Raw genomic sequence first — 277,554 nt, forward strand, 5'->3', positions numbered from 1 at the left:
CCGCACTCACTCGGCCTCCCCGGGTCCCCCTCCTTCCTCCAACCCCCCCTCGCCTACCCCCACCCCCTATTGGCCCCTCTCATTTCCGTGTTGGTTTTGATTTCTCTTCCCGACGCTTTCAACTCCCCGCCGCCTCCTCCGGACACGTTATAACGAGGAGCCGTGGGATCGGCGCTCCGGGCCCTGCTCCCACGCTCCCCCCACCCCGCCGTCTCTCACACGCGTCTCTGCCGTCTCAGGGTCTCTGCAGTCACGCTGCCCATCTCTGTGCCTGGCCTCTGTCCCGTGTCAGGCCCCACGGGGCCCCGGGTGCCTGGCCCTGGGGCTGGGGCCCCTCGCCCGCCCCGCCCCCTGCCTGTGCTGCCCGGGAAGGCGGCGGCAGCAGCGGCGGCGACGGTGTCTGTGGGTCTCTGGGTCTCTGGGCTCAGTTTCTCTCTCTGTCTCCCTGTCTCCGCCTCCCCCCCTCCGTCTCTAAGTCTCTGTCCCGGTCTCCACACCCGTCTCTGCCTCCACGTCTCTGTTTCCGTCCCACTGTCCGCCTCTTGGGGCCCCTTTGATCTCGTCCTGCCCCTGGCACCCCCCTGGCCCCATTGATCGCCGATCGACCGATGGAGGGAGTGGGCCTGAGGGCCTGGGGCTGCAGGGCCAGGCAGGGGCCTGGTGGGGCGGCCGGACAGATGGACGGACGGCCAGCCCAGCCGGTGGCTGTGGAGGGGGAGCTGCTGCAACCCCAGCCCCGCCCCGCCGGCCGGCGCGGTGCGGATGGGGACTCCGGGCAAGCTTTAATTTTTAATTTTATTTTGCTTCCTCCACCCCCCCTCGCCCCCCATCTCTACCGCCCGCAGCCATGGCACTGAATGTGTGCGTGTGAGCAAAGCAGTGTGGAGAGAGGCTGGGCAGACACGGGCTGCCTTCCTCCCTCATCGCCAAGCACAGCCGCACACACCCGCACACCAGCCCTGGCACACACCCCGCCACGTCCCACAACACACCACACAGACACCCCAACAAAATCACACCCCACCACAGCCCACGACACACCACACAGACACCCCAACAAAATCACACCCCACCACAGCCCACAACACACCACACAGACACCCCAACAAAATCACACCCCACCACGTCCCACGACACACCACACAGACACCCCAACAAAATCACTCCCCACCACGTCCCACAACACACCACACAGACACCCCAACAAAATCACTCCCCACCACAGCCCACGACACACCACACAGACACCCCAACAAAATCACACCCCACCACAGCCCACGACACACCACACAGACACCCCAACAAAATCACACCCCACCACAGCCCACGACACACCACAGACACCCCAACAAAATCACACCCCACCACAGCCCACGACACACCACAGACACCCCAACAAAATCACACCCCACCACAGCCCACGACACACCACACAGACACCCCAACAAAATCACACCCCACCACAGCCCACGACACACCACACAGACACCCCAACAAAATCACACCACCACGTCCCACAATACATCACACACCACACCTCATGATACATCACACACACCCCAACAAAATCACACCCCACTAAATCCCACAATACATCACACACACACCAACAAAATCACACCACCACGTCCCATGATACATACACACACTCACAAGCCTCAGAATTACACCCCACCATGTTCCACAACACATCACACAGATACCCCAACAAAATCACACCCCACCATGGCCCACCTCACACTGACACCCCAACAAAATCACACCCCACACACACCAACAAAATCATCCCACCATGTCCTACCATACATCCACACACACACCTCAGAATCACACCCCACCACGTCCCACAACACATCACACAGACCTGCACATGCCACAAAACCACACACCAATACTGACACACAACCCACACAGCATAAACCCACAGGTCAACAGTCACACGCACCAGTACCACACTCAGCTGTCACAGGCACTCACACACATCGATACACAATTCTGCTCAGATACACACACAAGACACATACCATTAAGTCCAGTACAGAGACAAGGACACACAATCTCACACTAGTAGAGAAACAGAGACCTACAACCCCACGGGCACCGGATCACACAGAGGCAGTGTCACTCAGGAACAGAGACACACCCAGTCACAGTGCCCCACGGCCACGCTAGTAACACAACAGCACACACGCAACTGCCCCAGACCCTGGAGTCAGCAGTGTGTACAAGGTCACAGGGGGAGCAAACAGGTGCACACCAGAGCGGGGAAAGCTGCAGCCAGATGGCCAGTGCCTGAGCCCTGCCCTCCTTCTCACACTCACACTCACACTCACACACACACACACGAATCAAAATTCCAGACATGACTGGCACAGCCGGGACCTGCGCCACAGCCCCGCAGAGACAGACCAAGGCCACAGCTGGGGCCCCACTGCCCCTTCTGCCCTGTCCATCTGTCTGTCCACCAACCCATCCATGGACTTCTCAGACGTGTGTGTGTGTGTGTGTGTACAGTCAGACCTGCTTCTGTTGCTGTCTCCCAGTGCCCCTCTGGGTGCCGGCATCTGTCTGTCTGTCTGTCTGTCTCTGAGGGTCTGCTGGTCCTCTCTCCCTCTGCCTCTGTCTCTCTGTCTCCCTGTCCCCTCTCTGCCTGTCTCCTCACCCCCCTGGGCTGGGGGTTTAACCAGTTGTTTTGATTTCTCTAAGCTGTGCTGGCCGCCTCCGGAGCCGCCTCAGGCCTCACCCCACCCCCAAGCCCCTTCATCCCTCACCCAGGCCCCCCCATCCCCACCTCCCCTTAACACAATCTGCACAAGTGGAATGAAAATTGATTTTTTTTTTAAATTTCATATCTTCTCCGGGGCTCTGTCTAAAGAGGAGAGAGACGCGGCCCGAGACCCCTCTCCCAGAGCTGCCCCCACAAGCACAGGCATCCCTCCCAGACACCCGCCCCAGCCACGTACTCACACACACCCTGCCCGCCGCCTGTGAGGGGCGCACCTGGCTACACACGCACCACACCCAACAGGCGCTCTGCACACACACGACCGCGCCCCGCTCCCTGCTGTCACACTGCACATGTGTGTGTCCACACAAGCCCGCCCGCCCAGGTGATGGGCACACAGCGGGCTCACAGCCGTCCCGGCACAGGCACCCACCAGACCCTGTGGCTGTCCCAGCAGGCCTGCGGACTCTCCTGCCTGTACCTGCAGCAGACCCCTCAGTCCCCACCGTGCCCACACCACCCTACCCCCAGAGGGGCCTTCCAGGGACATCGCTGTGCCTGGGGTACACATACATCACCCCACACACATCACGTTACACACACACCACATATCACAGCACATACCATGCATCCCACACACACACCACACACACACGACATATCACATCCCACACACACACACACCATATATCACATCCCACACTATGTATCCCACACAAACACCACACACACACACCACATATCACAGCACATTCCACGCATCCTACACACACAACATATCACATCCCACACACACACCACACACACACCATGCATCCCATACACACACACACACCATGCATCCCACATACACACACACACACCATGTATCACATCCCACACACACACACACCATGTATCACATCCCACACTATACATCCCCCACACACACCACACACACACCATGCATTCCATACACACATACCACATATCACATACCACATATACACCACATATTCACACGCACCATACATCCCACACACACCACATCCCACACATAAACCACACACCCCACACCCACCATACATCCCACACACACCACATCACACATCACACACCACACACCCACCATACATCCCACACCCACCACACACACACCACATCACACATCACACACCATGCATCCCACACATACACCACACACACAGCACATCCCACACACATAGCACGCATTCACAAACACACCGCCACCACAAACCACACACATGAATATCACAGATATATCACACACATTACACACAACAAAGTCACACACATATACATCACTCCACACACACATCACATTACACACAGCACAGATCACACAGCACAGATCACACACAATCACTCACATACAAACCACACACACACACCACATACCATGTATCACATCACACACAACTTATCACTCATACACCACACATCACAAACACACATAACATGCACATCACGTACTACACACATCACACACACATGTATATCACACGACATAGCCACACGTTGCAAACATAGCCCCACCACAAACCACACACACACATCACACAACAGCATACACTCACCACACATCATACATACTGGCACACACACACGATACACACAAATACCACAGACACACTATGTCCCACATAGACACACCACGCATACCACACACCACAGGCACACACTCTCAGCGCCACACGCAGGTGGACACACACACATCAGCACTGAACACCCAGAGTTGGCCCCCCGGGTGTACACACTCACGGCACTCACACTCATGAGTGCTGCTCACACACAGCAGCCACGGGGCCTGTAAGAGTCAGCGCCCACACACACCCCACCGCCGTGTCCGAGCCCATCTCAGGCACACACCCGGATGGCGAGGACCTTGGGGGCCTGGCCCGGGCTCGTCACAGCCACGCCCCTCGGGGTCACTCTCCTGGCTCTCAGCCGTGGGGGCTGTCCCACCCTCGTCACTCAGGAGCCCCCCGCACAGCCACACGACACGGGCACACGGGACACGGCACAGCTGCGCTGGACAAACACGGCTGAGAGCTCCACGCAGGTCCCACAGACACGCTCATGAACCCCACACATGGTTCTGGACAGCCCGAGGGTCCCCCTTGGCCTCCACGTAATCCCCTGTGCCCACACACACACACGGGGACCGCTGCACTGTGCAGGCCACACAGAGGGACGGACTGGCAGACGCACGGGCGTGTCTGTGGCACCAGGCCGGCGGGGGGAGCAGACCCACACCCTGCTCCAGTCTCTCCCTCGCTGGGCGTCTGTCTGGGGCCACGTGTCTCTCTGCACGGATGTCCCTGGGGCTGCGGCCAGCGCGCGGAACCGTGTCAGTGGGGGGGATGGCGAGGGAGCGTCCCCGGGGAGGTGGGAGCCGCAGTGCCACGCACCCCGCCTACCAAACAGCTGGGGGGAGGGGAGGGCAGGGGAGGCGAGGGCGGAGGCGCAACCGCCATGCGGCCCAGGGCTGCCCGCACCCCCAGAGCAGGAGACACAGAGAGAGAGAGATGGGGCAGAGAGGCAGAGACAGGGAGATGGAGAGAGACGAGACGGAGACAGCCAGAGACAAAGGGGGTCGCGGTGAGTGCGGAGGGGCTGAGAGAGCCGGAGGTCAGGGGAGCCTGGGCGAGCTGCACGCCCTGGTCAGGGAGGCAGGGGTGGGGGGCAGAGAGGCGGAAAATTGAGGGATTAGGGCTGAGGGAGACGGGAGCGGGAGATGGCGGCAGAGGAGTGGATTCACCCAGCCCTGCGAGCAGCCCGCCTTGCTCTGCCCTTCTCCGGCCTGTGGGGGCCACGTCCCTGGGGGCCTGACTCACCCCCAACTCCTAAACCAGCCTCTGCTCCTCACCCCTGCGGGCCCAGCCCAACCCCACCCCTACCCCCAACTCCTGCCTCTTCCTGACCCCAATCTCTCCTTCCTCCACTCCAGCTCTGGCTACACCTGTTGGCCCGGAGCCCTCCATCAGGGGCACAGTGACGGGCAGCCGGGAGAGGGCTCTCACTGGGTGCTGCCGGAGGACGCAGAGCGGCCCCGGGCCAGCGGCCCTGCGGTCCTGCGCACGGGCCTGGCCCCAGGTGTATGCTGGGGAATCCCTGTTGGGAGCAGGTCAGAGAAGGGAGAGGCAGGACAGAGGGGCGGGGAGGCGGGGGACGCAGCAGGGAGCTGGGGAGAGGGTGGGGACCTCGGGACGGAGCGGCAGGCACGTGGAGGCACAGGGCGTTCGACGGACGAGGAAATGGGCCCAGAAGAGGAGGAGCGGAGAGATGAGGTCAGGAGGGGCAGCGCAGGGCACCGGTGGGGTCAGGGAGACAGCAGGGCAGGGCCAGCAGAGGGCCTGGGCCGGCCGGAGCTAGGTGCTGGGCTGCTGGATCCCACAAGGGCCAGGGGCCGGCCGGCCGGCCTGGGGGAGGCTTGGGGCTCCCGGGGCATCAGGCGCGGTGCTAATTCAGCGCCATCGATCAGACGGGATGAGAGCAATAAATTATTGTGACAAGATGCAATCCTGGCCGCGCACTGCCGCCGAGGCGGATCGATCCCTGTCCCCAGCTCCACACCGGGTCCCATGCCCAGGCCTCGCCGGCTGGGACGCCTCTGCCCACATCTTCCTCCATTCCCCCACTCACCCACTCATACTCATTGGCGGCCAGGCCTGGTCGCAGCCCCAGGGGCAAGACGGGAAAGCTCAGCCGCGGCCTGACCCTGGCCCTCTCGCTCCCCTCAGCGTCCCCAGTCTCACCAGGACCGTCAGCATGCCCATTTCACAGATGTGGAAACTGAGGCCCAAACAGGGCAAGGAACTTGGTCAAAGTTCCACAGGGTGCATGGTAAAGCCTGGATGTTAAGCCCCCACGATATTTGTATTTTCAGAGGAGAAAGGAAGGGACAGAGAATGACACGGAGGGAAGAGAGGAGAGAAGGAGTGAGACAGAGAGTGGAGGATGCAGGCAAGGAGAGAGAGTCGGAGAGACGTGGAGACAGAGGCAGGAAGACAGGCGGGGGGGAGACAGAGACAGACACGGCGACAGCAACTCAGATCCGGAGATGGGAGGGGTGGGCAGGGAGCGGAGGCAGGCAGAGTGGACAGAGGGGAAGCAGGGCAGTGGGCACGCAGCCAGGGGTCACCGCAGAGGCCAGGGGCGTCTGGGGAGGCAGCTGTGCTGACGCCATGCCACCGCCTGGGGATGACGACTTCGGCCCCAGGGTCAGTGTCAGCGGGAGCCAGGTGAGATGGATGGTGGGAGGGAGATGGAGAAGCAGGCGCCGCCAAAGTGACCAGGTGGACAGAGGGCGGCGGTGCCCTGGTGGGCAGGCGCGGGAGGGCAGCCTCTGCCCCAGCGGCCTGGGGGCGTCTCCAACACCTCTCAGCACAGCGATGTCCCCAGCCTGGGCTCTGTAAAGTGGTGGCAGGCGTCAGCTCCCCACCTCGGGAGGGCCCCGGGAGGATGATGGCGCCTGTCACGGAGACGGACCGGTGCCCTGTGGCTGTCACCGCTACCACCATCGCCAGCAGTGTCTACGCGGGAGGGCGGGGCCACGTGGTGCCACAGGTGGGGGACAGATGCCACTTGGAGGGGTCCCGGGTCATGCGGAGTCTCAGGCTCTACTCCAGATCCAGGGTGAGGCCCTGGATGTGTGCTGACTCCAGGGATCCTGTCCTGTGCAGGGGCAGGGACGGGAGGGACAGGTCGTGGAGGGGCTCCCTGAGGAGATGGCTGCTTGGAGACCCGGCCATGAGAAGCGTTGCTGGACACAGCAGGCTGGAGGCAGGTGCCAGGGCTCGGCAGGTGTGGCCTTAAGATGTGGAGGCCACAGGTCGCAATGGGTGGTGAGGAGTGGAAGCCGGGTCGCGTAGGCAGTTCATGGAGGGCCCAGGGTGACAGGATGTCTAAGAGCAGGGCCGGGAGGGAAAGGGGCCAGTGTTGGGAGCAGGTGCGTGTCAGTGGGGCAGGGGTGTGTCTAGCAGTAGCTGTCCCCTTTGGGGACAGGTTTGCGAAGCCAAAAGTGTGGCAGAGACCTGACCAAGCAGAGTGATTAAGGGCGCTGTGCGGGGGTCTCAGTCGCAGTTTGCTGAAGAAGTGGGCCGACAGGTGACGCCCCAGGTAGAGATGAGGCAGGTGTGTGGTGTGACCTGGTACAGGGCAAGAAGTGAGAACGATGGGAACTGGGGATGTGGAACAGAAGAGAAGCGGGTGGGCAGCACCCGAGGGGCAGGTGACGCCCCAGGTAGAGATGAGGCAGGTGTGTGGAGGTGTGACCTGGTACAGGGCAAGAAGTGAGAACGATGGGAACTGGGGATGCGGAACAGAAGAGAAGCGGGTGGGCAGCACCCGAGGGGCAGGTGAGGCGGGACAGATTCCCTGGCCAAGCATGTGCTAAGCATGACGGAGAGACAGAGACCGAGGCCCGGGGGAGCAGCAGGCACGCTGGCCGGAAGGGCATGGGCCACGAGGAGACCCCGGGGCCACCGAGGCGCGTCGAGTGAGTGTGCAGGGGCTGTCTGGGGCCAGGCAGGCCCCTGTGGCCTGGGAAAAGTCACAAGAAGGGGCAGGTAGACAGACAGACCCGGGGAAGTCGGAAGTATGTGGAGTGGTGGGCGATTGGGTGGGAGAGGCCCCAGAGAGTGGCGGCTGAGAGGCAGGGGTGGCGCTCCTGGGGAGCCACGCTGGCTGGGGAGCTCTTCTAAGACGAGGCCGTGCAGCATTGTATGGGGGACAGCGGGGGGGGGGGGACCGGCTGTGTATGTGTGTGTGTGTGTGTGATGGACAGGCAGGGCAGGCAGAGGTACAGAAATAGAAGATTTGAGAAAGAGGTATGTTGTGAGCGTCAGGGGACGAGGGGGATGGCACAACTTCAGGTAGGAAGGGGACGACGGCTCATGGCATGAGGTCCCCGAGGGACCGAGTGGATTTTGGAGAACAGGTGTGTTACCTGAGAGACACCTCTGGGACAGGTTTGAGGGGGACAAGAGTTACCTGGAGAGACAGGTGAGAGAAAACAGGTGTTTGTTACCTACAGGTAGCGATGAGAACAGATGTGGGGCACAGGTGTTCCCTTCAGGACACAGGGGGAAGGAGACACACAGGTCGCCTGGAGGCCCAGGTGTGAAGGGGGGACACGGATGTGACACACAGGTGTGAGTGAGGTGTTACCTGAGACCACAGGTGTGTGCAGTGTGACTGCTGCCTCAGTTTCTCCTGCCCTCCCTGGGGCCAGTTCCAGCTCTCAGGTCCCTCCCAAGGCTCCTGCCCTCGGTGGGGCCCGCGCTCGGCCGGGCCGCCGGGCAGCCGGGCTCCTGAGGCTGCTTGGCGATGCGGAGCGCGTCGGGGCCTCTGCGGCCGGCGGGGCGGGGGGAGCGGGCGGGGGGGGCCGTTTAGCCGTGATAGATCCGCGCGCCGCTTGTCTCTTAATCTCCGGAGCGACCGATCGATTCGCTATTTCCCTTTGTTGCCAGAAAATTCGATCCTGGGCCTGGAATTAGGTCCCCGGCTTAATCTGAGCGGAAACCAGCGAGGGGGAGACAGAGACAGAGACGCCGCGAAGAGAGAGACAGCGAGACAGCGAGAGACAGAGGGGCTCAGACAGAGACAGAGGGGGAGAGACAGAGACAGAGACACGCGGAGGGAGAGACACAGGGAGAGACGGCCACAGCCACGCAGAGTTGGACCCAAAGCAGGAGAGACAAAGAGACAGCGAGAAGAGACCCAGCCAGGGGACAGACGGCCGGGGGGGGGGGGGGGGTCCCCAGGGGGCCCTGTGCCTGTGGTGGGAAGGAAAAGGGAAGTGTGTGCCAGGGGGGCACTGCCTGGCAAAGGGGGCTGCCCCCGAGGGTGCAGACCCCGACCTGGCCCAAGTGTCCTCTCACAGACCCTGTGACCCTGATACCCAGATTCAGATTTGCGGACCCTCAGCTTGAACTCCTAACCCCCCAAATTCAAACCCCTAGGCGGACCCCCGTCCCGGCCGGCCCCCAGCCTCAAACAGCTCCCAACTTCGGAGGTCCAGCTTCCCAGCCCGCAGGTCCCAGATACGCAGGTCCTCAGCCCGGATCCCCGAACACCGCTCGGACTCCTCCGTCCCTAGTCCCCAGCCGCGCCCTAGCGGCGGCCCGCAGCCCCCACCCCCAAATAGCCAAGGCCCGTCTCACCGGCCCCATGTCCGTCTCTGTCCTGCACTTCCCCATCTCAGCCCCACCCCCGCGCCCCGGTCCCCGAGGCCGCACCTCCGGCACTGCCCCGCCCCGCCCCCACCGCCCGCGCGGGCGACCCCGTCCGCCTCCCCAGCCTCGGGCTGCGACAGCCCGGCCCGGGGGGGGGGTCCCCCGGGACCACCGTCCGCGCCCCGGCCCCCGCCGCGGGCAGGAATCCCCGCCCCCATCCCCGCCCCTGCGCCGGCCCGCGGCGCTCACTCACTTTGCGGGCTTTGCGCATCCGCTCCGGTCCGGGGAGAAGTGTTCAAAGTTCGGATCCCGCAGCCATGGCCGCGCGGCGTCCTGGGGAGGGGGCGCCGGGGCGGGCGCGGGGTGGGGAGAGATGCCTGGGGTCCCTGGGGGTGAGGGCGGGGCGGGGGGGACAGAGACCCAGAGGACGGGCACGGGGGAGTCCCCGAGACTCGAGGGACACAGGGCCGGGGCCGGGGGGATGCGCAGAGGCAGGGGCGCGCGGGGAGGGCCCCGGGGCGGACACGCACAGGGACTCGGAGCCGCGAGCTGCGGGCGGGCGGGCGCGGGGCGCGGGGCGCGGGGCGGCCCTGCCTCCTCCGCCTCCTCCGCCTCCCGCTCCTCCTCCCGCCGCCCCCTCCCCAGCGCGCCGCGCTCCCGCCCTCGCGCCGCGGCCCGCTCGGCGCGCAGATATATGGAGGCGGCGGCGGGCGGCGCGGGGGAGGGGGCGGGAGCGCGATCGATGGAATATAATTTTCCTCAAACTCGGAAAATAAAGTTCAGAGCTGATCAAATTTGAAAACAGATGTCGAATCGCGACTCTAAATAAGGTTCGATCCCGGGACTGAGGGAGTGGGGGGCGGGGCGGGGGCGGACGCCCCCTCCTCCTGGTGCCCCGCTGGCCGCCGTCCGGGACGCGCGCACCCGCGCGAGGCGCGGCCAGGACACCCCAGCTGGCCTGGGACTGGAACGGGGCGCAGGGACAGAGACCCGCAGCCCGGGCAGCCCCGCGGACACAGGACGCAGTGCACAGACGGTGGACACATCCCGGCGCGGCGGAGCGGAGGCAACGCATGGCCCGTTCCCTGCGCCGCGCGGGTGCACGCATACCCGCGCCCACCCACGGCCGCTGCCTGGTCCCTGACCCCACGGGCCGGCGGACACTGCAGCCGCACTTCAGGCAGCACGAGGGCCCTCTGACGCGCAGTCAGCCCTGCCCAGCCCAGCCCGGCCCCTTGTCGTCAGGAGCATCCTCAGAGCCCCAGAGTTCCTCCCCCCTGGCAGACCTCACCCTCACCCTACTCCTTTCCCCTCCCCTCCCCACCTGTACCTTCCATTCCCTCATCTGGCTTCCCCCCCAAGGCCGGGGGTGGGACAGCCCCTGGAGTCACCTGCCGCAGGGGGAGACAGCAGTCCCCAGCGGGTGGGCCGTGGCCAGGACCCCCAGGCACTGAGGCTGGGGGCTGTGAGGGCCTGCAAGGGAGCCTCAGCCCGCCTCAGTCCAGCCCACTGCACTCAGGCCGCGGGCTGAACAGCCCCCAGCCCAGTTTCCCGCAAAATGGGGCAGCGCCCCAGGGTTAGGCAGGGCTAAACCACTGGACATGCGCGGGGCAGGTGGCACCACGACTCCTCTGCCAAGAGCATTGCCACTCCTAAGCCAGCGTTCAAAACACGAGAACATCAGCTGGAAAACCACAGTCCCCCCGATGGCCTCCCTGGCCTTGCTGGACGGCACCCAGCAGGAAGCCCGACCCTGGGCACCTTGCCACTTCCCAAGGCTACTTCTCAGACCAACCACCCCCGCCCCGGCCCCGGGCACGCAGCCTCCTGGAAGATGCGCACCAGCTACAACAGGTCTCTGAGCCTCGTACCCCTGGCCTGTGACACTGGGCAGGCTTTGGAGGACATCCCCCTAGTGCCTACCCAGGACGTGGTTCGGAACACCACGGAGAAAATTCTGGAATCTTCCCAGAGGGAGGACTCTGTCTGCACAGGGCGCCCTCTGGGAGAGGGAGGAGACCCTCTGCTTGAATGTGGCTGCCTGTCCCGAAAGCTACACCCTTCAAGGGGCACTGCCGAATGCCTTTGTGTGCCGCCGCGGGCAATGACACCGGCAGAGAGACAGAGGACCCCTGAGCGCACAACCCGGTCGGCGGCGGTTCTCGCTCCACGGACCCCACTCCGGGGAGCTGCCCCTCAGTGCACTGTACACAGCACACATCTAGAAAACAGGGCTCCTACAGACTGTCGGGGACACCCCACGTTGGCAACGGACAGCAGTGGGGAGGGCTCTGGACTCGCTGTAGCCTCCGGGGGCTGCAGGACTCCCACAGAGAGCCCTGGGCTGCAGGGCTGACTCTCAAACACCCTCAGCATGCTGCCCCGCCCCCTCCTGATTGCCGTAGCGCCTTCAGTGCTGTGCATCTTGTGCGGCTTGCACTCCCTCTCTGAGCCCCCAGAGGCGGGGCGCACTCCCGGGAAGGTGGCGCCGGGGGAGGACCCGTAGGTGCCCCATAGAAATGAGGGTCTTGCAGAATCGAGGAGCAAGGGTGTGGCCTGGCGGGAGGCTGCCCAGCCACGCCTCAGCGGACCAGACCGGGGAGCCCGTCACAGGCGAGGCATCGTTAAGCTGTAGTTAACATCCCCAGAGAGGCTGAGGGGCAGAAAGCTGAGAGGACGTCCCCAGGGTGAGTAATGTCCCCTAGGAGGGAGGGAGGACGTTCACCAGCCTGTGACACCCAGAGGACTGGATTTATTACCCATGAAGGAGACTGAACACCTCAGGGGTCTGGAGTGTCCCCAAGATTCACACCCCGCCCCGAGAGAGAGGACCCTGGGCACCCTGGACCCCGCCCCCAGGTGCAGCCCACAGCACTCCAGGTGACAGAGGCTGAGACCCCTCCCCCCTCCAAGGATCCAAATCCCTGACCCCCTCCCCACCTGCCCAGCCCTCGGGGAACCTCCCTGGAATGGGGCGGGTCCGGCACGGTCCTGGCTGCAGCCGCCAATTAACACTTCAAAGGGCTTGCTCCAGCCTGAACTCTCTCCCTTGTTCCTCTCTCAGGGAAGCCCCGCCAGGGGGGTGCTGCCATCACTGTCACTCCGGTTTTAGAAGAAACTGAGGCACCGAGGTGTTCACACTGCCCGGCCTCACACTCAGTGTTGGGAGTGGGCCTGGCGTGGCGGGGGAGGCGCCTGTGTTCCTAACCACTGGGCTATGCTATCTGCTGGTGTGCACCCCACCCCCATGGGCCCCACATCCTAGACCTGCAGCTCACTGGGGACCAGCACTGCACCACACAGCTCTGGGTGGTCCCCTGCTCTGAGGGTCGCCGCCCCCCCACCCCGCAGCAGGGAGTCCACCCTCCCCCACCTTGGACCGTGATCACTGGAGGCTCAGGGCCTCCGTCTGATTTGGCTCTGTGTCCCCACTGAGGGCCAGGTCTGGCGGGTGGGGGGGTCGGAGGAAGCTCGGAGGGGTGGGGGGAGGAAGGATGATTTTGAAGAGGGGTGGGGTGCAGGCAGGACTGGGGCCTGGAGCTGAGCCAGGCGGGGGCCTTGGGGGTTGGGGAGAGCTCAGGGAATGGGAACTCCATCCGCTGGGGGGCGGCACACCCCCACCCCCTCCCCGACCCAGCCAGGAGAGAGGAGGGACCCAGGGTGCCCCTGGATGGTAAAAGCGGATAGCGACGGGGTGTGTGGGGAGGGGCGGGACGGACAGTAGAGGGTGGGGAAGGAGGCAGATCCCAAGGAAAAGATGGGTGAGTCTGCCGGGAAGATGGGTGGACTGGTGGAGGTGGGGTCCCAGGAACCGGACGGAGAGACGGACACTGGGCTTGGGCTTGGAGAAGGCGAGGAAGACAGGCGTGGGGCGGGCAGGGGCCTCCCGGGAGGGAAGACGGACAGAGGCGGACAGACGGACAGAGGGACGGCCGTGCAGGCGCAGCCCGCGGGGCCGGGGCCAGGCCGAGGGCGCGTGGTGGCGGCCGGCGCGGGGAGGCGGAGGCAGAGCGAGCGGTGGTGTTTGTGGAGCTGTCGGCTGCGGTGGAATTATGAAAAATAGCAGGCATCGGAGCCGGCCTTCAGCTTCGATTAGGGGAGATGGGACATGACAGGTGCGATCAATACGCAGCCGTTCTATAAAGTGTCAAGTAATGAATCAATTTCGACTAAATTTTCCATTTTTCAGAGGCCGTTCTCCGAGAGAAGAATATCCTCTTTTGTAAAGATATTATTATCGATTTCGGCGGCAATTTGACATCAGGGGTAGTTAATTCCACTCAGAATAAAATTGAAAACACTTGAGAGAGAAAAGAGAGAGGCGAAGAGTGAGACAGAGAGGGAGAGGGGGGGAGGGAGGGAGGGGAATGGAGGGAGGGCGAGATGGATGGACAGAGAGACAGAGACGGGGAGACAGAGAGAGGGAGAGACCGAGAGGGGGCCCAGAGACGTAGAGACGCAGAGAGAGAGAAAGTTAGAGGCTAAGACCAGAGTTACACACACGCGCGCACACACACACACACTGCAGGAGACTCAGAGACAGGGAGAGGAGAGACAGGGAGAGACCAGCTACCGAGAGCGCACGACAGACAGACTGTCCCAGAGGGAAAGGACAGAAGCCAGCGACTCGGCACCCAGGGCAGGATGAGGGACAAAGAAGAGAGCGAGAGGCAGGGGAAACTGACCCGAGCTGGGGACCGGGAGCAGAGGGGTGTGAGCCGGGGAGGGGAGGGGCAGGCAGAGAGGAGGGGGCCGGGCTGGAGGTGGGGCCGAGGAGAGGCAGGGCTGGGGGCTGGGGCGTCCCCCTGCCCTGCCCGTGCTCTGCCCCATGCGTGTGCGTGCGTGTGCACACACGTCTGCGGCATGTCTGAGCTTCTCTGTGGGGCTGGGGTCCGATCCCCGGATGCTGTGCACGTGTGTCCCGCCTGTGCTGAGGGTCTGGGGAGCAGGCAGCGGTGAGAATTTATCAGTTAGTGCCTGTCAGTCCCCAGCTGAAGTCTCCATTTATCCCTGAGCAGGTCACAGGCTGCCTGGGACAGAGACGGGGCGAGAAGAGGGGACTGCTGGGTGTGGGGGGAGAGGGGCTGGTGATCTGGACCCCAGGGGGCCTGAGGGAGGAGGCCTGGAGCCCCCGAATCCCAAGGAGGAGGGGCCAGGGTCTGGACTCCCAGGCCTGAGCCAGGAGAAGCCAGGGTGGGGTGCCTTGGACCCTTGGGTCTGGGGGGGGGGCGGGGACAGGACTGCAGGAACAGGATGGTCTTTGCCCACAGGCAGTGGGGCCAGCCGGGAAAATCCTCACTAGGCGGCAGCCTCCTCACAGGAAAGCCTGCACCTGCTGCCCCCTAGTGGACGTGGGGACCAGGCCAGCAGGGGACGGAGAGCCGACGGGTCAAGGAACCTGGGAGCGCAGCCGGACACTGGGACCCCAGTGGGAGCAGAGGGGGGGGGGGAGGGATGGGCAGAGCGGCTGGGTCAGAGAGCCGTGGGCAGACAGGGGCAGGGCCAGGAAGACAGAACATGGAGAGCCTAGTGGGGTAAAAAGAGAGGCAGAGGGCATGGAGGTGGGGAGCGCTCTGGTGAGGGGCAGGGAAAGAAGGGGACAGAGGAGGGAGAGAGAGCACGGAACAGGCAGAGACACAGGGGGACAGAGAGGGAGGCGGGCGCTCCTGGAATGACAAGAAAGGTGGACAGAGTGAGAAGACAGGCAGACACCCGTGGAGAGACAGGCGGCCGGCCGGGCAGACGAACAGAGGGATGCAGGGCCCCCAAAGCCAAGGGGGCACCCCAACGTGGACCACAGTGGTGCGTGGGGGCAAAGCCCGGGTCGAGGCTGGGGGAGACTAGGACCTGGCAGGGTTCCAGCCTGAGGGGCAACGCTTAGGAGAGGAGCTGGGGACGGGGCTCCCCTGGCTGAGGTCTCTGCCTGCCACCCCCTCCCAGTACCCCCCCACCCGGCGGGCTGCCCGGCGGAGGCGACAGATTGAGCGATGAGACGCATTACGCACTTAATCCGCCTGATTGAATGTTTTGCTTTCGCCCAAATTGAAACATTAAACAACACGGGACGAGAAGAGGCGGCCGCAAATCACTCATGAAAGATTCATCTCTCCCCGGCAGCCGCCACCGCCCGCCTCTGCTGCCGCCCGCCCCGAGCGGGGGAGCCTCCGTGGGGATGGGGGTGGGGCTGGGGCCGCACCCTGCCCACTCCTGGGGGCCCCTTCCCCAGCCCTCCCGGCCCAGGGAAGTTCTTCCCAGTGTCTGGCCTCGATCCCACAGGTGGTCTCAGAGATGGGCTCCCCAACCCCTGGGCCAGCCTGGGGCGGCATGACCTTATCCCTGTTCCCTAACGCCACCCGGGGTGCGGTTCCCATCCTGGACCAGCCCTTCACTTTGGGGCATGAAAGGTGTTGGGGGGGGGAGTCTGGGAGTCTCCTCCTTGTGCAGGGGTCCTTTTGGGGTTCTGGGTGTGAGAGTGGCGGTGGCATCTGGGGGTGACAGGAAGCTTGTGTTCTGCCCGCCCACATGGATGTCTGTACCGTGTTGGTGGAACTTGTCACCGTCCCCGTGCCTCCAGAACCCTGTGTGTGACTGTCGCTCTGAGGGCCTGCTGACTGCCTGCCTGCTCGTGTGCAGCTTTTTTGTGTCCTGTGCCGCCAGCGTGACTTCCTGTGTGTGCCTCTGAGGTTGTCTATGTGCTGTGCGTCTGTACGTCCACCTGTGTCCGCATGCCCAGTCTATCAGTCCTGCCTCTGTCTTCAGCTGGTGGGTGGGCTGGGGGCACCTGCTGGGGCCAGGGACCAGTGTCTCCAGAAGAGGACCAGGGTGGGGAGAAGCTTGGAGAGAGGTGAGAGAGAGAGAGAGGGAGAGAGAGAGAGAGACAGGACAGCAGTGACGCCCGCGAGCTGGGGAGCAGGGAGCAAGCGCGAGGCGGCTGGGGGGGCACCGTGGGCGCCACGGCCAGAGCGGGTGATCAATATTCGATTTAGGTTTTAATTCCGGGGCTTTCGGAGCCTGTCAGCCCTGATGTATGAGCTCACACTGGGGCCGCCCAGCCAGCCACCCCGCTGATGCCCATGGCCTGGTGGCCTGTCCTGGCCCCAGCCTCTTGCCCCGCCGGCTGTGAGCTGTGAAAGAGGGGGCAGGGGAGACGGGCCCGGTGAACTTGAGCCTGGCCACTCACTCACCCTGTGCGCCTCCAGCCCTGGTTCCAGCCTTCTCTGGCCTGTCCTGCCCGGCTATGCTGGGCTCCCGAGGGCCTCAAACTCTACCAGCGACACCCTGGTGGCGTCCCACAGCCTGCCTGTAGGCATTTGTCCCAGCGAGTGTGCCCTCCCCACGGCTCACAAACTCTGACACATACAACCCCAACATCCACAGCCACATTGCTACACTCATGCATCCACACATCCCTGGACGCTTAACACACACACACACACAATATACATGGGTCCATGCACTCACACCCCTGGATTCAGACCCATGTGCACACACATGAACCCGACATGCGTTCACACACACACACAATATACATGGGTCCATGCACTCACACCCCTGGATCCAGACACATGTGCCCGACATGCGTTCACACACACACACATGCCACTGGACTCAAACACACCCAGGCACACACTCGTCCTCTAACACAGATGTCCACGCACAACCCCAGACACACCCAGACACACCCAGCAGCAGACAACTCCCAGACAGAACTTGAGAGGGACGGACTGCGAAGTGACGATGAAGGGACACTGCAGAGAGCCCAAGACTCACAGAGGAGGGACGGCTCCCAGGCTCTCAGCGGGGCAGGCAGAGCAGGGCCCAGCCCGGGGGAGGGGGAGGGGCAGGAGCCCACCCTCCCCCAGCTGCCCCCCCCAACCCTGTCTCTCTTTCAGGAAGATGGATCCACCGCCCTCCCTGATGACAATGCTGTCTGCGCAAACTTTAATTAACACTTTGAGTTAATTAGTTCGAGATCATTTAGGAGTAAAATGTTTTTATTAGGGAGGCTGCGAGCCTGTTGATGGATGGGGCGCGATTCGCTCTTCCGCCTGCGGGGACAGCCGGTAAACAGAAATCAATCAGGGGCCTCCCAACCCAGCCCCCCAGTGCAAGCTCCCAGCCCAGGGCCCAGCCCCTCCTCCCTGGGACCCAGGGTCCAAGCCCCCAGCCCCTCAGACCCAGGGTCCAGGCCCCGCCCCTCCTCCCTCACACCCAGGGGTCCAGGCCCCGCCCCTCCTCCCTCAGACCCAGGGCTCCAGGCCCCCAGCCCTCCTCCCTCAGACCCAGGGTCCAGGCCCCCAGCCCTCCTCCCTCAGACCCAGGAGTCCAGGCCCCCAGCCCCTCCTCCCTCAGACCCAGGGTCTAGGCCCCCAACCCCTCCTCCCTCACACCCAGGGGTACAGGCCCTCAGCCCTCCTCCCTCAGACCCAGGGTCCAGGCCCCGCCCCTGCTCCCTCAGACCCAGGGTCCAGGCCCCCAGCCCCTCAGACCCAGGGTCCAGGCCCCGCCCCTCCTCCCTCACACCCAGGGGTCCAGGCCCCCAGCCCTCCTCCCTCAGACCCAGGGTCCAGGCCCTGCCCCTCCTCCCTCAGACCCAAGGCTCCAGGCCCCCAGCCCCTCCTCCCTCAGACCCAGGGCTCCAGGCCCCCAGCCCTCCTCCCTCAGACCCAGGGCTCCAGGCCCCCAGCCCTCCTCCCTCAGACCCAGGAGTCCAGGCCCCCAACCCCTCCTCCCTCAGACCCAGGGGTACAGGCCCTCAGCCCTCCTCCCTCAGACCTGGGGTCCAGGCCCCCAGCCCTCCTCCCTCAGACCCAGGGGTGCAGGCCCCGCCCCTCCTCCCTCAGACCCAGGGTCCAGGGCCCCAGCCCTCCTCCCTCAGACCCAGGGTTCCAGGCCCCCAGCCCTCCTCCCTCAGACCCGGAGTCCAGGCCCCCAGCCCCTCCTCCCTCAGACCCAGGGTCCAGGCCCCCAACCCCTCCTCCCTCAGACCCAGGGGTACAGGCCCTCAGCCCTCCTCCCTCAGACCTGGGGTCCAGGCCCCCAGCCCTCCTCCCTCAGACCCAGGGGTGCAGGCCCCGCCCCTCCTCCCTCAGACCCAGGGTCCAGGGCCCCAGCCCTCCTCCCTCAGACCCAGGGTTCCAGGCCCCCAGCCCTCCTCCCTCAGACCCGGAGTCCAGGCCCCCAGCCCCTCCTCCCTCAGACCCAGGGTCCAGGCCCCCAACCCCTCCTCCCTCAGACCCAGGGGTACAGGCCCTCAGCCCTCCTCCCTCAGACCTGGGGTCCAGGCCCCCAGCCCCTCCTCCCTCACACCCAGGGGTCCAGGCCCCCAGCCCTCCTCCCTCAGACCCAGGGGTGCAGGCCCAGCCCCTCCTCCCTCAGACCCAGGGTCCAGGGCCCCAGCCCCTCCTCCCTCAGACCCAGGGCCCAGGCCCAGCCCTCCCCCCTCAGACCCAGGAGTCCAGGCCCCCAGCCCCTCCTCCCTCAGACCCAGGGTCCAGGCCCCCAGCCCCTCCTCCCTCAGACCCAGGAGTCCAGGCCCCCAGCCCCTCCTCCCTCAGACCCAGGAGTCCAGGCCCCCAGCCCCTCCCCCCTCAGACCCAGGAGTCCAGGCCCCCAGCCCCTCCTCCCTCAGACCCAGGGTCCAGGCCCCCAGCCCTCCTCCCTCAGACCCAGGGTCCAGGCCCCCAACCCCTCCTCCCTCAGACCCAGGGTCCAGGCCCTCAGCCCTCCTCCCTCAGACCCAGGGTCCAGGCCCCCAGCCCCTCCTCCCTCAGACCCAGGGCTCCAGGCCCCTGCCCTCCTCCCTCAGACCCAGGATCCAGGCCCCCAGCCCCTCCTCCCTCAGACCCAGGGTCCAGGCCCCCAGCCCTCCTCCCTCAGACCCAGGGCTCCAGGCCCCCAGCCCTCCTCCCTCAGACCCAGGATCCAGGCCCCCAGCCCCTCCTCCCTCAGACCCAGGGCTCCAGGCCCCTGCCCTCCTCCCTCAGACGCCTCGCTGACTTCTTCCCTCTCGGCGGGAGCCCCCGTGCCAGGATCGCACGGGTCTCGGGCACCGGCGGAGTCCACTGCCGGGGCCCCAGGCCGGCGGTCGGCCCCCCTCCCTACGCTCGCTGCCGGGGGGCTCTGACGCCGCCCCGGGAACGTGCCGGGGGCTCCGCGCGGGTCCTCGCGGGCCTGGGCCAGGTCGGGCCCGCGCCCCTCCGGCCGCTGACGGCTTCATCAGGTGTCCGCGCGGGCGAGGCCGGGCCGGGGGCGCGGGCGGGCGGAGGGGCGGGGGTTCCGGGGCCGATAAATCTTCATCAGGCGGCGGCGGGGGGGCCATTAGGCGCTAATGGGAAGATGGAGGGGCCTGTCGGCCGCGCGGGCCGGGCCTCATTTGTCCTGCTTCCCGCTCCATTGGCCGCCGCCCCGCCCCTCCCCCGCCGCCGCCGCGCGCCCCGTTTCCGCCGCAGCCCTCGGAGGGGCGCGGGGGAGGAGCCCCGGGGAGAGCGGGGGTCGGGGCGCAGGGCTCGGCGCCCGGCCCGCCTGCGGGGCGCGGACCGCGCGCCGCGTCCCCCGAGACCCCGGCGCGGCCCCCGCCGCCGCCGCCGCTGCCCGCGCCCGGACTCGCGCCCCCCCGCGCGTCCACTCTGATTTCTCGGCCCATTTTTCTTCCTCTGCTGTCACTCGGCGCGCGCCCTCCCGCCGCCCGCTGCCCCGCCGCGCTCCGCTTCCCGCGGGAGCCCCGCGCCGCCCGCCGCGGCGCCCCCACCCGGACCACGTGTGACAGGCCGTGACCCCCCGAGCCAGCCACCCCCAGATGTCGGAAGACCCTCGGGAGAGATCCGGCCCTGGCGGGGAGCGCTGACGCCGGGGCCCCCGGGTCCTGGTCCCCTGCAAGGAGCCGTCTAGACACCCCCAACCAGGCCTGTGGACCCCCTTCTTCCCTCAGAAGCCCCCAACCCCCTAGGATCTGACGTAGCCGTCCAGCTGGGCCGCCCCGGGCCACAGGAACACCTGTGCAAGCTCAGAGGTGCCAAGCATGGTACCCCCCAGCCCAGCTCGACACCCCTAAATCAGGGTGCTGGGCCCAGGAGCTGTGCACCCCCACACAAGGCCCCAGTTTGTGAAGCTGGCACCTGCCGTAGGCTTCCCTCACTGCACCCCAGGATGGACCCCCACCTCCTGGACACCCCACACACCATGTGTGCCCTTCAAACACACGTCAGAGTACCTTCCGTCACTGCCCCTCGCACGGGTTAGGAGCCCCTCTGTAAGCCCCCCACAGACTCGAGTGTGGCCTCCCAACGTCACCCCCAAGGCAGGACCTCAAACCTCACTTCTGGTCCCCAAACATCGGACACCGCACGTTAACCTTAACCGTGGCGCAGTGGGTTACGCTGCCGCCAGGGATGCCCGCATCCCATGTGCGCTGGGGTCTGGCTGCTCCACTTCCCCACGCAGCTGCCTGCGAACGTGCCCAGGAGGCGTTCACAAGTACCCCGGGGTCCCTGCCACCACACAGGAGACCTGGATGTGGCTACAAGTTACCTGGAGAGTGAACCAGTGGAGAGAGGGTCTCTCTCTCTCTCTCTCTCTCTCTGCCTTTCAAATAAACAAATCTTTTAAAAAGAACCCAATAGGGAGCCCGGCCCCATGGCTCACTTGGTTAGTCCTCCACCTGCGGCCCAGCATCCCATATGGGCGCTGGGTTCTAGTCCCGATTGCTCCTCTTCCAGTCCAGCTCTCTGCTGTGGCCCGGGAGGGCAGTGGAGGATGGCCCAAGTGCTTGGGCCCTGCACCCGCATGGGAGACTGGGAGAAAGCACCTGGCTCCTGGCTTCGGATCAGCACAGTGCGCTGATGTGACCGCCATTTGGGGGTGAATCAACGGAAGGAAGACCTTTCTGTCTCTCTCTCTCAGTGTCTATAACTCTACCTGTCAAAAAAAACAAAAAACAAAAAAAAAAAACCCATAGCTTGTTAGCCCTAGAAGTGGGCAAGTCAGGGACCCTGGAGCTCACCCTGAAGAACAGTGGTCTAGAGCAGCTGCCTCGACACCCCGACAGCGGTTGAATGGTGGCTCCCAAAAGATAAGCCTGCCCCCCTACCCCACAGCCTGCTCACGTGGCCTTTTTGGGAAAGGGGTCTTTGCGACGCAGTGAAATGAGATCCTGGATTCCCTAGGTGGGCCCGAAACCCCTGCTGAGTATCCTGGTAACAGGGGGCCAGGCGGGGCTGGAAGAGGCCAGGGAGCCCCCCACCCCTGAATCTCCCCTGCCCACATGGGGGTCTTGGACTTCAGGGTCCAGAACCACGTGGGCAAATTTTTGCCATGGAGGTCCTTTCAGGGGGCTAACGCCACCTCCCCAGCCAAACCTCTGTGCACCCCAAAACTAGGGATGCGGACCCCCCAGCCAGGTGCCCCTAAGTAGCCCTTGGTCCCCAGGGTGGGGTTCCGAGTCTGCCACATCACCCACTGCGTGGCATTAGGGTCCGCCACCCCAGGGTAGTCAGTGGGTCCCCAGGCTTCTTTGGCACCAGGCATAGACCTGGGTTCCCGGTCCCTGTCCCAAGTGAGTGAGCATCGAGACCCCACCTGACCCAGTCCGCAGTCAGCTGCATCCTCTTGGCTGCCACAGCCTCTAAGGACTGGAAATGAGGCAGTGGACGCCGCTCCCCCCGCCCCCCGCAAGGCAAAGCAATAGGAACAGAGCTCTTCCATCTGCTGGTTCACTCCCCAAATGCCTGCAACAGCCAGGGCTGGGCCAGGCCGAAGCCAGGAGCCGGGAGCTCCGTCCTGGTCTCCCACTCAGGTGGCAGGGGCCCGAGTCCTCGAGCCATCACCCGCTGCCTCCCGGGGCGCACAGTAGCAGGGAGCTTGAATCAGGAGCGGAGCCGGGACTCGAACCCAGGCACTGGGTCTAGGATGCTGGTGTCCCAAGTGGCAACGTAACTGTGAGATGCCTCAAAAGGGGGCAGCCGGGCCCCCAGCCTCAGCACCCCTAAAGTAAAGCAAGCATTGGGGCCCCCTCATTGCTAAGCTCTACATTCTTATCTGGGCCCTGAGCTCAGTGCAGCCCTGAACTAGGTGTCAGACCCCCATGTGGCACTGGCGCTGTGGCGGGTGGCGGCATCCCATATGGGCGCCGGTTCAAGTCCCGGCTGCTCCAGAGAAGCCCAGCCTTCTGTACCTCTAAAACAGTTTGAGGCTCAGTGAGCACCAATTATATATATATATATATATATATATATATATATATATATATGTCAGAGTCTCCCCCAAACTGGACATCTGGTCACCCCCTGGCAAACTCAGGTTCTTATACACAACCATGACAGCTCCCGGCAGCACAGTGGACCCAGCTGAGCCTGGGACCCACACAGGTGGTCACCATGAACCTCGATGTCTGGGCCCCAGCTGTCACCCCAAGCTGGCGTGTGCACCCCGAGTCGGTCTTCCCAGCCTCAGCTACTCCAGATCAAGCCTCTGGAAATCTGAACCCCAAAGCCAACCAAACTAGGACCCTGGGCAGCCCCCGCATGACAGGGCCCCCCCACTCCACCTCCAAGGCAGAACATAGGCCCACAGCTTCCTTTTTCCCTAAATTAATTCTCAGAGTGCCACAGGCAGTAAAGCCACAGTGGGTCGGCACCCTCAAAATGGGCACTTGAACTTGTCCCTCACACACTGGGCAGGTTAGCCCTGGTCTCGTGTACCCCCAAACCAGGACTGGGGCGCCCAAGGGCCCTGAAATCAATACAAGGGCTACCAAACGTGGCCAGCCCTGAACCCCAAAGCCAGGCACCCTGACCTTGACATCTGAGCCTCCAAGGTCACTGGGCCCAAGCTCGGCAGGTGCAGCCTTGGGGTCTGGCCGTCCTCGCTAACCCAGCATGGGCAGTGCTGCAGACATCGTGAGTGGCCTCCTGCAGCCCGTGCTCCCCAACACCCGGAAGCCACCCCACATTGGGTGCCTTAAGCCCAGCAGCCAACCTCTCCAGGTGAGCCCCAGGTCCCCAGTTGTAATCACCACCAACAGTGCACGTCCCCCACCCCAACCACTCACCCCTAAATGAGGCTGTGGCCCTGCCGGACCCTGTTAAGTCCCTTGAGAGCAGCAGGGTGCCCCAGCCTCGGAGACCCTAAGCCAGGCCTTGGGCCACATCCTCAGTCGTCCCCAAATGGAGTGTCAGTGTCACCGCCACACTTGGGCGTGGAGATGCCCCAGCTCAGACATGTTGATCCTTTCCCATCCCAGACCTGTGCCCCCGCCCGCACCTGCAAGTGCATCTTGGGCCTGGGGTCCTGCCCTCCTGCTCCCCAGTCCCGAAGTCCCAGATACCCAGCTTCAGCAGCCCCCAAACGAGGCTCCACAGCCCTGGCCGTCCTCCTCCAGAGCTCGGGGACCCCACGTCTGGGGCAGGCGGCACTCAGAGGTCAGCACCCTCAGACTCAGCCAAATTAGCAAGCCCCGCACCCCGGGCCCTGCACCCCAAACGGGAGCACTGGCACGGCCGCTCCCACCACCCGACAAAAAAGGGGACTTGGCTCATCACTCCAGCCACACCCCTGCCCCGCCAGTCTCCGTCCCTCAACCTGGACACCTGGCTCCCTCCCACGGCCACACACGGCACAGGCAGACTCCTGGACTCACTCCGCAGGCCGGACCCTGGGACCCGGATCCCTGTCGTGTGAGACCAGTCCCCAGAGCCCCTGCCACGTCACTGCAGGTCAGAGCACCAGGCCGCCAGCGTGAGTCCTGTCTCCCCAGTGCCGTATGTGCCACTTCACTGGCTCCCCAGTTGTGATTCCCCAAACCAGACAGCTGAGCCCCTGGTCCGTCACCCCAAGTCTACCCCAGACCCCAGTCTCCGACCCACCCCCTGTCACCCACAGGCTGTAAGCACACCCCACATCAATGCCTTCAGACCCTGACCTGTGAGAGCCACACCCCAAACAGGCCACAGGGACCCCAGGCCAACCCCACAGCATTTTTTTTTAAAGATTTATTTTTTATTTGAAAGGTAGAGTTACAGAGAGAGGAAAGAGACAGAGGGAGATCGTCCATCCGCTGGTTCACACCCCAAGTGGCTGCAACGGCTGGGGCTGGGTCAAGCTGAAGCCAGGAGCCAGGAGCTTCCTCCAGGTCTCCCATGTGGGTGTAGGGCCCAAGCACTTGGACCATCTGCTTTCCCAGGCCATAGCAGAGAGCTGGATCAGAAGTGGATCAGCTGGACTCGAACCGGCGTCCATATGGGATGCCGACACTGCAGGCAGTTGTTTCACCTGCTATGCACCCACCCCCAGACTTTGCACCCTGAGCCACTGTTCACACAAACTGGCCCCAGACCCGGGGTCACACAGTCTCTGTGCCCTGGAATTGGGGCACTGTGTCCCCGTCTGTGGCCCCAAAGCAGAGTCTCTGCCCCTGGTAGTCCAGCTAGACAACGGGACCCCAACCACTGTCACACACGCTGACACCCCCACCAGAACACAGGGCCCAAAGTGTCTGTCACCCCCAGACAGGTGACCAGACCCCAAACTGTGGCCAGCAATCGGCCAGCCGAGCACTGTCCCCGCCCCAGACCGTGCACTGGCCGTCAGTCGTTTCTCTCTGGTAACTGCAACGTACTTCCTAGAATTTCTTGTCATGGGAGTAGAGGGTCACAGCTCACAGCACACGCAGCCAGGTAGCTGTGGGAGTAGCTGCGGGAGTAGCTGTGGGAGAGGAGTAGCTGCAGGAGTAGCTGTGGGAGTAGCCGTGGGAGTAGCTGCAGGAATAGAGTAGCTGTGGGAATAGCTGTGGGAATAGAGTAGGAGTAGCTGCGGGAGTAGCTGTGGGAGTAGCTGCAAGAATAGGGCAGGAGTAGCTGCAGGAGTAGCCGTGGGAGTAGCTGCAGGAATAGAGCAGGAGTAGCTGCGAGAGTAGCTGTGGGAGTAGCTGCAGGAATAGAGCAGGAGTAGCTGCAGCTGCTTTCTTGTTGATTACAGAACAAGGGGTGAGCCCTGCCCTTTGCCAAACCGCAGACGGGCAAAGCTGCTCAGGACGCTCGCCGAGGAGGGAGCCACAGGGACCAGGACGGGTCGGGGGTGCCAGGGTTTGCCGCGCAATGTCGGGGTGCGGGCCGTCCAGGGCTCTCCCTCTCCCGGAGCGAGGAGGGAGCCCATCAGCCTTGCCAGGCGGCTGGATCCCTCTTGGGTTTCTGACTCCTCGTGCTGCCGGGTGTAGACAGGACACAGGCGGCGACACCATGCAGAGTGAATGCGGACACAGCGCGCCGTGCCAAGGGCAACACGCGGCAGCCGGTCATGGGCGCCACCCGAGTCCCCTCCACGATCAGGGGGCCAGCAGCCTCCGGACGCCGTCTCTACCAGCTGTCGCATGGCCTGGGGTGCCAGTGCCTGTCCAATAACCCACACAACCACACCCCATCCCTGTTACCCAGTATATATGCAGGGACCCTGTCTCTGTCCCCCAGTCTCTGTCCCACACTATACCTTGGAACCCCATCTCTGTCCCCCAGTCCCATCTCCCCTGACACCCTGGGACCCCGTCTACACCCAGGAACCCCATCTCTGTCCCCCACTACACCCAGGAGCCCCATCTCTGTCCCCCAGTCCCATCCCCCCTGACACCCTGGGACCCCGTCTCTGTCCCCCACTACACCCAGGAGCCCCATCTCTGTCCCCCACTACACCCTGGGACCCCGTCTCTGTCCCCCACTACACCCAGGAACCCCATCTCTGTCCCCCAGTCCCATCCCCCCTGACACCCTGGGACCCCGTCTCTGTCCCCCACTACACCCAGGAACCCCATCTCTGTCCCCCAGTCCCATCCCCCCTGACACCCAGGAACCCTGTCTCTGTCCCCCACTACACCCAGGAGCCCCATCTCTGTCCCCCACTACACCCAGGAGCCCCATCTCTGTCCCCCAGTCCCATCCCCCCTGACACCCTGGGACCCCGTCTCTGTCCCCCACTACACCCAGGAGCCCCATCTCTGTCCCCCAGACCAGACGGAGACTCCCAGACTCAGCCACCCCACACAAGAGGACTGTGCCTCTAGGATCTGTCACTCCAAGGGAACAGCTGACACAGACTGTCACTTTTAACTGGAGGCCGGCCCCCAGCCCCTGGAACAGCCCCCTCGTTAACCAGGGTCCCTGCTACTCCCAGAAAACGACATCACCTCCCACTGCCCAAATGGACTGGGACCCCGGAGCTCTGTCACTGCGGACCACACAGCCTCCCAGTGTCAGCCACCCAGACCCACCCCCTGGTCCTGTCACCCCAGGCTCCAGCCCACACTAGAAACCAGAGGGGCTGGCATTTGGCGCCACGGCACCATGGCGGGGACACCAGCATCCCATCCCTGAGGATGTGGGTTCAAGTCCCCAGTCTGCTTCCTATTCCAGTCCCCACTAATGCTCCCTGGGAGGCAGCAGCCACGGCCCAAATGTGTGGGTCCCTGCAGGCTATGGGCGAGACCCGGATGGAGTCTATGGCTCCTGGCTTCAGCCTGGCCCTGCCCTGGCCATCGTGGGCATCTGGGGAGTGAACCAGCGGATGGGAGAGCCGTCTCAGCCTCTGCCTCTCTGCTTTTCAAATACAAACACAGAGCCACTTGTCTCGGGGCCACCTGGTCTGGACACGAAGCCCACACTGGACAGGGGGACCTGAGCCCCTTTCCACACCAAGAAGGAAGACACGGTCCCTGAAACGTCAGCCATGACCGCCTCCTGCACCCCCGATCAGTAGCACCCCAAAGTGCACTCCCGGCCCCCGGCCCCCTGTCACCCCACGAGGCAGCAAGACTTGAGATGGCTGATGTCTCGGACGGGCCAGCTGGTCACCCAGGGCCTCTCTCACCCCAGACCAAAGCCCAGGTCCCGTGTCATATCCCAAACGAGGCTGCTGCCCTGGGATCTGTCCTGCGGTCCTGGGCACCCCGGGTGAGACGCCCAGGCCTCGGTTTCTGCCGTTCATCGAACCCTCTGTCTGGCACCCCAAATCTTAAAGTGTCTCAACCCAGCTGTCACCCAAGGCAGGCAGGACCCCGTTTCTACCACCCCAGGAGGCTCCAGGACTCAGACTTGGTCACCCCAAAATAGACCATTCACCTCCAGAACTGACCTCAGAATTGGGGCCCCAGCACCCCAACCTATACAAGACTTGAGCCTGACACCACAAACTCTAGTCCTGCCGCTTCCAACAAGGGCCCTCAGCTGCCCGTTTATTTTTTTAAGGTTTGTTTGTTTGTTTGTTTGTTTATTTTGACAGGCAGAGTGGACAGTGAGAGAGAGACAGAGAGAAAGGTCTTCCTTTACCGTTGGTTCACCCTCCAATGGCCACTGTGGCTGGTGTGCTGCGGCCGGCGCACCGCACTGATCTGAAGGCAGGAGCCAGGTGCTTCTCCTGGTCTCCCATGCAGGTGTAGGGCCCAAGCACTTGGGCCATCCTCCACTGCACTCCTGGGCCATAGCAGAGAGCTGGCCTGGAAGAGGGGCAACCGGGACAGAATGCGACCTATTTATTTATTTGTTAACAATTTATTTGAAAAGTTGAGTCACAGAGAAGCAGAGGCAGAGAGAGAGAGAGAGAGAGAGAGAGAGAGAGAGAGAGAGAGGTCTTCCATCTGCTGGTTCACTCCCCAAATGGCCGCAGCAGCTGGAGCTGTGCTGATTCGAAGCCAGGAGCCAGGAGCTTCCTCCAGTCTCCCACGTGGGTGCAGGGACCCAAGGACTTGGGCCATCTTCCACTGCTTTCCCAGGCCACAGCAGAGAGCTGGATTGGAAGTGGAGCAGCCAGGACTTGAACCAGCACCCATATGGGATGCCGGCACTGCAGACGGCGGCTTTACCAGCTGCACGTATTCATTCTAAAGGCAAAGTGTCAGCGAGAGGGAGAGAGAGAGACAGAAGGAGCCAGAGACATCTTCCTCCTGCTGGTTCACTCCCCAAATGCCCACAACAGCCAGGTCCGGGCCAGGCGGACGCCAGGAGCCAGGAGCCAGGAGCCAGGAGCTCCATCCCAAGCACTAGGCCACCATCTTCCGCCTTCCCAGGTGCGTTAGCAGGAGCTGGATCAGAACCGAAGCTTCCGGGACTTGACCTGGAGCCCCAGGCTCTGTCACCCCCCCTGCCAGCCTCTGCCCCCCCAACCAGTGTGCCAGTCTCTGCTGCTGACCCCACCCAAGGGGGCCCCCTCCCTTCTTATCCCAAACTGCAGCCTGGGGCTCCCAAATTTCCAGCTGGCTACCCAGGCCACAGGAGTTCCTGAGCCAGCGAACTTGACCACAGATGCCCAGGTCCTCTTACCCCAGCCAGGAACTAGACCCAAGGCTGCCCCCCAACACAACACCCCGCCCCCACTCCGCTGCTCCCTGTTGGCCAGCTGGACCCTGGCTGTCTCCGACGGCCAGGCCTTTGGTCTCTGACCCTGATGAGACACCCACGCCCCAGGTTTCCGTTACTCCAAGCCAATCCTCCTCACTCTTAGGGCTATTTAGGGGGAGCCAGACGGGGAAAGGGACCCCAGCCTTGACCACTTCCAGTGCAGGTTCTGTCTCCTCTCAAAAGGCCTGGGGACCCGCAGCCAGCCGGTCCCTCCAGATGTCTCTGCCCTGGGTCAGCCTCCCCTGCCTGCTGCAGCCGCAGCCTGCTGACCGCTGCCTCGGCGACCTCAGAGCAGGGACCAGCTGGACCCCTGGGTGGGGTGCCCGCTCCCCGCCCAGAGGGTACTGACGCTCCGTGTGCCCTGGGAACACCGGCTTTGGGACCGACAGACAGGACGGCTCTGCTACCCCAGCATCAGGCTGGGGGCCCTGGCCTTAGTGCGACCCGGGTGACCTGCTCAGCCTCGGCCCCGGGCGCCCCAGGTCCCCACTCCCTGGTCTCCCAGCGGGAGCCCCGCTCGCTCCCTCTCGGGAGAGTCTGGAGGAAGCACTCGTCTGCCCTCTGGTGGCAGCCGCTAGAATCGCGCCCCCGCTGAGTGCCGACCCAGGCCCCCTGGTCTTCCCTGGCGGGGGCCGACTCCCTCCCTCTCAGCCGCTCCGTCCTTCCGCCTGGATCTGCCTTCCCCGTGGCTCATCATCCTCACTGATCTCGCGGCCCATCCCCCACATGACCCCGGGGGATCGAATGCTCACCACTGATCCTGTCCCTTTCCCTGGTTGCATGTTATCTTCAGCCCAGCTCTGGGCCTCCCCAGCTTGACCTCGGGGCCCTGTCCCCTCACTCCCTTCACCCCAGATCTGACCCGAGGGCCTCCGCACCTGCAGTTCCCATCCTTCTCTGTGGAGAATTCCAGAAGGCCGGGCACTCCAGGCCCCGACCGCACACGTGTGGAGGGAACGGGGACCAGCCAAGCTTTGGTGGTGACAGGAGTTGGAGCCGCTGGGGGCCAAGCCCCGGTGGCCCTTGTGGTCCCTGTGCTTAGGCAGTCCCACCCCAGCTCTTCCAGGGTTGGCTCTGCCCCTCTCAGGGCTCAGAGCGAGGTCACTTCCCCCAGGAGCCCCCCGGGGTCCTTCCCCAGAGGCGGCAGTGGCCGGGGGTCCACCTGGACAGTGGTCTCCCACACTCATCACTGCTCCCGCCCAGCGGCCTTCACGGTGCAGCCAGAGGGGAATCGTGTGTCCATGGTCACGCACTCGCCCCTGCTCGGGCTCCTCTGCCCAGAGCCCGCCTCCCCCAGCACCCGCAGCTCCCTCGCGGCTCAGGTCTGCCTGCCGTGTCCCGCGGGGAGGCCTCCTCTGGCCACCTGCTTCCCTTTTTTATAAGCTAGATCGAGCGAGCTTCCATCACACCCCAGATGGCACATGGACAGCTGAGCCAGGCCATAGCCAGGAGCTGGGAATTCCATCCGGGTCTCCCACGCGGGTGCAGGCGCCCCAGCACTCGGGCCGCCCTCCGCTGCTCTCCCAGGCCATCAGCAGGCAGTGGGTTCGGAAACAGAGCAGCCAGGGCTCAGATGGCGCTCACAGGACGCTGGCGTCTCCAGCAGCGGCCTCATCACTGTGCCACAACGCCCCGGCCACCCTCCATAACCAGCCGCTCACTCCAGAGCTCTCTGGGCAGCAGAGCGGACACAGCGGGTGTGGCCTGTGGGCCTGACACGCGCCTGCTCGCACAGCCGGCCCCTGGCTGGCCCTGGGGGCTCGGGTGAGGGCGCGTGGGGCTTCTGCTGCCCAGGCCGCGCGCGTCGGACGGGGGGCTGGGCAGGCCTGCGTGACCCCCGGTCCAGGTTGAGCTGCTTGTCTCGTATCCTCTCGTGTCCAGAATCCTCGCTGGGGACAGCCGTGTGCGGCCATGTGCGGCGTCCCCACTCCTCCTGGAGAGACCCTCAGCGTCCCCTCCCTTCCTGAGCGCTGCCCGACTCCCTGCAGTGCCCACGTGTGCGCTCCTGTCACCATCGCCCCCTCCCGCCCCCATCTTGGTCTCCATCATAGCCCAGAGGGGGGCCACGTGCTGAGTGATGTCACAGGAGACTGGGGGGGGGGCGCGTGCCGAGTGACGTCACAGGAGACGGGGGGGCGCGTGCCGAGTGACGTCACAGGAGACGGGGGGGCGTGCCGAGTGACGTCACAGGAGACTGGGGGGCGCGCGTGCCGAGTGACGTCACAGGAGACGGGGGGGGCACGTGCCGAGTGACGTCACAGGAGACTGGGGGGGGCGTGTGCCGAGTGCTGTCACAGGAGACCGGGGGGGGCATGTCAGTGATGTCACAGGAGACGGGGGGCGTGCCGAGTGACGTCACAGGAGACGGGGGGGGGCGCGTGCCGAGTGACATCACAGGAGACTGGGGGGGCGCGTGCCGAGTGCTGTCACAGGAGACCGGGGGGGCGTGTCAGTGATGTCACAGGAGACGGGGGGGGGGCGTGCCGAGTGACGTCATAGGAGACCCGGCGGGCCGTGTGCCATGTGACAGTGTCACAGGAGACCTGGGGGTGTGTGCCCAGTGACGTCACAGGAGACCTGGGGGCCACGTGCCGTGTAACAGCGTCACAGCTTTATTTCGGGAAGCCACCCCCTGACATGGGGCACGTGCTGGCGGTGGGCGGTGGGCAAGGGCGGGCGGTGGGCAAGGGCGGGCGCCGGCCGGGGCCTCGCTGACGCCTCACACGGGCTCCAGGGGCTCCATGTGCAGCTCCTCCGCGTCCACGGCCTCCACCTTGTGGAAGGCGGCGTGGGAGCCGATGACCACCAGGGTGGCCCCTGCAGGGAAACGGGCGGCTCAGGGCAGGTCCCCTGGCCCGGCCCTGCCGCCACCCCCGGCCACCCCGGCCACCCCGGCCCTGCACTCACCCAGCACCCAGAAGACAGCGGAGCCGGCCCCAGCCAGCCAGAAGAAGGGGAAGGAGACGCCTCCGGCCAGAGCGTACTGATGGGCTGGGCTCACCTCACGGCCTGTGGGCAGACGGCATGGGCAGCTGCCCCCACCCAGCCCCCAGAGCAGCCCCCTGCCCCCCGCCCGGCCCCCAGCGTCCCCACCGCCTCCCTCAGCTCCCAGCTCAGGTTCCAACCAGAGTCTCAGCCGGTGGAGGACACGCGTGGCTGGTGGCTGACAAACGGATAGAACCTCACACGGCCAGAGACGCCGCCTGCAGCCTGGCGCGGCCAGGGTGTGGCTGGGCTTCCTCAGGGACCCCTCCCGGCTCTGCCAACCCCAGCCCCCCTGCCCCTGGCGCCCTGATCCCGACCATCCCCTGGCTGCCCCCCAACCTGCCAGTTCTGCTCGGTAGCAGGAGGCACGGCCTGGGCTCCCCGGTCCCGCCCCGGGGCGCAGACGGGTGGGGAGGGCCAGGCCCGTGCAAGGGCGCCACCTGGTGTCCCGTGTGGGGACCTGCAGTGATGCTCCCCGCAGAGGCGGGCGGCGGGGCGGCTGGGGCAGGGTTAGGGCTCAGCCAGGGGGTGAGCGAGGGCGATGCGGGGGGGGGGGGGGGGCTGAGGCTGGGCAGGGCCACCAGCTTGTCAGGCCTGCAGGAGTCCCGAGAGCCAGGCTCGGGGGAGGCCCCAGGGACGTGGACCTGGGGGCCGCGGTCTGCGAGCCGAGGGGCCAGGATCTGATTTCTCACCGAAGAGCACGAGCTTGGACTGCAAGGTGCGCAGGTACAGAATGTAGCAGGCGCCGAAGAAGACGGCCAGGGCCACCAGCAGCATGGGCGACGTCACCCTGGAGGCGGAGGGCAGGCAGGCGGAGGTCAGGCCCGGGCCCTGCAGCAGCGGGCGAGGCCGGGCGCGGGGCGTGGGGCGGGCCGGCTCACACGCAGTACAGGATGAGGCCGAGGAACACGAACACGTAGTTGCTCTGGTAGTACTCCACGTTGCGGACCAGGCGCTGGCACAGCTCGCCCAGGTTGCGGGGCCGCGAGAAACGCCGCTGGTCCACGAAGGCGCCCCACGGCCGGATGGTCGCCCGGCGCCGCTCCAGCCACTCGCGGCCGGCGCCGGACGGAATCAGCTTCGGCAGCAGGGTCCTGGGGGGCGGGGCGGGGGCCAGCGGTGAGCCGGGACCCCGACCCTCCCGGAAGCCAGCGGAGGGGGGGAGGCCGGCGCCTGGGCCCTGGGGCGGGGCGGGGCGGGGCGGGGCGGGGCTCCCCCCTGGACCCCGGGGCAGGAACGGGCCGGAGGACCGGACTCCGGCGTCCCAGAAAGACACCAGGAGTTCCGGTGTCCGGGGCCAGGACCCCCGCGACTCGAGGGGAGAGGAGGCCGGGGCCGGCACCCCCGGGCTACAGCGGGCTCGCTCACGTGGCGCTCAGCCCTTCGGCCTCGGCCTCCTTCTGCTGGTCCTTCGGGGCCGCCATGTCTGCGTTGTGAAGGGCAGAACCGCTGTAACCGGCCCCGGGCCCTGCAGACCCCACGGGCCCCGTCGGAGCCAGGCCTCACCCAGCGGCGCCGACGTGGCTCCGCGTCGGGGCCGCTGGGGGCGGAGCTCTGCTCACGAGCATTGTGGGAGTTGTAGTCCCGACGGGCGACTGGGCGCCATAACGGCGGGCTGGCTCGCAGGGCATTGTGGGAGTTGTGGTCTCTATGGGCATTGTGGGAGTTGTAGTTTCAGGAGTGGGAGGTGGGGAGTTGGGTGTTGTGTAGTCTCCCTCGGAGGGTACAGGGGGGACCGTGCGGGCTGTCGTCCTGACTCTAGAAGGCATAAAAAGATACCCTGGCGGGCTTGATTAAACACTGAACCCTAGGCCTCGGGCCCAAACGTTCCGACTCAGCCAGTCTGGACTGCAGGCCGTGAAATCCCCTTTGTGTCAAGTCCCTGCGGGCCGCATAGCGAGCAGCAGGGTGGCGGGGAATCTGTGGGCGTCCATCGTCCTCAAGAGGTGGGGAGCGGGCCCCTCCCAGGGATCTCGGGCTGAGTAGGGTAACACGACAGCCACGAGGGGTTGAGGGGAGGGTTGAGAATTTTACTTTATGTTTTACATTTATTTCAGAGGGAGACACACACACAACTCCCATCCACTCAACCCAGGTCTCCCACTCGGGAGCCAGGAGCCCGATCACCTCCCAGGGCGCCCGTTAGCTGGAGCCGGGCGCCAGAACCCCAAACCAGACCCAGTCACTCCGAGGTGGGACACAGGTGCCTTAACCACTAGGCTAGTGGCCCTCTCCCCTAAGAGAAGTTGTTGTTGTTGTTTAATATTTTATTTACTTACAGAGGTAGAGAGAGAGAGAGAGATCATCCATCCACTGGTTCACTCCCCAAATGGCCACAGTGGCCGGAGCTGGGCTGATCCAAAGCCAGGAGCCAGGAGCTTCCTCTGGGTCTCCCACGCGGGTGCAGGGGCCCAAGCACTTGGGCCATCTTCCACTGCTTTCCCAGGCCACTGCAGAGAGCTGGATCAGAAGAGGGGCAGCCAGGACTTGAACCAGCACACATATGGGATGCCGGCATCACAGGTAGAGGCTTAGCCCACCATGCCACAGCGCTGGCCCCTAAACAGAAGTGTGTGTGTGTGTGTGTGTTTAAAGGAGCTGTCAGGTCCAGCATTGTGGCACAGCCGGTTAAGCCACCGCCTGTGACACTATCATCCCATATGGGCAATGGTTTGAGTCCCAACCGCTCCACTTTCCATCCAGCTCCCTGTCAATACGCTTAGGAAAGCAGTGGAAGATGCCCCAAGGAGCCGGCGCTGTGGCGTAGCGGGTAAAGTCTCCACTTACAGTGCCGGCATCCCACATGGGCACCAGTTTGTGTCCCGGCTGCTTCACTCCTGATCCAGCTCTCTGCTGTGGCCTGGGAAAGCAGTGGAGGATGGCCCAAGTGCTTGGGCCCCTGCACCCGCGTGGGAGACCGGAGGAAGCTCCTGGCTCCTGGCTTTGGATCAGTGCAGCTCCGGTCATTGTGGCCAACTGGGGAGTGAGCTAGCGGATGGAAGACCTCTCTCTCTCTGCCTCTCCTCTCTCTGTGTAACTCTGACTTTAAAATAAAAAAAAAAAATAATACAAGCAGAGGGAGTTTTTACACCTAATGAGCTGGAATTCTGCGTCAGACTTAGAAGATCCAGGCTGTTGCAGTTGAATTCTCTACAATGTAGCAGTGGGTTCCTTTCTGAGAGGAGCAGCCTGGTGGGGGCAAGAGGCGCGGAGTCAACACACAGACCCCGGGAGTCCGGTGAGAGCAGGCTTGAGGCGAGCAGCCCGCAGACTCGTTTATTACAGTTGGTACAACAGCTTATATAGCCAAGACCAGCCAATCTGGTCAAGGGGCGGTCTATACCCCAACCAATCACAGCCTGTTGCCAGGCAGTTTCCAGAGCCATCCAATCACAGCCTGTCGCCAGGCAGTTTCAAATCCATCCAATCACAGCCTGTCGCCAGGCAGTTTCCAAAGCCAGGTGGGTTTCAAAGCCATTCCTGACTAACTGACGCTCGCTTGCCAGTGGCCACCTTGGCATGGCCTTCTCATTCCACTACACCAGGCTATGTGGGTTTTTTGCTTTATTTTTTTTAACAAGATTTATTTATTTGAAAGGCAGAGTTACAGAGAGATTTAGAGAGCTCTTCCATCCACAGAAGCCTGGAACTCCATCCGGGTCCCCCACATGGGTGGCAGGGAGCTAAGCCTTGGGCCACCTTCTGCTGCCTTCCAGGGATCTGGATAGGAAGCGGAGCAGCCGGGACTCGAACCAGCGCCCCTGTATGGGACGCTGGCGTCGCAGGCTGAGCCACAGTGGGGGTCCTGGCTGACCGGTTGGGGTCTGGTCAGCTTGCTGAACCTCCACGCTGTCTCCAGCAGTGGGATCCACTCAGCCCATGGTGCAGAGCGAGCGCTGAGGGCCCTGACGTTGGAGCCGCTCCGTGACCGCTGGGGTTACAACCTCTGGAAATCAGAGGCTGTGGCCACCTCGGCCGCCTGGGGCGGGGCTGGTGTCTGAGGCACGGGTCTCCCTTTTCCTCCGTTCCCACGATGCGGGGGAGGAACTTCCTCCCTGCTCTTGCCCCTCCCTGGCGCGGGCACTAAAGGGGGGTGCGCTGGGGCGGGACCTCAGACAGGTGTGGGGTCGGGAGGCCGGGCTCCCTTCCGGGGGCTGAGATGCCGGTGGGGCTGTGGGAAGGGGAGGGACTTTCTTTTTTTCCGTTTTTATTTATTTGTTTTTATTTGACATTCAGAGAGAGAGAGAGAGAGGAGATTTCTCATTTGCCATTTCACTCCTCAAATGCTTGCAACAGTTGGGGCTGGGCCAGGCCAAAGCCAGGAGCAGGAACTCCATCCAGGTCTCCCACGTGGGCGGCCGGGACCCAACTTCTTGAGCCCTGGCTGCTGCCTCCTGGGGCGTGCACAGCAGGAAGCCAGGACTCAGCCCCTCTGGTGTGGGCGGCTGGCGTCCCACGTGGTGGCTCCACTGCAGAACCAGAGGCCGCCCCTGGTGGGGGCGGGCTCCACATGGGGTATCCGGGGACTCTTTTAGTCCCAACTCTCCTCTCCCAGGATCCACACCCCTTATACGTTGTGCTTTGGGGCTGGCTGGGAGGCATTGGGGTGGGGAGGTGGGGGAGGGGCATGAGGGGCAAGGAGGCCCCCTGTGGGTGGTCCTGAGCTGAAGATCAAAGAGCCACATCTGGGGCAGCCATTGTGATGCTCCCGCATCCCACACTGGGGTAAAGTCACGGCCACTCTGCTTCCAATCCAGTTTCCTGCGAGGCCCTCCCCTGGGAGGCAGCAGCGAGGGACCCAGTGCTTGGGCCCCTGCTACCCACGTGGGAGGACCCGGATGGAACTCCAGGCTCCTGACTTCAGCCTGGCCCAGCCCTGGCCGTTGTGGCCATTTGGGGAGCACACCAGCAGATGGACAATCTGTCTTTCAAATAAATTGTTTTAAACAATTTAGAAACAGAGGAAGAGCCCCACGTTGCAGGTCAGATCTGCGGGCTCCTGTCTTTTCCCCTCGGTGACCCCTGGGCGTCTCGCGGCGTCTTGTGTGGGCAGCTTGGGTGCTGTTCCGCCTCAGGCTGCCGGGTAGGTGCTGGTGGACAGCGGCGCCTGAGCGCGGAGTGGTGCGGCCGGCAGAGGGAGCCAGAGAGCAGCCTCCCCTGGTGCGGCCGGCAGAGGGAGCCAGAGAGCAGCCTCCCCGGACAGGAGGAATCTTGGGGACCAGAACGGGAGGCACAGGCCCAGCTGCCCCCTCCCAACCCGGATTTCATTTCTGTTGTGAGAGCGGCAGCCGCCCCTCTGAGAGCCCAGCCAAAGCAGTTTCACTCCATAGCCAGCCACACGCAGGCACGAAAGGCAGGAAGGAGGCCCCGGAGGCTGGAAGCGGGGAACAGTGTGGCCAGGACAGGGGGAAGGGCCACGGTGGGGGCCCAGAGGACGTGGGGGGGACGGGAAGAGCCCACTGCAGGGTGCCAGCGGCAGGGGCGCTCTCGGCTGTGTGACATCCCTGTGCCCCAGTGTGTAGGGGGCGTTTCTCCCACTGCACCAGACATGTGAAGCCACATCTGGGGTCCCTGGCCGAGCTCCGGGCTCTCACAGCCCCTGCCAGACCCAGGCTCTGTCTTGGGGTCTCCCGCGGAACTGGTGATCTTGACCCCTGACCTCTGCCTGCCTTCCCCAGTCAGAGGGCTTCTCCTTCAGCCATCACCTTATGCAGTGGGCACGGGACACCCTGGGCACCTCCAATCCCTGTGCCCCGGCTGCCCGGACACCAGTGCTGGGAGGCAGGAGGCCTGGGTCTGGCCTGGCCACAGCTCCCTGTGGCAGAATGGCTCATGTCCGAGGGACTGGGTGTTGGTGAGAGCGTGGGACAGCTGGGACCCAAGGACAGGAGAGCCTGAGACAGGCTCTGGCGGCTTCCGTCACACTGGCCTCACCACCCGGCCGTCCCATGCCCACGTGTGTTTGTGTCGCCAGAAGCCAAGGCTGGGATGTTCCCGGTGCCGCACTGGGAGCGGCCCCTAGACCATCCACGAGAGGGGCGAGTGGGGGCTGCTCCATGGCGTGAGCAGAGGGCAGTGCACCGCCACGTTTCGCCCGTGGGACGTCCGGCGTATGTGTGGTGACCGATCGGTGACCGGGCTGGCCGGGGGCAGGAGGGAGCGTCCCAGCGACAAACGTGCTCTGTGCACCTGGGTGTCACGGAGCTGTGCCCTCGACTCCGTGTGTGTGAGTTGAGCTCCACGGAGGATTGGCACCTGACTCACGGCCCTGGCGGCCCGGGGCCACATCCCAGACCCGCCCCCTCCTGGCTGTGTGACCCGAGCGGGCGAGTTCCTCCTCTGTGCCTCACCCCCGGTGGGGACTCAGCGAGTTGGGCTCCCCAGGTGCTCAGGAAGGGGCCGAGCGCAGGGTGGGACGGATCCTCACTTCTCCATCATCATCCTCTCCTCACAGCCTTCCAGGGTCCCACACAGAGAGGACCCCGGGCTGCAACCCCAGATCCCAGTGCCTGCCCCTCCCCATTGCCTGGCCAGCCCCAGCCACTCTCCCTCTCACTTGAATGCCATCGGGGACTCCAGGAGCCGTCCCAAGCCCAGGCCAGGCTAGGTGCCTGCCAGCCCTGAGCACACACACACACACACACACGGCCTCTCTTCCCACTGATATATTTGTAATTGTCCAGAACCAGAGGTGGCATCAGCCGGGGGGGAGGAGGAGTAAAAAAGAGCCTGGGAGAGGGGGAGGGTGGGGCTGGGGGGGGGGGGAGAAACACACAGGGAAGAGGAGAGAGGCGGGGCGGGGCAGGGAGAGAAGCCAGCCAGAGGGAGGAGGCGGGAGATAACTGAGGGGGTGGGGGCCGAGGGAGAGAGGGCCCCTCCCCAAGAATACAAAATGGGGGGACTGGCGGGGGCTGCCCTGGGCTTCGGGGCAGGGGGGGAGTCGGGCGACAACGTGGTGGGGTTGAGGTCAGTAGTAGGTTTCTTTCTCCACCCAACCTGGAGGGAGAGAGAGAGAGAGAGAGAGAGATGGTGAGAGATGCCGGGAGAGGAGGCAGCTGCACCCCACCCCAGGGAGCCCGCCCCTCTGGCCCGGCCGCCCGCCCCCGCCCCCGCCCCCCCCCTCACCCCCGGGGTTCCTGCGCAGGATGAGCTTGCGAATTTCATCGTAGACGAAGATCAGGAAACTGTACGGGAAGGCACAGAACCACCAGCTGGGCCTGCAGAGGGAGAGAGGGTGAGCGCGGGGCCCGGGGGACCCGGCACCTGGATGGTGCGGGGAGCCTGCCCTGGGGGTCCCGGGGGGCCAGGGCACTCACTTGAGCGGGTACATGCGGAGGGCCACGTCCATGCCGGGGCAGTAGGACAGGAAGGCTGCGAGCGCCGTCTCCTCAAACAGCCCGAAGATGAGGATCTTGTTCCTGGAGACACAGGCGGGGCCGGGCTGGGCCTGGAGGAGCCCCCAGCAGCCCAGCGCCCTGCACCCCCGAGCCACGGAGCGAGCCGGCGGGCAACAGTCACAGCCGCGTGGGCGTGTGTGTGTGTGCGTGTGTGTGTGCGCAGACAGGAGAGCTGGGCCCGCCCCCACCTAACCCCGCCCGGACAGCTGCAGCTGCACAGGCGCGTGTGTGTGTGCGTGTGTGTGTGTGCGCACAGACAGGAGAGCTGGGCCCGCCCCCCACCTAACCCCGCCCAGACAGCCACAGCCGCACAGGCGTGTGTGTGTGTGTGTGCGCGCGTGTGTGTGTGTGCAGACAGGAGAGCTGGGCCCGCCCCCACCTAACCCCGCCCGGACAGCCACAGCCGCACAGGCGTGTGTGTGTGCGTGTGTGTGCGCTCAGACAGGAGAGCTGGGCCCGCCCCACCTAACCCCGCCCCGGGCCTCACTTCATGCCCTGCTGGAAGACCGAGTTCCTGCGCGTCTTGCAGATGATCAGGTCGGCCCACTGCACCACCACGATGCTCACGAAGAAGGCCGTGTGGCAGGTGAACTCCACCACCTTCCTCTGCTCGTAAGTCTGCGGGGGCCGCGGCGGCATCAGCCCCGGGCTCCGCGCCCCCTCCCGGCCCGCTCTAGGCCCGGACGCGCACAGGGCAGGGGACAGGGCCGGGCCCGGCGAGGGTCTGGCGGCTGGAGGCGCCCGCCCGCTCACCCACTGCTGTCCGTAGCTGTCCTCCAGGTCGTTGACCGTGCGGTCGTCCCAGTTCAGCCGGATGCCCACCAGGTTGCCGGGCAGGAAGCCGTTTTCAGCCAGGATCACAAAGTAGGAGAAGAAGCCGCCGAGAGCCTGGATCATTCCTGGGGAGGAGAGGAGGCTCAGGCGGGGCCTGTGCACCCCAGAGGCCCCGGAGACCTCCCGGGGCGGACGCAAGGCCCGCCAGGCCCGTGGGGGCCCTCTCTGAGGTCAGGGTCTGAGGCCACTGGAGCATTGTGAAGCCCTGGAGGACTTGGGTCCCCTGTGGGAGGGACCTCCCTCGGCCTCGGCCTGCCAGGCCCTGCCCCCACGACACGCACGGGGAGGGCGGGCTCTGCCCCCAGGGAGCCTGGTGTGGGGCCAGCCTCACCAATCTGGCCGTAGGCCATGCTGATCAGCCTCTCGTTGACCAGCTTGTCGGTGCGCGGGTTCCTGGGCTGCCTCTTCATGATGTCGCTCTCAGCTGCCTCGTAGGCCAAGGAGATGGCGGGGACCTGGGCGGGAGGGCGCGGGTGAGCAGAGGGGGCCAGCAGGAGGCGGGGAGCCCCTCCCGGTGGGCAGGCTCACCATGTCGGTGCCCAGGTCGATGCAGAGGATGGTGATGGTGCCCAGGGGCAGCGGGATGTTGGCCATGATGAACAGCAGGAAGGGGGTGATCTCGGGGATGTTGCTGGTCAGGGTGTAGGCGATGGATTTCTTCAGGTTGTCGAAGATCAGGCGGCCTGCAGGGGGTGCTGGTGAGGCTCCCCGCCCCCCCGGTAGCCCCTCTACCCTCCCTTCAAATCCACCCCCCACCTTTCTAACCCAAACCTCTTGGAATCCAGCTGCTTCAATATCCCCCCACCCCAGTGACTCAGCTGTCCCATTCCTGGGTCAGACCCTAGAGAAATCTGAGCTCAGTCTACCCAAAGGCAAGTTCAAGGGCGTTCATTAGGAGCCGGCCTTGTGGGGCAGCAGGGAAGCCGCTGCCTGCAACGCCAGCATCCCACAGGGGCGCCAGTTCCGGACCTGGCTGCTCCACTTCTGATCCAGCTCCCTGCTATGGCCTGGGAAAGCAGCGGAAGATGGCCCAAGTGCTTGGGGCCCTGCCATCCACATGGGAGACCCGGATGGAGCTCCTGGCTCCTGCTTTTGGCCTGGCCCCTCCCTGGCCGTTGTGGTCACTGGGGGGCGGGGCAGTGTGGACGTGATGCGTGAGAAGGGCCCCAAGAGTGTTTAGACCGCATGATCTGGCTCGGAGTCAGGACCGTGGCTGCCTGTGGGAGCGGCAGCCCCAAGGGGGGTCTGGGGGCTGCGAGGCCGCGTCCCTGTGTGGGAATTCACGGGGCTGCCTGACCGGCTGGCCGTCAGATCTCAGCGAACTCCCATCCGTGCTGTGGGCCCCAAGGAGGAGATGAAAGCCTAACCCGGCCGGCCCCACCCTCCGCCTTCCCTCCCGGGCTGAACAGCTGCTGACAATGTCACTGACAAAGAAAACCGAACCCAGGCAGCGCTGGCGCTCCCACCGCCTGCGCGTAAGCTGGAGCCCGGGGGCCTGAGCCCCTGCCTGCGCCCGCAGCTCTGCGTGGAAGCACGCATGCTGCCCTCCCGGGGGCAGGCGATGGCCGAGGCGTGCGCCAGCCGGGGGATCCGCGTGACACACGAGGGCGCTTCAGAAACTCCGTGGAAGACAGAATCGACCCTCTCGCCACGAGCTTCCCATAGAGCGTCACGGCGTCCCCAGCGGGCGCTGGACTCCCCAACCCCAACCTCACCGACAGCCTCCTTTCGCCACCTGTCCCCCATCACTTCACCCCGGGACGCCACGCGACTCTAGCTTGTGTTTGGTAACTTGAGCAAAGCTGCCTCTCCCAGCCCCCACGGCAGGGGCCGCAGCCCCGCGGCACGGCGGCCTGGAAAAGTCTGGAAGGAGCAGGTGCCTGCGTCCCTAGCACAGAGCACAAGGTGCTGACTGGGGTCTCCTCGGGCATGGGCGTTCACCTGTCACCCTGGGCTCAGCTTTACCGCAGGAACCCAGACCAGTGCTGTTTCAGACGGGCACTGTCCCGGGGAGTGAGGTTTTGCGTGTCCGGTCACCCCCCTGCCTGCTCTCTGCATTGTTCTCGGGGGCTACGGATCGCTGTGATGATGAGCATAAAATGAAACCTGAACCAGACCGTCTGTGCCCACATCTTCAGCCCGGCGGAAGGCGGAGCTGTCGACCCCGTGGCCGGACTCCAGCTTGGCCTCAGACTCCAGGGTGGAAATCTGAGCATGCACCCCGCCCCCCCCCCCCCAAGACTCCACTGGCCTTGTCACCCTGGAACACCTCCTTGATCTTCCAGCCCAGCCCAGGGAAGGGGCCTGCACTTCCGAGTCGGTCTCACTGGCCGGACCTGGGCCCACCAGGGACCCATCAGCTTGGTCCTGCCTCCCCAGGGCCCAGTGTGTCCTGTGGTCTCCACTGGGCACCTGCTGCAGCCCCAGGCTGTTCCCCTCACCCTTCTGGGGCCCTCTGGGGGGGACCCCGGTCTCCAGGGCCACCCCCTGGCCACTCACCCTCTTCCACGCCGGTGACAATGGAGGCGAAGTTGTCGTCCAGGAGGATCATGTCCGCCGCCTGCTTGGAGACGTCGGAGCCGGCGATGCCCATGGCCACCCCGATGTCTGCCTTCTTCAGGGCCGGGGAGTCGTTCACCCCATCGCCCGTGACGGCCACGATGGCGCCCTGGGGGGAGGCAGGGGACGGTGACACCCGGAGGCCACACCCCAGCCCCTCCTCCTGCAGACCCAGCAGTCCGGGCCCCTACCCAGCCCCTTCCTCAGTGAGAACCCAGGAGTTGAGACCTGGCCCCTGTTTCTGCAGGGCCCAGCCCACCTGTCTCTGGGGGCCCGCCTGTCTCTGGGAGCCCGCCTGTCTCTGGGGGCCCGCCTGTCTCTGGGAGCCCGCCTGTCTCTGGGGGCCCACCTGTCTCTGGGGCCCACCTGTCTCTGGGGGCCCACCTGTCTCTGGGGCCCACCTGTCTCTGGGGGCCCACCTGTCTCTGGCTGCCCACCTCTCTGGGAGCCCACCTGTCTCTGGGGGCCCACCTCTCTGGGAGCCCACCTGTCTCTGGGGGCCCACCTCTCTGAGCGCCCGCCCGCCTGTCTCTGAGACCCCACCTGTCTCTGGGGGCCCACCTCTCTGAGCGCCCGCCCGCCTGTCTCTGGGGGCCCACCTGTCTCTGGGGCCCACCTGTCTCTGGCTGCCCGCCTGTCTCTGGGGCCCGCCTGTCTCTGGGGCCCGCCTGTCTCTGGGGCCCGCCTGTCTCTGGGGGCCCACCTGTCTCTGGGGCCCACCTGTCTCTGGCAGCCCACCTGTCTCTGGGGGCCCACCTGTCTCTGGGGGCCCGCCTGTCTCTGGGGGCCCACCTGTCTCTGGCTGCCCACCTGTCTCTGGCGGCCCGCCTGTCTCTGGGGGCCCGCCTGTCTCTGGGGGCCCACCTCTCTGAGCGCCCGCCTGTCTCTGGGGGCCCGCCTGTCTCTGGGGGCCCGCCTGTCTCTGGGGGCCCACCTGTCTCTGGCTGCCCACCTGTCTCTGGCAGCCCGCCTGTCTCTGGGGGCCCGCCTGTCTCTGGGGGCCCACCTCTCTGAGCGCCCACCTGTCTCTGGGGGCCCGCCTGTCTCTGGGGGCCCGCCTGTCTCTGGGGGCCCGCCTGTCTCTGGGGGCCCACCTCTCTGAGCGCCCACCTGTCTCTGGGGGCCCGCCTGTCTCTGGGGGCCCGCCTGTCTCTGGGGGCCTACCTGTCTCTGGGGGCCCGCCTGTCTCTGAGCGCCCACCTCTCTGGCGGCCCACCTCTCTGGCGGCCCACCTCTCTGAGACCCCACCTCTCTGGCGGCCCACCTCTCTGAGACCCCACCTCTCTGGCGGCCCACCTCTCTGAGACCCCACCTGTCTCTGGCGGCCCACCTGTCTCTGGGGGCCCGCCTGTCTCTGGGGGCCCACCTCTCTGAGTGCCCGCCCACCTGTCTCTGGCAGCCCTCCACGATGATGAGCTTCTGCTGGGGGGACGTGCGGGCGAACACGATCTCCGTGTGGTTCTGCAGGATCTCGTCTATCTGCTCCGAGGTGAAGTCCTTGAGGTCGGTGCCGTGGATCACGCAGGCCTTGGCGTCCCTGGGAGAGGACCGAGGTCAGGGCGAGTGAGGAAAAGACAGGCAGGGGGCGGGGCCGGCCCCAGGCAGGGGCGGGAAAGCTGAGGGAATCAGGAGACCCAAACAGAGATGAGAGAGTGACAGGTGCAGACACACAGGGGACTTGACTGAGTCCGGAGATGGGGATCACCCGCACTCGCCTCAGCGGGGAGGAGGCGGTGGGGGCACAGGGGCGTGGGGCTGGGGGTGCAGGCCCACGGCCCGCCCACCCCGCGGCACAGCACAAGGACCGTGGTGGAGAAACAGCTGGGGGTGCTAAGAGGCCCCAGCAAGGGCGGGGCAGGGGCTCACCGGGGGTTGACCTGGCTGACGGGAATGTTGAGCCGGGCAGCGATGTCCTCCACGGTCTCGTTGCCCTCGGAGATGATGCCCACGCCCTTGGCGATGGCCTTGGCCGTGATGGGGTGATCGCCGGTGACCATGATGACCTGTGGGTGTTGACTTTTAGGGCTGGGCCGGCCTCCTCGCAGGACCCTGAGGCCCCACCTCCACCCCCCCAGCTACCCCCCACCCCGGCTGCACCTTGATGCCGGCACTGCGGCATTTGCCCACGGCGTCCGGGACGGCTGCCCGGGGCGGGTCGATCATGGACATGAGGCCCACGAAGCACAGGGTGTCCGTGGTGAAGTTCACGTCGTCACAGTCGAAGGCGAAGCCCTTGGGGAACTGCTCCTCGGGCAGGTAGTAGTGGCAGAAGCCTGGTGGCCAGGACGGGCGAGGCGTGAGGGCCACAGCCTCCCTGGACCTCCAGGCCTTGGCCCCAAAGCTCCCCGCCTTCGGGGATCCCGGAAGTCGACCTCCTCCACCAGGCGACATTCGCGTCCGAAGGCTCCTTCCCCTCTCATTCATTCATTCATTCAGGGTGCGCTGGCGGCACCGGCCCCTCCTCGCGCTCCGGGGCCCCCAGAGCCCCCCAGAGCCCCGGCCCGCGGCGCTCACCCAGCACGCGCTCGCCCAGGCCGCCCAGCTCCAGGTAGGCGTTCTGGAAGGCCTCCTTCATCTCCTCGTCCAGCGGCTGCTCCTTGCCCTGCAGCAGGATGGTGGAGCAGCGGTCGAGGATGCGCTCGGGGGCGCCCTTCATCACCAGCAGGTACCGGTTGTCGTTGGGGTCCTCGGTCTCATGGATGGAGAGCTGCAGGCAGAGCGGAGGGGGCGGGTCTGAGCCACCTGGTGGGGGGGGCCCTGCAGGCCACCTGGGGACGGGCCTCTGCAGCCCCACTTCCACCAGTGACCAGCAGGGGGCGCTGTCTGCATCGCTGTACCAGAGAAATGTGCCTGCGTCTGACAGATGCCCCCGTCCCTGTCCCCCACAGGGCAGCTCCGGCCACTGCCTTTCCCTGCCTTGCCCACAGCTTCTCTCAGCCCACAGGGCCCTGTCTCCCAATCGGTCAGTCGCCTCCGAGATACCAGGGCACTTCAAACAGTTCGTGGAAAAATGGAATTAAAGAGACGTTTACTTCCGGGCAAAAAAAAAAAAAAAGTTGAAATCCTTAAATAATTTTTTCATAAATTATTTTGAAGATCCCTTCTATGCAAAGATTTCAATTTTTTCCCACCAAAAAAATACTGTAATTCCAATTTCCATGAGCATTTTTTTTTTAAAGGAGAGAGAGCAAGACAGAGAGGGAGAGGCAGACAGAGAGGGGTCTGCCACTGCTGGTTCACTCCCCAGATGCTCATGGCAGACGCCCATTGGCAGAGGCCCAGACAAGCAGGCCAGGGAGTGGCCGGGCCAGGGAGTATTAGTCAGCCCCCAAGGGGAGGAGGCGCCGACCTCCAGGACATCAGCGATGTGCAGGAGGCCAGGCTGGAGCCGACCAGAGCGGCACACCCACGGCCACAGGACGTCAGCGCTTGGTCGGGGTGGGGGGCAGCTGAGGGGCGAGGGGCTTCTTCCTCAGGTGAGAAGAATGCAGGTGGGTACACGGGCCTGTGACCGCACCAGAACGAATTGGGTACACACTCCAAACAATGGTGTGCGGTGTGTGAGTTCTGTCTCGTAAAGCTGGTTAAAAAGGTGAGTGGCGGGGCCAGCGCTCTGGTGCCGCGGGTTAAGCTGCTGCCTGAGCTCTGGTTCGAGTCCCGGTTGCTCCACGTCTGGTCCGGCTCCCTGCTGATGCACGTGGGAAAGCAGCGGAGGACGGCCCAAGACGTGGGGCCCCTGCCACCCACGTGAATTTAAAATGAATTTAAATTAAATTAAATTGAATTTAAATTTAAATTAAAATGAATTTAAATTAAAATGAATTTAAAGAATAAAAATGGAGGGGAGTTAAGCTCTGTGTCCTCTCGGCTCTGAGCCCGCTGAGGCTCAAGCCCCTCAGAGCCACAGTCAAGCCCCTTTACAGCAGACGAAGCCCAGGGGGCTCTGGTCCAGCACCCACTGCCCTCACCACCCACCGGATCAGCTGTCTTGTTGCTGTTCAGCCAAAGCAACACGCTCCTGCCCCAGGGCCTTTGCACATGCGGTGCCTGCTGCCTGGCGCTTCCCCGGACATCTGCAGGGCTCCCTCCCTCCGTGTCCTGGCCAGTGGACACCACGTGTCTTCCCTTGGGCCTTTGTCTCACTCTGGCCCTGGGCTAAGCTGCAAGGCGGAGACTCACTGCTGTGGAACCCCAGCGTCTGGCAGGTGCTGACCCGGCTGTGGGGGTGCTGCCGAGACGCCCACAGCCCACACCACAGCGCCTGGGCTCAGCCTTCCTCTCGGACACAGACCCCGGGAGGCAGCAGGCGTGGGCTCCAGTCCTGGGGCTCCCGACACCCAGGTGGGAGACCTGGACGGAGCTCCTGACTCCCGACTGTAGTCCCAGCCAGGGTCTGCTGTGTGCACTTCGGGACTGAGCCAGTAGCTGAGAGCGTGCGTGCTCGCTGCCCAGTCGCGCCCGGTGAGGAAGGGTGGGCGGTGTCCTCCCAGGCCCCTGGTGGCCGGCCGCCTCCCTCGGCCTCTCCCCCCAGTGCAGACCCCGCCCCCGCGGCTCCCCGCCCGCGGTCTGGGGCGCACCTGGTACTTGTTGGTGGAGTTGAAGGGGATCTCGGCCACTTTCTTGTTGCGCTCGCGCATCAGCTTCACGGAGCCCGAGGACAGCTCGATGCACTTGAGCAGGGCTGACTCGGAGGCGTCGCCGGCCACGTCCCTCTGCGGGGGAGGGGGAGGCTCGCTCAGGGCGGGGCAGCCCATGGTGGTGGGGAGGGGGCGGCTCGGGGACCCACCTTGAGGACAGGGATGTTGTCCTGGCCGCCTTTGAAGACGGCGCGGTTGCAAAGCCCTGCGATGTGGGACAGCGCCACCCAGGTGTGTGAGCTCTTGTCGAAGGAGGTCCCTGAGGGAGGCACGTGTGAGGGGGGGGTCCCCGGGCTGCGCCCTCCTGCAGCCCCCACCTCGCTCGGCACCTGCCCCCACCCCGCTCACCAGACTGGTCCTCGGTGGTGTCGGCCTCGTGGATCTGGTTGTCGAACCACATGTGGGCGACCGTCATGCGGTTCTGGGTGAGGGTCCCGGTCTTGTCGGAGCAGATGGTGGACGTGGAGCCCAGGGTCTCCACCGCCTCCAGGTTCTTCACCAGGCAGTTCTTGCGGGCCATGCGCTTGGCCGTCAGCGTCAGACACACCTGGGCACGTGCCGGGGCATGGCGAGGGAGGGGAACAACGTGAGCATTCGCAACCCACCTCTCCAGCCCAAAGAGAAACCCGGAGGGCTTCACCCGGCACCACCAGGGTGGGTCTGACAGAGAGAGGCTCAGAGGTGCCCCAAAGACACACTCTAGAATGTCCAGCCGACCCTGCGTGGTGGAATACTACACACCAATGAAAAAGACCAGCCAGCTGCTGTGTGGCTAAAACAGAATGCTTAGTAAACAAGGAATCACAGGTGAGACCTCCATGGACAGGGAGCATCCAGCAGGCCAAGTCCACGTGCACGGCTGGAAGACGGCTCAGGGTCGGGTTGGGGGTGGGGGCTGCTCCTGCCACCCTCGACCAGGTGCCGGCACAGAACGCTCGGACCACCAGAGCGCACATGGGCGCCTCCGTGTACGGCCCCGGAGCTTTCTGCCTGTCAGACCCAGGAAGGCGAGGGGCGTCCCCAGGATGACCCCTATGTGGAGCCGGCGGCCACACTGACAGTGACCCGCCCCCCGGGGCCTTCGGGGAGGCAGGGCGGGGCCTTCATTTCGCTTTGACGCTGGACGTGTTCTTCAGACGTCTGACCAGCAGCGTGCGGTCTTAGTTTTCTCAGTCCCGCGTCAAAACGAGAGGACGGTTAGCCTTTCATGGCTCTGGGTGTTTCCCGAGGCGTCAGCTCTCTGTGCGGATGGAGGGGCCTCCACCCCCCCAGCGCCTTCCCCTTCCAGATCTGGGAGGCTGAGCCTTCAGCAGCCAAGCGGCCTCCTCCCTCAGAGCCAGGGGTCCAGGCCCCTCCCCTCAGCCTCCGTCCTCTGACCCAGGGACCCAGCCTCACGGTGACAGTGGCCAGCAGGCCCTCCGGGACATTGGCCACGATGATGCCGATGAGGAAGATGACGGCCTCGAGCCAGGTGTAGCCGAGGATGAGGGAGAGGATGAAGAAGGACACGCCCAGGAAGACGGCCACGCCGGTGATCAGCTGGATGAAGTGCTCGATCTCGATGGCGATGGGCGTCTTGCCCACCTCCAGGCCCGAAGCCAGCGTGGCGATGCGGCCCATGACGGTGCGGTCCCCCGTGGCCACCACCACGCCCCGGGCCGTGCCTGCGAGGCCGGAGGGGCGAGGCTGAGGCTGGGGGCCGCCGTGAGGGTCCCCGGGGCGCGGCCGGGGTCCCCACCACGCCTGCTCACCTTCCACGCAGTTGGTGGAGAAGAAGGTGATGTTGCGCGTCTCCAGGGGGTTGTCGTGCGTGCAGTCAGGAGAGCGGGTCTGGGGCTCGGATTCGCCGGTCAGGGAGGAATTGTCCACCTGCAGCGTGGGGAGAGGGCTCAGAAGGCATTTTTGGGGGGTGGGTAGCCTGGGGAAGTGTGAGAGCTGGAGTGGGTGAGAGGTGTCTCGGATGTGGCGGTCAAAGGTGGCCGAGGTCCGGGGTGCTGGGGGCCTAGGCTCCCGAGGGAGGGCGGAGCGGGGCGGGAGGGGGCCCAGGCCTCGCCCCACCTTGCAGCCATGGGCTGAGATGATGCGCAGGTCGGCTGGGACTCGGTCTCCGCCCTTGATCTCCACCAGGTCCCCGACCACCACCTCCTCGGCGTTCACCTGCATCTTCTCCCCTTCCCGGATCACCAGGGCTTGCTGGGAGGGAGCGAGAGGCGTGAGCCCAGGGCTCCGCCTGCCTGCCTGGGCCCGCCCCCGACGCTCCTCCCCGGCGCCGCTCACCTGTGGAACCATGTTCTTGAAGGACTCCATGATCTTGGAGCTCTTGGCCTCCTGGTAGTAGGAGAAGCAGCCGGTGATGATGACCACGGCGGCCAGCACGATGCCCAGGTACAGCTGTGGGCACAGAGGGGCGGGGTCACAGCTGCCCGGTCCCCCTCCCCCACGGGACTGGTGGAATCTGGCAGGGAGCTCTGGGGGTCTATGTTCTAAGTCCTTGTGCACCTGTGCGTCTGGGTCTCAACATCCCTCTGGGGGTTTTGTGTGTGTCCACCTGCCTTCTCGCCTGTGTTGGAGAATCTGGGTGCACGCTTACTGCCCGTCCGTTTGACACTCCGCTGGCCTGGCCTTGCGCCTGTGGACGGCGTGTGTCTGGGTCTCTGCCTCCACGTGGTCTGTCTGTCTGGGAACACTGTGTGTGCTCGATGCAGCTGTGTGTGTGCCCGAGTCCCCCTGTCCGTCAGTTGGTCTGAACCCATCTGCGCCTGGACACGACGGCTATGTCAGAATTCAGGTCGTGGGGGGCTGAGCTGATGCTCAGAGCTGGCGCTGGGCTCTGCTCATGGCAAGGGATCTGTTGAGACCAGGTCCTGCGTGTGTCCCCGGGGCTGGGTAGACCGGCCCTGCCCTGGGTCAGGAGTATGCTCCCTTTTGGGTATCTGTCAGCCAGGGACCGCCCTGTAGTGTCTGATCCCCAGGCCACCGAGGCCACGTGGGCTTAGGACAGACCCCGGGACAGGGTACTCGGCCTGTCGGAGCCCCGGTTTTCTTGGGCTTTATCTGGTTGTCTCCCTGGGTGATGGCAATAGTCAGGTGGGAAAAAGGCGGAGGGTGGATGTGGGGAGCCTGACGGGCCGGGAGAAGTGGGGTGCGTGTGTGTCCCCAGGAAATGTGCGGGCCTTGCCCAGGGCAGGGTAGGGGCACGCACGTTGTCACCAGAGGGGTCGTCCTCCGTGCCCGCCTGGATGCCGTAAGCCAGGAAGCAGAGGATGGCCCCAATCCACAGCAGGATGGAGAAGCCCCCGAAGAGCTGTCGGCAGAACTTGACCCACTCCGGGGTGGTCGGGGGCGGTGTGAGCGCATTCGGCCCGTCCCTGGCCAGGATCTCCTGGGCTTTGCTGTGTGTCAGACCCTGGGGGACACAGAGAACCACCCCTGAGCAGCCTGGGCACCAGGGGTCCAGGCCTCGCCCCTCCCGCACAGACCCAGGGGTCCAGGCCCCGCCCCTCCCACGCAGACCCAGAGGTCCAGGCTCCACCCCTCCCGCTCAGAACCGGGGGTCCAGGCCCCACCCCTTCCACGCAGACCCGGGGGTCCAGGCCCCGCCCCTCCCGCGCAGACCCAGGGGTCCAGGCCCCCAGCCCCTCCCGCTCAGAACCGGGGATCCAGGCCCCCAGCCCCTCCCGCTCAGAACCGGGGGTCCAGGCTCCCCCCCTCCCGCTCAGACCCAGGGGTCCAGGCTCCCCCCCTCCCGCTCAGACCCAGGGGTCCAGGCCTCGCCCCTCCTCCCTCAGACCCAGGGTCCAGGCCCCAGCCCCCCCTCCCACGCAGACCCAGGGGTCCAGGCCCCAGCCCCTCCTCCCTCAGACCCAGGGGTCCAGGCCCCCAGCCCCTCCCGCGCAGGCCGCACCTGCACGCAGTCCGTGTTGTACTTCCGGCACACTTCCTCCACCGACATCTTGTGCTCTGTCTGAGGAACAGGAGTTTGGGGGGCGGTGAGAGCCACGGCCAGCCCTGGGGGGAGGGGGTGGGGTGGGCCGGCCTGCGGGGCGGGGTGGGGCGGGGCGGGGGCGGGGCTTACCATAGCCACCTCCTTCTTGAGGTCGTCCAGGTCGCGGCGCTCCTTGCCCTTGTTCTTCTTGGGCGAGCCCTTGTCATCTTTCTTGTCCTGCGAGGTGGCGACACGGTAGCTGTCAGAGCCACCAGACTGCGGGCGAGAAGGGATTCCAGGGGGACACGGCCGCCACTCCGCGGGGGTCTGCATCCGCGCAAGCCCCGCCCCCGCCCGCAGCGGCTTGGAGCCCATGGCTCTGGTCCTGGCCCGTGGCCCCACGGGCTCCGTCTTTTTATCTCCGAGCGCCTTTTCCTGTCTCTCCCCCGTTCCCCCGGGCCAGCCCATCATTCCTGTTTCTGTGTGTATCTCTCTCCATCTCTGTCTCTCTCCAGGTCGCTGTGTCTCTCTGTCTTATTGCTTTGGTTTTCAAAATGTATTAATAAGTATATTTATTGGAAAGGCGGACAGACAGATGGAACTCCGGCTCACTGGCTGGGAAGCCAGGAGGGGGAGCCCCAGTGCAGGGCTCCCGTGTGGGTGTCAGGGAGCGGATCCCCGCTGCCTCCCAGGCTGAGCATCACCTGGGAGCTGGAGCCACCAGAGAGCCCAGAGCTGAACCCAGGCATCCCAAGAGGCGTCTGGACTGCCAGGCCAAATGCCACCCTCTCCGACTTTCTGTGTCTCTCTCCCTTCCAAGCCGTCGGCCTCTCGTCACTTTGTCTGTCTTACCCCGCCCCCGAGTTTCTCGGATGTGTGTCTTGCACCATGCCTGTGTCTGCCGCCCCCGCCCCTGCCTGGTTCTGGCTGTTTCTGCCCCTCTGGCTTCTCTCCATGTTCCCAGTCTCTCTCGGTGTCTGCTGGGATCTGAGACTCCGGGGATGAACCTTCCCGTCTCCCTCTCCTCCTGCGTCCACCCGCATCTCTGCAGGTGTCCCCGTCTCTGTGATACGCGGCCTCTCTCCCTTCTCCCCCTGCCATCTTCCTCTCCATCTCTGATTCTCGGTGGCCGACTATGTCTCAGATTCTGTCTCTTTCTGTTTGCTTCTCTGCTGCCTCTCTACGGCTCTGTCTCCAACTCCATCTCCCTCGGTCTCTGTCTCTTCCTCTCGGACCACAGCCCTCTGTGTCTCTGTCCCTCTCTGACTGTCCCCATCTCTGGCGGATGCACCCAGCATCCCTGTTCCAGCTCTGGGGCTCCCCCCTCTTCTCAGCCTGGCTGTCTTCCTGGGCTGCTGTCCACCCCATGGGTGTCTCAGTCTCTCAAAGGATCCGGTGCCCCTACAGGTCTGGCAGAATGGGAGGCCAGAGAGCAGCCCAGGTGCCAGTCATGGCCAGGGGCTGGCCACCGAGCACAGCGATGGACAAGCAGCCCATCCCCCCATGTGGAGGGCTCTAATGGATGAGCTGTGGGCCCCCAGGGGTGGGTGAGAGCCATGGATGGCCTTGAGCGGGCGTGCAAATGGTCAGGTCTCTGGGGGACAGCAGGTGAGCCAGGTGGGCTTTGGGGTGCAGAAGACCCAGCGTCAGAAGCCTGAGGCTGGCTTGGACTGGGCGTGGTGTTGGGGGCAGATGGGGCAGCGTGGCACGGCTGGCAGGAGGGCACCGATAGATCCCACGGGCCCAGGGCCAAGCTGGGCTGGGAGGCTCAGCGCTAATCTCCTGGTGACCTTGTAGAGGCCTGAGCTGCCTGCTGTCTGCCCCTGGCCCCCGAGACTGAGTCTGGGGGTGCAGGGAGGAGCCACATGCAGGGGTGCAGGGGTGGGAGGGAAGCTTGGCCCCCGGCCAGGCCTGCAGCAGTGCTGCGTCCCCGCCTCCAAGCTGGGGACAGAGGCCTCTCCTGCACCACCCTGCGGCCTCTGCAGATGAGGTGGACAGCGGCCAGAAAGCAAGGGGCACTGCTAGGAACGCTGGGAGCTGATGTCTGGGTTCCTGTGAGAACCGAGGTGCGGCAGGGGGACTGGACGCTGCATCTGGACGGGGAGGGGCTCCGGCCTGGAGTCCTGGGTCTGGGGGAGGAGGAACTGGGGTTCTGAGAGAGGAAGGGCTGAGCCCCCAGGCCCCAGGGCCCTAAGGAACAGGGGAGTGGGGTCTGCACTGCTGAATGTGAGAGCACAGGGGTGACTCCAGGACCCTGCGGGGACTCCTGGGCTCCCCCTTGCCCTTGCTGACCAGACTCCCTCGGGGGTGGCTTCCATCTGCTAGAGGGGGGCTGAGGCTTTCCCAGGCAAGGCGGGAGGCCCAGATGGGCGCACCGCGGGGAGGAGGCTGCTCCTGGGGGTGGGGGGCACGCACGCCTGTCTCGCTGTGGCCGTCGCTGCGGCTCCTCGCCTTCCGGGCTGCGCCTCCCCTCCAAGCCCGGGTGCCTGAGGCCAGCTCTGAGGGTCTCTCCCTCACCTCCCCTGTGCCCCCACCTCCTCTCCCCGGCTGTTTCTGGATTTTCATCTCAGCCCAGGGTTCTCACTGTGTCTCCCTCACTGTCTGTCCACGGTGTCGCGCTCTCATGTCTGCCTCTCCCTCCCACTCCCTTCTCCAGTCAGTCCTCTTCCCCAGTCTTCCCATGGCTCCCCCCACTTACCTGACAGCCAACACTGCCCCCCCACTCACCCCAACAGAAAGATCTGCAGCCCCACCCCACCCCCACCCTCAGGCCCCTCAGCCTTCCTCCGCCATCTTTCTCCCCATCCCCCGCCCCCACCCCGACCTTCTCTCTTCACCTCACCTACCCCAACCCACCCCTCTCCTCCCCCCACCCCACCCCCGCCCCAGACACGCAGGGAGGAGTCCAGGGCTGCAGCGGGGGCCAGGTGTCAGCCAGGGAAGGAGGCGGCATCTGCAGGAGAGACTCAGACAAGGACACACGGACACAGAGGCAAGGGCAGAGCCAGGCACGCACACTCCCCGCAAGCGCTCTCCCTGCCCCCAGTGCCCCAGGTGCGCGCCGCATCCGGACGCAGACACCCTGCGGCCCCGGGGCAGCAACGCACTGCGGAGCCCCCGCATTCGGGCCTGGAAGGAGAAAGAGGTCATCTCTCGCCTGTCCCGCAGCCTGGACCTGTCCCCACCGGGCCGGGAGGGGGGGGCCTGGCACACCCAGGCACGGGGCAGACCTGCAGACCCCACGGGGGCCACGCCGCCGCGGGCAGGGCCGGGGCGCACACGCACACGCGGCGACTCGCACAAGGTCAGCAGAGACGCCCAGGGCCGCCCCCGCGCCCGCGGCACCAGCCCCCGGGGCCGCCCACCCTGGGCCAGTCCCGCAGCCCCCGTGCCCCCAGTGTCGCGGGACCCCTCAGGGTCACCCTCACGCAGCCCCGGCCGGCCCCAGCACCTACCCCCATCTTGGCGGCTCCGCGGGCACAGGGGCGGGCTCGGGCGCGGGCTCGGGGCGGGCTCGGCTGGGGCTCTGCAGCGCCCGCGCCTCGGTCGGAACGCGTCCGTCCGTCGGCCGCTCCCACCGCGCAGAGGCTGCGGCGGCCGCCGCCTCCGCCTCCTCATATGCCCGCGCCCGCGGGGGGGAGCGGCGCTGGCCAATCGGGGGCGCCGCCGCGCTGACGGACGGCCCGCGGCCCCGCCCCCGGTACTGCAGCTGTCCGCCCCCATTCCCCACCCCCCACCCCCTAGTCTCCGCAAAGTGGCGGCGCCGCCGGGGAGGGGGAGCCCTGGGACGGGGTAGGGGGGACCCGGGAGTCCCCTCCCAACGGGGGACCTGGAGACCCCGTCGGCGTGGGGTGCAGCCTCCTCTGGGGGGAAGGGAGAGCCCCAGAGACCCCTCACTGTGGCGCGTGCCGCCAAGGAGAGGGGCGCGCTGCGGGGGAGGGGGAAGCCCTGCGCATCGCCGCAGTGAGGCAGGGGCCCAGAGCACCCTGCTCTGCAGTGGGGGCACCTGGAGACTTGTGCGGGAGGAGATGAGGGAGAGCAAGGGAGACCCCTGGAGCGGGGGGATTGAGAGGAGCTGCAGAGAAGCGCCCGGGACCCCTCACTGAGGGCTGCCCCCCCCCCCGCTGCAGCTGTGCAGGGAGACACACACAGCAGGGCCTGCGGCAGGGGGCCCAGGATACGCCCAGTGTCACCCTACCAGCCACAGCCCCGGAGATAACACACCTAGGGCACACGCCTTGCACACCGCAAGACAATCAACCACAGCCACGCCGTGCATGGCAGACGCACACACCACACGGCCCTGTGAACCCACCCACCAACACACACACAGGCCTCGCGCTGCCTCCACACACCCACCCACAGTGTGGACGCTGTTATGTGATCACAGCCTCACACACACCGCTCCCCAGCGTGCCTGGGTGTGAGCAAACGCCCACAGTGCCAAATTGCCAAATCGTTGCTTTCTGTGAATGACAGACCAAAAGGTGCAGGCACACACCCCAGCGCAAGAATTCACAGAGACAAGTTGTACCCCGCCACCCCACACCCCTCCCTACATCACACCTCTGCTGCACCCCATGCCCCCACGTGGCCCCCAGCACGGTCTGCGCACACACCCAGGCCTGCCACATGGCCCCAGCACCCACCACGGAAGGCCCCTCAGGAGGAACACCCCAGACCCTCCCTGGGGGTGCTGGAGGGACACAGAGACCCTGAGCACACGGCTTTCTCAGAAGGGGGGTGGAGGTTGGGGCGTTGGGCGAGGGGCGGGGAGGGAGGCTGGTGTATGTGGGTGGTGGGTGAAGGTTACAGGCCTGCTCCGGCAAAGTGAAGGCTGACGGCCAGGGTGTGAGACGAGGAACAAAGAGACTCAGAGCCACAGAGACGTGGGGCGTGGGCAGGGACAGAGACGGGGACAAACAGGAGGAGGGGCAGAGAGGCCTCCCCAACACCCACAGCCGCATCCCCACCCTGTACTCTGACCCGGCCCCATCCAGCCCGCTGTCCCTTGTTGCCATGGTAACGGGGAAGGCTGACTCTGCAGCAAAGGAGGCTGGGCCTGCAGACCGGCCTGTTGCCATGGAGACTGGAAAGGGGGAGGAGCCACATCTTCTAACCCAGGTGCCTCGCCCCTTCCTCAACTCGGTCCCCTTCTCTGGGGAGGCAGAGTTTGTCACCATATTGTCCCCTCCTGCCCCACACCTTGGTCTGGAGGTGTAGCCCTGCATCGTGGAGGGTGGGAGAGAAGCCCCAGGAGGTGGGGGAGGTCCCGGTCCCAGGATCTACACTCCACCTGCTCTCCAGCTGGGCTGGGGATAGCCTCGGCCCCCCACATCCCACCCCAGACACAGGCTCACGTCCCCCTTATGGGCACCCTCCTCAGACACTAGCCTGGCGAGACCGATGACTGTGCATCGTGCTTCCAGCTCGCGGCTCTGCGGAAGTGGGGGGGGGGACTTAGGAAGGTCACAGGAATGGAGGGGACAGGGAGCTTGGCAGAGACGGAAGGAGACACAGAGAAGAACCAAGCACACACGGTCCAGACCCAGAGACAGACACAGATAGACCTGCAAAGGCAGAGCTGAGAAAACAGGCACACAGCAAGAGGAACATCGGCGAAGGTGACAGCCACGGGCAGTGAGGCAGCCAGAGAGAGAGCGGTTTGGAAAACCAGGGGGACTCAAGACAGACCAGAGAAGGGGGAGCAGAAAGACTGTGGGGGAGAGGGGCTCAGACGCGAGAGGACCCCCAGAGGAGAGGAGCCTCGTGCTACGGTGACAGAGGGGGAGACTAGCGATGTGTGCGGTCATGTTCTGGTCACCTCGGCAGAGTCCAGCCCAAGGGCAGAGACATTGATTCGAGCCTGCACAGGAGATGTGGAGACGAGAGAGAGAGACAGAGACAGAGAGACAGAGAGAGATGGCAGAGTCGGGGGTGCTGGCCCAGCACCTGCCCCTGCAGGGCACACACACGGCAGTGTCTGGGACGCAGAGAGGGCCAGCTGGAGACCGGACTGCAGGGGTGAGGCAGCTCGGCAAGTGCCCACGGGTCTCACGGCTGTGGCCTGACCCCTGACGCTGCTGGAGGCCGGCAGGCCCGGGACGGCGGAGCAGGCGGTGCTGAACGGACAGCTCCCGGGCTCTGGCCGGCCTCTGTCCGCTCCCTCCCGCACCTCGCCGCGGGTCCCCTGAGGTCTCCTTTTAGCTTCTCCCGGCGCCCCTCACCCCAGCCCGTTTCCCACCCCACCCCTTTCACCTCTGCCCCGCCGCCCGCCTCGCTCCTCCGCTAGTCTCCCTCCCCATCGCTCCATCCCTCCTCTCAGCTCGGCCTCATTTTTTTTGCCGGTGACCTTCACTTGTCCTTTCTCAGCTGCAGTCTCCACAGAAGCCTCCGCGGAGAAGCGGGGCGGGGACCGGAGGCAGCCCCTGCCGGGCCCGCCCTGTGGGATCCCGGGGGCTGCACAGGTGCATTTTCGGCAGAAACACGGAGCTCGGGCACGGAAAGCCGCCGAGGGCCTCGTGGACGCGCACACACGTGCACCGCGGCACAGCCGCCGGGCCCCTCCCGCACACGGCCCCCACCGTAGGTGCCACCCGCGCTCCCACTCGGGGAACGGCTCCCGGGCCCTCCCCTCCCCCACCCCATCTGGCTTCTTCCTGCGTCTCCGTTTCCGGTGTCTGCGCCTCTCTCCATCTGTCTCAGGGTCTCTGTCGCAGCCTCCCTCGGTCCTGAGGGAAGGTCAGCGGGGAGAGGCCGGCCGCCGGGGCCTGGGCTGACCTGCTGCTGGCCGTGGGCGGGCCCTAGGGCGGAGGCTGCGGTTCTCAGCCGACTCTGGGGGCCCAAGCCTTCGATGCCCTGAGCCCCAGGAAATGAGACCCGGGTAACCCCAGTTTTGGGGTTTTGTTCTTTTTTTATTCCAACAGGGACTGAGATATGGCAGGGAAAGGGATGGGGGCCCAACTGACCCCCTCCCTGGGGGGGCTTCATAGAAATTCCGAGGTTTCTCCCCCCAAAAAAGAGAGAAAGAGAAGAGGGGCGCCAGGGGACACCCGTCTGTCCAGAGGCCCTCGCCCTCCAGAAGCGTGGAGGGTCGCGTCGAGTCTCGGGGGGCCTGGGCAGCCGCGCCCGGGGTCCTCCCCGCGGGCGGCTTTCCGCGCTGGGCCCGGTCCCGGCAGTCCTCAGTGGCTGCACGCCGGCCGCCCGCAGCGGAGCGGAGTGCGGGCGTCCGCGGCGCCCTCTCGCGAGTCCACTAGGGGGCGCAGGCAGGCTCCGGAGCCGGGCCTCGGACTTCACGGCCAAGCGAAGGCGAAGTCGCCGTGCCCCGGGTTCCGGGGCAGAAGTCCTGCTCCTCGCCCGCTGGGCCAGAGGGAGCGGCCGGGGCCAGGGGCGGGCCGCGTCCCTGCGCTCAGTCCGGGCGCCGGCCCGGCCCCGCCCGTGGTCACTCGTGCTCGGCCAGCTCGCGGGGGCCTGCAGGGCCAGGCCGCGGCCGGGGCGGGCTGGTGGCCTCGGTGGGGGCGCCCAGGCCCCGCGGGGGCGCCGCGGCCCCCGAGGCCCGCAGCGCCTGGATGCGCCGGCACTCCTGGCAGACGCGCACGTGGGTGCAGGGCGTGGGCGCGGGCGGGCGCGCGCCGCCGGGCGGTCCCGGGTCGTCCAGGAGGCGCTGCGGGCCCCCGTGCGCGCCGCCCGCGTCGCCGCCCGCGCCGGCCGAGTAGAGCTTGCCGTTGCTGAGGCGCATCTCGCGGACGGCGCGCAGCGACAGCAGGGCCCGGCTCGCGCCGCCTGGGCGCCGGCGCCGGCGAGAACGCGACGTCTTGCGGCAGGACACGGCGTGGCGCAGCTCCTGCAGCATCTCCTGGCAAACGGACACCTGCGGGCGGCGCGGGCGTCAGGGGCCGCACCCCGCCCCGCTTCCCACCGCCCTCCCCTCCTGCGCAGGCTCCCCTCCCCTCTAGTGCTTCCCACCGCAGGGAGCATTCGCTGAGCGCCTGCTGTGTGCCGAGCCCTAGGGACGAGCAGAGGACAACACAGAAGCCCTTGTCCCGGAGGACGCCGCCGTGGAGAGCAGACACAGGAAGTGCCAAGGTGTCCACGGCCCGCTGTGGCTTGTGACCCCAGAGCGCCGGTTCCAGCCCCAGCTGCTCGCTTCTGACCCAGCTCCCTGCTGTGGCCTGGGAAAGCAGTGGAAGAAGGCCCAAGTGCTTGGGCCCCTGCACCCACGTGGGAGACCCGATGGAGCTCCTGGCTGTTGACTTCAGCCTGGCCCAGACCCGGCTGTTGTGGCCATCTGGGGAGCAAACCAGTGGACGGGAGATTCCCTCTTTGTCTCTCCTTCTTTCTGTTGTTCTTTCAAATACACAGATACAGGAATCTTTAGAAAGTAACCGGTGCAGCTGTGTGTGGGGTGTGCCGGGGAAGAGTGCCCTGGGGAGAATTATATGGGGAAGAGCCATCAGGAGTGGGGGTGGGGAGGGGTGAGGAATCTGGAGACCCCCCAGAGAGGAGGGTCCCGTGGAGACCCGGGAGCCGGCAGCCGGATACACAGCACAGCAGGCAAAGATCATGGGGCTGAGACAGATGAGGTCGGAGGAGGGGTGGGGTGGGGGTGGGGGTGCGGTCATTGTAAGGATTTTGGCTTTCACTCGAGTCAGATGAGGCCTGTGAGAGGCTTAGGCAGGGGCCATGGGCGTGCGTGTGTGTGTGTGTGTGTGTGTAAGGTGTAAGACGTATTTATTTGAGAGGCAGAGGGGCAGGGAGGGAGGAAGGACAGAGAGAGCATGCACACTCCTATCCACTGGCTCGTTCCCCACGTGGCTGCAATGGCTGGGGCTGGGCCAGGCCAAAGCCAGGAGCTTCTTCAGGGTCTCCCACATGGGTGGCAGAGCCCCACTTAGGCCGTCCTCTGCTGCTTCTCAGGCCATTAACAGGGAGCTGGAAGCAGAGCACCCGGGACTCAAACCCATACTTCCTTGAACCGGCGCTGCGATATGGAATGCTGGTGTTGCAAGCCGTGTTTAAGCTCCGGGGCCACCGTGGCGGCCCTGCCGTGTCTGTGTAGGAGCACTCTGGATCTGTGCTGAGCAGGGAGCCGCTGAGGAGGAGGTAATGTCCGGGCAGGAGAAGGCGGTGGCTGGATCAGAGTGATGTAAGGAGGGGCTGGATTCTGGGTGTGTTATGAAGGTGGAGCCAATAGGATTTACAAGGGATCAGATACAGGGCACGAAGCACAGGCAGGAGCAGGGCGGCACTGCCCAGGGCTGGAACATACCCCTGTGTGCATGCCTGTGGACAGCCACCGGGGTTCAGGGAGACACCCCTGCAGGGGCTGGGGTAGGAGGCTCCATCCTGCCGCTGGCCATGATCCTCTCTGGCACAGTTTCAGGGTCAGTCTGCGTGGCCAACAGGCGGCTGACCAGGCGGCTTTGACCTTGCTCTGGGGGGTGCCAGCTGCCAGCATGTGGGCACGCAAGCCACCCCATGGGGAGGCCCCTGCGTGAAGAACTGAGGTCTCCTGCCGACCGCCACGCGTGTGCACGCACCGTGGGTTTTATTTCTTGTGTCTCAGGATGTCCTGACCTCTTACAGTTGCGGGCTGGGGAGAGGGGGCGTCGCTCAGAGCTGGCCACCCCCTCTTTGCTTGCTCGGCTGCCTCTCCTATGCACACTGACCAACATCGAGTCTTTACCTAAGTCTCACACAACACCTGGATCTCCCCTGCCCTCAATCAACCCAGGGCCAGGTGCCCAACCACGGCCATCCCCAGCTGCATTCTAACTGGCCAATGCCACACTCCTGTGCCCTCACACCTGCTTCCTCTTGACTCAATGTGGAGTGTCCCCTGTGGCCCTGACAGCGAGCTGTGCCCCTGCTCTCAGGAGCCACGGCAACACGAGTCCCCATTCACCACCACTGGCCTCTCCACGTGGCCCCTCAGTCACCTCCATCTCATCTATCACCTTACCTCCCAAGTGGCTCCTCCCGCCCCAGCCAAGCCTTCAGGCCACAGAAGCCCCCACTGGCCTCATGACTGGTGCCCCCAGTCATGGAAACCCAGGGTGGCCACAACCGCCTGGCTGAGCTGCACCTGGATTCCTGTGAAGTGACAGAAGCTGCTGTTTCAGCTGTTACAGGTGGGACAGAGGACTAGCACAGGGGCCACCAGCCCACAGATGGCCCTTGAGACAGGACCACCAAGGAAATGGACAAAGAAGGGAAGCCGTCCAGGGATGGGGAGTCCTGGGGTTTCCAAAAGACAGAGGCTGGGGGGAGGAAGGAACCCAACAGAGGAGAGGCCAGAGAGGCAGGAGACGACTGAGGGGCAGGCAGCCAGGGCAGGGCTTTGAGGAGCCGAAGGGTCGACTGGGCTGCAGCCCACTGCCTCCTTGGGTCCTGGATTCCAGACAGGGAGGTCCCTGGTGACAAGAGTGGCCCCAGTGGCTGGGTGAGGTCAGAAGCTGGCTTGCAGCAGGTGTAAGAGAGCGTGGGAGGAGAGAAGGTCGAGACGGTAGGGAGCCGACCTGGCACCCTGCACAGGGGCGGGGAGAAGTCAGGTGGTACTATGGGAGGAGGGGTCCAAAGAGGGTTTGGATCAAGAGGAGGGCTTGATCCAAAAAAGGGAAGACAAGTGACAGTGCAGGGGACAAAGAGGGGGCTGCAGGATGGGGACCTTGGGAAGGAGAGGGATGGCGTGTCAGGGGAGCCAGGGCCTGTGGGATGCAAGGTATGAGGTCGGACTGGGCGAGAGAAGGGGAGGAGCTGGGGGGAGGTTCTGGGAGCACCAGGAACAGCGCCCACTTGGCAGGGCTGCGCCCCTCCTGCCACACCCAGCTGTGTTCTTGCCTTTGCTCCTCACATTTCTCCTCCATACCCTTCATCCTGCACCCCCTCACCTCCTCTCCTTGCATCCCCATGGCCTCCTGGGGGTATGGCCTGCATATCCCCGCCCCCGCCCGCGCACTCCTCACCTCTTCGGATTCTGCTGACCTCCGAGTGGACCATATGAACTCCATGACCGCCACGAAGACAGCGATGATGAGGCCGCAGATGAGCACAACGAAAATGCCGCCGATGTTCTCCATGCCCAGGCCTGCAGGCAGAGGCCGGGACCGCGGGGTCAGGCATGTGGGCGCGGGGCCGCCCGGGGCCTCCCGGAGGGCGCGGTGGGCACAGTGGGCGCTGACCTTTGGCGCGGTGGTCCTCTTCCTTGGGGCACCGGCCCCCCTCCCACCACTTGCGCTTCAGGATCTCCAGCCGGTTGTTCTCCTGGAGCTGCAGGATGGCCAGCGTGATCTCATCCCGGAACGGGGAGCCTGGGCCGGGCAGGGCAGGGGTTGGCCATTGGGCCCGCCCCCCCCCAGCCCACAAATGCCCCTGGGGGCCTCTCCTCACCCCCACCCTGTCTCTTCTCAACTTGGCAGCCAGAGGGGCCCCTGGAGGAAGAAATGGGTCCCAGGTCCTCCCCCCAGCCTCCAAGCTGCATCCGCTGGCCCCACCCCTGCGGGCACCCCTGGACCCCAGCATTTGCCAAGCTCAGCCCCACCTCAGGACCTCTGCCTCTGTCTGGAATGCTCACCCCTTCTGCTTTCCTGCCAGCTCCCCAGGGGCCCCTCTCTGGCCACTTTATTTAAAGCACACCACGCACCCCTGCCCACCAGGCTCGTCCCCTTAACCTGCTCCGAGCTACTGTTAGCACCTGGGGTCCCAAGATGCCGCTGGTGATCTGTGGAGCTAGTGAGTCCCCACTGCACCATGCCACCCTCCTGGCGCCCCAAACACTCTCCACATCCCATCCTGTCTCTGTGTCCTCTGTGAGCATCGCCATGGACCAGGAACCAGACACCTCTGTGCTAGACTCTGGTTTACAGAAATTAACTTGGGGCCAGGGCTATGGGGCAGTGGGCTAAGCCTCTGCCTGCAGCACCAGCACCAGGTCCCGGCTGTTCCTCTTCCAATCCAGCTGTCTGCTATGGCCTGGGAAAGCAGAAGATGGCCCAACTCCTTGGGCCCCTGCACCTGCGTGGGAGACCCGGGAGAAGCTCCTGGCTCCTGGTTTTGGATTGGTGCAGCTCCAGCAGTTGCAGCCATTTGGGGAGTGAACCAGTGGATGGAAGACCTCTCTCTCTCTCTGTCTCTCCCTCTGTCTGTAACTCTACCTCTCAAATAATTTTTTTAATATTTATTTATTTTTTACTTGAAAGTCACAGTTACACACAGAGAGAAGGAGAGGGAGGGAGGGAGGGAGGGAGAGAGAGAGAGAGAGAGAGAGAGAGAGAGAATCTTCTATTCGCTGGTTCACTCCCCAGATGGCCGCAACGGCCAGAGCTGTGCCAATCCGCTGTGCTGATCCAAAGCCAGGAGCCAGGAACTTCTTCCAGGTCTCCCACATGGGTGCAGGGGCCCAAGGACTTGGGTTGGAAGTGGAGCAGCTGGGACTCACACCAGCGCCCATATGGGATGCCAGCACTGCAGGCGCTGGCCCCTCAAATAAATTTTTAAAAATTCTAAAATTTAGAAATTAACTCAAGTGTCCCACTGATGAGTGAGGCAGGCACTCCCACCACAGACAGGAGGTTCTGAATGGGGGAGGTGAAGGCGATCTCTCCCCTGAGGTCACGCACTGAGTCAGGGAGGGGAGTGAGTTTGAATCCAGGCTGGTGACTCCAGGACCTGTACCCCAAGCCCCAGACCACACTGCTTCCTTGAACAGCACCGACTCCTCACAAAGCTGCTGTGCCCTGGGGTCACGTGCTCTGCGGGAGCCAGCTGCCCCAGGCATCATCATACACTTGACGTTAAAGGAAGCGGTGGTAGGGATCCAGCACTGAGGGCCGCAGCGGCAGGCCAGCTCCCCCGGCAGATCCCCGCCTCCCTCCTCCCCCTATCAGTCCAACAAGCAGTTTTTGAGAACCTGTTCTGAGCCAGACTGTGGGGTTTGGTGCAGACTACGGAGCAAATAAAACCATGTATTCACCCTCAAGGGGCCCTCGGGCCAATGGGGGAGGCAGCCTCAAGGCCCGCGCGCACCCAGGGGCACCCAGAGTCTCACTGATTCTCCCGAACCCCACAAGGCTGGAAGTGGCTGCCCCGAGGCCTGGCCGTGCAGGTTGAGGGTGCTGCTATCGCCTGCCCTGGGCCACACACGACACAGCCAGCCTTCCCAGGTTCCCAACTGCCGAGCCCCCGTACCCAGCGGCATGCCGATGCCGTAGCCCTTGGTGTCGAGGAGGCCCCCGATCTGGGTGAGGTTGCAGTTGAGGCGCCGGTGGTACTCGTTCATGGTGGACTCGAGCAGGAAGGCGTAGCGGGAGTTGAGGACGCGGGCGATGCCCTCCTCTGTGCTCTTGACGAACACACTGGGCTGCTTCGACTGCATGTAGTTCCACATGCGCTGGTACGTCTGGTACCGTGAGTTCTGGGGAGAGGGAATGCGGAGTGGGGGCAGGTAACATGAGGGCCTCGCCACCCCTTCCTCTCAGCCCTGTCCCCTGCCCTCCAGGGGTCTCCCCACGAGAGGGAGACGCTGCTCCTCCTTCCAGATGCCCAGTCACTCACAGAGGCCACGCCCCCCCCACCCGCTCCCCAGCCCCAGCCTGGGAGACCTAGCATTCGCCTCCTCCCTCATCTCCCCGTCTCTCTGGCCCACCCAGCTTCAGTTTGCCTCCTCCCGGCCACAGGGGAACTCTCAGCTCTAAATGGTCACCATTCCCACCTCCCCACGTCCAGGGCCCGGTTAAAGTGCCCGCATCCGGGCGTCTGAGGTCTCTCCAGTCTTTGACCCAACCTCCTGTCAGTCACTTTCGTTTCCTTCCATTAGGCAAAGTGCCTGGAGACAGCTCCTTCCCCCGAGGGCCCTCCCCTCCCTGCGAGCCCATGTCCTAGATCCCACATGTGCCGCCTGCCACTGACGATCGGTCCCTCTGACCCCCAGCGCCAGGCCTGGGTCTGGGCAGCCCCACCTGGAAGAAGGTCATGGTGGAGCCCGCGTGGATGGTGCCGTACTCGATGTTGGTCTGATCCGCCAGGTCGTCGGCCGACTCCACGGGCACCTCCATGCGCTGCACGGTGAGGAAGGCGGCCAGGTTGGCCGTGTAGGAGGAGATGATGATCAAGGTGAAGGCCCACCTGAGGGGTGGGAGGGGTGAGCTGCAGGCTGGAGCCCCTGCCACCCTGCCCACTGATGGTGCACACCCCACCCCCGACCAGAAGCCTCGGTGGCTGCTGATGAGGGGAAAGGCCAGAGTGAGGATTCTGGAGCAGACTGTCTGGCTTAAGTGTTACTTCTGCAGCCTGGAGACCCCAGCCCACTGAAACAGCTGGAGAACCGCGCGCGCGGAATATAGAAAACTATCTAAAGATGGCAGCCGGTAATCCGCAGCTCAGAATTGTGGCCCCAGGGGCAAGAGAAACAAGGCAAGCCCCGTGGCTGTGCAGGAGGCACCACTGGGCTCTGTTTGCCACAGCACCAGGAAGGGAAGCCCGGATGGCTCACAAGAGGGCTCCAGAAATCTGGAGGCCCAGGGCTGGTGCTGGCCCAGGGTAAAGCCGCTGCCGCCTGTGGTACCAGCATCTCATATGGGCACCGGTTAGAGTCCCAGCTGCTCCACTTCTGATCCAGCTCTTTGCTCTGGCCTGGGAAAGCAGTGGAAGATGGCCCAAGTCCTTGGGCCCCTACATCCATGTGGGAGACCTGGAGGAAGCTCCTGGTTCTTGATTTTGGAGCAGCCCAGCTCCGGCTGTTGCGGCCATTTGGGGAGTGAACCAGCAGACAGAAGACTTCTCTCTCTCTCTCGTTGCCTCTCTGTAACTCTATCTTTCAAATAAATAAATCTTTTTTAAAAAGAAAGAAATTTGGTGACTCCTCAAGTCTGGCTAAGTAGGAACCTGAACGTGACTGGGGTGAAGCTCCACAGAGCTGGAAAGTCAGAATGTCCAAGAAGCAAAGTCCCAGGCTCACAGAGGGCCGTAGGCTGCCTTCACGCCCCACAGCCTGAGTCGGGAGGTCTTGAATGCATGAGGTGTTCAGGAGAGACTCCAGTGGGAGGCACAGGAGAAACAGGCACAGCCAGTCCCAGAAAAAAGGCAACGCTAGATTTGCCCTCAGAGAGCTGAAAAACAGCCTGGAAGGATCCAAATAATTCACAACTCAACTGCCTGCCGGAATGCATTCACCAATGAGGAGAGAGTAAAACCCACAGCATCCATCATCTGTCCAAACATGACCAGCCATATAAAGGCGCCTGGAAATGTGACCAACGAGCAAGAGAGAAGTCACTCCCAGGGCGCAGACCTGGAATGGATGGAGGTGCTGGAGTCACAGACAAGGACGTGGAAACACACACCAGAGCCACACTGAGCACACTCAGGGATGGGAGCCAATGGACCTGTCACGTGGGCTTGGCAGGAAGAAATGGAAGGTATTGCAGCCCAGTGGGTAAGCTGACACTGCAGGTGGCGGGCTTACCCGCTGGGCTGCAATACCTTCCATTCCTATCAGGCCAGTTTGTGACCTGGCTGCTCTGCTTCGGATCCAGCCCCGACTACTGCGCCTGGGGAGGCAGTGGACCACAGCCCAAGTGCTTGGGTCTCTGCACCCGCATGGGAGACCTGGATGGAGGTCTGGGTCCTGTTTCAGCCTTGCCCACTCCGGCCGTTGCGGCCATCTGGGGAGTAAACCAGTGGATGGAAGACCTCTCTGTCGCTCCCTCTCACTGTCTGTAACTCTGACTTTCAAGTAAATAAATAGACCTTTAAAAAAAAAGGCAAAAATTGAGGAGCCAGTATGGTGACGCTGCTCCACTTCTTCTTCTTCTTCTTTTTTTTTTTTTTTTTTGGACAGGTAGTTACAGTGAGAGAGAGAGAGAGAAAGGTCTTCCTTTTTCCACTGGTTCATCTCCCAAGTGGCTGCTACGGCCGGCGCACTGCGCTGATCCAAAGCCAAGAACCAGGTGGAGCCAGATGCTTCCTCCCGGTCTCCAATGCAGGTGCAGGGCCCAAGTACTTGGGCCATCCTCCACTGCACTCCTGGGCCACAGCAGAGAGCTGGCCTGGAAGAGGAGCAACCGGGACAGAATCTGGTGCCCCAACCGGGACTAGAACCTGGTGTGCCGGTGCCGCAGGCGGAGGATTAGCCTAGTGAGCCGTGGCACTGGCTGACGCTGCTCCACTTCTAATCCAGCTCCCTACTAATCTGCCTGGGAAAGCAGCAGACCTTGCACCCATGTGGGAGATCTGGAAGAAACTCCCAGCTCCTGGCTTCAACCTGGCCCAGCCCTAGCCATTACAGCCATGTGGGAAGTGAACCAACAGGTGGAAGACCCCCTCTTTCTGTCTCTCCCTCTCTTTTCTTTAAAGAAAAAAAAAGAAAAAAGAAAAAAGAAAAAAAGGCAAACATTTAAAGCAGGGCTTTACAGGCAATGGCCCAGAGCTCAAGTCCAGCCTGCAGCCTGTGCTTTAAAACTCACCAGCTCAGAGTGGTTTTCACACATCTAAATGGCTCAAAAGAAAAAAAAAAGAATATGTCAAGATTCACAACATAGAATATGAAATTCACATTTTGGTGTCAGCACAGCCACATTTGCTTTCTTGTTTTTTTTTTTTTTGTTTTTCGTTTTTTTGTTTTTTTTTTGCTTGTTTGTTTTTTAAGATCTATTTTATTTATTTGAAAGGCAGAGTTAGAGAGAGAGATTGTCCATCCATTGGTTCAGTCCCCAAATGGTTGCAACAGCCAGGGCTGGGCCAGGCTCAAGCCAGGAATCAGGAGCCTCTTCCAAGTCTCCCACATGGGTGTGGGGGTCCAGGCACTTGGGCCATCTTACATTGCTTTCCCAGGCACATAAGCAGGAAGCTGAATGGAAGTGGAGCAGCTGGGACTTGAACTGGCGCCCATATGGGATGCATGGCTTTACCCGCTATGTGCCACAATGCTGGTGCCCGTGGCTGTTCTCATGGTGGCACAGCAGAGAAGCTGCGACAAGGACCACATGGCAGGCAGAGTCAAAAACATTCACAATCTTGATCAGGACAGAAAAAGTTCCCCAACTCCTGTCCCAGGGCCCAAGGCTATGAGGATTCTGAGACACACTTTACCATCTGGGGAGGCCGCAGTGAAAGAGAAAGACAGACGGTGCAACATGAAGCCCGAGAGAGCCGGAGAACCTCCTCCTATCACTGCCAAGTAAAGGCAACTTCCGAGCGAGAAGCAAGGGGACACATCCTAGGACGGCGATGGCACCAACTGAGGGGACCTGTGCAGCTCATCACAGAGCAGCAACATCCGGAAAGCACCAACCCAGGGAACCGGAAAGAGAAACAGGCACATCTGCTCCTCAACAGCGGGTGCCGACTTCACCAGACAGGACACGCAGACGGGAGGTCAGTCAGGGTGCAGAGGCCTGAATGACACGGTCAGTGTTTCAGAGCGCTGCCCCTGCCGACCGCGGGATACACACCCAGTGGGAGCGCCTACAGACTGTCCACCAGGAGACCGGGTGCTGGGCAAGAAAACAAGTCTTGATGCATTGGCAAGGATTAAAGTACTACTGAGAACATTCTCTGGCCCCAGCAGAACTAAATTAAAAATCGATAACAGAAGGATGCCTGGAAAATCCCCACATCCTGGGCAACTCCCTCTGCCTGGCTGTGTGACCTTGGAGCTTCCTTTCTGTCCCTGCACCTGTGCAGGGAGGGTGACCGAAGTCTCCTCCTCCCAGGGTTTGTGAGGAGTGAGCTCACCTGGCCCACAGCCCTGCCTTCACCTTCTTGGTGACCAACTAGGGAGAGGTGACACCCCAGGCACGTGTCATTCTGGGCCCCTCTCCTTCCTCCTGCCGAGTAAGAGGGGCCAGGCTCCCTGTGGCCCACACAGCTCCCTGCAGACCCCTCCCTGTTAGCTCCTGCTGACGACAATGAACTCGGCAGTGGTCCTGTGCTGAGTGCCGGGCGTGGGGCCTTCATGGAGGAATGAGTAACACAACCTCCTGCAAAATAAACCACAACTCTGACCCATGGTGACCCGGGGTTCCGCAACATCTCCTGAAACCGAGTCTCTCCGAGATGCAAGCTCTGCTCTGGACAAGGCAGGTCAGGAGACACCTGTCAGGCAGCTGAGGGGTCTAGTCTGACACCTGTCAGGCACGCTCGGAGAGGCCTGCAGATGGGCAGTGGGCAGGTGGAAGTACAGATACAGGGACAGTCAAGGAAGCCAGAAGCCGGGTGCGTGGGTTCTGGCAGTGGCTCCGGCAGGGAGTTTGGCAGTGTGGGCGCTCTGCCGGTCTGAGGGGCTTCCACAGGGGGGTGAGCATCTGGCAATGTGCAGCCCCATCTGAACCCCAGTGACAGCCTAGTATGTGCTTGTCTGAGCCTAAGCCCTCGGTACCTAAAAACTCAGGTACTTGCCACATGGTTTTATAGCGTAAGTAAATCCAGGTCTCCAGGAAGACACTTCTCGCTTACAGTGAGGAACAACGGGATGCTGTTTAGTTTTGCTTTGCCGAGAGCTCATCACTGTTTTGGGAGATTTCTAGTCACTCTGTGAGTGACTAAGGCAGAACCTTGGGACAGCACATCCATGGTGACTCGTGGTTGCAAACACACTAACTTGCCACCTGCTTCAAAGTGCCAGTGTTGACGGAGTTCTACTGAGTGATCTCACCATTCCACACCTACTCACCGCACGTGGAGCCACCCTTAGGGTATGCACCGGAGCAGTCCCTTAGGCTGTCATTTTATTAGAAACCGCTCTGCCTATTTTCCTCCTTCATATTGCAATTAGGGCAGTCTACTGATTTTTTAAAACCTTGTAAGTGTAGGTAGGTGTAGTACCCTTGAATTTTAGCTCAGGGTGGAAAAGGAGATGTTAAGAAACATTTGCGATCAGAGAGGGCGTTGGGTGTGTGAGCCCTGGGCGGTCACCAGTGTGGGGTGAGGGCACACTGGAGGGACGGCGAGGCCATGGGGACGCCAGCCAAGCAGAGACCCGAGAGCAGGAGGGGCCCAGAGGCCCAGCAGCCCTGCAGCAGCACAGACAGCGTTTCCAGAAAAGGAGGCTCCCGGGGCCTGTGCTGCCGCAGGTCAGACAGGGACTGGACGTATCAGCCAGGGGTCGCCTGTGACCCTGGTGGAGGGAGGGCCACCTGCTGGCTGGATCTGGGGCTCTAAGATTTTCTCGCCAGGAAGGCACAAGAAAAGGACGAGCTGGGGAAGTGAAGAGAACAGCTGCCTGCCTGGAGCTGGGCGGACGGGAAGCGGGCTCTAGAATGGGGCAGGAGGGCAGGAGGCCAAGGACTCAGCACACAGGCACCAAGGAAAGACGGGAGGACGGGGCTGTGGTCAGAGGGAAGCCTCGGAAATGCTGGCCTCTGCAGCCGAGCTGCGCTGGATGATGAGTGTGGCTGGAGTGTGGCACACTGCAGAGGAGGGCCCAGGAGGCAGGCCCTGGCCGGGCTGCTGTGGGTCAGGAACCAGCCACCAAACCCCCCAGCACCCCACCCCTGCAGAGTAAGTCCCATGAGGGCAGGGACATGGGGGCCAAATCACTGTGCTGGGGCCCGCCTGGAGAGGAGCAAACATGTTGGAGATGGGAGGCCTAGGGCGCGGAAGGAAGTGAGCCTGGGGTCAAAGGCTCCAGCAACGGAGAGCGGGAGCAGGGGCTTTCTGGGTGACAGTGCCAGGAAGGAGCTAAAGAGATGGGGCAGGAAGGATGGCCAGCAGAGGCAGCCACTGGTCTCCTGACGTGGGGATTGGGCCAGATTGGCCCGCAGGTCTCTGCAGTGCCCAGGCACCCTTGCCCACCTGCTGGAATGCACTTTCCTCTCCTGGCCACGCCTTTCTCTGTCCCTGCCTCCCCTCTGCTTCCTGAGTGGCACACGATGTGCATCTGACCCATCACTATGCTGAAGACGTTAGGACATGGCATCTGGGGTCTGTGGGACACGGGACCAGCCCCAGCCCCTCCAATTCGCCATCCCAATCCCTTTGCAAGTGTGACTCAGTGAAGGCTCTTGACAGGGGCTGGCCCTGACTGTCCAGGTGGCCTCAGTGCTTATCCAGTGGCCTTCAGGGGGTCCTCAAGGGCAGAGAAAGGAAGTTGGGAGCGGGGAGACTGAGAGACGGAGAGCACGCTGCAGATGTGCTGGCTTTGAGCATGGAGGAAGGGTCACGGCCCAGGGGCTGCAGGTGGCCTCCAAAAGCTGGAGAGGCAAAGAGAGGGACTCCCCGGGGGCCTGCAGAAGGAGCCCGCATGCCCGACACCGAGTTCTACTTCTAACGCCTGCGCCACCAAGCTGTCAGAGAACAAACTGCAGCCTGAAGCCACCACCTTAGTGCGAAGTTTTCGCAGTAGCCATGGAAACTGATGAGTGCCACTGAAATGACGCAAATCTGAAAATGTTAATAAAAAAAGCATCAAGACTCAAAAGTGGATCTGTGGGACTCAGGCCACTCCTGCTTAGCTGGGAGGAAGGAGAACCCGCCATCCGTTAAGGCTAGTCTCGCGCAAGTCTCCCATTAGTAGCTCTGGGACATGTTCTTTGAATAGAGTATGGCCTCCAGAGTTGATGTGGCTCCTGTCTATTCTCAGCTCTTCTGGCTCCCGGGGCAAGGACGAGGCACCTGGACACCTGCCACTCGTGTTGGGGCTCACCAGGCACCTGAGTGTGCTTGGATTCTGATGGGGAGGCGCTGAGGAAGAAGAGCCCAGGAAGGCCAGATGGATGCCGGGGGCCGCCCCAGAGAGGCTGCCAAGAGCCTCGGGAGCTGGGCCTCAAACCGGCATGGGGCAGGGAGCCCAGGTCCCTCCTGGCCCTGCCTCTAGCTGAATGCTTGCTCTTTAGCAAGTTACTCCCTCTCTCTGGGTCTCAACCTTCTAATCCTTAAAATGGGGAGAATATTCCCTGCCCTGAGCATTCTTCTCCGCTTCCCATGTTCTAGCGAGGGAAAGCAGATGAAAGAGCCACAGGATCAGAGCCCGGGCCCAGCTGCTATGGGAAAGAGCAGGGTGAGGGTGGGCGAGCGGCCTGGCAGGTCAGGTGCTGGCGGCCCACACCAGAGGAGGGCCTGGGTCTGACTCCCGGCTCCACCTTCCTGCTAATGGGCTCCCTGGGAGGCAGAGGTGATGACTCAAGTAGCTGGGCTCCTGCTGCCCCCGTGGGAGACCTGGACAGAGGACCCAACCCTTAGCTTCAGCCACAGGGCAGTCCTGTGGGGAGTGAAGCAGGACGTGGGCGCACAGTCTCGTTCTCTCCCAAACAAACAGAAGAAAAGCAGGGCAAGGGCAGCCGACGTGAATGCTTATGGAGCTGGGGCCGGAAACCAAGGACCTGAGGCAGCTGGAGCAGGCGCCAGCACCAGGCGTGAGTGCCGCCGGCCAGCGCGGCCACATCTGGGTTTTCAGGAAGAGTGGGAAACGGGCATTCGTGAGTGCATCTGCCAAGTTCTAGGTGTCAGCAACCAATTCCAAATTTTTTAGAACTGTGAGTGGACATCACTTCTTGAGGTTTATATCAGGGGCCCCGGGGGCTCTGAGGGAGCATCTGGCATGAGGGCTGCCCTGGCTCAGGGACTCTTTAAGTCTGTGATAATCGGGGCAGCAACAGCCTCGCCCAGGCTGCTACCACCATGACCCTCGTGTCCAGCTCAGAGCACTCTCCCAAGAACGCCCCACTGAAGACACGGCCATTTTTATCCCCGTTCTTCAGATAAGGAGACTGAGGTACAGCGAGGCAATGTGGCCCGTCTGAGGCCACACAGCTGGCTGGTGGCAGCGCTGAAGGCACAGCTCTCCCCATCCCTTCGCTCACACACAGCTCGGTGGGGAACGGGAATCCACCTGAGAGCCTGCAGCAGCGCCCAACCTCCGGCCTCAGACCAGCCCCTCTCAGCCCTGGGTGTGGAAAGAAAGCAGTCGCTCACCAGACTCCGCTGACGCAGCGTGTGGACAGCGCCCGGGGCATGATCTCCGAGCCCTGCTGCATGAAGCCCCCCACGGGGAACCAGAGGCTGTTGCCCAGTGTGTACTGGTTCTCCAGGATGTGGGGCCGCGCCCGCAGGCACGGGTGCGGGTTGTACCACTCGTAGGGGCTCAGCCTGCAGAGACAAGGGTGGGTGGATGGGGCCCAGGTGGGAGGAAAAACAGAGAAACAAGGAGACAAAAGGTGGGGAGGAGGGGCCGACACTATGGCACAGCAGGTAACGCCACCGCCTGGTGACACCGGCATCCCATAAGGGCCCTGGTTCACGTCCCAGCTGCTCCACTTCCTATCCAGCTCCCAGCTGGTAGCCTGGGAAAGTGCTTGGGCCCCTGCCACCCATGTGGGAGACCTGGAAGAAGCTCCTGGCTGCTGCCTTTGGCCTGGTCCAGCTGCAGCCATTGTGGCAATTTGGGGAGTGAATCAGTGGATGGAAGACCCCTCTCTGTCTCTCTCCCTCTCTCCCTGTAACTCTCACTTTCAAATACATAAATAAATAAATAAATCTTAAAAAAGGGGGCGGGGAGGCAGCCAAAGGAGAGGAAAAGGGACAACAGGGGTGACGGGGTGACAGGGACGACGGGGCGACAGGGACGACAGGGGTGACAGGGGTCACAGGGACAATGGGTGACAGGGGTCACAGGGACGACGGGGTGATGGGGTGACAGGGACGACGGGGCGACAGGGGCGACAGGGGCGACAGGGACAACAGGGACGACAGGGGTGATGGGACGACGGGGTGATGGGACGATGGGGTGACGGGGTGACAGGGGTCACAGGGACAATGGGTGACAGGGGTGACAGGGACGACAGGGGTGACGGGGGTTACAGGGACGACAGGGTGACAGGGACGACAGGGTGACAGGGACGATGGGGCGACAGGGGCGACAGGGGTCACAGGGGTCACAGGGATGACAGGGATGACCGGAGAAAGGTGTGACAGGGGTGACAGGGTGACAGGGACGATGGGGCGACAGGGGCGACAGGGACGACAGGGGTGACAGGGACGACGGGGCGACAGGGGCGACAGGGACGACAGGGGTGACAGGGGTCACAGGGATGACAGGGACGACAGGGGTGACAGGGGTCACATGGACAATGGGTGACAGGGGTCACAGGGACGACAGGGGTGATGGGACGATGGGGTGACGGGGTGACAGGGGTCACAGGGACAATGGGTGACAGGGGTGACAGGGACGACAGGGGTGACGGGGGTTACAGGGACGACAGGGTGACAGGGACGACAGGGTGACAGGGACGATGGGGCGACAGGGACGACAGGGGTGACAGGGGTCACAGGGATGACAGGGATGACCGGAGAAAGTTGTGACAGGGGTGACAGGGGTGACAGGGTGACAGGGACGACAGGGGTGACAGGGACGACGGGGCGACAGGGGCGACAGGGACGACAGGGGTGACAGGGACGACAGGGGTGACGGGGGTTACAGGGACGACAGGGTGACAGGGACGACAGGGTGACAGGGACGATGGGGCGACAGGGACGACAGGGGCGACAGGGGTCACAGGGATGACAGGGATGACCGGAGAAAGTTGTGACAGGGACGACAGGGGTGACGGGGGTGACAGGGACGACAGGGTGACAGGGACGATGGGGCGACAGGGACGACAGGGGCGACAGGGGTCACAGGGGTCACAGGGGTCACAGGGATGACCAGAGAAAGGTGTGACAGGGACGGCAGGGGTGACAGGGACGACAGGGTGACAGGGACAACAGGGAGGCAAAGAGGAGAGACGCAGAAAGAAGAGCAGGGGAGGCCCAGGCAGACAACTGCGGACAGTCAGCCACAGACCGAGGCCCCGCCCCCCCCCCCCCCCAGGCAGTAGGCGGTGGACTCACCTGGCAGCCAGGAATAGCACACAGCTGACAGCCAGGTAGGCGAGAAGCATGAAGAGCCACACGGCAGGGGAGAAGGGGTCCAGGAAGGAGAAGTAGCCGGGCTTGCGACCCTGGGGGGAAAACAGAGTGAGCCCTGAGCCCCACCCCGCGTTCCTGGCCCCTGCCAGAGGCCCACTGAGGTTTGGCCTGCAGCCCCCGGCCCCAGCCCCGGTGCTCCCCAGGACGTACCATGTGCACTCGGTAGAGGATGCTGATTCCCAGGGTCATGAAGGGTTTGGAGAAGTCGATGACCTTCTCCCGCTCGGCTGTGATGGTGAACGCAGCCACAGCCAGGTCTGCCTTCTGCTGGAGGGGAAGCGGGGTGGGGGCAGAGGGGCCAGGGGGAGACAGAGACGGGCACTTAGAGGGAAATGTGCTGAGGGAGAGTGGCAGAGAGAGGACAGGAGGGGCCAGGAGCCTGGGCCGGCCTCGTGAGTCCACCTCCTGAACTCGGGTTCCCGGGCCACTTCCCTGCCCAGCAGCCCTCCCCCTCTACCCCCTCCTGTCCCCTCTCAGGGCCCTGTTTCATCTGCCCGCACGCAGCCACGCCCCACCCTGGGTTTCACCTCCATGTTCACAATGAACGATGGGTGCCTTCACTGAGCACTGGCTGCACACCCAGCCCCACACAACACTTCACGTCCAGCGTCCTGGATGCCCCTCCCATCAGCCACCCTGCTTTATACATGGGGAAACTGAGTTTTGGGGAGGCAAAGACATGACTGAGGAGAGGTGGGAGCCAGGGACACAGCTGCTACTCCCCTGCCCCCCCACAGGCACGGTGACCTACATGTGAGTGTGAAGGCAGCCCCGAGACCCCGGACCAGTGCACAGCTCAGCTGAGATAACGACCAGGGGTGGCCCCGAGTTGCGGAGGGGTGTGGGGTGGGGTCCATGTCTGAAGTGGGGCTTGGCTGGCACACCCAGAATTCCATAGGAATGTGCGGGCTGATCCAAATGGGCCATCTCACTCTGGCCCACGGGGACTTGAGCCGGACTTAAGGCTGGGGAGGAGCCTGGCTCCTCCTCCACCTCCCCACACACACACACACTCTGCACGTGAGACTCTGTGCAGTTACTTCCACACCACCACACGTGTGTACTTCACACACAGGGCAGCCTGGGGACTCGGTGAATACAGACTACAGCACAGAGCAGACCCATGGGGCATTCCCTGGAGGCACAGCGCCACACACACACACAGTGCAGCCAAGGCAGGCACAGGGGACTCAGACCGGAGCTTTCATGCCTCTGGGCTCAGTTTGTCCATCTGTAGAAAGAAGGTATTGGGCCCAGCATCCCCCACAGCTCCTAGTCCAGGAATGTCTCCTCCATCCCCCAGGCCTCAGCTGGGTCCCAGAATCAAGCTGGAAGTGCAGGGGTCCCCAAGCCCAAATTCAAGCAGGGAGCGCATCCTGGAGCTGACGTAAGGGCCAAGATCCTGAAGGGGCTGAGACTGTGAGTGTATGAGGCCAGGAGGCCCGGGCAACAGCGGGCCAGGGAGACAGGCACAGGCCTTAGAGACAGCCTGGCATGGGGAGAGGGGTTGCAGGCCAGAGAACAATCCGTGTACAGCCCCAATCCAACCCGCAGCTGGGCCCAAAACAGAACCCACGCTTAGCAGATGACACAGGTGCCAACGCGTAGAAGATGATGGCTCAAGTCCTGAACGCAGCAGAGGTCAGCTGGAGACAGCTCGGGCCCAAAGGATACATGCCAGGCAGACAGAGGCGGCACAGGCTGGAAACCAGACCCCAGATCACGGAGACGGCAGATGGCCTGAGAGGCAGTCCAGGGCCGGGAGAGCAGAGGCGGATCCCAAAGGCAACTCCTCTCCCACAAGCAGAGCCAAGAGCTGACAGAGGCGGCACGGGGCCCAGAGTAAGAGTGAGATGGCACTGGCCCAGGACAACATAGGAGCCGAGGGACAGGGCACAGCCCCAAGGCCGTGACATGGCCGGCACCCAACATGTGGCTGCGTCCAGGGTGACTCGGGGAATTCCCGCGAGTGAGCGTGCGCAGCTTTCATCCTAGACCTGCGTCCTTGTCACTCTCGTGACTGGGACCACTGTGGGAACAGCCACCGCTGACCCAGGAGTCCTCCACGGGAGGCCCACCCTGCGAGGCCCCTACAGTGGCCCCAGTGCGCTCGTCAGGGAGGGGGAAGCAGCATCCTTTCCGCTGGGCTTGGGCAGGGGCCTGGGGTCCTCCAGCATGCCCCTGCCCACCCCCCTTCCCCACCCCCCGCCAGGACCTCTTCCCAACGAGGAGGGCAGCAGCTCTGCCTCTGGAACAATCCTCGGCTCCGTCCAGGCCTAGGTCACCAGCATCTCTCCCGACAACCACATTCACCTCCTCACGGCCGCCACTCACAACCCCCAATCCATTCACAGCTCCTCAGACAAAACCGTTTTGTGGCCCACGTGCTCTGCGTGATCTGAGACGCACCCGCCCAGGCCCGACTACGGCGGCCCACGTCTTGCCCTTCAACACGGCAGGCTCATTCTCCACCTCAGGGCTCTCATACTTCCCCTGCCTTCCCCTCATCATTTCAGGCTTAGACCCTGCCCCTCAGCCCTCCCCAAAGCAGCCTGCGGACCCCACCTCACCCCCACCCTCGGGTCCTCTCTCACGTTACTCTGGCCTTCTGGGGGCCAGTGGAGAAGGTTCCACCTGTCTGCTTGCTGACGACCTCCTGTCTATGTCACAAGCTCTGTACACAGTGAGTTCCTGGCAAACGCTGCCTGGCTTTGACCAAGCCCAGCCTCTCTGACTGGCATCCCCACGCCATCGCTGGCTGCTTCCTTTGCCTGCCACACCCCTCCACCCCACAAAGCTGGATCCCACCCTTCCCTCCTGGGAAGCTTCCACGGACCCCCCCCCCCCCCCACCTAGACACCACTGGATCTTGGCACTCGGCTCAGTTTGGAGAGGATGGGCTTCTCCGCCTCTGCTATCCCACCACCACCCTTTCGGACGCAGGGCCAGCCGGGGTTGCCGTGTGTCTCCAGCACCGCCCAGGGCAACTCAGAGCAGCACCTGCTGCCTTTCACATCCCATCCTCCTCCGAGGGAGCCCGGGAATGTCACTGCTTCCTCGGGGGCCCTCCCAGATGCAGAGGCCTCTTCTCCCGGGTGCTGCAAAGGATCCTCATGCAGGCCAGACACTTGTGGCCCCCAGCACACGCCCCATGCAGCCGACCTCCAGGGCTCTCCCCCATGGAGCTCGTTTGGAGTGCCTGCATTTCCACCATTCTACGCGAGAACAAACTGAGGCAGAGAAAGGGTGAATACCTTGGTTAGCTGACGCCAGGATTCACAAACACGCCCCCTCTGAGGGTGCCTCACCTGTCTGCTGCCCCAAGCCCTGTGCCCTGAAGTCAGGTGCAGGTGTGGCTCCCTGCTGGATCCCGGGGGTTCAGGAAATGGATGCTGACTGACAGGAAGAACAAGAGGGTCCTCGGACTACAGCCTCTACCCTCCTCCAAACACTGCCTCGCACCCAGAGCCACCCTGGCACAAGCCTCCCTCTCCCCTGCACAGGACCCTCCCTCTCCCCTCCTGACCCGACCCTTTAAACTCCAACTAGAGTGGCTTCTCTGTGCCTCCTGCCCACACCTGCACAGGCCATCATCACGGCTGCAGAGCTGTCTCCACTACCCAGGCAGCAGCTGGCCACACCTGCAGTCATGGCCTCCACTGCCTCTACCTTGTCACCCAAGCTTCTCACTGTCCCTTCCCCAGCCCACGTGGTCCCGCCCCATGCCTGTCTTCCTGAGGTTCTCCTCTCAGCCCCTAGATGGCCTCACCTGCCTCATGCCCACACCTTGTCCTCTATCCCCACGCTGTAGCCACTCTGCCCTTTCCACTTGCCCATTCACTCATCCATTCAATAAATACCAGGAGGTCCTTGAAAAAATGGAATGAAAAGGTAAGTTTAAGTCCATGCATACTTTTTTCTTAATATTCACTTTTCTTGACCCTTTTGAATTGTATGCATGGATTTTTAGATATTTTTTGCACCAAAACAAGCTTGTGTCTTCATTCCATTTTTCCATGGACTGTTTGAAGGCCCTGGTTCTCGTGTTCACCAAGCGCCCTCCACTGGTCGAGCGTGGGTCAAGCTTTGCAAATTCAGCAGTGACTAAACGCTGATGCCAGGCAGTGACAAGCTGGCAATGGTGAAAAATTAGACTGCAGGCAGACCCTGCACTGTGGAGACAGGACACGACCCAAGTGGAGGTTCCAGGCTGAGGGATCGGCAGGTACAGTCCCTGGGGTGGGAGGCAGCTCACAGCATCCAGGGAGGCTGGAGTAGGCAGGAGGGGAGGAGACGCACAGGGCAGGACCAAAGCCCTGTGGGCCAGGCCAGGGGCTGGATCAGAACAGATCACAGGTACAGGAGTGGCCGTGGGGACCAAGGAGCCCACAACAAGCTGCAGGTGGGGCTGAGTGGCGGGAGAGAGGCAGTCAGATCTGGGTTTTGCTCTGAAGCCAGGACAGGAGGCTGGGATGCTGCAAGATGCTCCTCCCAGAGTCTTTGGACTGTCCTTCCCTCCTCTTCCTCCTCCCCCTCACTTCCCAGCAGAGACACCCACTTGTTAGAGACGTCTCCCAACCACCACAGGACCCTGACAGCTGTTCAATTTCCAGGATGAATTCAGGAAGAATTCAGATGTCGAGCCACCTGGGCAAATGACAGAAGGTTGTCTAAATGCCCCCAAACCAATCAAAGCATTTGTGACTCTTCCTCCGCTCCAAACCCAGTCTCTCCACCCGGCTTTGTGCAACCCACCACCCTGCTTTGCTAGGCTGCTTCCTGTTGGGCGCTGCCAGTGGAGGGCGCTAGCGGGGGGCTGCAAGCTGGAGGAGGCAGAAGGGGTTGAGCCTGTCCTCCTCCCACCCCAGCCACTTCTGCACCTTGAATTCGGTCCACAGCTCCCCAGCACTGCAGAGCAGGAGCGCCCCTCCTCAGGGTGTGAGTTTCAGCTCCTCCTGTTGTTTTTTCAGGACAGGGATTCAGTTACTTGCCGCGCTACCTCCCTGACACCGGACGGCAAGGTGGGCAAACTGGCCCACAGGCCAGGCCCAGCCCATCTGTTTACTTTTGCCAATGATGCTTTATTGGAACGCAGCCACGCCTTCTGGCTTCTTGTTACCCTCGCCTGCTCCCCAAGCAATATGAGAGCAGAGCCCCAAAGCCACACATATTGACTCTCTGGCCCTTCACAGGCCAGGCCAGCTGGGAGCTCTCCTCTGGCCCTCTCGCCACACTAGCTAAAGACTTCACACCTGGAAAAGGATTCTCTGCACCCCGACACCCAGCGTGGCTGTCTCCGGGCAGCACCTGACTGCCACAGCAATGACGGCACCTCGGACCACACGGTCATTCCCCGGCAGCCGCAGGTGTCCAGTCGGCAGGGCCCAGTGACGGACGAGGAGACAGCGGGAGTTTAAAAGGAAAACTACTGGGCCAGTGCCACGGCTCACTAGGCTAATCCTCCGCCTGCGGCGCTGGCACCCTGGGTTCTAGTCCCGGTTGGGGCACCGGTTCTAGTCCTGGTTGCTCCTCTTCCAGTCCAACTCTCTGCTGTGGCCTGGGAGTGCAGTGGAGGATGGCCCAAATGCTTGGACCCTGCGCCCACATGGGAGACCAGGAGAAGCACCTGGCTCCTGGCTTCAGATTGGCACAGCGCGCCGGCTGTGGCAGCCATTTGGGGGGTGAACCAACAGAAGGAAGACCTTTCTCTCTCTCTCTCACTGTTTAACTCTGCCTGGCCAAAAAAAGAGAGAGAGAGAGAGAGAACTACTGCAATGTGGGCATGGGTTTGCCGCAAACCCTAGCAGTCCATGCCATGAGTCCTCACGGGTGCCTGCCCGGGGCTCCACACAACATCCCTGTTTGCCTCCGATGCAGTGCCCGTCTGGGGACCTGCCCGCTCATTAGAGCTGAGCAGCCGCTCAGCCTGGCTTAGCTTGGGCTGGCCGGGCCTTCATGCGCTCAGGACCTTGCTTGCGATGAAACACCTCATGGGTTGCTGGAAGCACATGACTGAGGGAGCACACGCACACGCAACGTGCGGGAAGCTGCCACCCAGTGGGGCCCCGTGTTGTGCAGTGGTTTAAGCTGTCACTTGTGTTGCCGCTGCCTGTATCAGAGTACCAGTCTGAGTTCCAGCTGCTCTGCTTCCGATCCAGCTCCCTACTAACGCACCTGGGAAAGCAGCAGAGGACAGCCCAAGTGCTGGGGGCCCCTGCACCTATGTGAGAACTGCTAGCTACTGGCTTTGGCCTGGACTAGTCCATGCCATTGAGGCTGTTTGGGGAGTGAACCTGTTTGGAGTAGATGAACTATCTCTCAGTACTCTGCCTTTCAAATAAATACATCTTTCAAAAGTTGCCACCCAAATCCAAAAAGCCTACACTCTACATGTTACCAGCAGCAACCAGAAGCATCCCGTCCTCAGGGGCCTGGGCCTACTTTCTGAGACTTAACCTTCTCCAGCCCTTTCCCTTGTCTGCTAGCCCTCAGGGATCCTAACTGCCTCCTGCAGGTGTGACCCGAGTGACCCCTTCTCTGGTTACCTTTCTGGTTAGCTAGTTAACAATTTCACATTCAGTTAGCAAACCTTTTTGTTAAGGCTGCTCTGTCAAATAACTGATGATTCTGATCAAGTGACTGCTTCTGCTTTTGTCTCGGGGCTGGACACTCCAGGGGAGTTGCTGCCATCCCACTTGCTAAACTCCATCCGCTCGCCAGATCTGGTCAGCACAATGCTTGCTGTCCACATGGTAAACGAGCGTGCCGCCGTGTGGGCCGGGGATAGCCAGTTCTCTGTGGCCAGTGCTGGGGCTGAGGGCGGCAGAGCTGGTGCAGCTCTCAGGAAGGTGTGGAGACGTGTTCTCTTGGCTTCTAGTGTCCTGGGAAGTCAGAGCAGAGAACAAAGCCTTAGCCAGGCCAGTGGCTCACGCCAGTTGCCAAGGGCTGTGTGGATTCACTCCAGGACAGATACCTCATGTGGGACAGCAACTGCAGTTGGAGCCGCCACCCGATTATGGCGGCAGTGACCCACAGTCATCCTCCAAGTTCCCTCTGCTGCCTGCAGAGGCCAAACCGGCCAGGTGCATGGGCCGCGTCACCAGCCCTGCTGTCCAGCTGTTGACCACTCCATCTCTGCAGTCTCCCCAAAGGACACACACTCCTGAGTTATGCCCTGGGCGGCTCTAGGGCTTTCCACTTGGCTCCTCCCACCACAACAGCTCTGCCTCCAGGGCGCGGCACGCCAGTGTGGAACCCTGTGGTGGCTGTGGCTATTTCAGTAATATGGCCAGGAACTGGGGAAAAAACAGAGGCTGAGGCCTTCTCAGGCTCAGACTCCAGCATCACCTGTTACATGGCCCCACCGGGGCCTCCCAGTCAAAGCAGAAACAATCAAAATGATTCCCCACCCATGCCAAGGTCCAGGGATGTCAACAGCTGGACGGCAATCCAAACACTCAGTGTGGAAAAGGAACCCCTGTGGGAACTGGCAGAGGCTTTCTGGAAAGCACTTCAACAACACGTAACAAAAGTCACAATGAGTGGCTTCTGTCTTCACACTCACCAGCTCCAGCACCCCAGCCCAAGAAAGGAAGTAGCATCACACAAACACATGAAAACACCTGGGGACGGCGACATATAAACAACCGTTAAATAAATGAGCGAATGGCAGTGTGTGGCCACGTGGCGACACTCTGCTCAGGTTAAAATGGTCAGATGTTTCGGCCTTTCAGATTGGTGAGGATTTTTCTTAAAACATTGAAAACACGGGCTGTTGGCACGTGTACACTCCTGGAGGAGTATAACTGGGAGGGCAGTTTTGAAAGGCCATTTGGCAGTGGGAGCTTAAAACAACCCCCAGCCTTTGTACTTCCTGAGATCTATCCACCACCGGGCAAGTTCACCAGGGCACTGGCTATGCTGGCAGACTGGAAACCACCCAGGCAGGCGGCCACCAGCAGGGAACACGTTACATAATTCATGCTTTGGCCACACGACGGAGTCTGTGCATCTCCACCGGAGTTTTAAACAGGCATCTCCAACAACCCAAATCCAGAGAGAACCAGTGTCCTATCCCACCCCCTCAAGCCCCCCATCTGCTTCTTGTGGAGGAAGCGGCCTCACCGCTCACGGAGAGCACTGACAAAACCTGCAGCCACCCCCAGTGCCTCTTGTGCACTCCCAGCCTGGCTGCACGCCAGACTCAACTCAGGCAAAAGCCAAGGCCTTCTCTCCTGCTCCTTCCCAGAGCCCCCAGGCAGGCGTCCTGTTTCGACTCCTGCCCTGCCACATTCTTCCCCAAGACAGCAGCCACAGTCATTTCTGCATGACTTAAAACTTAGACCCAGGCCACACAAAGGGACATGGCACTGACACCTGGATGACCTTCCAACATCTTGCACTGAGTGAGAGAAGCCAGACACAAAAGGCCACATATTGGGTGATTCCACTACATGAAATGTCTACAATAGGTAAATCCATGAGATAGAAACACAGGGGGCTAGTGGGGGCTGGGGGAGAGGAATGGGCAGCTTTTGGGTGAGGAGGTTTGGGGATTCAATAGAGGTGGTATTAGCACAACACTGCCTGTACTTTTTTTTTTTTTAAAGATTTATTTATTTATTTGAAAGGCTGAGTTCCAGAGGGACAGAGAGAGAGAGAGAGAGAGAGAGAGAGAGAGAATGAATGTCTTCCATCCATTGGTTCACTCCCCAGATGGCTGCAACGGCTGGAGCTGGGCCAATCTGAAGCCAGGAGCTTCTTCGAGGTCTCCCACGTGGTTGCAGGGGCCCAAGGACTTGGGCCATCTTCTACTGCTTTCCCAAGCCATAGCAGAGAGCTGGTTCGGAAGTGGGGCAGACAGGACTTGAACCAGTGCCTATATGAGATGCTGGCACTGCAGGCAGCAGCTTTTACCCACTACGCCACAGTGCCGGCCCCATTGCCTATACTCTTGAAAAAAACAGCTGATTTTGTTATGTGGAATTTCACCTCAACAAAAAGGAGAAGAGAAAAAGAGATTACAAAATATTCTGTGCTTAAAACCAACCAACATGGCCGGCGCAACAGCTCACTTGGCTAATCCTCCGCCTGTGGCGCCAGCACCCCGGGGTTCTAGTACCAGTTGGGGCGCTGGATTCTGTCCTGGTTGCTCCTATTCCAGTCCAGCTCTCTGCAGTGGCCTGGGAGTGCAGTGGAGGATGGCCCAGGTCCTTGGGCCCTGCACCCACGTGGGAGACCAGGAGGAAGCACCTGGCTCCTGGCTTCAGATCAGCGCAGCGGCCACTTCGGGGGGTGAACCAATGGAAAAAGGAAGACTTTCTCTCTGTCTCTCTCTCTCACTGTCTAATTCTACCTGTAAAAAAAAAAAACAAAAAAAAAAAACAAAAAAACAAAAAAACAACAACAACAACAACCAACAGGGGCTGGTGCTATGGTGCAGTGGGTTGAGCCACCCTTTGCAATGCCTGCATCCCATCCGCATTAAGTGCCAGTTCTCGTCCTGGCTGCTCAGCTTCTGATCCAGCTCCCTGCTAATGCGCCTCGGAAGGCAGTGGAAGGTGGTCCAAGTGCGTGGCCTCCTGTACCCATGTGGCAGACTGAGATGGAGTCCCAGGATCCTGGCTTCTCCCTGGCCGAAGTGAACCAGCAGATGGAGGATCTCTCTCTCCCCCACTTCTCTGTCATTTTACCCTTCAGCTAAATCAATAAATCTTTGAAGAAATACACAACATACCCAAACACCTCAGTGGTGTCTGCGAGGCCTGGTCATCTACAATCAGGGTGCTTTCTCATACCCCACCCCCAGCCCCAGCTCCCCTCCCTTCCTTGAACGCCTGCAAGCGCACTCCCCTATCAGGGCTTTATCCTTTCAGGACCTCTACCTGGAGAACACTTCTGCCAGACCCATGTGTTCACTCTTTGAGTACTGCCTGAGAGTCTGCTGGATGCACTGGGGTCACAAAAGTGGGGACAAGACAAAGCCCTGCCTTGGTACACCTGTTGCCAGCAAGTGTTCCCAGGGCTCCCTTCCCCACCTCATTCAATCTCTTCTCAAAAGCTACCTAAGGGGCCGGTGCTGTGGCACAGTAGGTTAATCCTCCGCCTGTGGTGCCAGCATCCCATATGGGCCCTGATTCTAGTCCTGGCTGCTCCACTTCTGATCCAGCTCTCTGCTTTGACCTGGGAAGGCAGTAGAAGATGGCCCAGGTCCTTGGGCCCCTGCACCTGTGTGGGAGACCTGGAAGCAGCTCCTGGCTCCTGGCTTCAGATTGGCCCAACTCCAGCTGTTGTGACCATTTGGGCAGTGAACCAATGGAGGGAAGACCTTGTTCTCTGTCTTTCCCTCTCACTGTCTGTAATTCTACCTCTCAAGTAAATAAATAAAATCTTAAAAAAAAAAAAAAAAGCTGGCTGGCGCTGCGGCTCACTAGGCTAATCCTCTGCCTGCGGCGCCGGCACACCGAGTTCTAGTCCCAGTTGAGGCACCAGTTCTGTCCCGGTTGCTCCTATTCCAGTCCAGCTCTATGCTGTGGCCCGGGAGTGCAGTGGAGGATGGCCCAAGTGCTTGGGCCCTGCACCCATGTGGGAGACCAGGAGGAAGCACCTGGCTCCTGGCTTTGGATCAGCGCAGTGCGCTGGTGGCCATTTGGAGGGTTAACCAACAGAAGGAAGACCTTTCTCTCTCTCTCTCTCTCTCTCTCTCTCTCACACTGTCTAACTCTGCCTGTCAAAAAAAAAAAAAAAAAAAAAAAGGCTACCTAACCAGCTTGTCCCAAACAATATCCACACACATAGAGCACCCTTCGTATCCCCTTCCCTGCTTGTTGCCACTCACAATACCTCCGGACATGACCAGATACAATGATGTTTGCTGTCAGTTTCCCCATGAGACTGTCAGCTTCAGCGGGGTGGGGAGCATGTCTGTTCTGTGCAATGCTACCTCCTCCTGGCTAGGAGAGCAAGGTAAATAATAGGTGCTTAGTAAGCGAATGACTACATGTAGCCACTGTTAAAAATGAATGGTGGGGGTGGATGCTGTGGTACAGCGGTTGATCCACATCCTATATTGGAGTGCCTAATCCCAGGCACTCCACTTCCAGTCCAGCTTCTTGCTAATGTGCCTGGGAAGGCAGAGGATAATAGTCCAAGTACTTGGGTCCCTGCCATGCCATGCATGTAGGAAACCAGGATAGAGTTCTTAGCTCCTGGCTTTGGTCTGGCCCAGCACTGGCTCTTGTGGCCATTTGGGGAAAAGAATCAGCAGATGGAAGATCTCTGTCTCTCCTTTTCTGTCACTCTACCTTTCAGAAAAACAAACAAACAAACAAACAATACGCACATACCAGAGTGCTTGGTTCCAATTCCTGACCCTGGCTTCTGACTACTTTCTTGCTTATGTGCACCCTGGGAGGCAGCAGGTGGTGGTTCAACCACTTTGGTCCCTGCCACCCATGTGGGAGACCTGGACTGTACTCCTGGTTTCCAGCTTTGGTCCTTGCCTACCCTTAGCCCAGCCCTGGCTGTTGCAGGCTCTTGGGGAGTGAACCAGTACATGAGAGCTGTCTCTTTCTCTCTCTTTACTTTTCAAATAAATGTTTTTTAAACAAGGCAGATCTAGGTGTACTAACACAGAAAGATGACAAGAAGTAAGTGAAAAAGTATATCATACAACAGTAGGTATAACAGGATACCACTTTCAAACGTTTACAATTTTTTCAAACATTATTTATTTGAAAGGAAGAGACAGAGAGACTGACTCACTGCCCAGTTGCCGACAATAGCCAGGGCTGGCTTACACCAGGAACTGAAACCTCAAGCCAGGTCTCCCACATGGCCGGCAGAGACTCAAGTATTCCCACCATTACTGCTGCCTTTCTGGGTGTGCCTTAGCAGGAAGCTGGAACTGGAAGCAGAGCCAGGACTTGAACTCGAGCACTCCAATATGGGATGCAGGCATCCCAAGTGGTGGCTTAACTACTTTAAATGCCTGCTCTTAAAAAGTTAAAATATTGGGGCCGGCGCCGCGGCTCAGTAGGCTAATCCTCCGCCTTGCGGAGCCGGCACACCGGGTTCTAGTCCCGGTCGGGGCACCGATCCTGTCCCGGTTGCCCCTCTTCCAGGCCAGCTCTCTGCTGTGGCCCGGGAAGGCAGTGGAGGATGGCCCAAGTCCTTGGGCCCTGCACTCCATGGGAGACCAGGAGAAGCACCTGGCTCCTGCCATCGGAACAGCACGGTGTGCCGGTCACAGCGCGCCTACCGCGGTGGCCATTGGAGGGTGAACCAACGGCAAAAAGGAAGACCTTTCTCTCTGTCTCCCTCTACTGTCCACTCTGCCTGTCATAAAAAAAAAAAAAAAAAAAAAAGTTAAAATATTGGGGCCAGCGCTGTGGCATAGCCTACAGTGCCAGCATCCCATATGGACACGGGTTCAAGTCCTGACTGCTTCATTTCCAATCCAGCTCTTTGCTAACGGCCTGGGAAAGCAATACATGTCCCAAGTACTTGAGCCCCTGTACCCATGTAGAGACCCAGAAGCTCCTGGCTCCAAGCTTCAGATCAGTCCAGCTCTGGCCACTTGGCCATTTGGGGAGTGAACCAGCAGATGGAAGATATCTCTCTCTCTGTCTCTCCCTGTCTCTCTGTAACTCTGCCTCTCAAATAAGGAAGAAGCTCCTGGCTCCTGGAATCTTCCCAACGTGGCCATCTAGGGAGTGAACCAGTAATGGAAGATCTGTCTGTCTCTACTGCTCTCTCTGTAACTATTTCAAATAAATATATATATTTAAATATCCATTTATTTATTTGAAAGGCAGAGTTACAGAGAGGCGGCGGGGGGGGGGAGGGGGGAAACAGAGAGAGACAGAGAGAGGTCTTCCATCCGTTGGTTCACTCCCAGATGGCCCCAACGGCTGCAGCTGAGCCCATCCGAAGCCAGGAGCCGGAAGTTTCCTCTGGGTCTCCCACGTGGGTGCAGGGGCCCAAGGTTTTGGGCCATCTTCTACTGCTTTCCCACGCCATAGCAGAGCTAGATCGGAAGTGGAGCAGCCAGGACTTGAATCGGCGCTCATATGGGATGCCAGCACTGCAGGCGGTGACTTTACCCACTGTGCCGCAATGCTGGCACCAAGATATAAATCTTTAAAAAAATTTTTTTAAAAGATTTATTTATTTGAAAGTCAGAATTACAGAGAGAGAGAGAAGGAGAGGCAGAGGGAGAGAGAGAGAGATCGATCTTCCATCCACTGGTTCACTCCCCAAATGGCCACAACAGCCGGAGTTGCGCCGACGCAAAGCCAGGATCCAGGAGCTTCTTCTGGGTTTCCCATGCGGGTGCAGGGGCCCAAGGATTTGGGCCATCTTCTACTGGTTTCCCATGCCATAGCAGAGAGCTGGATGGGAAGTGGAGCAACTGGGACTTGAACCAGCACCCATATGGGATGATGGCACTGCAGGCAGCAGCTTTACCTGCTATACCACAGCACCAGCCCCAGTTTTTAAAATCCATACATGCATCAACAAAATTACAGAGAATGAGCTGGAGGAATATGCCCCATACTCATGGCGTGGGCTGTCTCTGAAATGTGGATACTCCACATGCAGGCTCATAACCCTGCACAGTGTGACTGTGTACCACATATGTAACCAGGAAAACCCACAGCTGTTCTTAAATTGCTTATGCAATCTTTCGGTGACCTGCAGAAATGTTTACAAATCTTTGATGCACATACAGATTTTGTGCAAAATGGAAGTACAAACTGTTTTTATAACCTGAAACACAATATATATATGTAAACAAAATTTTAAAAATCAGGATTCAAAATTCTGTCTGCACAATGAGATAGTTTATGAAAGCATAAAACAGAGGCATGCTGTAGTGTTGTTTCTTTTCTCTCTTTAGCTGCCTGTGTTTTTCACAGTGAATAAAAACACTGGCACTGTTGGGGCCGGCGTTGCATTGCAGTGGGTTAAGCTGCCACCTGCAACATGAGTGCTAGTTGGAGTACCAGCTGCTTCACTTCCAATCCAGCTCCCTGGTGATGGGCCTGGGAAAGCAGCAGAGGATGACCCAAGTGCTTGGGCCCATGCCACCCACATGGGAAACCCAGAAGGAGTTCCAGGCTCCTGGATTTGGCCTGGCCCAGCCCCAGTCATTGCGACCATTGGGGGATGAATGAGCAGGTGAGAGATCTCTCTCTCTGTCTCTCCTTCTTTCTAACTCTGCTTTCAAATAAATAAAATAAATATTAGCACTGCAAGACAAATACAACATGCTATGTGAAAGTGGCAATCTAAGGGACTTAGTAGAAGTCCTGGAGACAGGGCTGGTGGAGGGCTGCGAGTAAAAGCTGAAACTTGCCATGAAGTGCTCTGCTGAAGCAGAACTGTGCTAGGGTGTGGGCTGTGTGCACACGCGTGTGAATGGGACATACATGTCTGTATGCATGAGGTGTGTGCATATGTATGGGGGGTATGCACGTGGATGGTGTATAGGTGTGCATATGAGTATGTCTGTGTGTACAGGGAGTGTGTGTGTGTGTGTGCTGGTATATGGGATACGCATGTGGAGGGTGTCGTATGTGTATGGGGTATGTGTACACGTGTGTGCACATTACAGGGAGATTGCGGGCAGCATTTCTGCAAAGCTCTTGACAGAATCAATCAGTCACTCATTTAGCACTACTGTATTGGCACCTGCTGTGCACTGGGCCCTGTGCTGGAGGGAGAGTGCCATGGCTGAGGTGTGTGGGTATCATGTTGGTCATGACAGCTACCTGTGTCCTGCACTACTCATACAGCTCACAGGTCCCTGCTGGCAGCCCTCCATAGGAGGGGTCATTATTCCTCCCCATATTAGGGGGCTCTGACACCCAGAGGGGGGCAGTCATCTGCCCACAGGTCACATAACCAAGAAGGGACAAATCCAAATTCACACTGAGAGTTCTCCAACTCCATAGCTCACACTTCCAGCCACACCCTGCACCGTGCCCACACCAAGGACGACTACCAGGAGTGAGCACCTATGCGTCAAGTGTGGACCAGGGCCTCCCAAACGCTTGGCCAGTCTATCTCCCAGAGCTCCGAGAGGGAGGCAGCCTCAGCTCCAGAGGGGACAGAGAAGGAAGTGGTTCACCAAGGAGTGCAGGAGACCACGGGACCTAAGCTGCTTCTGTCTGGCTCCTAACCCGTTTGTGGGAGTAGTGGACGCTGTGGTAGCCACCCAGACCCTCTGTCAGGACCAGGGTTCTTGCTGTCCCAGCAGCCCTACTGCTGGTGGCTGATGGTCCTGACCTCCACCTGCCAGTGGGGCTATAAGAGGCTGACAGCCTCGACCCAGGGGGAGTGTCCGTGGTGGCCTGCTTCCTTCACTCACGGGCAAGGAGACACGGGCAGCCCAACACACACCCACCTGCACACCTCCGCCTGCTTCCCGAGACCACAGGAAGCCGAATGTGCCCTGGACTCCTGACCAGTGTGGCTGCAGTAGACACTGTGGCAGCTGTCCAGTCCCCACACTTCCGGGACCTAAGATGTCTTCTCTGCCCCAGGGGGGGCTGGAAGGTGTAGACTCCATCCTGAGGGTCCGGGAGCCACAGCGGAAGCACAGAGGTGACAGGTCCTACAGCAGGACAGGCTGGGGTGCTGGGAGGCTGAGGCCAGGCCAGTGAGGAGGCTGGCAAGGGCTGGGCCTGAATTCACACCCCTGCAGTGAGGGCAGGGAGGACAGGCAGCATGAGGCCAGTTCCAGCGGCAGCCACTGGGTGGAAGAAATGGACCATATTCCAGACTGGCCAGGGAGCCCTGGCCTGGCACTGCAGTGACAGGGCACACGGGCACCCGGGCTACACTCCACTTGCAGGTCACTCCCTGGCTCCCGGCCCACCACTGGGCCTCCAGCCAACAACAGTGTGTCCTGGAGATGGTATCTTGGTGTGTTTAGGCCAACAGGGCTAACACCAGCCCCTCCCCTGCTGGGCAGCCAGGAACCACGGAGTGAACACAGGTCAGAGAGCATGGACAACGGTGTGGCACGGGCATTATCCCCATTACTCCATTTTCTTCAAGTCCCTGGGGATCTGGAAAGGGCACAGGCCTGGGAAAGACACACATGGCCGCAGGCTCTGTATCGGGGCCAGGCCCTTCGCCAGTGAGCCCCACACCTCGCAGGGGAGCAGGCAGTAACCTTCTGGGCCACGAAGATCGCTGGGAGCATGCAGGTAAGGAAAACCTGCTGCGTTCCCAGCACCAGGTGAGAAGCAGCAGCTGCTGCAGCGGTGCCGGTGGTACCCGCACGTTCACAGCTCAGCTCAGACCCGGCAAGCCAAGCCCCGCCCATCCTTCTGCTCCCAGCCTGCTCCTCCTCCGGGTGTTCTCAGTCAATGTCATCACCAGCTGCCCCAGCCAGACGCAGGAGGGATGCCTGCGTCTCTCTCCTGCAGCCCCGCCCAGGCGGTCACCAAGCCCTGTTGCTCTCCAGCGCCTCCTCTGGCCCCAGGCCTGCCATCTGCTCCTTACCTCCTTACTGGTCCGGCTGCCACTGCGGCACCCGCCCAGACCACTCACTTGAGCCAGCTCAGAACCTTTCGAGGGCATCCATGGACCTGCTGCTGAGACCCAAACCCTGTAGCCATCTTGGCAGGAGCGAGGCTGGGTCTGACTTGCTCACTACTATGTCCTCAGGGTAAGGCACAGGGCCTGGTATACAACAGGCACTCAGTAACTACAGGCTAGACAGACAGAGAGTGAGCATACGCATGTAAACGTGGCTTGGCCATGCCGACAGAAGTACAGGGTACACAGACAAGCACCCTCCACCCACCTGCCTAGCCCTTTCCATGGAGTCATTCATTTCAGGTTCACAGCCCTGTGTGCAAGGGGCTATTATTTTCCCAGTTTTACAGCTGCAAAATGAAACTACAGGGAGGTTCAGTAACTTGCCCAAGGTCACACAGCTGTTGCACAGCAGAGCCAAGATTCAGACAGGAGTTGGTGTCACAACCACAGGCGAGCTGGCACAGAGTCAGGCGGCCGTAAAACAGAGGCTGCCCGGGGGCCTCCTGCCTGCACTGGCTTCCCGTTAACAGGGACCTCACTCGGGAGGCACCCCCCAGAGCTGCTGATTTCTGGGGCCCCAGTCAAAGGAAATTTCTGAGGTTGTGTGGCCAGGCAGTGACGACATGCCACGGGGGAGCCTTCTGAGGGAGGCACAGGCCCCCAGCTCTGGAACTCCTCCCCTGCCTGCTGTCTCACCAGGTCCTCTTTAGGCTTCAGGTCTTAAAACTCGCCCTGGGGTGGTGCCTCAGGGCCTGCCTGAGGGGTGGGGGGATCAAGTGGCCAGGACTCGGGGGACAAACCCACCCCCACTTCCGTTAGAACAGCTCTGCTTTTGTCCAAGGTTCTGAGGGAGCTTTCATTTAGAAAAAAAAAAAAAAAAGTTCTGCCGTTCAAAATAACTTTTGAAAACCAGTGCCCTAAGGGAGAAATGTCCTTGTCCTTGTCACGCAGAGTGGCCTTCTCGTGTCTACCCTGGTGACATTCGCAAGCTTGGATGCAGTAAATGCCAGCATGAGAGAGACAGGAGAGTGAGAAGCTCCTCTGTGCCCGGCCAAGTCAATGTCAAGCCATCCTCACTGTCTGGCCATGTCCCTGCTCTGTGCACCACTCTGGGTGTGTCCTAAGCTGGTACCTGTCTCCTGTGCCATATTGCTGCCTTGGGGCACTTGCCCACCTGGAATAAAAACAGGAAATACAGGGGCAGGCATTTGGGGTAGCAGTTAAGATGCTCGGGATGGCCACGTCCCACAGCAGAGTGGCTGGCTCAAGAGCCCTGGCTCCACTCCAATTCCAGCTTCCTGCTACAGCACACCCTGGGAGTCGGTGGGCAGGCTCAATGAATTGGGTCCCCACCACTCACATGAGAGACCCAGACTGACTTCCCAGCTCCTGGGCCCGGCCTCCGTTGCTGTGGGCATTTGGGGAATGAACTGATGGCAGATTTTCTCTCTCCCTCCCTCTGCCTTTTAAATAAATAAAATAATAAATACATTATTTTTTTTTTTCCAAAAGAGGAACTACACAGCAGTGCTAGCACCTGTGCCCTCACCACAGACCTGGGAGGTTTTAGCCTCATCTTAGGAAGGGGCAAACTGAGGCTAAGGAAGTGACTCACAAGAGGGTTCCGATCCAGGCTGTCTGACTCCAAAATATTCCTTCCACTGCACCCTCCTCCACCACCTCCCACAGCCCTGCCTCCCATCCCTCTTCACCTTCATCCAAATTCCACCCACACAAGGCCCAGCTGGCTCCTACAGCGCACCCCACTCTCACGCCCCTCTGCTCCAGATGCATCCTTTCTCCCATACCCTGCGCCTCCTTGCTGACTCCTCACACTGTGTGGCAATCAGTTTGGAAGTTACCTCTTCCAGGAAGCCTTCCCTGGATGCCCCTGCTCTGGGCCCCTCCTCTGAGTTCCCGAATCATGGCCCAGATGGCTTTGCGTGTGGTCCTTTGCTGGCCTGCACTCCATAGGAACTCTTAAGTTTTGGGGGATAGGGTTCAAGTCCATGATGCCCACAGCTGTATCCCATTCCCCGTAAGGAGCGAGGTACACAGCAGGTACCTAATACACACCTACTAAGTGAGAGTTTGCATTCAGTCTTCAGTGTCAGCGACATGCCTGAAGCTGTGTAGGAGGTACAGGCTGCAGCCTCCTCCCTTAGCCCTGCCTCCTGCAGCCTTCCCTGACCACCCGAGGCTTTTGCCTTATTCCCACTCCACATTGCTTCATTCACAACACATCTCCGAGTACCAACTACGTGCAGGTGCTGTGAAAGCAGGACACAGAAGGGACATATGGCTGCTCTTCCCCAGCCCTGCCCCACAGTGATGACCAGGGGCCCTGAGGCTCCACTGCGCCCCTGCCCTAGACCCGGCCCAGCCGTACCCGGTTGATGAGTTCGCCGACCATGCCTGTCCAGGAGCCATTGGGCTCAGGCGCCCCATACAGCCCGTCCTCCACCAGCCGCAGGCGGTAGCGGAAGCGCAGCAGCTCGGCCAGCTCCCGCAGCATGTCCACGCAGAAGCCCTCGAAGCGCTCGTTGCCAGACAAGGCCTGGAAGTTGGGCCGGCGCATGACATACGGGTTTTCCTGCGTGGACAGAAGAGAACAGGGTTTAGGGGCTGGGTCTCTCGGGTGGGGCCAGGTTGGAGATTGGAGCCCAGGTTGGGGCCCAGGGGCCCGTACCAGTCAGCTGCAGAGTGGGGACAATGGGGTCACTCTGCACATTCCTTACTTGGACATGCTCAGACTGGGGAGGGGCTGGAAGCCAGAGGAGCAGCACACAGACTGCACCCTGGCGAATGGCAGGCATCCGGTCCCATCTCTACCAGACAACCCCACCTGCCCAGGATTCAGACTCAGACCCTCTGAAGGAGGGGGCAAGTCAGACAGAACCAGAATGGAAGATGGGGTTCGTGCCAAATGGGAGATGGGGCTCCCATATATTTTACTACAACGCAAGGTGAGAGACCCAGGTGGGTCACACGCACACACCTCACTGCCCTTCCAGACTTAGCTCCGCCCCCACTGACCAGCAGCAACACACTCCCATCTCTTCTGCTCCGCCTGACTTCATTTTCTCACGGGGCCAATAGTGACTCACTCCGCCGACTTTGTGAGCTGCCAACGGTCAAAGAGGGGATCCCCTGCCAGGATTGAGTTCCGGCCCAAAGCCACCATGAGGGAAGTAGGCCTGAGACGCCAGATGGTGCAATTTCAAGAGAATTTGGAAACCTAGATTGTTTTTATAAAATCTCCTGAATATAAATGTTAGCAGCCAATTCAAAGTCTAATGCCATTAAAAACAAAAACAAAACAAAACAAAAAAAAACTGTTTTGCAGGCCAAAGAAACGCACCTGCTAGTTTGTGACCTCTAACCTACAGCCTTTTCCTCCACGTTGCTTACTTCTGAGAAGCTCCGGCCAGATTCACTGACCCTATTCCTGCCAAAGAGATGCAAGAGCAGGGAGAATGTTCCAAGCGCTGCTAAGAGGAGGCACAGGAAGGTGATGGTAACAAAAGGGAACTTAACGACATAGTTCCTGTCCTGATGGATTTTTGTACGGTGTCATTTTGGGTAATGAGCAGGAAGACTCAGGACGTGGGAAGCAGCTGGGCGAGACGGCTTTGGCACTAGCACCCACCTGGTTGCTGCATGCCCAGCATTTGCCCCTAAGAGAGCTCTCCATCACTTCACCATAACTCCTCAGTGACCTTAGGCAGGGAGTCTTATTAACTCACTTTCCCCAAGTGCACATGGAGGCTCCTGGAGGCCAAGTGACCTCTGCCACCTCTCATTCATTCAACACGTAATGCTGTCACCCAGCAAGTTAAGCTGCCACCAGGAATGTTGGTATCCTGTATCAGAGCACTGGTTTGAGTTCCAGCTCTCTGCTTCCAATCTAGCTCCTGCTAACATGCCTAGGAAATCAACAGAAGCTGGCCCACGTGTTTGGGCCTCTGCTACCCATGCAGGAGACCCAGATGGGAATTCCTGGCTCCTGGCCCAGCCCCAGCAGCTATGGCCATTTGGGGAGTGAACCAGCAGATGCAAGATCTTTCTCTGTCTCTCCCTCTCTCCATGTCACTCTGCCTTTCAAATAAATAAATCTTAAAATACACACACACACACACACACGATAGTTCTGGGGAAGACATGAACATAGTATTTTGCTGTCCTTCCCATCACTCAACAGGTGAAGCGCGTCTCCCTGCCCGTGGGTCTGATCTGGCCTTGTGGCTCACTCTGGCCAACGGAAGTGGCAGAAGTGATGCTATGTGAACTCCTCAGCCTTCAGACTGCTCTCGGAAGCGTGGCATAAGGAAGCCCGAGCCAGCCTGCTGGGGGATGAGTGCACCCGGGGGCACCAGCCAATGGCCAGCGCCAACAGCTGGCACAGACCTTCCAGCCCAGCTCAGCCACCAGCTGGAAGCAGACCCAGAAGCCCAGGTGACACCCACTGGAGAGCTGCTCAGCTACCCAAAGAACTGTGAAAAATCGTAAATCATCACTTAAAAGCCTCTCATATGTGGCAGAAGAATTGTCTACCATGAAGCCAGGCCCTGTTGCAGACTCTGGGCTCCAGGACTCCGCAAAGCCCTGCGGTGGAGAGGCAAAGGGATGCAGGGAAGTGAGCGCTCCTCTCCCTCCACCGCCTTTCCAAATCCACAACTGTGGGGCTTGGAACAGGAACGTGAGAGAACGCTAATAATAGCAGCAGCAGCTAGCATTTCTCGTGGGCTTGCTGTGTGACAGCTCTTCTGTCAGCGTGGGAGGTCGGCATTATTACCTCTGCTTTGGAGACAAGCACACCAAGGTCCAGGGAACTGAAGTCCCAAGAGAAGGACAAGATGCTTTGACCCCACAACTTTGCTCTCAAGCCTGGTGCCAGACTGAGTGCAAATGGACAGAACCAGAGGGCGGACGTGGGAGAAGCCAGACAGATTTGAGGGTCCGGGTCACATGTCAAAGCTGGAGACCCAGAAATGGATTCTCCTTGAGATAAGCCCCAGCACTGAGCTCGAAGGCTCTAAGGCCACTCTCTTGATACTCAGAGGGTAGGACTGCGGGTCAGGGAGCTGAAGGACCCAGCCCAAGGCCACACAGCTGAAGCCGGGCAGTGGGAAGGGCAGACGGGGCTGAGCTGTCCTCACAACCCGGCGTGCACTCTGAACCCCTGCTCCTTCCACCCTGCCACGCTTACCTGCAAGTGCCAGACTGGGAAACACGGGTTCAAGGTCTGAGTTTAAAGTGACAGAGACGGGGCCTACCAACAGAGCTCAAGATCAGAAAACAAGGATCCAGGATGGCACTCAGAGCCCCGTGCCCTCGGAACCGGAGGGTCCTTGAGGACCCTTGGGTCCGGGGTTTTCAGATTTTTCCAGAGAATCTCACGCTGAAGTCCGACACTGTGGACAGGTGGCAGGACGCTGCCGAGTCCGGTTCTGGGAATTCACCCTTTGGATGGCTGTGCCTCTGTGCACGAGCAGGCGGGCCCAGCGTGGCATGTGGTGGGAACAAAGACCGGAGCAGCCTAATGTGGGACAAGTTAAAAAGATCATCGATGTCATAAAAGAATCCCAGGCAACCACGAAAATAGCAAGATCCATAAGATATATTAGGAGGGAGAAACAAGCCACAGCACAATGTGTACAATATGCTACCCTTGGTGAAGAAAAGAGGGGGTGTGCTTGCACACACAGACACTTCTGGAAGGCTGGGGGCCTCCCGGAAGAATGAATGAGGGACCAGAGAGGAGGGAGACAGTACCCCCTTCATATATTAGATTCTTTTCAACCTAGGTTTGTATTAACATCTGTCCTCACCCCAACATAATGCATTCCTTAAGACTGAAATACAACATGTACTTTTTTCTAAAATTTAAAGTCATAAAGACAGACAGAGATCTTCCATCCGTTGGTTCACTCCCCAAATGCTCACAACAGTCAGGGGTGGGCCAGACTGAAACCAGGAGCCTGGTCGCCAGCCAGGACTCCCACGTGGATGGCAGGCACCCATGTGCTTGAAGAATCGTGCTGCCTCCCGGGATGCGCATTAGCAGGACGCTGGGACCTGAACCAGGCAGCTGAATACGGGATGTGGGAGTCACCAGCAGCAACGTGAGCTGCTGTACCACACGCCTGCTCCTGAGGGCTGATACTTAAATGCATATGGAAATGCAAAAGGTCATAAACAGCCAAAGAGATCGCCAAGAAAAAATCAAAGCTGCAGGATGTGCCCCATACTGACACTGAACTGCAGCTACAGTCTTTAGGACAATGTGGTACTTGGGCAAAGACAGACAAGCAGCAGAATGGAGTGTTAATAAAACCATGCATGAATGGATATGGATTTATGACAAAGGCGGGGCTGTGGTAGAAGGGAAAGGTGACTGTTTTAATAAACAGGGCTATCCACTGAAATATCCATGTGGGAAAACAAAAAAATAAAAAAGACAGAAAGAAATATCTGTGTGGAGAATCTGCATTCTGTACCTCCTCCCTCTTGTGCCCCTCCAAGTCAGTTCCAGGGGTACTGCATGTGCAAATGTAAAAGGCAAAATTACCGTGTTTTTAGTGAACAAGCAGGAGAGTATCTTGTGACCTTGGGGCAGGCCAAGAATTCTTAAATTCTAAAAACAGTAGCCATAAAGGAAAAAAACCTGACAACGTGGATTTTAGTAAAACTAAAAACCAAATCTTCTTATCAAAGACACCACTGAGAGTGAAGAGGCACACCACGGAGGGAGAAAAGATATTTGCAACACATATATCAGACAGAGGCCTCGCATCCAGAACGGATAAGTGACTCCTGGATCGATAAGCAGCTCATACATCCCAATTTTTTAAAATTAGAGAAAGATGTGATCAGGGACTTCCCAAAAGAGGATTTCCAAACTGCCAATAAACACAAAAAGACAGTCGACTTCGCAGGTCATCAGGGAAATGCAAACGAAACCCATCGCTTACACCTCCACACCCTCACCATCGGCACACTGCTGGTGGGAAGAAAGGCCTATGCTACATCTGCCAGAGCTGAGACCACACCTGACCCAGCAGCGCCGCGCCCCAGAGCAGGCCCCACAGAAATGCCCAGGGGGTCATCAGCAGACAGGAAATGGAGCCCACGCTGGGTAGTTCAGTTGTGGCACACTCAGATCCAGAACACACAAGACCAACAGCCACGTGCACAAATCTCACAGGCATACAGTGGAGAAAAGGCAGCTGGACCCAAGAGAGAACACACAGTGTGGCGTCACTTCCCTGAGGTCCAGGGTGAGCAGAGCTACCCCGTGGTGGGCAGTGACTGCGAGGGGAACAAGGAAGCCTTGGGGGGGGTCACCTGGTTTCATAGGACTGTTCTGTTTTTGAAAAGCCAGGGAGAAGGAACACAATTCGGGCAAGTTTCTGTATGCAGGCTATAGCATAAAAATCTCTTGAAACTAAAAACAAACAAAAAAATTTAAAGTGAATTCTAGAAGATTCCTTAGAAGCCAACTGTCTGGACCTCTTGATAAACCCAGAACCCAAATGCACGTCTAAGAATGTCTCAAGTGCAGGTTACATGGACCGATGCAGCCTGGGTCCTCGCTCTGTGTCTATTTTAATATCCCTCCCTTTAGAGGCGGGAACTGAGCAGACAGGAGCAGAGGAGTGGAACTCAGCCCGAGAGCCGGGAAGAAACGGTGTGCAGCTTGGCCTGTCAGCACCCACGGTGCTGCTCATGAAGGACACGGTTCCCGGCTGGGCACTGCCTGTGAGCCCGCAAGCGCTCCTGGCAGGTCACCGGCCCGTTTTACGATGTAAAGTATGGAGACTGGTGAGCTGAAGGACTTGAACTGGAAGGATGAGTCCAAGAATGAGGCCGGGGGCTGTCTGACCTGAGAGCCGGGTCTCTTCCTGTTGCGCCAGGCCCCGGAGAGCAGGGCGAGGCCTGCAAGAAAATCCGACAAGAGGCGAGAGGGGCCTGGGTGGGGACCCCTGCACAGCCTCAGCTCCCTGGCACTTCTGAGGCCCATCTGCCCCAGGCCTCTCTCAGCCTGGGCACCAGCTCACTCTCTCACTTCTCTCCAGAACCACAAGCCCCATCTCAGGGCTAGCCCCGGCCTGCACCCCGTCACCTGCCTCACTCAGCCAGGGCTGGTGGCCACCCCCCCTCCCCCGGAGTCTGTGCTGTTTCTTCGCATCCCAGAGACCACCCCTGCTCCCAGCCTCCCTCAGCGGCCAAGCAGCTCTCTGGACACACAGACCCAGCCCTCTCCTGCTTACCCCGCTCACTACCACAGCTGAGCTTCCATCAGACCTTCCCTGTGCACTGCCCCAGAGCTGGCAACTGCCTCCTCACTCACCACACGCTCAGGTCTCAGGGCTGGGGCTGGTCTAGACAGAGCAGGGAATGAGACAGGTCCTGCCCGCATGTTGCTCCAGTCTGACCCAAGTCTGAATTGTCAAGTGCCTGACACGGGCCCTTCCCTGAGACCTGAATCAGAAAATGTTGGTGAGTGAGCACACGTCCACCTGTGCACGTGGCGGCTGCTGCCTCCCCTTCCATCTGGTACACATCCCCTGGGGCCCTGCTCCGAGGGCACCCTGCCTGGGAGGGTCTCTGCACCCAACTCCTACCCAACCTCTAAAACCCCAAACAACGCCACCTCCTCCACGGAGCCTTCCCCCAGTCTTCTGAGGCCGAGCCAGTCCCTCCTTTCTTTGGGAGTCCCTTATTACCCTTGGTTGGAATCACTGTGTCCAGCTCTGTCTCCTCCATCAGACGGGGTCACCTCCCCCAGGGCCACTTGAGAGTTCCTGTGACTCATCCTGTGCCTCCAGAACTTGTATAAAGCCTGGCACATGGCGGCTTTTGGCAAACACTTGTGGAATGAATGAGTGAACGAATCCATCAAGAGAGGAATGACCAACCGCCGGGAAGAGAGGAACAAGAGGGCTCTCGCGCCTTGGGGAAAGGGGAGAGGAGCATGAGAAACAGACTCAGAGTCCCCACAGGCCTAGCTCAGCTGTCCTGACAGTCCCTCCCTGATCTCTGCCCCCTGCTCCCACCACGGACCCCACCTCCTCCGCCTCCGAGAGGCTTCAGGGATAGGCCAGGGGCCACACGTAGACACAGACGGCTCCCAGCCAACCCAGCCCAGCTCTCAGGAGTGAGTGTCTGGCTCCCTGTCCTCGGCCATCTGTCCCTCAGCAACAGGCTCACTGGCCCCCTTCCAGAAGGATTCGAGGTCAGCTCCAGAGCAGGACTTCCCCAGGGACCTGGGGCCGGCTCTGCAACTGGCTGCTGCAGGGCCCTCTGGGAACCCTTCCTGAACATCGGCTCCATGGGCGTCAGCCAGCTCTGTGCTGCTGTGAAGAGCAGGGCTACCTGGTGTGTCCGGCTGCAGGCGCAGCTGCCCGGGGAAGCCTCCTGCGCAGCAGGCCCTGTGTGTCAGGTCAGTACCCTGACCACCTGGCAGGAGGCAGCATGGTGCAAGGAGCACACGGACTCTGGGCGGACACTGAGCTCCACAAGTGACTCACTGAGTGTCCTGCTGCCTTCCCCTCAAAAGGAGGAAGCCAGCAAGCCTCAGCGGGAGCTGTGAGGTTTCAGGAGGGACTCGGAACAGGTGTGATAAACACTCACTGATGTGAAAGGCCCCTCCATCTCGGACTCAGTCAAATGCAGGCGTGGCTCCCGCAGGGAGGGCTGCAGCCTCAGAGCAGGGCGGAACACTCAGACTACAGAGTCTAAGAAACACGGCTTCTGGTCGTGGCTCTGCCATGGAGTTGCTGTGTGACCCTGATCTAGGCCCTTCCCCTATATGAGCCTCTGCTTTCACGTCTTCAAGATGGGGAGGAACGAAGTTTGCCCGTGTCAACACATTAGTTGGCAAGTGTGACAAAGGGACCACTGAGGTGCTTATGACCAGTGAGGCCTGCAATGGGCCAGCTGCCCGGGCCGCAGGCTGAAGCCGGCTCTGCTGGCAGAGGCCGTGTCCCTGGAGCTGGCAGAGGGTACGACAGTGATGCCTTTCTCACCGTGTGGGGTCGCTGGGTGCACGCATCTCCACCTAACAAGAGGGGCTGGGCCTGGGCGTGGGGCACCACCCAGGGAAGGCCCAGCATTCAGACCCCTTTACCTACTGTCCCCGGGTCCCCTTTACTGCCACTCACCAGGATGGTCGTGACCACCAGGGTCTTGTTAGCCAGTGTCTGCGACAGGTTGATGTCCAGGGTGGTAGCGTTCATGGCCAGTGTCCGGTTAGAGTACCACACCCCTATCTGAGGGGCAGAGAGGGCGCCCTCAGCACAGGGGGTGCAGCAGCCTCGAGCCCTCCCTCATCCACACCCTAACAGGCTCTGGGGTCACCCCGGGCCTGCTCACCTCACGGTGGCCCTGTCGCGACTTCTCTAGGATGCGGAGGGTATAGTTGGTCCTCTGGCCTTTGCTGTTGAACTCGACCCGCCCAGTCAGCCCATCATACTCTACCTAGCAGGGCGGGGAGGCGGGACAGAGGGAGAGGGCGGCAGGGCCAAGACGGGCAGTAAAGGCCCAGCAGGGATGAGACACCCAGAGAAAGGCACAGAGGCGGGAAGGCGCAGGACAGGGAAGGAGAAGGTCCAGAGTTCAGAGAGTAAGGCAAGCAAGGAGACAAGAGAGAGGGGGCCGGGAAAACAAAATAGAGCAAGAACCCCGAGATAGACAGACAGCCACCCAGACAGGCAGAGGTGGCAGGGAAAGGAGACAGACAGGAGCGTGGAAGAGGCCCAGAGAAAGTCAGGAGGCAGGAGGAGGGTGGGGTTGGAGGAGCGGAGGGCAGAGGGCCACAGGGTGACACAGTGAGTGCCCGCCGAGGTGCCGCCACCCCGCTGCTGCCCTCCCTGCCCTTGGCTCACCATGCGCAGGTAGTTCATGAGGCTGGTCCCGTGCGGCCAAATGTTGGCTGATGTACAGGCCAGCGGCTTCACGCCGATCTCCTGGCTGCGGTTCAGCTCTCGGACGGCGCTCACCACCACGTGCACAGCGTCGAACATCAGGGCTGCTGACAGCTGTGCGGGGGCAGCAGAGGGAGGTGATGGGAAAGAAGCAGCTTAGTAGGGGGAGCCTGGAAGCCCTCAGACCCTCTCCCTACAGGAATGGGAACCCGGTGGGGCAGGAGCTGGAAGTGGCTCTGGTTCTCCTGGGGACCTGTGGGTGACAGCAGGGCGCCAGGTCTCGGTGGAGCAGCTCTCCCAAACAGGAGCACTGTGCATAGTCACGAGGCTCTGTGGGGAGAGACTTGTCTGAGAGGGTTCCCTGGACTGCCGGCTGCATCACCCACACGGGCAGGTGTGCTGGAAATCCGTGTCTGCAGGGCCCACGCAGGTAGGGGAAGACACCGCAGCACAGACAACACGGGGGCATGTATCCAGAGTGGGGCTGGATGGGCGTGCCCATCTATCTCCATAGCACAGGTGTAGGGTTGGGGATGCAGCAGCAGACCCCACCCCTCCCGGAACCTTGGCTTCCTCCCTTGTGAAATGGAATTAGTAATCGCTCCCTCCAGGTGCTCCTGGAGGGGCCGGAGAGGGGCTCACGAGAGGCCCATTACAGTGCTTGGCTTGCAGCCAGTGTCCACACAGCCTGGGTCTGAGTGGGACTAGGACCGCACTCAAATGCTGTCTGTGCGAATAAGCGTGGGTCTGAGTATCTGCGTGGCACAGGGGTGTGCAGGGGTGTACGCAACTATGCCTCAAAGTGTGTGATGTCCCTGGTGCGCAGGTCCAGGCGTGCAGCTTGGTGTCTGTGCACTCGTGTACTGTGTACTCGTGTGCACTGTGCACAGCGTAGGAGTATCATCAGATCTTGGTGAGGAAAGAGATGTTTGTGAACAAACACAAGTTAAGTATGTGCTTTTCAAGTGACTGCATTTGTTCCACATGTGTTAGCGGACACCTACCATGAACCAGGCTGCATTAGGTGCTGGGAATATGACGGCGAACAGAATGGACAGAAACCACTGCCCTCATGAGACTTACGATCTAGGAATCTATATATGGACTAAGCCACATGGTGATCTGTAAGTGCTGGGGGCAAAAGGGAAGGCAGCAGGGAAAGAGACTATAACATGAGTATAGTCCTATTTTTTTTAAACAGGGGGACCAGGGCGGGTGTTGTGTGGCAGGCGGGGCCATCGCTGGAAATGGCCGCATCCTGTATCACAGTGCTGGTGGGAGTCCAATCTATTCTGCTTCACCTAGCTCCCTGCCAATGGGCCCCTGCCACCCACATGGGAGAACCAGATGGAGTTGCAGCTCCTGGCTTTGGCCTGACTGAGCCCTGGCTACTGTGGGCACTTGGGGAGTGAATCAGCAGATGGAAGATTTCACTCTTTGTGTCACTCTGCCTTTCAGATAGAGAAATCTTTAAAAAGATAGATATGATCTGGCACTGTGGTGCCGGGGGTTAAGCCCCTACCCTTGTGACACCGGCATCCCCTATCACTGCAACTTCCTGCTGCAGTGCTTAGAAAGGCTCCGGAAGATGGCCCAAGTACTTGGGCCCCTGCCACCCATGTGGGAGACCAGAATGGAGTTCCTGGTTTAACCCTAGCTGTTGTGGCTATCTGGGGAGTGAACCTACAGATGGAAGATCTGTCTCTCTTTCAAATAAAAAATATTTAAAAATAAATAAATAGGGGGACCAAGGGAGGTCTTATAACTGACGGCACATTTGAGCAAATGATGAAGGGATAAGCCACAGGTTCTGTGGAGAAGTGCATGGGAAGCAGAAGGAAGAGTACATGCAAAGGCCCTGGGGTACATCTGTGCTTGGGGCACCAAGGCGGCTGGAGAGGCATGGGAATAGAGAGGAGGAGGACATGGCTCAGATGCATCACGAGGTTATACTGTGTGGCCTCTAGGGATGCCAGAGGGTTGAGTGTGTGAGGTCTGAAAGGGACCCCGGAACTGTCTGCACAATATGTTTCTTAGTGTGACAGGCATCTACATGCTCACCGCGGGGCCCGGGTAGGTGCTGGCTTCACAATTCTCTCTCCAGGACATGTTGAGGCTGCGCACAAACTCAGGGTAGAAGGGGTGGGAGGTGTTGAACATGGAGAAGCCCAGGATGTTGGAGGAGTCCTCCACGATGCCATCCAGATGCAGAATGGGGAAATCCTGGAAACAAAAAGAGGCGGTGAGGCCCGGGGCCTGCCCGCATGGGGCAGGTGCGGCGGGGGGGGGGGGGGGGGGGGCAGGGAGTGGGGGTACGCACCATGGTGGTGAGGATGTACTTGTAAAACGCTGAGGTCATTCCCAGCTCCGAGGCCTGGAGAACACAAGAAAGATCAAGAGGTGGCGGGAGAGGCAGGGACCCACACGCAGAGGTGGGGAGGACCCAAGTGAGGACGAGAGATTTGGAGACAGGCCTGGTGAGGAGACACCAGTGCAAGACACGGTAAGAGATGCCCAGAGAAGCGAGACAGCTGAGGAAACAAGAAGAGGTAGAGGGGAGCTCGGCGGCTTGCGTCTCACACACTGACTGTGCCCCAGAGGACAGGGAGCCTCTGCTGGAGGAGAGACGGGGCCTTGGGGAGAGACGGGGCCTTGTGGGGGAGAGACGGGGCCTTGTGGGGGAGAGACGGGGCCTTCGGATGCCTCTGCCCCTCCTAGAGTGCTGAGGCTTCCTTCCAAGTCAGCCTTTGGAAGCCACAGGAGCGAGACGGACAGGGCCAGGACCTTCACCTTATCCCCGGAGAGCCGGGCACAGCTGTACTGCACAGGGTCAGGCTGGTCTTGCAGTCAGAAAAGCACCTTGCAGCAGAGGGCAGCTGACCTGACTCTCAAGATTCCGTTTCCGAGGCCCCTTTCTCAGTTCTCCAGGAGAGGAATCCGGAAAAGCTGCCGGCGCCGAGTGCCCGACCCTGACCCCATCACAGTCAGTGCATTGCAAGGCATCAGCCTGCACTGCCAGAGTGGCCGGAGCGGCCGCTTAGCAAGTGGATATCAGGGCAGCGGAGACCTGAGCCTGACCGCTGTGCCCTGGGCCACCCAGTTCCAGGAGCCCAAGGGACTTCAGTCACACCTCTTCCTGTGAGCTAAGGCCAGCAATGACACACATTCAGATTTTTTTGAAGTGGAGAAAAATAACTAATATAGATTTGATTATCAAGAAAAAAATTAAAAGCAGGGAGACACATGAACAATGAGTGTGAGTTAGTGGTGGACAGAGGTGCGGGGACCCTGGGCAAGGTCCTGGGGCTCTGGCCTATGTGCCCTGGAGCTCTGTCCCTCATGAACCCAGCCTCTTCCTCCCCAAAATGGTCACGACACCTGCCCTGCATGTGGGGTGAGTCAAGTCAGACACACGCCAAGCCCCTCAGTTCAAATTCAAGAACAGTCCCGAGGTGCTGGGACTCAGCCAGTGCCATCCTGGGTTTCCTCTCTCCACACCCACGGGGGTGGGAACTGCCACTGTCCCACAACCCAGCAATGAGGGCACTGTCCTGGGCCCTGCAACCAGGAAGCTGCCAGGCAACAGGACAAACGTGTGATGGACCCCATCTGCACACGGGGAGGGTCAGGGCATTGGTGATCTGCTCACAATCACCCCAGGTTTCCAACACCGGACCGCTTGGGGGGCTGGAGGCAGAGGGAGACCCACCTTGCGGAGGATGAGGTGGGAGATGGAAGCGTTGGCATCAATGATGATGGTGGACACCTTGTCATCGCGGATCTCCTTGAGCAGGGGTGTGGGGTCCCGGCTGTCGTCCAGCATCCTCACCGAAAGAGTCTCCTTGGAGATGAGGAAGCCACGGACCAGTTCCTCCAATCGCAGCAGGCCTGAGGATGGCATCAGGCCAGGGTCAGAGCACTGCTGTCTCCTTCCTCCCTCGCGGACCAGGGACTGCAGCGGGAGCTGAGGAGAGGGAGTGGCTGTCCAGAGTACAGCTGGCTCCCTCGGGTTCTGGCTTGGTGACACAATGCATGGCCCCTCCTTCAATAATAACCCAACCTCGACCTCGCCCCAGAACTCCAGATTCCCGTCTGAGTCCCACCAGCGTGTCTGACGGGCACCTGCAGTAACACCTCCAGTCGTTGAACAGGGGTTCCTTTCTGCCAGTCGCTCAGGCCAGACCCAGGACAGCAGCCTGGCTTCTCTCACCCACGTCTCTCCCTCACCCATGCCCAGTCCTCCTAGCCTCTACCTTCAAATCACATCAGATCCCATCACACCACGCCACCATCACCACCCTGGCTGCTGCCACACTCGCACCTGAGCCTACCCCTACACGAGCCAGGGTGAAGGAAGTGCACATGCCCCTCGAAGCCCAAGGCCCCTGCTGGCTCCTCCTCTCCTTGCCCGTCACTCACTCGGCTCCTGCCGCACCTGTCTCCTGGCTGTTCCACGCCCAACAGACAAGTTGCCGTGTTCTACCCTGGCCGTTCCCTCTGTCCCCCACCCCCAGCCCCTCCCTCACCTCAGCTGGGTCTCTACTCAGAGGCCACCTACTCCGCACGTCCTCCTTACTCACTTCTCCTCTCCCACAGAAGCTACTCCCAGGAACCGCACGTGCAGAAAGTGCTTGTTCACCGGATTCCTGTCTAGGTATTCTCAGGAGCATGGATGCCTGACGAGGGGAGGGATTCCTGCTGCTTCACTCACTGCTCTCCCTGAGGCCAAGAACAGTGTGTGGCACAGAGCAGGTGCTCACTGAACACTTCTGGGAGACCCCTCTGGAGCTCACGGAGCACCACCTCTCTCTCAGGCTCCTCACCGGTGACCTGACCAGGACACACCACATCTAGTGCGTGCCCCTCAGCTGACTGCTTTCCTGCCCTGGGCTGAAGCCGCCCGCCCTCTTCCCTCGCCCACCCTTCCTCTCCCCACTGCTCCCAGCACATCCCTCATGGATCCCCAGTCCACGCTCAGCTCTTCCTCCTGTGCCCCTTGGCACCACCCTCTCCTGCATCACATCCCACATGCCGGCCCCAGGAGCATCCTTGAGGCTCACTCGCCTCTGCCCTGCCCCACGCCCTGCGCTGGACATGCACTCGTGCCCAAAGGCTCAGCTCAGATGTCCCCCTCTCCGGGACGTGGGCTCTGACCTCCCCGATTGCCTAGGGTCCCTCCTACCTGCTCCTAGAAGCCCTGCACACCCTACTCTGTATCATGACAGCTGGCACCTGCGGCCTCCCCCAGCCCCGGAATCCCGTCATGTCCAGGGCCTGGCAGCCTCAGGTTCACCACCTGTGGACCAAACAGGCCTCTTGGAAGAGGAGGTTGCCGACACAGCCAGAGATCTCATTCTGGAAGGGGAGTGGCCTGGGTCCCCCAAGGTTCTAGCCAGGGGGTGTGGGTGGCTGCGTGGGATACAGATCGCTTGGTAAGGGGGATGGGGGTAAGAGAAAACAAAGCGTCCAGGGCCCCCCCTCACACTCAGCCTTGGCGCAGATGAGGCTGGCCGAGGGATAGTTGAAGGACTTGAGGATCCGGGAGACAGCTAGGCTGACGTCCTCGTTGCTGGGGTACAGGCTGACAGATGCGAAGCGCAGGTACTGCAGGCGGGGCGTCTCCTCGGGACCCACCTTGATGTGGGGGATCTGGACAGAGAAGAAGCCTCGGCTTCCATCCCCTCCTCCTCCCCGGGGACCCACCCTGGCCCGGCCCAGCCCACGCTCCCCACCTCACCTCCTTCTCCCCACAGATATGGCTCACAGTGGAGGCAGATGCTGGGCTGGAGGAGGGTCCCAAGACAGACACGACCCCCTTGGGCAGGATCTGACACACTGAAGGGGAGGGGAAGAGGCCAGAGTCAGGAACCCTCTGCTTCCTTTCCTGCCCCACCCCACGGCGCCACCCTAGCCCAAAAGGGAATCTGGACACTGGAACTACCTGCTCCTCCTCCACCTGCCTAAGACAGCACACGGGGGAGGGGCACGAGCCAGAGAAACAGAAGACGAAGCAACAGAGGGACAGGGCAGATGAGGCAGACACACAGGAAGGGGCCAAGACAGACAGACACCGGGGCCACTTTCTGACACCAAACCCAGGGCCCAGTTACGGACCATCACCTTCTGCAGCTTTTCTAACTGGCTACCACCTGTGATGCCCCCAACACCCCAGCACAGAGCTTAGCTGTGGTCCCCTGGATCTGCCGCACTCCAAACACCACACTGGCTCTGCTCCTGCTTCCCCCTGAGCCGGTGCTGGTCTCCAGAATGAGAGCAGACAGCTGTTGTTTTTGCCCAACTTTTCCTGGGGGAACTGCCCTGCCTCTCAGTCCATGTGGCTGGACTGGCATTATGACTCAGGCCTCAGGGTCGGAGCTGTGGTGTAGCAGGTAAAGCCACTACCTGCACTGCCAGCATCCCATATGGGTGCCGGTTTGAGTCCCGGCTGCTCCACTTCCAATCCAGCTCCCTGCTAACGCTCCTGGGAAAACAGTGGAAGATGCCCAAGTGCTTGGGGCCCTGTGGGAGACCTGGAAGAAGCTCCCGGCTCCTGGTTTCAGATGGGCCCACCTCTGGCTGTTGTGGGCATTTGAACCAGCAGATGGGAGATCTCTGTGTGTCTGTCTGTCTCTCTCTCTCTCTTTCCCCGTAACTCTGCTTTACAAATAAATAAATCTTGGAAGAAAAAAAAAAAAAAAAAAGACTCAGGCCTGGCCCATCACAACTACATCCTCCCAGGCACAGAGATGGGTATGGGCTCAAATTCTACCACAGAGAGCCTTTCCCAGGTCTCCTATTGCAATTATTACTGGGTTTCCTCAACTAGTAAGATATAAACTTTGAGCTGCTGGGGCCATCTTGCCACCAGTTGGGAAGGACACTCCTGAAAGTGAAACCAGCTCAGAGGAAAGCAGGGTCCAGAGAGAAACAGAGAGAGCTCAGGGCTGGCATTGTGGAGCGGCAGGGTAAGCTGCCACTTACGACACCTGCATTCCATATCTGACTGCTGGCTTGAGTCCCAGCTCCTCCACTTCCAATCCATCTTCCTACTAATGTGCCTAGGAAGGCAGTCGATGATGGCCCTGACACGCGTTGGAGAGACTGGGATGGAGTCCATGCTCCTGGCTTCAGCCTGGCCCAACCCTGGGTGTCGCAGCTGCACGGGGAGTGAACCAGCAGGTAGAAGATCTCACTCTCACTCTTCTCTGTCATTCTGCCTCTCAAATAAAGGAATACAATTTTTTTAAAAGAAATTCCTGTACCATGATTTGAACACCTGGATCCAGCCACGCCTGAAACAATCATAGGATATCATGTGATTGCTCAGATGCAGCCATGCCCTAGTCCTCTTGGTGACGTCACACGAGCTGGCAAGGTTTTTCTCTTAAACCAACCTGAGCTAGGTTTCTGCCCTCGTCACTAAAAGCATCTTCACGGCGCACCTCGTCTTCCTCTAAACGTGTGCCTTCCACACTGGAGACAGCCCCATGGTCTGCACAGGCGATGTGCCTGCAAGGGCTCCCGGCCTTCAATCCCTCTCCCTTAGCCCACAAGTCACCAAGCCCTGCCTCTTCTTCATCGTCAACTTTTCTCCTATCTGTCTGCGTCGCTTTCAGCCCTCGGCCCCTGCACTGCTTTGGGACTCAAGTCCAGCAGGTGCAAACCTCTCAGGCATTACCCAAATCCTAGCTCCAGATTCCCCTTCCCCAAGCCCAGCTCCCTTGTCCAAGACCATCAAGGGCTGCTGACTGCCTGCGAGAGAAGGGGGCACCTTGTTCCCCGGCACTGCAGGTCTCCTGGGCTGGCCTGATCCACCCAGCCTCACCTGTCACATCTAGCCCACAGTCCCGTCCCCAAACACGTCCTGAGTCCAGCTGGTCAGGAGGGGCTGAACCCCACATCTCATTCCTCTCACTCATCTCAAACACTTCCCCTGGCTGCCCAGCTCCAGGCCCCAGGTGCATTCCGCTCTCTGCCTCCTCACCCCCCACCCCAGCATCTCCCAGACTGTGCTCTGCATCATACCAGACAAACCCCGAAACACTATAACCCGTTCTCTTGGGGCTTTGAGACGTGAAGAGCAGCAGGAACATGATAAAGCCTTTGGGAAAGCCTGTGGGAGGGAGACCCACGGAAAGCACCTTTGAAGGCAGCATCCCAGGAAGAGTCTATAAGCCCAGTGTACCTGTTCAAGTGACGCCTCTTAACCTCGCTCAGCCCGTCGGCACTCAACAGTCAGCCTGGCACCCACGATGTGGCAGGCCCAACTCCACAGCGCTGCTTGTGGCAATGCCCTTCCTACATCCTGCTCACCTCTCAACTCTTTTTTTTATTTATTTTTATTTTTTTATTTTTGACAGGCAGAGTGGACAGTGAGAGAGACAGAGAGAAAGGTCTTCCTTTCTGCCGTTGGTTCACCCTCCAATGGCCGCTGCGGTAGGCGCGCTGTGGCCAGTGCACCGCGCTGTTCTGATGGCAGGAGCCAGGTGCTTCTCCTGGTCTCCCACGGGGTGCAGGGCCCAAGAACTTGAGCCATCCTCCACTGCACTCCCTGGCCACAGCAGAGAGCTGGCCTGGAAGAGGGGCAACCGGGACAGGATCAGTGCCCCGACCGGGACTAGAACCCGGTGTGCCAGTGCCGCAAGGCAGATCACCTCTCAACTCTTAGCACCACTCTAGCCTTCTCCAACTCCCCACCCCTGAGCCCCTGGACCCAGCAGGAGCTGCTTCTGGGAAGGAGAAAGCAGAGACAGACATGAAGGAAAGGGACAGACAGAGCCAGAAGAGGACGTGGCTGAGCTGAGGAGGCCTTGGGCAGGGGAGAGACTGAGGGTCCCCAGCTCGTCATGCCTCCCCCACCCTCAGGGCCCCGCTCACTGGTGTCCGTGGTCTCGTACTGGCTGTCCCGCTGCAGCTCAAAGATGTCAACTTCCACTCGGGCCTTGGCTGGGACCTCAATGATCCCGTTGATCTGCTCCCGGGCCAAGGCCAGGGCCAGACGTTCGCCGCGGCCACACACAGTCTGGTCGTCCAGGATCGCAGCTGAGGGGACACAGGGGCTGGGGACCATACTCCTGGTGGGAAGGAGGGGTTGGGGTCTGGACTCCTGGGTCCAAGAGGAAGGGACTGAGGGCTGGGAGCCCTCATTGCTGGCGCCCAGACTCCTGGGTTCCCAGAGAGGGCGGGTCTCAGAGGAGGCGGGGGCAGGTGCCGCAGGGCCTCACCCATGCGCAGTGATGAGAGCACCTGGCAGCTGGGGCTGGCGAAGGCAACAATCAGCAGCAGCAGCAGCTCAGCCGGCATCTTCCTCTCCTCCTCATGGGGACGCAGCTGCCGCGGCCCCCACTCGCCACCTGTGGGAGATCCCGAGTCATGGGGAGATCGCTGATGCTGGGGGACTGTCAGTGGGGGTGGCACCCACAGCCCCAGGACACTGTTGGTGAGGCAGTCACAGCTCCACAGCTGCTTTGGTTTGCAGCTGGCAGTGCTGAGGGCAACACCAGAGGGGAAGCCTGGGCTTGGGGTTGGGGGGCCACTATCAGACACTGAGTAGCACAGGCTCTGTGGGAGGCAGGAAGCAGACCAGGGGTCTCAGGTAGCAGTGAGTTCCACAGACCAGCCCCAACCCAACTAGAAACCAGGAAGTACCACTCTCCCACCCGGTCCCGCCCCTGTCTCTGGGCAGGCAGCCGTTACTAGGCAACCAAAACAGGCTGGAGAGGATGCAGCAGTTGCTAGGCAACTCCATCCCAAGCTTCACTTGCCGCCTTCCTGACGTCCCTGGTTCCCACAATCCCACAGGGAGAGAGGCCTGGACATCCGGGGTCTGGAGGGCAGAGTATCCGGGAGTTAGGAAACTTGGAGGGAGAAGAGACAGAGAGAGGGAGAGACAGACACATATGGAGACACACAGATGAGTGGACTGAATCAGCAAAGGGCAAAATGAAAAAAAAAAAAAAAGAGTAAGGAGAGGAAACAGAATTGTAAAGTGAAGAGAGGTTGTGGGGGGGGGGGGGAGATTCAGAAAAGCAGAAAGGAAAAAGCACACAGAAATATAATGGAGTAGAGAAATGAAGAGAAGAAAGGGGAGCAAACTAGAGACACAAAGAGGAGTTCCAGGGAGCTAGGGATGGGACCAGGAGGAGAAAAGAGGGAGACAGGAAAATGGGGAGATGTGGAGGCAGAGAAAGACAGAAGCAGGGAGAGCCAGAGCAGGGTAAAAGGAAGAATGGGAAACCAAGGCACAGGAGAGACACAGAAAGATGAAGACAGAGTGGAGACAAGACAGGAACTGACGGGGATGCAAGCAAGGAGAGCTGGAAGGGAAGAAGGAAGGCTGGCAGTGCCAGCAGGAGGGGGTCCCAAGTGCTGCAGCCCACCCTGCCCTGGGGAGCTGAAGGAAAGGGGGGTACTAGTGCATCCTGGTTCCTCACTACTCGGCACCCCAGGGTGTTAGGGGCTGCTCCAGGCACCCCGGACTTCTGCAGGGCACCACCAGGCAGGGATGAGCGCGGGCTCCACGTGCCTTCCCCAGGGGAAGGACACTTGCATTCCTTTGGGAGAGGGAAGGCTATGAGGTGAGCCTAGGTATCTCCCTGCACCCCACTGGGTCCCCATGAAAGAGGAATGAGCTGGTGAGAGGGCAGAGGTACAAGTCAACACCTGAGTCCACCTTAGGTGGCCATGAAGCCCAGGCCAGGGCAGCAGGAGACAGGGCCAGTCCCAGCTCTGCCCCCGCCTTGCCAAGTGACCTTGAACAAGTCACTTCTCCTTCTCTCTGGGCCTCTGGGAAGGAGAAGCCTGGGTGTGGAAGGGCATGCTGGGCAAGCTGGTGACAACTGGAATCTGGCCTGTTACAGGTGGAAGAACAAGGGACCTGAGAGAGCTGGAGGGACAACTCATGGGGGTGGGGCCCAGAGCCAGGCAGGAGTGCGGTGGGCCATCTGGGGACAGAGGGACTGCTGGGGCAAACAGGGGAGCCGAGGCCATGCAACAGGAAGATGGAGAAATACAGGGCAGAAGGCCTGGGGCCTACAGGTGGCAGACACAGAGGGGGAGCAGGCAGACAGAGACGGGGTGCAGGCACAGCGTTCACAGAAGCAAATGGACACAGCAGACACTGCCATGGGGGGGGGGGGCACCTGTGAGAAGACAGCCAGCCTAGAAGTGAAACACCAAAGGGGACAGAGGAGGGGCGCGGAGTCAGGATCAGAGACTCAAGCAAACCCAGGTAGGAGTCGAGACATAGCAGACAGCAGAGGAGAGGGGGAGAGGGAGGGGGGAGAGGGAGAGGGAGAGGGAGAGAGGGAGAGGGAGAGGGAGAGCCAGACAGCCAGCCAAGGGGCAAAGGCAAGAAGGCTGAGAGTCAGCGAAGGCAAACCAGGTGAGGGAGCGGGCAGGGAAAACAAGGGCAGGAGCGAGAATTTGGGGGAGGAGAGAAGCTGGCGAAACTCTGCCCAGAGGGGCTGGTGTGAGAGTCAGCACAGCAGGCACAGGAGGAGGGAGGCTGAAGGGGCTACGCAGGACTGACAAGCCCCAGGGAGAACCCACTGGCAGGGAGGAAGCGGGAGCGCCCTGGAGGGGCCCAGGCAGCCCACACAGGCTGCTCAGGGACACGGATGCTGGCAGTAGCTGGCGGTGGCGGGGGAGCGGAGCCCCCAGGTATGTGGGGGAAGGCCAGGTGGGCTGATGCACAAGTTCGGAGAGGACTGTAGCATGGAGGAGACACCAAGGAATCACAGAGTGGAGGGGCAGCCGCTAAGGGGTGACGGCTGGAGGAGCAGGGCTTCCAGAGTGAGTCTGGGGGAGGCCCAGAGACAGAGAGGGAGGGGGAGAGACATGAAGGAGCTAGGCCAGGCTGGGGGAGCTTCGGGAAGGGAGAACGAGGGACAGGAGCTCTGACTGGGGGTGGGGGGGATGAACAGAGACACCGAGGCAGGGTTAGGCCAACAGCAAAGAGAGAAGTTGGGCAGAGTCAGGGAGAGCCCGAGGGACACGAAATGGAGACTCAGAAGCAGAAAGCCATTTGCAGGCGATCCAGCTGGGATGGGATGGGGACAGGGCCTGTGGCACTGTGGCAGGCAGACAGGATGGGGCTCAGAGGGAGACCGTGGCAGAGACTGGACCAGTGTGTGTGAGAGAGCCTGGCTGGGATCGGGTGAGGCAGGGAGAAAGCAGGGGCAGGGACACGCCGGGGCCGGAGAAGTGAGACGGCAAGTAAGAGCTATCAGCCCTCAGGACCCCGGGGAAGCCGGGAGGGGGTGAGGAGGGGTGGAGGTGGAGGCAGGCTGAGGAGGTGGAGGGCCCAGCAGGCCCTTGTCTACCCAGGCGCAGCGAGCACAGCTTTCCAGGACCCAGGACCCAGCCCAGTCCCCGCCCTGCAGACACTCACGGATCCTGGTGGGACGGAGGGCTGGGCTCCCTCGAGGCCCGAGGAGCGACAGCGGGAGATGCTGTGGCGCTGGCGGTGTGCGGCTGGGGTGGGGGGAGAGGGCAGTCCACGGCCCCCTCCCCCACCGCCGTCCGTGGTGGCCCCCAACTAATCCAAAACGGCGATTCCCCAGGAGCAAGAAGGAAGGACAGGTGGGAGAGGAGAGGGCGGGCCGGGGAGGGGAGGAAGGGGAAAGGAGAAAATGGAGGAGAGAAGGGGAGAGAGGAGAGGGAGAAAGAGGAGAGGAAGGCGAGAACGGAGGGGAACAGGCACGGGCGAAGCCGGGGGAGGGGGAAGCCGGCCCAGGAAAGGGCCCCCGCCCCCTCCCCTAGCCTGGCCGGCCTGGGGGGGCCACGGGGGGCGAGGACTGGGTGGAGAAGAAGAAGCCGGCCATCAGGAGAAGTGGGGGAGGGGAGGGCCTGACAGGGGGGGAGGGGACCGCCCCCTTCCCCCCCTCCCCCCAGGAGCCTTGGCCCTGCCCTGGAGACAGCGAGGGGCCGGGAGTCCTCAAGCTCACAGCCCCCACGGGAAAAGCATGCTGGGGGCGGGGAGAGCCCCGGCAGAGGGGCTGGCAAGGATGGGGGCTGGCAGCCCCAAAGAAGCCAAGCAGGGGGCAGACGAGGTGGAAGGATGGGAAGGGTGGGAGGGAGGATGGCGAGGAGCAGGTGGAAGAAGGCGGAGGAGGGTGGGGTGTCCCGGGGGCTGCCTGTGCAGGGCCTCGGAGGGAGGGCCCAGCCACAGACTCCTGGTCCCCCGCGAGAAGCAGCCGCTGCCGACTTCGGGTTCCCAGCTGGGCCTGCCTGCCCGCCGCCGGCCGCCGCCACCGCTCCTTCTCCCCTCCGAGGCCGCCCGCCCGCCTGCCCGCCCGCCGCCCGCGCTGGGTCCTGGAGCGCGGGGGGCGGGGGGAACGAGAGATGGAGGGAGGGAGGCAGGGAGGAGGGGAGGAGGGCGGGTGAGCGTCGGGCGGGAGGGAGGCAGGCCGAGAGCGCGGAGGGAGGGGGCCGGGGGAGCCCGTATTGGTCGGGGCTGGGGGGCCCCCCGCGAGGAGAATGCTGATGAGAAGAGGAGCTGCATTGGACGGCGGGCCCACCCCGGGCCACCCCCTCCACCACACGGTGCCGCCGCCCTGTGCAGGCAGCCCTGGGCACAGGAGCCCATAGAGATGAGAGACATGGGGAGGAGGCCTTGGAGATGGGGGAGAGGGCTATGGAGATGAAACAGAAAGGCTAGTCCCCAGACCCAGAAAGGTGGGCCAAGGCTCTGAACCCAACAAGCACAAGGATAAGGCAGGTCCAGGAGACAGGGTCAAAGGGCCCATGGAGACAAGGGGCAGCTGTGCACAGAGACAGCCCCTTGAAGATGAGCCGAGGCCACAGACCTGGGACGAGAAAGAAGCTCACAGAAGCCGGGGCAGGCCCACAGGTTCCAAGGGGACCCTCAGAGACAAGGACGTGGCTCATAGACACTAAAGGCCCAGTGATAGGAGCCCCCCAAATAGAACAGCCCCTGTGGAGGGAAGGAAATGGGTGCTAAGCACAGGAATTCTCCCTGGGACCTAGAGAAATCGGAGTTCCATGGAGATGAGTGGGTGGGAGCAGAGGCAAAGAAGAGGGGGGACAAGGGCAGAGAGCTGGTGGGCAGCTCCCAGAGTGGGAGACTACCTTCCAGGGGAACACTGAGCCCCTCCCAGGGAGCGAGCAGGGCAGGCAGAAAAAGAATTGACACAGATCTGAGAGAGGGGGTGGGTGGTGTGTGGCTGGGAGGGGGTTGAAATTTGGGGGGAAGGAACATGACAGTTGGTGCTGAAGGCTGAGCCTGTGACTCACTGCCACCCCCGAGGCTCGTGATGGGGAGGAGACACAGGCACACTCACGTGCAGCCCCCCAGCACATGTGACCACATGCCTTGCACACACAGCTGGCACGTGGCAACTCAGGCCACACACACACAGTGGCCTGGGAAGCCCTGTGCAGCTGCTATGTGGGACACCCCTGACATGCACCTGCCGTCTCCTTACCCTGACGGTCCACCCCATCACCCTACTCGGCCTCCCTAAAACCCACCCTCAGTTTCAGTCAGGCCTGACAGCTGTACACCTGCCTGCAACTAGGCCTTTCCTTGTGCAGGTACCCCAACATAGAATACCTATCTTCTCTAAATTCAATTTGTCCCCCAAGTCCTAGTGCGACCTCTGGAGAGACCCAGGGCAGGTGTTTGGCTCGGCAGTTAAGACACCACTTGGGATACCCACAGCCCACATCGGAGTGCTGGACTGGACTCCCTGCTGTGCTTCCTGGTCCAGCGTCCTGCTGACCCATACCCTGGGAGGCAGCAGGTGACGGCCCAAGTTTGGGTCTCCGCCACCACATGGAGACCAGGATGGAGTTCCTGGCTCCGGCTTTGGCCTGGCTCACCAGCTGGGGAGTGAACCAGCCGATGGAAGATCTCTTTATCACTCTCCTTTTCAAATGATTAATTTTTAAAAATAAAACTACCATTAAAAAAAAAAAAAAAAAAAAAAAAAAAAACTTGCTCCAGGCAGCATCTGAAGAGAAAGGACTTAACAGGGAGGGGCCTCGGAAGCCAAGCAGGACCCTGAGCCTTCAGGTGCTGGAACCTGGCCACAGACACAGGGAGCCTGTCAGAGGTGGAGCCCAGTCCCCACCCGAGGTGCCATCGCAACTTCCCGTGTTCATCCACTCGACACACAACCACAGAACCTGAGGCTCCTCCAGGTACCAGGAAAAATAACTCCTAAATTGTTCTCTGCATCTCCCCCAAATCTGCAGACAGAGGCTCTTACCCCATTTCACATATGAGAATACTGAGACACAGGGGAGTTGCTTTCTCTAAGGTCGCAGCTAGGAAGTGGCAGGGCCAGGACCCCCGTCCAGACAGTCCTGACCCATGGGCCTGGGGCTGGGGAGCTGAATCACGTGGTAAGTTAGGACACCCGCAGACCAGCTAGCTGAAGGGCACGGCAAAGGTGATGACTTAAGTCAGACCTAGATCTTAACTAGGTTCGGCACTCCCGGTAGCTTTTTTTGGGGGGGAGAGGGTTGGGGGAGGGGGGGGTCTCAGGTGGGGAAATGACCCGACTCCAAGACTCCTAATCTGAAAAACGGGAGGGGTGGGGAGGGGAGGTTTGACCCCGTCCTTGGGTGCACGGAGTCGCTCCCCGAAACATTTCCAACTATGCTGGGGCAACTCCTCCCGAAGCGCGCGGGGCCGGCAGCGAAGCTGGCAAGCAGGCGCCGACCGAGGCCCCTCGGACACAGGCGGGCCCACACTGCGGGAGCTGGGCAGGGTCACCTCCTTCGGCTCTCCCCCTCAGTGGCCTCTACCCCCCACACTCCCGTTTCTTCCTCGCCCTGGTGCCCCCTCTTCTTCCTCCCATTCCCACGGCCACCCCCCAACCCCGCAGCCCTCAGCTCTTCCTTGTTTGTGCAGAGTCCCTCACTGATTTCCCCTCAACACTTCAACCTCCTCACCCCAAGGTCCCCTCTCTCCCGCCTTCATTTCCCCGTTTCTAATAAAGTGGGTGCGGAGCTTCGGGTTCCCCTGGACCTCTGTGATGGGTGCTGCGGTTCACCCGCGCCTGTGCTGCCTGTGGTATTTCACTCCCTCCTCTGGACCCTCCGGGGCTCCTGGGCCTCAGTTCACCCGCTCCCGCCCTCCGGGTCTCACGTGCCTCAATTTCCCAGACTTTTACCCCCAAACCCCGACCCAGATGCCAACTCCAGCACGGAGCCCCCAAGATGGCGTCCCAGCCTCGCTCCGCCGCCTGACGTCATCGCGCTGCTCTCAGCTCGGCGTTCCCCCCTCGAGCCCTCAGAGGCGGAGTTGAGGAGGCGGAGCATCCTCTAGGAGGGGCCTGCCAATGAGCGAACGTCGGAAGGCGATTGGTTGAGCGCGGCGGCGATCCCAACCCTCTGTCTTATTGGCCCAGGCCTGAGAAACACGAGCAACGATTGGTCGAACGGCAGGACCTAGGCGGGCGATGATTGGACGCGTTCGGCCGTCCGCGCAGCGGCCGAGGAGGAAGGTGGGAGGGGCGTCGGTGAGGGCGGCTCGGGGCGAGAGCGAGGCTGCGGAGCAGGCGAGAGGAGACCGCGGGAGCTAGAGAGGGCGCAGCGCTAGGGTGGCCGTGCAAGGGGAGCTAGGGCCCGGGCCCGGGCCCGGGGCGTGCGAGACGGCGGAGGCGGGTGAGTGAGCGGTCGCGTGGAGGGCCGGCGCAGCGCCCTGGCCTGGCCCCGCGGCCTGCCCTCGTCGCTCCGCCTGCGCACTAAAGGCCCGAGGGGGCCGCGCGCCGGGCGGCGAGGGCGGAGCGGCACCAACGGCCCGCCGGGCGCGCGGGCGGCCTAGAGGGGCCGGTGCGGGGCGGCGGGTGGGAAAGGGGGTTAGAGGCGAGTGGGGGGCTGAGCAGGGGCGGGGCTCGGCCTCGGGGCCGGGAGGGACCTGGGTGGGAAGAGGGGCCCCTTAGAGCGGTGAGGATGCCAAGGTGGGAGAAAGCCAGGAGCGAGGACGGGGGGTTGGGGCCGGGGAGTTTAGGGCGTGAGAAAAGAGGTGATGAAGTCGAAGTGGGGGGAATTAGGGCAGGGTTTTGCTGGGAAAAGATCCTAGGAAGTGGGCATCCCTAGAGGGGGGCTGAGTGCCGGGAGAGAGGTCCAGGTGTTAGATGGGATTGGGGCAGGGGTGGGGATAGGGAGAGAGGTCCGTGTGCCTAAGGAAGGGGGGTTCGGGGTATCCTGGAATGAGAATGAGATGTTGGGGTGGTGAAAAGTCGGAGGGCCTGAGTGTGCTGGTGAGAGGGGTTTGGGTGTAAGGAGGAGGAGGACTCCTGGATCCGGGTGTTGATGGGGTTTCTGCATGAGACTAGGGGGGGGGTCTGAGTATCCCCAAGGGGGTTTGGGCAGTGGGAGGGGTGTGTGTAAAGGATTGAAGCCATGGGGAAGGGTATGCCAGCCACCTCTAGGGGGGTAGAGCCCTGGGGGTCTTGGGCAAAGAGGAGTGGAGTCCACAGACGAGGTCTAGGCATCCCTGGAATGGGCTGGGCTGGGCTGGGGTGGGGTCTTTATAGATGACGATGTGAAGGGGGCCTGGGTGTCCCTGGGTGGGTTTGGATTTGGGGGTGGGTGTTTTTGCAGAGGGGCTCTAGGTTGCTAGGAAGAGGGAGTCGAGCTGTCCCTGAATGTGTTGGACTGGTTGTATTTAAAGAGAAGGGGTTGAAGTCACTTGGAAGAGGGCATTCTGGTGTCCCAGAGGGGGTTAGAGTGGTAGATTTGCTCTTGGTACAAACAGAGGTGCCTGATGGGAAGTCTGAATACCACAGGTGCCGGGGCTGGGTGGTGGGAGGGTCTGAGTTTGAAGAAAAGATTGGCTTTTGTGTGGGTGGGTCTGGGCCTAGATTGTGGAGGGGGTCGGTATCTAGAAGAGGGTCTAGATGTAGGCATGGGTTAGGCCAGTCTGAGAAATGCGGGGCGGGGGTGGGAAGGGGTAGTAGGGAGAGTGGGTAGCGGGGTGGGGGTGCCCTGTGGCAGGGCTTGGGGCAGCCTGGGTGTGAAGGGAGCTGAGAATGGGGGGAGTGTGGCTGGGAGAAGCGGGCAGCCAGGGCCTGTGAGGGCGAGCTGGTAAAGAGAGGAGTCCGTGGAAGGAGGTCCAAGTGGAGGGGAGACAGGCTGCTGTGTGATGGGCAGGGCCTTGGACCTTCTGGGAGGCGCAGGAGATGAGGGGACTGCACAGGTGACAAGGATCTGGTGGGTGGAGTTTGATGCACTTTGATGCAAAGGTGAGACTTGGGTTGAGTCCCTGGGAGGGACTGCTAGGAAGATGATGTGTTCAGTGTTTTTGTTTTGTGTGTTCAGGGGAGGAAAGATTATTAGGGAGGGGGGTGGGAGTGGGAAAAAATGGAAGAAGTTAGAGGGGGAAGGAGACCTGAGGTGCTGGGGGGGGGGGTGACACAGGGACACGGCTGAGGGGTCTGGAAGCAGGGCTGATGCTTGGTCTCTGCTCTTCCCCTCGCAGCCCAGGGCCTTGCTGCCGCCATGACGGAGGAGTCGGAGGAGACGGTCCTGTACATTGAGCACCGCTATGTCTGCTCTGAGTGCAACCAGCTCTACGGATCCCTGGAGGAGGTGCTCGTGCACCAGAACTCGCATGTGCCCCAGCAGCACTTTGAGCTGGTGGGCGTCGCCGACCCTGGAGTCACCGTGGCCACAGAGGCAGCTTCGGGCACAGGCTTGTATCAGACCCTGGTGCAGGAGAGCCAGTACCAATGCCTGGAGTGTGGGCAGCTGCTGATGTCACCCAGCCAGCTCCTGGAGCACCAGGAGCTGCACCTGAAGATGATGGCCCCCCAGGAGGCGGTGCCAGCCGAGCCGCCGCCCAAAGCACCCACCTTGAGCTCCAGCACCATCCATTATGAGTGTGTGGATTGCAAGGCCCTCTTTGCCAGCCAGGAGCTCTGGCTGAGCCACCGGCAGACACATCTCCGGGCCACGCCCACCAAAGCTCCCGCGCCAGTTGTCCTGGGATCCCCTGTTGTCCTAGGCCCTCCCGTGGGCCAGGCCCCGCGTGGCTGTGGAGCATTCGTACCGAAAGGCCGAAGAGGGTGGGGAAGGTGCAGCAGTGCCGTCCGCGGCTGCCACCAGCACGGAGGTGGTGACGGAGGTGGAGCTGCTGCTCTACAAGTGCTCCGAGTGCTCCCAGCTCTTCCAGCTGCCAGCCGACTTCCTGGAGCACCAGGCCACCCACTTCCCTGCGTCTGCGCCAGCGTCCGAGGAGCCCGCCTTGCAGCAGGAGGCCCTGGCCCCATCCCCTGCAGAGGTGCCTGTGTCTCAGCCAGAGCCCCTGCCGGCCTCAGACCACAGTTACGAGCTGCGCAATGGTGAAGCCGTGGGGCGCGATCGCCGTGGGCGTAGGGCCCGGAGGAACAACAGCGGAGAGGCGAGCGGGGCAGCCTCCCAGGAGCTCCTCTGCTCTGCCTGTGACCAGCTCTTCCTCTCCCCCCACCAGTTACAGCAGCACCTGCGCAGCCACAGGGAGGGCGTCTTCAAGTGCCCCCTCTGCAGTCGTGTCTTCCCCAGCCCTTCCAACCTGGACCAGCACCTTGGAGACCACAGCAGCGAGTCCCACTTCCTGTGTGTAGACTGTGGCCTGGCCTTTGGCACAGAGGCCCTCCTCCTGGCCCATCGGCGGGCCCACACCCCAAATCCTTTGCATTCGTGTCCATGTGGGAAAACCTTTGTCAACCTCACCAAGTTCCTTTATCACCGGCGTACCCACGGGGCCGGGGGTGTCCCTCTGCCCACGACGCCGGTCCCACCAGAGGAGCCTGTCATCAGTTTCCCCGAGCCAGCCCCAGCAGAGACTGGAGAGTCGGAGGCCCCGGAGCCCCCTGTGTCTGAGGAGAGCTCAGCAGAGCCCACTGCCCCAGGCACCTACCGCTGCCTCCTGTGCAGCCGTGAGTTCGGCAAGGCATTGCAGCTGACCCGGCACCAGCGTTTTGTGCACCGGCTAGAGCGGCGCCATAAATGCAGCATTTGTGGCAAGATGTTCAAGAAGAAGTCTCACGTGCGTAACCACCTGCGCACGCACACAGGGGAGCGGCCCTTCCCCTGCCCTGACTGCTCCAAGCCCTTCAACTCGCCTGCCAACCTGGCTCGCCACCGGCTCACGCACACGGGAGAGCGCCCCTACCGCTGCGGGGACTGTGGCAAGGCGTTCACGCAGAGCTCCACGCTGAGGCAGCATCGCCTGGTGCACGCCCAGCACTTCCCCTACCGCTGCCAGGAGTGCGGGGTGCGCTTCCACCGCCCCTACCGCCTGCTGATGCACCGCTACCACCACACAGGCGAGTACCCCTACAAGTGCCGGGAGTGCCCCCGTTCCTTCCTGCTGCGCCGGCTGCTGGAGGTGCACCAGCTCGTGGCCCACGCTGGGCGCCAGCCCCACCGCTGCGCTTCCTGTGGGGCTGCCTTCCCGTCTTCCCTGCGGCTCCGTGAGCATCGCTGTGCTGCCGCCGCCGCCCAGGCCCCACGGCGCTTTGAGTGCGGCACCTGTGGCAAGAAAGTGGGCTCAGCGGCTCGGCTGCAGGCACACGAGGCAGCCCATGCGGCCGCTGGGCCTGGAGAGGTCCTGGCTAAGGAGCCCCCGGCCCCTCGGGCCCCACGGGCCTCTCGTACACCACTTACAGCCTCGCCAGCGGCCCTTGCAGGCGCTGCCCCCGCGGCCCCCACGGCCCCAGCCCCTGCCCGACGCCGGGGGCTGGAATGCAGTGAGTGCAAGAAGCTGTTCAGCACAGAGACCTCCCTGCAGGTCCACCGGCGCATCCACACTGGCGAGCGGCCGTACCCGTGTCCAGACTGTGGCAAGGCTTTCCGCCAGAGCACCCACCTGAAAGACCACCGGCGCCTGCACACAGGCGAGCGGCCCTTTGCCTGCGAGGTGTGTGGCAAGGCCTTCGCCATCTCCATGCGCCTCGCGGAGCATCGCCGCATCCACACAGGTGAGCGGCCTTACTCCTGCCCTGACTGTGGCAAGAGCTACCGCTCCTTCTCCAACCTCTGGAAGCACCGCAAGACCCACCAGCAGCAGCACCAGGCCGCCGTGCGGCAGCAGCTGGCAGAGGCAGAGGCCGCCGTTGGCCTGGCTGTGATGGAGACGGCGGTGGAGGCCCTGCCCCTGGTGGAGGCCATCGAGATCTACCCTCTGGCGGAGGCCGAGGGTGTGCAGATCAGTGGGTGACTTGCCGAAGGCCCTCCAATGCCCCGACCTCCTACATACTGTGCCCCAGCCCTCTCCCCTCCCTGCTGCCATGTACGTTCTGTCACTGAATTTATTTTCTCCTCTTGGGGGTGCTCTGGGGTTCTTGATATGCGTAAAGGTGCCCCCCACACCTACTAGCACTGGTGGGTGACTCCAGAGTGAAATAGTCTAATAAAGACCGAGTTGAACACTGATGTGCTTTTGTCGGGCGCAGTCGTGGAGGGTGGAATTTGGGAACAAAGGGGTCAGGTGACGGGTCCGACTTCTCTGACAGCACCCAGACCACCTGGCAGGAAGCACCTCAGTAAACACTGGAAGGCTTGAAGAGGACCTGGAGTCCTGGGCACGGCTCTGGGAGGCAAGACTTTACCCTGGTGCTAGATGGAGGCAGTATGGTGTGCTTGCCACTAGAGGTCCCCACAGCCCTGTGGGAAAACCCAAAGCTGTGCTGGTGGCAGAAGAATCTTCAGTTTGTCATCCCAGCCCTCCCCCTTCTGGCTCGATGTGGGCCGTGTCCCCTAAGCCGGCTGGTTTTCACACTGAGGACAGATGCAGGTCAGGCATGATTCCTGGGATGGTAGAGGGTGGCTTCCAGGGCCAGACCCTGCTGCAGAGTTGGAGATGCTGGACGTGGGGCGGGGTACACAGCCTCATAAGGGGAGGTGCCTTGAAGCCGCCGACTTGGACTTGGGCTTGGCCACGGGGAGAGGATTGTTTGGTGGCTGGCTGATGTCTGGGTACTGAGTTTACCTCCAGTACTTTCCCCACATGCATAACACCCATCCTGTGGGAACACTGGAAGGACTCCCACATGAAAAGCACTGGGTGACTTTGTCCACGGTCATTTCAGCCCTGAGAGAGCACATGTGACTTTAAGCTTGGTTTCGTTTGGTTCAGTCGCCCCTAAGCTTTCCTGTCCCTCTGCTGCCGTCTGTGCACTCGGGGAAGTATGTGTGACTGGCGGGAATGCACAGTTGCCCGGTCAGACTTGCTCTAGGAGAACCCCGATTCTTCTGTTAGAACTTGTTCTCTCCTCTGTAGGTCCAGGGCTGTAGGGCATTGTTTGAAAGTTCCTGGCTTAACCTGCTGTCCAGATAAGAGAGCTCCAAGAGGGAACAGATTACCAAGGCCACGTAGCTGATAGAACTAAAGCTGGAAGTCAGGTCTCCTGACTGTGGTTTTTTACACTGGCCTTTTTTTTTTTTTTTACTGTATTTAATTTTTTGAGCCCCCCCCCCCTCCCGCCACTTTATTAGAAAGGTAGAGGTCTTCCATCTGCTGGTTCACTCCCCAGATGCCTGCAACACCCAGTGATGGGCCAGGCTAAAGCCAGGAGTCGGAGTCTGGAACCCAATCTGGGTCTCCCATGTGGGTGGCAGGGACCCAACTACCTGAGCCATCACTGCTGCCTCCCAGGGTGTGCATTAGCAGGAAGCTGGGTCAGAAGCAGGGGAGCCAGTGGACTCGGGCTTACGAAGAGCACTCCCTTACGGAGCGGTGTTTCCCACCGCGTGTGCGGGTCACAGGCACCATCAGTAATCACGCCCTGCGGAGGGGACTTGAGTCGTCCGAGCCCAACGTGCCTGGTGGTTCTTTCTGAGGTAAAGATTCTTTCCTAAACACCCCCCGCCCCTCAAGAAGAGCTGTAATGTCCTGGAAGTCATGCCAGATAGGTGCTTAGAACAGTTAGAGGAAACATCCTTGCCAAAGACCTTGAGAACCAGGCTGACTGAGGAGAAGGGGCAGGGATGGGGAAACGGGGTGCCGTCTGACCACAAGACCGGTGCTCTCGGCAGAGTGGCTCTGAGCAGCAGGTGATCCTGCTGCTCTGGTAACTGCTTAGATTCCTGTCCTCAGGAAAGTGTATGCAAATACATTTACTAACAAGCTCAAGGCACTTGTTCACCCCCACCCGGCTTGAAGCTTCCCTGGTCCTCATCCGAGCCAGTGTCCTAAGAGCGCCAGTCACTTGCTGGATGCTGGCGTTGGAGCCAAGCACGCAGAGGTTCTCAACTCTGGTGTGTCAGTTCCCTCTGAGACTAGGATCTGGCCAGCCCATCTCTGGTGAGGCCAGGAAGCTGCGCTCTGCGCACAGCAATTCTGATGAAGATGGCTGGCCAGCCCTTCAAGAGGCTTGGTGAGCAAACAGGGTCCTCCGTGCCCTGGAAGTTCCTGACAAGTGTTACCGTGGAGGAGCTCTGGAGTGCTCTGGGTGTGCCATCTGCTTGTCACAGGATGGCCGGGACCTGCCTGGCTCTGCACTGCCCTGAACGGCCTTCCCGCTGAGCTGTGAGTGTCGGAGAGGTGCTCGGTTTTCTTCAAACTTGCCAGCACGATGCAGCGTTAATGCTTTTCCTTACTGAGGTATCAAATCCCGCTCCAACTCTGTTCCGTCCTCCTGTCCATCATCCCCCCAGGCTTGCTTCACTACTCAATTTGCAGGATCCCAGCATTTGCGCCAGACCCTCATCCCTAAGAACATGAAACGCGAGGATTTACCCAATGGTGAGAAGCCCCTGTGATTTCTGATTTCTACTGGTAAGGTCTTGGGAGTCAGCCCATTGCCTGGGCTGTGAGGTGGCTGCTACGCCCAGTGACTTGAGCGGGGCATAGACTCAGTAAATGAGAGTGAGCACCCCGAGAGGAGGCAGGGGTGGCCCCAGGATGTGGGTGGTGCAGTCGGCTCGGGCTTTCTGAAGGGTCTTATTCAGCTGCTAGTGAACCTCTCAGGGATGGAGGCAGGACAACTTCCTGGTTTCCTGGCGCTCTCGTTCTTCCTGAAGACAGCGGAGTAGAGATGGCCTAAGCACTCATACCGTCATCTATCATTTAACTCTTACACCCGCCACGAGGTAGCAACTGTCCCTGTTTCACAGATTGAGGACCCTGGTGGTCACATATCTAATAAAGTGAAACTGAGGTTCAAATGCAGGAATCTGAATTCATCCCTAAGTTCTCATTTCTGATCAACGAAAAAATTGTTCAGGCCTCACTTCTGGACATTGAGCATGTGGAGAGGAGTAAAACTTCCCTCCCAAGCACAAACAGCCCCAACCTGCTTTGCTCATCACCTTCCCAGGACAGAGCCCAGAGACCAAAGGACAGCGTCATCGTTTCTCTGTACAGTTTTTAATTTTTTATTTTTTGATGTTTGTTGTTCAGATGAATTGACACACTCAAGTTACAAAAATGGGGCCTTAAAAGAAGCACATTGTACAATGAACAAGCAGATTGGAGTTAAGAACACTGAAACGCTAACCCGCTACCACGAGAAGAGACAGGGAGGGGGTACAGGGTAGGAGGGGAGGGGCCGCCAACACAGGGTCAGACGGAACAGAAAAGGGGCTGACTTGGTGGGAGAGGGAAGGGCAGGTCTGTTCTGGGGGCTTCTGGACTTCCCATGCCACTTCTTGCCCCCATCCCGTCCACTTCCTGCCACCCTCCAAGTCCCCACCCCCATTCCAACTGATCATTCAAGTGAGCAGGTGTCAGACACCCACCCCAGAAAGGGCTAAGTCAGTCAGATCTTAACAGATCTTGCCTCAGTGTAGCCCTGGACTTGGGAGGAGATGGTGGCAGCAGTGGGTAAGAGGCCAGGAGAGAGCTGGTGGAGAGTCGACCAAAGCTCAGACTCCCGTTGCCCCCCAAAGACTCCTTTGCCCCTTCCCCACCCCACCATGACCCAAAGGCCCTCCACAAGTTGTCCAGAGAGGCCCCCAGTCACAGTCACCCTGCAGTTATATAAATAAATAAATACTGAGCCCCTGGGCTTGGGGGAAGGTTGAGGGAGGGGAGGGAAGCAGAGGGGAGGGGTCACAGACAGTAAATAGTTGTCTCCATCCCAGCAACACTTCTCTCTGGATTTTTCTCTCCTTTGTTCGTTTGTTTAACAAGGAGCTAACATCTCAATGACAAATACTTAAAAATATACATTATTTTTTTCTTTTTTCCCGCCTTTGTCATCCTCATCTGGCTTTGGAGACTGTTGAGGTCAAAGTTCAAACCGCAAGAAGGAACTGCGGCTTGGAGTTTTTGTGTATTTTTTTTTTAATTTTTATTTTAAAATTTTTTTCACTTTTTTTTTCCAACGTATAAAAAGGTAGCGGAGTTGTCTGTGGGTTTTTTTTTAAATGGTTAAATCTTTGGTTTGTTTCTTTTTTCTCTTGGAGGCCTTTATCTCTCGCACTTGCCTTTCCCACTCAGAGACCAGTGGGGGCCCGCGTGTCTCAGTCTTGCTCAGTCTGTCTCACTCTCTCTCTCACTCAGTTCCCCCTACCCTGGGCTAGAGGAAGAGAGGCACCTGGGACTTGAGTGGGTGAGAAAAACTAGTCAGGCCAGGAGGCACCCCCACCTGACTAGTCCCTTACCCGATCTTCCCTGGTGTGGAGACCCTCTCCTGGTTTCCTCAGAGGGTGTGGAAAGCTTGTCTCCCCTCCTGATCTCAGCCCAACTCCCACAGGGGCTGGACTTCCCCATCTCTCCTCACTCCTACAACCCCCAGCCCCTTCCTCCCACTTCTAGTCCTCACTCCACCCCCCAGAAGAGAACAGAGAAAGGTGGTTTAGTTACTGGCATCATTTTCTTTTCTATTTTTTTTTTTTTTTTGGCACAATTAGAAGGCCCACTATTAGGGTAGACCCCAGTCTCTGTCCCCCATCCAGGTGGGAGGTCAGGGTTGGGGAGAGGAGAAAACGAAGAGGGCGCCTCCTTGCTCCAGCCCACTCAGCTCTCCTCTCTAGCCCAGGCTCCTGGCCCCTCCACTCACATCTAACCTATCCCAGAGCCTGGCCAGGGCTCTCCCTCCCCACCCCCACATAGAGCTCCCAGCCCTCCAACTCTCTCTCACACACAGACACACGGACGCAGGCTCTGTACAGACCACAAAATAAAAACGATGAGATAGTTTTGTTTCCCGGAGTCGAGATGGGAGGGACTGGAGTGGAAGGGGCAGATGGGGGTGGGGGGGCATGAGTCCCCCCATCACCTTCCCAACCCTGGCTCCCTCCAGCCCCACAACCCCTTGCCCTGGCTGGCCCCCAGCCAACGATATTTGGTTTCCTTTTTTTAACATTAAAGTTCTATGAGGTATTTGGTGCCTTATCGCGAGTCCTCGGGGGAGGGGGGCCCAGGGGGGAGACCTGGGGCTCAGCTGCCCCCCCTCCCTCCCTCCCACCCCCTTCCCAATATTTGGTTTCACAGCTGTAGTTAAAGCTTGGGATTTGGTTACTCTTCCCTCCCAGGAATTTTCTTTTTTCTCGTTTTTCTCTTCCCAGTTGTGGGGGTTGGATGGGGAGGGCCCCCACCACCCCCAGCTGCACAGGGGTCCCTCCACAAACATCAGGGTCTCTGCCCCATCCCTGCCTCCTACTTCCTCCTCTCTTCTTTGCCCCACTCCCGCACACCTGGTGGGGAGGAGGTAGGATGAAGTGGGCAGTGGGGAGTCCTGCATTTGCTTTCCTTTTTTTTGTTTGTTTTTGGTCTAGAATCACGGTTTTCATTTGAGTCGTCTCCACCACGCCTTCCACGCTGCCTGTCTTCTCGGAGGGAGTTTTTGGTTTTAATTCTTCATTCTGCTCTGCTCGTGTCCTTCCTGTCTGGTTGGGAGCCCTTGGCCCCTTCTCCACCCTGGGCTGGGGCCCAGGCCTTCTCGCCGGTCCCTCCTCTTCAGGAATAAAGACGGACAAGCCCAGAGGTAGGGAAGGGCCGGGAGCCGGGTCAGCGGAGATGCTTGCATTCCAGCGAGGCTGGGTCGATAAGCGCCAGGCCCATCAGCGCCAGGAGTGGGCGGGGCGGCTACTCCACGCTGCCCAGAGTAGGCATCCAAGGCCCCTGGGATGATGGCTGGGTTTCTGCTGCCTCCATGGCCCAGCCCAGCAGTTTAGTTTCCAGGTGGGAGAGGGAGATAAGAGAAAAGAGAACGCTGAGGCCTGGGGCTCCGCCTGCCTTTCCTCCGAGTGTCCGGCCAAGGCCAGGCTCTCCCCTCCCTCTGCGCCTGCCCAGCCTGGGCCGGGCTGCTCGGATTTCAATGGCTCGCGTCCTTCACAGCAACACTTTGGTTTGAGGAGAGACACAGAAAGAAGGAGAGCAAGGGGGAGAGAAGGGCCAGGAAGAGGGAGAAGAGAGCAGAGACAGAGCAGAAACAGAAGTCAAGGGGGACTCAAACCACCGAGAGTTGTTAGTTTGCCTTCGTCCATTCTTTGCTTTCTCACTCCTTGTTTCCTGTCTTTTTTTTTTTTAAAGCTTTTTCAGTTGATTGGGGGGGCGGGGAGTTTGGGGCTCTTCACCCCTGTCCCTGACACCCTCTCTCAGCCCCGCCCACCCGCTTCCATCCACCCTGGCTGAGGGCCAGGCCCTGCCCCAGCCGCCCCCCTCCGGCTTTCCAGAAGACGACGTCCATGAGGTATTTGTGAAGGGAAAGAAGCGTCCGTCCTTCCGTCCGCCTCGGGGACCAAGGGCCTGGACCACTGCGCAGGGGCTCGGCTCCACCTCGCGGCTCCTTCCTGTCCTCGAAGAGTCCTCATCTTCTTTCCCTTATATATATATCTATATATATATCTATAAATTCTTTTTTTCTAGTTTAATTTATTGTTTGTTTGGTTTTCTGTTTGTTTTTTGTTTTTGTTTTTGTTTTTTTTTGTTCAAAACTTTGTTGACCTCCACAATAGCAGGAGGCAAGGTGGTTCCCAGTGGCGTCTGTCCTCTGTCCCTTGTTGAGCATGTCTAGGGCTGGGCCAGCACAGGGTCCAGCCAAGACGCGTGTAGATCCTGGAGTGGTGGCCATCACAGCGCCCTCTCGGATGGGGACCACAGGTCATGGCGCTGTCCCCACCACATGGACCCTGATGGGGACGCCATCTCGAGGAACCCCACCACCGGGGTGTGTGCGTGTGTGCATGTGTGGGGGAGGGAGGGGCATTTGCCAGGATCAGAGGGCATGGGGTGGGAGGAGCGAGGCGAGTTCTCTTTTTGGTTTCTGGTTAATGTCAAAGAACGGGAAGGATCCCACGGATAGGCACTGGAATATGAATTATTTTTTCAGGGAAACTAACAGACAAGATGGAAAAAAAAAGACAACTTGTATGCCCTCCCCTCACCCCCTCTTGCTTGAAACTTCCACCTTCCCATAGGCTGGGGAGGGAGTAAATTCCAGAGCAGAGGAGGGTGACAGGGTTGAGGAGGGACTTGTGGAGCCAGAAATTGGCAAAACGGCCTAGGCCCCGCTTCAGAGGGAAAAACAGGGAGGTGCTGGGGTGACAAATCACCCCTGGGCCTGCCCCTGAACTCTCCCCTGGCTGGGCGGGGGCAGGAGGTTAAAGCGCGACCCCCTGCTCAGGGAGGAGGAGCTGGGGGCTAGGGGAGAGGGGGACACATGGGAGGGACACATTCTGTTGAGCACAACGCTAAAAATTCTGTACATCCTTTGGATGAAGCTACTGAATATTTGGTGTAAGGTTGTTCAGGCCCTTTCTCTTTCACCTTTCGGAAAAGAACATTTGGCCGGTGGTTCCGAGCCCCAGCCCACCTGCCCCAGGCTGTGCCCTGTCCTTGCTGGCCCAGGGCTGGGGCAAGCCCGGAGACCGGCACGTTCCTTTCCTTCCCTAGCCCCACTGACGGAGGCGAGGGGGGGGTTGCCCCACAGCCAGGGCTCGGGGTGTGAGGTCCGACCTGCTAGAGGCTTCTCCGGCCCTGGCTGGGGTTTTATTTGGCGTCGTAGCGGTGAGAGTGAGCGCACTGAGGTCTGGCTCGCGACTGGTTTTTGGTTTGATTTTGTGGGGTTTTTGGTTTTTTGTTTTCACCTCTGGTTCCTGGGCAGCTGGTTTTTGTTTTGATTATATTTGGTTTCCGTATTTGTTGGTTGGTTTCTTCTTTCCTTTTTCTTTTTCTTTTTTTTTTGTTTTTTTGTTTTTTGTTTTTTTGTTTTTTTTTTTTGTTTGTTTTTTTGGTCTTTCCTCCCTGGTCACTCCTGCTCCAAGGACCTCTGTACCCCCAACGCTGGCCTCCTTGCCCTTTTCTAGGCAGGGGACCAAGATGTGGTCAGAGGAATGGGAGGGGAGGCATAGTGGGCCCTCATTCCGGCTTAGACCCTGCCTCGGGCCCCCCTGGGCCTCCAGGGGTCTGTGCTGCCGCCTCGCTGCACGTAGAGGAGGAGGACGAAGATGAAGAGGAAGAAGAGGAGAGGCCAGGAGACTTGCTGGAGATGGAGGCCGCCACGGCTGCAGCAGCTGCCGAGACCAGGCCCACGCCAGGCGGGGCGCTGAGCAGGGGCAGCCCGGCGTGGTTCAAGAAGAGCGGCGAGGTCACCAGGCCAGGGCTCCCCGGGGCCGCACCGGCCGCCCCCAGCACCAGGTTCCCGCTGCCATCAAGGCTGGTAAGGGGCAGGGTTCCACCAGAGGCCAGGGCTGGTGGGGAGAGAAAGAGGCTGGGCTGGGGGCATGCCGGGCCAGGGGAGACCTCTGCCTTCCAGCGTCCTGCCCAGAGTGCCCCCCCCACTCCTCTGTCCCACTGACCCCAATCAGCACCCCTCACACCTTCCCCAAAGGTGAGATGGGGATGAAGAGGCGAGCGATGCGGTGAGCAAGGGCAGGATGGCATGGCTGGAGCAGCAATGGGCAGGGCTGGAGGCCCCGGGGGGTAGGACTGGTGGCGATGGGAGTGACATGAGGAAGCACGCACCTTGGATAGTGGCCAAAGGGTTGTTGCTCATGAGGGCTGGATTCAGCCCGGAGCTCAACCCCACCATTGTGCTTCTGCAAGAGGCAAAGCAGAGGCATTAGCAGGGGCAGGGATCCGTCAGCAGAACTGGGGTGCAGCTCCCCACCCTGGAAGCAGCAGCGACCCTGCCTCACCACAGTCTCCCCACCTACAGTTGCCTACTTACCCTGTGCTGGGGTTCAGGCCCGACAAGCCGATAGCCGAGTGGCTGCCTTGAGGGCTGGGGTTTGTGCTGTTGGTGGTGGCCGGGGGTGGGGGAGTGACAGAGGGTATGGAATTGAGGGGGGGCGCAGCCCCGCCCCCGCCCCCACTCCCTCCGGCTGTCCGGCTGGGGTGGAGCGTCCCCACAGCTGAGGATAAGGTAGTAACTGCCAGAGAGAGACAGAAAGATGAGGTCTTCAGCTTCCACTTGCCCTCCACCAAGGAACCCTGGGTGAATTCCCACTCATCTTCCCGCCCAGCTCACCCAGGAGCTCACTAGTCACAACAGACCAAGACCCCCTGGACCTCTCCACCCAGAGCCGTTCCTTGTTCCTCTGCCATGGTAGCAGCAACCACAATAATCGCAGTAGGAGCAGCTGCCACCTACTGGGCGGCGGCTCTGCATACCCTGCCGGGAACTGCCCTTCCATGGACTAGAACTGGGGATGCCCGGGCAACAAGGCCCATGGCTCCCACCACGGGCCAGGGAGGGGTGCTGGATGTGCAACTCCCTGTGCTGTGGGGAGGGCTAGGGCCAAGGCTGAAACTCTTGTCTCTGTGTTCCTGGCAAATGCCCTAACCTCTGGAAAATGGGGATAATAATAGAACCTGTCTTGTGGAATGGCTGTGAGAAGTGAATCAGCATGCATCAGGGCCTTCAAAAGCTGACAGAATTAGAAGATAAGTTTCTTTTGGTGCAAAGACTTGAAATCCACACATAATGTTTTTATAACATACGTTTTCCATGAACTTTTTGAAATATCTTCAGTCTTTTTTTTTTTTTCAAAACTGTAATTAGGTATTATCAAATAAAGTAAATAAAAATATCTTCAGTCTTTATAAAGAACTTGGAACACTGGCTGGCGCCGCGGCTCACTTGGCTAATCCTCCACCTGTGGCGCCGGCACCCCAGGTTCTAGTCCTGGTTGGGGCGCTGGATTCTGTCCCGGTTGCCCCTCTTCCAGTCCAGCTCTCTGCTGTGGCCTGGGAGGGCAATGGAGGATGGCCCAAGTCCTTGGGCCCCTGCACCCGCATGGGAGACCAGGAGGAAGCACCTGGCTCCTGGCTTTGGATCGGCGCAGCGCGCCAGCTGTAGCAGCCATTTGGGGGGTGAACCAATGGAAAAGAAGACCTTTCTCTCTGTCTCTCTCTCTCACTGTCTAACTCTGCCTGTAAAAAAAAAAAAAAAAAAAAAAAAAAAAAAAAAAAAAAAAGAACTTGGAACAGTGCCAGGTATCCCCTTCTATCTTAGATGCCTTCACTTTTTATTTAGTCTGGGAAGGGGCAGCATGAGTGTCTACGGTGTCACACCTGCCCCATCCCAGGAAGGGGGCAGGGGGACTTTGGCCCAAGGGCACGTGTGTGCACATGTAGGTACCTACAGACACTCTTATATGTACATATATATACATATCTTTTCTATGTGTTATACATTCACAATAATTTTATAAAAAAGGTAAAGTAACTTCTCAAACTCACACAGCCTATGAGTGACAGAGGCCAGAGTCAAAGCCAAGCACCTCCTTTCAGCAGCCCCAGGAGGGCAGGGCAGGTTAGAAATGGAGGAGGGTCGGGGCCCATGCCCCTCTCCCCAGCCACCCAGAGCCACTGGAGGATCTCAGGCTCCAGCCCACGTCACATCCTCCCAGTCCCCCTCACCACCTTGGGCCTTCCCTGACCTGTTGTGCTCAGACTCGTGGAAGCTTGGGACAATGGCATGGTCCCTGCGCCCCCTTGGGGTGTGACCTGGGAAAAGAGGAAAGGTGGTAGGGTTAGGCCAGTTTGTCCCAGCAGCCTCCCCACCCCCCATGCTCCCTGCGGTGTGGCCCACCTCTGTCCCCAGGGTTGAGAGAGGGGCTCAGGGTACCATGCTGCGTTCATGCTATGCCACATGCCTTCCTTCCCACCATTCTCCAGTGCACCCTGGGTGATCTTAGCTACAGGCAGGAAGGAGCATCCTCAGCTGAGAGCACCCCCAGCTGCCGTCTGGCACTGCCCTGTATACAGTGCTGAAGTGACCACACCTGAATGTGTCAGCACGCTCCTGCTGTCCTGGGCCCCCTGCAGTGATCACACACAGCCTTCGCGGGGGCTGACAAGCAAGGAGGTCATTCAGTGTGACCCAACAAGGAAGGCGCAGGCCTGAAATGTGTGTGTGCATGTGGAGGGGGTCCTGAGGAAAACTGATGCAAATCTTTCCTTCAAATTGTTGGGATGTCACATTACTTGATTTTCTGGGGTCATTCCAGTCTCCTCCCTGGCCAGTCTCCCCTTTCCATCATCCCTAGAAGCCTCACTAAGTCTGACCATCGTTCAAAGCCCCCCTTAGCTCCTTACTGCCCATGGCTCAAGTTCAAGTTCTTCATGGTGAAACTTGGGGTACCTATCCTCTGCCCCACCTTCAGTCACATCCATTGCCATTCCAACCACAGTAAATTACACTGGAGTTCCTCAGATCAGACCACTCTCCCTTGTCCTCTGTGACTCAGCTCAGATGACCCCTCCTTCCTCCACACCACTGGGGGCAGGGGTCCTCTCAGAGAGTTACAGCCCTTCCCACCACCAGCAATAAAGGGGTGGAATAAGGCTGCTCTAGCTGTGTTGGATGCGGGGCAGGCTTGTGTGTGGCCAAGGGCCTGAGTGTCCAGCTATAATGACATCCCTAATGGTTGTCTCTGTGGGATGGTGAAGCCGTGCATCCCTGTGTCTGGCTATGTCAGTGTGTATCTGTGGGTGCTTGCACCCCCACAGGAGACCACTACTTCCTGGAGGTTGTGTACCCCTGTGTGACTCGGCTCCACCTGTCTGAGAGCCTGTCCCCAGCAGTGACTCCCTGCATCTGTTCCGGGCTCCATGGACAGCCAGCTGCCTAGGAGCCTCGTGCTCCCCAACCCGCAAAGGGGCCCTTGTACCAGATGGGGGCTGTAGCTGGCCGGCTTCCCCGGGCTGGGCAGCATGGGGGCGGCGCTGCAGGGGTTGATGCGCTTCTCCTTCTGGCGCCGGTTGCAGAACCAGACCCGGATCACTTCCTTCTCCATGTGCAGCTGCTCGGCGATCAGCAGGATCTCCTCTGAGGTAGGCTTCTGGTTCTGCAGGCAGAGGGCTTGTTAGCCCCCTGGCCCATCCTCCCGTCACCCCCCTGGACCGCCCATGAGGATGGGCCCTCACCGCTAGAAAACTCTTCTCTAAGGCGAAGCGGACGTTTGTCTCGATGCTGGTCCTCTTCTTGCGTCTCCGGCCAGGCAGCCCATCAAAACCCAGGCTGGGGCTGCTCAGCTGGTTGGGGCTGGGCAGGCTTGAGTCCACAGACATAGTCTCTGTGCCAGCAGGAGACCTGGGCATGAGAGAGTGCCTTCCTGCTACCGCCCGCCCCCACCCTGGAGCCTCAGCCCAGTTCTACCTGCGTCGTTGAGCCACTTCTCCAGCAGGGGCTTGAGTTTGCACATGTTCTTGAAGCTCAGGTTGAGGGCCTCGAAGCGGGATATGGTCGTCTGGCTGAAGTCGTTGCCGTAAAGCTTGCCCATAGCCAGGCCCACATCACCCTGTGCAGGTCGGTTGGGGATGAGGCCAACGTCAGGGCGGAGCCTTAGGGACTGGGCCCACTCCACCCACCAGAGCCACGCCCACAACACGTCCACCTGGTGGCCACGCGCCCTCGTTCCCACGCCCACCGCCCAGTCTGCAAGGCGAGCCCGCACCTGCGTGAAGCCCAGCTTGATGCGGCGTTGCTTGAAGGTACGGGCGAACTGCTCCAGCTCCTCCAGATCGCTTGGCTCCTCGGGGTGGGATGGTGGCTCCAAGCATTTGGGGGGCTGCGGGTGCGAAAGGTGCGGGTCGGGCACAGGAGGTGCGGGGTGGGTCGCGGCCTGGCGGGGTGGGCAGGTGGGTGGGATGCAGGGTGGGGGACCGGGATGGGGCTCAGCAATGGCTGCACATTCCCCCTCTCTTCTGCAGACTGAGGTTTTCTTGCAGACTCCCTAGCCATGCCCGAGGAGGCGCCCCCGCTCTTCTTGGCAACCCCTTTAAAGGTTTGACTGCCGCCTCATGGGTCGCTCCTGCAGCTCACCGCACTGTCCCGGAAGGAAGAGCCAGCTCATCTCACGGGTGCTCTTTCCCTGCAGTGGGGACAGTGGTTCTGTCTTCTCTATGGGGAATCAAGGACTTGGCTCTGGGTGCCTCCAGCAAGCTTTTTAACCCCCTCGGGCCTCACTTGCCACCTCTGCAGGAGGTGCTGCTCTGCCTACCCAATGAGATTGTTGGGAGAATTGGGTTTAAAATGAGCAGGTTGGGGCCGGCGCTGTGGCACAGCGGGTAAAGCTGCCGCCTGCAGTGCCAGCATCCCAAATGGGCACTGGTTCAAGTCTCAGCTGCTCTGCTGCCACTCCAGTTCCCTGCTATGGCCCGGGAAAGCAGTAGAAGATGGCCCAAGTCCCTGGGCCCCTGCACCCGTGTGGGAGACCAGGAGGAAGCACCTGGCTCCTGGCTTCGGATCGGCGCAGCACGCCAGCCGTAGCAGCCATTTGGGGGGTGAACCAACGGAAAAGAAGACCTTTCTCTCTGTCTCTCTCTCTCTCTCACTGTCTAACTCTCCTGGCTCCTGGCTCCGGATCAGCACAGCTCCAGCCATTGCAGCCAACTGGGGAGTGACCCAGCAGATGGAAGACTTCTCTCTCTTTCTCTCTGCCTCTCCTTCTCTCTCTGTATAACTCTGACTTTCAAATAAATAAATACATCTTTTTTAAAGTAGGTTGTGCAAACCCACAGAAAGTACAACAGCAGGAATAAACCCTGATGTAAACTGTGAACTTCGGGAGATAATGATGCATCAGCGTAGGCTCGGCAGTGAGCTATAGCACATGGTGGGGGTGTGGATAACGGGGACCACTATGCATGTGCAGGGCACAGCAGAGATGGGATATCTCTGTATCTCCACTCAATTCTGCTGTGAATCTAAAATTGCTGTAAAACAGTTAAGTCCTAAAAAATGAATTGTTGGAAAATAAAACTCTTAAAATAATGGACAGATGGATGATTATGGGAATTGACAAAGAAGCAACAGCTCTGTCTGGAATGCTTCAGCATCCTAAAATAAAAGATCTGAAGCAGGTGGTGGGGCAGGATGTTTGTCACCTAAATCCTTGATTATTCAAAACTTTGGCCAGATGTGTTTTGGACTTCAAGAGTTTTTCAGATATCATTGCATATTTCTTAGAAAATGTCACCCCTACCCCCATCCGAATCAATCCACCACTGTAGTCAGGCAAAGTAACAGTGCTACTACAGCAAGACTATCACATCAAGAGGGACCCAGAAAGGTCATACTCTCTCGCCTCGTGGTGGGGAGGGCCAGATTTTGAGCCAAATGAGTTCTGGTAACAATGTTACAGGAACAACTTTCTTTCAGGACATTTGGGACATCAGAACTTCAGCTAAGAACTGTATTAGTCTCTAAACTTTTCACTCTTTCTGGAGTAGCTTACATTATTTTTTAAAAGGACTATTTAAAAAATGGATAGGAAAGAACTGCAATTCATACAGGGTGATGAAAAATTATTATTGAAGTCTAGCGCCAAGGCAGCAAACTGACGCTTGGCCTTGGGGTCCAGCCAAGAAGATGCCGAAGTGGCCTGCAGACCTGACACTGCCTCAGGGGCCCCTGGTCACTGCTGCTGCCCACCACAGAGGTGTAGATCCAGTCTTGCTCAGGTCTTCTGGTTTGTGAGGAAAAGATGCAAACCTGGGACTTTCTGGAAATTTAGTTTTCAAATAAAACCCATCTTTGGCCCATTTTGAGTCTAAAACTTGTAAGCCCCTGGAATTCCATGTTTGTGCACACAAGCATTTGGGGGAAATGAGGATCAGATCTAAATCTGTCAGACTCTCAAAGGAGTCCATTTACCTAAAGAGTTAAGAACTACTAGTCTGGCTCCTCTCCTCTCATTCTATAGAGGAAGGAGCTGACCAGACAGGGAGAGTGGCTTGCCTGAGGTCCCACAGCAAATCAGTGGCACAGTGTGACCAGGCCCCAAGTTCCCCAAATGATGTCTATGGCTATGGGGTGGGCTAATGGAGAGGAGACCATCATACCTAACGATGCTGCCCCTGACCACCCAGTCCTCAGCAAGCCCTGCCCCCAATCCAGCCTGGCACACTCAGGGGACAGTCTCACCTGTGTGGGTAGCCCGGCCCGGGGCTGGGAGGTTAGAAGAGCTCCCTGGGTTTGCTGAGGTAGCTGGAATAGATTTGGCGTCGGTAGCAGGCCTGGGGAGACAAGGGGGAATACCAGGGCTAAGGTGTGAGGGAGAGGCAAGGGGACTTTTGGGAAGTGCCAAGGAAGCCATGGTGGAGGGCGGTGGGGGGTCTTACCTGGCTGACCCTGCTGGGCCTGCGGCAGCAGGAACTGAGCAGGTGGTTGGAGGTGGTGGCCGGGCACAAGCACCAGCTGCTGAAGCTGGAGGAGCTGCTGTATGTCCTGGAGGGGGATAAAAAGCTTGAGTCCTGGCAAGGGGCCTCCCTCTCTGCAATACTTGAGTCTCGAGGAAGCCGCCTGGGGACGGAAGTGATCCCCTTGGTCTCTGAGGACACCCAAGTGAACGCCATCTTGACCATGGAGTATACAGGGTCCCACCTGAGCAGTCCTAGGAGGGCTTGCTCTTTATTTACCTTTTCTTTCTTGATAAAATATTTGCCTTGTCTTACATTCCCACAGAGCAAATAGAGTCATTTAAAAATGTAAACCAGACCAAGTCTTTCCTCCTTTTAAAAAGCTCCCAAGGCAAATCATGTGATGTCTAGAATTAGCTTTAAAATACTCCAGCAAATGGCTGTGTGTAAATTGGTGCAATCACTTTGGGAAACTCTTTGGTACTGTTAGGGGTTCAATTGTGTCCCCACCCCCAATTCCAAGACATAGGCTGGAATACTGACCCCATGACCCTCAGAGTGTGATGGGGTCTTTGTAGATGGTCAAGGTAAAACGAGGTCATGATGGTGGGTTCTAACTGAGTGGGACTGAGGTCCTTATAGAAAGGGGAAATCTGGGCCAGGCTAATCCTCCGCCTGCGGCGCTGGCACCCCAGGTTCTAGTCCCGGTTGGGGCATTGGATTCTGTCCCGGTTGCCCTTCTTCCAGGCCAGCTCTTTGCTGTGGCCCGGGAAGGCAATGGAGGATGGCCCAAGTACTTGGGCCCCTGCACCCACATGGGAGACCAGAAGGAAGCACCTGGCTCCTGGCTTCAGATCGGCGCAGCGCCAGCCGTAGCGGCCATTTGGGGGAGGAACCAACGGAAGGAAGACCTTTCTCTCTGTCTCTCTCTCTCACTGTCTAATTCTGCCTGTAAAAAAGAAGGGGGGGGGGGCGGAATCTGGACACAGGGACAGGCATGGGTAGAGGGAAGATGATGTGAAGAGACATGGAGAAAAGACTGCTGCCCACAGGCTGCGGGGAGAGACCCAGGACAGATCCTTTCCCTCCAGGCCTCACAAGGGACCAGCCCTGCAACACCTTGATTTCTGACTTGTAGCCTCCAGAACCGTGAGGTAGCACACATCTGCAGCTGAAGTCACCTACTTTGTGCTCTGGCCAACGAAAGTGGAACAAACACCTGCCTCACGACCCAACAACTCCACTCTGGGCCTGTAAGTGCCACCTACAAGATACATACTAGAATGTTCACACAGACCATCTGAAACAGCTCAGACCAGAAGAGAGCCTGTGCATCTGTCAGCAACAGAAGGAATGCATAAACTGTGACTGGGCACAGTGAGATGGGCAGCCCACCATCTCATCCATCACCCGTGGACTCAGTACTAGAAGATTCTGCTATGCTCCCTTTGCTGGAGCTTTGGGAGGTCTCTAGGTTCCAGCTCCACAGATGTGCTTGGTGTATGGCTATTTATTGAGCAAGTATATGTAGGATTTGTGTACTTTTTTGTATTTTTTCTATGTCAATAAAAAGTTTTTTTTTTTTAATAAAAGGGGAAATGAGTTAGGAAAGCAGGGAGAGAAAAATAATCCCCAAAGAAGTAAGGAATATAGATGAAATCCTATTTGCTAATAGGACTGGCAAAACATTGATATCTGTGGAGCTGGGTGATGGGTACATGACTTTTATGTTTGAACACATCCAAAAGAAAAAGCAAGATCCTCCCCACACAATCTGGCTCCCCACTCCCCTGCCCTGTAATACAATCTAGCTCCCCACTCCCCTGCCCTGTAATACAATCTAGCTCCCCGCTCCCCTGCCCTGTAATACAATCTAGCTCCCCGCTCCCCTGCCCTGTAATACAATCTAGCTCCCCGCTCCCCTGCCCTGTAATACAATCTAGCTCCCCGCTCCCCTGCCCTGTAATACAATCTAGCTCCCCGCTCCCCTGTCCTGTAATACATTCTGGCTCCCTACTTAGCTTAGGCGGCCCTTTATACAGAGGCTCGTGCTAGCCTCCCACACCTCAGCTCCTGCCACCCTCTCCCTTGCTGCCTAGTCTCCAGTTACTCAGCCCCTTCTGATTTTCAAGTACCCCAAGCCTGGGTGGGTGTTGTGGTGTGCCCACCTGGTATCTCTGCACCCTCCATTACAGCGTGTGGATTAGGTACTCACCACCCCTCTTCTAATCCAGCTTCCTGCTAATGTGCATCCTGGGAGGCAATAGTTGATGGCTCAAGTGCCTGAGTCCCTGCCACCCAAGTAGGAGATCTGGATGGAAAGCCAGGCCCCAGGCTTTGGCATGGCCCTAACTGATGCAGGCATTTGAGGAGAGAACCAGCAAATGGAGGATCTCTGTCTCTGTTTCTCTGCCTTTAAAAAAAAAAGATTTATTTATTTATTTGAAATGCAGTTACAGAGAAAGACACACACAGAGAACATACAGAGAGAGAGAGAGAGAGAGAGAGAGAGAGAGAGAGAGAGAGAGAATGGGGCTGGCACCATGGCTTACTTGGTTAATCCTCCACCTGCGGTGCCAGCATCCCATATGGGTTCCAGTCTAGCTCTCTGCTGTGGCCCAGGAGGGTAGTGGAGGATGGCCCAAGTGCTTGGGCCCCTGCACCCACATGGGAGACCAGGAAGAAACACCTGGCTCCTGGCTTCAGATCAGCACAGTACCGGCCATAGCAGCCATTTGGGGGGTGAACCAACAGAAGGAAGACCTTTCTCTCTGTCTCTCTCTCACTGTCTATAACTCTACTTGTCAAATGAAAAAAGAAAGAAAGGAAGAAAGAAAGGAAGGAAGGAAGGAAGGAAGGAAGGAAGGAAGGAAGGAAGGAAGGAAGGAAGGAAGAAAGAAAGAAAGAAAGAAAGAAAGAAAGAAAGAAAGAAAGAAAGAAAGAAAGATCCTTCATCTGCTGGTTCACCACCCAAATGGCTGCAATGGCCAGGACTGGGCCAGGCCAAAGCCAGGAGCTTAGAACTCCATCCAAGTCTACCACATGGGTACAGGGGTCCAAGCAGGTCATCCTCTGCTGCTTTCTCAGGCATACCAGCAAGGAGCTAGATTGGAAGTGGAGCAGCCGGAACCTGAAGTGGGACCCATGTGGGATGCTGGTTTTGCAGGTGGTGGCTTAACTCACTGTGTCACAAGGCTGGTCCTTCTGCCCTTTTTTTCTTTTACTGTTTATTTATTTATTTTCTTCTACTTGAAAGGCAGTGAGAAAAAGAGAGAAAACAGAGACAGAGATTTTCCATTTGCTGGTTCACTTCACAAGTGCCCACAACAGCTAGGACTGGGCAAGGCCAAAGCCAGGAGCCTGGAACTCCATCTGGATCTCCCACATCTGGGTCTCTGCAGGAGCCAAGCACTTGAGCCATCAGCTGCTGCTTCCAAGGATGCATTAGCAGGAGGCTGGATTGGAAGTGGAGCAGTGGGACTTGAACCAGCACTCCAATATGAAATGCAGATGTCCCAAATGGTGGCTTACCCCAGCTCTGCCTTTCAAACAAACCAGCAGTCAGATGCACCAGGCTCGCCCCTGCCTCCAGGCCTGTACACGTGTTCTTCCTTCTGTGAGGCAGTTGTAGTTCCTGCCTTCTTCTGTCTAAGATCCTAACATAAAGTCGTCTGCACAGAGATGCCCTCTGGCACCTAATCTAAACCACGCCCCTTACCACTCCCACTTCATCTCCTTCACAACTTTCACCATCCGTCTCCAGCTGCTGCTCTTCCTGTCTACTCACTCCTGGCATGCCACGCTCGCTGGAAACAGCTCCGTGAGCATGTGATCTTGCCTGATTCAGGCGTCACTGCAGCCCTAGTGCCTAGGACATCCAGTTGGTGTCTCTGCCTCCATCCCATATCAAAGGACCTAGGTTCAAATCGGAACTCCACTCCCAATTCCAGCTTCCTGATAAAGCTCACCCTGAGAGGCAATGGTGATGGCTCAAGTTCTTGCCTAATGGATTGAACAGCTGCCCGAAATGTTGGTATCCCATATGGGGCAGCAGTTCGAGTCCCAGCTGCAGCACTTCCAATCCAGATTCCTGCTAATGCACCTGGGAAAGCAGTGGAAGATGGCCTAAGTCCTTGGGTCCCTGCACCCATGTAGGAGAATGAATGAAGCTCCTGGTTCCTGACTTCGGCCTGGCACAACCCTGGCTGTTATGGCATTTGGCAAGTGAACCGGCAGATAGAAGATCTTTCTCTGTGTTCTCAACCTCCCTCTCTCTCTCTCTGTCTCTCTCTGTAACTCTGCCTTTCAAATAAATAAAATAAATCTTAAAAAAAAAAAAAAGTTCCTGAGTCGGCACTATGGCTCGCTTGGTTAATCCTCCGCCTACAGCGCCGGCATCCCATATGGGCACTGGGTTCTGGTCCCGGTTGCTCCTCTTCCAGTCCAGCTCTCTGCTATGGCCCGGGAGGGCAGTGGAAGATGGCCCAAGTGCTTGGGCGCCTGCACCCTCGTGGGAGACCAGGAAGAAGCACCTGGCTCCTGGTTTCGGATTGGCGCAGTGCTGGCCATAGTGGCCATTTGAGGGGTGAACCAACAGAAGGAAGACCTTTCTCTCTGTCTCTCTCTCACACTGTCTATCTGTCAAAAAAAAAAAAAAAGTTCCTGCCATCCATGTGGGAGATCTGGATGGAGTTTTTGGCTCATGGCTTCAGCCTCGCCCAGGTTCAGTTGTTGTGGGCATTTGAAGAGGGAACCAGTGGATGAGCAACCTCTCTGTCTCTCTCTGCTTTCAAAATGAAATAAATAAATAAATTGTAAAAGAAAAAAAAAAAAGCATACCTACGTGTTTGGTTGGGCATGCATAGACAACATTTCCATACCAGAACATATCCCTGGTATACATAAGTCCTTCTGTACTCTTGGATTTGGAATACTTCTTATCAAGTAAATAAGTAGGTGTCCTAGTGTCCCCTCCCCTCCCCAGAGTCACTGTGACCACCTGCTTTTCCAGCCATTCACTCACTGCTGTTCCCTGTCCCCTGGCAGGCCTTTCCTTCTGTGTCCAGGAGAGGTCAGAGCACCCTGATGTTCTTTGACCTCTCACCTTTCTCACCTGAGCTGCTAATCACCTCAGGACCCAAATTTAGGGTTTGAAAGTTCTGAATCTACCTTTAGGAACTGTGCCTGTTTTGCCTTCTCTGTTCCAACTAATCTCAGCCCAATAAAAATTCCATGGCCATGTCTGTCCATCATGGAGCCAATGAAGTGGGCAGAACTTGGGGGCAGGTGCTGTGGTGTAGCAGGTGACACCGCCATCTGCAGCACCAGCATCCCATATGGGCACCGGTTTGAGTCCCGGCTGCTCCACTTCCAATCCAGCTCCCTGCTAATGACTTGGGAAAGCAGCGGAGGATGGCCCAAGTGTTTGGGCCCCTGCACCCACATGGGAGACCCAGAAGAAGCTCCTGGCTCCTGGCTTCAGCCTGGCCCAGCCCTGGCTGTTGTGGTTATCTGGGGAGTGAACTAGTGGGAGGAAGCTTCCTCTCTCGTGTTTCTCTCCTCTCTCTCTCTCTCTCTCTCTCTCTGTAACTCTGATTTTCAAATAAATAAATAAATCTTAAAAAAAAAAAAAAAGAAGTGGGCAGAACTTAAGCTTCAGGGCCATTGTTTACAATGTACCCAGCCGGGCTCCATGCCTAATTCTGGCTTCATAACCTTGTCTTCTTTTCCCTCCAAAGTTTACACACTTTGGATCCCACAACACAAGACTCACACTCCCCTGTGCTGCACTGCTCCCAGGCAATGTGTTTGTTGATGTTCACTTTTCCTCTGCTAGGCTGAAATTCCAACAGGCAGAGGCATGTCTAATTCTTCTTGGACTCCTAACTTTTTTTTTTTTTTTAAAGACATCTTTATTTTAATTGAAAGGCAGAGTGACAGATCTTCCATTTGCTGGTTCATTGCCCAAATGCCCACAACAGCCGGGCCTGGGCAAAGCCAAAGCAGGAGCACAGAACTCCATCTGGTCTCCCTCATGGGTGGCAGGGACCCAAGTACTTAGCCCAGCTCCTGCTGCCTCCCAGGTGCATCAGCAGGAAGCTGGATCAGAAGTGAAGTAGCCACGGGGCCGGCACCGTGGCTCATATGGTTAATCCTCCGCCTGTGGCACCAGCATCCCATATGGGCGCCGGGTTCTAGTCCTGGTTGCCTCTCTTCCAGTCCAGCTCTCTGCTGTGGCCTGGGAGGGCAGTGGAGGATGGCCCAAGTGCTTGGACTCCTGCACCTGCATGGGAGACCAGGAGGAAGCACCCAGCTCCTGGCTTTGGATCGGCGCAGCGCCGGCCGTGGCAGCCATTTGGGGGGTGAACCATTGGAAAAGGAAGACCTTTCTCACTGTCTCGCTCTCTGTCTGTAACTCTACCTGTCAAAAAAAAAAAAAAAAAAAAAGAAGTGAAGTAGCCGGGACTCAATCCCAGGCACTCTGATATAGGATGTGTATGCCCCACGTGGTGGCTTAACCTCCTGCACCACAATGCCCACCTGTGCAGTAATTTATGAGGTGCTTTATAAGCATATTAAATAACAATATTCAGCAATAGATCTGATAACAAATCAAGCAACGACAAAATGAAAACAACATTTTGAGAGATCCGCAACAACTGTAAGAGGCGGAAAGTCTTTGGAGGCTGGCGCCGTGGCAAGGAGGGTTAAGCAGCCACTTGTGATGCTGGTATCCCATGCTGCACTGCCAGTTCCAGTCCTGGCTGCTCTGCTTCTGATCCAGCCTCCTGTTGATGTGCCTGGAAAGGGAAGCAGAAGATGGCCCAACTCCTTGGGTCCCTGCCACCCATGAGGGAGACCCGGATGGAGTTCTGTGCTCCTGGCTTTGGCCTTGCCTAGGCCTGGCTGTTGTGGGCACTTGGGCAATGAACCAGCTCTTGGCTCCTGGATTCAGTGTGGCCCAACCCTGGGTGGTGTGGCTATTTGGGAAGTGAACTAGTGGATGGAGGATATCTCTCTGTATGTATGTGTGTGGGTATGCATTATTCTGTCCACATTGTTCTGCCTTCAAATAAATAGATAGGTCTTTAAACAATAAAATCTCTGTGTATTTCATTGGTGACAAAGTCCAAGTACCTCTAATACTGCTTGGCCTGTTGCCTCTAGTCAAAATAGAAGGAAATGCTACATTTTCAGTTAGAGGGCAGTAAAAACTGACAGGTAATTTTTTTTTTTCTCATCCAAGTTGATGGACACTCTAAATCCCACCCACAGATGCTTCCTGAGGATGGTCTGTGAACTGAAGGTCCATGGCCTCTGTAAAAGAACCCGACTCCTCACCACCGCCCTGAGGCCCAGTCCCCTGCCTGCCTCCCCTTTCTCTCCTCACATGACTGCCTTCCCAACTCAGGTCCGGCCACACAGGCCTTGGTCTCCTTCCTGTTACTGAATCCAGAAAGAAGTCCCCTGCGCAGGACCGTAGCTCCTCCCCATTCTAGATGTGTCCTTGGCGGGCCCTGTGGTCGTCTGAGACCGTCAGGCACCCTCCTCACAGAGGCCTTCCTGGCCACCAGCTGCAGCAAAGGGCTTCCCTTCTTCTCTGGCCTCTCTGTTACATCTTTCCTTCCCTTCACATTTATCAGCTTCTCCTCTACGTTCTCACCCAGAAGGAACATCGGCTCTGTAAAGGCACAGACGTGTCTACCTTCTCTCTCCAGAGAGATATCTGGGCATGGTGACATCCACTAAATGCTGATTAGAGAGACGAAGAAGAGAAAGCAAGAGAGGAGATGCTGGGCGACTGGTGAGCAGGCTCAAGACCAGAGTAGCCGATAGGGGGCCCCAGTTCCCCACAGTTGAGACACGGAGAACCCCGAGCGTATTTCATAGCGCAACTGCTCTGTTCCTAACCTATGATGAACACTAGCGCTGAGGGTCAGTGGACCTCACAGAAGCTGAGAAGGGGTGAGATCAATTCTTGCTCATCCCTAAATCTTGTGTTTGAATTTTTATTTATTTGAAAGTGAGAGAAAGAACATCCATTGGTTTAGTCCTGCAATAGCCAGGGCTGGGCCAGGTCAAAGCCAGGGGCCCAGAACTCAACCCAGGTCTCCTCTGTGGGTGGCAGGCACCCTGCTGCCCCCCAGGGTACACACCAGCAAGAAACTGGAATCAGGAGCACAGCCAGGACTTGAACCCAGGCACTCTGAGGTGGGTTGCAGGCATCCCAAGCAGCATCTTAACCTGTGTGCCAAATGCTTACACTCACTGATGAATCGTGATCACCCTGTACCACCCCAACTCTTCTGCCCCAACCCTGTGGAAGAACTTGAGAAGTGATCAGCAAATTTTCAACAAATAAATGAGGTAAAACCTCAAGTCAGGCTGGCTGGGACCAGGCCACAGACTGGGGGCAGAAAAATCGATACACAGTTTCTATCCTACACAAGTGACCTGTGTAATTGCCCACCTTCCCATCAGGGTTTGGTTCACCTGGGAGGAAGAGAAAGCCATGAGAGTGAATTTGAGGAGGCCTAGGCCCCAGAGCGGTCGGCTGTGACATGGCCCAGGTGCCGCGCCTCGCCCCAGTGCACAGGGAAGACAGCCCACTTGGCTGTGGCTCTCACCCGCCCCTGCAGGCCTCCACCCAGGCCTGCAGTCTCCAGGACCAGGATGGGGTCAGCCTGAGGGCCCATACTCGGTAGCCATTCCTCATGGGGCATGCTGTGCTCAGGTCCAGACCTCCACTCTAAGAGGTGGACAGCCTGGAGTTAAGTCCAGAGTGGGGAGAACAGGGTGAGTGGGGGCTGGGAACTGTGTCAGCTATATTGTGATAAACTGTTCAAAACGAGGACAGCAGGGTAGGCATTTGGCCTCCGGGTTAAGACACCAACATCTCACACTGGGATGCCTGGGTTCGAGTCCTGCCTCTGACTTCTGATTCCAGCTTCCTGCTAACGCAGACCCTGGGAAGCAGCAGTGAAGATTCAAACACCAGGGCCCCTATCATCTAGGTGGGAGACCCAGACTGGGCTCCTGGCTCCTAGCTCAGCCTGGCCCAGCCCCAGCTGTTGCTGGCATTTGGGGAGTAGACCTGTAGATGGGAGCTCTCTGTCTCTCAAATAACAATCATAAAATAAAATAAGGACAGGAGGGGAAGAGGTGAGCAGGGAAAGGAGAGAAGCCCAGGGTCAGTTCAGGAGGAACGTGTTCTGGTGTTCACTGCACAGCATGGTAACTATGGTCAGTAACGTGCTGTACATTTCAAAACAGCTAAGAGAGTGGATTTTAAAGGTTCTCACTTAAAGGATAAATATTTAAAGTGACAGATATGCTAAGCAGATTGATCATTCCACAATGTATATATGTATCAAAATATCACATTGTACCCCACAAATATACATAATTATTATTTGTGAATTAAAAAAATAAAACAAAAAAACTAGGATCGACTTCTTGGCACTCTGAGTGCTGTCAGCCTTGGGGCCCCCGAGCACCTGTCATTGGAACTGCCCTGGGGAGAATCCATGTGAGAACGGTGCCAGTGGAGCTGCTACCCTTGGGCGGTGAGACCAGTGGGGTGCAAGGGTCCAGTTTCCAGTGCAGAAATCCAGGGGCTGGAGCTGACTTTTGCCTGCTTCTTGTGTGTGGCCTGGGGAAACCACTTCTCTGGGCTCGACCTCTTTAACCATCTAGGACGATGATACAAGGTGTCATGGAAAGTTCTGGGCTTTGGAGACGGCCGGAAACCTGACTGCCCCTCACACACTGTGGGAGCATGGGCAGTTCCGCACCCTCATGAAGCCTCAAGTTCCTCAGGCGACAATAATTCTTACCTCAGGGGCTTTTAAAGGAATGAAATGAGACACGACCTGCAGAATGCTTAGCTGATCCCTGGCCACTTAATTGGTCCTCCACAGAAGACAGCCATTATTACTGAGTCATTGCTCTCTCAGGGCCTCAGTTTTCTCATCTATAAAATGAGGATAATAATGTTTCACTCTTCATGGGGTTGTTCTGAGACCTGAGTCACGTTATTATCCAGAAAGCATTTTGGAAATCACAACAAATTCCCCAAACACAGGCACTGGCTTCTCCCCTGTGAGCTCTCCAGGGTGGGAACCCTGTCTAGCTCTAGGGTTCAGCCTCTTCCAACAACTAACACAGCCAGCCCCAACCCGACTCTGCTGGGTTCTGCCCTGATGCCTCCACTTGCAGTGTTCACAGGCTCTTTGAAACCCTAACACGTCCAAACTGAGCCTCCTGTTTCCTACAACAGCCCCCCCAAACACCCTGTTTCTTTTTCCCCAACTCAGGAAACCACCTCACCACTATCCAGTTACTCAAGCCAAAATCCTAGGAACTAGGCCGGCGTCGCGGCTCACTAGGCTAATCCTCCGCCTTGCGGCGCCGGCACACCGGGTTCTAGTCCCGGTCGGGGCACTGATCCTGTCCCGGTTGCCCCTCTTCCAGGCCAGCTCTCTGCTGTGGCCCGGGAGTGCAGTGGAGGATGGCTCAAGTGCTTGGGCCCTGCACACCATGGGAGACCAGGAGAAGCACCTGGCTCCTGCCATCGGATCAGCACGGTGCGCCGGCCGCAGCGCGCTACCGCGGCGGCCATTGGAGGGTGAACCGACGGCAAAAGGAAGACCTTTCTCTCTCTGTCTCTCTCTCTCTCACTGTCCACTCTGCCTGTCAAAAATAAAAAAAAATAATAATAAATAAATAAATAAATAAATAAAATTAAAAAAAAAAATCCTAGGAACTACCCTTGACCCAGTCAAACCACACAAAATGGCATCTAGGGCCCCACCTTATCACCTCCTGGCTCAAGTCCCCTCATCTCCCACCTGGATGCCTGCAATGACCTCCTACCGGCCCCTTGTTTCTACTCCTATCTCCTGCAGTCCATTTTCCCCAAACAGCCAGAAAAGCTCTGTGAAGAATCAGTGAGGTCACGTCACTTCCCCACTGAAAACCCTCCGATAGCCTCCTGCTGTACTTAGAACGCATTTCACACTCCTTGTACTGGCCTAGGAGACCCTGCACACCCTGGCCCCACTGCCATTCCTCACACCTGTGACCTGTCCTCACTCACTCTGCGCCAGACACACCGTTCCCTGGCCCCAGTCTCAGGAACTCTGCAACCCCCTGGCTCCTTCACGACCCGCCAGGCCTCCACTCTCAAAGGCCGTCTTCCCAGTGAAGCCCTTTCCTTAACCACTCCACTTAGAGGCCGCCTCCCTTTTGGAAACTGACCTATTTCATTTTCCTTATTGCACATACTCTGTCCACTGCCTATCTCCCTACCAGAACATAAGGTCCTTGGTGGGGGGGACCTCTGCCTTGTTCATAGTTGTCCCTGCAGGTCATAAATGGGACCTGGCATACAAAAACATGCCCAGTAAGTGCCAGTTGGATGAACCAATGACTATGATTATTCCAGTCACTGCACAAAGGGAAATGCAAGGGGCTGGCCCCGTGGCTCACTTGGTTAATCCTCTGCCTGTGGCGCCAGCATCCCATATGGGTGCCGGGTTCTAGTCTCGGTTGCCCCTCTTCCAGTCCAGCTCTCTGCTGTGGCCTGGGAAGGCAGTGGAGGATGGCCCAAGTGCTTGGGCCCCTGCACCCGCATGGGAGACCAGGAGGAAGCACCTGGCTCCTGGCTTTGGATCGGCGCAGCGCCAGCCATAGCAGCCATTTCGGGGGTGAACCAACGGAAGGAAGACCTTTCTGTCTGTCTGTCTCTCTCTCACTGTCTAACTCTATCTGTCAAGAAAGAAAAACAAAACAAACAAACAAAGGGAAACCCTAAGGGTGGGAGGTGGGGGAAGGGACCAGCCTCAGGCATGGGCTCTTCTCTTGACCCCGTGCCCCAGAGGTTGACCCTGCTCCATGGAGCCCAGGAAGTTCTGGCAGTTTGGGTTCAACACCACCAAACAAAAACCATTCAATGGGAGAAAAAACAGCCCATCCAGAATGTGTGTTACAGCACATTGGAGCTTACACGAAAATTCCAGGGTAATCAGGCAACAGTAGATCCAACCAGGAGGTTATGGACTCTGAGATGCCAAGGTTCTGTGTGTGTACACTGACCACACCCACCCAGCAGGCTCTCCTGGCTCCTACTGCCCTTTCTTCAAGCACAGGACGCACCTCTCCTTTCTGGGGACTTGCCCTCCCCCATCCTCAGGCCACCAAGTCCAGATGGGTCTGACCCTGCCTTCTCAGGGGTGAGGGGCACCGACTGACACCTGGTCAGTTGGACCTGTTCTATCTCCCTGGGCAGGTGGCTACGAGGCTAGAAATGCTGGCACCCATTTGCTTGCCCCAGAAAGGAACAGGGAGGCCGTTATCTGGTGCTGGGGCTGGTATTCCAGGTCAGTTCTTGTGAGTGAGCTGAGACAAACGTTCCTGTTTCTTCCTCAGCTCCCTGGAGTTGGGCCTGGGCCTGAACACTAGCTCTACCAGCTCATCCTTCTCCGCCCCGCACCAACCACCCATGCCGGCTCCGTTTTATCACTTCACACCTGCTGTTCCTGCTGCCTGGAGCTCATCCACCTGGTAACCCATTCCTCCATCCTCCCTCAGGGCAGAGACCAGCTCTTGCTGAAGGTCTCTGATTTCCTCAGACACATTTCTCACACTTTTCCTACATTCCCGCCATATCCAGTAGGTTTCTCTGGGAAACCTTTATTCACTAGGCCCTATTTGCCTAAAAGATTTTGTCAAGCTTTATTTTTTATGTCCCTGTTGCGAAAATAGGGACTATCTTTTCCCTACTCTCCAAATACAAAATGATGTGTTAAGCGATAAGGTGAGTTTCCCACCAGTGCCTTTCCCTCCCCAGCTGGCCTTCTGGAATACTCCCCTGGAGACATGTGTTCCCTACCCTTGACTGAAAAAAGTGGCAAAACACTCCTCATTGACTCAGCAAACATCCACACGGCCCTCGGCAGCCAGCACCGTGCTGAGCTCTGGACAGCTGTGTCAGGGTCACCCTTCATCTGCACAAGCTGGAGGTCACAGAGAAGTGTCCTGCCAAACCATCTAATGGGCACTGCTCTGGAAGCTGGCATCGTAGGGACAGAGGGGGACTTTCCCTTCGCAATTTCTGTAATTCTAAAGTGACAGGATTTGTAAGTGCCTTTGACTCTTTTCTGGGCTTCTTAGCACTTTTCAAGCGAAACATTCCTTAGTGCTTCATTGATGTACCTGCTTTACTATAAGAAGAGGAGCCCCTGGGAGCAAGGATGACTGTGACTCACTCCGAACTGCAGCTTCCTGCAGGGCCTAACACACAGGAGGCTGGGAAATGTTTGTGAAAAAGACTGTAGGAGGGGCTGGCGCCATGGCTCACTTGGTTAATTCCTCTGCCTGCGGTGCCGGCATCCCATATGGGCACCAGGTTCTAGTCCCAGTTGCTCCTCTTCCAGTCCAGCTCTCTGCTGTGGCCCAGGAGGGCAGTGGAGGATGGCCCAGGTGCTTGGGCCCTGCACCTGCATGGGAGACCGGGAAGGGGGGGCACCTGGCTCCTGGCTCCGGATCGGCACGGTGCCAGCCGTGGCAGCCATTTGGGGAGTGACCCAACAGAGGGAGGACCTTTCTCTCTGTCTCTCTCTCTCACTGTCTGTAACTCTACCTGTCAAATAAAAAAAATTAAAAAAAAAAATAAAAAGACTGTAGGAGTGGAGCTGCACAGGCCTAGGGAGAAGAGTGACTCAAGCCCAGGGCCAGGGAGGCTGCAGCAGTGGGCAGCCAGGCCCCCACTGGTCTGGGCCCAGCATAGTGCCTGGCACACAGATGGCACTGAGTAAACCACTGTTGGGGAAATGAGGCCGTGGGGCGACTCAGCCAGTGAGAAAGAATCCCCAGAAAACACAGCTGGCCTGGCTTTGCACTTGCTGAGAACAGACAAGGAAAGATTAGAGCTGAGGGTCGCAGGGAGGGGAGAGCAAGAGGAAAGGGCTTGGGCAGGGAGAGGTTTAAGAAGACCTTGATGATCCAGGCCTGAGCCAGCGGCAGAGGGTGGGCCTGCTGCTGCTCTGCTGCTGGGACACCAGGAACGCAGGGGAGGTGGTTCTAGGGGTGCGCGAGCAGAACTGCCTGGTGCTCATAGGGGCAATGGCCTGGCTGGGTCTGCACTAAACTGCCCTGCCCTCCCCCTTCCTCCAGTGCTTGTTCATTAACAGATATTTCCTCAGTCATGTTTGGACACAGCTGGAGGGAGGGAAGTCAGCAGAAACTTCCTGGAAGTGTGACCCTCAAGTTTGGGCTTACTGGATGAAGAGGAGCTATCCAGGTTTAAAAAAAAAAAAAAAAAAAAAAGACAGCAGACTGAGGTAGAAAGGAGAGCAAGGGCAGGGGACTGAGATGCAAAAGAGTGCAGCCCACAACCAGGTGCCCCAGCCCCTGGCACTGCTCTGTAAAAGGCCGTGTGTGCTGCGAGGCAAACAGGACACCTGCTGCTGGAGTCTCTGGTGGCCCAGGTGGGAGGGGCTGGGAACCATGTCCCCGTGAAGGACAGCTAAAGGCAACAGCCACAGGTCACGTGGCTACAGCCCTAGGCTCCTAGGCTTGGTTCCCAAGCCAGCTCTGCTGCTACAGCTCACAGCATGACTTGAAGAAAGTCACTTGGTCATTCAAAGCCTGGCAATGATGAGGCTTCACGGATTCAAAGTTTTCCTTGGCATAGTGCCTGGCGCAAAGGCAGCACCCAGTGGTCTACAGTTACTGTTGCTGCAGTGAGCCAGATACTGAGGGGCTGCATGGCGGGAGTCAGCACGGAACACAGGCCCGGATTACTCTGAATCTCTCTGCAGAATCAGGCCCCGTGGCAGGAAATTCTTTTTTTTTTTTTTTTTTTTTTAAATTTTTGACAGGCAGAGTGGACAGTGAGAGAGAGAGAGAGACAGAGAGAAAGGTCTTCCTTTGCCGTTGGTTCACCCTCTAATGGCCGCCACGGTAGCGCGCTGCGGCCGGCGCACCGCGCTGTTCCGATGGCAGGAGCCGGGTGCTTATCCTGGTCTCCCATGGGGTGCAGAGCCCAAACACTTGGGCCATCCTCCACTGCACTCCCTGGCCACAGCAGAGAGCTGGCCTGGAAGAGGGGCAACCGGGACAGGATCGGTGCCCCGACCGGGACTAGAACCCGGTGTGCCAGCACCGCAAGGCGGAGGATTAGCCTGTTGAGCCACGGCGCCGGCCCGTGGCAGGAAATTCTAAGGAGGCAGGAATCAGCTCCAGGTTCAGTGAAGTCCCGAGTTGGGGGGCATCGGTCGCTATTGAAATGGACACCACCAGCGGTGTGAACTCTATCAGGAGAACTCCTCACAGGAGCTGGACAGCTCCCCTGCAGAGACAGCATCTGCTAAGGGGTCCATGAAAGGGGTGGATGGAGTGAAAGAAAAGCACCTATAGAGCAGTCACTGTGGGGAGCACTAGGCCAGCGGAAGCCGAACAGGTTTCTCTGCTGCTAGATTTCCCAGAGCTGTCACCTGCTAGAAAGTGGGCAAAAGCAGGCGAGTGACCTGGGAAGGCGTGCAGGGGTGGAGAGAGTGTCCGCCGGAAGCTAAGAGTGCGCGCTTAGCTCTCACTCTGCTCCTATCAACTACCCTCATGGGAAATCTACTGGCTGTGGTCATGGGTTGAATCGTGTCCCCCAGAAAGGCATGTTGAAGGAACCCCTAGTTCCAGTGAATGTGACTTTATTTGGAAATAAGGTCTTTGCAGATGCAATCAAGTTACAATTAAGTGATTAAGGTGGCCCTAATGCAATGACTGGTGTCCTTACAGGAAAGGGAGACTGGGGTCCTGAGACAGACACACACAGAGAGAAGATGGCCATGCAACGAAGGAGGCAGAGATGGTACTGGCTCATCCGCAAGCCACAGAACAGACACCACCCCAGAAGCAGCAAGGAAGGATCCTCCCTGGGCCTTCAGAGGGAGCACAGCCTGCTGACACTTTGATTTGGGACTTGGGGTCTGGGATAATACATTTCTGTTGTTTTAGGTCACCCAGTTTGTGGTGCTATGTTATGGCAACCACTGATTCTTGATAACTCTACCCTAGATCATGGACCTCTTTTCTCAAAGAGCATCTTATGGATGCGAGGAGACACACTTTGGGGCACTCGTCAGATTCCCAGCCTTTGATTCATACCCATACAGGCACTGTCCACAGGGCTGGCTGCGGGTTTCCTCCCCTGAAAGTTGAGGATAAGAGAACCTCCATGAGGCTTCAAACTCTCAGCAAGTTGCACAGAACGTGCTGAGCCCAGAACTCCACTGGGGGAGGATCATAGCCTCAGGAGTTCACCCCTTGGCTGATGGGCTGTAATCACTCCCAAGGCTTCCCGGGATTTCTGGGAACCACGTGGCATGTGGCTGGTGGTCAGAACCGCTTCTGCACATCCTTTGCTCAAGGCAGTGTGGTCCCTAATGGCCGCCCTTACCTGTGCTGTGAGCTGGATGGGTTGGGACAAGGTGAGCTGTGGGGTCCCAGGGGGCTGGCTGGCAGGCTGTGGTGGTGGCAGGTCGCCTCCCCCAGAGGAAGCTGGGGGCTGTGAGGTCGAGGAGGAGGCGGAGGAAGTAGAGGAGGAGGAGGTGGAGGAGGCGGCGGCGGCGGCAGCGGCGTTAGCGGCAGCGGCGGCATTGGACTGCTGCACGGCGGCGGCCAGGAGCTGGGCCTGGGCTTGCTGTAGGAGGAGCTGCTGCTGAGCTGGCATCAGTGCAGTGAGCTGTGGGGCGGACAGGCAGCAGGGAGGCAGAGGAGGGAGTCAGGGGAGCAGACAAGGCAGAGAGGGGTTAGTGCTTGAGCTAAGCAGGTTAGGGGGACAAGTCTTCCTGGAGGACAGAGGAAAGCAAGATGCAGGCATGAGAGCATGGCCATGGCCTTGGTGGGTCACCTTGGTCACTACTCCTGCAACACATGGGAAGAGGGTGGTTGGTGCTGCCTATCCCCAGCCTTCCCCGAGTACTTACCCCAGCTAGCTGGCTGCCTGTCAACATGAGTTGGGCCTGGGGCAGATGAGGCTGAGCCGGTTGAGGGGGCGGGGGTGCTGCTGGGGCTGAGTCGCCACTGGGGTCTTCAGCCTTGATCTGGGGGGGAGAGAGGCAGGGTCCGGGACCCCAGAATGTTAAGTGGAGGCCAGAGAGAATGCCCACCTGTGAACCAAAGAGAGGGCACATGTGTGGCAACAGCAGCCTCAAGCTGGCACAGGAGTGAACTGGAGGACAGAGTTGAGACTGTGGCTCATGGCCCTGTACTGATTGGCCAGTGGCCTCGGACCACTCCTCTGGTCTCAATGTCCTCATCAACCACATCACCCTCATCCAAACTCCCAGAAGAGACCACATCTGGAGAGCACCTTTCCCCTCTGGGAGTCAGTTTCCCCATCTGCAAAATGGAGAAAATGCACTGGGCACCAGAGAGGGCAAATGCAGAAGTCTGGGTCCCACACTCATCTGTGTCAGCCCAAAGTGCACCTCTTATCTGCCTAATAGCGTAAAACTTTGCTGGAGGGGCCAGTGCTGTGGTATAGTGGGTAAAGCTGCTGCTTGCAGTGCTGGCATCACATAAGGGCACGAGTTTGAAACCCAGCTGCCCTGCTTCCGATCCAGCTCCCTGCTAATGCACCTGGGAAAGCAGTAGAAGATGGCCCAAGTGCTTGGGCCCCTGTACCCATGTGGGAGACCTGGAAGAAGCTCCTGGCTTCAGGCTGGCCCAGCTCCATATGTTGCAGTCATCTGGGGAGTGAACCAGCCAATAGAAGCCCCTCTCTTTCTCTGTCTCTATTTCTCTCTCTGTAACTCTGCTTTTCAAATAAAATAAACAATTTAAAAAAAAAAAGAAAGAAAAAGAAAAGAAAACACTGGCAGGATGACAGAGCAAAGCACTGTGCCTGTCCTCCGCTGTGGACAGGCCCAACGTGCCCCAAGGGCCATCGGGTGCCAGCATCCACCCCTGAGGTCAGCAAGCCCCTCCTTGCCTCTCATGTGTCACAGAGAGGACAGGCCAGCACAAGGCCATCCTCCAGCAGGAGCCAGACCACAGCAGTTGCTGGCTGAAAGGTTGGCAGGTGGTCACTCAGGACAGGGATAAAGCAGGGCTTGATGAAACACACACTCTCAGGCCCAGAGCAGACATTAGGGATCATCCTTTAGCCCAACATCCCAGTGCCATGGTGTAAAAAGAGGGCCAGAGGAGAAAGCAACTTGTTCAAGGTGACACAGTGGGTTGCCGGGGTGAGAGGGTGGTGGTGTTTGGAAGGCACACAGAAACGAACACAGACAGAGGCCCAGGAAAGGCCCAATAACAGTCAGTGGTATATACCAAAGCATGAGACAGGAATGTCAGGAAGTTTCAGGGCTACAGGGCTTAGCAAGCATGAAAGGACACTGTGTGTTAGAAGTCAGGGTGGGGGCCTCCCTGCCAGGGGCACCGAAGCCTCTGGAAGGCTGGTCCTGTTCTACCTCTCCATGTGCTGCTGGGGACACGGGTGTGCTCCGCTGGTGACAACCCAGTCACACACTGAGGAGCTATGCATTTGGAAGTGTGCCATAGTCTAATGTGAAGTTTCCAAAAATTAACATGAGCTGCCAAGGTGACGGCACTGTTCCTTTTCCGGTGCTTTCTCACTCTTTCTGGTTGTCTTAAGAAAGTCTCCGTGTGGGGCTAGGATGTCTTAACATCTCCCCAGCTCCGGCTCCACTCCCCTCTCAGCCAATGGAGAGAAGGCCCTAGATGTAGACCTTTAGTACATGAGAGACTCAGGGTAGATTTTGATAATCCTCATATTTATTTCCATGGCAAGTGACTCTGGTTTTCCATTCATGAAATTTCCATTTAAAAACCATGTGTTTAAGCTGTTGAGAAAGTGAGGCAGTTCGTGAGCTGATCATTGTTGAAACTGAGTGACGGGCCCCTGAGGGGTTTGTTTTCCTTACACCCTTCTGTCTGTTTTTATATCTGCTTCACATTTTCCATAATAAAGTGTTTTTGAAGATTGAGCCAATTAACAAAATTATTATATCAATAAATGCACGCGGTGGAATGTGGATTTGTGTGTGACCCTGATGAGGGCACTGAATCACTGCATGTGGGGGAAACTGACAGAAGACATGGAGAAAGGTGGAGAGAATCGGGGGGTGGGTGTATGGGGGCCGGGCCTGGAAAAGGAACAAAGGCAGCTGTTGGAGAGAGACTGCAGAGACCTGATTCAGCCCAGGAGGGCAGGGTGGGGGTGGGGGCCAAGGGGCACACACTGACTATGGCACGAGCCAAGCCTGAGATCAGAGGGCTGGCAAGGCCACGGGCCCCATTCCAAGTGCTCAGTACAAAAGAAGAGAAGGGGCACACCAAAGGGTGGAAGGCAGCTCAGAGGCTAACCAGTCTGTCACTCCACTAGAAAACAAGAAACTGAGAAGCCCAAGAGGGGAAGTGACTTTGCCATGGTCACCGAGCAAGCCTGGGGCAGGGGTTGAACAGTTCTGGCCTCCCACTCCCTCCAAAGCCCACTTTGGTCAGGCCCAGGAGTCCTGCTCATGTTCCCTCTGCCCCTACCCTCAGTGCCTGACCTGCCTTTTGCCCCCAAGCTGGAAGGCAGGGACTTGGGCCCAAGAAAACCCCGGGGAAGCCCGGCTGTGCCTAGCAGCACCATCTGGATGTGGATTCTGCAGCCTGGCTCCTGCCAGCCTCCAGTCCTCTTCCTGCATCCCCACCTCATCCTCCTTGGGTCTGTCAGCCCCCACCTTGGCTGGCCCCAGGGTGTGTGTTGGGGGACAGGGGGTGGTGCTCTGTCAGGGAAGTCGGGATGGGGGTGGGGCCCTCAGCTTCCTGTTGTTCATCACCCTGGGGCTCTGGGGGGGATTTCCCTGGCCACCCCCACCCCCTAGGGAAGGGGAAGGAGCCAGGGTGAGTCACAGGCCTGGGGCGGGAACCCAGGGTAAAAAGGGGCGGAGGAGTTCGATGCTCTCTAGGCCCTGGCCCCATGACAGGTACGTGAAGACCCCCTTCCCTGGAGGATCCCACAGCTGCTTACCTTGGTGCTTGGGCCAGTTGGGGACACGGAGAATGGGGAGGTCTTATTCTGGGGGTTCTATGAAGAGAAAGTTGGGGCAGGGGCATAGAAACAGAATGATGAAACAGCTGTGACCCCACCCCTCCTGACTGCACACAGAGCCCCTCTGCCTCTGCTTTGCCCCCTCCGCCCCTCCCACTGCCCACTCCCTTCTGACCTGGTGGTTAGTGTCTGGTCCATTTCTTTCAGTGTCTGCAAAGAGAGGGAAAGGATGTGTTGTCACCCACCACCTCCACCACACCTGTCCCCTCTGTCATCTTCTTTTCTGTCCCACTTCCCCTCCCCCGTGACCCCTGTCCCCCCTCCTCCCCACCCACCTGTGTGCTCTGGTGGGGAGTCCAGACCTTGCTTCTCGGCCTCCAGGGGCTTAGACATTCTTATTTCTGAGGACAGAGGGATAGAAGTGGGGCGATGAAGTGGAAGACAGGAAGGTTCTCGGGCCCTTCCTTCGCCACCCTCCATGGCTTTCCCCAACCGCCCCCCCAAACTGGAAAGTGCCTCTTTCTGAGAGTCAGGCCCTCTGCCCGCCTGCAGCAGGACAAGGAGGAGCCCTCAGGCCTAAGAGATCTTGCCTTAACCTTTAGCCCCTCCAGAAAGTGGTATAACAGGTGTCACACACTGTGGACCCTGGGGCAAGCAGGAGGCAGACGGTGGCCACGAAGGCATCAGCAGCCCAGGGGGAGGTCGGTGAAGTTCCAAAGGGGCAAGTTTGACCTTGGGCCTGTTTCACGGGTGGCTGCCCAGGTTCCCCCTCCTGCCCCACCAGGTTTCGGGTGAGACATGTTTTCCACTCTTTGAGTGGGGCTTGGGGGATGTGATGTGGCTGCACTGTCCCCAGAGGAGGGAGCTGTCAAATCTCCGTGTGATTCTGCCACCCTCTGGCCCCTTCCTGGCTGACCACCTTCCTGTCCACACCACGCTCCCCCCGACCTTCCTTCATGCATGCAGTGCGCAGGCCTGCCAACCCTGCCGGAATCCTGCAATCCCAGCTCCACACAGCTCGGCGCTGACAGTGTGACAGTGCCCTCAAATCTAACCTCAGACCTTATCCACAACTTCAGCCCTGACGCCCAGCTGTACCCTCAAATCCACCTCAAAATACAGCCCCACTGTACAGTTCCCCAGACCCAGGAAATGGAAGGAGGTGGCTGAGGAAGGGGGCGAGCAGTAAGCAGGGCACCAGGGACACGAAGCCATGCAGACAGAGCCCTGTCCCCAGTGCTCACCAGTGTCAGGCACAGAGCTCCATCAGCTTCAGAGCTCACAGCAGCAGGTGCCTTAGCTCATTCTACAGAGGAAGACACCGAGGCTCTGAGAAGAGCCGTCACCTCCCCATGAGCACAGTGAGGCAGCAAAGGTGCCCTGATTGGACTCCAGGGTTCTTGCTTCTATTCAGGACGACTCTTCTTTTTTTTTTTTTTTAATTTTTTTTTTTTTGACAGGCAGAGTGGACAGTGAGAGAGAGAGACAGAGAGAAAGGTCTTCCTTTTTGCCGTTGGTTCACCCTCCAATGGCCGCCGCGGTAGGCGCACTGCAGCCGGCGCACTGTGCTGATCTGATGGCAGGAGCCAGGTGCTTATCCTGGTCTCCCATGGGGTGCAGGGCCCAAGCACTTGGGCCATCCTCCACTGCACTCCCTGGCCACAGCAGAGAGCTAGCCTGGAAGAGGGGCAACCGGGACAGGATCGGTGCCCCAACCGGGACTAGAACCCGGTGTGCCGGCGCCGCAAGGTGGAGGATTAGCCTATTGAGCCGCGGTGCCGGCGCTAGGACGACTCTGTTCTAATGGACCCCACTCCTGACTTCCTCCCACCTGGTCTCTAACTGCACTTCCTGTCACCAACCCCAACTCTTCCTGGTGCTGGACCCCAGCATAAATCTGTTCACAGTCTCTTTACTCACCCAGAGTCCCAGGTTGGGCCTCGATGGTCCAAGTCCTTCATTTGACCTTGGTGCCCTCATACCTTCCTTATATGACCTTGCCTCTGATCCTAAACGCTACCCTACCACTCACTCCAAAATCGCTACTTAAACCTGATCCCTACCCCGTCTCAGGAGCACTCTGCACCCAAGATATTTAAAGATGGGGAGAACTCAGCAACAGAAAGAATGGCAACAATAAAAGTCTAGGAATTCTACAACTGGAGATTTGAATTAAATTCAAAAGCCAGGTTACCTGCTGCTGGTGGGAGTGTAAATTGGTACCTACGCTATGCTGGAAAGCTGAGGAGATTCCCTCTCTGACCCATGCCCACTCTTGGGTACGTCCAAGAGAACAAGTGTCCTGCACGAATGCTCCTGTGGCCTTTCCATAATGGCCCAAACTGGAAGCCTTGCAAAGGTTCATTAACAGGGGAGCAGATAGACAAAACATCCTATGTCCATCAAGGAGATGCTCCACTCCAAAGCAGTGAAAAAGAAGCGCCTTGCTTTGTGCACACAACTGAGCTGCACACATGAGGGCTGAGTCAAAGACACCAAGCCCAAGATGGCTATGATGCCAATCACACGAAATTCAGAGTTAGGCAAGCTGACATCCAGGGCCAGATCGGTGGGTGCGAGGCTGCGAGAAGCCTGCAGGAGCAGAAAGGATCTGCTTGGTGGTTACGAGGGTCTGTGCATACACGTGAAGCTTCACCATGCTGCACACTTAAAATGTGAGCACTTTACCATTCACATATATGCCACATTTTAACACACACACACACAAAACTAAAGCTTAAAGCAGGGGGGCGGGGGCCGCACATAGTTCTATTGAGGCATAGGGTGGAGATGGTGGGGGTGGGGAGAGGTGGCCAGGGCACATGGGAGGAGAGTGTTTCCAGGCACTGGGGAGGAGGCACTGAATGGTCATGTCAGTGAAAGACATAGTAAGAGCGGGAATCCTGCCTGCTCTTCACTCTTACTCACCCAGTCCTTAGCCCTAGTCCAGGTGACTACTCAGCCTGAGCAGGTCCTAAGTCCGCCCCTCCTAGCATCCCTGAAACAGCAGCCCCAGCCTCCTCCCGGCCCCCTCCAGCAGAGTCCAAATTGGCCTGGGCAATCCATCCTCCACCCACCTCCCTGGCTCGAAACCTGGCTCCCCATCTCCTCAGCCTGGCCATCAGGATGTGGTCACCACCCTCTGCATCTCCTGTCACTCAGGCGTTTTGCCCTTCAATTGCTCCTGGCACTTGCCTCTACCAGGGCATTCTGCTTGAAGGGGAGTCCAGAGCTTGCAGGTTCTCAGCTCCCTTCTGAGTTGGCAAATGCCCTTCCAGTCCACTGAGCCGGGCAGCCTCTGACCTATCTCCCCCAGCTAAGTCCACTCTTGTCCTGGGCCTCTGCTGTGGACTGCCGTGTCCCCGTAGTTCACACACTGAAGTCCTAACCTCTAGCACCTCAGAATGTGACTGTGCTTAGAGAGGGTTCTTGAAAGAGGGAATGAAGGTAAAATAAGGTCGCTAGTGCGGGTCTGAATCCAGTCAGACTGGTGTCCTAATAAGAAGAGGAAGCAGGGACCCAGACAGGAACGGAGGGAAGACCGTGAGACGAACAGGGAGAAGACAGCATCTACAAGCCAAGGAGAGGGGCCTCAAAGACACCAGGCCTGCTGACATCTTTGTCAGACTCTGGCCTCCAGAGTTGGAGAAAACACGTTTCTGTCGTCTCAGCCCCAGGTGCTGGTGCTTCTCCAGCAAAGGAGCACAGCCTCCCACAGCCCCCGCCTCCATGGTCCCAGCTCCAAGCTGCGGCCGCCTGCACCCAGGTTTTTTCCGTGCCAGACCAGGGGCCAGGCCCGGTCTGACTCACAGCTGTGTCCCCAGCAGCCCTGAGGAGCGGGCTCTCGGTGTCTGAGGAGCGTCCTCACCTGTCCCTGCACCACCCTGCGCTCTCCCTGCCACTGACCAGACGTCTCCCGAGGCCTTAGCGTGGGCCGGGCCCTCTGCCTGGAACGCCGTGGCCCACTCTGCCTGCTGGGCAGCCTCCGACTTCCCGTTCCGGACCCAGCACAGGCTCCGAGAAGCTACCCGGGCCCCGACCCCCAGTCGGAGGCCTCCCCCCGGGTCCCCACCCGAGCATCCCCGTCAGACTGGGGCTCCTCCAGGGGTCCCAGCACAGCGCGGCAGAGGTCGAATGGGTCAGTGGCGGACAGCGGCCCCTGGCCCTGACCTCCCTCGTCCAGGCCTTACCTCTGCTCTTCTCTCCCGGGGCGCCCTTTTCCTCTCTACTGGCAAACTCCTGCTGCTCTTCCAGGTGCAGCTCATTGGCCACCACCTCTGTGAAGTCCTCCCTGACTTCCTGGGTGGTCAGTGTCCCTCTCCTCTAGACTGCTCCATCGCACCCTGACCACCCTGGGCAGGGACTCCTCCCCACCCCGACTCCGGGCTCCTTCACTGTACAGGTCTGTGTCTTTGGATAAATAAATACGTGCAAGCAACCTTGGGCTGACCAGGACCCAATCCTGTTGATCTCTGCCATCACCTGACCCTTCGGCACTCAGCCCCCACCCCAAGCAACCCTCACTGAACTCTTCAAGGCACAGTTTCCTCTGTGGGGATGGCCAGAGGAGAGATAAGTAGTTTGAGGGAGAGGAGTTTAGCCTAGTGGTCAAGACACCTGCACCTCACATTGGAGAGCTTGGGTCCGGTTCCCGTCTTTGGCTTCTGATTCCAGCTTCCTGCTAATGTGTGCTTTGGGAGGCATCAGTGATGGCTCTAGTACTTGGGTTCTTGCTATGTACATGGGAGCCTTGGGTTGAGTTCCCAGCTCTTAGCCCAGCCCCAGTCCAGTCCTTGCTTTGCAGGTATTTGGGAAGTGAACCAACAGATAGATCTCTCTCTCTCTCTCTCTCGCTAATAAATAAAAAAATTATTTTAGAAAAAAATTTTTAAAAATAATTTTAAGGAAAACAATTTCACGATTCTATTTCCCTTGTTTGCACAGAGCCCCAGCACTGCCTGCCTGGTGCCTGGGGCCATGGTTAGATTAAGCACTGGCCTTGCCTAGGCTCTGTTCTCCTGTCAGGGCCCAAGGGCCCAATGCAGGGAAATGGCCAAGCCATTCCCACCAAGGATGAATCCCATGGACTAAAGGCCAAATGATGCCATAACTGGGACCTGGTGGGCACTGGCTACCATGGACTTAGAGGGGCCAGCGGAAGCTGTGCTCAGCCCTGACCCAGGCAGGGGCGCCTACCACCTCTGATGCTACAGAAACACTGGTGTCATTCTTACCCCCACACCCTCAGATTTCCACGGCACAGGATGCACCTGGGCCCCTACAGGTGATTCTAATGGGCTCCAGTGCCCTAGTACCCCCGGAAGACCTTCCTCTCAAGCCCTCACTCCCACAGAGAAGTTGGCTGGTTATCCACTGTCACGCAAGGCAAAGTGTGGGGCTTTTTAGAGGGGCAGCAGGGAAAGAAGCCCATCACCTCGCCAGACCCCTGGGAGTCCTGCTGTCCCTTGAATCCCACCATCCCAAGCTCACACTGGCTGGCCCGACAGCCCCACATAGGGACTCTGGGTCTCTTCCATCCCCCACCCCTCCCTGCCTGGACTTTCACTTCTCCTCTGCATTTCCCCCAGCCAGTTTTAGCAGACTTAGACCAGCTTCTCGTTAGCACTTACCGAAAACGGAGCTAAATATAGAGGGCCCAAGGACTGCCCCGCACCCCTCCTGGCCCCACTTGGTCTGTCCCCTGGGTCCCCTGCCTCCACAGGCCGTCTCAATCAAGGCTATGGCCTGGGAGCCCCTGTGGGCAGGTTTGGTGCTGCCGGGAACCTCTGTGGGCCCAGCTGGCCCAGCCCCCGGCCTCCCCAGGAGCGGTACCTCACACCCACCAACCCCACAGCTGTCCCTGGCTGGCCCCAAGGGACTGAGCACTTCTGAGCTGTCAGGAGGGAGGGATGGAGAGACCAGCAGTAGACACAACACAGAGGTGGCCCCACAGCTGTGCTGACAACAGGCAAGAGCTGCCACACAGCACTCATAGCATAGCCACAGGCAGGTGGGGCCCCAGCCAGCACACACAGGACACAGGTACGGGCAGATCCCAGACAGGAATGTACACAGGTGTGCAGGTAAAGATACATGCTCACACATGATACCACAGGCAGTCATGCAAAACACACACCCAGACATGTATACACACATGCACTTACACACACTCACACTGAGTCATGCACAGCCACCCGATGTGCACACACTCAACATGCAGAGCCATGCGCAGGCACAGACATGCATATACGTACTCTGATATACCCAGACATGCACAGTCACACAGTCCCCTCACCCTGGGAGATGGCCAGCACAGACCCTCATGCCCAGTTCACAGGTATGGAGTTTGAGACCACAGAAGGGTAGCGGATGTGCCCAAGGCCACGTAAAGTATCAACTCATGCCCAGCAGGGAAAAACCTAGGCTCATCCTTGTAGGCTGGGCTGTTCTGAGAGAAACCCAAGAAAAGGGTCTAACACTTGTTCCCAGTTGGGGACAAGTCCATGGTCGAGCAGACGGCATAGCAAGCAGACAGCCTGTCTGTGGGTCTCCCTTGTCTGGGCACACACACACACTCATGCATTTGCAGACACACAGGCTGTCCTGCCAACGGTGTTCCTTGGCACACACACACTCATGCATTTGCACACACACAGGCCGTCCTACCGATGCTGTTCCTTCCATCTCAACTCCCCCTCACTCCCTGTGCTTGCTCACATCCACTAATCCTCCATATCGCAGCCTAGACACCCCTTCCTCCAGGAAGCCCTCTCTGATACCACACCAGCTGAATTAGAGATGTCTTCTACACTCCCATAAGCCCCATGCCTCCCCCATCCCTGCCCTGACCCCTCTGTACAGTCCCTGGTCACAGGCCCATCTTTGCCATCTTCGCCACTGAACTAGAAGCCCCAGAAGGCACCTGAAGCTGCCTCTGTCCGTTGTATTTTCAACACCCAGCTCAGAACTGCTCAACAAATACATGTTGACAAAGGACCGTGGGGACACTGCACTCACTGGCGTGCACAGGACAGCACACTCTGAGCCAGGACTCATACCCACAGGCACCCAAGACTGCAACACAGGCCCACAGTCACACACCCAGAGCCACAGATGGGCCCTCATGAGATCCCGAGTGCTTGCTGCATCCCAGGCATTGTGCCGGAGTGTCGCACACACGACCTTGCCTCATACTGCCATCACACTGCCCAGTGAGCACTCCTGCTGCACAAAGATTCACACATCACTCTAAATGTGCCCACAGACACATCTCATCTTGCACAGCATCTGGCGCACAGGGGTCACCCCGTCAGCTGAGTACTGGTGGAGGAGGCGTTTAATAAGCACACCAGCGAACATACACCATTGTGGGCAGCAAGAAGTGCTATGAAGAAAAGACGAAGCAGGGTGAGGGGGCTGAGAGCGACAGGTTAGTGCCAGCTGAGACAGGGAGGACAGGGAAGCCCTACCTGAGGAGGTGACATCTGAAGCAAATGAAGAGAAAGCGAACAAGGCGATCACCGCCAAGGCTACCTGCACAACACACACAGCAGCCCCTACACTGGCTCATACACAAGCACACAATAGACACACTCAGAAATACCGCATGTATGCACCCCCATACACAGATACGCACACTCAGGGGGCATGACAGCCCCCAAGGCCAGAAAGCTGGCCTTCCCAGCCCTCTGCAGCCCCCCAACGACCTCCCAGATTGCTCACCCCACTGGTTCTCTGCACAAGAGCCTGCTACCAACACTTGGCTCCATCCCTGCCCCCCTCAGACCTCCAGAACAGGGCCATAGAGATGGGGAGAAGAGACTGGGAGTTCCGGTGCCTGATGGGGAAGGGGAAGGCAAACAGGAGCTGGGGAGGAGACCCAGCATGGGAAGGGGCGGAGTGGCTGCAGCACAGGACAGGGGAGGCCAAGGAGAGGGACAGGGCAGATAGCCGAGGCAGCTCAGCAAAGCAAGCCCAAATGAGCTACCTGTGCTCCCCAGCAGTGCAAGGCACCAACCCCCTTACCTGGAGCCCCCATGCTGGAGTGAACCATGTTGCCCGCCCCGCCAGGGCTGGGGGAACAACTGTGTCATCTCCCCGCCCTCTCTGGGGGCTGAGCCCTCCCTGCCGGAAGTCACCCAGGGAGGAAACCACAGGGCTGGTCCGCCCTCTTCAGAAAGGAAAATCTCCTAGTCTTCAGATTCACCCCAGCAGTCCATCTGATCCCAAATCAGGTGTGTGTGGGGAGGGAGGGGAAGGCGGCAAAGCAGGCTGCATCAACTGCCACCCCAGGAGGTGGCTCTAACAGTTGTCCCAGTCCTCCTGCTCCTCTGTGGGGCGAACACATCTGGAAGAAGGTGTGGGGTCCGGGGGAGGTGAGCCAGTCACAGCGGTAACAAATGTTAGCTACCAGCTTGCTGCAGGAGGGCTCCCCCAAAGCCTTTTTCTGCACTTCACACTTGCACGTGTCACCTGAAAGGCAGACACCGCTACGTGCTCCATTTTACAGACATCAAAAGTGAGCATCAGATACGTAAAAGGTGGTGTGCCCAAGGCCCCAGAAGAACCATGAAGTGTCCCAGTAAGAAAGGAAGGGCTGCGGGGAAAACTAAGCCCTACATCCGTCCACAGGTAAGGTTCCAGCCAACCCCTGGGAGAAAGCAGTACACGTGGGCATTGGCGGTGCCGGCGGAGGGTCTTGGCCCTGGGCGGCAAGAAGACTGCCAGGGAGCGAAAGCGGGAGCCGGAAGGTGGCTGGGGCTACCCGACTACCAGACGGCCCTTTGCGAAAGGCTCTCCCAGCCAGCGCTTCTCTGAGCGCCCGCCAGAGGGCGGCAGCGTCCAGCCAATGGGACGGAGGGCGGGGCCGGCTGCAGAGAAAGGAGCCCCTCCCTCCGCTCCTCTCCCTGCTCCCTCAGTTCCCGCCCCGCCCCCGCGCGCACACCTGCGAGGGTCACACAAAGGCGCAGGACTCTCAGCGCACGGCGGCGCAGACAAAGGCGCGGCCGAGCCCGCTGCCCTCTTCCTCTTCTCGGCGCCTGAGGTTGGAGGCTGCAGAGCAGCCTGGCGCCGCCTGTCCGCCCCAGGGCCTGCAGGGCTCACTGCGCCCCTCGCTGGGGTACTCCAAGCCAAACGCCAGCGCGTGGACGCCTGGACTCACACATACACACACACACACACCCACGCATACACGCAAGTATTTCTACACAGGGACCCAAGCATTACACACACAGATTCACAAGAAGACACCCCTGCCCGGGCCTCAGCACCAACCCTCCCTACTGCCAGCTCTGTATAGAAACAACCCCGGCTCCCCCAAACACACACACCACACACACACACACTCCTCATGTGGACACAAGGGCGCATATACACATATATGCCCAGGCACACTCCCTGGCCCTGTATACCCACACACACACCGGCAAAGCTAGAATGCCCTCTCCCATCTGCTCAGGCGCCCTGCGCACCCAGACACACCCAGGTGGGCCCGCGCTGGGCAGCCTCACATCCGCACAGAGAGTAGTTTCCAGGCATCTCCATCCCATCCTGGGAAAGCCGGATCACTGGGGAGCTCCATGGGCCACACAGCAACTGGCCGCAGGATTTCTGTGCGGGAGGGTTTTGCGGACAGCATTCTGGGGGCAGAGGGGTCCTGGAGCCTTATCTTGACAGTAAACTCTGTCTTGATTTAGGATTTATGTTTAGGGGCTTGAAAATGGGATTCGTAGGGCACCATGAGAAGCCAGGTCCCACCAGCTACCCCCATGCTCCACCCTGGACATACAGCCTTGAGTCACCATCACGTTCTTGGACTTGATCCCCATGCCAGCTCCTGAAAGTGAGCATAGAGAGACTACCCACTTCAGTGCCGCCCTTCCCAATCTGCAGCTGAGTGCGGGGGGCCAAGAAAGGCCTCGTTTATGCCCCAGGAGGGTGAAATCACCTCTCCCCCCTCACCTCCCATGGCCACGCTCCCATGTGGGGCAGAGGGCAAAGCAGAACTGAATTCCTGGATCTGGATTAGGGGATCTTGAAGGAGGAAGGACCTGCCCAAGAGAGGCAGAGGGGCGGAGTTTGGAGCACAGTAGGTGGACAGGGTCTGGCAGCCAGGAACGGGGAGACCCAGACAGGGGGAGATGGTGGCCTCCCTACCAGAGGCCTCCAACCACACTGAGCAAGGCAGGTAGCATGGGGTCTGGGGAGCTGGGGGGCACTCAGGTGCAGGGAGCCTGGGAGGGAGGCAGCACAGGGGAGGCCAGGCTGGGCTCAGGGCTGAGCGGTAATTAAAGGAGACGTAGGGGGTTCCCCAGGGCCAGCGGGGCTGGTAACTGACACGCGGGCCCCATTGCTCCGCTCATATTTCTCGCTGGATCGATACGTTTGACTCCCGACAAGACAATAATCGCTTGTACGCGGCCGGCGAGTCGATCAAATACATTATTAGAGCGAGGTCCCCCGGGGGCCCAGCGGGGAGTGGTGGGGGGAGCAGCCAGCCCACCGGGGACAGCAGTGTGAGATTCTTCACCCCCCAGAGCCCCCCAGCCCCAGCCTCTTCCTCTTGGCCACCCCTGGAGACCCTCACAGTGGCTCAGTTCTCAGCCTTGCCCTCAACTCCTGCTGTCTTTGGTGATCTCTCCACTCAGCCCTCAGCTGCATCTCTGCTCTACATGGAACCCAAAGTCCTTTGCCTGTGGGTGCTGCCCTCACCTACAGGGTTGCAGCAGATCAGAGCTCAGAGAGGCCCTCAGACCCCTAGCTTGGCAGATGATAGGGAGACCAAGTCATAGCCACATCCTGAGTCACTGGCTGGCCCAGAAGATGAACTTGGGCCCAAAATTCGTTGACACAAATGTCCCTCTACCCAGCCTCCATTCTGTATCCAGGCTCATGGGCCTTCATCCAAGGGCAGCCTCTGAGGGCTAGGGAAAGCTAGCTCAGGGACTCACACAGGCAGGAGAGCAGCATGATGGGCCAGCAGACAAAGGGACATGTGGCCAGTCCTTCTGCAGTGCCGTGTGGTCGCTAGTGGGTCTCACATACTCTCAAAACCATGCCTGGCCTCAGCCCTGAGCATTGTTTATCTACCTCTTCGGACCTTCCTAGCTTCTGGGCTCAAATCTATTTCCTGTTTACATGCCTACCTCACTTCCTGACCTGAGGTCCCCTCTGGACTGCTTTCCCAAGGTCAGAGTCAAGTTGTGCTTAGGCACATCCAACACCCAGGAATTTAAAATATTTCTTCTCCTTCTTCTTCATCATCTTCACCAACATCTGCGTCAGCATCACTGTCTATTCTCTGCCCTTTGAGGCAATAGTAATTTTTAAATATTTATTTATTTTATTTGAAAAGTATACATATTTCTTTTTAAGATGTATTTATTTATTTCAAAGGCAGAGTAACAGGGAGACACAGAGAAAGAGAGAGAGAGAGAGAGAGAGAGAGAGAGAGAGAGATCTTCCATCCATTAATTCACTCCCTAAATGGCTGCAACAGCTAGGTCTATGCCGGACCAAAGCCAGGAGCCCATAATTCCACCCCATCCTCCCATATGGATGGCAAGGGCCCAAGTACTTGCGCTATCGTCTGCTGCCTTCCGAGGCACATTAGCAGGAAGCTGGATCAGAAGTGGAGCAGCTGGGACTCAAACAAGCACTCTGATATGAGATACCAGCATCCAAGTGGCAGCTTAACCTGCTGCACAAAGCCTGCCCCTGCCAATACATTATCTGTAACTCTGCATGAGTGGAGGTAAGGTCTGTTATGGTCCCCATTTTACTGATGAACTGGGGCTCAGAAAGGTGAAGTCACCTGCTTCAAGTCGCACAGCAAGTGAGAGTGGAGACAAGATTCCAGTCCATCCAGGCTTGTCCTCCTGCAGCTTGCTCCCTCTCTGCTTCTCCATGGGCCTCCTTAGAGCTTTGCAGTGGTCCTTGTCATCCAATAGACAGCAGGAATAGCTACTCCTTGCCTACTCAGAGACACCAGAATGCTCCAGAGCCCACAGCCCAAGTTCCATGGCACTGGACTCCTGACCCCATCAGCTCCTGGCTGAAGGCCTGCCAACCCTTCCCCATTTCTCTCCAACACTGCCTACAGTGTCCCTCAATGCCAGGCCCTGTGCTGGGAGCTGAGGACTAGAAACTACCCTCAAGGAATTCATGGTCTGAGAGGAAAATGGAGAGCAGACAAGAATTCCTTGGTCATCCACCTCTCAGTGTCCAGTCCAGGCCACTATATGCCAGAGCATTGATAAGCTCAGAGAACACAGTGGCTAAAAGCTAGGGGCTGACGTTATGATACAGTGGGCTAATCTGCTCCCTGCAATGCTGGCATCCCATTATCAGAATCAGGTTCAAGTCCTGGCTGCTCCTCTTCCAATACAGCTCCTTGCTAATGTACCTAGGAAAGTAACAGAGGATGTCTCAAGTGCTTGTGCCGCTGCCACTCATATGGGAGACCTGGATGGAGTTCAAGGCTCCTGGCTTTTGCCTGGCCCACCCTAGCTGTTGTAGCCATCAAGGAGTGAACCAGTGGCTGGACAATCTCTCTTTTCTCTCTCTCTCTCCCTCTCCCTCTCTCTCTGACTTTCAAATAAATAAATGAATCTTAAAAAAAAAAAAAAAAACCACTAACCCAAGTTTTTTTTTTTTTTAAATAGGTGTATTTATTTATTTATTTATTTGAAATAAGGGTGAGACCTTCTATCTAATGGTTCACTCCCCAAATGGCCACAACGGCCAGGGCTGGGGCAGGCCAAAGCCAGGAGCCAGGAGCTTCATCCAAGTCTTCCATATGGGTGCCAAGGCCCCAAGCACTTGGGCCATCCTCAGCTGCTTTTTCCAAGCCATTAGCAGGGAGCTGGATTGGGAGTAGAGCAGCCAGGACTTGAACTGGCACCCCTATGGGATACCAGCATTGCAGGTAGCAGCTCAACCTGCTATACCACAACACTGGGCCCAACAGAAATGTGTTTTCTCTCCTCACAGAGCTTATAGTCTTTTAGGGAAAATAATTTTTAAAAAAAGATTTCTTTAAGTATTTGAAAGTCGTAGTTATAGATAGGGAGAGATTTTCCATCCACTAGTTCACTCCCCAAATGGCCATAATGACCAGTATTGGGTTAGTCCAAAGCCAGGAGCCAAGAGCTTCATCTGGGTCTCCCATGTAGGTGCAGGGGCCCAAGTATTTGGGTCATCCTTTGCTACTTTTCCCAGATGCATTAGAAAGGAGCTAGATCAGAAATGGAGCAGCCAGGGGCGCGATGGCGCACTAGGTTAATCTTCCGCCTGTGGCGCCGGCATCCCATATGGGTGCTGAGTTCTAGCACTGGTTGCTCCTCTTCCAGTCCAGCTCTCTGCTGTGGCCCGGAAGGGCAGTGGAGGAAGGCCCAGGTGCTTGGGCCCCTGCACCTGCATGGGAGACCAGGAATGAAGCTCCTGGGTCCTGGCTTCGGATTGGCGTAGTTCTGGCCGTGGCAGCCATTTGGGGAGTGAACCAATGGAGGGAAGACCTTTCTCTCTGTCTCTCTCTCTCTCTCACTGTCTGTAACTCTACCTGTCAAACAAACAAACAAACAAAAAAAGAAATGGAGCAGCCAGGACAAAAACTGGCACCCATATGGGGGTGCCAGTGCCACAGGCAGCAGCTTAACCTGCTGTGCCACAGCGACGGCCCCCGAAAAGTCATTTTTAAAAGCTGTTAAATAAATATGTAATCCCAAGTTGGGGAAAGTGTTTTCAAGAAAAGGTCGAGGAGGGGTAGGCATTTAGCTCAAGGGTTAAAACCCTGTGTCCCACATCAAATTACTTGGATTCGCTACCCAGTTCCAGCTCCTCACTCCAGTTTCCTACTGATGAAGACCCTGGGAGGCAGCAAGTTGATGGCTCAAGTAATTGAGTTCCTGTCACCCAAACTGGAGACCTGAATTGAGTTCCTGGCTCCTGGCCCAGCCATAAGTAACATTTGGGAAGTGAACCAGCAGTTGGTGTTGGGGGAGTCTCCTCGCTCTCCCCTCTCCTTCCTCTCAAATAAATACATTTTTTAAAGATTTATTTTATTTATTTGGAAGACAGAGTTACACACATACATACACACACATACAGAGAGAGAGAGAGAGAGAGAGAGAGAGAGAGAGAGAGGTCTTCCATCCTCTAGTTCACTCCCCAAATGACCCCAACAGCTGGAGCTGCGCTGATCTTAAGCCAGGAGCCAGGAGCTTTTTCTGGGTCTCCCATGCAGGTGCAGGGGCCCAAGAACTGGGCCATCTTCTACTGCTTTCCCAGGCCATAGCAGAGAGCTGGATCGGAAGTGGAACAGCCGGGACTCGAACCAGTGCCCATATGGGATTCCGGTGCTTCAGGCCAGGGCTTTAACCCACTGTGCCACTGCACTGGCCCCTCAAATAAATACATTTTACAACAAACAAACAGATAGAGGAGGATACCTGATCTAGGAAGGAGGGTGGCCTGTTGTAGAAAACTTCTGAGGGGTCCAGCACCGTGGTGTAGTAGGCTAAGCCTCTGCCTGCAGCGCTGGCATCCCATATGAATGTCAGTTTGGGCCCCAGCTGCTTCTCTTCCAATCTAGCTCTCTGTTATGGCCTAGAAGAGCAGTGGAGGATGGTCCAAGTGCCTGGGGCCTGTACCCATGTTGGGGACTCGGAAGAGGCTCCTGGCTCCTGACTCTTGGCTTCAGATTGGCCCAGCTCTGATTGCAGAGCCGTTTAGGGAGGAAACCAGCCGTCTGGGGAACAAACCAGTGGATGGAAGACCTTTTTCTCTGTCTCTCCCTCTCTCCATAACTCTACCTCTCAAATAATTAAATAAAATATATTTTTTAAAGAAAACTCTTTTGAGGGGGGCATTTGCATTGCAATTCAGAACACTCATGAGGCAATGTGTGGGAAAGAGCACTACAGGCAGTGAGAACAGTGAGTAGCCCCAAGGCAGCAAGCAACACAGCAATTCCTGAAGTGGAGAAAAGGCCTGTAGTACCGGAGCAGAGTGATCCAAGAGATGGGTTTAGAAGATGAGGAGGGGAAAGGTGGTAGGACCAGGCCACATAGGGCCCTGAAGCCATGGTAAGAGCTTTGGATTTGGGGCCAGCATCCTGGCATAGCAGGTAAAGCCACCGCCTGTGACACCAGCATCCCATATGGGTGCTGGTTTACGTCCTGGATGCTCTACTTCTCATCCAGCTCTCTGCTCATGGCCCAGAAAAAGCCATGGCCCAAGTATTTGGGCCCCTACCACCTGAGTGGGAGACCTGGTTAACCTCCTGGCTCCTGGCTTTGGCCTGGCTCAGTCCTGGCCATTGCAGTCATCTGGGGAGTGAACCAGCAGATGGATGATCCTTCTCTGTGTTTCTCCCTCTCTCTCTGTTAACTCTGACTTTCAAATAAGCAAACAAATAAATCTGTTAAAAATTTATTTTAGCCGGCGCTGCGGCTCACTAGGCTAATCCTCCGCCTTGTGGCGCCGGCACACCGGGTTCTAGTCCCGGTCGGGGCACCGATCCTGTCCCGGTTGCCCCTCTTCCAGGCCAGCTCTCTGCTGTGGCCAGGGAGTGCAGTGGAGGATGGCCCAAGTGCTTGGGCCTTGCACCCCATGGGAGACCAGGAGAAGCACCTGGCTCCTGCCATCGGATCAGCGCGGTGCGCTGGCCGCAGCGCACCTACCGTGGCGGCCATTGGAGGGTGAACCAGCAGCAAAAGGAAGACCTTTCTCTCTGTCTCTCTCTCACTGTCCACTCTGCCTGTCAAAGGAAAAAAAAAAAAAAGAAAAAAATTTTTTTTGGACTTTGAGTACGGCAGGATGCTATCAAGAGTTTTAAGCAGGAGAGTGACCTGTGAACATTTCTACAGCTGGATGTGGCTGCTGTGGGGGGCTACACTGGAGGGTCAGGGGTGAGGTCAGTTGTGAGGACACTGATACAATGTCTACGTGAGAGTTGATAGTGGCAGGACCAGGGAGGAAAGTAGACAGAGCAAGATCTGGTGCCTGGCTGAGTATGGGGTGTGGGAGAGATGGAGGGGTCAGAGTGAGTCCCAAGCACATGGACATAAGAGGATAGGGGAGGGGGGCAAGCTCAAGGTCGGATGAGAAAGATCAGTCCAGGATGAGACAGTGCCTTGAGGACAGACTCCGTGTTGTAGGCAGAAGGCTCCTGAGCAGGGAGATTCGGTGTAAGGAAGATCCACTGGGACTCGAGCTGGGACAGGCTGCTGGAGTGAATCTGAATCTAGGGACAGGATGGCTGGTGGGGAGCCTGGAGCCATGGTCCAGGCAGCAGGGGTAGATGGGCCCCTGAGGACAAAGATAAAGGTACAAGCTAAGCTTGAATCTACTGGGAGAGGAGACTGGGCCAGGGTGGCTGGGTGGATGCTGAGGTCTTCACTGACAGTGGGAAGGGGAACAGATGCGGGAGAAGATGCTTGGGTCAGTGCCGGGGACCAGGGGGATCAGGAAGAGACATCAGGGAAGCAGAAAGGCACATGCACTAGGAAGCCAGCAGATGCTTTAAAAATTCACACGGAGGGGTAGGTGCTTGGCGCAGTGGTTAAGATGCCATTTGGGATGCCTACATCCCACATCAAAAGGTCTAGGTTCCTGGCCGGCGCCATGGCTTAACAGGCTAATCCTCCGCCTTGCGGCGCCGGCTCACCGGGTTCTGGTCCCGGTTGGGGCGCCAGATTCTATCCCGGTTGCCCCTCTTCCAGGCCAGCTCTCTGCTATGGTCCGGGAAGGCAGTGGAGGATGGCCCAAGTGCTTGGGCCCTGCACCCGCATGGGAGACCAGGAGAAGCACCTGGCTCCTGGCTTCGGATCAGCGAGATGCGCCGGCCGCGGCAGCCATTGGAGGGTTAACCAACTGCAAAAGGAAGACCTTTCTCTCTGTCTCTCTCTCTCACTATCCACTCTGCCTGTCAAAACAAAACAAAACAAAACAAACAAAAGGTCTGGGTTCTAGTTCCAGCTCTACTCCAAATTCCAGCTGCCTGCTCATGCATTCCCTGATGTGATGGACCAAGCAGTTGGGTCCCTGTCACCCACATGGGACACTCATGTGCATTTCTGGATTCCTGGCTTTGGCCTGTCTCAGCCCTGGCTTTTGTGGGTATTTGGGGAATGAATTAGTGGAAGGGAGATCTTTGTCTATCTCTCAGCCTTTCAAATAAATAAAACTAAATTTCATTTGAAAGGGAGCAACAGAGCTTGCATCTGCTTATTCACTTCCCAGAGAGCCAAAAAGGATAGGCCGAAGCAGGAGTCTGGAACTCCATCCAGGTTTCCCATGTGGGTGGCAGGGGCCCAACCATTTAACCATATTCCACGGCCACCCCAGGTGCATTAGCAGAGAACTGGATCAGAGCAGAGAAGCTATGGCTTGAACTGGCGCTCATATGGAAAGCTGGCACAGCAGGCAGCTGCTTAACCAGCTATGCCACAGTACTAGCCCCAAAAGTAAATTTTAAAAACTCACATTGGGGCCAGCACTGTGGCATAGTGGGTAAAGCCACTGCCTGCAGCGCCGGCATCACATATGGGTGCTAGTTCATGTACTGGCTGTTCCATTTCCTGCTAAATGGCCTGGGAAAGTAGCAGAGGATGGCCCAAGTGTTTGGGATCCTGCCACCCACATGGGAGACCTGGAAGAAGCTCCTGACTCCTGGCTTTGGCCTGGCCCAGTCCTGGCCAATGTGGCCATCTGGAAAGTGAACCAGTGGATGAAAAATCTCTCTCTCTCTCTTTGTTTCTTCCTCTCTCTTATTTTATAACTCTTACTTTCAAATAAACAAATCTTAAAAAAAACTCACACTGATACACTCATCATACCTCCCCCCACATCACCACCAGTTTCCCAAATCCACCATACTTTCCAGTTCACCTCTAGTAAGAAGAGAAGCACTTTGAAGTGGCTTTATGAAGACAAAGGTCAGAAGACCAAACAGATTCGTATTCTGAAGCTTGCCATCTGGTGACCCAGGGCCAGTTCCCTTTAGCCTCTGGGACTCAATTTCCCCACCTATGAGGGGGAGGTGGTTGGGAGGAACAGTCCAAGACTTCTTCCAACTCAAACATTCCATGGCTTCAAAGAACAAGTAAGATGGACAGATGGGTCAACTATCTCTAAGGCAAACAGAATGTGTTGCAGGTTTGTTCCATGGAGGACCTGGCTGTATATATCCAGGATTCCACGGACTCCTTACCACCACTTAATGAGGTAAGGACTGATAATATCCCCATTTAACAAAAAAGATTTATTTTATTCATTTGAAAGTCAGTGTTACAGAGAGAGAGGGAGACACAGAGAGATCTTCCATCCATTGGCTCACTCTCCAAATGGCTACAATAGCCGGTGCAGGGCCAGGCTGAAGCCAGGAGCTGGGAGCTCCTTCTGAGTCTCCCACGTGGGTGCAGGGGTCCAACCACTTGGGCCATCCTCCACTGCTTTCCCAGGCACACTAACAGGGAGCTGGAAATATCTCCATTTTAAAGACAAGGAACTCAGCTGGCGCCGTGGCTCAATAGGCTAATCCTCTGCCTTGCGGCGCCGGCACACCAGGTTCTGGTCCCGGTCGGGGCGCTGGATTCTTTCCCGGTTGCCCCTCTTCCAGGCCAGCTCTCTGCTGTGGCCAGGGAGTGCAGTGGAGGATGGCCCAAGTGCTTGGGCCCTGCACCCGCATGGGAGACCAGGAGAAGCACCTGGCTCCTGCCATTGGATCAGCACGGTGCGCTGGTTGCAGCGCGCCGGCCGCGGCAGCCATTGGAGGGTGAACCAACGGCAAAAAGGAAGACCTTTCTCTCTGTCTCTCTCTCCCACTGTCCACTCTGCCTGTCAAAAAATAAAAATAAAAAAAAAATAAAAAAGACAAGGAACTAAGGCCCACAACCACTCAGCTAGGCCAGGGAAGACCAAGTCTTGATGTTCCTATGCCTAACTGCTGTGTTGAGCTAAGTGCACCTTGTCTTGGCCTGTGCATGTCTCTCCCAGACTGTAGGTCCCCCAAGAAATGGTGATTGGTATCCATCATCATATACTCACAATGGACTCCAAATAAGCAGTTGGGGCAGGTACCTGGGCCTGGGCCCTCCTCTGACGAGACTCTCCCCTTAGAGAAGCCCCCAGCCACCCCCTGCTGCACCCAGGCTTTCTCCAACCCACAATGCCTCTGCTCCATCTGTGACTCCTCACACACCCAGCACCACCACCTCTGCAGGCACAATGGGCACCTCTGTCTCCTCAGTGCAGGGAGCTGTCCAAAGGCTGAAATGCAAGGGCCCTTATCCTGGGTCTGGAGCCTTTCAGTGACCCCCTGACGTGCCCAGGACAAACCAGATCCCCTAGCCATGACTCCAGGGCCTGCTGGCCTCCTCTCTCCCCACACAAGCACCATGCTCCAATTACACTAGAGGAAGCCAATTTTGTCCCCACCTGGAGCCTTTGACCTTGCTGATTCCCTCGAATGCAGTCCCTCACTTCTTCCATTCTTCTCATCCTTGGAGACTCAGCTCAAAGGCAACCTCTTCAGAAAGATCCTCCTGTAGGGGCTGGCACTGTGGCATAGTGGGTAAAGCTGCTGCCTGCAGTGCCAGAATCCCACATGGGTGCCAGTTTGAGTCCCAGATGCTCCACTTCTGCGCCAGCTCTCTGCTAGTAGCCTGGGAAAGCAGTAGAAGATGGCCCAAGTTCTTGGGCCCCTGCACCCACATGGAAGACCCAGAAGAAGCTCCAGGCTCTTGGCTTCAGATTGACCCAGCTCCAGCCACTGAGGCCATTTGGGGAGTGAACCAGTAGATGGAAGACCTCTCTCTCTCTCTCAGCCTCTCTGTAACTCTGCCTTTCAAATAAATAAATACATCTTTTTTAAAAAAAAAAATCATCTTATAGTCACATTCTATCCTATGACCTGGCCTAGTCTGCCTAGCACTCTGGAATTCATTCACTCTCTAGCTGTTTTGCTAAGTGTATCCCCCTCTAAAATGGAAGCCCCCCTGAAGAAAAGGTCTTTTCCTGTTCTGTTCACTGTGGTATTCCCGACACACTAACAGTGCCAGGCACAGAGTAAATGCTTGAAGGAAGGACTTGTGAAGGATGGAATCTCTTCAGGCTCCTATGCCCAAAGACTGAAGTCCAAGGCTCACTCTCCCAACCCAAGTGGATCTGGCCCCCGTCAATCCCTCAGCCTCTTTGCCATCCAGAGCTTACCCTCTTCCTCTGTTCAATACCTTGGGTTCTCCTACATACCCCATCCCTCCTGCATGCTCTGTATGCCACACACATTTTACCCACAAGCCTCTGCTCAAATCTCCCCCCTCTGGAAGCCTTCCCTGGCTCACTGGAAGCCCAACTGACAGCATGACCTCAGTCTTCCCACAGCACCAGGCAGAATCCTCGGCTTGAGCACTCACGTTCTGCACTGCGTCACTTCCTGCTGAGGCCATCCCCACAGACTGCGAGCTCCTTGAACACAGGGCTGGATTTGACTCATTCTTGTGGAGTTGGAGCCCAGCGCTGGGCATGCAGGCAGCCAGAGCTCCAGGAGTGCCTGCTGAGTGCGGTCACCTGCCCCTTAGACTGTAATTATCTACACAGGTGCACACGATGCCCAGTCTGGGAGTCAAACAACTGAGGGTTGGAAAATGGTTCCCCCACTCATTCTCTACATGACCCCAGACAAGTGACTTCCTTTTCTGAGGCTCAAGCTCCTCATTTGTGAAATGAGGTGAGGGGAACTTTGTTCATCACCACCAAGTCCCAAGAACAAAGGCACTAACTATACCCATGTTGGACACTGAGAAAAAGCAGAAAAACCTAGAGGCCACCAAGAAGACAGAGGCCACATAAATTAAGAGTGCATCTGGGCCGGCACCACGGCTCAACAGGCTAGTCCTTTGCCTTGTGGCGCCGGCACACCGGGTTCTAATCCTGGTCGGGGCACCAGATTCTGTCCCAGTTGCCCCTCTTTGAGGCCAGCTCTCTGCTGTGGCCCGGGAGTGCAGTGGAGGATGGCCCAAGTGCTTGGGCCCTGCACCCCACGGGAGACCAGGATAAGCACCTGGCTCCTGTGTTTGGAACAGCGTGGTGCGCCGGTCGCAGCGCGCCAGCCGCGGCGGCCATTGGAGGGTGAACCAATGGCAAAAGGAAGACCTTTCTCTCTGTCTCTCTCTCTGTCCACTCTGCCTGTCAAAAAAAAAAAAAAAAGTGCATCTGGGGGCCGGTGCTGTGGCACAGTAGGTTAAAGCCCTGGCCTGAAGCACTGGAATCCCATATGGGCACTGGTTCTAGTCCCGGCTGTTCCCTTCCAATCCAGCTCTTTGCTACGGCCTGGGAAAGCAGTAGAAGATAGCCCAAGTCCTTGGGCCCCTGCACCTGCATGGAAGACCCGGAAGAAGCTCCTGGCTCCTGGCTTCAGATTGGCAAAGCTTCAGCCGTTGCGACCAATTGGGGAGTGAACCATCGGATGGAAGACCTCTCTCTCTCTACCTCTGCTCTCTCTGTGTAACTCTGACTTTCAAATAAATAAATAAATATTTTTTATTTGACAGGTAGAGAAAGAGAGAAAGGTCTGCCTTCCTTTGGTTCACTCCACAAATGGCTGCTACAGCTGGCGCTGCACTGATCCGAAGCCTGGAGCCAGGTGCTTCTTCCTGGTCTCCCATGAGGGTGCAGGGGCCCAAGCACTTAGGCCATCCTCCACTGCTTTCCCGGGCCACAGCAGAGAGCTGGACTGGAAGAGGAGCAACCAGGACTAGAACCAGTGCCCAGATGGGATGCCGGCGCTGCAGGCAGAGGATTAACCAAGTTAGCCATGGCGCTGGCCTAGTAAATAAATATTTTTTTTTTAAAAAAAGAGTGCATCTGGGGACTGGCATTGTGGCATAGCAGGTAAAGCTGCTGCCTGCTATACCAGCATCCCATATGGATGCCAGTTTGAGTCCCGGCTGTTCCAATTCAGCTCCCTGCTAATATGCCTGGGAAAACAGCTGAAGATGGCCCAAGTGCTTGGGCCCCCTGTGGAAGACCCAGAGGAAGAACCTGGCTCCTGGATCTGGTCTGGCTGCTATGGCAATTTGGGGAGTGAACCAGCAGATGGAAGATTTCTCTCCCTCTCTGTAACTCTGACTTTCAAATAAATAAACTAAAACAAAACAAAACAGTGTATCTGTACTCAGAAATACTGGGTAGTTGTGAAAGAAGAGATATCTATGGATACAGGCATGGAGAGTTCTCCATTACACTGCTGAGTGAAAAAGAAAGTAACAGAATGGTTTGTACAATTTAATGCCGGTGTAAAACACATACAAAAGCACTGTACATTTTTTATAGGTACACAGGCATTGAGCAAAGGCAGACAAAGGGTTCTTGAAGGTAATTAACTACTAACTATTGAGGGAACCAGGATTGGGAGAGCAGAGGGGACTCAAAAGAAATTTCAACCTTTTCTGAAATGATTTTGGTTTTTATGAGATTATATTGTTTTTAAATCAAAATTAGAACATATTAAATGATACACAGGTAGAAAAGAAGAGAAATGATTGTCTCCAAAGTGAGGCTTGAGATTCCCTCCAGCAAGGAGACGGCACACATTCAGGGGGGTACACACAGGGCGGGGCTCTACCAGAGTGCTGATCACACACATTTGCTCCATCAAGGCTCATTAAACTATACATTTGTGGTGGCTGGCATTGTGGCACAATGGGTTAAGTTGCTGCCTGTGATGCTGCCATCTCTCTCATATGGGCATTGGTTCAAGTCTCAGCTGCTCCACTTCTACCAGCTCCCTGCTAATGGCCTGGGAAAGCAGCAAAGGATTGCTCAAGTGCTTGGGTCCCGGTCTGAGGAGTAAACCAACAGATAGATAGATGTCTCTCTCTCTCTCTCTCTCTCTCTCTCTCTCTCTCTCTCTCTCCTTCTTCCTCCCTCTCTCTCTGTAACTCTCACTTTCAAAATAAATAAATCAAACTTTAGGGGGCCAGCGCTATGGCGCAGTAGGTTAATCCTTCACCTGTGGCACCGGCATCCCATATGGGCACCTGTTCGAGTCCCAGCTGCTCCTCTTCCAATTCAGCTCTCTCTTAGTTCACTTGGGAAAGCAGCGGAGGATGGCCCAATGCTTGAGTCCCTGCAACCAGGTGGGAGACCCAGAAGAAGCCCCTGACTCCTGGCTTCGGATCAGCTCAGCTCTGGCCGTTGCAGCCATTTAAGGAGTGAACCAGCAGATGAAAGACCTTTCTCTCTGTCTCTCCCTCTCACTGTCTGTAAATCTACCTCTCAAATAAATAAATAAAATCTTTTAAAAAAAATAAATAAATCTTTAAAAAATTAAATAAATTTTTTAAAACACAGATGAATAAATAAATAAACTATATATTTGGGGTGAGTATTTGGCATAGGGGTTAAAATGCCACTTGGGGTGTCTCTCTCTGTAACTTTTTTTAAGTTTTTTTTTTTTTTTTTGGACAGGCAGAGTGGATAGTGAGAGAGAGAGACAGAGAGAAAGGTCTTCCTTTTGCCGTTGGTTCACCCTCCAATGGCCGCTCCGGCCGGCGCATCTCGCTGATCCGAAGCCAGGAGCCAGGTGCTTCTCCTGGTCTCCCATGCGGGTGCAGGGCCCAAGCACTTGGGCCATCCTCCACTGCCTTCCCGGGCCATAGCAGAGAGCTGGCCTGGAAGAGGGGCAACCGGGATAGAATCCGGCGCCCCAACCAGGACCAGAACCCGGTGTGCCGGCGCCACAAGGTGGAGGATTAGCCTGTTAAGCCACGGCGCCGGCCTCTGTAACTTTTTTTTAAAGATTTATTTAATTTATTTGAAAGACAAAGTTACACAAAGAGAGAGGGGTCTTCCATCCAATGATTCACTCCCCCAGATGGCTGCAACAGCCAGAGCTGAGCCAATCCAAAGCCAGGAGCCAGGAGTTCCTTCTGAGTCTTCCACATGGTTTCAGGGGCCCAAGGACTTGAGCCATCTTCTGCTGCCTTCCCAGGCACATTAGCAGAGAGCTGGATTGGAAGTGGAGCAGCTGAGACTTGAACCAGTGCCCATATGGGATGCCAGCACTGCAGGCTGGGGCTTTAATCCACTGTGCCACGGCACTGGCCCCTGTAACTCTGACTTTCAAAATACACAAATAAATATTTTTAAAAAAATAAATTTTAAAACACACAGATTAGGCCAGCGCCGCGGCTCACTAGGCTAATCCTCCACCTTGCGGCGCCGGCACACCGGGTTCTAGTCCCGGTTGGGGCACCGATCCTGTCCCAGTTACCCCTTCTTCCAGGCCAGCTCTCTGCTGTGGCCAGGGAGTGCAGTGGAGGATGGCCCAAGTACTTGGGCCCTGCACCCCATGGGAGACCAGGATAAGCACCTGGCTCCTGCCATTGGATCAGCGCGGTGCGCCGGCCGCAGTGCGCCTACCACGGCAGCCATTGGAGGGTGAACCAACGGAAAAGGAAGACCTTTCTCTCTGTCTCTCTCTCACTGTCCACTCTGCCTGTCAAAAAGAAAAAAAAAAGAAAAGAAAAAAGAAAAAAAAACACACACAGATTAAAAATAGACAAATAGACAAAATTGTGCATTTGGGTCAGGTGTTTGACACAGTGGTTAACACCCTGCTGGAGGGGCTCACACTGTGGAGTAGCAGGTAAAGCTGCTGCCTGCAATACCAGCATTCCATCTGGGCACCAGTTCATGTCCCAGCTGCTCCACTTCTGATGCAGCTCCCTTCCACCCACATGGGAGACCCAGATGAGGCTACTGACTTCAGTCTGCCCAGTCCCTACTGTTGTGGCCATTTGGGAAGTGAACCAGCAGAGGGAAGATCTTTCATTTGCTCTTCCTGCAACTCTGACTTCTAAATAAGTAAATAAATCTTTATTTGTATATAAAAGACATTGCTTGGGGCATTGTCATCCCATATCAGAGTGCCTGGGTTTGATACCTGACTCTGGCTCCCGATTCCAGCTTCCAGCTAATGCATACCTTGGGAGGTAGCAGGTGACAGCAGAAGTGATTGGACCCTACCACCTAGGTGTGAGCCCTATCATTGCAGACATTTGGGGAGTAAACCAGAATATGGGAAGATCTGTCTGTCTCTTTCCCTCTCAAATAAAATAAGTGCTCACTTAATTTAAAATCTGGACAAAGCAGGGCTGGCATTGTGGCATAGCAGGTTAAGCCTCTGCCTGTGACACTGGCATCCCATATGGGTGCCAGTTCAAGACTCGGCTGCTCCACTTCAGATCCAGCTCCCTGCTAATGTATCTGGGAAAGCAGCAGAAGACGACCTAAATACTTGGATCCCTGCACTCATGTGGGAGACTCGGAAGAAACTCCAGGGTCCTGGCTTCTGCCTGGCCCAGCCCTGGCCATTGTGGCCAGCATGTGGAAGATCTCTCTCTCTCTCTCTCTCTCTCCCTCCCTCCCTCCCTCCCTCTCCCTCCCTCTCCCTCCCTCTCCCTCTCCCTCTCCCTTTCTCTCTCCCTCCCTCTCTCCCTCCTTCTCTTCCTCTCTGTGTAACTCTTTCAAATAAACAAGTCTTATAAAAAATGGACAAAATCACATGTGTGTCTGGTCTAGTGACCATACACTTCCTTTGGTCAGGGGTCAGTCGTGCTTACTGCCTCCCTTACTCCATTTCACACCCAGAAACAGACTTTACAGAAGTCCCTCCTCGGTAGGGTGCGCCCCATCGCCACAAGCGCTCCTAGGGGCCAGGCTGCTGTCCAGGGTACTAACAGCTCCAGCAGCCCCTTGACTCATTCTAAAAGGCTGCCCCTCGGCCCCGCCTTGTGTCCCGGTTCCGCCCACTTCAGCTGCTCTCCTGCTGCTTGCTCCCAGCCCCACAATCACTTCCTCCATGCCAGCTTCCTGCCTTTCTGTTCCTGCAGCCCAAGCCCAAGTTCCTCCTGGCCTCATGCCCATTGTGCTTGCTCTCCTCCCTGCCTGGTGCTGTCTTTCCCAGATGTTCCCATGGTTTGTTCCCTCGCTTACTGCAGAATTCCACATAAACATCCACTCCACAGAGTGTTGTGTTTTTTTATCATCCTACCTCCCTTCTCACCATACCAGCTCTTACCAGAATGCATTTTTGCTTTTAATATTCAAGTTTCTGTGCTGTGTGCCTGTTTAATCCATATCTTCCCTGCATTTGGTGTCAGGGCTGCAGGATAGGAAGCAAGGCTGTCCTGGTTTTTTTAAGATCTATTTATTTTATTTATTTATTTATTGGGGCCAGCGCTGTGGCATAGCAGGCTAAGCTTCCGTCTGTGGCACCGGCATTCCATATGGGCACCAGCTCAAGTCCTGGCTGCCCCTCTTCTGACTCAGTTCTCTGCTGATGGCCTGGGAAGGCAGTGGAAGATGGTCCAAGCTCTTTGGCCCTTGCACCATCATGGGGGACCCAGAAGAGGTTCCTGGCTCCTGGCTTTGGATGAGCCTGGCTTCAGATCAGCCCAACTCTGGCCTTGGTCATGGCATTCTCCCATCACTGGGCAGGACAGAGCACTCTTTCATTAATCATCTGTTTATTTGTTTTAAATAATGTGCTAATGAAAAGCCCCTACTCAACATTCAGATCAGAACACAACAATCATCACACTGACTTGTGTCTATCCTGTTCACCACTGCGTCCCTAGCACCTGAAACACGGGGGCACTCAGCATCTAATTGGTAAAGAAAACAACGCCTTGCACAAATGGCAAAAGGCAGCCAAAGGGAGTGCACACCTGGTTTCACCAGGAGGTGGCTGGGAGTGGAAAAGAAAAAGGCCAAGCCTCTGCTAAGCTCCCTGTTTTACAGATGAAGACACTGATGCTCGGTAAGGTTAATCATTTGCCTGGAGTCACACAGATGGAGCCAGTACTGGCCCAGGCAGTTGGATTCCGAAGTCCATGCTGCCATCACCGTTCTCCTGCTCTCCCTCAAACCCTCGACCACCTCTTCTCTTCAGCTCAGCAGCAAACACTGGACCTGGACCTGGGCTTCGCATCTGAGACAGCCACACATCTACTATCTCTGTCCCCGGCTTGGCCTCCTGCCAACATGAGCCATTCACTAAGAGCTTTCACATTAGTTGCCTACCTTGAGTCCCAACTCTGAGGAGGAGATTAAACAGTATTCCCCACCCCCACTTTGTGGGGCCCTAGTAGATCCTCCAAGCTCACACAGCACATCCAGCCGTCACAGAAACCAACACCTTCAGATCCACGAGTGCCCGACACCACCTTGCTCCAAGCTCACCTCCTCCATGGAGTTTCCTAAGACAGGGTCCTCTCACTTCCACGCAGGATCTTGGTCCAGCAACAAACTCTCAGTTCCAAGGTCCACAGGCACTTTGGGGCTCACACAGAAACCACACAATGGATGCAACCCTGGTCTCAGCCTCCTAGAGAAAGGGCAGCATTTGCCTTGGTGGGAGGAGCAGCTCAGGCACACAGGCGCTCAGTGCCTTGCCCTGCTCTCTGCTTCTTTGAGCCTCAATATTCTCACCAATTCCAGAAGTGTCCTCTGATTCCTCCACTCCCTCACCCCAGGCCACCACCATCTCTGGCTTGAGTGACTGCAGCAGCCTTCCCCTGCTTCATGCCTGACCCTGACAGCCTTTCCCCAGCACCCAGGGTCTTTCTAAAGCATAATCTGGCAGCCTCGCTCCCTTGCTGAAGGCGCTCCCGGGGCTTCCCACACATTTGGGAATTAAACCTAAACCGCTTTACCCCAGCCTACAAAGTCCAGTGTGATCTGCCTCCTATTGATACCTCTCTCTTCCTCCATGACTCTCTCCTTTACCTACCCTGCTCCAAGTCACGCTGCCTCCTTTGTTCCTTAAACCAAACTCTGCGTGGAACCCAGGACCTTTGCCTATCCCTTCCCCTCTGCTCTTAGCCTAGTTAAATCTGACTCATCAAGGCTCAGCTTAAATGTCTTGCCAACTCTTTCTGACATTTACACCCAAAGATCTACACTCCCTCTAGTTTGTTCGCTCCACGTGGTCAGCAGTGCTAGCTTTGTGCACTGCCATATCCCCAGTGCTCAGCACACACCCAGCACGCGGTACGTCACACCTGACACACATAGAATGTGTGAAGTGAATGGATGCTTCCCAGGATGATCATCCGGGGCAGAGCACTCGAGTCTTCTAAGCCTCGGTTTCCATTCCGTAAAATCAAGGTAATAATTGCTCCCCTGTAAGGTAGTGGTGACAGTCCAAACAGAGAAAGAATATCGACAGTGCTTTGGGAAAAATGCTCTACAAACCTAAAAGCCTGAAAAAGCTAAAACCTAGAAGACGGCAGGACTCAGAGAACGCAAGATGGAAGGGCACAGCCATTTGACAGGGAATGTTATTTCCATTGTACATCTTCTATTTCATGACTTCTCTGAGGTGGTGGTTATAACCCAGAGGAGGAAACCAAGGCTGAGAGAGGAGAATCCACCTGCCACAGTGTCACAGTGAGTCCATGATAGAGCCAGGTTAGAATCCCTCACACCAAGGCAGTCATGTTTCCTTAGCAACTCCCTAGCAATGGGCTGTTTTTAAGAAACATTTAGGTTGGGCCAGCGCTGTGGCATAGCAAGTAAAGCCGCTGCCTGCGGTGCCAGCATCCCACATGGGCACCAGTTCGGGTTCTAGCTGCTCCATTTCCAATCCAGCTCCCTAATGATGTGCCTGGGCAAGCAACAAAAGATGGCCTAAGTCCTTGGGTCCCTGCACACTTGGGAAATCTGGAAGAAGAATCTGGCTCCTGTCTTCAGAACAGCACAGCTCTGACTGTTGTGGCTCTTTGGGGAGTGAGCCAGCAGATGGAAGATTCTCTCTCTCCCTCTCTCTCTCCCTCTCTCTCTGCTTCTCTGTAACTCCGCCTTTCAAATAAAAATAAATAATTATTTTAAAATATTTAGGGGCTGGCACTGTAGTGTAGCTGATAAAGCCACTGCCTATGATGCCGGCATCCCATATGGGTGCCAATTGAGTCCTGGCTGCTCCTCTTCTCATCTGGTTTTCTGCTATGTGCCTGGAAAAGCAGCGGAGGAAAACCCAACTGCTTGGGCCCCTGCACTCACATGGGAGACTCAGAAAAAGCTTCTGGTCTTGGCTTAGGTCTGGCCCATCCCTGGCCAATTTGGCCACTTGGGGAGTGAACCAGCGTATGGAAGACCTCTCTGCCACTCCTCCCTCTCCCTCTCCCTCCCTCTCCCTCTCTCTCTCTCTGTATGTGTGTGTGTGTGTGTCTGTCTCACTCTGCCTTTCAAATAAATACAATAAATCTTAAATTTTTAAAAATTTATTTATTTGTTTATTTGAAAGGCAGAATGACAGAGATTGATTGACTGATTCTACTCACTGGTTCACTCCTCAAATTCCTAGCATCAGCTAGGTCTTTTTTTTTTTTTTTTTTTTTTGACAGGCAGAGTGGACAGTGAGAGAGAGAGACAGAGAGAAAGGTCTTCCTTTCTGCCGTTGGTTCACCCTCCAATGGCCGCCGTGGCCTGTGCACTGCAGCTAGCGCACCGCGCTGATCTGATGGCAGGAGCCAGTGCTTCTCCTGGTCTCTCATGGGGTGCAGGGCCCAAACACTTGGGCCATCCTCCACTGCACTCCCTGGCCACAGCAGAGAGCTGGCCTGGAAGAGGGGCAACCGGGACAGAATCCAGTGCCCTGACCGGGACTAGAACCCGGTGTGCCAGCGCCACAAGGCGGAGGATTAGCCTAGTGAGCCGCGGTGCCGGCCCTTCAGCTAGGTCTTGGCCAGGCTGAAGCAAGGATCCAGCAACTCCATCCAGGTCTCCCATGTGGGCGGTAGGGACCCAGGTACTTGAGTTATCTTCTGCTGTTTTCCTAGGCACATTTGTAGGAAGTTGGCTTGAAGCAAAGTAGCCAGGACTTGAACAGACTTTCCAATACCAGATGCCGACATTGCAAGTGGTGGCTTAATCTGCTGTGCCAAAATGCCAGCCCCCACTAGTGAGCTCCTGACTTACATTTCTGCATTGAACAGATGAAGAAGGCTGACCAGAGCCAATGGACCCAAAGGCAGTACTGGTTCTGCCTTTCACTGGATGGTGACCATGAGCAAGACATTTGCCTTCTCTGAGCCTCAATGTCCCCATTGGCAAAGCAGGAATGATAACACCTGGCACTTAGAGCGGTCAGGGTGAGTGCTCCGCACAAACAGCAGCCCACAGTCAGCTGTTAGGACTGCCACTCTTCCGCACAAGCGAAGGGCACGGGCAAAGGAAATGAGGCTTCGGGGGGCAGGTCAGTCAGGAAATACCTCTCTCAAAGTAGGGGCATCTGGAGCCAGACAGAAAGGGACTCCCAAATCTTTGCTCAGCTGCTAAGGCAGGAAGTGGGAAGCTTCAACGCGTCACAGATTCCCAAGCACAGGCCCTGCCCAGGGGTACCATCCTCAGGCAGCCAGAGTGATCTCTACAGGCAAAGGGTCCCCTGATCGCCAGCCCACCTCTCCATTCTCTGCCCCAGGGCCCTTGCCTCAGCCAGAGTCCCATACTCAGCCAATCGTGACAACATTGGCTCTATCCCAGGACCCTGGGACCCTGCCCACATGGCCAGAGGGATCTTTCTTTCTTGTGTTAGCAAGGACCTTTACTAACTGGAAAACAATTATCTAACTTATTAACTGCAAAACTACTATCTGAAGGTAGTACAAAAATTTCATAACCAGTGAAAGGTAAGAACTGTTTTAGGCATAAGCAAGCCCAGGACACATAGGTAGGTACAAGTGTCTATACGCAACCTTTGTTGTACAGATGGTCCCTTCCCATGAGTCAGAGAGACCTAACACTGCCCCTCACCAACCAGGCAGCTGTGAGGCCTCAGGCATGTGGATGCTGCACCAATGTGGAGATTTGCTGGTTGTGGGCTGGGGCTGAAGGGGATGAAGGGGAGCAGCTTGCAAAGTCATCGCAGACTCCTCCTTCTGAATACCCTGCATCTGCCAACTTTCCCGCAGTTGAACCTAGAGACATCTGACACCCTCTGCTCCTCCCTCTTCCCAGGCCCTCAGGTGAGGCCACTCCCAGTGTCACACCCACAAGTCCTTCCCATTGCGGGTTCTTCCTCACTCACTCCACAGATTGCTTTTGAATCCCATCCATGTAGCAGACACTGAGCTAGGGACCAGTGACACTGTAGCCACTGCCCTGGAGAGCCAACAAGGGAGGCAGGGCCCACGGTATGCAATCCATTTCCCACGCTCCTTGACACAGGTTACTTGTCTGCCCAGACCAAGAGGAAAGATCTTGGCATCCCAGGCTGCCCACTCTCCAGCCAGCAGGAGGAGGTGAAAGGGCAGGACGGCAGTCTGGGAGGTACCCAGATAGAGGGAAGATCACTTCTCCAGGGCGAGGACCCCCCCCCAGGCTGCCTCTGACTCTCCTTGGGAAACTGAAGAACACTGGGCCTTGAGGCACAGCAAGAGCCACATGCACCAACTGACCAGCTCATGTTTTAGGGGGAAGCCAAGGCTCAGAGCAGGCAAGTGACTGAAGCAAAGCCACACAGCACATAATTGGCTGAGAGAGGGGATCCGCTTCTCAGGTTTCCAGCTCTCTCTGTAGGTGTAGATGAATTTTAACTCCTCCAACACTGACGCCCCAAGAAAAAGATAAAAGGGCTTAAGATCTTCTCTCTGTGCTTTCTGCTGACGCTCCAAAGACCAGGGCCTCTGTTTATTTCAATGGCTACAGGAGGGGGACAAATCAAAAGAGATGCAGGTTAAGACAAGGGAAACAGGACAAACAGGGTAGACAAGCATGGAGGGGAAGGCATATAGCGAGGCAGAGAAAGGAGGGATGTAGGGGAGGAATAACAGGTCTGAGGCCGAGGAACAGAGGAGCAGACAGGGGTGTTTCAGTCCTGGGGGGGTTAATAAAAGAGAGAGGGAGTAAAGTCAGAGAAGGACAGAGACCAAAAGGTGCAGAGAAAGAGAGGCAAAGACCAAGAAAAGCAGAGAGAGAGACGGAAGGGAAGGGAGGAGAAGGGAAGGGAAAGGCAGGAGAGGGAAGGGAAGGGAAGGGGAGGGGAGGGGAGGGAAGGGGAGGGGAGGGAAGGGAACAGAAGGGGAGGGGAGGGAAGGGGAGGATGGGCTACCGGGGCCTTCTGCAAACTGCTTCCCCAACACCCTCTCTGCTGCCCCTCACACCAGGAGTCCTGTGGGGTGTGTGGTGTTATCCCAGCCCCTGAAGTGGCTGTTCAGAGCACAGCTGAGACTGATACATGGGGGGGGGGGGGGTGTCCAACTCTTAGCCCTGACTCTTTCCCCTTTTACCCAGCTGCCTCCCCAAGAAAAGAGACAAGTTCAGTATGGAAGGGATAGGGATAGGCCCTGGGGTACGAAGGTGCTGGGCTGCTATAGGGGGTCTACAGGGGTGGGGCATGATTCCTCTCCTCTGGCGCCCGCAGATGCCCCACCTATTCTTATCCTGCCTTTGGCCAACACCTCCCTCAACCTGTGGCCATCATCTCCCTGCTTGCCCATCCCTGTTCCTCCTCCTGCCCATTACTGTGCCCCCCAAATCCCTCATCCAGAGCCCCTCTTTCTGCTCCCCTACAGGTTTGAGGTTAGAGAGGGGAGGACAGAGGCCTAGATGTGGGAAAGAGGACCTGGTGGATTACTGAGGCTGTTCGGAGACTGCAGCTGACATGGATGAGGAGGAAGAGGAGAAGGCTTTGGTGATGGACGATGCTGATTCCGTGGTGGGGGGACGGCAGGAGAGGGGGTGGAGGAGAGTTGGGGGAGGGGTGGTAGGAAGCAGGTTGGTGGGGGGAGCAGGACCAGGCTCACATTTGGCATTCAGGGCAGCTGACAATAAAAATGCTTTATTGCCAAGAAACTGGATCGATCGGGGCTGGAGGGGGCCGGCAGGGGGGACGCGGAGGGCTCAGCGCAGAGGCCGGCGGCCCGGCCTCCGCAGCGACCAGGGCCCGAGCCGCCCTCCCCCCTGCGCCCCCCTCCCCGCCTCCTGCCCTTTCTCTCTCCTGCAGCCACCGCTTAGTTCTTATTATATTTTTTCTTATATATTTTTCCCCCAGCTTCTCCTGCTCCTGTTTTTTTTTTTTTTCTTTTAATTTTTTTTAAAAAAACTCACCACACTCCCAATGCCGCAGGCTGGGTGGGGGCACCTGCCCAGGCTGAGCCCCTACCCACAGGGCTTCCAGGGCTGTTGGCTCTGGAATGAGCCTTACTTTCCCTCTATATCCCCCACTTCAGCCAGGCTCCCCCCAAGTCTGTCCCCTGCCATGGATCCCTATCTCTTCCTGCCATCCCCTCCTAAGGGCCTCCTCCTGTCCCAGGGGCACCCCTCCACCAGTGGGCTCAGGCCTTGGTCAGGACTTCCACCCTTCCCCCACTACCTGGCCCCCTGCTCACTCCCTGAGCCATTTAGCTGATGGTCAGAACTGTCCGTCAAGGGGCTCTGAGCCCCTGGGGACCCAGATGGGAGGAGGGAGGGGGAGAGGTCGGGGGTCAGGCCACGTCCCCTCAGCTCCTCTCTTTCCCCTCCCCCTTCCTAACAAAGGGAGCCAGGATGCTAAGGAGTGGGGGCAGCCTGGTACTCAGGGAAGCAGGGTGGAGAGGGTTGTCTGGACAGTCATGGGTAGGGATGAGGGTGGGGAGGCTGGCTCGGCTGCCCCTCCTCTGCCCTCCCCCTCGGGTCAAGGCTAAGGTGATTCCTCAACCTCTCTGAGGCTGAGCTGGAAGGGGAGGAGGATCTGGACAGACAAAGAACCAGAGCCCCAGGGAGTTGGGGGCTGGGGGGGTTGCACCTGAGACCCACAGTCGTGGTTGAGGGAAGAGCAGCAGGCACCCCCTCTGGCCCTGGGCTCACCCTCCTGATGGCCCTGCCTCCCATCTACACCAATCCCTGCAGATCCTAGAGCCATACTGAACCTTCAAGCTGGAGCAGAGTTGGAGGGGGGTGGAGAGAAACTGAGGCCTAGAGAGGGGAAGCAGGTCCAGGGTTAGGATGGAGGACGGAAGCCCAGCCCCAGGGCTCCCAGCACTGCCCTGCAGCCCTTCCCTTCTCAGGTCTTGTCCTAGCGAGGAGGGATATCTTCCTTCCCTGCCCTTCCCCACCCAGGTCAGGGGCAGCTGAAACACTAGGGCAGATGAAAGAAAGTTCTACAGACCAGGAAAGACCAAGCCAGTGCACAGGGTGAGGGACCAGAAGAAATAAATTAAATGTGATCTGTCTGTAGCAGTGGCCTGGCACAGCTGTGGGAGAGTGAACATCAGCAGGGGCAGGAAACCATCATGGACAGGTGTTCCTAGGTGCAAAGCTGGTGACAGTGAACAGGGGCCTTCAGAGAGGTTTCCACACTTGCTCACGGTCACACAGTGTGGAAGAATTCACACCCACCTGGGGCCTTGGGGCCTCCCACCTTCCCAGCCTGCCAGGGAGGCCAAAGGGAGCCAAGTCAGGGAAGCCGACACACCCACAAAGGGTAAGGAGAGGTCAGAGAGACAGAAAGAAAGGGATGCAGATTCTGTGCTTAAATTCCTCCACCAAGGCTGCAGTGGCTCCAGGAAGAGGGCCGCAGCCAGAGGGAAGGGGGAGAACAAGGCAGGCCTCTTTGGGGCGGGGGGGACTAAGCTCAGACATGCCCCCCCAGCCTACCAAGGAAACCCCAGATGGGCCCAGGACTATAGGGGTCCCGGCTGCCCTCCCCCAAACCTCCCCTCCCTTTTCTCCCTCTCTTTCTCGGCTGGCTATCGACCGGGCTGTGACATGGTAGATCAATACGGCAGGGATATAAAGCCGGCTGGCTGCCTGCCTGCCTCTGTCTCTCTCTCTCTCCCTTGCTTGCCTTGCTTCCCTTTCCCGGAGCCGCATCCAGGCCTCCCAACCCCCAAATGTACCCCTTACCCCAGGCTCTGAGGGGCCAGGGTCCCCCAGCTCCCTACAGTGGGAGAGCTTAGGGAGGCTGACAGCTTGGACAGCCAGGAGAGGGGGTGAGTATGAGAGTGTGGGAGTGGGCAGGGAAGCAGATGGGGATGGGGACTTACAGGTAAGGGGGCTGTGATACATGGAAGAACGGCCCCCTGGGAGAAAGCAGGCGTCCCCTCAGTTGGGAGCAGCTCAGGGAGATGGGGCCCTTTGAAAGTATGTGAGGGACAAAGCTCGGGGGGGGGGGGGGGCAGGGACCCTTGGGGCTGGGCAGACACTGCCCTGAGCCTGTGGGGCAGGGTAGGGCTTGGGGGTGATGAGGTAAGCTACAGTGAATGGCTGCAAAGAAGAGCAGGGCACCCCCGGGCACTCCCGCTGCTCACACATAGGACCTCATCCTGTCTCATCCTTTTGGTCTCTGTGGGTGGAAGCTAACTTGGCCTCACCCCAAGGCCTGGCCCACCATGTGCAGTGAGGGTGGGGGTTGTGAGGCATCGGACAGGAGATTCCCATGGAGGGCTGCGGTGTCTGCGTTGCCATGTATGTGGGCTTGCATGTGTCCTTGAGCTCTGCTGGGGACTTGGGGACTGTGTGACCCGAGTGTCCTGACTCCTGAGTCATATCTGTGGGTGTGTCCCAGGGGCACTCCGTGGCTGTGTGTATTCTTCCATGAGTGCCTCCCTGACCTGGGTGTCTCTCGGGGACTTACAGATGTGTCCCCAGCTGATGGGGTGGCTGTGCTCCTGTGGGCTCTAGGTGATCCGTATGTGCTGGCGAGTGTATCTGAGTGCAGGTGTCTGTGTGAGTCCTGGTGTCCCTGTGTGTCTCAGGGACTCCATGCGGATGTCTCTGTGTGCATCAGAGACTCCCTGTCTTTGTGTCAGATTCCGGGGGATTTCTCGTGTCTGCGTGACTCTGTGTCCCTATGTGCTGAGGCCGAGTGTGCTTCCACGACTGGGCTAGAGGCTCTGGGTGTGTCCCTGTGTGTGTCATGGGGACTTGGTGCACTTGATGGGGGGGGAGGGCGGTAACCCTGAGTGAGCGGGGGAGGGGGCGAGCAGCAGATCATGGCTAGCTGGTTTTATTACTACAAAGTCTCCAAATACGAATGTGAGGAACTGTCTGCCTTCTTCCCTTCCCTGCCAGAGACCCCAGACCCCTGCCAAGATGGACCTGCACCCCCCTCCCTACCCCACCTTGGGCGGGCCGTACCTCTGCTCTTCAACACCCCCTGCTTTGGTGGATGCCACCTTAACTCCACCAAGCGACCTCCGTCCCTCCCAACCCCCCCAGCGCCACCCGCTCCCCCCGCCCTCCCCCCACCACAAGTCCAGTCCAACCCAGACAAAAGCAATTACTCCTGAGGTAGGATGTGAGTGTGGGTGTTAGAAACAGAAAAAAAGGGGAAAGGGAGGGGGAGCAAGAGAGACACACACACAGAGGCAGGGAAGATCGGCCAGAGACCCAGAGACAGGAACCAGAGTGAGACCGCAGCGGCAGAGAGGAGAGACAGAGGGACACACAGAGAGAGGCAGAGACAGAAGATGAAAGAGACCAGAAGGGACACAGATACAGAAACAGGAGGCAAAGGCAGAGAGAAAGAGCAGAGGAAAGGCAAATGGAGAGAGCATGACAAGGGAGAGAGACAGAAACAGAAAGCAGAGAGACAGCGAGAGGAAACTCAACAGAAAGAGAACAGAGACAAGATGTAGATAAAGAGAGGGGAGAACCGGGAAACAGGTAGAGAGCCGGTGAGGGGCAGATTGAAAGAGAGAAAACAACATTCAGAGAGGAACAGCAACAGAGAGAGAGAGAGAGAGAGAGAGAGAGAGAGAGAGAGAGAAGGCTGAGGAACACAGAATGGGAACCAGAGAGGTACAGATGGAAGACCAAGTCAAAAGGGATCTCTCCCTCTCAACCCCTCTCCCAGCTTTCTCCCTACCCCAGGCCAGGAAGCCAGGGATGGCCAAGCCCTTCCCACAGCACTAAAGCCCCTGAGAGCCAGGGCAGGGAGAGGACAGTAAGAACAGACAGGCATGACCTCTGGCTGCAGCATGGACTGGGCTTGGGACCACAAGGGTGGCTGGGAGCAGGACACCCTTCCTACCACAAACCCTGCCACCCTCATCCTCCACACACTGGAGGCTTGGCCAAGCTCCTTACACTATGCCAGGCACAGCAGAGCAGGCTGGAGGCGTGTACTTCCCTCCCCACAGTCGTGCCCACCTTCCCTGGCTGCCCCAGCTCTGATCTTTCTCACTGCCCTTTCTGCTCATGCCCAAGGCCTCCATCCCTCACCCACGTGGTGCTCTCATGCGCTTGCACGCTCTTTCTGTGTCTGTCTGTCCGAGCGCCTCACTCTGCTTCCCGTCCTGACTTGTTTCCTGATCTCTGGCTCTTTGTCTACTCTTCTCTGCTGCTCCGTTCCTCTCTGCACTTCTCTGTCGCTGTGACAGGCACGCTCCGGGTCTGCCTGAGTCTCTCTCACTCCGTCCCCCTCTGGCATGTTTCTGGACCCCCCTCCCTCAGACAGCCCCTCTAGCCCTCTGGTTTACCACATGCCCCAAGAGGAGTGCCAGCAGAAGCCTTGGAAGCTTCCCGGAGGACTGCGGGGGCTTTCCCCCTTCTCCCTGTCCTTTCCTCTCTCCCTACTCACTCCCAGACTCTAAATCTCCGTGGGGCTCTCTTCAGAGACAGAAGCTAAGACACGACCCATACGCCACTCATGTGGAAGACCTGGAAACAGAATCCCAGGACCAGAGGAAAAGGAGGCCCCTGGGGAGGAATGAGAGCCCAAGAACACAGCTGGAGACCAAGAAAAGGAAGACAGAAGAGGACAGGAGTGGAGCCACAGGGAGAGGAAGAGGAAAAGAAGGAAAGCCAGGGGCCCAGGCCCACAAGGCAGCGTGAGCCACGGGGCCCCAAGGGGGTGAGGTGCTCATAGTTTCCAACACACTGCTGAAGACATCTAGGGTCAGACTCGGAGGCCTGCCCTCTGCCTCCCAATCCTCAGCAGTGCTCCGAAGAGTCCTGAGGAACAGCTCCCTCTATTTGAATCAGAGCCCCTGGGCTCCATGCCTGCCAGAACAGGGGACACTTGGCCTCATTTGCCATGGGACTATCAGGGATCCAGGGAGCCATCAGTCCTGAACCTGCTCAGCAACATGAGCCATTTTTACCTCTTTCACATCTGTGCACCCTGACAGATACTCCCAGGCCACAGCTATGTCACCCACCTAGTGGCAGAGCAAAGGGCCAAAGGGATTAAGCAATCTCTTGCCTCCTCCAGAGCCCCACAACAGGAAACAGCCCTCTGCATCTGGACTCCACATCCAGTGAGGAATGGCACAGCTGTGGGCCCTGTTCACAGCTGACTCACACAGCTGCCAACTGCAGACGAGCCCAGCAGGTCCCACCCCATCGCTGCAGCCCACCCACATGCAGAAGAGCTGCCCTCAACTGAAGCTCTGTCCCAGCCCGGCCCACCCACCCTCAGCAACACCTGTAACACCACACACCCTCGCCCTGTAGCCACAGCCCCCAAGGTGCACCTCAGAAGAGGCTGACTGGACCTGGGGATCTGCACAAACCCCTCACCCCACTGACACTTCTGGGTCTTGTCTGTAGAACGTGCACTGCCCTTGGAGCCTATACCTCAGCTCCAGAGAGCACACTACTACACTACACCCCTGCCTGCGGGAGGCACCCCAACCTGGGCTCAGTGTCCCTCCCTATGCTGCCCTGCGGTAACTCATCACCTTGAAGACCAGAGGTGAGAGCCTTTTGCTCACAGCTGAGCTCCTGTGAGGCCTTTAGGATGCGAGTGTGCAGGTGCCCTGGGGTGTACCCCTGGTGTGTATGTCTGTCTGTTTCTCTCTGAGTCATCTCAGTGACCCCAGATCCACTCCACATCAAAGGCCATCTTATCTTTTTGTGGAAGGATGAAAGCATAGAAGGGAGGGAGAAATAAGGTGGCAACACAGCCCTGCTGCTGTCCTGCCACTTGGTGGGCACAGAATGCCCAGGGCACTGTAGACTCTGAGGACAGGCCACTATCCACGGTGTCCAACGGGGAGTCACAGCCAGCTGCCCAGCCACCCTTGCTACCCACTTTAACCATAACCTACTCCTTAGCTTCTCCAAAACCTTCAGGACCTCCCCCAACTCCCTCCTCCACCCAGAGAGTTCTTGAGGGCTCTCCCAAGAATAGCTAAGCTACCCCTCTTTCCCTACCTCAGCCCCTTGCAGGGCCCTGGCTCAGGCTGGTAGTGTTCACTTCTGACTCCCCACCAACCTGGGCACTCTGGAGACCACATGGGTTCACCTCGTCTCAGCATCTTTAGACGATGGCACAAGACCCAGCACACAACAAATCCCAGCAAAGACTGGCTGCAGGAATAAATGGATGGATGTGGTTTACGTGTCTGTTTGCTCACTTACTTATTCATTCAAAAAATACTTGCTGAACATTTACACTGTGCCATGGACTGAGCATTGACATGTTAGACAAATAGAGAAGTTCTCCTTCCCAAGAAATTTGACAGACAGAGGCGCTAAGCACAGAACCAGATGCAGTGCTAGTGATCAGGAGGGACGAGGGTATAACCCAGCCTGGGGGACAAAGAAGGCTGTTCAAAGCCGAGGAGCCTTCAGAAGAAGATGGGCCATGACCCCCAGGAAGAACCACAAAGGGGTGAGGAAGGGGAACCCCAAAGCTGCGTGAGCATCAGAGGCAGCCCAGCACTCTGGCGCTGGCAGAGGGTCCCGCCCATCCTGGAGCATGGAGGGGCCTCCAGACAGGTGTGAGGAATCACTCATCTTCCAAGTGGCTATTAGAATCTTGGTTGTAGTTGTGGTTTTGTAACAAAATTATGCAGGTGAGAGTGTATGGCCTCCTTCAAAGGCATCTCTCTGGCAGGTTAAACTTTTCCTTAAGCCCTTCAGATATTTTGGCAACAGTCTTCAAGACAAGTTTACAAACTCCATCAGCAAGTCATCTCTCCACTGTGTAACTGTGTTTCCATTGAAAAATCAACAGGTATGGGAGTAGGTGTTTAGTCTCGCAGTTAAGACACTGTACAAGATGTTGGTGAAGAGGTGAGTATTGTGGCACCACTTGGGACACCAGTAGCATTGAGTCCTGCCTCTGTTTCTGATTCTAGCTCCCTGCTAATGTGCCCAAGAGGCAGTCTCTGCCACCCACATGGGAAACAGAATTCCTGGCTCCTTGGATTCTGTCCCGGTTGCCCCTCTTCCAGGCCAGCTCTCTGCTATGGCCCGGAAGGGCAGTGGAGGATGGCCCAAGTCCTTGGGCCCTGCACCCGCATGGGAGACCAGGAGAAGCACCTGGCTCCTGCCTTCGGATCAGCACAGTGCGCCAGCTGCAGTGCGCCAGCCGCGGCGGCCATTGGAGGGTGAACCAACGGCAAAGGAAGACCTTTCTCTCTGTCTCTCTCTCTCACTGTCCACTCTGCCTGTCAAAAAAAAAAAAAAAAAAAAAAAAAAAAGAATTCCTGGCTCCTGACTTTGGCCTGGTCCTGCACATCCCACATCAGAGCGCCTGGGCTCCACTTCCAGCTCTGGCTCCTGACTCCAGCTTCCTGCTAATGCAGATCCTGGGAAGCAGTGATGTAATAAGTGACTGAGTTCCTGCCAACCATGTTGGGAAACCTGAATTGAATTCCTGGCTCCTGGCTCCTGGCTCCTGGCTCCCGTTCCAGTCCCAGTTATTATGGACATTTGGAGAATGAACCAAAGAATGGAAACTCTCTCTTTGTCTATCTGTTTCTATCTGTTTCTCAAATAAGCCGTTTTAAAAAACAAACAAGTAGCCCCAATATAATCCAATCTCTTCATTGCTTAGTTTATCAGAGTTGGCACTAAATCAGACATCAGGTATTTTCCCAAATGAAATTCACTCCTGAAGCACAAAGATTTGCCACCCTGTGAAGATTTCTAAAACTATGGTATATTTTAATGGGATGGAAGAATGGGAGCTTAAACTCAGGCAGACCTGAGTACAGACTCTAATTCTACCACCGACCTCCTGGGCAACCTGAGACAGATCGCCTGGGCTCTGCATGCCTCAGTCTCCTTCCTTTCTAACGGGTGACTCATACTTCACAGGGCTGCAGTCAGAACTAAAATCACAGTGCCCAGAACAAGCCATAAGTGGCCCCTAATAAATGTCACCCTCCCCATTGGGATGTAACTGCTGTCTGTCATGTGCTACCAAACCTGTCACACGTATGTCTATGAAGCTTGGAGATATTAATGAATAACTATTCAGAGACAAAAAACCAAAATCACAGACCTGTCTGCTCCCTCCATCTGTGTTCCTGTAGCCCAGCTGTCACACATTCCTCAAAGCCTGCCTCCTGCCCTCAAACTAATTCTGCACCCTGGAAGTGCCTTGACCCTCTTTTCAACCTGAAGGGCATCACAGCACACGGGGATCCCAGGGAAAGCTGCAACTCTGGTTCCCTGGAGAAGGCACACCAGAAAAAGAACACGTGTGTAACTATGACACCCATGTTCCTCGCCAGCTAAAACAGAGGTCCCTGGATGAATTCAGGTGGGCTGTGACTATATGAAATTGTAGCACGATCATGTTAACCTATCTTTGTAAAAGTAGCATCTATGAGCCAAAGACCTGAAATGTGTGGTGTTAACCACAAGGTTTTTGAAAATTTGCACTGTTGCCAACATTTAAAAATTAGATTTCACATAAAAATATGAATTTCTGGCTTCTCTTGAAAAGTCAGAAAATCTGGCAAGCCAGGGTTGCATCTGTGCATGGAGACAGTCCAAGGGGCTAAAAAGCAGCACCTACTCCACAGATTTCCCTGTCTGCCATGGTCAGGCCCTATCACACCAGGTGGCAAACCCTGGGGTATAGCTCTCGCCTGCTTCCTAGAGTCTGTAATTTCTGGTACAGAAAAGAACTCCTTGGTAGAAGGCCTGTGAGGGCAATATGTGGCCTCCCTGGGATTGGAATAGGGGTGGCAGCACAGTGGGGCGGAGCAGCCCTACCCAAGATGTCCCCTCCCCGCCCTTCCCTAGACGCTCATTGCCAGGGCCTCACCAAGCCAAGTAGTGCAAACACAGGGCAAACCCCAGAGCCTTTGCTTCCCACAGAGCTGAGTGACTCCAGAACTCTGGCTTCTGTCTGGGAGTCTCAGGGGCTCCACAGAGGGGCTCCAGAAATCCTCATTTGTTCAGGGGAGATCTTGCAGCTGTATTTTGAGCTCCTGCTTTCCGAGGCTACACGCTTTCAAAGAACAACTTTCATCTTCACAACACCTCTGTGTGGTAGGTGCTGTTAATTACCCTCCTTTGACAGGTGGGGAAACTGAGCCACCTGATCATTCTTCCTCTACCTCCTTTTGGCCTCAGGACAATGCCTCAGGTGGATTCCATTATTATTCCCTTTATAGATGAGGAAGTGGAGACTACAACTTTCCTAAATCCCTCACAGTTAGGAAGAGACAAAAAAGGTACTCAAACATGGGTGTGCCCTAAAGCCATGATCTGAGCCACTGAGCTGCCCCTGCTCCTACTGAGCCCTAACCCTCATCAGCAGATACACATACAGTCATCAACACCCAGAACCACAAGACGCACAGCCGGTGAAAACACACACTGGTTAGACTTGGACCTCTCAGGGGACAGACGCAGAACAGGGACGGGCAGCAACCCCCAGGGTGAGGCTGGGGACAAGGATGGGGAAGCAGAGGCTTTAATAAGCAACAAGCAGAGCACATGGCCTTACCTCTTGGGTAGACGCAGCAAAGCTAGTACATTCAGGCCACCAGCCCAGTCCAGCTGAGAACCTGGAGAGAGAGGAGAGTGGAGTCAGGGTGCCAGGAATCCGTCTCCACCGCATGTAGGGTACTGCCCTCTCCCATGGAGGGACCCTCCTCCTGTCTCACCACCAGGAGTTGCACATTAGTGAACTCGGGTCCTGCCATCCACCTGGGGCCTTCAGTGGTCATTTCCAGCCTCTCGTCTCAGTGTTCCCATCTCATAAATGGGTATAACATTGCCTGCCCCTCTTCTCACCAGACTGGAAGCTCCTTAAAGGGCAGAGACTTTGTCTTGAAGCTTTAGCATTTAGCAAAGGGCCTAGCAAATTTGAGATGTACATAAGTACATAATGAATGACTGAGTAAACAGATAAATTAGCAATCTGAATCTCAAAAGGCTGCTGGATTAAAGGAGAAAGGAATATGAAAGGGTTACCCATTATTAGGTACCTGGGTGCTGTGTGCAGGGAGATGAAAATAAGTCATAGTGGGACCAGCACTGTGGCGTAGCAGGTAAAGCTGCTGCCTGCTGTGCTGGCATCCCATGTGGGCACCAGATCAAGTCCCAGCTGCTCCACATAGGATGCTCTTTGCTAATGTACCTGGGAAAGCATTGGAGGAAATACTTGGGCTCCTGCACCCCTGTAGGAGACCCGGAAGAAGGTCCTGGCTCCTGGCTATTGTGGCCATTTGGGGAGTGAACCAGCAGATGGAAGATCGATCTCTCTCTCTCTCTGCCTCTCTGTAACTCTTACTTTAAAATGAGTAAATAAATCTTTTTAAAAAAGAAAAGAAGTCATAGTAATGATACTTTTTAAAAAAATTAATTTATTTATTTGAAAGGGAAAGCAGCAGAGAGCAAAGAGCAAAGAAGAGATAGAGAGACAAGAGAGCTCCTCCATCCACTGGTTCATTCCCCAAATGGCTTCAACTGCTAGGGCTGGGCCAGGCCAAAGCCAAGAGCCAGGAACTCCATACTGGTCCCCACGTGGGTGGCAGGGACCATTATCTCCTGCCTTCCCAGGTACATTAGCTGGAAGTTGGATAGGAAGCAGAGCAGCCAGGACTGAAACCAGCACTCCAATACAGGATGCTGGGGTCACAAGCATGGATTAACCTGTTGTGCCACAACGCCAGCTCCAATGATGCTTCTCACTTTGATATTTGTCTACTTGCTTATTCATTACGTTAATCAACAAATATTGAACTTTCTCAGGGGTAGGCAGAGGGAGTTATGGAAGTTCGGGGGGGGGGGCAGGAAGACTCAGGGAAAAAGTGACATCCAAGCCAAGACAAAGAGCCAGGTGGAAGGAAAGGCTGTCAGGCTTTGTCTGCCCTGAGCACAAGGAGCCAAGTGGAGGGGAGAGAGGCTCTGGAGATCACAGGAGCTTCCTCCTGCAGGGCACGGGGAGCCTGGTCCAAGCAGCTGAGGCCTCACTGGAGAGGGAGAGACACACTCAGCTGTCCTTGGGAAGGCACCTCTGCAAGCTGTGTAGAAGTGGACAGGACAGCAAGGAAGAGAGAGCAGCTCACTTGTTGCCTTCAGTGATCATTTCTGGCCTTTGGCCTCAGTGTCCCCATCTCATAAATCGGCAGACTGGGAGACCCCCTCTCCAAAGAGCATTCGCTGAGTCTCTGCAGCCCTGCAGGGAGGAAAGTCAAGGCTGGTATCATCCCTGTACACACACGGCCAGCAAGGCTGCCCAGGATGTGCACAGCTCGGTGAGCAGCAAAACCGGTGAGGGAGCTGAGGTCTGGGCCTCCTACTGCAACCTAGTGTCCTGCCTTCTGGGAGCACAGCCTTCTTGGAAAAGCTGTTTGGACCTATATAAGGACCACTCTTGCCTCTGCTTGGTGTGGACATTCAGAGAAGGGGCCAGGGACTGAGTGATAGGGAAAGACATTCCAGAGGAGACAGGACTTCAGGAAAATCTTCCCACCAGGCTGGTACTGACGAGTGGACAGTGAGCCATGGCCCAGAGAGGGAAAGCTCTGTGGGCAAGGTCACACAGCCAGTAGGCCCAGTCCCGTCTGACATCCATGTGTCCCTGTGGGTGTGCTCCTGAGTGGGGAATGGAGAAGGGATGAGTAGCAGTGGCCATGGACTTTGAAGTCTAGTAGACAACTTTTCTGTCGTGGAACATCTGCCAGCACAGATAGGGAGACTGAGGCACAGGACGAGCGGGGGACACATAGAATTAGGGAAGGCCTGGGGTTTAGGAGCAGAAAAAACATGGACTGACATGGAGGAGAGAGGAAAAAAGGGAAGAGATGGGGGACAGAGAGGAGGAGTGAAGGGAGTCACAGGCAGAGACCAGAGAAAAAAGTCTCAACAGTAAAGAGATGGGGAGGAGGGGGTGGGTAAGGAGCCAAGACGCACCCAATTCTCCCCACCTCCTCTACCTGGAGCCCTCACTGGGCCTCCACCTTCAGAGGCAGAAGGGGTCCAGGACCACTGGTCCCTGGGGGTAAGAAAGAGCTGGGGTTGCTCCCCCCTCAGGGCTGCTCCCCCCACCCCACCCCGGAGCTAATCAGCGGCTGTCATCTCCACGGTGAGGTCTTGGTTAAGGAGATTTAGGGCCGGGATCAATAGGAAATTTAAAAATCGATGCAGCGCGCAGGGCAAAATCGATGGCGTTTAATCGCCTTGCCGATTCCCAGTCAAAACAATTAGCCGCGCTGAGTGTTGAACACGGTGGCGACACGGCATTAACCGTCAATATTGGTGTAAGTGATGGCGGGGAGGGCGGGGGATTCCCCGGCCCAGCAGGGCCTGGAGTCAGCGCCTTAGGGCTGGGGTCTCCCCCTGAGGCAGGGCCCCCACACTGGGGCTTCCCTCCACAGGGCCCACATGTAACTCTCATCTCTCTGCCACCTTCAGCGTGCTGCCCGTGGGCAGCACCACCCTGCAGGCCTGCCTTCAACTCTCCTCATCCCATCTCCCAAGTACCCAAGCACCCACGTGCCCCTGGACGTAGGGGAAAAGAGCCCTTTCCCTGTAGGAGCTGGGAGCTGAGTTCAGCAGAACCTTGAACTGGGAGATGGTGGGGGGTGGGGCGCTTTAGAAGAGGGTTTCTCCCCAAGTTACAGATGGTGGCTCTGAGGACCGGGGAGGAGAAGCAGCTGGCCTTGGTGACCATGCACAGGAAGAGGAAGTGCCAGGATTCAAACCTCCTGTGTTCCTGACTCCAGAGCCTGTGTTTCTTGCAGATGCCACAGAAGCAGTAGATTGCAACGGTGCAAGACGGAAAAAGCTCACAGTTTGGTCGTGGCCCCTCAGCTCTCCTCACTACTGGTAAATACAACAGTTTGTTGTGTCCTGGGTTGTTCTGCCCACTGCTTGCCACACTGTAAGTTCCTGGAGGGTATGCTGGGGCCTGACTTCTCTGGTCCCTAGCATCGTCCAGCACAGGGTATGGTCCCAAGCCAGGCCTTGGGACAGGTCTGAGGAGATGGTGCCACTTGCCCCCAAGACATGGACTGCTCACACTCCACTGGGGGACAGATGGACAGAGTCCAGCACCCACCCACACATCTGCAGAGCAGCCTTAGCAGGGCAGGCTTCTCCTGAGGGCCGGCTCCCCAGCCTGGTGAGTTGCTCTGCAGGCGTGATCACTAAGAATCCACACCAGCTGTTTGGTGTCATCCCCATACTACTGCAGAAAAAACAGAGGCTTGGAGAGGTGAAGTTACGTGCCCAAACTCACACAGCCAAGTGTCTGACTAGGCTCTGTGGGAGCAAACAAGATGTCATGACTCCAAGCAAGAGCCGAATACAAGGAGGCAGTGTGGGAACCCAGTGCCTAGACGGGGACTAGGAGTGGCCTGAGGGACTCCAGTTCTGGGGTGCTGTGTGGGGTGAGCAGAGACGTCTGCAGCACCTGCTGCCTAGTGTGGAAGAACAGGAGGGAGTGTGTGGGCAGCGAAGGAGGCCCATGAGATGAGCCGGGATTGATCTGACAAGGTCCTAATCAAATGGTCAATATCCCTGACCTCACCACTTAACCTATTGATAAGCTGGCAAGGATGGAGCAGGCGGTGAGTGGGCTCAGGGAAGGAGGGGAGACAGCGAGAGAGGTGAGGGAAGCCTGATGGGGCAGGGCTCAGGCCCAAGTGGTGCCTGGATTGGGGCTTGAAAGAGAGCCATCTCCCCCTCAGGTGTCCCCACCTTGCCTCCACAGGTCACATGTCTTCTGTCTGTGGATTCCTTCTGCCAGGCCTCTCTCCTCGCAGGCCCCACATCCCCTGAGTGACACAGGGGAACCCTCCCTAGCATCCAAGTCACCCCAGCTCCTCTTAACCGTGCTTTGGCTTTTCACACACATGACAGACGTCATGCCGAGCCTCAATGTTCTCATCTGTTACCTGGGGATAATTATAAAAGGGAAAGCTGGAAAACAGCCCAGATGTCCTATGACTAGGGAAATCATAAATTATGATATGTAGCAGCCACGTAAAGGAGGACTGTGATGTTGCAGAAACATGCCTGAAGTAAACTCACTGTTAAGGGAGCAATGTTCACAATCTATTATTAGTAAGAGAAAAAGGCAGATAATAAACAGCTGTGTGGCACATGATCCCATATTTACAAAACACACAGACATACATTCCCTTCTCCCCCTCCTCCCACCACCCAAAAAAACATTTAGAACAGAAATCAGAATTCTGAGTTTGGGTCCCAGGCATAAGAATTTTAATAAGTTCCTTAGGTAAACTTATAGGCATATTCCATTTGAGAAAAAAGCTATGTAGAGGGATAATGTCAAGAAGTTAACAAGTAGGGGTCAGCATTGTGCTGTAGTGGGTTAAGCTGCTGCCTGCAACACTGGCATCCCATATGGGCACCAGTTCAAATCCTGGTTGCTCCAACTCCGATCCAGCTCCCTGCTAATGTTCTTGGGAAAGCAACAGGAGATAGCCCAAGTACTTGGGCCCCTGCAACCACGTGGGAGACCCATATGGAGTTCCTTGCTCCTGGCTTTGACCTGGTCATTGTGGCCAACCGAGGAGTAAACCAGCAGATGGAATATCTCTCTCTATTTCTTCCTCTCTCTGTAACTCTTTTTTTCAAGTAAATGAGTAATTCTTTTTTTAAAAAAAGATTTATTTATTCTTATTTATTTGAAAGGTAGAGTTCCAGAGAGAGGAGAAGAGACAGAGAGAGGGAGAGATCTTCAATCCACTGGTTCGCTCCCCAAATGGCCGCAATGGCCAGGGTAGGGCCAGGCAGAAGTCAGGAGCTTCTTCCTGGTCTCCCACATGGGTGCAGGGGCCCAAGCACTTGGGCCATCTTCTGCTGCTTTCCCAGGTGCATTAGCAGACAGCTGGATTGGAAGTGGAGCAGCCAGGACTCAAACTGATGTCCATATGGAATGCTGGTATTGTAGGAGGAGTCTTTAAAAAAAAAAAAAGATTTATTTATTTATTTGAGGGATAGTGTTACAGACAGTGAGAGGGAGAGACAGAGAGAAAGGTCTTCCATTCACTGGTTCTCTCCCCAAATGGCCACAACGTTCAGAGCTACACCTATCCAAAGCCAGGAGCCATGAGCTTCTTCTGGATCTCCCATGCAGGTTCAGGGGCCCAAGGACTTGGGCCATCTTCTACTGCTTTCCCAGGCCATAATAGAGAGCTGGATTGGAAGAGAAGCAGCCAGGACCTGAACTGGTGCCCATATGGGATGCTGGCACCGTAGGCAGAGACTTAACCTCCTGCACCACAGTGCCACCCTGCAGAAGGAGTCTTAACATGCTACACCACAACACTGGCTCCATAAATAATTCTCAAAAAAATAAAAAGACATGAACAAGTTTAGGGTCAAGTGTTTGGCACAACAGTTAAGACACTGCTTGGGATACCAGCATCCCATATAGGAATGCCTGGGTCTGACTACTAGCTCTACTCCAGATCCCAGATTGCTACTATTGCACACCCGGAGAGGCAGCAAGTGATGGCTCAAGTACTTAGGTCCCTGTCATCCATGCAAGAGACCCAGATTCAGTTCCCAGCTCCTGGCTTCAGGCTCAGCTACTGTGGGTATTTGGGGAGCAAACCAGCAGGTGGAAGATTGGTCTCTGTCTGGTTATTTATCTTTCTGATTTTGAAATAAATAAGTAAAGAAAATGTTTAATTGTTTCATTTAATTAGATCATCATTGTAGTTTTTCTCATCACTTTGAATATCTGTGTTTTCTATTTTTTCTGCAACTAACATGTATCTCACCATTTGTTTGTATTTGCTAGAGGTGGGGCTGATGAACACCTCTCGATGGCAGGAGATTCAGAGGAGACACAATGAATGCTGCTGCTCTGTCCCCCTTCCCCTCTCCCAGCCAGGTCTGTCTTCTGTCCCCTTCATGGCCAAGCCCAGCAGAACTTAAAGCCCTTACGAATGTGAATGGATTTGCATTCCACTGAATGGAGAAGGACTTGCTGCTCTGGTCTCTGCTCTCACAAGAGTGGGGAAGAAAGGACCAAGCTGAATTCTATCCCTGTCCCCTCTTCAGGAAACTGCCTAAGGCTTACGGACAAGACGAACAGCTGGAGGGAAAGCCGAGACCCAGAAAGAAGGAAGGGACTGTCCTAACGTTACCCTTCCAGTTATGACAGAACCGGGACCAGAATTCAGGGCTCCTGGCTTACACATCCTGCTGCTGGAAGAGGAAAACCCGCAAGGGCAAGTGTGCATGCAAATACTGAGAGTATGAGCTTCTGTGGGGCAGAGAGCATGGTGGTTCCAAAGTTCCTTGCCCACCACCCCCTCATCGTGTGACCCTGGGCAAGTCTCTTTACCTCTCTGAGCCACAGTTTACTCATACATATCAGGAAGACAGCAATGACACCTGCCTCATAGCAGGCTATGAGCAGTCAATAAGACTATGTCGTTAAGGAATTCAGCAGAGGACCTGGCACAAAGAAAGGGGCAGGTGAGGGGCTGGCTCTGTGGCATAGTGGGTAAAGCCACCACCTGCAACGCCAGCATCCCATATGGGTGCTGGTTCGAGACCCAGTTGCTCCGCTTCTGATCCAGCTCCCTCCTTGCTAATGAACCCTGGAAAGCAACGGAAGATGGCCCAAATCCTTAGGCCCCTGTAACCACATGGGAGACCTAGAAGAAGCTCCTAGCTCCGACCCAGCCTAGCTCTGGCTATTGTAGCCACTTGGGTAGTGAACCAGCAGATGGAAGATCTCTCTCTCTCTCTCTCTCTCTCTCCTCTCTTCTCTCTCTGTAAACTCTCTGCCTTTCAAATAAATAAATAAATCTTAAAAAAAAAAAAAAAGGAGCAGGTGAGTGGCAGGGATGATATTATGGTAATAAACGTCAAAAGCTGGTGGGAGGGTACAGAGGTATGTCTTGATCACCTGAACAAATAACCAAGCGCAATGAAGACACCTGCCTAAATATGTTTCTTTCTTCCTTTGTTCATTTGTTCACTCACTCACTCATTCGTTCAATAAGTATTTCCTGAGGCCACTTCTAGGCCAGATCCCATGCTGGGCCCTACAATCCAGATATGAACAATGGAAGTTCCCACTGGGCTGGGAGAAGGAAATTAAGGAAGGCTGAGGCAAGTCCCTCGTTTCTGAGAGGTAAAGCCTCATTGGCCCCCAAGATGTCCCTTGGGGCCTCTGTGTAAAAGCACCAAGTGCAGGATCCCAAGCCCCAGCACCCCACCGCTGCCGCCCAATGGCTGAGACACCTTAGCTATGTGTGTTGATGCAAGCCTGGGAACCATGAGGTCTGTGCAGACGAGCCGCGTCCACATTTGTGATCCACAGCACCAAGCACCAGGTCTGATGCTCTGGGAACACTCCGTGCTCACAGGGTTTTTTTCTTTCACTTTTTTTAAATGAGAAAAAAGTTCAAAGCACCTCACACAATGCCTAACACCTGGCAGGTACTCAGTAAGTAGCAGCTATTATTAGTGCCATCATCACACGCCACGCTTCATCCCCACAAAAACCTTATTTTGCCAACGAGGAAACTCGAGACTTAAAAGGAGAGATGTGATTTGCTCACAGCTACACAGCCCATACTTGTAGCCAGCCGTGGCCAACTCCACAGTCTGTCTCCTCTCCATGGCTGGATGGCAGGGCAGCAGGCTGTATGCTAAGGACGATGGAGGGGAAACGAAGCCCTGGGTGGGGGTGAGCAGGTGTTATAGACGGATAAGGGTGAGTCGGCTGGAGAGAGGGGTGTGGGAGGAAGCATACAGGAACAGGATGTTGGTTTTGGGGGATTCAGTTCTAGACCAGATAACATCTCCTAAGTGTCAGGCACTGCGTTAGGCACAGGGGACATAGCCATGAACAAGACCACTTCCCTCCCCTCATGGCATTGAGCTTTTAGCAGAGGAAAAGCTCTAAAAGACAAGAAAATATACTTAAGGGCAAAGAAGGAAAATAAAGCAGGTGTGGGTAGGTTACAAGTTATTATTTTAGATTCAGTGGTCAGGAAAGGTGAAGGTGACCCAGCTGAAGTATGGTGTTAAAACTTCCCTAGCTGGGCTGGCATTGTGGTGCAGCAGGTCAAGCCTCTGTCGGCAGTGCCAATGTTCCACATAGGCACTGGTTCGAGTCCTAGCTGCTCCATTTCCAATTCAGCTCTCTGCTAATGTGCCTAGGAAAGCAGTGGAGAATGGCCCAAGCATTTGGACCCCTGCACCCACATAAGAGACCCGGATGAAGCTCCTAATCCAGCCTGGCCCATCCCTGGCCATTGTAGTCACTTAGGGAGTGAACCAGTGGCTGGAAGATATATATATCTCTCTCTCCCTTTCTCTGTAACACTTTCAAATAAATACATAAATAAGTCTTAACAAATAAAAACTTGGAGCTGGTGCTATGGCGCAGCGGGTCAAAACCCTGGCCTGCAGTGCCGGCATCTCATATGGGCACCAATTGGAGTCCCAGCTGCTCCTCTTCTGATCCAGCTCCCTGCTAGTGCACCTGGGAAAGCAGTGCAGGATGGCCCAAGTCCTTGAGTCCCTGTATTCACTTGGGAGACCCAGAAGAAGCTCCTGGTTCCTGGCTTCAGATGAGCTCAGCTCTAGCCATTGTGGCCATTTGGGGAGTAAACAAGTAGATGGAAGACTTTCTCTCTCTCTCTCTCTCTCTCTACCTCTCTCTGTAACTCTGTCTTTCAAATAAATAAAATAAATATTTATTTTAAATATAAAAAAATAAACTTTCCTAGCAAAGGGAACAGTGTGTGCAAAGCTCCTGAGGCACGAACAAGGTTTAAGAAATACCAAGAAAGCTTCCAGAGGAAAGGAATAAAAGTCAAATAGGCAGATGGGCACCTGCTCATGCAGGGACTACAGGCGAGGAAGATGCCCTAAGTGTGATGGGAGAAAAGTGCCAGGCTCTCCCTGTGGCAGGTGAGGATTATGCTCACCTCAAAAACCTCCATTCTTACCCTTTCCCCAAATAACCTATGGTGCCTTCTGACCCACTCATTCTCCAAGAACAAGCCCAAGAAGACTTAGATAAACCCCTGGAGTCCCTCTCAGGGCTCTGTCAGGGGCAACCTCTCTAGTCTGGGGGACCAAAAGGGGTCTGGCTCACCTATGTGCTCTGATAGCCAGCTCAGGCCTGGCCCTAGGAGGCCACAGAAATCAGTACTGCGGGTCATCACTAAGGGAGACTATAATGCCTGACCCCGGGCCCCAGCGAATCTCCATACGAAGGCAAGTCGTAGCTTTCTCAATTCCACTCAGTGGGCTGGGAGAAGGGGAAAGCGTCTGTGGACGGGTGGAGCAGGAGGCCTCATGACTGATAGCTTGTTTACCAGATCATTTCCTCCAGGGTCTCCCCAACCTGTCCCTCCTCCACCCAGGGCTCTTGCTCAGTATCTACCTCATATACTCTGCCTCCTTGAAGCCCTTCCAGAGCCATGTGGCATGCCAGGGATAAGCCTTAGGTCTCATGGTCCATCCAATCACTTCAACGCCTCCTCTCCCTTCTCTCAGCAGTCTGGTGACCCTGGGCATGGCATGTCACTAGGGAGGTTCCCATTTGTACACATCTCCGTACAGTGAGCACCTCCATTTAGTAGACCTTCTACCTCCACTCCCTGCTCACCTCTCTCCATGCCTCTCCCTCAGTGAAGCCCCCTGACAAGCCCATTTGGTGTGTTTTGTGCTCCCTTGTCAGAGCCCAGCTGGAGGAAGCCCCTTCCCCACCTGGGTGTGTAGAGTTTTCTGGAGGACAGGTTGCAGCGTGGAGTGGGGGGTGGGAAGCCTCTGAGCCCTACATTATTTATGCCCATGTGGCCCTGCTGAGTTCGGGAGAGATACATGGGCACATTAGAATCTGTGTGTCATGTCTAATGCTCAGCTTAAATGTCACTTCCTCTGAGGTGTTACACCTGACCCACCAATCTAAACCTGGCTCTCCCATGATCTGCCCCCAGCCGCTTGTTCCTCTCCTTGCCAGATATTATCACTGTTTCTAACTAACTATACACTAAGGTCTGATCAGCACCTGTTCTGTTAGCTCAGAGCTCTCAGAGAGCAGGGCTTGGGTCTGCCTTGTAAATCGCTACTTCCCCAGCTTCTAAGATGGGGCCTGGCTCATGCAGGAGGTGTAGTGCCTGTGTGATGACTGAATTCATTTCATGCAAGTTTTCAAACTTGAGCTTCGACTCATTTTTGTTCCATTCTTAGGGGATGAGGCTAGACTGGGGAATGTCTGTGTGCTATGACTCAGGGTATATGTCCCTGGGTCGCCATGCCTGTTTCCTGAAGGTGGTCTGTGTGCACTCACGGCACGTGCACTGGGATGCCACCATGCTTTAGTATCTGCATTTGTACATTTTCTGACAGAAAAACATCCCAATATGAGGAGCTCCCTGGTATTTGGATTTCTGTTTTGCCCTGTGATATGTGAGTACCTGTGTGCCTGCATAGACATCAGGTTTGTACACCTGCAGTGAGTAGTACCTTGTCCTTGTTTCCAAACCTGGTGTGTCCATTTCCGTACCTCTGTAGACACGGACACAAATGTGGGGATCTATAGGCTTTGGAATCTAATCATTTCCTAAGAGAATCTCTGACCAATTGGTATGGCTCCCCAGGTCCTAGGACTCATGGCTATACATGTCTATCATGTGTTTGAGTCTGTGTGAGTGTCTTTTTCAGGATCACTGCATACATCTACATGCACATCTATTTCAGTACTTGACCGTGTGTCTGTTCAAGATTTAAGTAGCCTCTCCTGTTGGGAGTATGTGTGTGTGTGTGCGCACACATGAGCAGGGGCTGACATGGATACATGAACACCTGTAAGCCTTTCTTGGCTGCTGCTGCCTTCCCAGCCAGGATGAGTCCCTCTTATTTCTCTCTCTCTTTCTCACACACACAAACACACACACACACATGCTCATATGCTGTGTGGATGGGAAGGGGGCTGGGGTGTCAGCCAGCTCTTGTGTCACAAGGTTAATTTCTCCACAGCCAGGCAGGCTGGGCCCTGAGGGGAGTGGTGGGGGAGGGGCTGGTCCCCACAGCCCCTCTGATAAATATGTATTTGGGACTGCTGTGCTCAAAGGTCATGGGGGGAGAAGCAGGAGGAGGGGTGGTCTGCACTGTGCCGTGCTGCTGGGTTCCAGCCAGGCCCAGAGTGGGTTGTGTGATCCCCTCCACAGGGATGAGGGGATTCAGGGAGATGCCCCCCTCAGCCTTGTAGGGCTCACCCCACCCACAACCAGGCTCAGAGGGAGACACTGTTACAGACACACAGATATTCAAACTCTGGAGCAGGCAAGCATACAAGCCCACGCCCGCCGATACCCAGACAGAGGCTCAAACGATGCACAAAGACGGCCTCGTGGGCCACCAGATGTATGGAGAGCTTAGAGTCCAGAGCCAGCCCATCCCCGCTCCCCACCCCAACCTTCACTCAAAGCAAAAAAATTAAAAAATAAAATATAAAACAAAAAAAACCAAACACACACACACACACAAGCACACAAGAGTGTGTAGTATCTCACAATAAGAAAGGGTCCTACATACTCAAAACACACACACATACCTGCCAGGACACAAAGGTACACGGAGTCCAACAGGAAAGGTCCCTGCACACTTTGTGGGTAGGCATCCACACACATACGCACCAGCAAGCACACACACACAAAGGCACACACGTAGACGTGTACCAAGAGTCCTGAAGACACAAAGTTCTATGGAGATACGCACACACTGACAACTATAGATAAATGTATGAACACACACGCACACAAACACACACATACAAAGACCCCCAGACATACACCAGGCAGGCTGCATGGAGGAGCCAGGCTGGGAAACCCACCCTGCTGCGACAGAGCCCGCACCGGCCCTTTCCCCACTGAGGCGAGAATGGCTGCCCGGCCTCTGGTCCATGGCCCCCCAGCCAGCTTCAGCCAAATGCGCCATCATTTGTCCAGCTCTGAGTCACATCAATTGTCAAGCCTCCCCTCCTCGCTGACCAGCCAGCTCGGCCATCGGCGGCCTCGGCCATTAGCCGGCTCCTGCCTCTGGCCTGCATTTGTTGAATCTCCCTTACCTGGCAGAACCGTCCGGACCAATGGAGCCCTTTCAGGGTCTGCCTGACCCCTCCCTCAAGGGAGTCCGACGTACCCTGCTGTGTGACCCTCGGTCCATGCCTCAGGCGACCCCCTCCTCGGCACACTACTCAGGCTGTCATTCTTCAATGACCGCTGGCCACAGTGGTTCTAGTGGATCGTGAGGCTGTGTTTGAGTGTGTGTGTAAGTCTGCTTGTAGGTATGTGTGTATGGGTGGTGTGATGGCTACAGCTGTGCTTTAAGTCAAAAGGAATGTGTGTTTGTGTGTGTGTGCGTGCGCGAATAAGGGGTTAGTATGTCAGTGGCTGTGCTTAAAGTCAAAGAGTACCTGAGTGTATGGTTGTGCATCTGGGAGACAAAGTGGCAGGGGCTGTGCTACATGTATGCGTGTGTGCATGGACACGTGTGTGTGCTGTAATGCCAGAGTGAACTGGTGCATTGGCCTGGGCTTGCTGTGGGGGGCCATGAGAGGCTGTCTCTGTCTGGGGCATGGGGGCAGCACGGTACAGGCGTCTGTTTCTCAAGCAGTGTGAGCAAGTGGAGTGTGTCTCTCCCGGACTCTGCTGCCTGTGCTTGTGAAAGTGACAGATGCTGCCTCTCTGGCCTCACTGCGGCGGATTAAGTCTGTGAATGCCACATGAGTCTGCACCCCGGGTGGGGGAGGGTCCCCAGCCTGCTCCGACACTCATGTGTGTGGGCCACAGCCCTGTACATTCTAGGATCCTGGGGTGAAGGCTAAAGTACCCCCCTTATGGGTTTCCATGAAGGAGATTCTAAATGCACAGCAGGATGAAGGTCCCTATGTGTATATACAAAACACTCACGAGCACCACTGGTCTATGTTGTTCCAGGGACATTGTCACAAGATGTGTGTGTGTGTGTGTGTGTGTGACTGCATGTAGGATAGCCACTGCTGGCTACATCAAATCCAAACTTCTCAGAGCAGCATCTGAGCCTCCACAGATGGGGCCTTGCAAATGGTGACAACCTATGTTCCTAGGGTCACACCTCCAACCTGAGCTGTTCCTTCCTGCCTCCCTGGGCCATTTTTATGCCCTCTGAATACTTCCACTTCCTCAGCACCTAAGAGCCTCAAAACCTCACTTCCCTGTTTAAACCCATGCTTTTCTCTTTCTCTAAATTCTTAATGATCAAAAAGTTCCTTTTGTGCCCATACTCCAGGCACCCAGATTCTTGTCTGAGGCTGGGATCAGTTCTGTGTCAGTCTAGGTGCAGTCAGACCATGGTTCACGCCCAACAATTGTTTCCAAGCAAGGAGTGGTCATGCTGCCATTGCTTGGTCACCTCAGGGAACTTAGTGTGCTTCATTCATTCAGTGATTCACGCCACTCAATAAATATCTATTAGATGCAAGAATCTTGTATGTGTAGCCAGCACCTCCAGACTCCTCCCAAATGTGTCAAAGCTGGGAAATTTGCCTCACCCGAGGACCTAATAAAGGTGGAGAGGTGGATGAGTGAGGGAAGATATACCTGCCTCTTAAGGCTACCATGTGCATCTGGAAAGGCGGCGTGGGCACAACTGAAGGGGCTGGGAGACCACAAGCTCCTCCATGCTTGTCTTCGACAAACCATTACTGACACAGCAGGCTCAGCCCAGCTGTGGTCATGAGTGATACAAAGCGAGTCCTCAAAACCCTTGCTGAGCCACAAAAGGCATCCATCCACCTGACAGGTCCTGGGAGACAGAGCTGTGGACGGATGTCCCAGGAGGCAGGGAAGAGGTGGGGAGAAAAGGTAGCACCAGGGAAAGGAAGAGCTGGTGGGACGGCTAGCACCACAGGGACAGGATCAGGAGTCCGAAGACCTTGGTTTTAGTGCCAGCGTGGGTGCTGATGGGCTAAGCAAATGATGTAGGCCTCAGAATCCTCACCTATGCAAGAGGCTCCATCAGGGCTGCCATGGGAGCTGGGGGGCCGCAAGGGCATCAATGTCATCATTATTATTAGATCAGGAGGTGTTAGGTCCAAGGAGAAAATGGTGAGTGATATGTACTTAGAAGGAAAAACAGACTCCATTCTGAGGAGATGCCCCTCACTCTCTTCAAACAATTCTCTACACCCAGACTTCTCCATCATTTCCATCCTGAAAAACCCTGTAAGTAGCCAGCACATGTCTGAAAAGGAAATCGCTCCTTGCCCTCACTAATGTCCAACTGGCCCCTGGTGTGGCCATCTGGCCCAACACCCCTTGGTCATGCGCCACACATTATGAAAAGTTCTATCCAGTGGGGGCACTAAGGATGGGGCCCTTTGCCTGCCACAATGGTGAGGGGTGAGGTGCTGGCCTATGGACCTGTAAGCAAGAAAGGAGTACACAAGGATATTTCAAAAATTTCAGGGAAAAACAGAACTAAAAGATAAATTAATTTTGGTGCTAAAATTTTGAAACCCATGTATATTAAAGATGTTTAAAAAGTTCATGGGAAGTGCATATTATGAAAAGACTATGCATGGCTTTAAACCAGAACAGAGGTAGCCTGAAGCAGCCACGGATGCACCCGCTGGAAACAGATCTGGCCAGCATGCTGTCTAGGACGCACAGGCTAATGACCTCCATCACAGACACAGCACAGTAGCTGAGTTCCTTCTCTGCCATAGTCACACCAAGCCACCTTTCATTTTCCTGCAAAGACTGGCAACCAAGGCCCCCAGTGATGGCATCACAGCCTACCAGAGGGTTGACCAGCAGATTCAGGTAAATGGGGGTCTGGACCTCTCCAATGGGCATGGACGGGCCTCTGTCCAGCACTACCCATAAATCAGGAAGTGGACATGAAATCGCATTACCAGGAACTGGAGATGCTGCCTGCAGCCCTGATCAGCTTCCTCCTGGATGGCCTGCCACCCCCTGACACGGGCTGCTTTGTTACCGGGAAGATCCAAGGAAGGTTTTCATGGCTGGCAGGCTATGAGGAAGGGGAATCTCTTCTTGTTTTGTTTTCTTGAATCCAACTTCAAGGTTGCTGTACAAGCATGCTGTCAAACCCACCCGTTCACCAAGGACCCCAGTGCACTCGCACATCCCTCAACACTCCATCCAGACCCTGCTTCATAGACCCACCTCCTCTCTTACCGGAGACACAGAGACCGCTAACAACACAGTAAGAACAACAATATCTCCATGCAGAAGTGGTACTTTCACATATGTGACTTTCTTTAATGTGCACTCTCACGTACACAGACTACATTCAGACCTAGTGTCCACATGCAGAGCCTCTACTCCAAACACACTGCACATACAGTGTTACATGTCCACTGCTGAGGCCAGTCTTGGCACACAGACCTGCACACGTAGTGGACAGCTTCCATGTACAGCGCCAGAGAGCATTTCCTGCGTACACACAGAGTGAGTGGTATATAATCAGCAAGATAAGGGAGAGAAGAGTATAAATACTTGTGCTGATTCCTCCTTGCACACATATTACCCACAATAGAGACCCCCCCAGCACCTGACCCACCACTGAAAATACACCATGGTTCTACACTCTACCAAAGCCCCCAGCCCAGCACACAGGTAGTCCTTCCTGAACACCTCTCATCACACACGCAAACCTTGTAACACACACACCGCCACCATGGTCTCCCTCTATTCACTGACTCTATACCTTCCCTTCATACCCTGGGGTTCAAGGGACAAATCCACTTGACAGGATGGCAAGCGACTAGAGGCTACTGAGTTAAGTGGTTGATTGGGTCTTTCTCTAAACCCAGGACCTACTCCCAATTCCACAGGCCTCAGGATGGAGGGAGATAGTCAGGAGGGGCTGGTAGGCCAGAGGTTTCTCTAGAGATCTTTTACCCAGGACTCAAAAGCTCTAAGGACCCTCTCAGATGGACCCTCATCCCAATTTCCTCTCCCTTTCACTTCTGGCTAGCGATCTGTGTCATTTTTTCCTCTGTCCACACCCTTCTCTCTCAGTGGGGCTGAGTCCATAGCCAGGAGCCCTCACTTAACATCTTCCCCTCCCCCTCCCATAGCCCCTGTGAGCATCCAGCAGGACTTTTCCAGGGGCTAGGAGGAAACAGGAGGCGGTGCTACAAACCAACCCACACCCGCACCCCAGGAAGAAAAAGGCCCCCGGTTAGGGAAAAAGCAGTTAAAAAATATGGGGTTTTGCAAGACAGGTCGGGCTCTGGTGGGAAGTTGGAGGATCCCTGCCCTGCACGGAGCCCCTCTCCCTGGCACCCTGTTCAGTGCTGATGCTGCAAAAGTGATGAATAAATGAAACTGAGGAGGGGGCAGAGAGGACGGGCGACAGGAGAAACGAGTGGCAGGGAGGGGAGAATGAAGAAAAGGGAAAAGGGGGCAGGGAAAAGAGAGAAAAGGAAGGAAAGGGCTGGTGAGAAAGGAGGTAGAAAAAGAAGACAAACTGAGCGGGAGAGGAGAAAAAGCTTCTACTGAAAGGAGGAAGAGACAGAGAGACTGGGAAACAGAGAGAAAGAAAAAGCAGGAAAGAGATGGAGAAAAAGGAGCTGAGAAAGGACACGAGAAGGGGAAGAAAGGAGAAGGGAGCCAGGAGGCAGCAGGAGGCAGCCCACAGGGCTCCCCAAGTTACAGACTTTGCCCAGAGAGCTGGAGGGCGCACCGCGGCTCCCCAACATCACTCTGGGGCTCCAGAGCTCTGCTTGCCACCTCTCCTCCTGCCTGAGACGCCACCGCCTCTCTGTGCCTCATCCTGCCTGCTTCCTCTTCCCATTTCCCACCCTTCTACTGTCCAAGGCACCCTGCTCCTTTCTCTCCCACCCCCAGCCCTTTCTCATCCCCTCTGCCCTCTTACCTCTCCCCCCCATGCACCCTGCTTGCTTCGGAGCTTCAGACAGCATCACCAACCAATATCCTCATCACCATCACACTACACCGGCCCCCACACCCCCAGGAAAGGAGAGAGGGGAGAAAAAAAAAAAAAAAACAGGCGGCACCGGCTGCCAGCTCTGACCCCCTCTCTCCTCATTTTCTCCACAGTGGCCCCTTCCTCAAATGCAGGGGTCAAAATGGGGGTCCCGCCCAGCCCAGGGAGGCTTCCTGAAGCGCAGCAGCCAACGGAGCGGATGCCCCCTTGCCTCTCTTCTCCACTCTCGCTCCTTTTTGTGTTCCGTGGCCCCAGCAGCGATGTGTTTTATTTTCGTCTTTTTATTGGTATTATTTTTTTCTTTTTCTTTATTTTTTGGCCTGGGGGCGGCAGCGGCGAAGCACCCACTGCCTGTCTTCTCGGCCAGCTCCCGGGCTTCTCCGGCTCTTTCTCTAGTCTGCTCCTCTCGCCTCCCTCCTTTCTCTTCTCTGCCTCGGCTCCGGATCTTCGTCCTTTCAGCTCCGTCCTCAGCCGACTGCCCTCTCCTCTTTCTAAGCCTCCCCCTCCACGCCTCTCCCTTCCCCATCCTTCTTGCCCCTTCTCCCCTTTTTCTCTCTCTCTTTACCTCCTCTCCGTCCCCATTTCTTCCCATCACTACCCGCCCCCACGTACATCTCTCCTTTGGTTCCCTCACTGCCGCCGACAGCCTGCCGACCCTCAGCCCCAAATAATAAAAATACCCAGCCGGGGGCAAAGCCCCGGCCCGGCGCCGAGAGGCCGGGGCCGGGGCCGCAGCGGCGGCGGGCAGCTGGAGCGCGGTGCGGAGCGAGAGGCGCCCGCCCGGCTCCCGCCCGGAGAGCTCTCTGCAATAGGCCGAGCCGGCTGCATTAAGCTTCTTGCAATCAATAAAGCGCGGGTCAGATTATGCAAAGCGCAGATATTAATATGCAAAGTTTTAAAGATTTTTAAATGGAAGGGCGAGCGCGGCGCGGGCGGGCGGGCAGGGGCTGCGAGGGGAGAGGGAGGAAGGGAGGGCGGGCGGGCAGGCGCGCAAGCGAGCTGGGGAGAGGAGGAGGCTGCCCGCCGCCCGCCCGCCCGCCCGGCTGCGCCGCGCCGCCTTGCCTTACCGCTGCTCCCATCGGTAGGCGCCGCTGTCTTCGCCATGCGCGTCAGCTGCACGGCTCCGAGGGGATGGCCGAGGAGGAGCCGCCGCCGCCAACGCTACCCCCGCTCCCGCTCCCGCTCCCGCGCCCGCTCGCTGCCTGCTGCTGGCGCTGCTCTGGCCGCTGCTCCTCGCCTGAGCTGCCGGCGCGAGCCCAGGCGCGCGCCATCCCCGGCTCCCACCTTGTCCCCATGGCAACCCCGGGCCCAAGGATGCTCAGAGAGAGAGCGCGAGAGAGAGAGCGAGGGGGGAGAGGGAGAGGGAGAGGGCGGGGAGCGCAGGGGACACGGAGGCAGGGAGAGGCCCGAGACCCACAGAGACATGCAGAGACAGAGACTCAGAGATATGCAGAGATTCGCTGAAGCAGAGACAGAGAGAGTAGAAAGATGGGAGAAGAGGAGGACCCGGACACAAGGGAAAGCCATGAGACCCACAGAGATACCAGAGACACAGAAACAGAGAGACACAGCCAGAGACAGAGGGAAAAGGGAGAGGGGCAGGGAACAGAGGAAGACTCAAAGGCAGGGAGAGAGCCTGAGGCCCAGAGACACAGGAGAAAAGAGGGGCAGGGCGCACAGAAGCAGGGAAAGACTCGTAGAGAGATTGCCCAGAGACAGAGACACAGAGAGGAAAGCCAAAGAGGGGTGTGGAGCAGAGGGAACCTCAAAGGCATAGAGAGATCCTAAAATCCAGACTCAAAGAGACACCCAGAGACAAAGAGAAGGGAGAGGGCAGGGAGTACAGGAGACACAGAAGCAAAGACTCACAGAGGCAGAGAGACGTCCAGAGACACACGGAAACACAGACACAGGGATGGGGGCAGGGAGGGAGCAGATGGAGCCACAAAGGCAGAGAGAGGCACCAAGAACCACAGAGATGCCCATATAAACAGAGAGATAAGAAGAGGTTCTTGCAGAGACTGATACAGAGACAGGGGGATACCAATCATACACATGCAAACACGCACAGACCACAAAGAGACAGCGAGACATTAAGAGAGACAGGCGTGTGAGAATCAGATAGGAGAAAGCCACATGCAGAGAGACCAAAAGGCAGGACATTATTGGTGAGATACAGAGATAGAACAGAAAGACAGACAGACACAGAGATAAGAGAAGTGTAGACCTACAGAATCAGAGAGATATGAAGCACAACTAAGAGAGAGAAAGAAATGCAAATCCAGAAAGGCACAAACCAGGGACAGAGACAGAGACAGAGACAAAGGTAGAAAGAGCAAGGAGAGTCAGATGAGGAAACAGATGTTAGTGAGAGGTAGACAGAACAGAGAACCAAGAAACAGAAAGAAATGTGCAAAGGGGCACTGAAACATAAAGAGACAAAAAGAATTTGGAAATGGCAAGAGAGACATAGAGCAAGGGCAGAGACTCCAAGAGTCAAAGTGATGCAGAGAAACAAACAGAGATTGCAAGAGACAGGGAAGAAGACACCAGGGAGACACAGAGAGATCCTGGGAGACGGAGACAGACACTGGCAGAGGCTTCCTGGTGGACAGAGATCCACAGGAGACACAAGACAGAGACAGGAAAACATGAATGGGGAGTCAAACCCAGAGAAACAGATCTGGAAATAACACAGAGGGGGACAAACAGCCTGGAGTAAGCAGGAAGGGGCAGACTGGGGTGAGAGCAGAGGCCAGGAGGGTGACAAGAGCAAGGGGGAGAAGGCCGGAGGGAGTGAACAGGAGGCAGAAGGGAAAGGAGGGGAGGGGAGGGAAGAGAGGGGTGCAGTGCGCACCTCCCTGTGTCAGTATAGCTCAGAGATGGGGAAGGGGGAAAGGAGGGCAGATCGGGAAGCTGTCCTGGGCCCCTTGAAGGTCGGCCTAGGGTCTGGGGAGGATGCACGGCTTTCGCCCCCTACTGGCGGGGTCGCGTAGGTGCAGGAAGGAAGATGGGCCTGTGAGTGGTACCCACAGCCAGGAGGGGGCGAGTAGTTAGGGGGGGAGAAAGAAGAACGCGGGCACGCGGCGCGCGGTCTTGGCTCAGCAGCTGCAGCCGCCCTTGGCTTTGTTACCCGCGCGACTACCCCGCGTGCACTGAGTGGGCGCACGGGACCCCAGCAACATGTGCGCGAGGCAAACACAAGAGTCACCAACTGTCCATGTGTACGGAGAAGGCTCCCGGGACCTACACTGCAAGTGCGTAAAATAAATAAATACAGGAAACACCTACCCCGCGGGCGTACAAAGTAAGTACCAGGACTTGTGCAGCGTGTGCATAACAGATGCCAAACTACCTACTACTCCCTCTATGGGGCAGCCTCTTGGGACCCACACTGTGTACACAACACAAATGAATGCAATACCTACCCCTGTGCATACAAAGTAGGAACGGGGACTTATACAGGATGTGCGTGACAGACCTAGAAGAGTAACACCCCCTATACGAGCAGGCTCCTGAGCACCACACTGTGTGTGCACCACACAAATAAAAATAAGAAATGTCTGCACACAAGTGAGGCACACAAGACCTACATGGCAAGAATACAAGTGACACAAGACCATCCAGTAGCCACATACCAAGCAGCTTCCCAGTACCCATACTGTGTCCACAAAAATCAACGAACACAGGAAGTACCCTATCCCCAAGCTTAGGAAGTAGGCATAAAATCGCACAGACACATGTGGTGTGAACAGCATGCACATCCCTGCTCTAGCGGCCCACAGACTGTGAGGAACATGGCTGAATAAGAACCACCAATCTCACTTGCATTCAAAGACATGTGTGATCCCACTAGTAAGAAGGGAACTAAAAAACGTTGTGTGTAATGATAATATACAAGTTACTCACTCTGAAGGGGCATGAAATAAATATACCCAGCAGATCCCCAGGCCCCCATCTGTATGACTGCAACAGACCCAGGAAGAGCTACAGACACCCTGTAGATCAGCTCCAGGAGCTGTCCCACCCCCAGTCCTAGAAGAACTGGCACCCGGCAGGGGGAGAGGGAGGCCAGCTCAACCCTTCTAAGAATGACTATACATTAAAATTATGTATATGACAAGTACATGAGTATCAAGATTCAAAGAAAAGTTAATTCAATGTGAACTGAGTTCATATCACATGCTTACTGGACACCGTGTGAAGTGTCTGTGGTCCACAGTGTGCATACAAAGGTACTTCACAAAGTTCATGGACAATTTCTGGCTCCAGCTTCCTGTCAATGCAGACTCTGAGAAGCAGTGGTGATGGCCCTAGTTAGGTTCCTGCCACCCACCTGGGAGACTTGGATTGAGTTCTTGGCTCCTGGCTGTGACCCATCCTGGTCCTGGTCATTGAAGGCATTTGGGGAGGGAACTAATAGATAGGAGTTTTCTCTTTGCGTCTTGAGTAAACAACAATCAAAACAAATTCGAGGAAATATGGAATTGAAAGATAAAGCACATTGCCACAAACTTTTAAAATAATATGTCATATGATTGGTACCTCCTAATTATCCAGAATATCCATATCAAGAATGGGACTGGTAGGCCGGCGCCATGGCTCAATAGGCTAATCCTCCGCCTGTGGCGCTGGCACCCGGGGTTCTAGTCCCGGTCGGGTGCCGGATTCTGTCCCAGTTGCTCCTCTTCCAGTCCAGCTCTCTGCTGTGGCCCGGGAGGGCAGTGGAGGATGGCCCAAGTCCTTGGGCCCTGCACCTGCATGGGAGACCAGGAGAAGCACCTGGCTCCTGGCTTCGGATCAGCGCGGTGCGCCGGCCACAGCGTGCCAGCCGCAGCAGCCGTTGGGGGGTGAACCTGCATGGGAGACCAGGAGAAGCACCTGGCTCCTGGCTTCGGATCAGCGCAGTGTGCCGGCCACAGCGCGCCAGCCGCAGCAGCCGTTGGGGGGTGAACCAATAGAAAAGGAAGACCTTTCTCTCTGTCTCTCTCTCACTGTCCACTATGCCTGTAAAAAAAAAAAAAAGAATGGGACTGGTATTATGGTGCAGTGTGTTAAACCTCTGCTTGCAACACTGGCACCCCGTATCACGATGCCTGGTTCCAGTCCCAGCTGTTCTGCTCCTGATTCAGCTTCCTGCTGTTGTACAGCCTTGGAGGGAGCAGGTTATAGCTCAAGTACTTGGGTTCTTGCCACCTACATCCACAGAGTCCTGGTCTCCTAGTTTTGGCCTAGCCCAGCCCTGGTTCTTGTGGCCATTTGGGGAGCCAATCAATGGGTGGAAGAGCTCTCTCTCTAACTCTGACTTCCAAATATAAATCTTTTAAAAATAATTAAAATGAAAGTGAAAAAATTTTTTAAAATAAAAAACCAGCAGTGGACATTCCTCACATTACCAGACATCCCTCACTTACCAGAGGCAGATCCAATGGGAAACCCCAGAAATCTCTGGGTGTGGGTTGTCTAAAGTGATCTCTCAGGCTCCCCCACCCAGCCCTGTGTTAGGATCCCATGAGAGCTGATGCAAGTCTGTGCATGAAGTACATGTAAAGATGCATGCGGCATACTGTACACAACACAGTGGGGCGTGTGTGTCCCTGCTTCTGAAAGAGCCCCAACTCCAGAAGTACCATATTCCTGAGCAGCATGTGTGTAACCTGTTTGTGTGGGATCCATCTCTGCCTATGGGTATGCACACACATATGACTTTTCCTGTGAGTGAATGTGTGTGCTTAGCTCTCACCCTTCATTCTGCCTATCCATGATTAAGAAACATAAAGACTTAACAGTACTTGGCATGTGGTAAGTGTACTGCATCGCAAACTAGGATACTCATGCATGTACACATCTGAACACATGCTCAGCAATGTCACCTGTCTGCACATCCATGGATACTTCTGTGTGTTCCTATGTGTGTGTACACTGTAGCATCAGGAACGGGAGGCTGGGACGAGGTAGAAGGGAGGTTAGTGGAGTCTAACTAGGGAAAGGTGAGAAGACAGCAGCGTTAAGGTGTCCAAAAGAGTGTGGGGACCTGGGGCAAGGAGAGAGGAAATGGGAGGGGCCAGCGTGTGGTGCAGCAAGTAAAGCTGCCACCTGGGATGCCAGCATTCCACTTGGGTTTGAGTTCTGGCTGCTACACTTCCAATACAGCTCCCTCCTAATGTTCATGGGAAAGCACCAGAAGATGGTCCAAGTCCTTGGGCCCTGCACCCACATGGGAGACTTGGCTCCTGGCTTTGGCTTAGTCTAGCCCCAACTGTTACAGCTATTTGGGGAGTGAACCAACAGATGGAAGATCTTTCTCTGTGTGTCTCCCCCTCTCTCTTTAACTCTACCTTTCAAATAAATCTTTTAAAAGAGAGAGAGAGATGGGAGGGAGCTAGAGGAATGAAACAAGAGCAAAACAGGGGTTTTTCTTTTTAAAAAATATTTATTTATTTATTTGAAAGGTAGAGTTAATGAGAGGCAGAAGCAGAGGGAGAGAGAGAGGTCTTCCATCCTCTGGTTTACTCCCCAAATGGCCGCAACAGTAGGAGCTGCGCCGATCAAAGCCAGGAGCCTGGAGCTTCTTCCGGGTCTCCCACGCAAGTGCAGGGGCCCAAGGACTTGGGCCATCCTCTACTGCTTTCCCAGGCCACAGCACAGAGCTGGATCAGACATGCAGCAGCCAGGACTTGAATCAGTGCCTTGAATCAGTGCCCATATGTGATGCTGGTGTTGCAGGCTGCAGCTTTACCCCCTATGCCACAGCACCAGTGCCAAGACAGAGGGTTTTCTCATCTGTATAAAATTTAGAGATTCATCAAAGGGCATCCCATAGGCAAGTGTTTGAGTGGGGGGATGAAGAGGAAGCATAGTTTCCCAAAATGGGCAGCCAGCTGCTCCATCATTCTTTAAAAAAAAAAAAAAAAAGTGAGAAACACAAAGACATCCTGAAAATAGAGCCCCCATTTGTTGCTTCACTCTCTTTAAATTATTTTATTCAAGAAGGGGGGGCGGGGACAGACAAGGGGACCGAGCTGAGCCCTGAGTCCCTGAACCTCCCAGCTCAGCCCCCACAGCAGGACCAGACTCAGTTAGGGGGTGGGGGCTCCAGCCCCACCCGGACAAGGCCGGGGCCAGACAGGACCCAGGAACAGCCGGACTGTCCTCCGGGAGGCGGGGCTACTTGGGCGTGCCACCGCCCTTCTTGGACGTGGTGGGCTTCTTGCTCTGCCACAGGTGGCCCTGGATGGTGAAGGCGTCCACGTTCATGGACATGGTCTTGGCGGGGATCTGGGTGAAGCGCTTGCGGTCCGAGTTGTACTTGTAGATGCCCTCGACCATGGCGGCGTGACGGTGCGGGGGCCGTAGCCCGCCAGCCGCGACAGCTCCTCCGTCTCCCCGGACAGCGTGTACAGGGCTCGGAACTGGCAGCTCGAGTCGCGGAAGAGGATGAGGCCAGTGCTGAATTGGAGTAGAGCCAGGAACCAGAATCTTAATCCAGGTCTCACAGGTGGGTGGCAGGAGCCCAATTACTTGGGCCATCACCACTGCCTCCAAATGTCTGTATTAGCAGGAAGCTGGAGTCAGGAGCCTGAGCCAGGAATTGAACCCAGGCACTCTGATGTAGGACATGAGTATCTTTTTTTTTTTTTTTTAAGATTTATTTAGTTATTTGAAAGTCAGAGTTACACAAAGAAAGGAAAGAGGAGAGAGAGAGAAAGAGGTCTTCCATCCAATGGTTCACTCCCCAACTGACCGCAATGGCCAGAGATGCGCCAATCGGAAGCCAGGAGCCAGGGGATTCTTCAGGGTCTCCCATGCGGGTGAAGGGGCCCAAGGGCTTGGGCCATCTTCTACTGCTTTCCCAGGCCATAGCAGAGAGCCGGATTGGAAATGGAGCAGCTGGGTCTCGACCGTCACCCATATGGGATGCCAGCGCTTCAGGCCAGGGCATTAACCCACTGCGCCATGGCGCCACCCCACCCCCTTTAAAAAAAAGATTTATTTATTTATTTTACTTGAAAGTCAGAGTTACACAAAGAGAGAGAAGGAGAGGCATAGAAAGAGAGAGTGGTCTTCCAACCACTGGTTTACTCCCCAGTTGGCTGCAACGGCCAGAACCGATCCGAAGCCAGGAGCCAGGAGCTTCTTCCAGGCCTCCCATGCTGGTGCAGGGGCCCAATGACTCGGGCCATCTTCCACTGCCTTCCCAGGCCACAGCAGAGAGCTGAATCGGAAGTGGAGCAGCCAGGACTCAAACTGGTGCCTGTATGGGATGCCGGCACTGCAGGCGGCGGCTTTACCCGCTACACCACAGCGCCAGCCCCAGGACATGGGTATCTTAACTGCTGGGTTAAATGCCCACTCCTGCTCATACTAAAAGGGGCTCTGAGTAAGGAAGCCCAGAACCTGGCTGTGGTGTACGGGCAACTGAAGGTGGTAGGTCCTGGAAGAGGCATGAGGAGGAGCTGAGAGACACAGACTTTGGGAGGAAGAGTTCAGTGCTGTGGAGACTTCTTAGGGCCAGAGAGAGGCTGCAGTGAGCAGCAGAATGGGAATGGCGGGAGGTGGGGCCGCTGAGACCAGGATGCAGACCAGAAGAACAGGTGGAGGGGAGCAGGTTAGACAGGGACAGGGAGTGTGGGCTGATGGAGTAGAACAGCCAGGGTAAATGGCAGCGCAGCTAGAGCACAGCACAGCCTCGGAGGGTCTTACCCCCGTTCAGAAGCTCTCTTAGCCCGTCTCTGCCAGGGCACTGGATTCAATTCCATTTAAGAAACAGGTCTGTGAGTACTACTATGTGCAGCACTAGGCTGCAGCCTGAACTAAACAAAGGTGAACAAGACACCATCCTGCCCTCACAGAGACTCTCGTCTGGGGAGAGAGATGCACAATAAATTCACAGCAATGCAAGATGAGCCTCCAAAGCAAAGAGACAGCAGCAAGGCATAGCAGGCCGTGTGCTGCAGGGTTCTGTTTATACGATGTTCTAGGCAGAGCCAGAAAGCAGATCAGTGGTCGGAATGGGCTGGAGTGGGAAGAGGGAACTTTTTGGATTAATGGAAATGTTTATATAATGCTCATTGTGGTGGTTATAGGACCCTGTGTGTGTGTGTGTGTGTGTAAACTCATTGACTTGTATACTTAAAACTGGTGAATTTTATTGTTAGTTATACCACAATAAAGCTGACCACCAGTAGGTAATTACAAGGTAGAACACCAAAATACGGCTCCATGGGAGCCAAGGAGGAGGTGAAGAGGGCAGCAGAGGAAGGCTTGTGGGAGGAGGTGATTCCTGAGATTAGAACTGAAGAGCAAGAGGGAGGCAAGATGGGGGAGGTGTTTCCATGGAAGCAGGTAAGAACTGAAAAAAGTTCAGTACGTTTTGAACACAGAATGCAAAGCAAGACTATCAGGAAATGATAGTAGAGAAAATCAAGATGCAAATAACAAGCCCGCAGCTATGAGACATACCGTGTTGAGTAAGTCCCGCCTACACCCACAGAGGCCCAGGGGAGGTGAACTGCAAGTCGGAACTCAGAATTTCTAAGCTTCCGTCTGTCTGCTCCACAGAAGGGGCTTCCCTCCCTCTGTCCTTCTTCCTTTCTCCTTTCACATGGGGACATCCCTTCCCACTAGCAAACAGTTTCTGCTTTGGATCAGTCAGTCCCCCAACCCCAGCTTACATCTTGCAGTTTGCGAGCCCCAACAAATCCCTGTTCCCTGGATTCTGTGTGGCCGCTGCCCCCTGGTGGCTGGAGCCATGCATTACCAAGGACAGAGGTACTGCTCCAAGGCAAGTAGTCTCCTAGCTCTTCCTGAACCCAGACCAGGCCACTCCCATCTGTCCCCACGTCCAAACAGCTTCCTGCTTGCTAAATCCAAGAGGCACTTTTCAGTTGTATCTGACTCATTTTCTCTGCAGCATATGGCCCTATATTTTTTTGGTAAATATTTATTTTATGTACTTGAAAGGCAGAGTTACAGAGAGAGAGAAGGAGAGACAGAGTGAGAGATCTTCCATTTGCTGGTTCACTCCCCAAATGGCCACAATGACCAACGCTGGGCCAGGCCAAAGCCAAGAGCCTGAAGCTTCATCTGAGTCTCCCACATGGGTATTTAGGGGCCTAATACTTGAGCCATCATCTGCTGTTTTCCCAGGAGCATTAGAAGGGAGCTGGATGGGAAGTGGAACAGCCAGGTCTCAAACTGATGCCCATATGGAATGCTGGTGCTACAGGAGGAGTCTTAAAAAAAAAAAAAAAAGATGTATTTATGTATTTGAGAGGTAGCTGCACCACAACGCAGGCCCCAACCTAACTATATATTTTTAAAATATTTATTTTATTTATTTGAAAGAGTTACAGAGAGGTAGAGACAAAGAGAGAGGTCTTCCATCTGCTGGTTCACTCCCCAAATGGCCACAACAGCCAGAGCTAAGCCAATCCGAAGTCAGGAGTCAGGAGCTTCTTCTGGGTCTCCCACTTGGGTGCAGGGACCCAAGGACTTGGGCCATCCTCCGCTGCTTTCCCAAGTGAACTAGCAGGGAGCTGGATCAGAAATGGAACAGCTAGGACTCGAACTGGTACCCATATGGCTGCAGGCTGGGGCTTTAACACAACGTGCCACAGTTTCAGCCTCCCCCCCCCCCCCCAAATATCTTTTAAAATCCTCTTGGCACAGGAGGCATTTGGCCTAATGGTTTAGAGGCTGGTTAAAGATGCCCACATTTCACATCCAACTGCTTGGGTTCAGTTTCTGGCTCTGGCTCCTGACTTCAGCTTCCTGCTAATGTAGATCTTGGGAGGCAGCAGCGATGGCTCAAATATTGGGATCCTGCTACCCCTGTGGGAGACATGGATTATGTTCTCTCTTTTTTCAGACATTTGGGGAGTGAACCAGCAAATGGCATCTCTCTCTCTCTCTCTGTCTGTCTTTATCAAATATTTTTGAAAAAAATCCTCTTGGCTGGCCCAGTGGGTCAGCTGTGGTGCAGCGGGTTAACGCCCTGGCCTGAAGTGCCAGCATCCCATATGGGTGCTGGTTTGAGTCCCGGCTGCTCCTCTTCCAATCTAGCTCTCTGCTATGGCCTGGGAAAGCAGTAGAAGATGGCCCAAGTCCTTGGGCCCCTTCACCTGCATGGGAGACCCAGAAGAAGCTTCTGGCTCCTGGCTTCATATTGGTGCAGCTCCAGCCATTGTGGCCATCTGGGGAGTGAACCAGTGGATGAAAGACCTCTCTCTGTGTCTCTGCCTCTCTCTGTAATTCTGTATTTCAAATAAATAAAAATAAATATTTTTTAAAATCCTCTTGGCAGCTAAAAAAAAAAACTTTCTTGGCTCTGCTCTGAGCTGTTCTCCCCAGATGAACCAATACCACCAGATAACTGCTACATCTATCTCTAGGGCAGCACTCTCTCCTAAACTTCAGCCCTAGATCACCTCCTGGAGATCCCCAAAATAATTCCCCATCAACATATCCACTCTGAACGCGTCACCTTCCCTATCATGGCCCCAGACCGGCTTCCCTCTCATCCTGCTGATAACACCCCTGCACAGCTGGACACTCAAGTCAGAAAATGGCTCCTGTCCTTGGCATGTTCCTCTTTCTCAAATCACATCCAGCCAGGGTTGAAACCTGATTCAGTTCATTTGCTTGCTTAATATTAAGATGAACCACATGTAATTGCCAATCGTCAATGAGTGCAACAGCAATTTCATAGAATTCAGCCCAATAATTCTCAAATCGCCCTTTTCCTCTTCCCCATTCCAGTACTCTAGTTCAGGCCTCCCCATCATCCAGCCTCTTGTTCTGCCCTTCTAGTCCATCTTCCACACTGGCCACCAGCTTGACCTCTCTACAGTGTGGCTCTGTCTCTTTGCCTTTCAAGTAAATATACATAATTTTAATTGCACATATGGATGGGCGTGTCCTTGAATTTGGCCAGAGAAGGTCATTAGCACACTCTGAATGGTTTCAGTGAACTGAGACTCAGATGGAGGGTGAATGCTGAGGCTACCCAGCAAAGTGCTTGTTCATCATGATCATCCATTGCCTCTGCCTGCCCAGCATCTGTTTCTAGTCTTTTCTGAGACCTAGTTCTTCAGTCTCTCCCTCTGTTGCAGGTGCCATCCTCATTTCCTCCTAATCAATACTTTCTGATCAAGTTAGCAAGAGTCAGTCTCTGCTGCTTGCAGCCAAAGAACCCAAAATCATACTCCTCCTCTCAAGAATTTGGGATGAGAATCAGCCATTGTGGGACACTGGTTAGTTAAATCACAGCCTGGGATCTCCACATCCTGTATCAGAGCGCCTGGGATGAAGTTCCACCTCCTCTTCCAATCTAGCTTCCTGCTAATGAGCCTGGGAGGTGGATGATGGCCCAAGTGCTTGGATTCCTTCTACTCATGTGGTAGACCCAGAGTAGCTCCTGGGTCTTGGCTTCAGCCTGGCCCAGCCCTGGCTGTTGCAGGCATTTGAGGAATGAACCAGCAGATGGGAAAAATCTTTCTGTCTCTCTCTCCCTCTGCTGTTCAAATAAATAAATAAAAATAAAACTTAAAAAAAATAGAATTTAGGATGAGATGATGATAACAACAAAGGACAAGCACTAGAGGGAGCACAGGGTAGGAGTTTTTGTGTGTGTGATTTTTAAGGTGGTAAAAACTTAGATATATTTATGATGTGAAAAGGAAAAGATAGAAGGATATGGAAGAGGTGGGGGGGCCGGCACTGTGGCACAAAGGGTTAAAGCCCTGGCCTGAGGCGCCAGCATCCCATAATGGGCACTGGTTCGAGTCCCTGCTGCTCCACTTCCGATCTAGCTCTCTGCTGTGGTCTGGGAAAGCAGTAGAAGATGGCCCAAGTCCTTGGGCCCTGCACACATGTGGGAGACCTGGAAGAAGTTGTTGGCTCCTGACTTTGGATCAGCATAGCTCCAGCTATTGTGGCCATCTGGGGAGTAAACCAGCAGATAGAAGACCTCTCTCTCTCTCTGTCTCTACCTCTCTCTGTAACTCTGCCTTTCAAATAAATAAAATAAATCTTTAAAAAAGAAAGAAAGAAAAGAGGAGGGAAGAATGATTGCATAACATTCTGGGAGTCAAGATATAATAGGCCATGCAAGAGTAGAGGGATCAGAACAGAGCCTAGAGAAATGGAGTAAATAGAATCATGCATTGCGTGTTCTGAGAAATGTGTCATTAGGTGACTTCATGACTGTGTGGACCTCAGAGTATACATACAAACCTAGATGGTATAGCCTATACACTCCTATGCCACAACCCTGTACAGTATGTTACTGAATTGAATACTGTACAGGCAACTATAATGCAGTGGTAAGCACCAAAGCAACAGGAATTCTTCAGTTCCATTATAATCTCATGGAACCATACCACTGTACTCGTAGATGCAAGCCATCGCCCACTGAAATGTCTTTAGGCGGCATAAGACTGTACTGGTGTGGATGCATGTGGCCCTGGAAAGGAGCCTGAAGGAGATCACGACTCATTTGCCCCAACTTTGTTTGCTGAGATGGACAGGGCAGGTTTGAAGGGATACTCAAGGGAGAGCCATGACTGCAAGAAGACTGACCATGAGGCTGGAGTGGCACCCATTCATGCCACTTTGCCACCATTTTTCTCAGAGCCAAGCTCAGCCCTTGCACCAGGATTAGGGCTCTGCTGGTCAATGACACGAGGCTAGGGGTATAAGGGAACTGAGAGTACGTGCTGGTCACTTTCCATTTGACCTCTAGGCCCTCCCCTCTACCCTTCTCTACCTATATGGATGGCACCATCTGGGCCCGTGCCCTCTGACTGCTAATTAGCTGCTCCCTAAAAAAAAGCAACAGTGGGGCATTAGACAAGGACAAAAGAAAGCATTCTGGATATTTCTTCTACTCCCAGCTCTATCTCAGTACCTTGGTTCTGGAAGTGGCTGCACACTGTCCTCCTCAACTCTGGCTCCTCTCAGGCACATCCCTTGGCTCTCACAGGGCTGTAGGAATGCCACTGTCTGTAGTTACCCCTTCAGACCTAAGGGTTGTCACGGCTTCCTGTTGCTTCCCTCAACCTCCCTTGTTGGTTCCCTCAACCCTGCCCATAGCTCTGCAAATAGTTCCTTCATTAAATTATCTTCAAAATCCCAGCTGCGGTACCTTCTGTTTCCTGCTGGGACCCTGACTATTAGAGAGCTAGTGAGAGAGATCAGATGGTCCAATGTGAGACTCCGGCTGGGCAGGGAAGGGAGAGAAGCCAGGAGGGGTCTGGCCGACTGGCAGAAAACAGAGGGATCAAGGGAGCAGAGCTCTCTCTGAGCTGATGCTGCAGGTGTGATGGCAGTGAGGACCCGTCAGACCTGGAAAGCAGGTGCTGGGATCAGAAAGCAGGGCACTGGATTTCAAAGACATGGAAGATAGTACTGGGTTGTGGTTAAAGCTAGGGATTTTAAATTTGGGACTCATTCTGACTTAGAATCCTGGCTCTGCCATTTTACTCAATGTATCAGCCAGGCAAGTGACTTCACCTGTGTGTATCCTCCTCTGTAGAATAAGGATACTAATATCAACCTTGCACATTTGTGTGAGGGGTAAACAGAGGCAAGGCATTTGGCACAGTGCCCAGCATGTGGTGCAAGTGCTCAGTAAATGCTCCCTCTGTATGCTATACTTCCAGGCAGTGACTAAGCATAAGGTGTGGTCATGGGAGTGGACAGCTGGAGTGGGATGAAGGTCACTGGAGATGAGGTGCGAGGACACCATGAGGCTAGGTAATTGAAGGCCCAGACCATAATGGGGCAGATAAGTATCCCAGCAGAAGAGTCTAGGTTAGGCTCTGTGAGCAGGCGCTAGTCTTCAGGAATGAGGGGAGAGACCAGGGAAGTGGGATACAGGCTTAGGGAGCCTGAGAAAGGAAGCCTGAATTTTGTGAAGTCAGGTTAGAGCTGAGGTCTGCCTAGGCTGAGCTCTTATAACCCTTCTACATTCCTTTGAAGTGTCCCCAGTGATCACAAGCCCTATTAAACCAAAGCTTGCCAAGGGAGGGACTGGGTCTAACCTATCCTGTGGTACAAGAGCCTAAGTTGGTAAATATTTGTTCAATGACTTAATGCTTAAAGGAAAAAGAAAAGTCTAACTCTGCGTCTTATTTATCTTTGATCTTATTCCATTTTTTTTAAGATTTATTTTATTTATTTGAAAGACAGAGTTATAGAGAGATGTAGAGCCAGAGAGAGAGAAGTCTTCCATCCACTGGTTCACTCCCCAGATGACCACAACGGCCAGAGCTGCGCCAATCCGAAGCCAGGAGCCAGGAGCTTCTTTTGGGTCTCTAACGTGGGTGCAGGGGCCTAAGGACTTAGGCCATCTTCTTCTGCTTTCCCAGGCCATTGCAGAGAGCTGGATCGGAAGTGGAACCGCCAGGACTCAAACCAGCACCCATATGGGATGCCAGCACCTCAGGCCAGGGCTTTAACCTGCTGTGCCACAGAGCTGGCCCCTTTATTACATTTTTTAAATTATTTATGTATCTGAGAGAGAGTTACAGACAGAGAGAGGGACAGAGAGGAAGGTCTTCCATCCTCTGGTTCACTCCCAAAATGGCCACAACAGCTGGAGCTAAACTGATCCAAAGCCAGGAGCAAGGAGTTTCTTCTGAGTGTCCCATGAGGAGGCAGGGGCCCAAGTACTTTGGCCATCTTCCACTACTTTCCCAGGTGTGTTAGCAGGGAGTTGGGTCAGAATAGGAGCAGCCAGGACACGAACTGGTGCCCATATGGGATGCCAGTCCCACAGGCAGAAGCTTAGCCTACTATGCCACAGCGCTGGCCCTGATCTTATTCCATTTATCTCTCTCGTCTCCTGAGACTTTCATGCATTCTATTCCATCTAACTAGAATACCCATGCCCACTCTATCCCTTCAAAGACCTTCAACTCGGCTGGCATTGTGATGGCACTGTGGGTTAAGCCGTCCCCTATGACACCAGATCCCATAGCAATCCTGGCTGCTCCACTTCTGATCCAGCTCCCTGTTAATACACCTGGGAAAGCAGAAGATGGCCCAGGTACCCGGGCCCCTAATACCCATGTGGGAGACTGGATGGAGTTTCTGCTCCTGACTTCCGCCTGGGCCAGCCCTGACCATCATGGCCATTTGGGGAGTGAATCAGTGGATGGAAGATCTCTCTGTGTCATTGTACCTTTCAAATAAATAAAAATATTTTTTTAAAAAATAGAGATTTAAAAAAAGACCAACTCTTCATCCAATAAGCAGAAATTAATCATTATAGAGAAGAAAAATAAACCACAATGATATACTACCCCACATCCATCAGATCAGAGAAATTCAAGCATCTGACAATACCAGTACTAACAGGTATGTGAAACAGAGAGGACTCTAATTCAGCTCAGTGTTGGTGGTGGAGTAAATTGGTACAGTCCATTTAAAAAAACAGTTTGGTGGGCCGGCGCTGCGGCTCAATAGGCTAATCTTCCGCCTTGCGGCACCGGCACACCGGGTTCTAACCCCAGACGGGCGCCGGATTCTGTCCCGGTTGCTCCTCTTCCAGTCCAGCTCTCTGCTGTGGCCTGGGACGGCAGTGGAGGATGGTCCAAGTCCTTGGGCCCTGCACCTGCATGGGAGACCAGGAGAAGCACCTGGCTCCTGGCTTCGGATCAGCGCGGTGTGCTGGCCACAGCGCACCGGTCGCAGCGGCCATTGGGGGGTGAACCAACGGAAAAAAGGAAGACCTTTCTCTCTGTCTCTCTCTCTCACTGTCCATTCTGCCTGTCAAAAATAAATAAATAAATAAATAAATAAATAAATACATTTTTTTAATTTGACAGGTTGAGTCATAGACAGTGAGAGAGAGAGACAAACAGAAAGGTCTTCCTTCCGTTGGTTCACCCCCAAAATGGCCACTATGGCTGGCACAGCGCCAATCCAAAGCTAGGAGCCAGGTGCTTCCTCCTGGTCTCCCATGCAGGTGCAGGGCCCAAGCACTTGGGTCATCCTCCACTGCCTTCCCGGGCCACAGCAGAGACCTGGACTGGAAGAGGATTAGAAACATGCACAAGAGTGTTCCAAGCAGCCTTATTCAAAGCAGCCCCAAGCTGGAAACAACTCAAATATCCATCAACAATTCAATGCATAAACTGATTGTGGTATAGCCATAAATGGAATACTATATAGCAATAAAAATGAGTCAACTACAGATAAACACAACAATGAGGAATCTCACCAATATAACACTGAGCAAACAACAGAAGATATACCATTTATGTCAGATTCAAAAAGAAGCCAGAGGCAGGCTTTGGCACAGCAGTTAAGCTGACATTCACATCCCATACCAAAGCACCTGGGTTTAAGTCTCAGCTCACTCTCCATTCCAGCTTCCTGCTAATGCATCCTCTCTAGACAGCAGGTGGTGGCTCAAGTGCTTGGATCCTGGCCACCCACGTGGGAGACCTGGATTGCATTTCTGGCTTCCAAGTTTGGCCCGAGCCCAGTGCCAGCAGCTGAAGATATCTGGGAAATGAGCCAGCAGATGGCGTGCTCCTTCCCTCTCTGCCCCTACTTCTTTCTGCCTTTTTTTAAAAAATTTAGTTGTTTTTATTTTTTTAATTATTTATTTATTTGAAAGATTTACTTATTTGGTTCACTCCCCAAATGGCTTCAATGGCCAGAGCTGAGCCAATCCAAAGCCAGGAACCAGGAGCTTCTTCCAGTTCTTCCACGGGGATACAGGAGCCCAAGCACTTGGGCCATCTTCCACTGCCTTCCCAGGCACATTAGCAGAGAGCTGGATTGGAACTGGAGCAGGCGGGACTCAAACCAGTGCCCATATGGGATGCCAGCACTCCAGATAGCAGTTTTACCCGCTATGCCACAGGGCCGGTCTCTCTGCCTTTCAAATACATACACTAAAAAAAAATTATTTATTTACTTGAAAGACAGAATTACAGAGGGACAGAGACAGAGAGATCTTCCATCCATTTGTCCACTCCCAAATGGCTACAATGGCTGAAACTAGGGCGATCCAAAGCCAGGAGCCAAGCCGGCACCGCGGCTCACTAGGCTAATCCTCCGCCTTGCAGCGCCGGCACACCGGGTTCTAGTCCCGGTCGGGGCACCGATCCTGTCCCGGTTGCCCCTCTTCCAGTCCAGGTCTCTGCTGTGGCTAGGGAGTGCAGTGGAGGATGGCCCAAGTGCTTGGGCCCTGCACCCCATGGGAGACCAGGAGAAGCACCTGGCTCCTGTCATCGGATCAGCGCGGTGCGCCGGCCGCAGCGCGCCTACCGCGGCGGCCATTGGAGGGTGAACCAACGGCAAAGGAAGACCTTTCTCTCTGTCTCTCTCTCACTGTCCACTCTGCCTGTCAAAAATTTAAAAAAAAAAAAAAAAAAAAAAAAAGCCAGGAGCCAAGAACTTCTTCCAGGTCTCCCAAGTGGGTGCAGGGGCCCAACAACTTGGGCCACCTTCCCTGGCTTTCTCAGGCACACCAAGCAGGGCACTGGATAGGAAGTGGAGCAGCCGGGACTCCAATGATAGCCACATGGGATGTCAGCACTGCAGGAGGCAGCTGTAGCTGCTACGTCACAGTGCCAGCCCAATACTTTTTTTTTTTTTTTTTTTTTTTTTTTGACAGGCAGAGTGGACAGTGAGAGAGAGAGACAGAGAGAAAGGTCTTCCTTTTTGCCGTTGGTTCACCCTCCAATGGCTGCTGCGGCCGGTGCACCGCGCTGATCCGAAGCCAGGAGCCAGGTGCTTCTCCTGGTCTCCCATGGGGTGCAGGGCCCAAGCACTTGGGCCATCCTCCACTGCCTTCCCGGGCCATAGCAGAGAGCTGGCCTGGAAGAGGGGCAACCGGGACAGAATCTGGCGCCCCGACCGGGACTAGAACCCGGTGTGCCGGCGCCGCAAGGCAGAGGATTAGCCTGTTAAGCCACGGCGCCGGCCCCAATACATACATTTTTAAAATTGTTTTTAAAGTCAGAATCGTGTTTCCAGCTGGGGGAAGTGGCAGGATTGTGGCTATCATGATAGAAAGGTGGGCAAGGGGCTCGTAGGGTGAGGGCAGTGTATGCCCTGACACGGGGACAGGTGTGTTTTACAACATAATGTACCTTTATGTCTCATGCACTGTTCTGAACGCTGTATCCCACAGCGTACAGAACACTGTATCTGGGTGGCAGTGTTAATTTTTAACAGGTGAATTAGGGAGCTTGCCAGCCCCAAGCCTTCCCGTGTCCCTCCGCCCAGTGTCCTCTGGGCTCCTCCAGCCCGCGCTGACCTCTGAGCTGTGACCCACTGTGTCCCGGCCCGGCTCACCCGCCAGACCGGGGGTTCTTCAGTGCCAGCACCCAGGCAGGAGTCCTTGCAGGGTTCCCGGTCGAGCAGCTCAGGCCCTGTCCACGGGAGGGGTCAAGGGGCATTTGCTGTCGAGGGACAGTGGGCCCGCCTCCCGTCACCACCTTCCGTGGCGTGGTTATGGGCAGGCCCTGCTCCCCACACTGGACAACGTGGCAGATGTCCGCTGCCCACATGGGGGAGGGCGGGCTCTGCAGCGCCACTTACCTTCGGCTCTGTCCATCTGTCTTTCTACAGCCCAGTCAGGAATATTGCCCTGTCCTCTGCCTGGCTCGCGCCTCTGTCATCCGAGGTCCAGCCCGAGGCTCCGCTTCTGTGGAAACCTGGCCCCTACCTCCCGCGGCCGCGGCCTGCCCACCACCCGCCCCACAGCACCCTGCTCCTGTTTCTTAAGCTCTTTGCTCTCCCTGGGTTGCCCTCACGGCCTGGGCCTGACCCACTTCTGGCCTCGAGGGTTGGTCAGCCCGACGACGCCGCGCTCGCGCCCTGGCAAGCCTAGAGGCGCTCCTGAGCGCATGCGCTCTCGGGGCACGAGCCGTTGCCTCGCGGTTCCCCCCACTTCCGGGTACGGACCACGCCTGCGCGGGGTCGCCGAGGCCCACGCGGGGTCGCCGAGGCCCACGCGGGCGAAATAAGCAGACTGGGGCTGCCAAGGGCGCGGCGAAGACCCAGAGAATGGGGCGGGGCCTGACACGTGTCCAGAGCCAGCGGGCAGGAGTTGAGGGACTAGGGAACCCAATAGTCGGGCACCTGACAGAAAAAAATCCAAGTACAAGAGACCCTCGGATCTTAGAAGCCCATGAAAAGGGGCCGGCGTTGTGGCATAGTGGGTTAAGCCGCCGCCCACAACACCGGCATCCCATATGGACACAGGTTCGAGACCCCACTGCTCCACATCCAGCTCCCTGCTAATGCGCCTGGGACTGCAGCTGGAGAAGGTCCAGCACCCACGTGGAAGGCCAGGCAGCAGCCTTGGGCTCCTGGCTTTGTCCTGGCACAGCCCAGTTGTTGCAACCATTTAAGGCGTGAACCAACCGATGGAAGCGCTCCCTTTCTCTTTCAAATAAAAATGTAAAAAGGGGAAAAGAAAAAAAAAAAAAAAGGCCATAAGAAAAGCTGTGCCCACCAGGATCCTAACTGCTGTCACTGAGGTCCTCCATCCCAAACCTTCCCTAGCCTCAGGCACACAGCAAACAGGTTCCCCCCCCCCCGCCCCGCCCCCAGCAGAACTCAGCTCCTGCCAGTTAAGTAAAGGCAGTCCGGGGTCCGGGGTCACACAGCAGGACTGAACCCGGCCTTGCCTCCCCCATCCCTGTATGCCATCCCAGGTCAGTGGGCAAGGACAGACTCTCAGGTGTGGGCAGGTACACACACACCCCTAAGGAAAAGAACAGCTCTTGGGGATCCCTGTCACCCTTCCCCCAACTGCCCAAACCTAGTTCTCTTCCTCCTTAGAAAGGAAAACCCTGGGTATTGTGCAAGCAACTGCAGTTCTCCAGCACTTACCAGGGGGTGGGGGGAAGGCAAAAGGCCACAACCTCAGCTGTGGCCACAGAGCAACAGGCAATGGCCTCTGGCCTCAGAAAAGAGGAAGAACAGAGATGCGGGTTGAGAATGCCCAGGTGTGAGGGCTGAAGAGCAGCTGAAGATTCCAGGGCACCATTCCTGGCTGCCTACCCTGTTCACAAACAGTGGGGCTTCCGTCAGCTGTGCAGGTCCACCTCACTGAACTAGTTAAAAACGCTGGGCTTGGGGGACCAGTGCTGTGGCACAGCAGGTAAAGCCACTGCCTGCAGTGCCGGCATCCCATATGGGCACCGGTTCAAGCCCCAGCTGCTCCACTTCCGATCCAGCTCTCTGCTGTGGCCTGGGAAAGCAGAAGATGGCCCAAGGCCTTGGGCCCCTGCACCTGCATGGGAGACTTGGAAGAAGCTCCCGGCTCCTGGCTTCGGATCGGCGCAGTTCAGGCTGTTGCAGCTGATTGAAGAGTGAACCAACCGATGGAAGACCTCACTCTCTCAGCCCCTCCTTCTGTGTAACTTTCAAATAAATCAATCTTTAAAAAAAAAAAAAAAAAAAACTCCTGGGCTTGGGGCCAGATTCTGTAAAGCCACCGCCTGCAATGCTGGCATCTCATATGGGCACCAGTCCCCATCCCGGCTGTTCTACTTCTGACCCAGCTCCCTGCTAAAGGCCTGGGAGAAGCAGCGAACATGGGGTCCCTGATACCCACATGGGAGACCTGAAGTAGTTCCTGGTTCCTGGCTTCAGCCTGGCCCACTCCCAGCTGCTGCAGTTAGCTGGGAGGTGACCCAGAAGATCATCTGATTCTCCTCTCTCAAACCAACCTGAAAACTCCTGGGTTCTGGGATTAAGACAGGGCTTGAGACATCTGCATCCTACACTGGAGCAACTGGGTTCAAGTCCTGGCTCCAGGCAGGATTCCAGCTTCTTCCTGGTAATGCACACTCAAGTAGCTGGGTCCCTCCCACCCACCGGGGAGACACTGAGTAGCTCAGAGCCTCAGCCTAGCCCAACAGCTCTGTGGGCATGAGGAGTGCACCAGCAAAGGAAGCTTGTTGGCCTGCCTGCTTCTCAAATAAAAATGTTAAAAGTCCTGGGGCCACCTCCCCTACTCCCACCCCACCAAGTACAAAACTCAACAACAGGGTTGGGAGAGTGTGACTGCAAGGCAGAATTTCATCCAAGCTGAGACCCAGAGAGTAGGCCAAGTCTGTGCTGGTAGCTGACCTGTGACCCAGCATCCTGCCCACCTGCAGCCCCTAACACCAGGCCAGCAACAATCCTTCCCCCAGCTTATCAAGGAAGAGAGCCTGAGATGGGCATTGTGGAGCACGGGAGTAAGCCACCAACTTCCTGCTAACGTAGCCTGGGAGGCAGCAGATGACGGCTAAAGCGAGCCTCTGCCATCCACATGGGAGATCCACGCGGAGTTCCACGCTCCCGGCTTCTGCCTGACCCGGCCCTGTTATAGGCACTTGGGGAGTGAACCCGTGCATGGAAGATCTCTGTTCTCTGCCTCTCAAGGAGACAGAGAGGGGGAACAAAAGAGTCCAAGAACCTTGATGCCCACTGATACCCTTCTCAGGTCAGCTTTATTGATGCCATTTGTCGACGTTCTTTCCCAGCAGCCCCCAGCCTCTGCCTTTCCTTTCCGATGGTGGTTGTTTTCTGATCCCGGCCCTCTGGGCAACAGCACGCCCATGCTGCTGCCACTGCCACAGCACCCACGTGTGGCACTCTGGGCGAGGGTCCTACTAGAAGCCTGTGTCCATTCAGTTCTGGGGAGTAGGGAGGTGGTGAGAACAGCCAGGTATGTGTGGGAAGTAGGCAGAGCCCTGGCTGGCTAGAGATGTGTGGGCAAGGTGAGTAGGCCCCAGGTGTGCCTGGCACCAGTGCCCACTGGTATTTTGCTGAAGCCCAGGTTGGGAGTGGTAAAATTAGAGATCCTGAGAGAAAAGCCCTTAGGCCAAAGAAGTGTGTGGAGTAGATCAGGACAGGGGACCAGGGAGGAAGAGTTTAGAGGGAGCAGTGTGTGAAGAGTGAATATGTGCACAGACACACACAGCAGACAGCCTGGGGGTCAGACATGTGTGCAGACTTCAGTGAGGTGTGTGTGTGTACACAGGCACACATAGCAGACAGCCCGGGGTCAGACACACGTGTGCAGACTTCAGTGAGGAGTGTGTGTACACAGGCACACACAGCAGACAGCCCAGGGGTCAGACACATGTGTGCAGACTTCAGTGAGGTGTGTGTGTACAGAGACACACACAGCAGACAGCCCAGGGGTCAGACACATGTGTGCAGACTTCAATAAGGAGTGTGTGTGCACAGACACACACAGCAGACAGCCCGGGGTCAGACACACGTGTGCAGACTTCAGTGAGGAGTGTGTGTACACAGGCACACACAGCAGACAGCCCGGGGGTCAGACACGTGTGCAGACTTCAGTGAGGTGTGTGTGTGTACACAGGCACACACAGCAGACAGCCCGGGGTCAGACACATGTGTGCAGACTTCAGTGAGGAGTGTGTGTACACAGGCACACACAGCAGACAGCCCAGGGGTCAGACACGTGTGCAGACTTCAGTGAGGTGTGTGTGTGTACACAGGCATACACAGCAGACAGCCCGGGGGTCAGACACACGTGTGCAGACTTCAGTGACGGTGCAGCTACGCCTCCCTCCGAGATCTGCGGACCTGAGCCCTGCTCTCCGGAAGCTGATGGAACACACCTGGGGGTTGGGGTGGGTAGGGGCGTGAGAAGGAAACTCAGCTGGAAGTGGTTTAGGCCTCAGAGCCCACATCCTGCAGGAGGAGCTGTCAAGGGGCTGCCGTCCAGTTGCAGTCCTCAGAGCTGCTAGGGTTACAGTCCTCTACGGGCAGACGGCCAGCCTCCAGGGGGAGAAGGTGGCCTGGAGACTCGGAGGTGGGGTCAGTCTCGCCAGATCCGGGCTCAGGAGGCCTCTGACTGGCGCCGACCCCCTTCCTCCTCCATCAGCAGCAGGCGGCGCCGACCAGCCTCGTAGTCGGCCTCGTCCACACTGACCAGCAGGCGGACAGCCTCCCGGCCCACGGCCTCGCGCAGGGCCTCAGTCAGGAACACGCCCCGCAGGGCCTGCAGCAGGGCACCGCTCAGGTAGTCGCCCCAGAAGGCGTCCAGATACGAGAGCTCCGAGAACTTGATGTCACACACCACGGAGCCCAGGTCCCTGGAGCGCAGCACCGCGGTGGCCTGCCCGAACACATCCAGCTGCCGCGCAAGCGCCTGGGGCCGCCGGGACGCCACGCCCTGCTCTAAGGCAGGCCCGTGCTCGCAGTACTCTGCTCGAACCCGGAGTCGGATGTCTGTGGGGGAAGAAGGAGCTCGTGAGGGTGGGCTGACACGACGCCCAGCAGGACCAGCCTCCCTCCCACGGCCGCACCCCTTCCGCAGCCACGCCCAAAGCCGGTGAGGTCCTGGCAAGGCCCCAGTGCTGTGCGGGGCCCTCCTCTCCTGCCTCACCACTTCCTCAGCAGGCTCCCCCTCAGCCCTGCCCCTCCGCACCAGCAGAGCTCCCTCCTCAGAGGCCACAGGGCTGCTCCCACGGAGACCCACAGCTGCGACCTCCGCTCCACCCACTCAGCCTCAGCTCCCCACGTCACACTGTGGGACCTTCTCTGTCGGCTGCTGCTGGCTTCCCACATCTCCCGCACTGGGCGCTCCCTCAGGCTGTTGCTCGCTGTGTGAGCCTGCACACGGGTGCTCGGGAACAACGTTCCTGCCTGTAGACGGCCAGCTTCACGGCCGCCCCACCCCACACACAGTCCCATGGGGCTGAAAACATCCCCAACCTTCCATCCAGCAGGCAAGCACCAGGAGGCACAGGGTCCCAACCTGCTGGCTCTCCTGACAATCAGCTGCCTCTTTCCACCCAGGCTGGGGGGCTGTAAGCCCAGAGCTGCTGGGGGCCATCTGGCCACCAAGGGATGGCAGAATGCAACCCACACAGGGCCAGTAACAGAAACCACACGAATTCACTTCACCCACAAGCGACCAAGTGAGGCAGCTCTGTTACCACTGCTAATTGGCAGGTGAGGAAATGGAGGCCAACAGCAGTGAGAGATTTGCAGGGGCAGGGCTCACGTCACACCCACGCCACAGCGTGCAGGCTGCTCAGTCTACAGAGCCGACTCCACTGGGCACTGGTTCTGTGACCTGGGCCTAGTCACTACCTCTCTGAGGAGTTCCTGCCTAAGCCAGGGGATGATCCCTGTTGTGAAAAGCTGTTGAAAAGATTAAAAAGAAAGCACGGATAGAAAAGAACACATCAGCGCTGTGCCTGACGCCCAGCAGGTGCTCCAAGAATGTCCGTCACCAACAGCTCCAATGTGCCAAGCACCTGGTCCTGGGGGATTCAGCAGAATCAGCCTTGTGGGACAGTGGCCACTGCAGCCCATCTGACAGATGAAGAAACTGAAGCTCTGGGAGGGGATCATGCCACGGGCTCCCTTCACCTCGCACACGGCATCAGCAGCAGAGCCGAGAGAAGGCAGGCCCCCTGCTCCCCTGGACAACTTCTCAGCCCCACCTACTTCCTCCTCCCACCCAAAACCCTTCCCCTTTCTACACTAAGGGGAACCCCACCTTCTCCTCTCAAGGCCCAGCCTGCCCAGCCTCAGCCCCAGGCTTTCCCAACTGCCTGTGGGCCCAACTCCTTCCATCCTGAGGACCTCGCCAGCCCTCTGGGCCCATGGCCTTGACTCCTCTTAGTGTCTGGTGTGGCCTCCATCAACATGGGCAGCAGAGCAGGGGGGCTGGGAGGAGCAGGACCTGTCCAAGGCCACACAGGGCTGGTCAGCGGCAGAGGCAGAGCCAGGTGGCAGAGTCCCACAGACCTGGAGGTGAGTCCCAGCTCTGCCACTCTCTAGCCGTGGGGCCTTGGGCATGTGACCTCACCTCTCTGAGCCTCAGTTTCCCCATCTGAAAAACAAAGAGACAAACAAGAGGTCCCCTGCAGAACGGCAGGACCATGAAGATTAAACGAGGCAGCTTGTAAAATGCCTGACTCAGGGCCTACGACAAACAGGCACGCAGAAACAGGAACTGTGATTTCGACACCCACCCCCCTGCCCGCCATGGCCCCAGCTCAGGTCTGGGCCCCTGAGCCAACCTCCTCCTCCATCAACTCCTCCAACGGCTGCTCCGTCCTCTCACACCCTGCTGTTACCAGGCAATGCATTCCCAGCACAAGCCTGACCCACTCACAAATGGCCTGCCCCTTTCCAAAGGCTAGGGAACATCCCCCTCAGCACCCACCAAGGTGCTCAGTTCATGGCACCCCACGTCCCCCCAAGCTGGATCCTCTCCCAGCTTGCCCTTCACCCCAGCAGGGGCGGTTCCTGGACCTAGGGTGTAAATCACCTGCTTATTCAGAGACCCCGCTGGGTGGAGTGGACACAGGAAGGGGCAGGGCAGAATCACAGACAGGAGGGCCTGCCACAAAGGGACAGGGAGACACACAGCCTTGTTCACGTGCCAGGCCCTATTCCCCGACTAGCCCTACCTTAGGCCACCTGCTCCTCTGAGTACTTTTTTTTTTGACAGGCAGAGTGGACAGTGAGAGAGAGAGACAGAGAGAAAGGTCTTCCTTTGCCGTTGGTTCACCCCCTAATGGCCGCTGCGGCTGGCGCGCTGTGGCCGGTGCACCATGCTGATTCAAAGCCAGGAGCCAGGAGCCACCTCCTGGTCTCCCATGAGGGCGCAGGGTCCAAGCACTTGGGCCATCCTCCACTGCATTCCTGGGCCACAGCAGAGAGCTGGACTGGAAGAGGAACAGCCAGGACAGAATCCAGCGCCCCGACCGGGACTAGAACCCGGTGTGCAGGCGCCGCAGGCGGAGGATTAGCCTATTGAGCCACGGCACCGGCCCTGAGTACTTTCATCATTGGTTCTCAGATGTGTCAATCTGTCCCACCTCTGACCTGGGCAACACGATCCAGGACGGAGAGGGAGGACAGGGGCCCCGGTGGACAGGGAAGACGAACTTCCCCTGGACACTCCTCCTTCCACCCAGGACCTCAGGCCCATGCTTGAAGCACAACTTCTCCGCCTCCCCACACCCACATAGCTGCAGGTGACACTGACAGGATTTACTGGGGGTTGGCACAGGACCACAGCCTTCACACCCACTGACCACTTCAATCAGCCTCACAACCTCAGAGCAGTGCCGCTGTAGAGGGGATACTGAGGCACGGAGACTGAGTCACCTGCCCAAAGCTCCACAGACAGAAGTGGCAGAGCTGAAATTCTATCTGAGATGCCCAGCTCCAGAGCCCAAGCTCTTACCTACCCATCCTGTTGGCTGCCTCTCACAACCATAAATGCACAATTAAGAGACAGCCTGGGGGCTGGGACAGAAAATTGCACAGCGTGAGCTGTAATTTAGACTGCGAGGATCAGAGAGCACCTCTCCAGGAAACACCATGGCAGTGAGCCGTGAGTGAGGAGAGGATAAGCAGATTTACCCAGGAAGACAGGACACGGAAGCGCAGCACTTGTCCAAGTCCAGAGAGAAAATGAACTCGGAGTGTTCGCAGGCCAGACCGTGGTGGAGAAGGGCACAGGGGAGAAGCAGCGCTAGAGTCAGGAGTCTACCGTCACTCAGCAGCGGCTCTGGGGCCTCTGGAGGTGACCAGACCTCTGTGCATCTCCACAGCCTCCCACGGAGCGACTGGGAGGACCGCAAGGGTGAAGGTAAGGGGACAGCAGAGGCCACTCCAGCTGCTGTGCACACGGCAGAGTGGCAGCCACAGGGCCGGACCACAGGTGGCTGCCCAGGATGGAGGCGGTGGTGGGGAAACAGCCCCGTCCCCCTGGAGCGCTGCGGGCCTGCAGGCACAGCTGCTCCTGCTTAGGCACACAGCGCCCCACACACCACCATCCCTCTTCTGGGGCAGAATGGAACAGAAGGAAGTGGGAGGGGTTTCCGGGTAGGGGGCCAGGGCAACGTGCCGGGGGCAGGTCCTGGGCTGGGGTCTGGGGGCTGGTAAGTCATCCCCCTGAGAGCTCCTAGATGGACAGCCTCGAGGGGAAAGAGGCAGCCAGCGGGCTTTAATGGCGAGGACCCCCACCTGGCCACGCAGGGCCAGCACCACCCCTCTCAGACAACGGTGGGACCCCTCCCCCGCGGCCTGGCTCCATGCCAGACTCAAAGCTCTCCACACAAGGTAGCCAGAGTCAGGAGGTCAAACATAAAGCGTTTCCCCTCCCAATCAGCAGAAGGATGGCAGTGGCAATGGGAAGAAGCTGCCCCCACCTTCAGAGAAAGATAAGTAGCCACACCTGCTTCCTGAGGGAGAACACAATACCTCCCAGGAAGAGCCTGGAAACTCAAAACATCCAACCACAACCTGGCCACGCCTCTCCAGACCCCACCACCACCAAAGGGACTGGCAAAACCCAGCCGTCCTTGGGAAACGCTAGCGGACAATGCTAGGGGGAACGAGAGACACTGGTGGGGATCACTGGAAATCGGAGCAGTGAGGTTTGATAGTAAGGAATTATTGTCACTGATTTTCTTGATGTGGTAATGTTTTAAAGAATCTTTCTCGGGGTGGTGCTGTGGCGGGTTAATGCCCTGGCCTGAAGCGCTGGCATCCCATATGGCTGCCGGTTCAGGACCTGGCTGCTCCACTTCCAATCCAGCTCTCTGCTGTGGCCTGGGAAAGCAGCAGAGGATGGCCCAAGTCCTTGGGCCCCTGCACCCATGTGGGAGACCCTGAGGAAGCTCCTGGCTTCAGATCGGCACAGTTACGGCTATTTGGGGAGTGAACCACCAGATGGAAGACCTCTCTCTCTCTCTGCCTCTCCTCTCTCTGTGTAACTCTTTTAAATAAGTAAGTAAATCTTTAAAAAAAAAAAAAAATCTTCCTCTTTCATAGACACACAGTGGAACCTCCCCACGTGAAGTAATAACGCTCATGGAATTTGAGTCAGCCACGAGGTGACAGCTGCCGAAGCTTGGTGCTGGGGACTTGGTGCTCATCATGCTAGTCTCTGTTTCACTACATTTTCCATGGGAGGGGAAGAGGGGCAAAGCGTGACCCAGCCATTCAAATTCTCCAATTACTTCTCAACATTCATAAACATGGAGGCAGGTGTTTGGCACAGCCACTAGGCTACTGTGTCTACAGGAGGCAGCAGGTGATGGCTCAAACCGCGGAGTCCCTGACACTCATGTGGGAGCCTGGATGGAGCTCCCGGCTCCTAGCTGGGACTGGCCAGTCCTGGCAACTGCAGGCATCTGGAGAGTAATCAGAAGATGAAAGATGGATCTTTCCTCCTCTGCTTCCCCTGCCCCCTCTCAAGTAAGGAAAAATCTGAAAGTACATAACAATATGTGGAGACAGGCATTGGAACACTGATTTAGACCTGGCTCCGCCACTATGCCTCTGAAGTGCATAAAAGTTAATAAACAGTTTTTTTAAATAAAGGGATAAAAAACAAAACAGTATTGTGGCTCAGTGTGTTAAGCTGTTGTTTGGAAATGCCTGCGGCCCCTATCAGAGAGCCTGGGTTCAAGGACTGGTTCTACTTCCATTTCCTAGTTCCTGCTAGTGCACTCTGGGACGCAGCAGGTGATGACCAATCAGCTTCATCACTGGCACCCACATAGGAGACCCAGAATGGGTTCTGGGCTCCTAGCTTCAGCCTGGCCCAGTCTAGGCTACTGTCAGCATGTGGGGAGTACAACAATGAACAGAAGATCTCTGTCTCTCCGCCTTTCTAGTAAGCTAAAAATAATTTTTAAAAAAACAAACAAACAAAAAAACCCAAGACCTGTGCTACGGCGCAGCAGGTTAAAGTCCTGGCCTGCGGCACCTACATCCCATATAGGCACCAGTTCAAGTCCTGGCTGCTCCACTTCCGATCCAGCTCCCTGCTAACGCACCTGGAAAAATCCAAAGCCCAAGCCCATACTCACAAGGCCCTGCAGCATCTGCCTGGTTCCCTCACGCATGCTTACCTGCTAGTACTTTCTTCCTCCCTTCATTCAAGGCTCGACAGCTTCCTTGTCACCTCCTAACTTCCAGGGCACACTCCCGCTCCTGCCATCCCCCTTGCCGGAAGCCACGTCCCTTGACACCTGAAAAGCTCTCTTCCCACCAGAACACAGCCTGATGAGGGCAGGGCCTCCCATGCTGCGGCACTCAGCACACTGAAGTGCTCCATGAACACTCAGAGCCGGGTGTTGCCCAGTGATGACCTCCCTGCCCTTTGCACAACGGGGTTTGCCATGACTTGAGAACCCCAGGCCAGCACAGGAACAGTGGGCAGCTGAGAGGGTGCGAGGCTCAGAAGCCCCGTGTCTCTCTCCAGGTCCCCCAGCTCCCTTTCCTCACATCCCCAGGAGCTTAAGAGTTTAGTTCTGTCCTCATTGGAGAGCGCTGCCTGGGGCCGCCCCCAGGCCTCACAGTGAAGGCAGGCAGGACTGGCAGCCACCCACTTGCCCACCCAGGTCACAAGGGCCTCCTCCTACCCTGGCCTGTAGCCTCATGTCCTCATTCAAGGGAAGCCGTTCCCATTTTTCAGAGGGAGAAAACTGAGAGCTTCCGGCAGGCCACACCCACCCAGTCAGACCTGCTCCAGAGGCTCCCTCCAAGCTCAGCCCCGCCCTGGCCTCAGGGCAGAGCCCGATGCCCAGCCCGATGCCCAGCTCGATGCCCAGCTCGGCCTGCTCTGTCCTCCCTGAGGCAGCCTGGCGGCTCTGGGAATCGCTGCCTGACTCAGGAGCAGTCACCCCTGAGCAGCCACCTCCACAAACAGGAAGTTGTCTGAGGACACAGGGCCAGCTCTGTGGGTGGGGCCCTCCACCCCAACACGCAGCACAGGTATCTGCAGTTCACCTGGACTGGGCGTGGAAGGCCAGGACAGGCACCGAGAGAGGACAGAGGGGAGCACTTTGGGCTGGAGCAGGCTCTGCAGATGGCAAGAGGGACGGACACCTCCAGGCCAAGGCCTCCGGTGCCATGGGGCTGCGTCCACCTTCCTGCTTTTATCCCCACCTCAGCAGCTCCTCCTGAGTCTCCTGACTGCCAGTTTCTTGCACCCGAGCCTCCTCTCTTGAAGAACCTTTTCCCTGTGCACCTGCTGCTCCCACTGCCTCCACCCTGCTCTGCACATCCCCCGTCCCAGCTTCTTTCCATCTCAGCCCCTCCACAGGGGCACGTTCCAGGTCCAGGGCACGGCTCTGTGTTGTCTTCAGAGCACCTGTCACAAGCTGGCGTTACACGTTATCACTTGTGAATTGTTTCACCCATTATGATGTGAACCTCTCCAGGCCTGGGACTTTCTCCACCTGGTCTAATTCTGCATCGTCAATGCCTAGAGACTGGCACAGAGACACTGCTCACTAACGGAAGCTGGATACGCGGCAAGCACACAGACCCTCCCCCTACAATGGGAACAGAGCCCAAACCCCCAGCCTGCCTCCTGTCCCCCACTCCCACCCACTGAAGTACTAAAGCCACTACTCTTGCCAGACTCAACCTGATCACATCCTGCTGTGGACACGGCATACTCGGTTCACTCTGCCAGAAACACCATTCCCACTCCTTTTCCAGTTACCATGAGCCTGTCCAGGAGGCAGCACCTCCACAGGAAACAGGCTGGTCAGAGGGCTCCCATGGTCACACTACTTGTGGCATCTGCCATGCCTGTCCAGTTGGCACCGCCCTCATCTGTCTCCCCTGCTGCCAAGGAGCTCAGATGCCACATCCAGCCCCTGAAGCGCCAGCCTTGCCCAACTTGGGAGAAGCAGGCACAAGGCTATGTCCTCCCCAGGGCACCAGGCGAATTTCTGGGGGGAAGGGCCTGAGCATGAGCGTCCACAGCACGGCCCGCCAACCCCGCATCCAACCCGTCGGCAGTCACCCTACATCCAAGAGATTTCCCCGTTTCCTTGTCCACCCCTGCTCACCCTCCTCAACACGGCTACCCGGCCCAGAGCTCAGCACCCTCAACTTCTGTGTTACCGCGCCTACTCAGCACCCACCTGACAGCACGGGGGAGATGCCCAGTGCTGTCCTAAGCACCAGATAAACCCTAACTCTGGGGTTAACTGATCTTCCAGATGGGGTCAGAGTTCCCATAAAAGGAGCTATCAGGTCACATCACTCCCCTACTTAAAGCCCTTTGACAGCACTGGATGCAGTAAACAAAACCGACCCCCCACAGGCCCTGTGGCCTGCCAGGCCTGGCTGCTTAGGCCCCTGCCTGCTCCTCCAGCCACCGCCTACTCAGTGCACAGCTCCTATCATCCAAAGTGACCTTCAGCTTCCCTGGCAGGAAAAGCTGACGGGCCCAACCTTCTCACTGGATGGTCAGCTGGTCAGCACCACAAAGGCAGGGCCTCACCGGGGCCTTGCGCCCACGGCGTGCGGCACAGCCACACCCCTGCCCAGCACACGCCCAGGCAGGGCGTGCCCTCGCTCGTTCCCTCTCGCAGCAACAGCCCTGGTTGTTGACGGATGCAGACGTGGAGGCACAGCGGGTCCAGTCACCTGCCCAAGGTCAAACAGCTGACCCCTGTCCCAAGGCAAGGACACGCATCGAGCAGCCTCACCAGATGTCCTTGCTTTGCATCCCTGTGACAGTCTACCCCTGGACAACAAGGACTGCTGCGAGAGCAAGCCCTGCGCATGTCCGCTGAGGGACACAGCACATTCGGGCACGGGGCTGGCTGCAAAGCTTCCTGGGAAGGAGTCACAGGACGTGACCGCGCAGCTACAGGCAGGGTGTAGACCAGATGGCAACAGGAAGGACAAGAGCTCTCCTGTGCTGGCTGAGTACTCTGCAGGGATGCCACACCCTACCATCTCTGGCTCCGCAGCACGTATCATGCGTTCCCAAGGCCCACAGCCGCCTACCACAGGTCACTTTGCCTTCCGAGCTGGGTCTGGAAGGCTCCTGCTGCTGCTGCTGCTGCTGCTGCTGCTGCTGGGGAGCAGCAGGGCCCCCTCGCCGCCGCCGCCGGGCACCACCACTGGGCCGGCCCCTACTCCGTCGCTGCCGCTTGGTCGGGGGTGAGCCTGAGGAGAGACAGACGGGGCAGGATGAGGATCGGGATGGCAGGCAGCATGCCAAGGAGCGCGGGAAGCCAGTCGGAGCCTCCAGAGCCACGGTGAATGGTGCGAGCCCCTCTACCCCCTTCCTAGTCCCCATGGTCCTGCCTGGGAGAGCTGCCCCCTAAGCCACCGAGATGGGCCACGCCAGGTGTGACCCTAGAGAGAGCCCTGCCCCTCACACCAGGTGACAGGCACAGCACCAGCCAGCAGGCACATCTACAGCTGTCACCATGTGTCTGACCAGAAGAAACGAGAACACACAAGAGTTGCCGAGGTAGAAGTTTAGTGGAAGGAAGCGGATGCAAAATGAACGACAATTTGCTACAGTACACAGAGAAGAGGGCAAATAAGATCTATTTTCACAAGATCAATTAACCATGAGGGAACAAACCAGAAATGAATGAAACAGGGGCCAGGGTTGTGGCACAGTGAGCCAATCTGTCACGTACAAAGCCAGCAACCCATACCAGAGCACTAGTTCCAGTACTGGCTGTTACGTTTCCAATCAAGCTTCCTACTAATGCACCTGGGAAGGCAGCAGAGAAGATGGCCCAAGTCCCTGGGTCCCTGTCACCCACGTGGGAGACCTGAACGGAGTTCCAGGCTTCTGGATTAAGCCTGGCCCAGCCCACTGGCTTCAGACTGGCCTAGGCCCACCTGTTGCGGCCATCTGGGGAGTGAATCAGCAGATGGAAGGTCTCGATCTCTCTCCCCCTCTCACCCGCTCCCTCTCCCTGCTCTCTCTATCACTCTGCCTTAATGAAATACAACAGAATAAAAAATAAGTAAACTAATGTAACTGATTACCTAACGAGAGAAAGCATAGAAGTAACATTTATTATTTTATTTTATTTTAAAGATTTATTTGAAAGGCGGGGGCGGGGGGAGGGAGGGAAAGAGGGAGGGAGAGAGATATGTGTCTTCCATCTGCTGGTTCACTTCCCAAATGGCCACAACAGCAAGGGCTGGGACAGGCTGAAGCCAAGAGTCAGGAGCTTCATCCAGGTCTCCCATGTGGGCGCAGGGGCCCAAGGACTTGGGCCAACTTTCGCTGCTTTTCCAGGCGCATTAGCAGGGAGCTGGATCAGAAGTGGAGCAGCCGGGACACATATAGGATGCCAACACTGCAGGCGGAGGCTCAGCCTTCCACACCACAGTGCCCGCCCCAGAAATAACATTTCTAAGAACATCTTTTTCTATACTTTAAGTTTTTCCTAAGTCACGTAGCAACTTAAAGACTTAAAAATACACCATAAGAGGCCGGCGCCGCGGCTCACTAGGCTAATCCTCCGCCTTGCGGCGCCGGCACACCGGGTTCTAGTCCCGGTCGGGGCACCAATCCTGTCCTGGTTGCCCCTCTTCCAGGCCAGCTCTCTGCTGTGGCCAGGGAGTGCAGTGGAGGATGGCCCAAGTGCTTGGGCCCTGCACCCCATGGGAGACCAGGATAATCACCTGGCTCCTGCCATCGGATCAGCGCAGCGCGCCTACCGCAGCGCGCCTACCGCAGCGGCCATTGGAGGGTGAACCAGCGGCCAAGGAAGACCTTTCTCTCTGTCTCTCTCTCACTGTCCACTCTGCCTGTCAAAAAAAAAAAAAAAAAAAAACACCATAAGATTACACACACAGAAACAAACAAACCTAACTGTATACATAGTTGGTGACATATACACTCAGAAAAGAGAATTACTTCAAGTAACCAGAAGAACTTTCTGACCATAAACTCTCTGTGTCATGTGCTCAGAAACAGAGAATCCCAAACCAATCTTCTATTTCATTCAGAAAATAGCAGAGGCATCAACTTGATCACTCTGATGCAAGTTTATTACTGTTGTAAAATAAAGCAAATAAATGCACACCTCAACGTTATTAAGTTGGGGCCAGCATTGTGGCACAGCAGGTAAAGCCATCACCTGAGACATCTGCATCCTAGATGGGCACCAGTTCAAGTCCCGGCTGCTCCACTTCCTATCCAGCTCCCTACTAGAGGCCTAGGAAAAGCAGCGGAAGAAGGCGCAAGTGTTTGGGCCCCTGCTACCTGTGTGGGAGACCGGCTGAAGCTCCTGGCTTTGGCTTGGCCCAGCCCTGGCTGTTATGGCCATCTGGAGAGCAAACCAGTGGATGGAAGGTATCTCTGTCTCCCCATCTCTCTCCATAACTCTTTCAAATAAATAAATCAGTCTTAAAAAAAAAAAAAAAAAAAAAAAAAACTGTGGCCAGTGCTGTGGCCTAGCAGGTAAAGCCGCTACCTGTGGCGCCAGCATCCCAAGCGGGTGTTGGTTAGAGTCCCGGTGACTGCATTCCCAATCCAGCTTTTTGATGATGTGCCTGGGAAAGCAGCAAAAAATATCCCAAGTGCTTGGGCCCCTGAACCTGCATGGGAGACACAGAAGAAGGTCCTGGCTCCTGGCTTCAGATTGGCCCAGCTCCGGCCACTGCAGTCATCTGGGCAGTGAATTAGCAGATGGAAGACCTCTCTGTCTCTGTCTCTGTCTCTGTCTCTCTCTTTCTAACTCTGCCTTTCAAGTAATAAATAAATCTTTAAAAAAAAAAAAAAAAGTTACTAAGAGCCAGATTTCAAGTAGAAAACAAAATTCCTCTAATATTAATGTTGGAAGACGAGCTCAAACATTAAAGTCTCTAGCTCTGTTCACTGGGAGTGCACCAGATGCTGGCCACTACGTACCATGGCTCCCAGAAGAAACCAGGCTCCAAGAAGAGCTGATTCTAGGGCTAGGAGATAGGGTGCAAGGTAAGCCCAGGACATCTTGCAGAGCCACAAAGCAGGAATGATGGAGACAGCTCAAAAAGATAGAGGCTAGCCAACTGGAACCCTGGAAGGAGCGCCTATTGACTACGACAAATAAGCAGTTACGCGTGGGGTGGGTATTTAGCCTAGCAATTAAGACACTGGTTAAGATGCCTGCCTCCCATGTAAGAGTCCCTGAGTTCAACACTAGCCTTGGGGGCCGACGCTGTGGCACAGGCATCCCATATGGGTGCCAGATCTAGTCCCGGCTGCTCGTCTTCTGATCCAGCTCTCTGCTATGGCCTGGGAAAGCAATGGAAGATGGCCCAGGTCCTTGGGCCCCTGCACCCACGTGGGAGACCCGGAAGAAGCTCCTGGCTCCTGGCTTCAGATCAACACAGCTCTGGCCGTTGTGGCCATCTGGGGAGTGAACAAGCAGATGGAAGACCTCTCTGGCTCTACCTTTCTCTGTAACTCTATCAGATAAATATAATAAATCTTTTAAAAAAAAATTACTGGCCTCTGAGAGCTGGCATTGTAGCATAGTGGGTAAAGCCACTGCCTGTGACACTGGCATCCCATATTGGCACCAATTCGAGTCCCAGCTGCTCCACTTCTGATCCAGCTTCCTGCTAATATGCCTGGGAAAGCAGCGGAAAATGGCCCAAGTGCTTGGACCCCTGCCACCCACATGGGAGACCTGAAAGAATCTCCTGGCTCCTGGATGTGCTAATTTGGGAAGTGAACCAGTGGATGGAAGATACCTCTCCACCCCCGCCCTCTCTGTTAACTCTGCCTTTCAAATGAATAAATTTTTTTTTTTTTTTTTTTTAGATTTTATTTATTTATTTGAGAGGTAGAGTTACAGATAGTGAGAGAGACAGAGAGAAAGGTCTTCCTTCTGTTGGTTCACTCCCCAGATGACCGCAACGGCCAGAGCTTCACTGATCAAAAGCCAGGAGCCAGGAGCTTCTTCCAGGTCTCCCATGCCGGTGCAGGGGCCCAAGCACTTGCACCATCTTCTACTGCTTTCCCAGGCCACTGCAGAGAGCTGGAATGGAAGAGGGGCAGCTGGGACTAGAACCGGTGCCCATATGGGATGCCGGCACCGCAGGTGGAGGATTAACCTACTTCTCCACAGAGCCAGCCCCATAAATAAATTCTTAACAATCAAACAAACAAAAACTGGCGTCCGGCTTCTTCCTGACTCCAGCTTCCTGCTAATGGAGACCCTTGAAGGCAGCAGTGATGGCTCAAGAATCTGGGAGACCTGGATTGAGTTCTGGCTCCTGGCTTCACCGTGGCACAACCCCAGCCACTGCAGGCATTTGGGGAGTAAAGCAGTGGATGGAGTGAGCACACTCTCTGCCTCTCAAGTAGATAAACAGAAAACTTTACAAACATGAGTCACGTGTGAGTCCATAATGATACCCAAGAAAAAGAAACAAAGAGAAGAAAAAAGGGAAACTACTCTTAGAAGAATTCCAGTTAACAGAAGTAGAAAAAAAATCAACATTTGTGATCACCAATGTAACAACTGGTGCAGGCAGGGCTCACCAATGGATGGAAAACCCACAGGGTGAACAGAATGTGTCAGCGCCATCCCCCAGACAGGAGAGAATGTGCCCCTTTACCATGGACATCACTTAGCCACCCTCGGGGGGACACCAGGCCTCACAGCATCAACCAAGGAGTGTTGCTGACAGAACAGGAAACCTGAAACTCCGCTACCAAGCCCCAGACCTACTTCCCACTCCACGGGAGAGAGAGGGGACCAAGGGACAAGCTAAGTGACACCACCAGAAAACACTCAGACACACCCAGAAACAATCGGGACATTCTGCCACACTGGCCTGCGGGAACGACGGGCAATTTCACAGAAATACAGAGAAAGGTCCCGGTGGAGGAAGCGTGTGTCTGTTTTCCAGGAAGAGATGAAGGAGACATAACAAGTAGATGCCTAACTCATGTGCGAGAGATCCGGACAGTTCAGACAAATCTTACAAGATCTGAAAATGGACCATTAAGGCATCTGAGAATTATTTACTTTCTTAGTCACGACACTGGTCTGGAAGCAGGACAGGGCAATACCCTCCTTCCCAGATGCCTGCTGACCCAGGGTCAATCTACTACGTCTTTAATTTACTTAACAAAGGTACACATCCACAGGTAAAGCAAAGTGGCAACATGGTTACAGCCTTTGAATTTAGGCAAAGATGTTCAATCTATGAATCTGTTTCTCTGTGCATTTCAAATTTTTCATAAGGATGGTGCTGTGGCGTCATGGGTAAAGCTACATCCCCAGGCACTGGCTCACGTCCCTGCTGCTCCACTTCCAATCCAGCTCCCTGCTAATGCACCTTGGAAAGAGAAGATGGCCCAAGTGCCTGGGCCCCTGCCTGCCACATGGGGGACCCAGATGAGGCTCTTGCCTCCTGGCTTCAGCTTGGCTCAGCCCTGGCTGTTGCAGCCATTTGGGGAGTGAACCAGCAGATGAAAGATCTCTCTCCCCCTCTCTTTCAAGTAAATAAATATTTTTAATTAACATAATTTAAAAATGGGTGGGAGAGGCTGAATACGTTAATCCAATTAAAACAAACCAATTAGAAGCGTTCACCATGAATCAGTCTCAGAAAGGCATCCAGCAAACACAGCTGTGGAGTGACACCCACAGTGTGATGCCATCAAACAGCGTGGGAAACCCCGTGAAACTACTCAGTCTGTCGCTTCGGGACACGGGATTCCGTGGCAACGATAAACACACACAACACGTGCAAGCAGCTTCTAGAATGAGACAGAATGACCCCTCTGGCCACGCCCGGTGGGCCAGATCAGGGAAGTCCATCAGGACCACCACGAGGAGAGGGACGCACCACGGTGCCCAGCCCGCTGCGCTCACCTGTCTCCCACTGCCCCTGCTGAGACTCTGAAGAGCTGCTCGACTGCCGGCGGCGACCACAGCTGCCCTCCGTCCTCTTCGAAGAGGAGCCGCATGTGCCGTAGCTGTAGCGCTCCGGAGACACTGGAGGAAAAGAGGGACGGGAAGAAGCATTCGTAGCCTCCCACCCTCCCAGGCGCGGCCCCCAGTGCCCACCCCAGAGGTCAGAGCTCAGACACCCACTCCTCCCACTCATCACCCCCTGGGGCACCCAACCCAGGTCTCCAGCAACAGCAACTGTCAGGGCTGCTCTGCCCTCACGGCCAGGATCCCTGCAGGGCCCCTGGGCCCCACCATCCACCCAGCTCTCCTTGAGGATCCTGCCTGCAAGCCCAAATCTCCCCTTCCACAGCCTGACCCCCAAGTTTTCCCAAAAACACTGTCAGCCCTTCCCTAAACCTGCCCCTCTCTGGGTTACCTAAATCCCAACGGCTTACTCTGGGCCAGGAAAGCCCATAATCCACCCCTCCCCTCCAGTGACCCAGACAAGGGCTCAGCAGCCCGAGCAACCCTTCCAGCCCCTGGGCCTGCCAGCCCTCAGGAGCACTTCCCTCCTGAGGACCAAGGGCCTGCTCTGGGACTGACCCCGGCCCCACATCCCCTAGCTATGCTGCCTGCAAGCCCCTCAGCGCCCAGCTTCTCACCCGAGTGTGCGCCGGGCTTAGATGCTTGCCTCTCCCTCTGCCTGGAACTTCTAAGATCTGTGCACGGCTGCAGTGCGGGCCCAGCTCAGTCGTCACCTTCTCTGAAAGGCGTGCAACGCTCACCCAACCTGGCGCAGCCTCCGTCCCCTCTGCTGCACTCTCCACTGTCTCTATTCTTTCAAGCTTCCTAAAGCTGTACCTCAAAACACGTTCCTCGTCTGTTTTACTGTCTGATTCCCCACTAAACACAAATTTCATGAAACACCTTCTCTGCCCCACCACCCTGTGTCCACACCTACGAGGGCAAGCTGCCTCTCTGAGCAGGGTCTTTCCTGCCCCTGCACAGCGGGGCCAGCGCAGGACTGAGGACGTAAGGGGCTGGGCACCACCGTGCCCTCCGCAAACGGGGGTCACAATCTTTATTACCGATGCAGCCAAACTCCACAAGCTCACCCCTCCCAAAGCCTTGTCTCCTCCCTCTCGCGTCTCTCACCGGCACTGCTGGGAGGACTGGGGCTGTGAGATGGCACACACAGGACCACAGCGGGGGCCCTGCGGAAGTCTGGCCCCCACCCTCCCACTCGCCCCTACCTGGTCGGCGCCGCTTGCGCGCCAGGTGCGGCAGCAGGTCATGGCGGGCCAGCACGCGCAGGAGTTGCCCCAGCAGGCGCAGGTTGCTCTCGTCGCACTGCCCACGACGCTCCAGCTCCAACAGCAGCTCCAGACCGCTGCGGGCGCGGGCCAGGCCGCCGGCCGCCCCGGGGGCCTCGTCCAGCAGGAAGGCCAGGAGCTCCAGCTCGCACTCGGTCAGTTGCCCGCCCACCACCTCGAACATACGGTGAAGCGACAGCATGCCGTAGTAGTCTAAGCACTCATCCTCCTCCCAGCTCGGGGCCGGGGTCGGCCCGGACAGCGCCATTACCGGGGGAGGGGTGCAGGACAAGCTCAGAACCAGGGCCTAGAACCCACACGGCGAGAAGAGGGCACGGTGGTCAGCGACGCAGGGGCACGGACCTCGCACCGGTCAGAGCGAGTCCCCCGCCCCGCGCCGCAGGGCAGGGCCGCCCCCGCACCGCCAACCGTCTCGGCCTCCCCCTCCCCCGGGACGGAGTGGTATCATCCGAGGTCCCCTAGTAACAGGTCGAGACGCCGGACCCCGCTCCTCCGCCGACCAGCCCGGCCGGCCTAGCCCGAACGCCCCTCCCCAAGTGGTACGTTCCGTACTGGTCTCCAGACCGACCCGGCGATTCGGCCCGAACAAGCCGCAGGGCCCATTCCAAAGCACCCTGTCTACCGCCCCGACTCCGAGCACTGCTGCCCGGACGTGCCCCTCGGCTCGGTCCAGCAGCACCGTGCGACTGGCCCCACAGCCCCACCCAAGTGGCCCCTCCAAGTGGGACCGACCGAGGCAGCCCTACGTCCCGCACAGGTGGTACCGTCCGAACCCCACTCCCTCGCCCCGACAAGGGCGGTCCCGGCTTCTCCCCAGGGCCCCGGGGGTTCCGTCTACCCCGCCATCAGTCGCCCTTAGGCCTCGCTCGATCCTCACCGGATTCCGGCGTCCGAGGACTCCCGGGCGACGGCCGCAGCCACTTGTTTTGGATCTTTCTGGCACCTTCTCTATTATTACGCCTGCGTCATCTCGCCCCTCCTCCGCCTCCCAACTCGCGCAGGTGCGACAGCCACGCCCCGTGGGCGCAGGCGCAGAATGAAGCCTCCAAGCACCGCCCCTCCCAGGCCGCCGGACCCGCCCCCAACCGAAGCTTCCTGGCCCGCCTGTGCTGCGCATGCGCAATCGGAGAGCTTAGCCCTGCGCCGCCGCCGGGCTGGGTCCTGCACCTCGGGGGCAGGGTCCCCCCTTCCAGCCGATCACTTGAGCCACCAGGTCCTGGTTGCCCCCCCATCACGCCGTATTAGGATGACTCATCTCACGGAGCGCAGCACCCCTCCTGATCACCACCTAGACTCCCACATGTACTGCTGCGCTTGCTGCCCGCGGCAAAGGGCCTTCCCGACTCCCCAGCTGCGCCCACTGGACCGTCCCCCACTCTTCATGGCAGCCTGGAGCCTGCTTCTTAACTGTGGGGGCTCAGGACCCCGACCGGGGAACCCCACCTCCACCCTCTGATGGAGACCAGCAATCGCCCATCTCGGGTTCGAGACAAAGCGCAGAGAACCCCGCCGTCCCGACTAAACCTCCCGGTGGCGCTCACCACGACTCCCCCAGGCACAGGGTCGGCGCGGACCCCGCAGTCGGAGTCACACAGACGCGCCCTCCCCAGCCTGCCTTGAGGAGCCTGGGTCCGGCGGGGGGACCCGCGGCCCCGGGCCTGCGAGTGCTGCCCCCACTTAGGTGACTCAAGGTCGAGTCGTGTCCCCTGCCCGGAGTTACTTCCCCCTGGGAGGCGGCAGACGTGACTGCTGCTTGGGGTGCAGGGCCATACTAGGAAGAGCCCCTCCCTCCCCTCTGGGCCTCAGTTTCCCCATGACCGCCTGCGGGAGGGCCCCGGGCCGGACACAGAGCGGGCGCCTCGTCGGGGACGGGACAGCGGCCTCGCCGACCGCGGCGAGCAGGGCCGTGTTCGGTGGGTTCCGTCGGGCCCTCTGCCGAGCCCTTTTCCGTGTGTGCTATCATTCCACCCGGTCAACGGCTTCTGACGTGGACGTGATCCAGCCCACTCTACACACGAGCAACACAGGCCCGGAGAGAGGAAGCACCCCACGTGTGCCTGGCCCCAGAGCCAGTCTCTCCGGCCGACGTGACACACTCTGTGCGCGTCCACTGCCTCGGGCCCACGGGCGCCCACTTCTTCCCACTGAACTTTCGGCCGCGAAGGAGCGGCCCGGGAGAACTGCGCAGGCGCTGCGCCTGGTCCCGGGCCCCGCCCACAGGGCACGACTGTGTGCGTGGAGAAACTCGCAGAGCCCCACCTGAGCGCCAACGCGCAGGCGCAAGGGCGCGTGCCCTCCGCTGCCGGCTCTGATTGGCCACTACGGGTAAAGGCGCCGCCCAATGGGAGGCGTGGATAGTGAGGGGTCCCACACGCCTGGAACCGAGGGTCTGTGTTGAGAGCGCCAAGGGGCTGCTGGAGGCGAAAGAGACGGGTGAGGGCGCCGCGGGCCGGGCCCGGGAAGAGCGCGCCGGGCGTGCGGAGAGGGCAGAGGGAGAACGAGCCGGACACTCGGGGTCGGAGGAGCCCCGGGGCCTGTTCCAGGGCGGAGACAGTGCGGGGTGGACGGATAGCGCCCTGGAGCGTGGTGTGCAAGACCCCGCGCTTGAGCCTGCTCCCTCGCCCGCAGCCCTGAAGGAGGGTCTCAGCTGATGGGGAATGAGGCTGGTAGGAGGAAAGGGTTGTGGAGCGGGAAAGTTGAACTTCCAGGCCCCCTGGCTGGTTCTTTCCTGGACAGACACCGATCTACTGGACGAAAAGCCCCCCAGCCCTCTCCCCCCCAAGACTGGCGACGAGGAGGAGGGTCTCCCGGGTCATCTACAGAGGCATCTGTTGGGTACCCACTTCATGCGAGCCTCGCTAGCTGGGGGAGTTCTCCGGAGCAGAGCTCGAACACGGAGAAACGGTTCTTGGGTCCCCGAGTCCCTGCTTGGCCGGATGACTCTCGTGTGCGGGACCCTGGCAACTCAAAAAAAAAAAAAAAAAGTTAGCGAGGGAGGGCATGGGAAGAGGTAGACGAGGGGAGTTTAGTTCCTGGACTTTCAGGGACTCGTTTATCCAGGGAGAATTGATGGAGCACCCCCTGAAACCGGGGCCGTTTGTTAGGCCGCGTACTGTGGGAAGTTGCTGCCTCACGGGACGGTCGGGCAGGGGTAAGTGGAAGGCGCACAGGGACGGTGCTGCTGCCCAGGGGGAGCATCGTCCCCTGCTGGGTATCTGCCGAGTGCCGGCTGCGTGCTAGGCCTGTGCGTGGCCGTGGAAGTTCCTCCCTATTGGCAACTCCTGCTCTGCAGGGCTTAAAGCCACTCTCCCCATGCCCCCCCCCCCCAGCGCTAGCTGAGGTGAAGAAGAGATAACCAAGGTGGGGGGGTTGCATCCAGCTTTCCCAAGCTGGGGAGGGAAGCAGGCGTTTGCTGAGCGGCCTGCAAGCTCCTGTGCGAAGGGGTCTGGGTCGGTCAGGTCCACACAAGCAGGGGTGGGGGAGACGGGGCAAACGGAGGGAAGTTTGAAAGCTCAGATCCCTGTCCCTGGTCAGTGGCTTTGTTGGCGACTGAGACCTCCCTACACACACTGAGTCGGCCCTGCCCCACCTACAAGTTCGGTCCAGTGACATGGCATCCCGAGCCCGTGGTGTTTGTTGTAAGGGAAGTGGCCCAGGATACCGTCGGGTCCCTCAGAGCAGGCCTGGGTAGGGAGATGCTGGCCAGGAGCCCACTAGACCAGAAAAGGAGAGGACTTTCCTGACGGGATAGCGGCATTTCTGAATTAAGTAGTGGTTACAGCTGCCCTTTATAAAGTACCAGGGCCTCTGTGGTCAGCACCGCTCTCATCTCAGCACCCATCTCATAGGTGAGGGCGCAGTCTTGGAGAGCGCAGGTAAGTGGGGGGCTCCGATTCGAGCCGAGCAGAGTTTAGCTGGGGGGCCTCGCTCTTAAACGCACTGCTGGGTGTGCAGAGGGAGCCCCGTGGGCAGAGGCTGGGCGGTGGGGAAGACGTGTGTTCTCAGCGGCTCTGAGAGCGAGGACAGCCTCCGACGCGGGCTGAGGTGTGCTGTCTCCGCTGCAGGTGCCTGGCTGCCATGGGCTGTGTGTAGGCACCAGAGGCCCGGGAGGCGTAAACGTCGGATTCAGACTTCGGTGGTTAGAGGCTGGTGAGTAGAGGGCTGAGCAAAGGAACCCCTGCCCTTGGGTCCCTGGCGTGTCACAGGCTCCTGCCCCTCTCTGCAGGCCATGGCAGAGGTGGCAGCCGAGGTGGCCGAGATGCCAACACAGATGTCGCCAGGGACGGTGGAGCTGTCGGCACTGATGTCCGCAGAGCTGATGGAGATGACGCCCGGCGAGGCCCTCGCCTCGTCCCTCTTCCAGCACCACCAGTTCATGTGCTCCGAGTGCGGCAGCCTCTACAACACGCTGCAGGAAGTCCTCTCTCACCAGGAGCAGCACGTGCTCGGCTCCGAGGAGGAGGCGCTGAGCACCCAGGAAGCTGGCCTGCAGCCCGAGCTGGTGCCCGACACCGAGGAGGGGCCTTTCCAGTGTGGCGAGTGCAGCCAGCTCATCCTCTCCCCCGGCGAGCTCCTGGCCCACCAGGATGCCCACCTCCGGGAATCTGCGAGCCAGATCCAGTACCAGTGCGGGGACTGCCAGGAGCTGTTTCCCTCACCTGAGCTGTGGGTGGCGCATCGCAAGGCTCAGCACCTTTCTACGACAGCAGTAGAGCCACCGGTGCCACCTCCTCTGTCTCCCTCCACCCCACCGCCGCCACCCCCTCCACCACCCGAAGTCAAGATGGAGCCCTACGAGTGCCCTGAGTGTGCCGCCCTCTGTGCCACACCGGAAGAGTTCTTGGAGCATCAGGGCACCCACTTCGACTCCTTGGAGAAGGAAGAGCGCAACGGCTTGGAGGAGGAGGAGGAGGAGGAGGAAGATGAGGAAGATGATGATGAGGAGGAGACAGAGGGGGAGGAGGGAGCAGGGGCAGAGGTCACCGATGATGCCTTGGGAGGTGACAGGTCCACAGCTGGCCAGGCCCAGGGCTGTGGGGATTGTCCCCAACGCTGTACCTCATCAGGGGCACGCCGGAGACTCCGACGGGCATCTCGTGGCCCAGCATCAGCCTCCCACCCCTACCACTGCAGCCAGTGCCAGCGCAGCTTCAGCTCAGCTAACCGGCTGCTGGCTCACGGGCGGGCCCACGTAGGCGGCACACACGAGTGTTCGACCTGCTCCAAGGTCTTCAAGAAGGCGGCCTCACTGGAGCAGCACCTGCGGCTGCACCGCGGCGAAGCCCGCTACCTGTGCGTGGACTGCGGCCGCGGCTTCAGCACAGAGCTCACGCTGGTGGCGCACCGGCGGGCCCACACTGCCAACCCATTGCACCGCTGTCGCTGTGGCAAGACATTCAGCAACATGACCAAGTTCCTCTACCACCGGCGCACTCACGCTGGCAAAAGCGGGGCTCCCCCCAGCACTGCAACAGCCTCCCCAGCTCCCGCTGAGCCCACCCCGCCTCCACCGCCCCCAGCCCCAGCCCCGCCAGCCCAGCTGCCTTGTCCACAGTGTTCCAAGTCCTTTGCCTCAGCCTCTCGCCTCTCCCGGCACCGGCGTACGGTACATGGGCCCCCCGAGCGGCGGCACCGCTGTGGCATCTGCGGCAAGGGCTTCAAGAAGCTGGTGCACGTGCGCAACCACCTGCGGACCCACACAGGCGAGAGGCCCTTCCAGTGCCACTCGTGTGGCAAGACCTTCGCTTCTCTGGCCAACCTCAGCCGGCACCAGCTGACCCACACAGGTGTGCGGCCCTACCAGTGCCTGGACTGCGGCAAGCGCTTCACACAGAGCTCGAACCTGCAGCAGCACCGGCGGCTGCACCTGCGGCCAGTCGCCTTCGCCCGTGCTCCCCGCCTCCCCATCACCGGTCTCTACAACAAGAGCCCCTACTACTGCGGTACCTGCGGCCGCTGGTTCCGAGCCATGGCGGGCCTGCGCCTGCACCAGCGGGTGCATGCCCGAGCACGGATGGCCGCACTGCAGCCTCCCCGGTCACCACCTCCCGCCCCGACGCCGCCGCCCGAGCCCCAGCAGACCATCATGTGCACGGAGCTGGGGGAGACCATCGCCATCATTGAGACCTCCCAGCCGCTGGCACTGGAGGACACGCTGCAGCTGTGCCAGGCTGCGCTGGGGGCCAGTGAAGCCAGCGGGCTGTTGCAGCTGGACGCGGCCTTCGTGTGACCACCGAGGGGCAGCAGCAAAAGGACTGGGTTGTAGCAGCGAGGGTGGGGGCCTCTGGTGAGAAAGAGACCACCCCTCTGGCAAGCCAGTGTGGCGCCGACTGTGTGACAGGTTCTGCTCTGGCCTCTGTCCCCACTGGCTCCTCAGAGTGGCCCTGGCTGAGGGGAAAGTGAAGCTGTAAGAGGCGGGGCGAGGCGAGGCGATGGCCCCGGGCCACCATGCGGCGTGGCAAAGGTGCGGCTTGCCAAGGCTCTTTTGCACTGCATCCCCCTGGTGTCCTACAACGTGAGGTATCCTTTAGCGAGCACCGGCCGTGTGCCAGGTCTGCTGGAGACACTCCTGTACCTCTTCCGACGCTCTGCTTGTCCCCCAGCCCCGGCCTCCCCTGGACTTCAGGCCCCCAGGACGTGGCACTGTCTGGGACTCCTTCCTCTCAAGTTTGACAAGGCAGAGGGAAATCTGTCCTCACTCAGGCACTCAGCCCCGGACTGTGTGATGCTGGAGACCCAGGGATGACCGAGCCTGGAGCTCTGCCCCTGGAGGCGTGCGGCGCCCGGTGGGAGCAGCACCCACAAGTACAGATGGCTTGCTCTCTGCGTGTGTCTCATTCATTCACTCAGACCCCGAGTCCTGAGGCGTTCCTGCCACGTGCCGGGCGGTGCTGGGGCAGACCCTGAGGCCCAAGGATTCTCAAGGCTGTGATGGGGATGGGCAGGGTCAGTGGTGGTGCCTGAGGAGGAATCAAACCTCCCTGGCGGAGACGGGTGGGACTTCCTAGTGGAAGAGGGAGAGAATGTGCCAGGCAGACAGCACAAGAGGGTGAGGTCTTGGTGTTTTGGAGACGATCCAGTTATTCACAAAGCTGACCCTTGGCTGCCTGGCTTGGTGCTGCCCACGAGCAGTGCTGAGACGGGCATCAGCCCCGTTGTACAGATGCAAACACTTGAGGACACAGACCTGCCCCGGCGCTCACGGCCAGGCAGAGGCACAGCAGAGATGCCAAGGGGCCCGTCGGCGTGACTACCAGTGCTGCTGTCGAGTGACTCAGAGCTGGAACCCACGCAGGGCGTGGAGTCAGGACTCATCCTAACTGGAGGAGTGAGCCTGTGGCTCAGAGCAGCTAGGATTTGAGGAGGCCTTGAAAGATCAAAGGTTTGGGCGCAGGAAGGGATCTTGTCTCCCCAAGGTCGCCTGGGCTAACAGTGCAGACGGTGCAGGCGCTACGTGGCCGTTCGGTAGGGCTGGCTGCTCCCTGGCCTCTGCAGGCCCGCAGTGCTCAGGCAGGGAGGAGCCTCTACGTGGAAGGCCTTGAAAGGGCCGAGTAGTTCAGTGCGGTGCAGTCGGGAACCGTGATGGGTGTTAGTCTCCTGGGTCAGAGCAGGCTGAGTGGGGGGATCCAGGAGGGACAGGGATGCCCTCCAACCCCATGGGTGACCAGATGTGAGCAGCAAGGAAGGGGTCCCCAGGAACCTGATGTCCACCCCTTGTCCAATCTACTTGCTCTGTTGAAGTTACAAACAAGGTGTAGAGCAAGAGAAGGAAGGTCTTGACTCTGAAAATGCCACTGGGCCCCCACAAGTCTTTCACCTCCCCCTGGGACGACCTCGCAATTCTGCCTTTTGCTCACCAGTGGGATCCTAGGATGGCGTGTCAGCTGCTCCCAACCAGGCCCCATCCACCCCGGGGCCTCCTGCTCACACCCAATGCTTGGACCCAGGAGAGGACAGTTTCCTTCCATGCTGTGGCCCTGCCAGCTGGCCCAGCATGTTTTAAAAGTGAGGGGAGGGCACCACGGAGCCAAGCTCCCTTGCTCGCCCTTTCCAGGTTGTTGCTTCTCAGTATCCTCCAGATAGACCAGATGGGTGCTGTGTAAAACACGGCATGAAGGCTTGCGGATGTTGGGGTTCTGGCCCGGCCCGAGACCACGAGCAGGCTGCACTGTGGCCGGGTGACCCCTCATCGTTCTGTGTCTCCGTGCACCCTGGAGCAGCAGGCAGCTCAGGCTGACACAGCTCTTGCTTCAAGCCCTGACTACCAGTGTGCTCTTTGGCCTTGACCTCCCAACCCCAGCTCTCAGTGTGCACTGGGTGCTGACCTCTCCCCCTAAGCCAGAACAGATGCTTTATGCTCTCGGGGCGGGCCTCTCCCAGGCGCCCTACCATGGATACGTGCAGAGGAGAAAGCGAAGGCACAGGACAGTCAGGCACCTCGGGCCCCCCACCCTCCCCTCCTGAGACACAGCACATGCTTGTCCCAGAACAGCACACAGGTACCCCCCACCTCAGTGAAAGCGGCAGCCAGACAGGAAGCCAGGTTTTCATGCCAATAATTTATTGAACGGAGGTCTGTACACAGGCAAACCTTACTGTGGAAACTAAGACATCAGGAGCCCTCCCCGCTCCCCTGGCCCTCCAGGGTGTGGAGAGGAGGGAGCAGACGCTGGGGGCAGAGGACAGGAGGGGACATACGGCTGTAGGAGGGGAGGGGCCAAGTTGGATGGTGCGAATCGACGTTTTCTTTAAGAAAAAAATTATAACAATCTATTTACACCCGGGGGCCAGGGAAGGGGAGAGGAGACGGGCTGGGGTGGTTCTATTTACAAGGGACACAGGAAGGGGCTGGAGGAGGTGGAGGCCTGGGGAGGGGGCCAAGGGGGCAGAGGTCCTCATACCCCCACACCCCTGTCCTTCCTTCTCTTCCCTCCCCACGACCAGTTAAAATCCTCTTAAAAAGCCACCCCAGGGTCGAGGCTGCCGAGGGAGGGACTGGAGGTGGCAACAGGGACTCATTTACCTCTGCCCTCTAGTCTCAGGGCCCAGCCAGGGCAGGAGCTCGATGGGCTATGGCCCCCTTCCCAGCCCCACTTGGGGCTCCCAGATGGAAGTGGAAAGGTGGCTGGAGGGGCCCTCAGGAAGAGTTAGAGAGGGTAGGTGTGGCTTCGGACGACTGCCAGTCTGAGCCGGTCTGAGCCTCGGTTAAAGCTGAAGGGGGGGAGGGAAGGAGCAAACAATTAGCCTTGGCCTTCCAGGGCCCCTCCCGCCAAGAGTGGCTACATGGACCACATGGACCGGAACGCTGCCACCTGGGGGGCCGCGGCAGCGGGACTCAATCGGGAGGAAAGGCAGGCCCAGAGCCACCTGATCTGATCTGATTTGCGTCCCCAACAAAATACAGGCAATCTGGATTCGTACACAAAATGGCCCAGTTCTTAACTCTGAGTGACAAGTTCAACAAATTCAACTTTCTGTATTTCTGTGGCTTTGCAGTCAGCACACAGCTCAGGCGGAGGCAGTGGTACCCCAGAAAGGCGGCCATTGCCAGCTCTGAGACGCACTCTGCACCGTCAGAACGCTGGCTCAAACAGCTACGGGGAACCGTGCCACTGTGGGCAGCCGCTTACCTTGTGAGGACTGGGAGAGAGGGGTGGAGCCCGCCGGGGACCTCAAGTGAGGAGGGATGAGGATGGCATTGAGAGATGGCTGGATGGAGAGTTCTAGAGACAGGAATCGACACGCCCAGTCAGGGTGGAAGCAGCCATCTGGAGGCCCACGCAGGGTTACGATGGGATCCCTGCTGGGGACCCAGCTCTTGGCAGGGCCGGCTCATGGACACTCGGCCACTGAGCTCTAAACGATGCACTCGGCCGTCTTCCCAGAGCCGCCGGCCTGCTCTGCACCCTCACGCAGCTCCCCGGCCGTGTTTTCAACACCAAGCTCTTCTCCCCCAACCTCTGGCTGTCCCCCCACGGCGCCCACACCCTCTGCTGTGCCCTCACCGGCAGGACTGAAGTTGAAGAGAGGGGGCAGTGGGCGGTTGTTGGGGAGCTGGGTTCCGAGACAGCGCAGTTCATCGAAGAAGCTGTGGGCGCAGGCCTCTAGCGGGGAGAGCCGTGAGGACGGCGTGTACTCCAGCAGGCTGGAGCAGAGCGCGATGGCCTCAGGCGGCGTTCGAGATTTGAACACCTGGGGCGAGGGGGCGCGGGGCCACAGGTGAGCGCTGCCACAGGCACTGGCACCCCTGTGCCTCACTGCCACCGTTCTCGGCAGACCTGACGACCTGCTCCCCAAGCCCATCTCCGAGTGAGGAACTCAGGGAAGTCTGTCTGTATCGGGTGAGCAAGCTGGCCCCGGCCCCGAGACACACTGAGCCCTGCTGTGAGCCTGTTCACCCACCAAGAAAAGGGGAACCTTGGAATTTACTTGTGGGTCCTCAACTTTTAAAATTCTACCACCTCTGAAATCATGGGAGCTGCTGACCCCTCCCAGGCTAACTGTTCGCATCCTCCCGAGCTATGATTCTGAAGCCAGTTGGCCAAAGGGGACCCACCCTTCTGCCGGGCTGCCCAAGTCCCCAGCCCTGCCCCACCTTTGTCCAGGGATGAGCTTTAATCTGGGGGAACTTGAACTCCGTGTAGTTGGGGTTCATCTCTCGGATCTGTTCCCGGGTTGGTGTTCCCAGCACCTGCAGGAAGAAGACGGGGGCTGAGACTTGGCCCCTCTCCCTCAGCCCCACCCGCTGCCTGCCCTGGCGCCATCCTCACCTTGATAATCTCCACGAGCTGGTCCACCCCGCTGTCCCCAGGGAAGATGGGCTGGCCGAGGAGGAGCTCAGCCAGCACGCAGCCAGCTGACCACACATCTGAAGGGGAGGGGGTAAGGGTCAGAGCTCGGCGAGCAGGGCCACTGTGCCCATCCCCTGACACAGGCGTCCATTCCTCATGGCCATCAGAGAGAGCCAGGAGCCCCATTTCCTCAGCTCGGCAGAGATGAGGCATCTGGCCCAAGATAACACGTGTTAGGAGCACTGGGCACGACTTTGAGCCTCCAGGTCTGTGCAGCCCCTCTGCACCCTCCAGTCAGCTTGGTCCCAGCCCTCACTGCCTCTGCTCACCAAACCCAACAAGCCCTTTCTCCCTGCTGTGAGCCTGCAGACCCCGAGGCCCACGCCTGCCCGTGGGCACCTGTGTTCTTCAGGCCAGAAATCCCTGCCTTCCTCACCTGCCGGTCTCCAGGCCGCCCCAGGGAGGAGCTGTGACCTGGCACTCCCACCCCTCCCTAGTCCGTACCTTGACCCTCAGGGCACAAGGTCACACCTAAGAAGCGCAAAGTCCCTCACGCTGCTGATGAATGCCTTTCAAACCCTCGTGCCCACCACCTCTTCTTGGCCTTCCCCCATCCTGAAAGGTGGCACTGTCATCCTCAGACAGGTGAGGACATACAGGCCCTGCAAGCAGTCACGCCCTCGTGGTGGCAAAGTCTCACCTCCAGGTTCCCCCAAGGTCCCCGCCAGCCAAGAATGGAGAGCTGGCCAGGGGGTTCAGAGCTGGGAGGGGCTCTGGAATCAGGTCAGCTTTCCAATCCCAGCCCTGCACACTCCCAGTGGTGCAGTGGCCGGCAGGGCCTGCCAGCTCTAAGCTCGAGGCTGCTCATCTGTAAAATGGGCCTGTAACTGCACTGGCTTCCCAAGATGGTGAGGACTGAGTGAAAGGAACCCAGTCTGGCACACAGCATGGAGAAAGAACTCAAAAACCGCCCAGGGGCACACGTTTAGCCTAGCGGTTAAGAAGCCCCCCTCCCATATTCAAGTACCTGGGTCTGATACCCAACCTCAACGCCAGCTCCTGATTCCAGCTACCTGCTAGTGCAGGCCTCGGGAGGCAGGTAATGGCTTAAGTAATTGGGTTCCTGCCACCCACATGGGAGACGCTGATTGAGTTCCCAGCTTCTGGCTTTGGCCTGGCCCAGCCCAGCCAGTGGATGGGAGCACTGTTTACCTCAAATTTAAAAGTAAAAATAAAAACCAGATACCACCAAGACTGTCATTCCCCCCCTCCGTCCTCCCATAACTGACCAATGGATGAGGTGTAGTCGGTGGCTCCGAAGATGAGCTCTGGGGCCCGGTAGTAGCGGGAACAGATGTAGGACACGTTGGGCTCCCCGCGGACCAACTGCTTCGCACTGTGGAAGAGACAGGCAGGGGTGAAGACAAGGCAAGGTGTAGGGGCCCCTGCCCTGCATACCCCCGCATGCCCCGCCCAGCCCACCTGCCAAAATCGCAGAGCTTGAGCACAGCGGTGTCGGGGTCCACCAGCAGGTTCTGCGGCTTGATGTCGCGGTGACACACACCCTGGGAGTGGATGTAGGCCAGGCTCCGGAAGAGCTGGTACATGTACACCTGGGGCGGGCAGGACAGACGTCGGGCCCAGCTCTCCCCACGGGGCTGACCCCTGTTGTCCTGGCCTCAGGGCCTACTCTCCTGCTGCCCTCAGGGAAGCCCATTCTTAAGCCCCTCACTCAAAGGGCCTGTTTAAACAGGGACTGCTGCGCTCCATGCCCTCAATTTCCGATTTGGGAGTTCAGGGCGGGACATTTCCAACAAGCCCTCCCTTGCAGAAAGAACAACACAGAAACTTCAGAAAGCCCTGTCACAAAGCAGGCTGGAAAACCAGGCCCTCGGCTCCCCCTCGCCCACACCACTGGCTCTAAGAGGGGCTCAGATTCTTTAACTGATGATCAAAACCACCCAGGAGGGGCCAGCACTGTGGCGCAGTAGGTTAATCCTCCACCTGCAGCACTTGCATCCCATATGGGCACCAGTTCAAGTCCCAGCTGCTCCTCTTCCAATCTAGCTCTCTGCTGTGGCTTGGGAAAGCAGTAGAAGATAGCCCAAGCACTTGGGCCCCTGCACCTGCGTGGGAGACCCAGAGAAGCTCCTGGTTCCTGGCCACTGCTGCCATTTGGGGAGTGAACCAATGGATGGAAGACCTTCCTCTCTGTCCCTCCCTCTCATTGTCTGTAACTTCACTTTTCAAATAAATGCAAAAAATCTTAAAAAAAAAAAAAAAAACTGCCTCTATTCCATCTCCATTTTCCTACCACCCATCCTCCCACTAGCTAGAACCTGTGTGCCAAGGGAGCGGGCACCTCTGTTTGTATCACTGTTGCTTCCCCCAGGGCCTACAGCAGGGCCTGGCTGACAGCGGCTCAGCGGCACCACCACACACACTTCCCAAGCCCCTCCTCCTTCGTCCCCACTCCCCTTGGCCAGAGAAGCTGCTTCCTCAACCCGTGCTGGTCTCCTGGAAGCCTTCCTCAATCCTCCTCCTCCTCCCCGCCCAGGCTGGGCTGGGGGCTGCCCCAGCATGGCAGTGGCTGGTAAGTTTGCGAGTTTCCTGGGACAACGTCTGTCCGCCTTACCAAACTGAGCTTTCCACGGCAACGCTGGGCTCACTCGGCAGCCTCTGGCCTGCTCAGCACTGAGCCAGTAGGCAGGCAGCCATGGGACAGGGTCACCCCACCAGAGAACTCCTCTCCCAGGAGGTAAGTTCCAACAGCAACAAGCAGTGGCAGAGCCGCGACGGCTCACGCGGGTGCAGGGCGCTCAGAGCCAGCAGCGCAGGCGACCGGGCCCCAGGCCACCTCCTGCCGGTGCAGCAGGGCGCTCCAGCCTCTGCCCTCCACATCATCCCTGTGCTGCCTTCATTCACTCACGCGGTGGTTCATTCATTCAGACGCCTCCTGAGGATCTGCCACACCCAGGGCACGGTGCCGGGCACCGCGGAGGGAGCCTGCAGACTTCCCGGCTCTGCACACAGAGCTCCTCCCGACCCTAACTCCTCGCCACCTGCCCCACCCCACGGTCCCGAAGGCCCGGACCCTGACCTCGGCTGCACTCCCTCCGCACTCCTTTCTTCGGTGCTAACCCCAACGTCCCTGAAGCTGCCTGGGCTCCCGTCCCAGTGCAGATCTGAGCAGGTCCCGGCAGCCTCCGCAGACCCCTGGTCAGGCCTCACCTGGCCCTCCCCCGTGAGCTCCATTTGGGGTTCTTGGGATGAGAGCAGGGAGCATAGGCCCTCCAGGACTCCTGGCTCTGTGGGCCTGAGCTCCAGCCGCCCGCCCGCCTGCCTGCCTACCTTGACATAGATGATAGGGATGGTCAGTTTGGCCTTGGTGAAATGGCGGGCCACCCGGTACACTGTCTCGGGCACGTATTCCAGCACCAGATTTAGGTAAAGCTCATCTTTCTGCAGAGAGCAGAGGAGAAGTGTGAGGCACTGTGACGCGGGGAGGCACATCGAGAACAAGGGGGGAAGACTGGCACCCCGGGAGAGGGAGGCACAGAGACGGGTGGGGCTATGCTGCACACCCCCACCCCCGTGCGCCAGTCTCACCTTCTCCCCACTGGAGTAGAAGAAGTATCTCAGCCTCACAATATTGCAATGGTCCAGCTTACGCATAATCTGCAGCTCTCGGTTCTGGGGAGCAGGGAGAGAAAGTCTCAGGACACGGCCAGCTCTCGGCACCCCTCCCCGCCAGCCCACAGAGCCAGGCAGCTGCTCCCCGTGTCTCGGCCCCAAGGTCCCTCTGGGGTCCCCGCGAATGCTGCACTGCCAGCCAGTTCCTCTTCCACACAAGCTGGAGCCCCGTGTTAAACCCACACCCCGGGCGCGTGTGAGAATTTCTCTAATTATGGTTGACATTTAAACGAAACGACTTCCTGTATAAACCCGACTTCCAGCTTCTCTGGAAAGATCAGGTGCTGCGGCTGCACGAGGCTCTGCCGGCACGGCTCCACCGCGCAGCAGACGAGCGGCAGCCACGCCATCCGCGCCGGGCTCCAGCGCTCCCTGTCCCTTCCCATGCAGGGAGACGGAGGCATCTGGGCCCTGGAACGAGCGCAGACCCAGGCTTCCAATCCAGCTTCAGCTTCTTCCCCATTCTCTGGTCCCCTCTGGGCACTGCGTGTGCCCAGACCCTCTGCAACTCAACTCTGACCCAATTCTGACTGATGCCCGGAGCTCTGCCTGCCCGTGTCCCAAACGTCCACTATCGCTCTACGGCTGTCTCCTGGTTCCTGGGGTCTCTGCCGGCTCACAGGGGCCCCTTCCTCAGAGAGACAGCGCCTCACACCCAGGGCCACAGTGCAGGGCCTCCTCTCTGGGGAGAGGCAGACCCGGCAGAGAAGGAGGGGCCTGGCAGTCAGGCCAGACTCAAGCCTTGACCGAGGCCCTTAACCTGCTGTCTGTCTGCTTCCCTCACGTGGAACAGCGCCTGCTCTCAACCCGTGTCACAGGCCTTGCCTAGAAAGCCTCACGCTGAGCAAGCACCCAGCAGCCGGCAGCTCTGTGCGCGCCCGGGACTCACACGTCCCTTCCTCGCCCGACTGTGCGCTCAGAAAGCCTGGGCTCCAGTCCCGCCCAGTCCTCAACCTCCTCACCCCCACCCCAGCTACCTTGAACCTCTTGTCCTGGAGAACCTTCTTGATAGCCACCAGCTCCCTGGTCTCTGCCAGCCGTGCCTGGTACACCACCCCGAAAGAGCCATTGCCAATCACTTTGATGTCTGTGTAAGCCACCTCTTGGGAGCGCTCTGGGCCTTGGCCCAGTGTGGCCACCACTGTGGTCACCTTCCCGCTGTCACCTGGGGAACAAAGCAGACACACACTTCTCTGACCGCTCCCCTCCGGCCACTGCCCTGAGGGCTGTGGGAGGGGAGGCAGGCCGATCCCTGGGCCTCCTTGGCCCTTCTCCCCTGGCCTGAGCCCTCCCAGTGACCTCTCCCCCCCCCCCCCCAGGAGAGCCCTAAATCCTGCTTCCTCCTCTGCTCTTCCAGGACCGGCAGCAGCCAGCACACTGGGCCCTGGCGTTGGAAGAACCCCCACCCTGGCTGTCGAAGACGGCCACCCCCGTTTGCGGAAAGTCTGGCCTAACTTCGTCCACCAAAGGGAGCAGCGACCTGACGTCGTCCTGCTTTGTGAAAGCTTTCTCCCAGGCTGGGGGACAGCGACCTAAGGCCTCCCTACTGGAGGTGGCTTTACCGCTGGTTTTGGTGACAGAAATGACCGTCCTCTCCTGCCGCGCGTCCTGGTGCCCTGACCACCCCTTCTTGGGGACGGTTACCCCTACCTAAATATTCCGCGGTTAGAAAAGGCACCAAACACCTCTGCCCTGTATGTGCGAGGGCTCCTGTCGGACAGCACTGAATTGTGGGCGTGAGCTGATCCCCATTATCGGGGGGCTCGGCTCCCTCAGTCCTTTTAAGAAAGATCTGGTTGTGCATTCCCGCTCTCCGAGTGGCAGCAAACCTGGCGCTACCCTTAGGGGACAGCGGCCCCTCCTCTGGGGAAACTGCCGAACCAAATCTGTTTTTAGGGGCCTACGGCACTTGTCTTTGAAGCCAATGACGACACAGCCGGAATTAGAAACGTATAGCCTGAGACTCATATTTTATGAGGAACTGGGACCACTCTCCCTCCATTCCATTTTTTTAAAAGGAGACCCATGGAGCCTTTTCCTTTTTTTTTTTTTTTTTCTTTTTTAAGGGACTTAGTGTGAAGAGTACACAGACTTGAATCGGTCTTATTCTTAAGCAGCAGCATCTATAACCGCCAGTCGTCGGGGTCCAGTTCTACCTATTCCAGGTCTCGCGTACTAAGAGGGAAACTGACCTGGGTTCCAGGTTGGGGGCCCCGGTCCTGCTCTCTGGAGACACAGAATTCCCAAATTTCCTGCTTCTAAGTAACACTCAGACCCCTCCCTCTGAGGGAGAACAAATGTCCACCCCTTGGTGGACGGCGGCCGCGGTCGCGTCCTTGCTCTCTGAGGGGACAATAACCCCAGGTTCCCGTTCGTAAGCGGCTGTGACCTCTGGTCCTGTTCTCTAAGGGGCACCAACGTCAGGGACCCGGGACCTGGGTACTGGAAAACCAGGGGCTTGGCACTGCGACCTCCTCGATGCCAGCGATCCTGATCCTACAACCCAAGCGAAGGGAACCCCTAAGGCCCCTTTCTCTGGGAGGCAGAGCGCGCAGACCCCCGTTGCGGGAGGCACGGCGACCTCCAGCTCCCATGTGGGCACAGGAAGGAAACTGATCGGTGTTTGTGGAGGTTCAGCAACCCTGGTCACCACCCCACACGGGCGCTGGTAATACTCACGGCCCAGCTTCACTCCCGGCGGCGGGAAGCTAGTGCCCGCGCCGGGGCCGCCGCTGCCGCCGCCGCCGCTGCTGCTGGGGCCGCCCCCAGAGCTCGAGGCGCCCACGCCCCCACCCATGGCCCCGACCGACGCCTTCCCGCCGCTGGTGCCGCCCGGGCCGGAGGCCGAGCCCCCGGGGCCGCCGCCGCCGCCACCGCCGCCGCCGCCTGGCTCCGCGAACGAGCTGGTCCGCGCCCGGCCCGAGCCCCCAGGGCCGCCTCCGGAAGGCCCGCCGCCGCTCATGGCGCCGAGCGCAGGCCCAGGCCGCGGGGCTCGGGCTGCCCGGGCTGCCCCCGCCGCCGCTGCCGCCGCCGCCTCCCCCCGGCTCCGGCCTCTTCCAGGCCGCGCCGCTCGGGCTCCGGCTCCGGCCCAGCGCCCGCCGCGGGGCACGCCGGGAGATGCAGTCCGCGCCGCGGTCACCGCCCTCAGCCCGCACAGGCTCGCGTGGCACGCCGGGAAATGGAGTCCACAGAGGGCCGAGCCGCCCCTAGAGATGACAGGTCGCGCTGCCCGTCGGGAAACAGAGTCCTGAGTAATCCGGCGGCCGCCTGGGCCCACGGCGGACCCTAAAGGACTTTGGAAGAGTCAGAGCCGCACACTCGGCCCACTGCGGCAACGACGAGCCCTTAAGTGGGCCTCAGAAATGCAGCCGCAGCC

At 57.8% G+C, this 277,554-nt stretch overlaps 8 protein-coding genes across 18 annotated transcripts; 2 read left to right on the plus strand and 6 right to left on the minus strand.

Moving 5' to 3' along the window:
• Positions 1-31,861: 31,861 nt before the first annotated feature.
• RABAC1 (Rab acceptor 1) lies at positions 31,862-33,794 on the minus strand. The gene is made up of 5 exons (XM_062176466.1): positions 33,633-33,794; positions 33,146-33,358; positions 32,957-33,054; positions 32,187-32,288; positions 31,862-32,096 (listed from the first exon to the last, which is right to left on the minus strand). Exons 1-5 carry the CDS (start codon positions 33,686-33,688, stop codon positions 31,999-32,001), a joined length of 567 nt encoding a protein of 188 aa, XP_062032450.1. The 5' UTR covers positions 33,689-33,794; the 3' UTR covers positions 31,862-31,998.
• A 5,374-nt stretch (positions 33,795-39,168) lies between these two features.
• ATP1A3 (ATPase Na+/K+ transporting subunit alpha 3) lies at positions 39,169-55,116 on the minus strand. The gene is made up of 23 exons (XM_062176069.1): positions 55,072-55,116; positions 51,767-51,853; positions 51,596-51,655; positions 50,894-51,097; positions 49,969-50,082; positions 49,750-49,884; positions 49,443-49,560; positions 49,087-49,355; positions 48,040-48,238; positions 47,841-47,950; positions 47,632-47,766; positions 45,569-45,761; positions 45,152-45,327; positions 44,921-45,057; positions 44,441-44,591; positions 42,995-43,163; positions 41,024-41,178; positions 40,827-40,950; positions 40,415-40,560; positions 40,149-40,279; positions 39,581-39,682; positions 39,390-39,481; positions 39,169-39,260 (listed from the first exon to the last, which is right to left on the minus strand). Exons 1-23 carry the CDS (start codon positions 55,075-55,077, stop codon positions 39,232-39,234), a joined length of 3,042 nt encoding a protein of 1,013 aa, XP_062032053.1. The 5' UTR covers positions 55,078-55,116; the 3' UTR covers positions 39,169-39,231.
• A 3,941-nt stretch (positions 55,117-59,057) lies between these two features.
• On the minus strand, positions 59,058-119,234 carry GRIK5 (glutamate ionotropic receptor kainate type subunit 5). 4 transcript variants are annotated; one of them, XM_062175819.1, is made up of 20 exons: positions 119,139-119,234; positions 112,221-112,349; positions 111,874-112,038; positions 108,734-108,831; positions 108,480-108,645; positions 106,706-106,884; positions 105,317-105,370; positions 105,058-105,219; positions 102,958-103,110; positions 102,446-102,550; positions 102,235-102,342; positions 94,458-94,661; positions 75,665-75,778; positions 75,437-75,546; positions 73,523-73,696; positions 65,572-65,737; positions 64,802-65,027; positions 62,797-62,925; positions 62,581-62,702; positions 59,058-59,486 (listed from the first exon to the last, which is right to left on the minus strand). In XM_062175819.1, the coding sequence occupies exons 1-20, from the start codon at positions 119,218-119,220 to the stop codon at positions 59,058-59,060; spliced, it is 3,075 nt and encodes a 1,024-aa protein (XP_062031803.1). In that variant the 5' UTR covers positions 119,221-119,234. The 4 variants fall into 4 exon arrangements, with proteins under 4 accessions (XP_062031803.1, XP_062031805.1, XP_062031804.1 ...); XM_062175821.1 differs by having other exon boundaries at positions 119,153-119,184; XM_062175820.1 differs by lacking the exon at positions 119,139-119,234 and adding an exon at positions 115,388-115,800.
• A 1,746-nt stretch (positions 119,235-120,980) lies between these two features.
• ZNF574 (zinc finger protein 574) lies at positions 120,981-124,380 on the plus strand. The gene is given in 3 exon segments (XM_062177242.1): positions 120,981-121,214; positions 121,451-121,995; positions 121,997-124,380. Coding segments are annotated over 2 exon segments (2,700 nt in total). The 5' UTR covers positions 120,981-121,214; positions 121,451-121,470; the 3' UTR covers positions 124,172-124,380.
• A 7,879-nt stretch (positions 124,381-132,259) lies between these two features.
• Positions 132,260-198,781, minus strand: POU2F2 (POU class 2 homeobox 2). 7 transcript variants are annotated; one of them, XM_062176362.1, is made up of 16 exons: positions 198,699-198,781; positions 159,890-159,955; positions 159,730-159,764; positions 159,534-159,590; positions 156,475-156,657; positions 155,946-156,230; positions 139,472-139,577; positions 139,275-139,366; positions 136,804-136,917; positions 136,506-136,647; positions 136,274-136,422; positions 136,018-136,194; positions 134,785-134,851; positions 133,071-133,272; positions 132,866-132,939; positions 132,260-132,591 (listed from the first exon to the last, which is right to left on the minus strand). In XM_062176362.1, exons 2-16 carry the CDS (start codon positions 159,945-159,947, stop codon positions 132,260-132,262), a joined length of 2,073 nt encoding a protein of 690 aa, XP_062032346.1. In that variant the 5' UTR covers positions 159,948-159,955; positions 198,699-198,781. The 7 variants fall into 7 exon arrangements, with proteins under 7 accessions (XP_062032346.1, XP_062032350.1, XP_062032349.1 ...); XM_062176366.1 differs by lacking the exons at positions 155,946-156,230; positions 198,699-198,781 and adding an exon at positions 167,580-167,607 and having other exon boundaries at positions 156,475-156,591; XM_062176365.1 differs by lacking the exons at positions 155,946-156,230; positions 198,699-198,781 and adding an exon at positions 167,580-167,607.
• Positions 198,782-242,154: 43,373 nt separating this feature from the next.
• On the minus strand, positions 242,155-260,700 carry DEDD2 (death effector domain containing 2). The gene is made up of 5 exons (XM_062178005.1): positions 260,573-260,700; positions 259,615-259,981; positions 258,341-258,463; positions 252,498-252,659; positions 242,155-243,935 (listed from the first exon to the last, which is right to left on the minus strand). Exons 2-5 carry the CDS (start codon positions 259,940-259,942, stop codon positions 243,544-243,546), a joined length of 1,005 nt encoding a protein of 334 aa, XP_062033989.1. The 5' UTR covers positions 259,943-259,981; positions 260,573-260,700; the 3' UTR covers positions 242,155-243,543.
• Positions 260,701-262,030: 1,330 nt separating this feature from the next.
• Positions 262,031-266,723, plus strand: ZNF526 (zinc finger protein 526). Of its 2 annotated transcripts, XM_062177184.1 has the most exons (3): positions 262,031-262,128; positions 263,760-263,844; positions 263,921-266,723. In XM_062177184.1, the coding sequence occupies exon 3, from the start codon at positions 263,924-263,926 to the stop codon at positions 265,922-265,924; it is 2,001 nt and encodes a 666-aa protein (XP_062033168.1). In that variant the 5' UTR covers positions 262,031-262,128; positions 263,760-263,844; positions 263,921-263,923; the 3' UTR covers positions 265,925-266,723. The 2 variants fall into 2 exon arrangements, with proteins under 2 accessions (XP_062033168.1, XP_062033169.1); XM_062177185.1 differs by lacking the exon at positions 262,031-262,128 and adding an exon at positions 262,141-262,846 and having other exon boundaries at positions 263,760-266,723.
• A 1,515-nt stretch (positions 266,724-268,238) lies between these two features.
• GSK3A (glycogen synthase kinase 3 alpha) lies at positions 268,239-277,140 on the minus strand. The gene is made up of 11 exons (XM_062176434.1): positions 276,858-277,140; positions 275,156-275,343; positions 274,095-274,178; positions 273,837-273,947; positions 271,968-272,098; positions 271,775-271,881; positions 270,465-270,562; positions 270,290-270,385; positions 269,700-269,886; positions 269,325-269,417; positions 268,239-268,905 (listed from the first exon to the last, which is right to left on the minus strand). The coding sequence occupies exons 1-11, from the start codon at positions 277,138-277,140 to the stop codon at positions 268,832-268,834; spliced, it is 1,452 nt and encodes a 483-aa protein (XP_062032418.1). The 3' UTR covers positions 268,239-268,831.
• Positions 277,141-277,554: the final 414 nt, after the last annotated feature.

This window comes from Lepus europaeus, chromosome 19 (genome assembly GCF_033115175.1).
Source record: "Lepus europaeus isolate LE1 chromosome 19, mLepTim1.pri, whole genome shotgun sequence".
NCBI classification, from domain to species: Eukaryota; Metazoa; Chordata; class Mammalia; order Lagomorpha; family Leporidae; genus Lepus; species Lepus europaeus.

Bases quoted from the DNA above. Each gene is read 5' to 3' on its own strand.
- GSK3A (XM_062176434.1), bottom strand. From the start codon at position 277,140: ATGAGCGGCGGCGGGCCTTCCGGAGGCGGCCCTGGGGGCTCGGGCCGG. The intron at 274,179-275,155 runs GTAGCTGGGGTG...CCTGCTCCCCAG, and splicing joins TCCAGGACAAGAGGTTCAAG to AACCGAGAGCTGCAGATTAT. The intron at 269,418-269,699 runs GTGAGGGCACAG...TCCTGTCTCTAG, and splicing joins CTTCAACTTCAGTCCTGCCG to AACTCTCCATCCAGCCATCT.
- RABAC1 (XM_062176466.1), bottom strand. From the start codon at position 33,688: ATGGCGGCCCCGAAGGACCAGCAGAAGGAGGCCGAGGCCGAAGGGCTG. The intron at 33,055-33,145 runs GTGAGCCGGCCC...CTCCGCCTCCAG, and splicing joins GGCCTCATCCTGTACTGCGT to GGTGACGTCGCCCATGCTGC. The intron at 32,289-32,956 runs GTGAGAAATCAG...GTCTGCCCACAG, and splicing joins GTCCAAGCTCGTGCTCTTCG to GCCGTGAGGTGAGCCCAGCC.
- ZNF526 (XM_062177184.1), top strand. From the start codon at position 263,924: ATGGCAGAGGTGGCAGCCGAGGTGGCCGAGATGCCAACACAGATGTCG.
- ATP1A3 (XM_062176069.1), bottom strand. The intron at 51,656-51,766 runs GTAAGCCCCGCC...CCTGTTCCTCAG, and splicing joins TCAAGAAGGAGGTGGCTATG to ACAGAGCACAAGATGTCGGT. The intron at 39,683-40,148 runs GTGAGGCCCGGG...CTGTGTCTCCAG, and splicing joins GTCTTCCAGCAGGGCATGAA to GAACAAGATCCTCATCTTCG.
- DEDD2 (XM_062178005.1), bottom strand. From the start codon at position 259,942: ATGGCGCTGTCCGGGCCGACCCCGGCCCCGAGCTGGGAGGAGGATGAG. The intron at 258,464-259,614 runs GTAGGGGCGAGT...CTTTTCCTCCAG, and splicing joins GCGCAAGCGGCGCCGACCAG to TGTCTCCGGAGCGCTACAGC. The intron at 243,936-252,497 runs GTAGGCGGCTGT...CTTCCCCCACAG, and splicing joins GGAAGGCAAAGTGACCTGTG to ACATCCGACTCCGGGTTCGA.
- GRIK5 (XM_062175819.1), bottom strand. From the start codon at position 119,220: ATGACGTCAGGCGGCGGAGCGAGGCTGGGACGCCATCTTGGGGGCTCC. The intron at 108,832-111,873 runs GTGAGCGGGGCC...CCTCCCCTTCAG, and splicing joins GTACGAGACCACGGACACCA to TGTGTCAGATCCTGCCCAAG. The intron at 106,885-108,479 runs GTGAGGGGGGGC...TGCCATCCTCAG, and splicing joins CATCTGCGCCAAGGCTGAGT to GCCTGCTGCGATTGGAGGAA.
- POU2F2 (XM_062176362.1), bottom strand. From the start codon at position 159,947: ATGTCTAAGCCCCTGGAGGCCGAGAAGCAAGGTCTGGACTCCCCACCA. The intron at 156,231-156,474 runs GTAAGTACTCGG...TCCGCCCCACAG, and splicing joins CAGGCAGCCAGCTAGCTGGG to CTCACTGCACTGATGCCAGC. The intron at 136,195-136,273 runs GTGAGGGCCCAT...CTCTGCCTGCAG, and splicing joins TAGAGAAGAGTTTTCTAGCG to AACCAGAAGCCTACCTCAGA.